The sequence below is a fragment of the Strongylocentrotus purpuratus genome, unplaced genomic scaffold, assembly GCF_000002235.5.
Source record: "Strongylocentrotus purpuratus isolate Spur 01 unplaced genomic scaffold, Spur_5.0 spur5_scaffold_14, whole genome shotgun sequence".
Lineage (NCBI taxonomy): Eukaryota > Metazoa > Echinodermata > Echinoidea > Camarodonta > Strongylocentrotidae > Strongylocentrotus > Strongylocentrotus purpuratus.
In genome coordinates, this window is record NW_022145599.1 from 13507759 (window position 1) to 13796116 (window position 288358).

The 288358-nt window shown below is 36.9% G+C and overlaps 8 protein-coding genes and 2 long non-coding RNA genes across 11 annotated transcripts in view; 7 read left to right on the forward strand and 3 right to left on the reverse strand.

Annotated features, from left to right (window-relative positions):
- The first annotated feature begins 27466 nt into the window (after window positions 1–27466).
- Window positions 27467–44306, forward strand: LOC105446604 (tenascin-N-like). Its single transcript, XM_030985074.1, has 14 exons — window positions 27467–27486; window positions 28699–28862; window positions 29931–30182; window positions 31141–31392; window positions 32338–32589; window positions 33044–33298; window positions 34771–35022; window positions 36916–37167; window positions 38121–38372; window positions 39185–39469; window positions 41370–41515; window positions 42879–43038; window positions 43539–43774; window positions 44220–44306. The coding sequence occupies exons 1-14, from the start codon at window positions 27467–27469 to the stop codon at window positions 44304–44306; spliced, it is 2865 nt and encodes a 954-aa protein (XP_030840934.1).
- A 2657-nt stretch (window positions 44307–46963) lies between these two features.
- LOC105440263 lies at window positions 46964–49415 on the forward strand. The gene is made up of 3 exons (XR_004063913.1): window positions 46964–47074; window positions 47632–47748; window positions 49308–49415. It is a non-coding gene; the product is annotated as an uncharacterized LOC105440263 (long non-coding RNA).
- An 861-nt stretch (window positions 49416–50276) lies between these two features.
- On the forward strand, window positions 50277–55726 carry LOC105446606 (fibropellin-3-like). The gene is made up of 6 exons (XM_011683621.2): window positions 50277–50384; window positions 50850–50963; window positions 52613–52726; window positions 54644–54757; window positions 55293–55406; window positions 55665–55726. The coding sequence occupies exons 1-6, from the start codon at window positions 50354–50356 to the stop codon at window positions 55724–55726; spliced, it is 549 nt and encodes a 182-aa protein (XP_011681923.2). The 5' UTR covers window positions 50277–50353.
- A 960-nt stretch (window positions 55727–56686) lies between these two features.
- Window positions 56687–116423, forward strand: LOC592605 (fibrillin-2). Its single transcript, XM_030985075.1, has 69 exons — window positions 56687–56717; window positions 57660–57923; window positions 58380–58496; window positions 59713–59823; window positions 60166–60279; window positions 60644–60757; window positions 61546–61659; window positions 61863–61976; window positions 62330–62443; window positions 62993–63112; window positions 63656–63769; window positions 64069–64182; window positions 64844–64957; window positions 65677–65790; window positions 66139–66252; window positions 66745–66858; window positions 67462–67575; window positions 69443–69724; window positions 71654–71935; window positions 72483–72599; window positions 73142–73258; window positions 73701–73982; window positions 75248–75355; window positions 75821–75934; window positions 77062–77181; window positions 77682–77795; window positions 78203–78316; window positions 79418–79531; window positions 80471–80584; window positions 81384–81497; window positions 82642–82755; window positions 83178–83459; window positions 83922–84044; window positions 84599–84712; window positions 85098–85211; window positions 85731–85987; window positions 86487–86678; window positions 87172–87537; window positions 88295–88461; window positions 88689–88939; window positions 89548–89805; window positions 91047–91166; window positions 91480–91593; window positions 91843–91962; window positions 93033–93146; window positions 93836–93955; window positions 94666–94785; window positions 95696–95812; window positions 97397–97528; window positions 98001–98117; window positions 98592–98720; window positions 99264–99407; window positions 100094–100204; window positions 100516–100629; window positions 101264–101377; window positions 102184–102297; window positions 102883–102996; window positions 103688–103813; window positions 105509–105628; window positions 105989–106105; window positions 106719–106906; window positions 107874–108048; window positions 108606–108731; window positions 109222–109335; window positions 110252–110368; window positions 111251–111367; window positions 112014–112182; window positions 112741–112857; window positions 114726–116423. Exons 1-69 carry the CDS (start codon window positions 56687–56689, stop codon window positions 114790–114792), a joined length of 9708 nt encoding a protein of 3235 aa, XP_030840935.1. The 3' UTR covers window positions 114793–116423.
- An 814-nt stretch (window positions 116424–117237) lies between these two features.
- LOC105438416 (fibrillin-2) lies at window positions 117238–166349 on the forward strand. 2 transcript variants are annotated; one of them, XM_030984251.1, is made up of 58 exons: window positions 117238–117536; window positions 123891–124004; window positions 125544–125882; window positions 126321–126434; window positions 126997–127110; window positions 127817–127927; window positions 128581–128694; window positions 129276–129389; window positions 130314–130427; window positions 131014–131127; window positions 131695–131808; window positions 132454–132564; window positions 133094–133207; window positions 133595–133705; window positions 134338–134451; window positions 134966–135193; window positions 135694–135807; window positions 136230–136343; window positions 137349–137462; window positions 138513–138737; window positions 139176–139289; window positions 139875–139988; window positions 140526–140639; window positions 141144–141257; window positions 142201–142314; window positions 142740–142853; window positions 143247–143360; window positions 143748–143861; window positions 144901–145014; window positions 145602–145715; window positions 146435–146548; window positions 146864–146977; window positions 147390–147617; window positions 148295–148408; window positions 148905–149018; window positions 149490–149603; window positions 150106–150219; window positions 150739–150852; window positions 151382–151495; window positions 152216–152326; window positions 152861–152974; window positions 153502–153615; window positions 154371–154487; window positions 155036–155263; window positions 155832–155951; window positions 156351–156464; window positions 156795–157160; window positions 157513–157635; window positions 157943–158056; window positions 158584–158697; window positions 159277–159396; window positions 159837–159953; window positions 160414–160530; window positions 161287–161400; window positions 162075–162194; window positions 163367–163517; window positions 163827–163973; window positions 164768–166349. In XM_030984251.1, the coding sequence occupies exons 1-58, from the start codon at window positions 117467–117469 to the stop codon at window positions 164844–164846; spliced, it is 7557 nt and encodes a 2518-aa protein (XP_030840111.1). In that variant the 5' UTR covers window positions 117238–117466; the 3' UTR covers window positions 164847–166349. The 2 variants fall into 2 exon arrangements, with proteins under 2 accessions (XP_030840111.1, XP_030840112.1); XM_030984252.1 differs by lacking the exons at window positions 130314–130427; window positions 131014–131127.
- Window positions 166350–177586: 11237 nt separating this feature from the next.
- LOC115923489 lies at window positions 177587–183401 on the forward strand. Its single transcript, XR_004063914.1, has 3 exons — window positions 177587–177812; window positions 180001–180220; window positions 182241–183401. It is a non-coding gene; the product is annotated as an uncharacterized LOC115923489 (long non-coding RNA).
- A 29284-nt stretch (window positions 183402–212685) lies between these two features.
- On the reverse strand, window positions 212686–225580 carry LOC105438423 (fibropellin-3-like). The gene is made up of 9 exons (XM_030985076.1): window positions 225394–225580; window positions 222752–222865; window positions 221985–222169; window positions 218333–218504; window positions 216844–216966; window positions 215862–215975; window positions 215019–215132; window positions 214318–214437; window positions 212686–212925 (listed from the first exon to the last, which is right to left on the reverse strand). Exons 1-9 carry the CDS (start codon window positions 225578–225580, stop codon window positions 212768–212770), a joined length of 1287 nt encoding a protein of 428 aa, XP_030840936.1. The 3' UTR covers window positions 212686–212767.
- A 6893-nt stretch (window positions 225581–232473) lies between these two features.
- Window positions 232474–237390, reverse strand: LOC105444703 (fibropellin-3-like). Its single transcript, XM_030985078.1, has 6 exons — window positions 237255–237390; window positions 236514–236627; window positions 235334–235447; window positions 234111–234338; window positions 233355–233468; window positions 232474–232595 (listed from the first exon to the last, which is right to left on the reverse strand). Exons 1-6 carry the CDS (start codon window positions 237388–237390, stop codon window positions 232474–232476), a joined length of 828 nt encoding a protein of 275 aa, XP_030840938.1.
- A 119-nt stretch (window positions 237391–237509) lies between these two features.
- The window catches only part of LOC100889618, a 58365-nt gene continuing 7516 nt past the window's right edge, over window positions 237510–288358 (reverse strand). Inside the window, exons 2-34 of the mRNA XM_030985079.1 lie at window positions 285037–285156; window positions 274832–275167; window positions 273534–273647; window positions 272760–272873; window positions 269847–270281; window positions 268546–268965; window positions 267873–268289; window positions 266592–267017; window positions 265838–266260; window positions 265120–265542; window positions 264406–264834; window positions 263599–264018; window positions 262660–263082; window positions 261025–261441; window positions 260224–260643; window positions 258470–258895; window positions 258054–258196; window positions 257347–257626; window positions 256982–257095; window positions 250275–250388; window positions 249926–250039; window positions 247906–248019; window positions 246537–246761; window positions 245696–245809; window positions 242512–242631; window positions 242107–242220; window positions 241392–241505; window positions 240597–240710; window positions 239876–239989; window positions 239367–239480; window positions 238936–239049; window positions 238140–238253; window positions 237510–237517 (exon numbers count right to left, since the gene is read on the reverse strand). Of these exons, the coding sequence (XP_030840939.1) occupies window positions 237510–237517; window positions 238140–238253; window positions 238936–239049; window positions 239367–239480; window positions 239876–239989; window positions 240597–240710; window positions 241392–241505; window positions 242107–242220; window positions 242512–242631; window positions 245696–245809; window positions 246537–246761; window positions 247906–248019; window positions 249926–250039; window positions 250275–250388; window positions 256982–257095; window positions 257347–257626; window positions 258054–258196; window positions 258470–258895; window positions 260224–260643; window positions 261025–261441; window positions 262660–263082; window positions 263599–264018; window positions 264406–264834; window positions 265120–265542; window positions 265838–266260; window positions 266592–267017; window positions 267873–268289; window positions 268546–268965; window positions 269847–270281; window positions 272760–272873; window positions 273534–273647; window positions 274832–275167; window positions 285037–285156 (7907 nt within the window). The remainder of the gene's footprint in view (window positions 237518–238139; window positions 238254–238935; window positions 239050–239366; window positions 239481–239875; window positions 239990–240596; window positions 240711–241391; window positions 241506–242106; window positions 242221–242511; window positions 242632–245695; window positions 245810–246536; window positions 246762–247905; window positions 248020–249925; window positions 250040–250274; window positions 250389–256981; window positions 257096–257346; window positions 257627–258053; window positions 258197–258469; window positions 258896–260223; window positions 260644–261024; window positions 261442–262659; window positions 263083–263598; window positions 264019–264405; window positions 264835–265119; window positions 265543–265837; window positions 266261–266591; window positions 267018–267872; window positions 268290–268545; window positions 268966–269846; window positions 270282–272759; window positions 272874–273533; window positions 273648–274831; window positions 275168–285036; window positions 285157–288358) is intronic.
- The window catches only part of LOC105439785, a 4426-nt gene continuing 3764 nt past the window's right edge, over window positions 287697–288358 (forward strand). Inside the window, exon 1 of the mRNA XM_030984253.1 lies at window positions 287697–287896. The gene's annotated coding sequence lies outside the window, so the exon portion shown is untranslated. The remainder of the gene's footprint in view (window positions 287897–288358) is intronic.

Sequence of the window (288358 nt, forward strand, 5' to 3'; positions counted from 1 at the left end):
AATCAATAGCATCTCTCTAATCTGGATGCTTCTCACTTTCGTCTTTGCCCGAAGTCGTGCAAGATTGAACAGCTTTCCTTCGCTTTTTGTGTGTAGGTACACCGTCTTGAGATGATCTGAAAGCGTGTGAAAGCAGCACAGAGAAGAAGATCCCGAAGAGCGTGGGAGCAAGCATACATCACTGCTTGACTTCGTTCTTCATTGGGAAGGGGGCCTATGTAGAGCCGTCATACTTGATGGTGCCCTGTATATCGTCATAGAATGATACAATCAATCTTAGCAGTGTAGGTGGACATCCTATCATATGTAGCAGATTGTATGAAGAGAATCTTTCGGCTGACTAGGTCAAAGGTCTTGTTAAGATCAATGAAGGCAATGTACAGTGTCTCTCTCTGCTCCCGGCTTTTCTCCTGCAGTTGTCGAATGGAGATTATGATATCAATTTTTGATCTGCCAGCCCGAAATCCACACTGTGATTCTGGGTACACATGGGCTGCTAGCATTTGCAGTCTGCTCAGGATCACACGGGCGAACATTTTTCCCAAAAGTGCTTTATAAGGGAGATTCCAACATAGTTTTTACACTCACTGCGGTCCCTTTTGCTCTTGTACAATGTAATGATGTTAGCATCATGCATATCATAACTTAGAATTTCTAGATAGATGGCGCCATAGAAATGCCTATTATGATTTTTTTATAATTATTATTAAAGTCATTAATAACAAATATCTATACTTGAATTACAGCTTTTCCTCTTGCTCCAACGGGCAGTACCATACAACAGACATCCGATACAAGTTATACTATCTCCTGGGGTAACCCGGGAAACGTTGATGGATATGTCATCTCGTACGACCAGGGGCCTGTCTCTATAGAACTGCCTGTTGACAGGACGTCAGAACAGATCATGAATCTTACTCCGAACACCGACTACGTTTTCAACCTGTATAGTCAACGGAATGGTATCAGAACTCAAGCACAACTCACAGTCCTGCCTCCCGTAGTAACTCCACCAGGTAATTAATAAAAGCATATTCATGGAAGCAAACCAACTTTAATCCTGTTAAAGTTACCGAATCCTGTTCAAGTACGAACGACAGATATCATGTCAATATGAAATCAATTTCTCATTTTCATTTCATGAATTGACTCATTTCAATCTTTGATTGCTAAGTAATTTGCTCACATTTGCAAGCAAGTTAGCTGTGAAATACAAGGTTTGTTTTGTTATGTTCTAGATAAGATATAAAAGATGCATGCAAATGAGTTGAGGCTGTATGCATCTATCGAACATAACTGTCAGTCTGAGTACGATAGGCACATACACAGCCTCAACAAGAACTGATAGATCCTTTTATAAATCATGAAAGAATGAAAACATGCTTCATTTGTTGCATATGAAAAAAACTCCAAGACCCTTGTTATTTTATTTCAGAAGGAGTCATTATAAGATTGTTCAATGGAACTATTGATGGCAAATAAATCTCAAGTTTAGTAGACTTGTAGTTCAGCGTACATACGAAATTGAGCGCATTTTTTTTTTTTACATGCATACACATACTGGGATATGCAGGTTTTTAACCCACCACATTGCCTAAATCAGAATTGTCGAATAACGTGTGCTTTTTCATAAAAAAAAATGTGTGATAGCATTAATATTACTGTAGATGAATCGCGCTCGACCGGGCTCACCCAATCATTTGATTCAGATCTAGGAGAGCATTTTTATAATAGTGTGTATTGAAAACAAATATTCCGTCTATATTCCGCATCTCTTGTCTAAATGGAGCTACCAATTTCTGCAGGATTTCAAACTCTCGTTATATTTTATTCAATAAAAACAATTCATTTGAATTACAGAGGATACTGTTATCACTATTGACGACCTGGGCGAGGACTTCATCAACTTTATCTGGGACCATGACTCGACACAGGGCATTGTATCTTACGTCGTCACACTCTTTGCTTCTGATGGTACCACAACAGTGGTCAACGCACAACCTCTTGCTCCCATGACAAGTATGACCCATCGATTCAGTGGACTTACTCCAGGAACACAGTACGTCATTGATGTTAAGATCATTACGAATTCAAATCCAATTGCAAGTGATTTTGCCAGAGAAGCTCAATTTACACGTAAGCACAATTATTTTGTAGATACTGATTGTACTGTACATAGGGAAATGTACAGGTGTTATGGTTATGTGCCTATTAAGTCACTGTACTGTAGATTACACATTAAGGAGTTTGATTTCTTGCAATGGCACTTATTTTGTTATGTTTGTTGTCAAGGATTTGATCTACTTTAGTCGACCTTCGCGATATGTCCATTTCCTTGAATGCAAATAAAGAAATACTGTTGCCGGAGCTATAGCTGGAAAGATAATGTCCGCAGATATTTGGAAGCACAAAGAAACGTTATATCGTATCATTCTCTCATCTTACTGCATTGTATTTATTTCCATGAGCTGTTTGACAAAGTTGTTATAGGGTGTTCCTTGCACCCTCTCCCTTCTTAGATACACTAAAGGGCTGTAAACAGATACAGGTTTAGGTTTACATTGTAACCCTCCTTTTTTTCTTCTAAATTATGTTGTAATATCATGGATTGAGCATGTTAACGTTAGATCATAAATTATACGTGTTCCAATTATTTACTGTACTAGAGATATATCATCAACATCAACAAATAAGTGTTTGAAAAATGATATAGAAACCAATAAATTCAATTGAATTCAATTTATATGTTAATATGTACATCCACCAAAAAAGTAAATTGGACATTATTTATTGTTAAGATTTTTAAATGAATATATTCAATATGAACTTGTCTTTCATGTATCAAAATAAACAAACTTATTCCTCTTTTATATTATATGCGATTATAATCATATCATTCCGCATGGGTGAGCATTGCCATTTAACAATAAACGAGTCCGCTCTGACAAAAGTTGAAAAATTGGGCATCTGGCCATTCAATTGCTGACGAGTATTGGATGTATGCTATGGCTCATCCACGATCTTGGGAGGAATGTTGATCCAGCCCATCAAAACCATGCAATCCTGAGATCAAACTCCCTCATCGATTCTATTTGTTTTCATTTTTGAACTAGAATGTCTAACACAGATGCAAATTGCAATTAACATTATGATGGTTACTTGGTCTACATTTGCTATTTTTCTTAAATCAGACCTTCTAAAGCTACAGTCCCATATACGTCCCGGACCGTCCCGGACCATCCCGGACCCCATCCGGGGTGATCCGGGATTCGGTCCGTGTTGACACCGTGTTGGCACCGGGGTGGTCCTGGATGGTCCTGGATGGTCCTGGATGGTCCTGGGCGGTCCGGGAGTCGACCCCGGATGTTTTTGACGGTCAAAAACTGCCGGGGTGGTCCGGGACGGTCCGGGACAATAGTTTGATCCGGGGTGATCCGTGTAGCCACCGTGCTGGGTCCGGGGTCATCCGTAGTGGCGCCGGGGCGGTCCGTGTTGATCCGTGGCAGTCCGGGAGTGAGTTATTGACCGCCCAGGACCATCCAGGACCATCCAGGACCATCCAGGACCATCCAGGACCACCCCGGTGCCAACACGGTGTCAACACGGACCGAATCCCGGATCACCCCGGATGGTGTCCGGGATGGTCCGGGACGGTCCGGGACGTATATGGGACTGTAGCTTAAAAGCATCACACTTTTTTGAACAAAACATCCCGGACCATCCCGGATCACTCCAGACCATGGTCCGGGATGGTCCGGAGTGGTCCGTGCTCGTCCGTGCTGGTCCGGCTTTATATGGGACTGGGACCATCCCGGACCCCATCCGGGGTGATCCGGGATTCGGTCCGTGTTGACACCGTGTTGGCACCGGGGTGGTCCTGGATGGTCCTGGATGGTCCTGGATGGTCCTGGGCGGTCAATAACTCACTCCCGGACTGCCACGGATCAACACGGACCGCCCCGGCGCCACTACGGATGACCCCGGACCCAGCACGGTGGCTACACGGATCACCCCGGATCAAACTATTGTCCCGGACCGTCCCGGACCACCCCGGCAGTTTTTGACCGTCAAAAACATCCGGGGTCGACTCCCGGACCGCCCAGGACCATCCAGGACCATCCAGGACCATCCAGGACCACCCCGGTGCCAACACGGTGTCAACACGGACCGAATCCCGGATCACCCCGGATGGGGTCCGGGATGGTCCGGGACGGTCCGGGACGTATATGGGACTGTAGCTTTACCGTTTATTTAAACAAATATGCCCATCCAAGCGTGGTCTTTAATTTTATGCATAGTATAGTATAGTTTATTGACAGGTTATATGAAAATTGTGAACAATATAAAGTGTTTTGTTGAGTGTATATGTATATATGTATAGTAAAGTGATAATATGCATACCGGTAACCTTAATTTGCGCACAGTTCCATATCTCACATGATCGGTAAGATATCAAAAATCTAATACCACCAATTGAAAGAGAAACATAAAATTGTTATTTACAAAACTGTGTTTGAAATTTTGAAATTATGACAATGTTAACAAAACATCAGCATATTGTGCAATTCGTCCTTTGCATAAAAAATGTGAACTTGCCGACAAGATGTTATCAAAATTATAGGTAAAAAGTGATACCAACTGAATCTATGGTATTGTGCCTTGCAATTTATGCAAATATCTCACCATCAATGGATCGCTTTTTAAAACGAAAATCACCTTTAAACTCTTGTGTGTGAATTAAGGACTCATTGTTTTATGACTTTCTTTTCAACTGTAGTGCATTCTGATCTGACATGGAATTTTGAGATTGCAATATCGCCGTTATTAAATTGGCGATGATTCTTTTGAATTGTACCTATCTGTAGTTTATAAATTTGTTGCTGTCCATCCGGTAGTTTTGATCTAAAGAAATTAGTGTAACATATGAGGAATTAAGGATAAAATATCACATTCCTCAATTTCTTTTCTCTAATGTGCATAAACTTTTAACATGTCATCATATATACATAGACCTACCTTCTAAACAATTTTTCTAAATTGTATATTTCTGGCAAGTTTTTAAATACACTTGATGGCTAACAAAGTTGATAGATCCGTTTTAAAATCACATTTTTTCCAGGACCAAAGCCACCTACAAACGTGTTCCTTTACCAGCTCAGTGATTCCGCCATTTTGTTCAGATGGCAACCTCCGCTTCAACCTAACAACTTCTTCATTGACTACTTGGTGTTAACTGAAAATGTTGATACAGGGGTTGTTCTAGAGACCGTCCTACCCCAAGGAGCTTCGAGCAATGCTATACGTGGTCTTCAGACAGGGGCTAATTATAATTTAGGCGTCTTTACTAATATTGAGCCTATTACGAGTGTCGCCCCTGATTTCACTGTTGTGCCATTAGGTAAGCGATTTATCTATATTTTAAGTTCAAATTGAAATTTTAAGGATGTGGAGGCATTAGTGAATTGAACGCTACATTGAGGCCGAACAATAGATTATTAAGAAAGGACGAAGATCAAGATAAAGTTTTTTATAAGTTGCCAAAAACAACAGTAGAACCAAAATGAATGGAACATATAATAGTTCTATCACAAGTTTTCATTCCTTACATTAATTTCCCCCAACTCTATACAGTCGGTACTGCAGGTGATGTGACCATTGGGGCAGTTACAGCACGGGAACTGGTGGTTCTCTGGACGTCCCAGGGCATAGATGCTCAATCCTTCGTAGTGCGTCTGTTCAGTGAGGATGGCACACAGGAGTATTCGCAAACTGTCTCAGCTGGAACTTCATCTGCGATATTTGAGAATTTGACACCTGACACCCTGTACACCGCTGTCGTTGAGGCCATAACTGCTGGAGGCTCAGCAACTGTTGGCGCTGACTCGGCAACAACCAGTAAGAAATACAGAATCTTGTCAGAAAAACAAAACGATACAAAGATTAAAGAATCAAGTAGATTAGTCTGTTGATTACAGCTACAAGCATTGTGTTAACTGGGCTGAACGCACCGATGCTCCAATAGCGTCAATTAGTAGGCCTTTTATTTTATAGGATTTTTGTCTCAATATTTGATAATAATAATAATAATAATAATAATAATAATAATAATAATAATAACATTTGGTTCTTGTATAACAGAGCATATCACATTTAAACATCTCTAAGCGCTTCCAAATTTGGAATCATTACATTAATATTTACTGGCTTTGAAGGGGATAAGTATGAGACTATATTAAAGGACTATACTGCCAAGGTGCAATTGTATTGTCTCTGTCTTCAAATCTAACAATATTGTTATATTATGGGAAATGAAGTATAAGTTGGAAAAACCCTAATACACCATTTGTTTAGGAAAAACTCAAAGATTGAATTGATACAAAAAGTGTTAAATATTTTATAATGTAATTTGTTCAACTTCTCGTTTTTTTCATTTTCGCTCACTCATGTCTCAAATATTATTTAAAGTAGGGGTTGTGGGTAAATACTTATAAAGCAGTAAAGAACAGACTCTGAATATGTTGCTAATAGTTTGTTGAATGAATACAAACCACGCAGTTTAACAGCAATAGATCAATCAGTTTGGAAAGTGAGTGGGGAGAAGAATTTTCAACTGTTTGCCCCAAAATAAGGGCAGTTTGAGCTGATGTTGGAGTTTATAGCCCTATAGCTACTAGCCGACATGTGTGATAGAGCAAGAGAATTTACTTGATAGCTTTTTGTATCCTAAATCGCAAACTATTTTTATGTTTTATGAAGCTTTACAGTTAAAGGTTAGAAAAAACAATTGCTAGGCCTTTACTAGTTATTTTAAGATTCAGCTCGAAGTGCTCCAAGATATAACATTAAAACATTTCTTTTGTGGTAGCAGAAATATTCATTTTACATATTACCCAAGCATGTCTACTTAATTTTCCATTTTATTGCAATGTTAATTATTGATCTCACTAATGTGGCAAAAACCAATTTAGAAATAGTATTAATTAAAGTGTATGTGTCTTATCTGCTAATCTTAAATACAAACTGAATTTCGCTGTATTGTGTAATGCTGATCGTAATAAGACTTAGGAAATCGTCAAGGCCTAACATACCCCCATCATTTAGAGAGAATGAACGATCAGATACAGTTTTGGTCATTATGCAAAGTAACAAAAGTAAACAAATAGTTACTTTTTAAATTTCATGGTAATTTTACGCCGTAAATTTTGTACCCACCAATGAATTGGTTTGATTTAACCGAATTCTGACTGTGTCATCTTTTATTGTTACAGATACTCTACCGGATGCTACAAGCGTAATTGTGGATAGCACAACTGCAAATTCAGCAACACTGTCGTGGACCGCTGTTCCGTCAGCCACAGGCTACATCATATCCTACATCAGTCAAGATCGCTCGGATACTGGGACGTTTGTCTCAACTGGGCCCGGTACCACAGCCACCGTACCCGGTCTACAGCCACAGACAACTTATACATTCTCTGTAGTAGGAACAGATGGAACTGCTGTCGTAAATGTAGGAACAGCTGATGGAACAACAGGTAAGAAAGGATAAGTGATGATCCCATACCACAGAGAAAGCCATGCAGGCTTGCAGTTTATACATGCAGGATACTTAATAAATGTATATTTCAGATATAAGAATGGAAATAAACACAATGTGGTAGGGTTGGTATACTATTTAAAAAAAACCTGATGAGTAAAGCGTGGGTGACACAGGAAGATGAGAACGACTACAGTGATAATAGTAAGGATGATAATGATAATAATAATAATAATAATGATGTTTATAATGATAGTTAGAATAACAATTATAATGATTATCATAATAATCATAACAATAATAATAATAGTAATACAAATTATGGTGATAATAATAAAAAGTAGAATCAGAAGAAGAGGAAGAAGGAGGAGCATGATGATGATGATAACTACTACATGTACTACTTCTACTACTATAACTATTGTGATATATTTCTAACGCGCCTAATACGTTTCTTGGTTCTATGGTGGTATTGTCCTTGCATCCATTAGACAAAGCAAAGTACTTATACCCAGCAGAGAGCTAGGACAACAACACCAAAGTGACAATGTAACATAATACATAATATACATCCTGTAGAATACTGATATAATATAAACAATGAATATTAAGCATGGGGATGCAAAGCTGTTGGAAGATTTGACGAGAGATGTAGAAGCTTGTTGTTACAACGGTACTGACAGTCGGTATTTTATTCCATGAGTATTGTATTATCATTTTCGAGTAGGCCTCACCAAAACTTACCTTGCTTCAGGTAAAGACCAGTTCTGGTAATGTAATTGCATTTTTGTGAAAGAAAGCATGTGGAATCGATCAAAAAGGTTGATCATCTAGGATATAGATATTAGTGTGTACTGCAAGGTTCTGGAATCATTCTTGGCCCAGTCTTGGTAAAGTTACAAGCACTGTACACATAAAGATGAATATGGGACTACGCGACGAGTGTGCGATATTTATCTGGACCGGATAGATATATTATAATTTACCAAATATATTAATTAGTAAGTTGTATTATATTGCCTGATTAAACCCCATTCCCACACTTACAACAAATGTACTGTTTATAATTTCTTTTGTAGCAAAAGTGTCACTTTAAACTCAGGAATATACTGTAGTAACATTCAGTGTCCTTGTCATGGTGACATAATCGTCGTTTCCGTCTTATGCCTTGCTCAATGTAATAATGTCTCTATTAAGTTATTCAGAGATGATAATCTTATTTTGGATATGATCTTTGTTACAAAAGTACACTGTCAACGACTTTGATACTTGTAGTATAATTACTTGTATTCTTCATTGCGTTTCCCTGATCGTTGAAGTTAGTAAATCATTCTTTTTATCGGCTTTTCAAGTTGGATGGAGAGAAGATTGTGCAGTTGACAAATAAGCAGATGTGGGAGATTTGTCGCAATTAGGTATCATAAGACAAGAAGCTGACAGGCTGTCCAAAGCAAATTTAGAGCCTTTGAACATGATAGGATCAAGCTCCTGTGAAAGCTAAGATTACTTACTTCAAACATGAATCATTACAGCGTAAATAATTCAATTCAATACAACTAAATTCAGTTTGGTTTATTAAAAATACAAAGAAATAGTACATGAACTAATTAACCACTCGACCACGACCACGACAATCACTAAGTTCTTGGGGAATAAGACTTTAACCTTAAAATAATTTTACACCGAGACTAGCACATTATGTTGTTGATCCGTACTCATTAGACTAGCTCCTAACTTGGCACAATTAGGTGATTTTGACACAACGTTTAAAAAATTCTAGTGCTTATTAATCAATTGGAGAAAAGGTATGGTAAGGACAGAAACTTTACCGTAAAATAAGTTTCCAAAACCACAGGTGATATACCCCAATATAAAAGATGCTACCAAATCTAGACTTAGATTAACTTTGTTTGACTTTATGGCATTTAGATGTTATACCTACTTTTGCATGTCATTTTGTAAACATAACACTGATGACTATTTATAAACATATAAATTTGAGCATATGTATAATTGTTTTAACATTTGTAAACGATTTATCCAGGCCCTGGATAGAAGCATGATTAAACGTACATATGTAGTGCATTAGGTTTGTAATACATTGCTTTATAGATTCTTTTCCTTTCAAAAATGATATTTAATAGAATTATAAAATAATGATACCATTGACTCTGATCATGTATTACATTATTTTAATGTATTGACAGCTTTACAGACGGGTGTTTTAGTGGACTCAGTTACGGAGAACACCATCACGCTGTCCTGGACGAATGTAGATGGTAGTTTTTTCTACCAGATCTTCTATAAGCCTACTGATTCAGCTGAGGCAGAACAGATGGTGACTTCTAATGCTGGTACCACAGTAACAACGCTTACGGGACTAACACCGGCAACAATGTACGATCTTAGAGTGGTATCAGTCGCGTCTACTCAACTACAACTCGGTAACACACAAGCAACAACAGGTTAGTGTTCTGTAGCCGATAAGAACACAAGAAATCTTCAGTATCAGCAAGGCTGACGGTTAAAGACTTTTTGTTCTGGTTTGTGTATTTGTATGAGGTTAAATACTTTAATAGATTATAGCTAGGCCTCGCAGCAATTGCCTGTTGCACACATGTGAGATTTGCTGACATAGGAACACATACACACCCACATCTACCCACCTCCCAAAAGGCACCTACACAAAAAAGAAAGCCTTTTCAATATGACCAATGTCCCTGCTTTATCAACACCAGGTAATTTGTTCTTTTATATGCAAGACTTCTTTTGTCTGTTGTTGTGTTACTTTTTATGTGGTAATAACATGAATTATCTTTTAGTCTCTTCGTTCTTTGTTTCGGCTTTCAGTATAAATACACCTTGCCTTGTTTTCCTAGTTTCGTTCTCTCTTCTATATGAACATGGGAAAAAAAGAAAACCAAAACAGCCAACAGAGGAAATGCTATATTGAGACAAAGACGCATGCCAGAGAAAGATAAAGACATGACAGTAGTCTCCACTTTTCATTTCAGACCTCTCGTCAGTAGTGAACCTGGACAGCATTACATCAGACACGGCGACATTGTCTTACACCGCTATACCAGGTGCTTTTCTCTACACAATTACATATACAGATGGCTTGACTACAACCACTGCACAATCTCTTACGAATATGGTCGCTATCCCTAACCTTAACCCTGGCACCACATATCAATTCTCTGTGACGAGTTCATCCAACAACGGGCAGCTGGATCTCGGTTCTGTATCTGGAACAACAGGTATGCTGTTGTTTGATTTTTGGCATGAATTCTAAATCAAGATAAATTGTTCTTCCGGGGTTGAGGGAGTTTCACCTCACATATTTATGTCTTTCTGAGGGATTTTAGCCGAGAAAAGTTAGGTCTACCTTTATGACAATCTTTAAGGTCTCATAAAAAGAATCAATCTGTTTTCAACTTTAATAGATCCAGGTTAAACATAAGTTCTTTTTAAATCTACATGTTCATGAAGGTAAAGACTGTTAGAGCTACTTGTAAATACACATCATTAACAACAAAAAGACATACAGTATGAAGACCCTTATACGTAAACACCTAATCGTTTTGACTTTAAGAGCATTAAACTGTAATCTTCTCACTCAAATGATATTTCTGATTTACTTGTGAAATGCTAATAAGAGTTTCAGAGGTTTCGATGCTCCTAAACTTGGAAAGATAATTCAAACTTGGTGCAACCTCCCTGAGGTGATAACGTGAAGAAAAGAATCAAAATCCCTCACCCCTTTTCATCCTGTAAATGGCCATGCCCCACCCCGTGTAACCCCTAATAGATGTCCTTCAATAACAGATGACGTGAACTATCTTCCTCTGTAGAGGCATTAACTTCAGGTATAAGGACAAATTAAGAGAAAATAATTTCAGATTTGAATTAACTATCAGTTTTAGGATCTATGAAATTGAGAAGAACATAGATAATAAACAGAGTATCATACATAAAGATTCACGTTGGTCATTACTAGTTTTAATTTTTTTCTTTGCCAACAGCATTTAAGTAAAACAGATTTTTAACAATGATGTTTGGGGTCGAACATACAGGCGGTTCGGTCGTAGAAAAAATGTGTACGTCTGACCTCCCCTTGTATCTTCAAATCTCGGAATGGTTGTGCTTCCTTTGAAATATAGTGTGAGTAAAAAAAAAGTCTCGCAAAAAATGCTTCCTGTTCATCCAAGCGTGAACACATACCCCACAAAAATGATGCCAAATGATTTGGGATAAAACACTCTTTCATAAGATGTATAATAATTAACTGTTCATAGATGATTTTAAGAATAATTACCAATTTTCTAGGTGTAATTTTTTTTGTTGATTCACACGGTATAGCTTTGACTCTGTTCTTGGGAAAATGTATTTATTTAGTTTCCTTCTTAAAGAAAGAAACAATTCTAAAAGGGTGCGGACGTACAACTGCCTTATATTGATATTGTGGTGATAAGAATATTTACTGTTCGTTAAATTGATTATTTTCTTTTTTTAAATCTTACATAATGACGACTTCAGCAATATAACAAAATAAGTTATTTACATTTTGTTCAATGGCAAAAGTGAAATTTCAAACTTAGCTTTTTGAAAACGCTATATTAGCGAATCGTTACTATGGCTACTCTAAAAGCACGTCCCTACCCAAAAAAAAAGTCTATAAAAATTAAACTGTTTAGTTTTATATACTGCAATGTTTTAGTTATCAAATGAGACCATATTATGTTGCATTCAATGAATTTTGAAATTTTGACCTAAAGGTTTACATTTTTATGGAAATGCCGGTAAATTAATTTGTTCAACTAAATCATACACTTGATCTTACGAAATATTGAGGATGCTTCTTTACTTCCCTCGTTGATACAGAAACTGATTTTTCTTGTTTATTTCAAGTAGCATTTTTTTCTATTAATTTTGATGTACGAAATTATTTCTGCCTCAGATATACTGACAAATGTCAATGTTGATAGTGTATCAACAACAACGGCAACATTATCATGGACGCCTATTGCTGGAAGCTTTTTCTACCGGGTATTCTACACTGGGCCGGATGGAGTAGAACAGCAGGGGATTCCCGTTACCGAAACCACAACAACCATTACGGGTCTTACTCCTGGAACTACTTATAACTTCCGCGTGGAAGCAACTGATGCAGGGGGACTAAGAGTAGTGGGCAATGCACCAGCCATTACAGGTATTTAATGTTTGCAAGATTTCAACTTGTGCAGAATAGGAAGAGAAAATAATGAGAAATGAATCGTTTGAATTAATAAAAAAGGCACTGTCAAGTATCAAACTATTAAAATGAATTGAAAATGCAATAATCATGTATAATGAAATGAATTTAAATGAAACCCAACAAAAGAATATAGTGAATTTATTTTCATTACATCGTCAATAAATGGTAGAATATTAATCACAATTGATTTGCAATGTCAGTTTTCTGGGTTTGCAAATAAGTTGAAGGTGACGATAAAAAAAATACCTGCATAGAAAAGAAAGTTGATATCTCATATAGATGTATATATATATATATATATCTCTCTTTCGATATATCATTTTTTTCTATAAATAGTTCAATATTTATAAATCAATGTATAAAATGTAGGTCGTGATTATTTACTCAAGAAAAAAAAAACAACACTCCCCAAACTCTTAAAGGGGAAAGCTGTAAGTGTGCATCTGTGAAACACAAATTGGCAACACTGTGACATATCTGACAATGTCCTTCCAAATTAGCTCAGTACAGAAAGTTTCCTTCACTTTTGTTATTGATGAGGACAGCATAAATGGCCTCATACAGGTGTTATATAGAAACATATTGGCAATCATTTAATCTAGGGTGCCTGTATGATCGAAACTTTCTTTAGGGAAAATAGCAAATATCTGATTTATTATAGTACAGAGTAAATGGGAGGGTACCTCACAAGATACGTCAACAGAGTTGCCAATATGTGTTTGATTGATCGCAACTTCAAACATTCATAACTTTCCTTTTTTCAATTGCAGTGGATTGTATGATATTCCTCCAACTTTTACTGACCGGCTCCTCTCCTATTTTGGTTCTTTTAAAACCAACTTGATATCAGGGTTGACGTTTCCTTCATATCCTCGAAGGATACATACACCTCTATACTGAATTAGAAATTAATTTATGGGTAATTCCCTGTGAGGCTTTCAAACATACACACAGTATATTAGACATTTTAGAGCAGTAATAACATATTATAGAAGCTTCATTTATAGTTGCATGGATGAGTTTATTGATGAGTTTATAGATGAATTTATAGATGACATTGATTTAAGTCACTGCTTAAAAGAAAACACGGTGGTTTAAATTGCGATGATAAATTTTGCAGTTTAAAGAGAAGAATTTATTTCATGCCAACCTTGTCTGTACATTCCAATTGGTATTGAAACATATCTTTAATTATCATGTCATTGAATTGCAATAAACCAGAAAAGGATGTTACGTTTAGCAGATATAATATTCCTCTGGAAAAGATTGAGTTCCGGTAAAGGTGAAAGTAATTTATAAGCTATCCTATTATTAAAAGATGGGAAATGTAAGCAACAAACTAACATACCATGTGTTGTGGTCCCATACACATATAATATCTGTCTGCAGTGCATTTGACCTTCGATAAGACTGAGTCAATTCTTTTATCGTTTGGATGCTTCCGAAACCTCAAAGAGTACATTAATGCTTAGTTGATACGTTATAAACTGTTTTCAAATGCTTCCATGTAGTTTCTTCCACGTTGCAATCACATGATAAATACACAACAATACCTTCGGATTTGTTATAGATGCTCTTCAGACTGCGGTACAAGTGGATTCGGTCACGCAAAACACGGCAGTCATCTCGTGGACACCTGTCCCTGGCAGCGTTTTGTATCGGATTTTTTACACTGGACCAGATGGAGTAGAGCAGCAGGCTACATCAACAAACCCTGCAACCACCCTTACCGAACTTACTGCTGCATCTCAGTATGCCATCAGAGTGCAGTCAATTTCCAGCACTGGACAACAATTAGACGTGGGCACTACTACAGCTACTACAGGTATATGCATGGACTGGGGGAGGGGCGCGGGACGTATAACCCTAAGATTTATGGTTTTGAGTACATACACTTATATAATACAGTAAACTATTCCATATTTAACGAAGAACTAAAGGTGTTTACCCCGCTCATCATCCTTACCCCAATTCACCGATACCGGCATCCCCATCCCCCATTTCCATCACCCTATGAGTAAGAAAAATTTATGAAATTTGCGTTTGTTTTAGTTGGTTTAATAGTTTTATTGTTAATTTTACCTAAGTGCAAAGAGATTATGTGCTTGGACAAAGCGGTATGTCGCAATGATTATTTCGTTTATTTCATTTTCATTTTATTTTATTTCAACACGGATCACTTGCTTCAGCAAACAAAATTACATACAAAATATATACAATTAAAAATGACACGCAATACCAATTACACAATTACAACAGTTTAAGAAAAGCGGATTTAAAATCAATTAAATAAACTGTCACGAAAATAATTGTAACAAGCGTGATAAATAACAATATGTAATAATTAATAAATACAAGTATGAAAAGAAATAAATTAAATTAAGACTTCAATCAAAATTATGAATTAAACATTGAAAATTGAAAATTGATGTATATTTAAAAGAATAAATCTCAAAATGGAATAGATCGAGAAAAACAAGCGAATTGGCAAACTGGCCAATATTGATTATTACTATTTTAAATAGGCAGCTCATATGATTGCACAGCATATTGTACAGATGGCGAACAAGAGGCATAGCAGATATATATATATATATATATATATAAAAGTGCGAGAATTCTCAACTCTTACATGACCATTTTCTGCACGTCTATATATATATATATATATATATATATATACATAATATGTATATATATATATATATATATATGTATATATATATTATATATATACATATAGAGAGAGTGAGAGAGAGCCATAAAAAGGGAAGAAGAAAGAGAAAGAGAGAGAAAGAGACAGAGAGATGTGAGGGAGAGAGAAACGAAGCGAAGGCGAGGGCGAGAGAGAGAGAAAGAGAGAGGTAGCCAAGAAATGGAGCCAATACAATACCTTCTCACTCTACTGTTCAATTTGAAACTGTAAAAGCTCAAAGCTTTTACATCCTTAGGAAATTCATTCCATCATTTTCCTCAACTGTATTGCAAACTTCTCTTATTAAAGTTAGTTTAACTGGTGGTAGTTTGATTTCAAAATATGAATGTTTTGAAAAATAATTACGGTTACTAATTACAAATTGATTACATGTACTCTCTGGTAGCATACTATGTGCAATTTTGTACATTATACGTAAAGTGCATATATTTCGCCTCTCCTCAAGTCTTTTGACATATAATTTTTTAAATAATACATCCAATCTACGTCTAATACACAACGAATAGCTCTATTTTGAAGTTTTTGTACATGGTCGTTAATTACTTTTCCTAAGTTTCCTCAGATTACATCACAATAATTAAATTGCTCTTATAAAATACTAATGCTGCCTGTTTTGATATAAATGAACGAATTTTAGTAAATACCGACTTTTCCCTACGTCTTGTTTATTAAAAGCCTACATGTATCTACTTGCTTGCTTCAGTCAGGGTATTCATCAATTAAGAGTCCAAGATAGAATTTGCGTTACTCTTACAATGTTCCTATACTGGCACATCTATTTTTCTAATCCGATTTCTACTCCCTACCAACAAAAAACTCCCATCTCTTTACATTCAACGCCAATGTATTCTTTACCAACCATTTATTAATAGCTGGAAGATCATCATTTAGATTGTTGACCAGAGCGTTCAAATTCTATTTTCTGCGTATATACACTTGTCATCTGCTAGTTAAGTCATCAACCAATAAAACAAATAAAAGAGGGCCAAAATTACTCCCCTGTGGAATTCCACATGGAATACTTTGGAAAGATATGATTTAATACCATTAGCAACTGTACATTGACGACTTCCAACTAGATAATCCTCGAACCATTTCAAACCATTCCCATTAATGCCCTTTCTTTTTAATTTGTTTAACAATAAATCGTGGTCTACTGTATCGGAAGCTTTTTCTCAAATCTAAAGCGACTATCCCAACACTTATTGACAAGTTTCGACGTAGGTAGTCTTTCGTTTACGGTTAGCCTCCCGATTTTCTTGCGATGCCATTTATTGTAAGTAAACAAAGCTTTGCACTTGTAATTTTTTTTTTGAATTGAATTGAATTTATTTACCACTTTCATAAAAACATACAAAGGCAAAGAATACAATACTTTTTTGCAAACATAGAAAAACCACTAAAATGGAAAATACACTAAAGGAAATTACGAAGTGGTTGGATCATCAAAAAAGTTACAAAAACTTATAAGTAGATGATCCTAAAAATGTACACAAAAAAAAACTAAACAAAAAGGGGACAAAGAAAATACAATACTACAATGGTAATTACACACATAAAAATTGCGTTTGTCAAATTCAAATTTGCTGTATCAGGTGAAGTTTTAAATGATGCTTAAAACTGTTTAAAGATGCACACTGTTTAAGTTTAGGGGGTAGTTTGTTCCAAATAGTGGGTCCTTGGCATAAAAAGATACTATTTGAAAATGAAGAATGACCATATATTACACGAGTGTCTGCTGAAGTCCTGGTATTATATCTATGAATATCGTTATTGCTCTGAAATATATTACAAAAGATTTCTGGTAATAGGTTATGATAATATGAATACATAAAAACACAGAGTTGAAAATCATGTAATAATGATATTGGGAGAATATTCAGTTTCAAGAAAAGAGGTCTGCTTGGACTTAAAAATGGCTTGTGGCAAATTATACGAACTGCTCTTTTTTGTAGGAGGAAAATACGATTAAGTAAATGCTGTTTACAAAAACCCCATATAATGTTACAGTAGGATATATAAGGCAAGATTAGTGAGTTGTATAACATTATGAGAATTTTGGTTGGCAAGATGTCTTTAAGTTTACTCATAATTCCTATTGTTCTAGACACTTTACGTAGAACTTCATAGACGTGTGTTTTCCATTTAAGATCTTTATCAATATTAATGCCTAAGAACTTGGTTGAATTGGTATGTTCAATCAGATTTCCATTCATATATATTTTTACTTCACTAACACACGTCTTTGGAAAGTTAAATAACATAACATTGGTTTTTTCATAGTTAAGTTGCAGTTTATTTGCTTTAATCCACTCACTAACCTTTAAGAGCTCAGTGTTTAGATTTTTGGTCAGGCATTCAACATCTTTATGCTTATAAAATATATTTGTATCATCCGCGAACAGTATAAAATTCAAAATGGGAGAGACTGAATGTAAATCATTTATATAAATTAAGAAGAGCAGTGGGCCTATAATTGACCCCTGCGGAATACCACAGGAAACTAATTGTAAACTTGAATTTTTAGAATTGAAAACAGTGAATTGTTTGCGATCATTTAGATAACTGCGAAATAATTGAAGAGTAACACCACGAATTCCATAATAATAAAGTTTTGAAAGGAGGATATCATGGTTAATTGAATCAAACGCTTTTTTAAAATCCAAAAATATACCAACAATGATTTCTTTGTTTTCAATTGCCTTTGATACTTGTATTAAAAAATCTAAAAGAGCATGATCAGTTGAATACCTGGCCCTAAATCCAAACTGCTTATTATAAAGTATACTATGTTTATCAAGAAAACCGTGTAGTCTGGTATAGATGCATTTTTCAAAGATTTTAGAGAAGAGTGGAAGTAATGAAATGGGTCTGTAATTTGAGAATATATCTTTAGGTCCCTTTTTATGAATGGGAATAATTTTGGCAATTTTCAGGTCAACAGGTACAACACCTTGCTCAATACATGAGTTAAAAATATTGCACAACGGTTTACATATGACATGAATAACCTTTTTCACTACAGAACAATCAATGGAGTCAAAACCAGGAGCTTTACCATTTTTGAAAGATAGAGCATTATTAATTATTTCTTTTTCAGTGATGGGTAAGAAATATGCAGTATGAGGAAAATTGCTATTTAAATAAGAGGTACAGTTAATATTCGTTACGTTCCTGTTCATACTAGCTAATTTATGACCAACATCTTTAAAATAATCATTAAAGCTCTCAGCAATTTCTTTAGAATCACTTACTACTGAATTGTTACACTTAAACACAGAGGAATTTTTCTGATATTTCTTTCTCTGGAGAATATCATTAATAGTTCTCCAGGTTTTATTAATGTTTCCTTTAAATGTACGAAACTTTGAAAAGTAATAATTTCTTTTGGCACTACGAATTTGGTTTGTGTAAAGATTACGGAATTTGTTGTAGCAATCTTTTCGGAGTTCAGTAGGATTTTTAATGTACTTTTTGTAAAGGTAATTTTTTCTTGAACACATCCTTTTCAGTTCTTTAGTAAACCATGGTTTATGATTTTTCTTATAAATTATTTTTTTGAGTGGAAAACAAGTACAATAGATCTCAGAAAAAACCTCCATAAATTTCTCATACATCAGGTTTGGCTCCTCACGATAAACAGAAAGCAAACAGGTAAAATCAGTTGTAGAGAGATCTCTAAGAAAACAGTTGACATTCATATCATTAATTTGATGTTTGAATACCGCTGGTTGTTCTTCATGAATACCTTTAAAATCAAAAACTCCAAATATTGGTAAATGATCAGATATTTCAGAGGTCAATATACCAGAAAAAATATTGCAGATACTATTTGTAAATATGTTATCTATCAAGGTTGCTGTGGAATCTGTTATTCTTGTTGGCTTTGTAATTAGAGGAGCAAAACAAAACGAATAAAAAAGTTCCACCAACTCATTACACAGGTTTTGCACATCTAGTTTCATCAAGTCAAAATTAAAATCTCCAAGAAATATACACTCCTTTTTCTCTATGTACACTTTGCACAAGATGTTCCTAATGATATCAATGAAATTAGCCTGTGATTGATCTGGAGGTCTATAAAAAACGCCAACAATAACATTTTTACCTGGCTTAAAAACTTCTATAAAAAGACTCTCACAAACAGGGTTAAAGACTGAAATGTCATTGCGTACAATGTACCTTATGTCATGCCTAATTGCAAATGCAACTCCTCCTCCTCTCCTGTCGTTACGGGATTCACTCTCCACATTATAGCCTTCAATATAAAACTCCTTTCTTACCTTAGTATCTAACCATGTTTTACTAAATGCTACAAGACCAAAAGAGTGTTCTAGAGTTGAGAGTACAGATGTTATGTCATCATAATGTTTAGGCAGGCTTCTGCAATTTATATGTAACAATGAAAAAGCATTGCTTTTGGTTAAATCTTGATTCAAAAATTCTCCAGGAGTCATATACATTGAGCCATTTTCTACTTCTTCCATCAAAATACTATTGACATTATCGAATGCAAAAAGAGGGATACATATAATTAAAACATAGTTTAAAGTTCTCCAAGGAAAGGATAGTAGTGACAACCAGCATGCTTATTTGATTGCAGATAATAATAGTACTGAAACAAACACAACTTAATGAACACATATCAAATGAAAAAATCAGAAGAACAAAGCTGGGGGGGGGGGGGAACTAAGATAATGAGTTGAGTTATTGAAATACACACATTAATTGTTGCCAGGAGATATCTAAATGGTACAAGTTAAATGTACATGTATAATATATAATGGCAGAGATAAAGATAAGGACAAGAGTCAAATAAGTGAGAAAAATCACTTCTTCAGGCGGGCAAGATCTGTTTCTGATGAGATGATAATTGAGGTCAGTTTTCCACCTGTCGCTTTGACTTGCGCAAAGATCCTGCCATCACTTGTCCATGTGCTCTCCAAAGAAGGAATCAATCTTACAGATTTGTACACTTGTTGATAGAGAGCTTGATTTCTCACTGTGAGATCTTCCTGGATAGATATTTTAGTTCCTTTTAACTTCCTACGTGATGCAATGACCTGCCTCCTTACGCGATAGCTACAAAACTTAACTATCAAAGCACGATGCTTGTCCGAAGCCATCTTTCCTACGCGATGGCATCTTTCGATGTTAGCTACGGAGATGTCGAGATTTAGATGCTTCCTGAAGACATCGTTGATGACAAGTTGATCTGGATCTTCACCACGATGTTCGGGTATGCCAAAGATCCTCACACAGTTGCGGCGAGAGTACTGCTCTAGATCGTTGTTGGTTCTCTTCAGTGTATCAAGCTGTTCCTGCTGTGATTCAACCAATTTGTGAAGCTTCTTAACATCCTTCTCAGCCTCTTCCATATTAACTTTCAAGTCGTGAATTGACCCTCGATTCTCCTCACTGTAGTCCATTAGTCGTTGATACGTTGCATCCACAACTGTTTTTACCATGGATTTGATAATTAGCTGAATTTTGTCTAAGAAAGTGGAGTTAGCTAGTAGATCATCCATGACCTCAGCTACAAGAGACGCTGCAGCCCGTTGATTCTCACCCTGGCCCTGGCAGGTCGGTGAGTACGAGTCTGAGGTACTCTTCTCTTGGATTTCACTCTGACTAGACGCTGATGCACCCCTTGTTACCACCATGATGAGAGTGCGAGTATACAAGATATAATGATAGTCTAGTAAGGAATAAGGTAATACTAATCGGTGACCTTAGAAACAGACAGTAAATTGTGTATGAAATCTCACCATACGATAAATTATCGCATCAAATTTTCTGTGTGCGTGCGTATTATGATTTGTTTTGCCTAGCGCATGACGTATAGGTTTCTTTTAAGCCAATTAAATGCAGGTTAAGCTATGGTCACAAATCAGAGCAGCGACCGACCGATTAGTAGAATGCTCGGTCGCCGCTGCAATTTAGGCATCGCCCAACGATTTTTTTTTTGGAGAAGTCGAGCAGGCTGTAGAGGCCTAGCGATGCATGGGCGGTGTCCTGTCGATTTCCCGTCGGTCGCCGGTCAATTTTAGGTCAAAAATGGGCGAAATCGGAGAGCTTCTCCGGGCGTCGTCCCAGTGGCGACCGATGACCCACCGATACCCGAGCGGTCTCCCACCGGCCACCGGCTAATTTTAAGGAAATTGCCCGGCAGCCGGCCGGGGATCGGCGGGGCGCCAAAATACGCTCGGTGCCCGGGCGTTTGCAGTCCGGACACCGACCTAATAGAGCGTTCGCCATCGAGCGATTTAGGTCAAAAATCATAGCCGCTAGGTCAAAGGTTGCTGACCGATTTTGAACTCGCCACCCAGTGACCGACTGATCTCCCAGCGGCGACCGGGCGGCGAAATCCCAGCAGCCTTTGAGCGAGCGGCTTCAATTTTTGACCTAAATCGCTCGACGGCGAACGCTTGATTAGCGTCGGTGCCCGGACGGTGACCACCCGGGCACCGAGCATACTTTGGGCGGCGAATGAGGGTGAGCAGGCGCCGCCCGAATTTTAACTCCGCGCTAAAGTGACTCTCACACTCTGCCGTGTAGGCCTACCGTGTGCCACCGTGCGCGAAAATGTCTGCGAACGGTGGAGAACGGCGAGGGCACACGGTGGTTCGTTATCAAAGCGGGCAACACGTTAATAGGGCGTTGGCGCTTATTTACACCCGGTGGGACCCGGCGAAAGTTTTGGGCATGTTCAAAACTTTGGCCGGCTGGCACCGGCCGCAAGTAAGCGGCAAGAGGACGGTGTTGAACGGTATGAGTACGGTATGAATACGTTATGAAAACGGTCACACTGTATGAACACGTTCACAACACGCTCATAACCCGTTACAGAACGGTGATGAAAAATGGAGAGCGGACTGACCGTTGCCGTTCAAATCGGGGTATTTATGGCAGTCGTGTCCTGACGTCAGCAGTCCGAGGACTCGCTCACAGGACGCTCCGAGCGGTGAGGGGACGCTAAGTGACTGTTAGGTGGCTGCTACAAACCCGGTGCACACGTTCGAGACCCGGTATGGGCCCGGTATGGAAACGGCCAAAATTTTCAACAAAAGTCAATCTGGGCGGTGAAGACGGTAGAAGCACGTTCAACACCCGGTATGCACCCGGTGAGAACGATCAGAAGATGGCAACGAAACGGTAAAAAGATTAATTTTATGATTTTTTTTTTGCGGCCGGGGACAAGTTCGCTCAAAACCCAACGTTCTGGACTCTGTTGTTTTTTTAATAGCCCGGCAGGTGGACGGTAGGCCTACACGGCAGAGTGTGAGAGCTCCATTAAACTTCAGCAGCGACCGATCGATGCCCTAAAAACAAGCAGTGCCCGGGCGGCCGCCGCTCGGTGCCTGGGCGAAATTGGCTCAAAACTCGCCGCCTGGCCGCCGAGCAGGCTACTTTTAGGTGATGTGACCATAGCTTTATGTAACCCCCTAATAGAGTTTCTGTAATAATAGATGAAAGGAACTATCTTCCTCCGTAGGTGTGATAACTTCAGGCAAAAGAACAATTGAAGTGAAAAGAATTTTCAGGATAAGAAGAACATAAATATTTAACAGAACATCTTGAAAAAAGTTTCACGTTGGTTATTAAATTCAAACATGGAGGCTTAAAAAGTTTGTTTCTTTTTCCAGCAGCATTTAAATATTCTGACAAAAAATATTTTGAACAATTATATGTAGCGTCTAACGTTAAGGCGGGAGGGACTTACACAAATTTTTTACGTCAGACTCCCCTGTATCTTCAAAACACCATGTTTGCATATGTGCGTGTGCTTGTCTGTGTTATGGTTCTCGAAGTGAGTACAAAATGAACAGCGAAGTTTTTAAATGAATTACTGGCGAATTCAATAATTGCCGTCAATATTACATCAAAACGAAGGAAGACAGTCATACACACATGCATCCCCACATCTCCCCACCTTCCAAAAGTCACGTACATACAAAATAAATTCTTTTCATTATGACCAATGCCCCTGCTTTATCAATACCAGGTAATAAGTTCTTTCATATATAAGGCAGCTTTTGTTTGTTGTTGTGTTAATTTTCATGTCGCAATTATATTAATACTCTACGTCTTTTCGTTCTTTGTTCTCGCTTTCAGTATAAATACCCCTCACCATGTTTTCTTATTCCTATCCTCTCTTCTCTATGAAAATGGGGGGGGGGGGAAGATAACCTAAACAGCCAAAAGAGGAAATGCTATATTGAGATGCCAGAGATAGATAGAGACATGACAGTAGTCTTTACCTTTTATTTCAGACCTCCTGTCACAAGTGACCCTGGACAGCATAACATCAGACACGGCGACATTGTCTTACACCGCTATACCAGGTGCTTTTTCCTACACAATTACATATTCTGATGGCACGACTACGAACACTGCCCAGTCTTTTACAACTTCGGCCGTTATCCCAAATCTTAACCCTGGCACCGTATATCAATTCTCGGTGAGGAGTTCATCCATCAACGGCCAGCGGGATGTCGGTTCTGTATCTGGAACAACAGGTATATTGTTATTTTTCTATCATCGAGTTCTTTCTTTTCTTTGTTTCCTTTGTTAGAAATGTTGCTTTGGTACTATGTGTGCCGGATAAACAAACACAATATAGAATGCTTTGTGATCTAGTTTCTAAATAAAGTTATTAAGATCAGGTGAAAGTGTTTTGGCTATGTGTTTTATTAGATTGTTCATATTAGGCAAGAGTTGGATATAAATCCAGAAAACAAATAATCTGAATCCAAAGAAAACTGAGTGAATTTATAGAAATGTTTTAAAGAATTAAGTTGATTTTTATACCTGATTTTGGAGAATATATTCAAAATTTGGCAGGAAAGATGTAAAATGTTTTAGAACAAATCCCATTCACATATGATATCTGTGTGGATTGCATTTGTCCTTCGATATGACTGATTCAGTTTCTTCTCATTTGGATGATTCCGAAACTTCAAAGAGTACATTAATGCTAAGTTGATACGTTATCAACTGTTGTCTAATGCTTCCATGCAGTTTCTTCCGCGTTGCAATCACGTGATAAATACTGAACATACCTTTGAATTTGCTGTCATATATAGATGCACTTCAGACAGAGGTACGTGTGGATTCGGTCACCGAAAACACGGCAGTCATCTCGTGGACACCTGTTCCTGGCAGCGTCATTTATCAGATATTCTACACTGGACCAGATGGAGTAGAACGGTCGGTATCCTCAATAGACCCTACAACCACACTTACCGGACTTACTGCTGGAACTCAGTATGCCATCAGAGTGCGGTCAACTTCTAACACCGGACAACAATTAGAAGTGGGCACTACTACAACTACTACAGGTATATGAATGGTTTGGGGTGGGGTGGTATAACCCTAGGATTTATAGTTTTTAAGAATACAATTTTAAATATGTCGTGGCCGAGTGGTTCAAGGCGCTTGACTGGAGATGCGAAGGTCGAAGGTTTGAGTTCCGACGAGAAACATACATGTACAACTGGCTATTTGTGTAATATGTGGTGAGAACAAGATTTAAGTTTGATAAATGTATTAATTTTATATTTCATATCGTACTTAATGAAACTTAGGTTGTTTTTTTTTCTTTGGCAAAATTTTGATTTAGAACTGGGATTTTTTTTAAATGCTAAATTAGCCACTGGTTTCTATGGCTACCCCAATAGCTGGTTACTACCCAGAAACACAGTCTATAAAAGTATACTTATTATTTTCATATATTGCAATATTTTAGCATTCAAATGACACCCTATATGTTTCATTTAGTCAAGTAAGAGATTTTGAGCTAAAGGTTTACGTATTTTTGGAATTGTCCGGTAAATTGTTTTGTGCAACTTAACCATGGAATCCCTTTTTAAGGAATATTCAGGATGCTTCTTTGCCATCCTCCTTGATACTAAAACTGATTTATCTTGTTATTGCAAGTAGCATTTTCCTGTTAATTTTCATCCATTGTATTATTTCTGCCTCAGATCTACAGACAAATGTCAATGTCGATAGTGTATCAACAACATCGGCAACATTATCATGGACGCCTATTCCTGGAAGCTTTTTCTACCGGGTATTCTACACTGGGCCGGATGGGGTAGAAGTGCAGGGGAATCCCACTACCGACCCCACAACAACCATCACAGGTCTTACTCCTGGAACTACGTATACCTTCCGCGTGGAATCAACTGATGGGGCGGGACAAAGAGTACTGGGCAATGTACCAGCCACTACAGGTATTTAATGTTTGCAAAATGTCAACTTGTGCAGAATAGGAAGAGAAAATAATGAGACAAATAAATCTATTGAATTATTAAACAAGACTTTCCAACTATTAAATAAAATAAAAATGAAATATACATGCCAGAAGTGAGAAAAGAAAGTGATACCGTTCCACAAAAGAATATTGTATCTATTTGCATTACATCGCCAATGTATTGTAAAATATTTATCATAATTGATTCGTGATGTCAGTGTTCTGGGTTTGAAAACAAGTAGAAAATGTGGCAAACCAGCACCTGTGTATTAGATAAGTTTTGTTTTCTTCATATTTGTATGTAAATATATATATATATATATATATATATATATATATATATATATTTTGAATAAGGCAGACTAATGGAACATGGTTGCAACTCCGAGTTTCACGCCTTGTGAGCGATCATCAGGTAACTGGTAGCATTCTTAAAAGTACATGATTACTCTACCACCTGGGTGCAAATACGTTCAAAATAAGACTTAGCTAATACAATATAAAACAATAACATTTACTCATGGGTAAAGGGGCCATTGTAATTGCTCAGGTACTGCGATGGAATTTTAAACATGGGAGGGGGTATCGCAAAATAGTCTCCACCTAGGTGCTAGTACATAAATATTTAATTAATTATTTAAGTTTAGTCTCTTTTGAAGTTGCAGAGGTAGAATTTGTTTTCATGGCGGCATTTGGAGATGAGTTCTGGTCTTTTGTTCAGGAGTGTCTGTTTCTCGTCGGTGATGATGGCAAGCTTCTCAGTTAGGCACAGGTTGCATTTCTTCGTTTCGCTGGAGTACGCCTAGGTCTTGCTGGAGATCGACCACTCGATGACGAATGGGGTGCTTTGGTATTTGAGTTGCCAAATGTGTTTGGAGAGTTCTGTGCTGTTTTTGTGCTTCTCATGTCGGAAGGACTGTAGATGGTTGCCGTACCTCAGCATGAAGGGGGGCTCGGTTAGTCCAATATATTGCGTAGGGCTTTCTGGGCCGGATACTTTGGCACTGTAGATGATACTGCCGGCCTGGCAGTTTCCTTGTAGGGGGCACACATTCTTTTTTCGGCAGTTGCGGGTTTTCGGCTTGGTTTGGTCGTCCGTGGATGAATCTGCTCGCTGTGCGCCTTTATGATGCTGGTGACATTCGGCATGCAGCTGTAGCTGACTTTGAGCGTGTTTCTGTTGAATATCTTGTTGAATTTTGATTTCTTTGGGAAGTGCTTATCAACAAGCCTCAGGAACAATATGCCGATGTTGGTTGCGACGTTTTTGCTGAATGGAGGGTTGAACCAGATGATGTTTCGTTTCCGGTTTTGCTTTCTCCTTGTCGGGCGCTCCTTCGTGAAGGTGAGGGTTTCAGCAAATTCACTGGCTTTTATGGCATCGTTGTAGTCAGGGGAAGCTTCGTTGAAAGTCTCTTCATCGCATGAGATGTCTGCTATTCGGCGGGTTATCGATGCTGGGAGGTTCTGGATGATGGATATATATTTTGCTCTGCCTATAGGCATTGAGCACTGTACGGATGAATAGACCAAAATCTAAGTATATATATATATATATATAAATGTATTCTGAAACTTATCACTAATTCTTAGGTGCTGCATAATAAACTGTTTCCAGATGCTTCCAGGCAGTTTCTTCCACGATACATTCGCATGACAAATACTCAACAATACATTTGAATTTGCTGTAACATATAGATGCTCTTCAGCAGACTGTGGTACGTGTGGATTCGGTCACCGAAAACACGGCAGTCATCTCGTGGACACCTGTTCCTGGCAGCATTCTGTATCGGATTTTTTACACTGGACCAGATGGAGTAGAACAGGTGGTTACATCAACAGACCCTACAGCCACCCTTACCGGACTTACTCCTGCATCTCAGTATGACATCAGAGTGCAGTCAATTTCTAGCACTGGACAATTAGACGTGGGCACTACTACAACTACTACAGGTATATGAAAGGTTTGGGGTGGGGTGGTATAACCCTAGGATTTATAGTTTATAAAAGAATAAACAGGTATATATGTCGTGGCCGAGTGGTCTAAGGCGCTTGACTGGAAATGCGAAGGTCGACGGTTCAAATCCCGACACGGAAAATACATGTACAACTGGCTATTTTTGTAATTTGTTGTGAGAAGCAGATTTGTTTTTTGATAAATTTCATATTTTATATCATACTTACTGAAAACTTAGTTCTTCATTTTTTGTTTGGCCTGCAAATGGGACATAGTACCTGAGGAAAGAGATTGGACGTACATGTCTAACTGTCTATTTTTATAATTTGTGGTGAGAGGACTATTGATGGTTTGATAAATTGATTATTTACATTGTCTATATCTTACTTAATGACAACTTCAACAATATAACATCTAATTCATTGTAATTTGTTCCTACATGCAATTACCCCGTAATTTTTTTGTGCAACGTAATTTGACAAATTATTTTTACATTTAGGATGATCCTTTGGGAACTGACCAGGGTTCCAAGATAAACTGAGCTATTTTAACTAAATATTTCCTTTGGCAAAAGTTTCAATTCAATTCAATTCAAACTTTCTAAAAAAAAAATCATACTGTTCAGTTTCATAAACTACAATGTTTTAGTTGTCAAATGAAACCATTTCTGTTGCATTCAGTCCATTCCGAATATTTTACCTAAAGGTTTACGTATTTATGGAATTGCCAGGTACATTATTGTGTGCAACTTAACCATAGAATAAATTTTACGAAATATTAAGTATGCTTCTTTGCCATTCTCCTTTATACTAAAATTGATTTTCTGGTTTGTTTAAAGTAAAATTTTCCTATCAACTTTCATCCATGGAATAATTTCTGCCGCAGATCTACAGGCACAAATCAATGTTGATGGTGTATCAGAAACATCGGCAACATTATCATGGACGCCTATTCCTGGAAGCTTTTTCTACAGGGTATTCTACACTGGGCCGGATGGGGTAGAAGTGCAGGGGAATCCCACTACCGATCCCACAACAACCATTACAGGTCTTACTCCTGGAACTACTTATAACTTTCGCGTGGAATCAACTGATGCAGCGGGACAAAGAGTATTGGGCAATGTACCAGCCACTACAGGTATGTAATGTGTGAAAGGTTTGAACTCATGCAGAGCAGAAAGAGAAAATATTGAGAAACATGAATCATTTGAATTAATTAACAAGAAATGCCAACTATTTAATGAAATTAAAATGCAATATACATGTAAAGGAAAGAAAAGAAGGTAACACCTAACATAAGAATAGTGTGGATATATACATCGCCAATGAATTGAATAATATTAATCATAATTGATTCGTAATGTCAGTTTTTGGGGTTTGAAAATAAGAAGAAAATGACGGCAAACCAGCACCTGTGTAAAATAAGTTGCTATTATACATAAATGGATAGCTTTCTTTATATGAAAAAAATGTATGTTTAAATTTAATTCAATATTTATAAATCAATACATAAATGTAGGTCCTGATTTTTCGATCGTTATTTGATTAATAAGGGATCTGTCACAAGCTTTGATGAAAAAGTAACAACTCATAATGGGAATATATTAATAATTTTAAAGAATATTTTATATAGATCATTAAATTCAAAGCATTAAGGCTTGGAAAGGTTTATTACATTTTTTCCTTTCCAACAGGATTTAAATATTTTGACAAAACAAGATTTTAAACGATTACATGTAGCGTATGACGTACACACGGTTGTGACGGACACATCCTGTTTTTGTCTGTGCCCCCTGTATCTTCAAATCTCAAATTGGTTGTGTGCCGCCTTTTGGAGTAGATATGAAACCAGCTTTTCATCTGACTTTGGGGTTTGAAAAGAGGTCTGATGTACATGTCCAACGTAACTGCCTATTTATATAATCTGTGGTTCAGGACAAGGTTTATCGTTTGATAAATTGATTATTTTCATCTGTTAAATCTTACTTAATGACAACTTACACAATATAACGAATAATTTATTGTTATCTTTTTCTTTATTGAATCGCCCCGTAACTATTTTGTCAACTTTTTCTGAAAAATGACTTTTACGTAATATTTATGATGATTCTTTGCCACCCTCCTTAATCCAAAAACTGATTTTTCTTGTTTGTTTAAAGTAGAATTTTCCTATCAATTTTCATCCATGGAACAATTTCTGTCGCAGATCTACAGGCACAAATCAATGTTGATGGTGTATCAGAAACATCGGCAACATTATCATGGACGCCTATTCCTGGAAGCTTTTTCTACCGGGTATTCTACACTGGGCCGGATGGAGTAGAAGTGTCAGGAAATCCCTCTACCGATCCCACAACAACCATTACAGGTCTTACTCCTGGAACTACTTATAACTTCCGCGTGGAATCAACTGATGCAGCGGGACAAAGAGTATTGGGAAATGTACCAGCCACTACAGGTATGTAATGTTTGTAAGATTTGAACTCACGCAGAACAGGAACAGAAAATATTGAGAAAAATGAATCATTTGAATTGTTATAAAAGAAATGCTGACTGCAATGAAATAAAAATGCAATATACATGTAAAAAGTAAGAAAAGAAATTGACACCGTTTTTTTTTTAACGAAATAATATTGTGGATTAATCTGCATTACATTGCCAATGAATTGTATAAATATATATGTATAGCTTTCTTAAAAAGATAATAAATGTCTAAATATGATTAAATATCTATAAACCCATATATAAATGCAGGTCCTGATTATTCGATCATTATTTGATTAGATAAAGGACCTTTCAAAAGCATTGACGAAAAAGTAACAATTCATATTGGGAATTTATATTAACAATTGTAAAACAATATTTGATAGAGGTCATTAAAATCGAAGCGTAGCTTGGAAAGCTGTGGCACTTTTTTCCTTTTCCACATGATTTAAAACAATCACATGTACCGTCTGACGTACAGGCGGTTGGGACGTACACAACGTTTTTCGTCTGTCCCCCCTGTATCTTCAAATCTTAAGTTGGTTTTGTGCCATCCTTAGGATTATATAGTACAGATATGAAAATAACTTTCATCTGTCTTTGGGGTTTAAAAAGTAATTGGACGTACATGTCCAACTGCCTATTTTTATAATTTTTGGCTCAGAGGAAGATTTATCGTTAAATAAATTGATTATTTACATTGTTTTTATCTTACTTAATGAAAACTTGAACAACTAATTCATTGTATTTTTTTTCCTACATGGAATTACCCCGTACATTTTTTTGTGCAACTTAATCTGAAAAAACAAACAAAAAAAAACGAAATATTTAGGATGATTCTTTACCACCCTTGATACTAAAACTGATTTTCTGGTTTGTTTAAAGTAGAATTTTCCTATCAATTTTCAACCATGGAATATTTTTTGCCGCAGATCTACAGACACAAATCAATGTTGACAGTGTAACACCAACATCGGCAACGTTATCATGGACGCCTGTTCCTGGAAGCTTTTTCTACCGGGCATTCTACACTGGACCGGATGGAGTAGAACAGTCGGGAAATCCCTCTACCGATCCCACAACAACCATTACAGGTCTTACTCCTGGAACTACTTATAACTTCCGCGTGGAATCAACTGATGCAGCGGGACAAAGAGTATTGGGAAATGTACCAGCCACTACAGGTGTGTAAAGTTTGTAAGATTTGAACTCACGCAGAACAGGAACAGAAAATATTGAGAAAAATGAATCATTTGAATTGTTATAAAAGAAATGCTGACTGCAATGAAATAAAAATGCAAAATACATGTAAAAAGTAAGAAAAGAAATTGACACCGTTTTAAGAAAAAAATATTGTGGATTAATCTGTATTACATTGCCAATAAATTGTATAAACTTATGTATAGCTTTCTTAAAAAGGTAATAAATGTCTAAATCTAATTAAATATTTATAAACCCATATATAAATGTAGGTCCTGATTATTCGATCATTATTTGATTAGATAAAGGACCTGTTAAAAGCATTGACGAAAAAGTAACAATTCATATTGGGAATTTATATTAACAATTGTAAAACACTATTTGATAGAGGTCATTAAAATCGAAGCGTAGCTTGGAAAGCTGTGGCACTTTTTTCCTTTTCCACATGATTTAAAACAATCACATGAACCGTCTGACGTACAGGCGGTTGGGACGTACACAGCGTTTTTCGTCTGTCCCCGCTGTACCTTCAAATCTTAAGTTGGTTTTGTGCCATCCTTAGGATTATATATAGTACAGATATGAAAATAACTTTCATCTGTCTTTGGGGTTTAAAAAGTGGTCGGACGTACATGTCCAACTGCCTATTTTTATGATTTTTGGCTCAGAGGAAGATTTATCGTTTAATAAATTGATTATTTACATTGTTTCTATCTTACTTAATGAAAACTTAAACAACTAATTCATTGAATTTTTTTCCTACATGGAATCACCCCGTAATTTTTTTTGTGCAACTTAATCTGAAAAAAAAAAAAAAAAAAATATTTAGGATGATTCTTTACCACCCTTGATACTAAAACTGATTTTCTTGTTTATTTAAAGTAGAATTTTCCTATCAATTTTCATCCATGGAATATTTTTTGCCGCAGATCTACAGACACAAATCAATGTTGACAGTGTAACACCAACATCGGCAACGTTATCATGGACGCCAATTCCTGGAAGCTTTTTCTACCGGGTATTCTACACTGGGCCGGATGGAGTAGAACAGTCGGGAAATCCCTCTACCGATCCCACAACAACCATTACAGGTCTTACTCCTGGAACTACTTATGACGTCCGAGTGGAATCAACTGATGCAGCGGGACAAAGAGTATTGGGAAATGTACCAGCCACTACAGGTATGTAATGTTTGTATGATTTTAACTCATGCAAAACTGTAAGAGGAAAATATTGAGAAAAATGAGTCATTTGAATTATTATAAAAGAAATGCTGACTATGCAATGAAATACAAATGCAACATACATGTTCAAAGAAAGGAAAGCAAGTGAAACCGTTCCACTAAAGAATATTGTGGATGTATTTGCATTACGTCGCTTATCAATTGTATAATATTTATCATAATTGATTCGTGATGTCAGTGTTCTGGGTTTGAAAATAAGTAGAAAATGAGGCAAACTAGCACCTGCGTAAGACAAGTTTTTTAATTTCATATTTGTATATATATATTCGGAAAGCTCACACTAATAGGTGCTACATAAAACAACTGTTTCCAGATGGTTCCAGGCAGTTTCTTCCACGATGCATTCGCATGACAAATACTCAACATTACATTTGAATTTGCTGTCATATAGAACCTCTTCAGACTGAGGTACGTGTAGATTCGGTCACCGAAAACACGGCAGTCATCTCGTGGACACCTGTTCCTGGCAGCATTATTTATCAGATATTCTACACTGGACCAGATGGAATACAACGGGTGGTTTCCACAACAGATCCTACAACCACTCTTACCGGACTTACTCCTGGGTCTTCGTATGACATCAGAGTGCAGACGACTTCTAGCACCGGTCAACAGTCAGACGTGGGCACTACTACAACTACTACAGGTATTGGGATGGGCATGGGCAGGAGGATGTGAGCTGGGAGGTATAACCCTAGGATTGTTAGTTTAAAGAATATACATGTATATTATGCAGTAAATTAGAATATCTTACCTAATGACAACTACAACAAAATTTAATTCAAAATTAATTTAATTTAATTTTTATGTTTCGTTCTCAATATTAAATAAAATCAGTATACATTTGAGGGAGAACTTACCCCAAATAATAACGTAAGATGTTCTGAGATTTATTGCATTCTTGCCCTTTAATCTACAAGATTCCCCACCAAAGTGTATGTGAAAGGCATATTAAAGCAAGAAAAAAGTACTGTTTCTCAGCTAAACATGGGCATCGCCATTTTCTTGATTGCATAACGTACTTTGCGGAGTTGTTTATGACCTAAATTTATTCAAATTGATGGATGCTTCCTCCCCAGGTATTAGTGTTGTTAAAGCATTTCATCTACCTGCTATTATCCTTTGACTTCCAATTGCCAGAAATCAAATTGCATAAATAAGTTGGTGCTGTTCTAGGGTGAATGTTTGCATAAATGAAATACATTTTCCAACCGCTATATTTTAGTTTTTTTAAATAAATAAGTTACAATTGTTACCCTATAATATATTTATTACCAAATGTATTTTTTAAGTTCCCAGCTATGATTTTCCCTCTTTGGAAAGTAGAGGTTTTTGTTATTGGATTAAAAAGTATTTTCAATTAAAGCTTGGTGCATGATAGATGTGCAACAATGCCTGGTATGTCACATTTTCAAGAAAATGGCTGCTCCCATGTCATGCAAAAAGGCATTACATCATGCCTAGAAAGCTTCATCTCATATATCTTGTACACGTTGATAAGATTTATTGTACATCAAAAGACATGAATTCATCTCTTTTTTCAAGATACCTACACTTATCATTTGGTGTTAGTTCTTCTTTAAACACTCATGGAGAATTATAAACTCAATTTAAACAGATCTGGTTCAGTTCTGAATACACAATAAAGTTAATATACATTAAAACATATATGGAGAAATATAAACTCATGAACTTAGGTTTAACAGAACTGACCAGGGGTCCAAGATAAACTGAGTTATTTTAACTAAATATTTTCCTTTGGCAAAAATGTCAATTTAAACTTAGCTTTTTTGAAAGAGCTTTGGCAACTTTGATAGCTCGTCACCACACAAAAACGCATTAAAAAAATGTACTGTTCAGTTTCATAAACTGCAATGTTTCAGTTGTCAAATGAGACCATACATGTTGCATTCAATCAATTCTGAATATTTAACTTAAAGGTTTGCATATTCATGGAATTGCCAGGTACACTGTGTGCAACTAAATCATATAATTAATTTTACGAAATATTGAAGATGCTTCTTTGCCACCCTACTTGATACAAAAACAGATTTTTCTTGTTCATTTAAAGTAGCTTTATCCTTTACATTTTCACCCATGGAACAATTTCTGCCGCAGATCTACAGACACAAATCAATGTTGATAGTGTATCATCAACATCGGCAACATTATCATGGACGCCAATTCCTGGAAGTTTTTTCTACCGGGTATTCTACACTGGACCGGATGGAGTAGAACAGTCGGGAAATCCCACTACCGACCCCACAACAACCATAGCAGGTCTTACTCCTGGAACTACTTATACCTTCCGCGTGGAATCAACTGATGGAGCGGGACAAAGAGTATTAGGAAATGTACTAGCCACTACAGGTATGTAATATCTTTAAGAATTGAACTTATGCAGAGCAAAAAGAGGAAATATTGAGAAAATGAATAATTTAAATTATTATAAAAGAAATGCCAACTATTCAATGAAATGAAAACGGGGCTGGATATAATCCTAGAATTTATAGTTTTAAGAATATAAGTTTATATCATACAGTAAACCGTTCCACATGTTTTTTTATCAGAGAATTAATGGTGTATCATTTATAAGGTGGAGTAGGTGCTAACCCCACCCTCCCCACAAAAGTGTATGTAAAAGGCATATTAAAGCAAGAAAAAAGTACTGTTTCTCAGCAAAACATGGACATCGCCATTTTCTTGATTGCATAACGCACTATGCGGAGTTGTTTATGAACTAAATGTATTACAATTTATGGATGCTTCCTTCCCAGGTATTAGTGTTGTTAAAGCATTTCATCTACCTGCTATTATCCTTTGACTTCCAATTGCCAGAAATCAAATTGCATAAATAAGTTGGTGCTGTTCTAGGGTGAATGTTTGCATAAATGAAATCAGAGAACTAATGGTGTATCATTTATAAGGTGGAGTAGGTGCTAACCCCACCCTCCCCTCCCACTCCTTTCACTCGTGCCCCACTCCCTTTATAAGTAAGAAGAATCAACGAAACTTGCATTTGGTTTAGTTGGTTGGTTTAATGGTCTATTTTACCTGAGTGCAAAGAAAGCATGTGCCTGTAAGTAAGTAACCTGGGAACCGACGGACTTAATAAAGAAGACTACTGTCCAGAGGGCGGTAACAAATCAACATGGTTTCGAACCTTGGTCCTCCCTCTCATGAACCAACTCTTGGGTCTGGGGAGAATTTAGAATGAATGCATGATATGCTGACATAATAAAACATAACGGGTCATGCAATTACAACAAGGTCTATCAGTAGATTTTAACATGTCAAGCAAAAAAAAGAGGAAAAGAGTCGTAGGAACAAAATGACGAACCTATCCTATCTCAATAGGAAACTGTCTGGCAACTGAAAGCATCATGATGCCCAATTCCTTAAACAAATTAAGGATATTGATAATGGATATGATTAAAAATAATCTAATGAAAATGAAAATCGAAATCAGGTAGAACAGCTGTTATATGAAGAGGGTACAAATATCATACGCAGTTCTATCTACATGTATTTAATGTTTTTCTGGTTTCCCAGTTTTTTTTGAGCAGATGTATGCCTTTAATATTTGAAGGGCACTGTTTTTTTCAAAAGGGAAACTTTTGGGAAGCATTCAATGCCCTTGGTTCATAATTGTCTAAAAAAACAAGAAATATTCATGTTCGTGTACGAAAAAAATACAGAAAAACGCATCAGAAAAGAGTTCGTTTGAAAAGCTTTCATGTTCTATTTGTATTTCGTCAATACAGTTATTATTTTTGCAAAATATTTTATATTCACTTGTAAAATGCAAAACGTTATTCCACTATTTCCTTCTTTTCAACGAGCTCTCAAACATTTAGAAAATATGGAACGTATAATTGCTTTCAGGGAAAATCGTCTCGATCTTCATAATAAGAAATGGCAGATATTTTGTTAACTTTTTTTTTATTGCTGATGAGTTAACTATTACACTATATTCTTATTATACATATTCTATTTCTATACGAACATGTTATTATTACTATTATTATCATGTACTATAAATATTATGAATGAGTTTTGTTTTCAATAAATACTTTTCCAAACAGTGTTTTTATGGATCTAGTAACGGCAACCACTGTATTTTGGACGCCTTTTCCTTGCAACTTTATCTATTAGTTATCAAATTTGTATTACAATTCTAATTTCACAGCTTAAAACACAACTATGCATGCCTTTAATGCTTAACGTGACATTGTCTTTTGTGTACGTGTGCTCGGACCGCAGATCTTCCAACTGAAGTCAATGTAGATTCAGCCACACAAGACTCTGCCACTATCTCATGGACACCGATACCTAATACCATCGTATATCAGATATCCTACACTGGTCCAGATGGAAATGTAGTAACTGCTTCCGCCACTTCAGAGACTGTTATACTAAATGGCCTGCTTCCAGCAACGGCATACAATGTTGATGTTGCTGCCCTCACGAATACAGTACGAGTGGAAGTTGGAAACACAGTTGCAACAACAACAGGTTAGTGTTAAAATAAGAGTTCCTAATCCCAAACAATATCTTCATGCACATTTTATTACTTCCTACTCCTTGTCCTTATTCCCAGGTTCCTTTATTAAATAAAAATGTACATGATAAAATATTCTTTGGTTGGTAGAAGCCATGTCGGTTTTCAAAGTGTTTTCAAACATATAATCTTGTATCTTATATGGAACATTTGTTTACATCTCGTAAAAATAGAAGGGAAGATACAAATCAAACAGCCGATAGAAAATGAAAATTCTCTCTTTCAAAAATACATTGTTATGCTGCATTATTATTCATCATTTGTGCAGGTGTGAAAGACCCTCTTCTCGGATGGTTTAATTGTCTATATTAAAGAAAGATACATTTTGTTCTTACTGTAAGATAATATGTTTTGATAAATACTTGCATTATGTAAATACTTGTTTTAACGAGACTTGCTTTAAGGGAACTATTAAACTCCATATGTAAGGTACTGTTCCCTAAACATGGTCGCAAAGGGCAATTTTCGATATGCTATTGTACATTTCATAAGATTCATGTTTGGGTTACGAAATATGTTATATGTTTGGACATTTAAAAATGTGATGGACAAGGCTAGAATTGTCCTAGGTTTACTTTTTTGAAAGTCTTGGCAGTCGTATTCATTGGACATGTTAATCTAAACCCAATCAAATTGACGTTTCAGCCCCCTCAGTTGTAAATTAGTTACACCAAAAATATGCATCAAGTATATATGTGCATAAAAGAGGTAAAATTACACACTTTCCTCACATTCTATAATTCTCGATTTTTGGGAGCATTTGTGTAATTGTCGATGTGGCATCCATTTAGGTCATTTTTTATATGATTTTCTACTGGAGAACGACCTAGAAATTGTTTATACTCTTATAGGTAATATATTATATTAGAATTAAAAAGTTTGCTAACGCATCTTGATCTCTTTGCAGCCCTACCAACGTCAGTCACAATTCTAGGAACAACTCCAAATACAATCAGCGCAGAGTGGACGCCAATACAAGATGCCTTCATATACCGCATAGACTATGTCAGTGCTGATGGCCAACACACAGGAATTGTCACTTCAGATGTACCCCAAGCGGTTATAAGCAGTCTACAGCCGGGTACGACTTACACGATAACAGTTCTTGGTATCGTACCGGGGGGCAGCGTTCAAGTTGGTTCAGAGACGGCAACAACAGGTTGGTAGAAACACAATTTTGTCATTGTATTATTGAGTTCTTGTACTGATGGAACTTTAAAATGTGACAGAAATATGATCAAGGGGCTGCAGCTAACCCTAAGGAATATAAAATAATTGCAATCTTTCGGGCGTATTCGTATCCATTCCCCCTCGATTCGGGGTGTGGGGTTAGATCCCAATAATGATTTGTCTAAATTATCAACATGAGAGTAAAACAAACACACCTATAAAACAAACCTGGCTTTCAAGGACATCTGTCTCCTCAATATAACTCTCTTTTTAGGAACATACGCATTCATCCATGATATTTTCCAGCGCTGTACATATTCTCGTGAGATTTCATGGTTTCTGCAGCTCCACAGTGGTCTTTTTAGATTATAACTTTGATAGAAAAATAATAACTGGTGGAAGCAATTAGGAAAGGTCGATTATGTAGTACATGAAAATGAATGTATACTATGAGGTTTAAGTATGATCAATTGAAATGAAATGTGCGCAGTCTAATTGCTGATCAAAATCACACGCACTGGACACAGAATTGCGTATATTGGACTGCACACACGTGCTATGAGAGTTTTGTCCAAACTTTTTAGATATTCCTTCAATATTTAGAATATTAGGGCATATGAAAAGCAATTTTTCTTAGGGGATATTTCTCCCTGATATGATATTCTTTTAAAGTGACATACAAATATTATATCTCTAAAGCATCTCTTTATTTGATGACAATTTGAATATGATGCCATCACAGAGAAACAAAATATAAATGACATAAATTTCTATAAACTCTTGCAATGTCTTCTCCTCTAGACATACAGCTTGATCTCACCGCCAGTGTCTCAAACATCCAAACTACAAGCTTCGACGTCATGTTACAAGATAGACCTGAATTTACCTACCCAAGCTACAGGGTCACAGTCAGTGAAGTTGGTGGTCCATTCTCTGTACAACTTCCCGCCACTGCAAATCGTGATGGCGGTATACTGACTGTCAATGCCGTCGGTCTTACAGCCGGCACGGAATATAATGTGAATATCCAAGGTGTAACCAGTGTTGGACAGCTTGAAGATCAAGTAACTTTCAACGAATTTACAAGTAAGATAATGGTTTCCATGTTAGTGTTGTCTATAAATGAATCATGTTAAATTCCCAATTTTTTTAGACCCACAACTTGTTTTATAGTTACAGGCAAAGAGTGTGTCTATTGTATCTTAATATGTTTAATCAAGTAGCTCTTCTGTACTGTCATTTTGATAATATGCATGTATGTATGGTGCATAAACTCGCCCTGCACTGTTGTTTATAAGAACGGATTATTCAAAGTGCTATGAAGTTAGTAATGATATGAATTGCATGTATCTGCATGTGTATAATATTACGAAAAGTAACTAGTACATTATCATTATTATTATCATTTATCATTTCGCGTGCCTGGGAGGGGAACAGCAAACTGAACAGGGGCGGATCTAGCTTTTTGCTAAGGGGGGGGTTGACCAATAATGACGATGCGGAGCATCGTCCACGAGCCGCGAAGCGGCGAGTCGATTTTTTTTTGGGTGTTTATTTGAACCCCGTAAGTGATGTTTTCCTGGCATCTATTAACACAATGGAGACCATAAAAAGCAGTGCATGATAACGTCTTTTTAAATCAAGTAACAGTTAAATACACAGTTATATCCAGAGTTATCATGTGTTTGGTTATTAGTTACCAGATGAGTTGAATATCTTCTCACAATATTTGCACTTGAAAGGGTTTCTCTCCAGCGTGCGTTCTTTTTTCTTTCTTTTTTTTTTTCCTTTCCCCCCCTTTTTTTTGGTTTGTTTTTTGGGCCGCCCAAGGGAGGGGTTTAAACCCCCTAACCCCCCCCCCCGTAGATCCGCGCCTGTTTCCCCGCGAAGCGTGGGCGCTGGATGTGTTTTATTTACTCAAATTGTAGTATTACAACACGTCCGTATTACACCCCCATGTATGGTAATTTACCCTGTATGCCAACTTTTTTGCATGATTCAAACATACCTTCCAGTAAAAAAAGATGCGAGACTGGATTGCCGCAACTTCTTTGCCCTGTTTGCTTCCATATTGCTTGTCACTACACTCAGACCAGACTGATAAAAAAGTGAGCAACTTGAACAAGTAATCCAGGAAATGAGCAGCCCAGCTCAGCGTGCGTTGCCAGGTTAAATCTTCACAAAATCCCCACCCAAACGACACTTAAAATATCCCCAAAGTTGCCAAATTTTGACAGAAAATCCCCAAATTCGTTTTTCATAAAACTCAATATTATTTTCATTCCCAAATATTTATTTTTCATCCCCAAAGACTTCAACAATCCCCCAATTTTTTTTTTTTTTTTTAATGTGGGGATTTTGGGGATGAGAATCGGCAACGCTGGCCTAGCTTGTCACTTCGGCGGTGGCCCGTGTCCTCAAAAAAGCTGATGGGGGGGGGGGGGCAAGGGACTCTGTGACATTTGTTCGCCCAACCCCCCCCCCCCTCCCCCCAAAAAGAAATAATAATAATAATAATAATAATAATAATAATAATAATAATAATAATAATAATAAATGAAATAGAATAAAATAAAATTACAAGTTTAAAAAAAAAGATAAGATTTAAAAAAATGGTCCCCGGATTTTTTTTTGGGGGGGGGGGTTGCAACCCCCCCAACCCCCCTCTAGATCCGCTTCTGCTGAATCAGTGTAACCCTCAGGTCTCTCCACCCTGTATACATGTAACCGACTGGGTTGTGCTTGTGGATCACTTCACCTGGGTTTACCCCTACCCTTATAAAACAAGTGCAGTAGGTTCTTAACATGCACAGTTAGTGACTCTGATCTACACGGGTCCTCTATTTAATGTACTTTCCGAGGGACGGAGTGTTTTCCACTGTTACCAAGCAGATGTCTTCGAAACGAGGAAGAGACAGGTACATGTACATTTTAAAACCACCTTCGTAGTTCCGAATAATGATACCATCATCCCACGCGACCACAGGACCGAATCCACCTATAAATGGCCGCTTCTCAGAAGTAAATGGAGCTACAGTTTTTCTTGAATGGAATCCCCCTGCTGATGGGCGACTTGATGGGTACATAGTGGTACATGGTACCGAAACTCAGGATCCTTCTACACTTACACAGGTAAGGACAGTGACATAGATGAAAGAGAAAACCTATCATAAGTGCCCTGATTGCTCCAGGCTTTAGTGCATATAAGATTTCAGTCTAGACTTGGTTTAGGGTTAGGCTTACGTATATATTTTTGTGTTTTGTCCAGGGTTTAAGCAAAGACATTGGTTAATGTAGCATACTGACTGCAGAGGAACTGCCGCAGGAGAATGTGTTATACGATTTTTTATAAAATCTATTTATCAAATGATATTTATAACAAATCGTGTCGATTAAAAAACAGCATTAAGGATTGTTCAGAAGTGATTGGTAATGACAATAACGATAAATCTTTCCAGGTCGCTCTCAAGTTTGGGATATGGAAGAGGCATTGACAATCGTAGTTTAGACCTCAACGATTAGATGGTTACATTACGCCTCAAGTTAGATTAGAATGTTTTACACCGGTGCGTATTTCATCGTATATAAAAGAAATGCAGAAATATACTTCACATTCCTGTGGAACTGACTCTTGATTGCAAGAATTCATTTTCTTTCTACCACGCCGGTTCCAGCCGTGTCATTTTTGTTGTTGCTGCTCATGCAAAGAGAAGTAGAAAGAAGTATGTCCATAAATATAACGTTTGAATAGAACGTAAATATCATTGTAGCTGGTTGGGACTACAATAGTTATACATTTAGCAATTATACGTTGACATAAATTAATTTTTAAAATCCAAAACAAAGACGAAACACATGATCAAAATATCATTATATATTCTTTTTGATATAGTTGGTCAATTGTGTTGTGAATTTTGAGTACTGTAGGAGAAAGAATAAAAATGGAGAAGACAAAAATAGGATTACATGCCTAGGAAAACCAAATTTCTTCATATGGGAAAATGCAATAGCAAAGTAAAGCTTCAATTAGAGATTGAATGATAAAAACAATGGGGAAAATAACGAACTGTTTAAAAGCTGAGAAAGAATAAAGTTATACTTGTTTGCCTTCAAGATAGTTGAAAAGCTAGAAAATACATTCCTGAACGGTTATACATCAAAAGGTAACAAGGTCACAAACTTGTCATTTCTTTTTCATTTGATTCAGTATATTTGTTTTTGTGATAGGTGGTAAACTTTATTAATTTTTTTTTCTTGAAAATTCCTTTATAGCAAATTATTACTCTGAATATTGCATCAATTTTCCACTTTTTAACAAATCAAAGCCGAGAAAAATAAGTCTGTCTGTATTAGTAATAAATTAGATCACAACTTTACTATTGTGACTCAGCTGAAATTCTAGAGCAAATGCGCTATATAAATACATTACTATTCTTAACATATTGATCAGAGCAAGAGTAACCCGCATTAATGTAATATCATTACATTTACACAGGCTGTAATTCCCCTTGGTCAGACCAGTTATGCCGTCTCAGGACTCAATCCTCTCATTCCCTACGTCATAGGACTGGTGTCTTACCGGGATTCAGTAGAAAACTTCAGTGATTTCGCAGAGCTTCTTCAAGAACGCAATTCTAATTTGGTAATAAATCGAGGTGAGTCTTGTCATTCCCACTTGTACGTTTACCTTCCGTATCACTTTCGAATCACAAAGACACACTGTATTGTATTGTCCTATGTGCTTTCATACAACAAGAACAGAATGTCACTGTTAAATCCTGTAGGCGATGCAGTATTTCCAGTTTATTATCAATAATTTCTAAAGTTTTTTAAACATTGAAAATGATATTAATACTCATCTACATCACTAAAATCATCATCATTCTCATAATATTATGATCTATATATTGATAATAATACTAACCAAATCAATATTGCTCAAGGTGCGTACATTGTACTATTCATACCCTGGATTTGACATGTAATAGCCCAGATGCCCTTAAGCACTGAAAGCATTCAAAGAATAGCTTTGAAACCGGTGCCAAGTTACTGCACTTGTGTGAAGAGTGAAAAATGTAGATTAATGACATAACAAAGTACAATGCACCGGAACCGAGAACCATATGATCAAGAGTGCCGATAATTTTTCCACTAGAACACAACATCTCTACAGTCATCATCCTAACCGATGAGAGTTTCATCTCTACAGTCCTCATCCTAACCGATGAGAGTTTCAATAAATACCTCAATGTTTTATCCTTTGAGCAGCTGATAATGAATGTGCTAGTAGACCTTGTCAGAATGGTGGCCAGTGCTTTGGTGAATCAGGAGGTAGATCTAGATGTGAATGCATCAACGGCTTCAGCGGTACTAGCTGTGAAACAGCCACAGGTAATTATAATCAATCTTTTCTTTACTATACACCCGTGCCAATGTGGAATGAATCCTGATTGAACAGAGATAAAACCTTTTTTTCAATGGGTGAAGGCATTGCAAACCTCCCGGGAGAGCAACATGATGGCAGCGTACACTTAAGATCTGAACGAACATGCCAAAAGCATGGGTAATTATCAGCAAGAGAAGAGTCATGTCTGGTAAAGTAATACACGACAGAATTATTTACTTTATTGGAATTGAGAAATAAATGCATCAAGCGAAATAGATCCTGAAAAACTTGTGACTCTCTAATCAAATTTCAATGTATGATCCTGTATTTGTACCACGGTCGAGCTGCCAAATTAACTAGTGCTCAAGCATTTTATATACTCATTGGGACTTTGGTGGAGAGTGGAAAGTGTAGATTAATATTTGTGAGTAAACTTCGGACTCCTTACAGATGAATGTGCCAGTGAACCATGCCAAAATGGAGGAACTTGCTTCGATATTCCAAACGGATACATATGTAGTTGCCCTGCTGGGATAACTGGACTGCGCTGTGAGACAAGTATGTAAAAGTGTTTTTTTTTGTATAACCAATAGTGGAAGTATCTTGTACCTGATGTAGAATTGTTTTTTGCAAATACGAAACGTATAATAGACGTGAAGTGACTAAGAATCTTACATGATACTAAACCCAATAACGAACCGGAAATATGAAGAAAAGTTAATCCAGGGAACATTTATCGTTTGAAGCTCTTTGTGTTAACATCCATATGCAATACTGGGATTGTGTAGAAGGGAGTTGTCTATCGTACAAGCTGGAAAATAAATAATCATTGCAAGCTATGGATCTGTTAATTAAGATAAGCGTTCAATGTGAATGAGGTGAATTCGTAAATCGTTAACAATGCTTTTACCAAGGAACTAAGGAATCAGAACAATTTTTTTAAATAGCAAACACGGCTTCTTCCACATCTAAGACAACATTTTCTACATTCAATTTTCCCTTTAAATTTTTATTTTGCAAATGCAGATTTCCCTTCAATATGTGTTGTTTCTGTCTTCCTAGGACCTAATCCATGTGCTTCTAATCCTTGTCTGAATGGTGCAACATGTATGGATGAAATTACAACGTACTCATGCTCCTGCCTGCCAGGTTTTATCGGTGTTTTATGTGAAACAAGTAAGTTTCATTTCATTTCAATATATTAATCCATTTCCTATTGGAAACGGGTTGCTCCTTTATTAAAGCCTATGGACATGGAAGAATGCAGTAACCAATAGGTTACGATCAACCCAATTGGTCTATGTTGCACTTAAATTGAAACCTGGTACTGGGAGTCATTTGAAATCGTGTCTAACATGGTTAGCCTGGGGTCTTACATTTGTCCTGTGTTTAATAGGGGCTAGGGGCTTACTTAACCCAGGGTCGGGTTAAACTGTAATAATAACATACAAACCGAAGACTTTAAATAGGTTGGCACCACCTCATTTCTGGAACCATGAACATTTTGGTGATTTTGTAGCACTCTGCCCAACTTACACTTGTAATTTCGCGGTTTACCTTTTTCTGAATACATGCGGCCAGATATTTTTGTATGCAGTTAACATATTCGTCAGGAAAATGAAAATGTATTGCATTTATTTGTTATCTGTTTGGAAATCGTTATATATATTTATTTATTATATTGGTCGTTTATTTTGACAGGGTGGCCCTTTCAGTTATAAAAACTGCTCGACCAAGGGGCCCGGTATCAACATAATCAAAAACATATTTACAAAACATATAAACTTTAAAGTTATAATGAACACAAAAGTTGAACAATATATAATGTTAAAATGAGCGGGGATGAATATAATATTAATGCAAGTATTAAGTAAATTTTAAACTATGTTTAAAATTATGTGAGAGAAAGGAGTTTGCAGTGTTTTTAAAATAAATCTAGTGAGTTTAATAAACTCAGTTTAATATTCAATATTTTAAACTGTTAAACTGTTAAAAAAGAAACAATCTGAGTAATCCAATTTGGAAATCTTCATCTATCCTTATCTAGTGCTTTATGAATAGCATTTCATTCAAATGTATATACTATGGAATTCAAGCCAAAAAAGTACTTGCAAGCAAAAGATCAAACTCAAGGCATCGCCTGAATATGTATCAAAAACGGATTGAATACAAAATCCTAGTGGTTGTCTTTAAGACACTCCACAATACTGCACCTAAGTACCTACAAGATCTCCTCACCATAAAGCAATCCCATTACTCACTCCGTTCTTCTGCCTCTACCATCCTAGAAGTCCTCAGAACCCGAACCACCCATTATGGGGACCGTGCATTAGTGCATAATGCACCAGTCCTCTGGAACAAGCTGCGAAGTGCCGTTCAAAACATTCAATGCCTAGAAATCTTTCAGAAACATGTTTAAACGGTTTTATTTTCTCAGAGTTACTAATGATATTACGTTGTTAAAATTCAGGAGAGAAATTTGTATATTTTGTTTGGTATTTGAGTTATTAGATAAGTGCGCTTTATAAGTATTTATTATTATTATTATTATTCTTGTGCTCAAAGTTTTTGCTTGCTTCAATAGGCTATTTTCATAATGTACTCAAATTTAATGCACAAATCTTCGTTAAGTGCCTCATCAAAAAAGATTTCATTCACCTATTGCGGATAATTGTATCAGTAGTCAGAATGTCAATTGCATTCATTCCATGTTGTTAGGTAGGACTAGGACTACCTAGGAACACGCCGGTGGATATGATGCTTAAAGGCGAACGTTCGGATTGAGCAAGAGCTCAATCTTGATTGACGAATCTTGAAAAAACGTAAGGAAATGCTTATGAGAACTAGCAAATGGTTTGTTTTATGCAATCATTTTAAAGCAAATGGATTGCCTGATCCCAAAGCAATTTGCGGGCAGCAATCATTTGCTTGCCCTTGTGCTAACATTGCTACTTGTTATGCATACGATCCATTTTACTCAATTTATGTTGAACCTTTCAGGTAAGTTAAACAAGATTTACAATAGAATAACAGCTGTGCATTGTCAAGTTTAACAATGTCAAATCAATTTATTAACATTTCAAAAATACAGTAGTATAATGGATTCTTTAAAGATACAAATTTCTCTTAGCAGATGATCAAATCGTGTTTGTTCGTAAGAAGTACATTACATGAATATCATTTTACAGATTTCAATGACTGCTTGCCTACCAACCCCTGTCTAAATGGTGGCACCTGTATAGATTTGGTCAACGAGGTCTTTTGTGTATGCCTGAACGGATTTTCGGGTACAAATTGTGAAATAGGTAAGACCATGATTTTCAGTTTATTATGATCGTACTGTTAAGCATGAATGAATGAAACTATAAACAGAAAATATAACTGAAATCATAAACTATATCCCCGACATGTGTCTTTTAAAGAATGACAATTTAAGATAATATCTTTAGAAATGTATATTTGTATATGTACAATTTCAATAGATAAGAGCTTGACAATATTATTTGTAGATGTTGATGCACATGCTCTACTTAGTTCCATATCCGGTGAGATTTATACTTTATAGATTTATACAGCCGTAACACAATATATATTTTGTCATATACCTACCGAAAAGGAACGAATAACATTGAATGCTCCAAACATGGAATTAAGGCTTCTTCTCCCTGCAGACTAGGTTATGTTTCTGCTATCAAGATATTTTAAAAAGATAATTACATCAATAGTGTTGAATATGGAATCGTATACAAGTGAAATCTGTTTAATTTTTATTATGCATAGTCCATGATAAAAAAAAATCTAAACGTGATAAATATATGTGCACAAATTTGAATAACATATACTTGATGTCATATTTCTATAGACATCGATGAATGTGATCCAGATCCGTGTGTGAACGGAGGGTGTGTTCCTACTGTAGGATTGGCAACCTACACCTGTATTTGCGATCAAGGCTTTACGGGACAAAACTGTGAAACTAGTAAGCATTAAATGTCTTATTTAGTCAGTATAGTTCTCAAATATTTTATGGGATATACATATATCAACAGCAGAATCAACCTAAACACTGCAGCTATCGATAAAAAAGTTGAGAATATCAAAGTCACAAAATTTAATTCAGATCTCTTTTACAAATTCTTTTCAAATATCAGCATATCCAAACGTATCATTTACTAATGCTATTCTAATATTGTAATGCTTAATATTCAGCTGAGTTTTACTCTCGATTTATGGGATTTCATAAAAAAAAAATCATTTAAACAGACCTACTGCAGCTTTACTTTGACATAATGTATATGCTTGAAGGATTTTCTTATATTTTGTAAACCTGAAGAAAGTGATTTTGCCATTATGTGTCATATAAGAATGAAATGGGAAGAAACCTTCACAATGCGAAAGCTGAGCAGAGAACAAATTAAAGAGGGGAAAACCCTCTTTTAATGTCGTAATGGACGACGATAAACTAGTTTATTCATTTATGGATTCCTTTTTTTTTTGTAACATAGTACATGAATAAGTAAATTGTATAAAAGAAAATGATAAACATAGAATAACAAAATGTGATTTTATTTAGATGTGACAATCACCCACAAAATGTTAGTTCAGTGTTGTTATAGTTCCATGTTGATATACTATATTCAAGATATGAGCTCCAAATGTTACTTCTATGTAAAAGAGATATTGCAAGTTTAAGTGCACTGTGTATTAACACAAAACTGACTTGTGAGTAGACTAGGCGATGCACCTTTACATTTTTGCATAGAATAAAGACCTATATGGAACTCAAGTCTGACTTTATAGATTCATGACGTGAGGTTCTAGTTTTTCGTTATCTCTTTCTTTATGTTAACCCTTTTAATGTCAGATAATGTTTTAAATGTTAGTTCTAGCTGTACACAAATTGCCTCGTGCTTTTTTTTAAAGGTCATTTGGTACCCTTAAAATAATGAATAAACTTGTGTTTTTACCTTAAAGGAACTTGGTTACATTCTTCAGATGAGAGATAGTGGTGCTAAGGTAGTGACTTTAATGCTAGATGTACAATTAAAGATAATCTGAAAATTTGAGTGAAAACGGACCATTATTTATGTTACGAATTGGGAAAAACTGATCTGATCGATTCCTTAATTCTACCAACTATATTAATACAATATAATTACATTTTAGGTGAATGGAAATCGTCAAAAAGCAACAACATGGCTCTACATTCCATTCCAGACATTTAAGTGTTGACAGATTGCCTGTTTTATGTCTTGTTTTCATGGAAAAACGGTTGGGAAAATTCAAAAATGGTTGGGATAATTAACTGTTAACCACTTTTAGAGGGTGTCATACATCGACTCCTTCAAAGAAAACCATAGATATCTTCGTAGTTTGATAATTTTTTCAGGATTTGTGCATGTCAGAGGGTTAGTACAGTAGAAGGAATATAGTAAAGAACATTTGATACAAATTTTTTTCTCATCAACCTTCAACAATGTTACCAAGTCACTTTAATTATACTTATCACTCTCCTTAACCCTTCTTAAACGTATGTAGATATAAATGAATGCAACTCGGTCCCATGCCAAAATGGTGGTACCTGTATAGACGCTCTTGCAAGCTATGTGTGTCAATGTACTACTGGTTTCGACGGGCCGAACTGTGAAACTCGTAAGTTAATTATCGATGACTATTTCAAGTAATATTCGTTACTTGGTAGTAGTGTAGATACTAAAGTAAAGTACCAAAAGTATGATACATCATTTTGCCCAGGAATTACAGACCATGTCGATATCAGTAATCTGGACTTGTTTCAAGAGTCCTGGACATGTAAACATGTCACTAAAATTTATAAATCCAAATTAATGTTGAATTTTGTTCTGGTTTTTATTTTGTTGGGTTTTTAGATAGCATTAAAAGCATTCTTCAACCTTATTCTCTCATCTATCAGGGATAATAGAGCCTATGCAACATTACCATTATTGCTAAGTTTAACTGCTGAAGCCTGGCATGGCATTCTTCACATATGAATAATTTAATTCCAAAAGGAGCTAAATCCACTCTGATGAAAATTGAGTTAATGATATCAGAATATTGTACCCGTCTTTCTACAAAATTATTAACCTAAATTTTTGGAGCAATTATGGAAAAATACACTTTCTAATATCACTTTTCCATAGACGTATGTACAAAATTAAGCTCCTTTTGGAATTAAACTCTTCATATGCATGTTGCGTTCCCATCCGCATTGCGAGACACATGCGACAAACCATTTAGCCTATGCCTTATTTGATGTAGGCATCACTCATTACCAACATTCCTTTTGGCTATAGTTTTGAAGTTGATATAAGAAAGTGATGATACTACAAAATTACCCTGCTAGAATTGTAATATCCATATCGCCATGTACGACCTAAGGTGGTGGACTTTAATGCAATGCAATATATAGATTGTACCTTGTGACTAATCGATAACATTGTATGACCAATTTTTATTGCAACATTTTATTTTTCCAAATAGCGACGAACGAGTGTATTAGCCTGCCTTGTGTTAATGGAGGAACATGCGTGGATCTTGCTAGTTCATACGCATGTACCTGTCTGATGGCCTACACTGGAACTAACTGTGAGATGGGTAAGAAAAGTACTGAATTCATTAAAATATCTCTGTCAAGCGTTTGGCGTACATTTCAAATGGGCATATAGCATAGAATGCTTCCTATTGAAATAAAATATATGTAATATGTAATATTATTGGCACAGTCTTCTAATAGTGGAAAGTATGGTTCTTATTCTGCCAGAGATATGAATCATGAAAATACTCAAGATTTATTAAAAGCCAGTAGAACAACTTAAATCGTACTAAATTGTACTAATATCGAAATATCAATGTGAAGTGCATTATAGTATTATAAAACGCATTATAAATTAGTATTATTATCATTATTATTTTTGGAATATTTGTTAATATAGCTATTATTTTTATCATTAATAACAAAGTTTCATCATATCTAATTTTATAAATATTATAAATATTATTTTCATTATTACTACCAACATCATCAGCATCTCTCACATTATGCATGAAACCTTTTTACAGATGTGAATGAGTGCTTATCAAATCCATGCTTAAATAGTGCAACGTGTATGGATATGTTGGGGTCATTCCAGTGTCAATGTCTTCCTGGGTTCGAGGGACCAACGTGCGCTGTAGGTAAGTAAATATAATTGCAAAGTAAAGTAAGTACATAATAGCAGTAACAATGTTAACATTGTTAGTAACGAAAATGACGAATTACAATTGATGATAGTAATACGCTAAAAGATCACAATGTTGCTAATAACAAAATGAAGCCGATAGAATGATGGACGGTTTCATTTTTATAAAATTCCTAAATATATGAGGTAGGGTAAAATGGATTCTGCAGCCCCAGTGAATTTTGAATTTATCAATATTTGGGAATTAAAGAGGTCTAATTGACATTTTTAGTATATTTTTATAATGGACATCTATATTTAAATCGCATCCGACACGGAAGGCTACATTACTCTATTTAATGCGAATAAAAATAAGGGATATGATATTGAAAGAACAATTCTGTTCTATAATAATGCTAGAAAAAATATTTTGAATAAACACATTGTAAATTATATAATTGACCTCCAAATTAATCATTTCCCTCTTTCAATTATGTTACAACCTCGGCCCGTGGTCTCGGTGAAATACAACAGTCAGGAAATTCTAAATTTGTCTGTTCATATATTTCGTTATAAGTATTCAAAATATTTACGATACGTGATGCCACATTTATATCATTACTATGAATGTCCAAAACTTGTCCTGTCTCGCTTTGCCCGCCTGACATATTTACAAGACTGGAGAGCTGATATTCTGGCAAGAGACGTAAGCCTGCCTTGCAAAGTTGCCCTCACTTCTTTGAGTATAACGGTTACTTCATGATACTTGTGAAAGAATAGACCAGTTCGGAGATAGCACTTGTACCCATGACCACCAAATATCCACGGATCTTTTAAACATGGAGGAGCCCCACTTTGTTCATTTGACAATAATCACTACCAAAGAGATGATAGTGCTTCAACAACATTTATTGTTCGCCCACTTGATATAAAATACTTCAGCCTGTGTTTCATAGAATGAAGTGTCGGTGCATGAACAAAGAATGATTTTGTTACTGTCATGAATACGTATCCAGGATTCGTCTCGATGGATTTTTACAGTTTTGTTGAAATTAATTTTATCTGCCCATATGCATACAATGTATAGTATCTGCGAAGTGACTATTAATAATAACAACTTTCTGGAACGTCTGATATTGAATGTCAATTAAGACCTGTCACTTAAAGTGACTCGGTAACATTGCGCCAGATTCTGAAAGTGACTCGGTAACATTGCCCCAGATTCTGAAATAAATCATGGATGTAGCTCATGCTGCAATCATACTTTTAAAACTTTAGGTCAGGCAGGAATCCCATGACTTTTACAAACCGATTGCTTGTCTGATTATCAGGATATTTATGATTGGAAATCTAAATTTCATTTTTCGTTTTCCTAACGATTTCCTAACACTACAGTCTATTCAGAAAAATGAGTATGGTAAAACCGATCACTCAAAGATATTTTACTTTTTAGAGGAACTTCATGATAATTTTGAATCGCATTTTTTTTAGGGCTTCAACATTACACCACATCACAGACACTGATAACACTTAGGGGCATGCATCTCAAATTTACCATTGTTAAACGATGCCTTTAATGCAAAAGGTTGTTGCATTTTCATTCCTATTATCGATTTCTTTATTCAAACTGTTATTTCTTGTAAATCTCCTTGAATTTTCAACCAGACACTGACGAATGTGCAAGTATTCCATGTCAGAATGGCGGAGAGTGCCTTGATTTTCCGAATGTGTACATTTGCAACTGTGTTTCAGGCTTCTCTGGACTAAATTGCGAAATAAGTAAGTATAGTACGTTTGACAAGGACTGTTCCAGTCTTCCAATAACTATATGACGGGGGATTGTAAGCTATAAAGTTTAGCGCTATATAAGGCTAAAAGTCCTCTAATTCCGCAAAACCTTTTAGCACAACTTTTCTCTAGTTTATCTTGCGGGTTGAGTGTGGCAAATGTAGATCAATGTCTTTCCAAAGGACATTAGTGCCGTGGCGGGACTCGAACCGCGGACCTTGTGATCGAGAGTCCGGCGAAGTTACCACTCGACAACGGCACCTCTACACGCCTAGACCCCCTGTATGATTAAATCAATAACCTGCCAAAGCATGGCCAGCTCTAGGCTACATCATTTATTCTACAGTATGTCCAATGGAATACAATGTATATACGGTACTTTTGTACTGTTATGATTATACTCTATCATATTTTGTTACATGTGATTTCTGAAAGACAAATAAACTTGAACTTGAAGATAAACGTCCTACCCCACAGTGCGGGAAAACGGACGCTTTTAAACGATAATGAAGATGAAAGTTCATGTCATATACAAATTCCTGAAAAAAATTTTGTTCGACGAAATGGAAGGGCCCATAGTCAAAGGCACATGCAAATCTTGCTTTGGTGGCTGACTAGAGTGATGTCCACATCTATGTAAAACCAATGATAACTTGAAAAGACAAAATTTCTTAAATTTTGGGGCTAGCCTCAATGATATTCATGTTGCTTTATTCTCCTCAGAAGTTTGGTTCGTTGTACGCATATTGCACCACATAATAATAATTGATTCTTATTGAGCGCTATTACAGACAAACTGATCAGAGTGCTATAACAACAGAAAAAAAAACATACAAATCATAACGATTAAATAAGGAACAGTGATTAAGATATCATGAATGAAATGAAATGAAATTTAGATACTCAAAACATACATTATGGATTCAAGATGGATACAGTTGGACTTTAAGTTTCTATTTGAAAGTGTATTTGCAGCTTGCTTAGTTTATGAACCTGCGTAGCTTCTGGACACTTGGCCATGCCATACTGTCTTGGATCTGAGCTACTTGGTAGGTGCAGAGATTATCATGGGACAGCATTTTCGAGGATGTGAAGATAATGCCAATACTATTAACTATAATAATACCATTAACTGTAAATTAAACACAAATATTCACCTTTTCTCCAATGAACTTCATATGATCTAATGCTAAAATACAGGAACCTTACAAAATAATGATTTTCTTGAGTTTTTCTTTCTACTTAACGGTAAGGGGGTGGGGGGATTTCGCAATAATCTGGGAAGAAAGCATGACAACGTTTCAGGAAAATGATATGAAACATTTTGTGTGTGAAAAGTCTTTAATATACACAACGGGTGTACTTTTACCCCTTGACTACTCAATTCCTTCATTCCCTTATGCTTTAATACAGGAGCTACCTGGCTCCCGTAGGCAAAAGATTAACAAACACAGGAGAGCGTTTCATTATTAGTTCTCTTACCTTCTGTAACCTCCCACGTTGTGGGAGCCAGTGGGAGCAGCATTTGATATCATAAAAGTGGACCAACGAATGAAGACTATTCTACGGCAATTGATTTTAAAGCAAATTAGGCATGTAATTCCGTTACTCTTAAATTGCCCTGTATCTTATTCTTATTCATTATGTTTCCTGCTTCACTACACGAAGATCTTTACATGGGTATGGCATTGAAAGATTGGGAAAATCAAAGAAATGCACATCAAAATGTTCCCTTGTAGCATTTACATGAATTCCATGGATTGCAGCTTGCAAATTACAACAACATACCAAAATTCTGCGAATTGTCATATAACAAATGTCTTGAAATATTTTCATTAGTTATTAAAATATCAATGAGTTCAAACAATAACACGGCAGAGTTATTTACTTTTACTATTTTTTTAACAGATGATGACGACTGTCGAAATGACCCTTGCTTAAATGGAGGTACTTGTGTAGACGGATCTAGGAGCTTCACTTGTATTTGTGCACCAGGGTTTACTGGAAATATGTGTGCTGTTCGTGAGTTGAATATATCATCCTTATTATTCTTTTAAGTGTTTATCAAATAATAAGGTTCATAAGGTTCAACAAATTAATCTTTACTGTTTGTACTTTTAGCGATAGAATTATATCCACATGGTCTAGCAGTTACATCATGACAAATGGGAGAAAAAGATGTTAAGTTTCACCTAAATGTGCCATTTACGAACACCAAAGTTTATACCAGAGTAGTGTAGTTTTACATCATATTCAAGAAGGCTTCTATTTCCATTAATATATACAACAGGCTTAAATACAAAGGGCACCAATATCGACCTTATGCAAGAATTGAACATGAAATTCCTATGATTTTTATGTTTTTCATAGCCACGTCACAAAGAAACATTTCCCCCCGTTTATGTTGGAACGGCATTTTGTGTGAATGTGTATTTCATATCTACATCTCATATCTTAATTTTATTCTTGAAAAAAATCTTTGTATATGGAAGTATTCAAATATTTGTAAATACTTAACAAAAACAAAAAATAAATGATTTTTTTCTCCATGAAACAGAATTGAACCCATGCCTTTCAGACCCGTGTCTTAACCAAGGGACATGTGTCAACAGAGTAACGTCATTTGAATGTGCATGTGCTGTTGGCTTCATTGGAATAATATGCGAAACAAGTAAGAGATTAAAAGAAACATATCATTGTAGAAATGCCACCAAGAAATCCATTTGTTCGAATTGGGTTTTGAATATGATAAGCAAGCTTTCACCCATATATATAAAATATGGCTCACTCCCTTATCAATTCTTTGAGTGGAACGATAAACATGCTCATGGGGCAGGATTATTCTTGAAAGAAAAAAAAAAATCATTTCTCGATTGCTTAGGATGACAAGAGTTGATGTGTTTTCTTCATACCTTAAATGAACATCCAGGGGATAGCTCTGACAAGACAGGAACAATATCCCTGTCGAACCTTACATCAGAATATCCATGAAAAATATCTCTGACTTATCAAAATTCAACAGTAATTAGTATTCTCACCCATATTAATTTTTAACAAATTTTAGTACTCCCCAATTTAAAGACAATCACGTGAATGTGTGGAAAACAATTCTTTATTTATAAAGATTCACTTCTTTTCTCAAAGTTAACTAGTGCATTAAAATAAATTAAAAGTTCAAAAAGTCTAAATACAAACAATTGTATGTTCACTCATTCTTTGATCACATTTATTGATCATGAACTCCATGGGCTAAAAAGATTAATAGCAACGTCATGAAGAATACTGATTTCAAATCTTACCTCAACTGCTTCTTGGAGCACTAGATCTGCCACAGTACGAATAAATTGCAACAAGGCTTTACAAACATAAACAGTTGCTGAGAGTTTTCTGCATATGAATAGCCTCACTTCAAATATTACAGTTAGACTTCGAATATACTAAATGTTGAGTTAATATATATATATATGTGCTGTCATATTTTTAGTAACATGATATTATCGAATAGTAACATTCATTTCCTGGGATCAATTAAATGAAATCATAACTTTTTTGTGTCTAACCTCATCGACTCCAAATGAGGTCAATCTCATACTATTTCAGAACCGTAAATAGAGGGAAAACCATTAGTTGTGTCTAAGCATATTAGGGATAATTTTCTTTGTAGTTCACTCCAAATTACATTAGAATCCACTCCAACGTGGTGGTTGAATATTATACTCCTTTGAGAGTGGGTTCCGCCATACCCGCCCCCCCCCAGAGAGTTGGTTAGCACTCCAAGCAAAGCGAACCTTAATAAAACTTATACCCTGTATCACTAGAGAGTACTATATCGTGTGCCACTTGACAATTGCAAAATGTGAAGATGAACTTTACAATACCAGGGATGTAGCAAAAGTGTGTTCTATTTGTCTTGAATAGATATCAACGAGTGTGCAAGCATTCCATGTGCAAATGGGGGATCCTGCAGGGATGGCGTCAATCAGTATGTGTGCTCCTGCACTACTAATTTCCAGGGTCCTAGATGCCGAATAGGTGAGTGCACGTCGTTGTTTAACATTATCATTTGTATAAAGGGTTATGTGTCGACCAGCAAACTGAGTATATATTGTGCCTTGCCCCAAAGTACACCAATGACCATGCATTTAAAAACAATATCTTATGGTCTGTTTGCACAACCCTTTCAAGCTGCTTGGAAGAGGACAACATTTCTTTTTCTCTCTTTGTTTAATGTGCAAGTTGCTACAAAAACTCGTAGATGCTATGTTGAAAAGCGAGGTTATATAATAATAATAATCATCATCATAATAATAGTAATTGTGGCTTCTTATGTAGCGCACATTTCCGTCACATCGTGACGCTCCTGGCCATTCATGTTCCCATTTGGTATTTTACATCGGCAGTTAACAATGTGAAAGAGGTTTATAAATATGAAAATCGATATAATTTACTCGTTGAACAAACGATATGGTTCAGTGTTGAAGACATGTATCACATATTGGAGATAACGTAATAATGGCTATAACATGTATCATTCTTTACTGAAATCTGAACAAAAATAAAAACTTTTCAATTAATGTTTGTGAAATCTTAAAAACAAATTTGCTATCAATGTATCAACTTTTCGTAAAGTATTGATATAATAATCTGGAAAATATGAGTCATGTTCAGTTAACCTTTTTATTTTTATTTATGAAATACAAGTACTGGATTGTCTTTACTTTGCCTTGGGTTTAAAGGGATAATAAATTGAATTGAGTGGAAAAATGTATGCAGCCAGTAGGATAGACCAGTTGCAAGAAGAGTTGAGAACAGTTTTTCGGCAATACTAAACCGATCATACTGGTACTAGATCCTAGGGAGAAAAAAAGGGTATTCATACTCCATGTTTTTCATACAAATTTTTCTTCCGATTAAATTGACACAGGTAGAAACATACCCCTCACTACAACTCCAACAACCACTACACTAACTTTTGACTGGCCGGCACAGCCTGGAGTCACTCTATATGGGATATCTCTCCAAAGTATCGACGGAAGCTCCACGCCACCTGCCCAAACACTGCCAGGGTCTCAGACGTCTGCAACATTCACGGGACTTGAACCGGGGAAAACCTACAGAGTAACTCTGGAAACTACTGCAGATGGGGTTGACTACCCACTCAGTGAAGATTTTGGAACAACAATCCTTCGTAAGTGAATAAATCAAAACCACCAGGAACCCCCCCCCCTCCCAAAAAAAAAATAAAAAAAATGTACCGTTCTGATGTAGACTAGGTACTTGTAATTCCGGCGCATCTAAAGATAGTTTGAGCCATTTACGCTTTGAAATTGACAATTACCAAAACAGAGACCATGATGGTACAAAATAATAACAAGAAAATCGAGAAATTGTTTGGCCAATGAGAAAGCTAATGATTAAATGAAACTTCGAGAGAATTAGAGCATATTTGTCATTGGTAAGTCAAATCATTCTGGTGTACTTAGCCAGGCAATGACTAAGTCTGATTTTGCCAATTGAGTTATTTTTTCTTCTAAACAGGTTAGACGAGTGGATTTGAACCATAATCGTCTCTCTAGAAATGTACGTGTGATAATTTGTTATGAATACCTTAACTGTTTTGCACGTATTTCCCCTTTTCCCGTAGCTCCATGTAACATTTCACCTTGCTTCAATGGTGGAACATGTCAGGATCAACCTACAGCTGCTCGTGGTTTTATTTGCCAGTGTACAAGTGCATTCACAGGGGATTTCTGTGAACAGGGTAAGAGTTACCAAGTCAGTATGATACAATAATAATAATAATAATAATAATGATAGTAATAATAATAATTATAATACAAATGATAATAATTAAATTAATAAGAATAACAAGAACAGCAAAAAAACAAAACACTTATAATGATGATGTTAAGGTGTTGTGGTCTTAGTGGATAAGTCGTTGGATTGTGTATCACAGTGTTCGCAGTTCAAGTCCTTCTACAGCACTAATGTCGTTGGCAAGATATTAATTACATTTGCCACTCTCTACCCAGGTGTTAAATGAGTACCGGTCGGAAGGAATTTCTTGAATGCTGTGAGCGCACAAAATCGGCTGCCTAGCAGAGCCGGGGTGATAGTTGGAGCGCCTTGAGCACCATGCATGGTGGATATGTGCGCTTTATAAATATCCAATATTATTGTTTTTGTTATTATTATTGTTGTTATTAAAATTATTATTATCATTATTATTATTGTAATAATGATAATGATTACAGCAATAATGATTATAATACTACTACAACTTCTACAACTACTACTACTTCTATTAATACTAATATCGATAATAATATTAATAGCATCAGCAATTAGTTGGGCATAATTATCCGGGATAGCCTCATTATTATTAATACTATTTTCCCCAAGGTCCCTGTAAACGTAAAATTAATTTTCGTTTACCTTGATCAGGCTTTAGCTTGGCTACCATGACAAGGTGCACGTGCATTAAATGAATTTCTTCCTACCAGGTACAGGTACAAGACATTTGTGCTGGGGCAGGGATCATTTTTCTTATTTGTAATATAACCATTTCAACATTAATTTCTGTGGCCAAATGTAAACAAAACCAACCTGGAGATTGAGAGATTTCTGTATTTAAGTATACCACTAAGTTTCAATATTTGATTCTTTCTGAATATATTTAAAAACTCATTAACAAAATGAAATAGCAACAATAGATAACAATGTTTGAATATTAATATTAATAAAATTAATAATATTAATTCAACTGGAAGATAAGACTACATTGATGTTTATCGAAATATGTTACCGTATAATAAAAGTTCTGTTAGTGTATATGTCCAAACTAATTGCAAAGTGATTGCATATGGCTGCGATAAAAAAAAATCTCCCATAACCTCCCATTTTTTAGCTTGTATTGTGAAATAAAAAGATTGTCGTAAATCACATTTCATACTTTCTTTAAATTTCTGTTTTTCAAGATGTCAACGAGTGTAACCAAAACCCATGTGTGAACGGCCAATGCATCAATACATTTGGCTCTTACATCTGTATTTGTGAGTTGGGCTTCCAAGGCACAAACTGTGAAGAGAGTAAGTATTCTCCCTTTTTTGAAAATGCTGAAGATATCATGATTTATCAACAGGGACATGTATAGCTGGTGTTTTGCTTATTTTCGCTATCTCAGTAGTATAATCTTTATACTAGTTAATGTAGAACCAAGATAAATAGGAGAAAATGTCATAAAATAATTGATTAGAGGACTTAATTAAAGCCTTTGAAAACAAATTTGAGTAGGTGTTGGTCTCCTGTCAAACATTCTCATTACCCATGTTTACGTTATCATCTAGAGGTAGAATATCTTTGATTGACAATCTAGTGGGTTAAGAATATTGCATGGACTTCCTCATTGTAATTAATCATCTAATTAACAGATATCAACGAGTGTCTGAGCAACCCTTGTCGAAATGGAGGAACGTGTGAAGATCTGGCCAATCGATTTGTATGTGAATGTGCTCTTGGATTTACCGGTACCAACTGTGAAACCCGTGAGTAATTGGATAAATAGATAATTTTGTTAAAAGGAATGTAGAAATAATCTCTATAAAATACTATTTGCATACATGTGTGTAATTTATACGCATTTTCAAACTGATGTATTTTCGGAGTGAAATATGTCTTTGTAGACTTTAATAGATATAAGCTCTTTCTTATATCCCTTTATGACTTTATAACTCAATGTTTTAGTTTGCACATTTCTTTTTGCGACTAGAGTCAGCTATGCTCTCTTGGTAGAACATTCAAAGTCTGCTAGGAAGCTTTACTTTACACCACATAACATTTGCTAGTTCGTTCCTCTTCTCAATGAAAGACGTTCACATTTTGTTTTGTTATGACTAATATTTGATTTAGAGGTGGATGTTTGCGACAGTGGACCTTGCCTCAACGGTGCCACGTGTCTAAATGCAGTTACTATATTCATATGCCAATGTGCACCCGGATTCCAAGGCACGCGATGTGAAACAAGTAAGTTTTATACTCCATTGTTTTATATTCATATTTAGAGAGAATTAGCATAATAATCATGTGAACAGGAAATAATAATGTGAAGATAGCGTTGTGACACAAGACAATAAATATCAGCATACTTAAATAAGAAGTGGAAGATGATATAGATTAATCATTGTTTTGGATTAGATATTGAGCATTACTTTATGCATAGCTCTTTGTTCTGTGTTAATGATATGTGAAAATTCAATGTTTTAGAAAATTCTGAAGGTACCTATTTTGTTGTACTGTTCTGGTGTTTTTCCTTTTCAAATTCACATTTCATTTAATAAAGTAATAAATAAAGTATCATTGTAAAAAAAATACAAAGACAAATACATACATAGTTTTATACAAAGTTGCATCTTTCAAAATTGAATAAAAGAATGACACTAAAAGGAACACACACACACAATAGAAATAAAGAGTAGTCGTTTACAGCTTTGCTTATAGCATTTACATATGGCCGTCTACGATTTAACATCCATGCGATGTTCAAAGGTTGATATTGTCAACAATGAGTACAATTTTGCTTCTGTCTTTCAACTCCTCTACGTTCCAACACTTCAATATACTCTAGGCTACATGTCAATATGCAAAAACCCCTCGGCATGAATACATATCTAAAACATTGGAGTGTTAGAACGTAAGGTCGTCACTGATAATGCAAAGAAGATTATACTTGTATACCTCTGAATAAGATGAAAATGAGTCATAAGTGAAAGGTGTTTATTTTAGGAAGAGCTATGCTTTTTTTTCTTTTAAAGATATTAACGAATGCTCCAGTCAGCCATGCTTAAATGGAGGGACTTGTTTGGACGATACGAATAGATACACCTGCATGTGTCTACCAGGCTTTGAGGGAACCAGCTGTGAAAGAAGTAAGTTCCAAACAGAGCTGCATTTTTCCTCGATAGCATGTTTATTAAAGCTGTAATTTTAAACAATTTTCAAATCTTCTCTATGAAGAGTAACAAATCTAATGTGGGCATAGGGAATCAGTAGGCCTACATTCATTCAACGAACAAGAAAGTGTTCAGTATTGTTAACATCAAGCTGTGTTATCCCTTCTTTTTTTTACCAGGAACTGATACTTGCATTAGTAACCCTTGCCAGAATGGAGGAACATGTATCAATAGTGTTGGACTTTACATTTGTCAGTGTGTTCCAGGCTTCCAAGGCACCAACTGTGAAACACGTAAGTAAACGATGAAATACAGAAAGAAAATGATTTGCCCCTGAATGGTAGTAATGATACTGAGAGTCAATGGGTCGCAATACCTGGATTGTTAGTGATTACAGGGAAATATATCTGTAGAAGTTTATATATATATATACTTTTGGCTCCCTCACAGATATACATTTACAGCAGTAGAGAAGTGACCTAACACGAGTGCTATGTGCGGAAGTGTAACCATTAAGACAGAGAGAGAGAGAGAGAGAGAGAGGGAGAGTGTGTGATTGATACACGCCCATGCTTAAAATGTCTAGTAATCTGGATCCGACACCTTGTAAAATCATGATATCATTTCATCTGTCCATTATTCCTAGAAAACAACGAATGTGCTAGCAGTCCTTGCCTGAATGGAGGGGCCTGCACGGACGCAGTGAACAGATTCGTCTGCACATGTCCCAGTCAATACAACGGCTTGCGATGTGAAACAGGTACGTATAGAAACCCATATTATAGGACAGTCTGCATGGTTATGTGGCTTTAACATTGAATTTAATTATGTATAGTTTTATTTAAAATGTATTGAAATATCACATCCAAAATGATATTACAATGAAATATCGCTGACAATTTTGACCTCCATACAGAACTATGTGATTCTTTTTTAACATAAATTCAAACATCATCATACAGCAAAACCTGTAATGCGGCATTTCTAGGAAAGTGTCTCCATACACAGCTTGCTAGTACAGACTCGATAGGAATGCAAGTGTTTTTTTAATTTTATAGACAAGTGGTTCTTTAATTCAGGTGGTCACAAAAGCAAGTTTCACTGTAGTACAAGAAGAAAAGTAAGCCTATAGCATTAAAATGGCTAGGTAACAAATGTCGTTTTTTCTAATGAAAAGAAGGAATGTTTTTCATTACTATTGTTCTATGTATTGCTATATTATGAACTTATTCTTTCATTTCTTTCATACATGTATGTATGTACAGATATGATAGTTATCCTTTAATTCTCAACTGTATCCAACCCACAGAGGTCGATTCTTGCATATTAAGCAGTACAAGCTGTTTAAATGGAGCAACTTGTATCAATACTCAGGATGGATTCTTTTGCCTCTGTCTTCCCGGCTATACTGGAACTCAGTGTGAAAACAGTAAGTGAACTTAGTAACCGATCTAATGTACATAAAGGCTTTTCTCTGTGTAATATCATTGTCAAAATATGGAACTATTTGTCATCATTGTTCTTAAAGACGATACATTTCTTTTCACACTGTATAGCAGACTTTGTAAATAAATCTACTATAGTTTATTCTAGTAATGTTTTAAATCAAATAGTTGAAGTACTTTCAGTTGCTCCCTGACATTTCTGACAGCGGGGAAAAACCCGCTTCTACTGTGAGCATAACGGCAATGTCTATTATAGACAGTATGTAAATGTAGACACAAAATTCAAACGACTTATCTTTTCTTTTCATTGAATGATCGGGACAATATGATTTATTCTTGAGAGATAAAGTTTATATCTTCTCAGAACTTATTTAGCAATTTCCAAGACTTTTTAGATCGATCAAGGAATTTCTGCTGAGAAAATATAAACTTTATCTATGAAGAATAAATCATATTCTCACAATCACTTCTTGAGATAAATGTATACAAACCCTATTGGCAACTTTATATGTATGTTCCTGTTTCAGATATCAATGAGTGTGGTAGTAATCCCTGTCTGAACGGAGGCACTTGCTTCGATCAGGTCAATCAATTCCTGTGTCAATGCCAACCTGGATTTGCTGGAACAAGATGTCAAACCAGTAAGTTTCAATTGGCTTTCTTTAAATATGCCTGTACTCTACTAAGGCATGCATTCTACTAAAATGTTAATCCCGATGGTTCGTTTGAGGTTTTGTCTGAAGTAAGGTTTCATATGTGTGCTCTACAAATGTACCGTTTTAGGAAGTCATGATCTGTCAATACCGATGTAAATATTTTAAAGAAATCTGTTAAATTAGATATCAAGGAATGTTCATCAAATAGTTTTTATTTATGCATGGACGAGATTAAATTGTATTTGAATATTGACGAAATAACTGTTTACCGTTTCTTTTACCAGATATCAACGAATGTTCGTCAAATCCCTGTTTCAATAGTGGAGCATGCGTGGACGAAAATTCTGCTTACAGGTGTATTTGCAGCACAGGTTTTTCTGGGATTCGATGTGAACAAAGTGAGTAAAATTAAATGAGACACAATGATTAGATGAAAGGAGTTCTTCTGTTGCCAAAGCCACGGAATAAGTCGATAAAATATTTCTCATTTACTCCTATGTTCTTGTTGTGCAGGAGCCAGCGGACCGTAATCTCGCTATTATTCAATTCCTAATAATTTGTATTCTGATTAATTTGTGGAGATCTTAAATAATATTTGAATATTCTGTGCCTGTATTATCAATCATATATGCAATTCGAAAAACAAGTAATGCTCATGAGTATCTCTCTTTATACTGATTCTGCTCAACATTCTCTTCACTCCCTTCATTTACGTGTGCTATTGAAATTTAATGTATGTACAATACAATTTGTGGCACATATTATTATAGATATTTAATCCTTTGTGCAGTATCGTTTTTTTTCTTTCCTTTTTTCTTCTCCCTCTTTTTCCTTTTGATAGGTATTTTGTTATCTTGATTAAATAATGAACTCTGTATGTATGTCTGTATTGTTATATAATGACCCCATCAGTAGTCTTGATTTGTTACCAAATTTTGCCTCGTTCCTACATTTGAAATATTTATTTCATGTTATGTTCATTTTAGTTGTAAGAAAGGAAATAGATGTTTATTGAACTAAACGGAATGATAAAAACTAATGATATTTTTCTTACTTCAGATACCAATGAATGTCTCAGTGCACCATGTCAGAACAGTGGTACATGTATTGATAGTGTCAATACATATATGTGCATATGTCCCCAAGGCTTTGGTGGAGTAAATTGCGAAAACAGTGAGTAGTATTACATATCTACTAATCTAAGTAATACAATGAATGATATAGTTTTTTTAATATAATACATGTAAACTGATTGAGTTGCATTTAAAGATGACCAATTTGATGATGACAGTTTTCACAAATTAAAATAAACACTTATCTGGTTCTTGAGTTAGTTAATAATTTAAAATGGGACTTCACAAATTTCAACCAATACTATCATACTATACAAGACGTACAAAAGCTATTATCTGTAAGATACTTTTTGGCAAAATTTATTACAGCCAAGTAATGAGAGAAACAAAGTAAAGAAAACAACTACATCCAAAATAAGTGCTGCCATCTGTGGATTTCTGCCTATGTGGTTATTGAAATATAAGCAATAAAGTTTGTTAATATGTTTACTTTTCCCTAGTCCCCAAAAGCCATCTACATGTATATGCGCTATGTGTCTCTTTAGATTTTTTAGTGAAATGTATTATTATAGTTTTTAATATTACTATTATAATAATGACGATGATGATAATAATATTAATGATCATAATAAACAGTATCAATATTACTTTTATTTCTAATTTTACTACTTTCATTATTGTACAGTTCATGATAAGCATTCGGTGATATGGTAGTTGATCTCAAAAGTCAGTTCCATTACCTCAATAACCAGGACTTCGGATTAATGCGGATAAATCCTAAAATACCTAATGTACTGATATCACTTTATATACATACAGATTTAAATGAATGCCTCATCAATCCTTGTTTCAATGGAGGAACTTGTCAAGACCTTCTGGCTGGATACAACTGTCTCTGCCCCCCTGGATTCGAAGGAATAAACTGTCAACTAAGTATGAATATATTTTTAACATTACTTAATTGAAGAATTCGATCAGATAAATATTGTTTGTGGATAAACCACTGAATAAGACTTGGATTGAAATTTGTGATCTTTAGACATTAACAAATGGTGTTAATTAACATCTAGTAACTAATTCATTTTTGTGTCAAATGGTGTGTGTGATTGAACAAAGGAGGACAAAACATACAATTAATATTAATTTAATTTAATTCAATTCAATTTAAATTTATTTCAATTCAATCAATTTTTTCTTCAGTTCAAATTCACAAAATATGTTTACAAATCCACTTTATTAACTTCTTGTTCTTCCATTGTCTTTTCAATGTCTTTTATTCAGATACCTTTGAGTGTAACAGTAACCCTTGTCTTAATGGGGCTACATGTATAGATGGTGTCAATCGTTTTACGTGTAACTGCGCATCTGGATTCCAAGGTGCTACATGTGCAGAAAGTGAGTCATCTCCAGCCTGTAATGAATTGAATCATAATAGCAATTATTATATTGATGAAATGCTGTCAAGTCATCAATCCACTCGACTACGGCACTTCTACATCATTTATCTTGTAAACTTCCAGAGTCACTCATTCAAGATTTATACCTTTATCGTGTAGAGTCTTCCGACCAAGCCTTTAAAAGGTCATGAAAGGAGTGGTAATTTGATTTCAGCCTCTGAAACGTAGAACAATATAAGCAGAGTGTTCAGTTAACCAAAGCAAAAATAACTGCACTTCTTATTTCCTCTTTGCTGCATTAGAATATTATTTTTACCTTATTCTAACTCATGTATCATCTTTTAAAGGGGGAGCTCTGATGGAACTACACGCACAATTGATGATAATTATGATGGCTTCTTGTTTAGCAATTGTAGAATAGATAATTGTAACTGAATCAGCATAACCACTTAAACATCATAACATATTATGTTTCTTCCTCTGCTTCCAGCCATTGATTTCTGTGCGAATAGGCCATGTTCCGGAACGGCAACTTGTATCAATACCGAGGGAACATTTAGATGCCTGTGCCCTCTTGGCTTTTCTGGAGTCCTGTGTGGGACTAGTAAGTTGTCCTTGTCACTCCATCTGTGCTTTCTCATATGTTTGTTAAAGTCCACATCTTCATTCCATTGTGCACATAGGGTAACATTTTAACCGTATTTGGTTAAAAAAAGGGAAATGCGTCTGCGATAGGGAATAGCTTACCCAGTATAGAGTAAATTCAACCAAATTTTAGATATATTTAGCTCAATATTGGGTTGAATTTAACCCAACACACACGGATGTTTCCATTTTTAAACCCAAAGGGTAAAATATTACCCAACTCTTTTTTAGAGTGTATGAAGGTGGAACGTTTTCAATTAAACGATGTTTAAGTTAAGAATTTGCATTTTAATGTATATTCTGTAATTATTCATAAATAGTCATCCTTTAATGCTTGCGGATGTTGACTTGATGTTATTGCTGTGATTTGTATCCGTAGCTCTTAAACAAGATTTTTATACGATATTGATAACAAAGGTTGTGTCTATTGTGACGTGAAATCTATTTTCAATCGATTTTTCTGAAACAGGTACTCTTGTTTTTCCATTTTTTGATAATCCAGAAGTTGATTTGTTAATTATCGTGTGCTGATAAATTTGATTTCTTATATTTTTCTTATCAGACAACAACGAATGCAGTCCCAATCTTTGCGTGAATGGAGGAACTTGTGTAGATGGAATCAACTCGTTCATCTGCAACTGTCTTCCAGGATATAACGGACAGAATTGTCAAAATAGTATGTACTATTGCTTTATACATTCACGCTTAAATCAACAATGATGCTTATATATCCAAGTGTAATTTCTCTCACCCTGTCCCTCACTTTTCCTTTATGTCCTACCCTATCATACGCAGCTTTATTGAAAAGTAATGACTCCTTTAATAGCGATCTAACCATCACGCTGTGATGCTCATGGTACTTTGGCATTATTACCCCATTTAATAGCTGAGCTGCCATAGTAACTTGCGCTCAAGCATATCAAGTACCCATTTACCCTGGGATTTAGATTGGCAAATATAGAATCACGTCTTGCCAGAGGACATTAGTGTCTGGCCGGGAATTTGAACCCGGTACTTTGGATCTACATTTTTAAGACGTAACCACTAGACCAAAAATACCTGGATTAGAAAGCCAAAGAGGAGATGATAAGTTATGGTTTAGAAAATGAGGGTGAGGATAGGTTGCAGAAGTGGCCTTCATGTATATGTAATCCACGTGGATTTGTTGAAATCAATATTTTTTAAACATTTACTATTAACATAATGTATTTATATGAAGTATCATAATGGAACACAATAAATAAGAATCACATCTGGCGTAAATTACATATGTCGCTATTGTAATTTATTATTTCAAAATCTTAAAAGAGCTATTTGACGAGGTTTATTATAATTTTCATATGAAACATACTAAAGAATAAACCCATTTATTGAGATATTACCTGTGCATAAGAACTAGGGACGTTCTCTCCGAGTATCTAAACTAATGATATGAAACTATTATAATTTTCACTTTTTTATAGACATCAACGAGTGTGCCAGTATTCCTTGTCGGAATGGAGGTACCTGTACAGATTTAGTTAACGGATTTAGATGCCAGTGCACTGCTTTCTTCCAGGGCGTCGTGTGTTCAATACGTATGTATTACCGTTATCCAATATATATGTAAATAAATATATACCTCGTTATGATAACATGAATGTTATCAATTTTTGGTGATAATTTACATATTTAAATAGTTCATACACATAATGATGAATTTACAAAAATTGAACTGAACTTCATACCATTTGATTTACTGATATCAATTTTATTGTCAAGGTATTATATAATTGTCAGAAAATTAAAACAAGGTACTTCATACCAGGAATCGATCTAGATCAAACTGACTTTTGTTTATACATTAAGTGTGTTAGCATTGACTTAAAGATAAACTCCAGTACTGGTAAAAAAAACAAAACAATTCTCACAGAATCAAACGAAATTTACACTGAATGTTCAAGATTACAAATAAATGACATGTGCCAAACAATTTTGGAAGAAAATGTATACTGGCTGAGTAATGAGCATAGAAAGACAAGGAAATCAAGGTAGTACTAGCCCCGATGGATTTCCTGTTGTCCCATATATAGCTTTCTATGTGAGTGCTTGTTACTTTACCAAGACTCGGTCAAATTTATTATGATTTTGATGACTCCAGAACCTTGCAGTGCACACCAATACTTACATGCTACATGATCAACTGTTTCTGATCCTTTCACACGTTTTCTTTCACAATGCAATCGCATTACCAGTACTAAAGTTTATCTTTAACTCACCACTTTTCTGCAGTCAGAAGCCGGGAATTGAAACATGAAATATTATTCCAACCGTTTTTTATCTATTGATTGGTCATAACATTATTTCTTATTGATTGTTTGTACTCAATCGGATTCCCTTTACAAATGAACAGCATTGTTGACGCAGAAATCATAACATATTTTCTTAAAATTTTTTCTATATGATAAAGCTCATGCTAATGAGCAGCAATTTCGGTGGCCATAATACTCTTTGCCTAACTAATATTTCCTTATTAATTGCTTGTCTTCGAATCAAATCTCTAGCACGTGTGATCCAGATGTCGGAGACGAGTACCACGCCGAGGACGCTACGTGTCGAATTCGACCCCGTCGACAACGAACCTGCTGCTGTGTATGATGTCATCATCACAGCACCAGACGGGACCATCGTTGCCATGCGGTCTTTCACTGAGGCCGATGTGCAGAATGGACGGGTAAGGGCAGACATCGGGGGACTAGACCCAGACCTCACCTACACGATAGATTTACGAGTTACAACACCGGAAGGGACTTTCCCTCTTGATACGATGATGCGTAGTCCACCAGGTATGATTACACTGTTCATACTGTTTGTCAATCTAAGCTGTAAATCACTTCAAAGATTCATGGTACTATTGGGGGCAATTGTGGGCTATGCATAATGTTAGTAAGTGTTAGTTAGTTCACCTTTACAAGTTAAACCAGTTGAAGCTATCTGACCCAAATTACAATGCAGCAATTCTTTTCCGGAACGCAAACTGCATTATCATTGAAAAATTATTTATTAATAACACACAGGTCATTAGAATTTGGAGCTGCTAAATACATATACCATCTTGATGAGGCTTAATTTAGCTAGACTTTTATTATTTATGTCGAACAACCCTCATTTAACTAACACAAATTATTATGCAGTTTGGTTTCCGGATGGGTCTTTTCGTGGCACTAAATCTGACTATTAGAGCTATCTTAATATTTCTAAACTTTTCCATATTAATAGCAGTTATTTGTGATTGCTGCAATGACATCAAGCAGCGTGATTTGCGATGTGGGAATTATTGTTTTAATATATCATACTTGTATGTAGCCGGCATGGGTTTTCCATGTATTACTTTATAAGTACACATAAATATCGTGTATGTAAATCAAGTTGTTCAAAATACTTTTTTTAAACAATAATAATAGAGAAGGTAGCTATAAAATCTAATGAAATCAACTAGAACATTTTCAAGCCATTTTAGTTCATAATGATTGTTGTTCGAAAGTCATGCATTGTGCTGCTATAATTACTAATATGCAAGAACAAATTCGTCTCCCAAAATGCTGTATTTCACATTTGTCAACATTGGCGACCATTAATGGAATGATATCACTTTATCATGTTCTCATCCTTGACAGGTGTGTGCGATTCAGGACCATGTTTGAATGGGGGATCATGTTCAGAAGCACTCGGAACTGCTTTGGGATATACATGTATCTGTCCTGCAAATTTTCAACAACCAAATTGCGCGATTCGTGAGTAATTTATTATTTCATTGATAGATTATGCTTATTTTGCCTTAAATCTTTATTTTGTGCATGTATTGAACGTAGCAATTAATTTGTCTATATATTCAATCTTTCATCATATTACTGTCTAGGCTAACAAGACCAATGTGGAAGGCAATTTTGTAACTGAAAATGCTCCCTTGTCACATTAAAACTATGAATAAATAAGTTAATAATTGAATACTCAATGTGTAATATAAAATTGTTACAAGAAACAGATGATTTAAATGTATATAACATTCATCGTTTCCTATGATTATGCAAAATATTATTATCATTTTCTATGACAGAAGCAAACCCATGTAATAGCAACCCTTGTCAAAATGGAGGCACTTGCCTGAATGCTATAACATCATTTGTATGCCAGTGTGCGGTCAGTTGGCAAGGCAGAATATGTACATACCGTAAGTTGTTTAACCTCATTAATTTTACATCCTTTCTTTTACCTAATTAAGTTAGCTTCATATAATAGTGATAATGTTAAATATAACAATGATAATAATAATATGCTACTTTTATAAAGCGCTTAATACAAAATGTCTCTAAGCGCTTTACAGATATATCATTACCCGGTCATCGGATTCAGGCTTGCCCGCATAATGATAATGCTAAATGATTAATCATAACAACAATTATTAAAAGAAGTGATGATGATTTTAACTAAGAAACTCATCCATTAGTATCAGTATTAGCAGTTATTGTGGTATTTAGTACAAATGGCATTATAATTGTTTGAGTTTGTACATATCATACAAAATATAAAGCCTTTTGAGTAAATCACCTCGGTGTATATGTGAAGATTTCACTTGAATTTCGTTTCTCCTTACAATTCTTTAAATGGCCCAATTTAACATTATCTTTCATCAACATTATTGAATTCCTGCAATAAAAGGCAGTATTTTAATTTCATTCCGCTAATGATTTTCTTACGATTGGATTTTCCAACAGCTCGTTCAATCCCGATCACTGTCAACCCACAAAGTCCCACTACCTTGCTCGTTAACTACATCCAGCCCACTGGGACGTACACCTCATATGATGTGACGTTGCTAGATATTGTGGGACAGCCTGTCCAATCTGGTACCATAGGCCCGAACCAGGTCCAGCCAGACGGCACCTATCGTTACATATTTAATGGTGTCCAGCCCAACACCAACTACCAAGTGGTAGTGACTGGCCAGACTCCTGAGGGACCATTGGATCTAGGTCGTACCAACACTCAGACGCCAAGTGAGTGTCCCTTTAAAACGTTGTGAATACACAAGTATTTAAAACACATGTGCAAAGACTTTACAAATGCCTTTAAAAATATTTCCCAGAAAATGGTAGGAAAATGCAAACAACTACCAATAGCTTAACAAACGTTTGGCATTACAGAATCACTAGCTGTATTAGCAGATAAATAGTTAATTATCAATGATTTCCACGATATATGCTCCTCCAAAACTGCTCCGTAATCATTTCCTGCACTAACTGAACTCCTCAATTCAACCCTTAGGCTAATACTATATACCTAGCCCTAACTATTATCCTAAACCTACAGTAAAACCCAGTTGCAACCCTTACACTAAGTTTGTATTTTTGATGAATAAAGCCTGGAGAAATTGTCACAAGAGCAAAGGTCGGAGAACTGGATAAATGACGAAAGGGATATGCATTCTAAAAGCCTTCATTTACCCATCATGGACGAAATGTGACTAGACGAAATCCTACGCACCTTACCTTATATCGACCTGATAATAGCATTTGTTGTTTTCTCTTTATTTCTTCTGCCTAGATGTCTGTGACATTTCTCCCTGTCTCAATGGAGGATCGTGTCTGAACAACCCGAATTTAGCATCTGGTTACGTTTGTAGCTGCGTACCAGGCTACACCGGACAGAATTGTCAAACAGGTAGGAATGAATGGTTCGGCTAATTTACTTTCATTATTCTTTTCCCCTTCGAAATGTCTTGATGTTGTATTTTTCATATTTTCAGATGTTAATGTTATTGCTTGTCTAAAATGACAAATCGCCATGATATCAAATTTATCAATATCACTCTGTAGTGTCATATTCCACACATATACATATATGAACAATTATATTACATGTTTATGAATCAATGTATTTCATATGTAAAACAAATCATTTCATTTGTGAAACATTATGTAATTCTGTTTCCGTTAATTTGCTCGGTCATGATTTTCATATCTTTGAAAAATCTACATTTACCACATGGACACATTGTTATAATTCATATTTGTTGAAGAGAAAGTTATGCGAATCATAGGACTTACAATGTAAAAAAGGAAACAATGAATTACACTACCTGTAATGTTTCCTGTGTTGTGCATTGATTATGAAAATAGTAATGTGTTCTGTTTCAGACATTTATTTTATCTATTGCTTTTTTATAAAACGTGGAAATAAAACTTGAACTTGAAAACTTGTAGATACCAATGAATGCATCAGTGGCCCATGTGGCAATGGAGGGACATGCCAACAGCCTTTCATCAACATGTTCCGATGTGCCTGCACCCCACAATTCACTGGACTGACCTGTCAGATTCGTAAGTATTCTCCATCAAAATGTAAACAAATTTATGTAAATGAAATGTACTTTGATAGCAAACATGTGCTGAAAATGCCTTCTTACACATTTAAATGTTGTGTCTTTTAAAAGAGAAGGAGGATTATCATTCTGTCTACCATGAATATTGTTGTTCTAAGTATGAATTACCGAACTTTTCTTGTCCCTTTTTAAAGCAAATACAAATAAGAATAGGGTAGTCTTTCTACCCGAATGTCTTAATGAATTAGGGGATCTAATACCATTTATAGTATTGAAACATTTCCATTCTTAAATGTTTGTATTGTTTAGACTAGAAATATATGATTTTTGCCTGATTACCTAGCTTCATCAAACCTAATGCATGGAGAAAATTACAGCTAATGAATACAACCTGTTGTGTTATTTTGGGCAGGATTATGTATTTACTTGTATTCTTACAGCTGTAAATGTTGTCGTACGAACTGGCACTGTCACCCCGTCTTCGGCAACCATCATATTCAATGCCGTCCCGGGAGAGAATGTACAACAGTACACTCTGGAAGTCAATGATCAGCAGGGTAATCCCGTCCAGAATGTCCCGGTAAATCCTAACCAGGCTACCAACGGACAGTTCAATATACCGGTCAATAACCTACAGCCGGGCACCGGGTACATCGTATTTGTACAAGGCGCCATTGGTGGACAGACATTCCAACTTGGTTCCACAACGGTTAACACACCATGTGAGTTATTTATCAAAATGAAGCTCCACTTGAAACTTAGAAGTAAAAAACAGTTTGTAAGTCAAAGAAACTATATAAGTTTTAAACCAGATGTTATAAGCAGTATTTAAGAACTCTAGTACGAGAGGAGGGCATTATACTTAAAGTAGATATTCATTGATTTTAAAAACTAACTTTATTTTCATTATTGCAAAGATAAACCTTTGATTCGACAAGGTTATCAAAATTCAATGCTTGGAAACATTCGAAGTAATGATTATTATAAATTACAAAACACTTAAAAACAGCCCCGGCATAGCACCTGAAGAGCTCTCCGAACGCTGCTGAGATGTGTGAGATCCCAGTATGGACATGATTTGCACAAGCAGACGATGTCCCATGAAATCTCACACATTTTTAGTACCTGTGTTTTCATCTTCTCTTGAGTTCTTTCTCTTACTTCACTACCGTCAGGCTAAATGTATAATCTATTGCCTCATTCTAAACCCCGCGCATGGTTTTATTTTGATGACAAATGCAGCGATACAAAAATAAAGGAATTTTTCGCTTGTAAACAAAATAAGACGCCATTGTATATTCAGCTGCGCACACCGCGGTATGTTAGGCGTTTCAAGAGGGAACAAATGCCGTCCTTAATATCATTCCGGGCGGTTTTCAATTTGAAAGTCTGGTTTCTTTGATTGTTAATTAACCCCTATCCTGTGTATTTACAAGCAAAGGATTTTAGTTATCAGAATCGGGTCATATCCCCTTTTGAATGGTTTGACATGCCATTACATTTATATGCAATAAACTCATTATAATTTGACAAATAAAAGCTTTGCAATTATGTTCATTCTTTATGGGATGTCGTCTGCTTGGGCAGTATTGGTCCATATAGTGACGTCATTAAATCATCGTTATTTTTCCGGCGAATCTCTGGTATATCCCAGCTGCTATGGAGGTGGTTGTATTTGTATTTCTATAAATTACCTGATATGTAGTTACCTGAAATTTGTACGATGGCCATCTGTTAGCTTACCAGTTTCTAGTGATACATTAGTTGACACATTTTGTGATTTTCTTTGAATTTCACCTTTAAATGATACAGCGTATAATATTTCATTAAATGACAGGTAAACATCATCGGGTTCAATATTATCCCTTTTTATCGCTTTAACTATTATCGCCAGTTTTGATTTTACCTGGACAAATATCCATGTTTTATTTAGATGATCAATTCTTGCAATTTGTTTAGTCTATGCATTTTCTTCTTTACACTGCAGCTTTGTGTACCCCAACTACATGTTTGAATGGTGGAACGTGTACTGATGCTGGTACATCATTTTTCTGTATTTGCCTTCCCGGCTTTGATCGAAATACGAATTGCCAAGGTGAGATAAATATTACTGTCCAATAAAATACTGGCAAGTGTTATTCAAACATGTTGACAACTCGACTTTCAATCTATCTATACTTACTAAAGAGAAAAACATCACCAAGTAAATTTTCTTAAAATACGGAATTCAGGTGTAATCATATTTTTGGGGGATTAAAAGTGAGTTAAGCAGGTGGATTTAAAATACTTCTTGAATAATTTTTGCTTTATACTTATTGTAAATATTGTAGATTTTCCTTGTTCATGCCATCATCTTCTTCAGAATCATTTAGCTGTAAATAACATGAATTTCCCAATACAATACCTAAAGGAAAATGTCATAATCTTTCAATGGTGTAGATATATTACTCCGTTCACAGATTTGGAAACTGCCTATCATTTCGTTTATTAATCCGAAACAAAAAACACTCTCTGTCGAACTGTTTGATTCTAATGATATAGTGAAACCATCTCCCAACAGATATTAACGAATGTTTGAGCAATCCTTGCCAAGCCGGAGGAACATGTAACAACGGACCAAACCGATACGATTGTGCATGTCCTGTAGGTCGATCTGGAGTGAACTGTCAATTGAGTAAGTTGCATGAATTCTTTCTTCATATAATTTTATTCCATAGTTATTGCTATTTTGTATTCAAACTGAAAGATACTATGTCCCTTTTGCAGCCAACATCAAAGTATGTAGAACTTTGCTGGAACTATGATATGTCATGTATGTCCTATCTGTGAAATTCAAACGTTAGCCGTATCCTAGTATTCAAATTATGCAAGGAAACCCGTTTTCCATCTAGACTTTACTGTCAGACATTATTGAGTGACTGACTGATATCTTTCTTTCTTTGGTAATAACGTACATAACATGAGTTGCAACAGGTACATGACCATTTAATGAAATTCAGTAAAGAGAAGAGTTCTGAACGAAGTCAAAAACGGTAGAGAATGTGAAAAATATGCAAAATACCTTATTGACATGTTACACGAACATATTGTTTTCAGTATACTTACCATTCTGTTGTACCCCTACTGTTATACCATATCAAGGAATATTTAGAAAAAGTTAAAATATCTACTTCAGATTAGAGAATGTAAGAATAAAAGAAAGGGAGGGTATTTAAGAAGACAGAGAGAATAAGAAGAAGATGAAAAAGAAGAGGAAGAAGAAAGAGTATAAAAAGTATATTCATCATGATCATGTACTATATTGAATGTATACTAAAAACAGGGCCTTGAGACCAAATCAGAAACGAGTTTGAACAAAATTCAGACAAATATGAAGTATGTGTTTACAATTCACATATGTAGTACTTGAATGAGGGATCAAATGCGACCCGACTCTACTGTCCTTTGGTTAGACATTAATCCACATTTGACACTCTCCAGCCAGTAAATGGATACCTGTCAATTGCTGGGGTAATAACAGTTGTAGGGTCCACGGGAAGAGCAGCATTGGTATTGGTGTGGGTCCCCTGGGATAATAATGCCTAATTATTGTTATAATTATTATTGATTCATGTGTAAGGACTAAGTCCGGAACCTTTCTATCAGAGCCAAGAGCCTTCATCAATATAACCCCGTCCTCCCGTTTCATACACTAAAATATCGGGGCAGCAGCACCGGGAGTGTCAGAACGTGACGGACATGTGCGCTATATAAGAATCTACCATTATTATTATTATAATATCTTTCTTTCTCATTATGCAGCCCAATGCGACTTGTTCACCAATATATGCCAAAATGGAGGGACATGTGCACCAAGCACACAGCAGCCGGGTTTTAGATGCTTGTGTCGAAGTGGGTTCACTGGAGACTTTTGTGAAACTCGTAAGTTTTTGACAGAGTTTATCCCTCATAAACATTTTAAAAATCTGACTTAAAAACAAATGAAAGTATGTTGTCTATTGTAGAAGAAACCCTGTATTTCTGACACTTGTGCTATGTTAGATCTTGAAATTTATTAGTGGAAGGTCAACAAGTTATATATAAAATTAATTTACTTTTGGCACAGACATAATGGAATACTTTTTGATCAGTTACATATGTTTTGAAAATTACTTCAAACATGTGAGTGTTCCAGTTACACATAAAGTGGCATGAGCGATAGCTTTTACGGTGAATTTTAGACCTGGTACACGATGCACATTTAATGAAAGTGTACCGATGAAATGAAAATACCGTTTTGCTAGAAGAAACGATGCAATGTGTCCCCCAAACGCCACCAAAACATCCACAAAACTAAAATTTTCCTTTTTATATTGATTATTGTAATTTGTTGTCTCTGGTTCCATTGTCATCTCACCCTGAATCAATTTTGTTGCTTTCAGAAACACCAAGTTGCAGCCCTAGCCCTTGCCAGAACGGAGGTACCTGTATTGTCGGTAGTGTAACTGTGACCTGTAATTGTGTTCCAGGCTACGCTGGGGCTTTATGCCAGACAAGTAAGTTAAGCCTTGTATAACTCATAAATGATCACGAAAATGTAGTCAGATATGATCTCTATGAATTTAAGTAATCAAAGCGTTGTCAATGGCCTCGTGCATAACCTATTGAAATGCGCAAACATGATAATAAAATGTCGCGTAATGCGAACATGATTTCTAAAGGCAATTTGATAGGGTTATAAAATTGCTTTTAAAGTTAAATACTTTAAAGTAATTGGATAAATTTGTTTCATCTAGTTTATGTATTAAGGGACAAGCCATTAAAGGGTCTTTGGACTTTGTTTGTACTTCGTATTTGAAAATCATATTTTGTTGTTTTATTTGCTGCAATTGACTTTCTGATATATGTTATTGTTGGATATTAACTATAATTTAGTATTCATCAATCTTCTATCCTCATGCAGACATCAATGAATGTCAGAGCTTTCCATGCAGGAATGGAGGAAACTGTGTTGATCGCGTCAACAGTTACATTTGCAATTGTCCCTCTGGTTTTACGGGCATCGGCTGTGACACAAGTATGTTCTATCTCTGTATACAATTTATTGAGCTTTAAACAAAGCAATTTTGTGGCTTAAATGTGATTGAAACTTTGATTTACTCCCAGCGGCTACGATACATATATTGTTTATTCATGAACAGTAAAACATCTTGAGCACTAACTTTTAAAGGGATAGTTGAGTCCTGTTTTCAGACCGCAAATGCCTTCAAAGTGCATGGTTATTGCTATTATTCTTATCTATGACATTTATAGTGCCCTTTTAGAACCTAAACATGCTATGAAGATAATTTTAGACCCTAAAATGTGTGGAATTTAGCCAATACGATCATACCAATTCAGCTCCACTTAAAAAAAAAACACGGAGACTGTTAATTAATTATTTAACTAAAAATAACAATACATGAGCCGGCTAATTGTGGGTAATATGAGCTACACGAAATTACTCAATACTTCTTTTAATTGAATGGCATTTAAGTGGGATACTTGTAAGAATATATCCCAAGAGCCAATGAGCATATTTCACAAGTTGGCACGCCAAGTGCAATATTATCAAAGCAAGTGTGATATACTCATTCGTCCCCTTTGTATTATTCCTAATTGTATGAAATCTACAGTATTTCGATTTGTACAATTACATCCTAATGCTTTTCTATAAACTTGAACATTCAACACGCAGGGAAAACATCTATTTTGTTTTTTGCAAGGGTTGTGTGTATTCACCTTTTTACACATCGCTTACCATAAACCATTAAAATATTGACAATTTTTTGTACTGTCATCCGGGTACTTTTTCTCAAAGCACAATATATGCCTATTTTTCTGGTCTGTGCAAACCGTTAATACAAATAATAATGGGTAATACTTCACCCTATAAGAATTGCATGTTCTCTTTTTACCCAATGAGTGGAAATTTGTTACCCTACCGTTATTTTAGAATGTGGACGTATAGGAATGGGCAGTTAAACATTGCCAATGAAGACTGTCATGACAGAATTGTATTTGATTTTGACGAAATAGAAGCTTGAAACGTTGAAACAGTTCTATTATTGCTGATGTGAGCACGGTTTTGATTATATATATATATTTTAGTTAATACTTTCTTTTATTGTCTACTTAGATATAAACGAGTGCTTTAGCAGTCCTTGTCAGAATGGTGGTACCTGCTTGGATGGTGTCAACCGCTTTGATTGCATGTGTCTTCCAAATACAGAAGGAACTTTCTGCGATAGAGGTAAGTCAACCTATTTACATAATAAGTACACTTGAAAGAAAATTGAGAACAACCTTGCTATATAATGTTCAGTTGCTTGGCAACCATCAATCTCTCAATTCTCAACTATTCGGTTAATAGCATAATTATAAGGCACATTAACAAAATGTTTATTGAAATGCAGTTCATGAATACATTATTATTATCATTATATGTCATTATATACCTTGTTTTCTTGATTTTCTTGTTGCCCAACAATTCCCTGAGAGGGAAATCATTGATTTTATCTGTATATTTCATGTTTGTAGTATAATATGTGTAAAAGAAAGACTGTAAATAGATGAAAAATTTTAATTGAGGAAACAAGATTAGAGAGGTATAGGTGCAAGGGTGTCATGCTATAGTTGATACGTCACCGGGCTGCGGATCACATGGTTTACAGTTCGAGTCCCGCCACATCACTTAATGTCCTTTGGCAAGATAATCTACATTTTCCATTTCCACTCAGGTGAAGTAAATGGTTACCCGATGGGAAGCAGTTCATTAAATGCTCTAGGGCATTATCATGACAGCCAGGCTACAGCTAGGTTAACAATGGAATAATTTGTATTGAGCACAGCCTAGTATATTCGTAGTAGCTATGTACATGACATATTGCTAATATTATTACTATCATTAATTATTTGTTTGTGTAAAATGTTATTCCAAAGTTGATCAGCCAGCAATTGTGTATGATTTCCTTTTGACTTGTTGACTTATTGACTGTTATCTACTTGATATTACATACACAGAAAGCAGTATATTAACCAATGTCAGCTAGTTATAGAGCATGACATGTGTTGAAATAATTGAATAGGAGTTGTTACCATTGAAACAAAGTACATGAAACTTCCATCAAAGCATTTTCATTATATAGGGTAAGAATGAAGTCAATTTGTTCTCAATACATTGTGTTTGCAGTAACAACGGCATGCTCGTCACAACCGTGCCTGAATGGGGCCACGTGTCAGAACACGTTGAATGGTTATTTCTGCTTCTGTCTAACCGGCTTTATTGGTACCCGATGTGAAACCGGTAAGTCCACATCTGATTCAGTAAATATCAATTTTATATGATATCGCATATATCGCAATCGCATGATATCACAACCGTGCCTGAATGGGGCCAAGTGTAAGAACACGTTGAACGGTTATTTCTGCTTCTGTCTAACCGGCTTTATTGGTACCCGATGTGAAACCGGTAAGTCCACATCTGATTCAGTAAAAATCAATTTATTTGATATCGCATATTTCCCATTATCTGAGCTAGGCATCCAACCATCCTGAAAATCAGGGGAAAATATTCCAATGAGTTCCCTTTTTTCCGCTTGGGAAAGTCAGGTAACTGAGAAAAATCTCTGAAATCAAGTAATAATTTGGGAAATTCATTGCCCCGAGAAGAAAGTAGTCAAAGTCAAACATCTCATCTCATGTCTAAATTGCGTGTCCCTTTGATGATTGGCCATGACGGCCTCTGTTGTGTAAAATGCCCCCCCCCCTGTAATGATCATGGAATTTTGAAAATCTATCAGGGAAACATCAGGCAGAAGAACAATCAGGGGCTTCTATTTTCACAAAATAAAAAATAGAATGAAACATATGCAAGAGGTTGATAATAAACATGATTTTGCATTTTCTTCAAGAGTAATTGTTGCAAAAAGTGGGGAAAACTGATTTCCAAGTTAAATATATAATATAAAATCTGATAACCAAAAGTTTATAGATGTACCAAAAATGAAGAACACCGATTTCCTTCGTCAATTTCAACTAAAAATTATGCATTTGCCAAAAGATAATGCTTGATTTCGATGGTATGTTTTTCTTGTGTAATTCAGCGAACAGTCCTTGCAATCCATCACCGTGCCAGAACGGCGGAGCTTGCATAACTACAGGATCAAGCTTCTCCTGCCAGTGTCTTTCTACTTTCACCGGGACTCTCTGTCAACAAGGTATTTTCAGAAAAATTGTGTCCCTTTATTCCCACGTTACAAGTGGGAATAATATCTCCTTTCCATGTGTCTCCACATGATTATTCAAGTAAGAAATGCAAGACATGAAAGGAGTGTGTTTGATTTATTATCGTCATTGTATCTAAAGTAGCAAATTTTCAGTTTGATTTCGGTGAAATACTCCAAATTTTGATACTGTTTCCTTTGAATTATCACAAAACCGTTGAATTTGCGTGAAAAAACATCATCGCGAGAGAGTGGCTATTAGACACGTTTGTTAAGGCTTTCAACATATAAACCAAAGGCAAGTTCAGTAGCATTTTGACTTACCTTTTGAAATAAAAAACGGGAGAATGACATATAACATAATCATGACTTCTTAAGGTAATGCAAGAATGGCTTTTGCAGTACTACGGCACAAGGTTGGGTGAGTTTTATTTCTTTAGTATTATCACTACTACAACATTATATGAAACAACTGTAATGATTGCTAACCCAATTACCTAGAAATACCTACATTACGTCCTAAATTTGATATTTATTTTTGTGCAATATAAACCATATTTACCACTCATTGGGCTTAATCTCGACATAAAATGTTTATTAACTTCATTGTTATATATAATTCTAATGTAAATTGTCATAATGTAAATGTCATATTGCATTATTTTATATTTTGTCTTTTCTTTTTGTTTTCCCTAAGCTTATTTTCCCTATTTGTGTTGTTTTCGTTTTTTTACCATTTGTATAAAACTGCTTTTTTGTTTGTAACTACTCTTAATGTCAGTCTGTATTTGTATTTTCCATCCTTATGCAGGACCATTATGTAAAACAGCCTGCGAGCTGATTAATGTTATCCTGTTAAAAGATGTTTTAATAAATAAATAAATAAATAAATATTTCATACAAAGTTTTGATGAAACTTTCCCCCATATAAACATGTAAGATATTTAAAATGATAAACCAAAGGCAACTTCAGTAGCATTTTGACTTACCATTTGAAAAGTTGTAAACAGGAGAATGACATATAACATAATCTTAAGGTAATTGGCTCTTAAACTTCCCCTTGAATATATATTTAAAATTTTTGCAATCATGTTCTAGTGCAGATTTTTGATATCCATACCTCTTTTATCGTATCCAGCGGTCCAGCCAACATGTGGTTTGATCTGCGAGAACGGTGGCACCTGTCTCAGTATGCCGGGAATTCTGGTCTGTCTTTGCACCGATAATTGGATTGGAAATCTCTGCTCCATCCGTAAGTCTACAACCCCCTTTTCAATTTATCATTGTGTCATACAAGATCCAAAATGACAGGGCGAAATTTGTTTACCAGTAAATTAAATGATTGCATCGATTCTGTACGCTGAATGAAGAAGTTTTGAAGAGAAGAGAACATATTGTGATACACTTGTATTTGTTATATATTTCGATTGATTTAACTCGTCAAGACCTTAATTGGTACATCATACTACGTCTAAAGGTATTGATATGTCATTCACTAGGTTAGGGATCAAGCATATTCCCTTATTTCCTAATATCCATTTTTTACGAAACCGAAGATGTAATCATTCAATGTAAATGACATGGTTTATTTTAGTCGTAAAAAATGAAAATGAAATCACATATTCCGGAATCATGAGCAGAGAAGGTCAATAATTTTATATTTTTTTCCTACAGCAAGAGTAATTGCAGCTGGACCGGGTGAAGTAACCTCAAGTTCTATCCAGGTCATGTTCGACTCTTTAGGACCAAACACCGAAGCCATCTCCCATCGTCTTCTCCTACTCGATGGAACCAATGTCATCCAGTCGACCACCTTGCCGGTCTCCTCACCTCGTGGTACCTCGTTGAACTATGTCTTCACCAATGTTAATCCAGAAACGATGTACACCATCATCATCGCCGCAGACACGGCGCAGGACAGTTTTGAGTTGGTTCGTGTTCCTGTAACTACAGACGGTAAGAATGGACTACATGTATATGGTTTGGATAGTGTGCGCTTCATGCATAGCTGTACCTTCTATCCTTGAAGGAACTGAGTTGTCAACGACTTGTTTCGTCATTAAAACCATGAGGCAGAAATGAAAGGAGATAATTTAAACCGATTTCTTGTATTTTTAGAATAAAATTTATTGCACACTAACTTAAAAGTACTCTTTCATTTCTACTACACATAACGAGTGATTATTTGCTTTTCTCTACAATAGACCAAATGAAATTAGTTATTTTACAAGCTTAATCATTCATGTTATGCCATTCACTTTGTCTTGTTTTTACTTAGTAATTTAAAATATAATCAGGAAAATCGCAGAAACGCTTTCTTTGAAATTGTATTACAATTCAAATGAAATCCAAATTTCCTGTATACTTATATAATTCACTTACATTAATACATTATGTATTTGATTTCCTTTCTGATAGTTGCAAACGGGTGTAATAGGCAGCCATGCTTAAACCAGGGGACCTGCTCACCAAACTTGGCTTCAGCAGTTGGATATACGTGCTTTTGTGCACCTGGATTTACTGGAACTACATGTTCAACAAGTATGTACTTACAACTTCCAACTTAATACTGCAGAGTTAATGTAGTCCTTCCAAAATACCATTATGAAGCAAATATATATAGCATATATATTTCGGCCAATGCCTTGGATCGATTAATTATTTGATTGATGAGTTAATTCCTGTATTAAGCCTGTGTGAATAAGAGAATTCAGAAGTCAATGGGAAATATTCATCAAAAAATGTCATTGCGATGGTACACTTATTTTTGACTTAGCCTTGAAGGTGTTTTTTTGAATATTTAAAAAAATAATGACGAACGTTTCCATCCACCATTTATCCTGCTTACGGTTGACTAAACCAATATTTTTCCTGGGTCACAAAACAAATGAAAAACATTAACTGGTTACTTGTCTTTTATTGGAATGTGTGGAGGATATCACTTGGTCCTTGATCACAAATATGTTGTCCAAAATTGTAATGGACAAGTTCAATAAGATTACAAAAGACGCTACTTTATTTCAAGCGCGTTTCAAAACCTTCCCCATGTCGCACACAGTAATTTTTGTGGTAATGTTGCTTCGTTTCCTTGATAGATATCAATGAGTGTGCTTCCGGTCCATGTCTAAATGGCGCATCCTGCATAGATGCCGTCAACGGATTCTCATGTCTGTGTCTACCAGGATTTAATGGTGTTCGCTGTGCATCCGGTGAGTCTACTAATCTTTTCTCTGCCACCGATTTTTGTGTGTCAAGAATCTCAACAAAACATTATTTTCAAGGTCAATTCTTCAAAAAAGTGTTATCAAGTAGAAAGAGTTTACTCTAGGATCATTGTAATCTGGAGATCATTTCTATCTTTCATGTAATTTCAAACAAAGAACAACTTAAGAAGATCGACATTCCCCCTGAATTGTTATGCTTTCATTTTCTTTAAAATTTGGAATGTTTTTTTCGTTGGTAAAATAGTGATATCAATTAATCAAAACATGATTACAGCTTGACTGGGAAAAGTGCCAATACATAAAGCTTTGCCACACATGTGTGGTACTTATGAATGATAGTTTCCAATTATTTTGTTTACTTTCCTAACAGTTACCGACGTTTGTTCAAGTAACCCGTGCCTCAATGGCGGATTTTGCATAAACCAGGTCAATAGCTTCGCCTGTAATTGTCAACCAGGATATAGTGGTGTGCGTTGTAGCGTGTGTAAGTATTGAATTTCATGTATCATTTTGATTTTATTTGATAGGAGACACAAAATAATTGATTGACATGAATGTACTTGATATTAGAAAATTATGGATTATCAAAAATAAATCATCACTGGTCAAAATCACAAATGTTTATCATAATTATTTTCCACAACAATGATTTAATCAATACTATGTATACCTCTACCAATACGTCATATTTGAGTTTATTGCCATCGTACGTGCTATTACATGACATATCCTGAAATATCAAGAAATGAGTTAATTGCCAAAGAGAGCAGGTCCTGATTTGAAAATTGTTCTTGCCGACTACTGTAAAGTTGATCAAATTTGAGCCTTTTAGAATGAATTATAATTGCTGAGTTATTCAGATCCTTGAATGAATTATTGAAAATTACATTGAATTGATGATTTATATTTTGCAATTTTTGAATAAGAACATCATTGTATTTTACCTATTAGTAGTTATACAGTAAACCTGCAATAATACATTTGATTTTCATTTACTTTAAAGTTAATCCGCCATGTTCCGCGAACCCATGCCTAAATGGTGGAACGTGCAATAATAACCAGAACAATGACAACTACGTCTGCATTTGCCCGCAAAACTTCAACGGTGTCAACTGCCAGAACCCAGCTGATGGAGTGGAGTGCGCCAGTAACCCATGCAGGAATGGAGGCACCTGTAACGAAGGATTCCGCAGCTTTACATGTACCTGCCCCTCCACCTGGACGGGGACGCTTTGTTCTGTAGATGTCAATGAATGCCTGGTAAAGTGAGCTCTGTAGTGTAGAATTTCAAGCAGTTGTTTTTAAGATGCCATATCCGGAGGAGTAAACTCTGGAAAATTGCCCCCTATTCAACTACCCCGGGAAGACTACACACAGGACATTACCCCCCCCCCTCCGGACGAAGCAATATGTATTTTGTTATGGTATATTTAAGTATCCATAAGAAAAATAAGGCTAGATTAAGGATAGGTCACGTGAAATGTATTATGAATGGCCAGCGGTTTCAGATACCAGATGGTAGTGTTGGTTGTGGCATATAAAGTTCAAGAAATTTTTCGAGCGCTGCCCCCTATATCTTCCCTCAGAGCCTTCTCTCATGTGCTACAACAACCACTAGAATCGAAATGGATTTATAATTATGGATTGTGATGTAGTATGAGTAGGATTTTGAGAAAAAAATTATCTGAAAGCCTTGTTATTTGTGATATAAAAAATGTTTCTGACTGAACCTTAATTATCTTCATAAAACCTTTTCCAGACCCAATCATGTCTCAATGGTGGTACATGCACGAACCTCCAAGGATCATATCGCTGTAATTGTCCACTGGGATTCGGCGGAGTGCGATGCGAAGTAAATATCAATGATTGTGCCTCAAACCCTTGTCTCAGTGGAGGAACTTGCACCGATGGAATCAATTTCTACACCTGTGCATGCCTGCAAGGCTCCACGGTATGTTTAACCTTGTAGAATACTGAATTCATACATTCCCAGGGGCTTCAATACATGAATCACAATGTTCTTGTAAGAAATAGGTTAACATGTTTTGTTGTTTAATGTTTTGTTGTTTAATGTAATGTTTAAAGCTTCTACCAACCTTGAATTTTGTGGGCAAGCTTTCGTCCATGTTTTGTCGTTGTTCAGAAATAGAAAATGTACCATTTTCACATGTGTAGTATAAATGTTGCATTATGTAGACATAGAGAATCTTCTGAGTCTACTGCTCAGTACCGAACAAAAGTTGTAATTTTATATTTGTCACTGTTCTTCCAAATTTGGATGCACTTTCTTTACAATGCATACTAGATATTATTAGCTATTGGAAGTGTTACACCCAATTACTTTCCATTAGTTTAACAAAAGAAGAAAAGAAAAACAGAGAAAATAATGACAAACTTTGAGAAACGTTTACTCATTTTTAATATTTTGTTAATTTTTTTTTTAGGGACAACGCTGTGAGAATACTGTGAATCCTTGTTCCAGTGCACCTTGCTTTAATGGAGGCACATGCACCAACAATAATGGCTTCTTTATCTGTAATTGTGTATCTGGCTTCAGTGGTGTCCGGTGTCAGACGAACACCGACAACTGTCTGCTGAACCCTTGTCAGAATGGTGGCACATGCGTCGATGGGTTAAACACATTCACATGTCAGTGTCGTACAGGCTTTTCTGGAAATCTTTGCCAGAATTCCAATTTCTGTGCCAACAACCCATGCTTCAACGGCGCAACCTGCCAAACGTTACCAACAACATACCAGTGTCTATGCAGAGCTGGATTTACGGGACTACAGTGTCAAACTAATATCCAGGTAGTCGACACTTCCTTAAATTTTGGGTTAAAACCTTTTAGAAATATTGTTCGTAATGAGTTTTGATTCCATGATGTACTTTAATAGTTGTGTTTTTCACCAGTCAATTGATAAAGTTGTAGCCGAAATACACATGAAGTTGATAGTTTAGTATGTCCATACATTAGACCCGTTCTGAAACTACATGTACATGATATTATTTATGTTGGTATCATCATTTGTTTTCATTAGGAGAAAAAAAAAATCACTTTTATAGGAAAATATCTAAGATAACCTTTTATGAGAAGTACAGTTGTTAACCCTAAATGATTACCATTCCTGGTGACGGGCAAACACCTCAGTGTTTCAGATATTACTACAACAAATTTAAAAGGAAACAAACAATTTCAAATGTCTTCCAACTAGACATGTGCAGTAACTTAATTTTCTTATTACCATATACTTATTGATATGTTCACACTTATATCATAAAACTGCAAACATTGTTATTTCAAATTATTTGCTGTTTTGTTAAAGACTTTAATGTTTATTTACATTTTTAGTATTATGAATTGTGTTATCGTGTTACATTCTCATTTGGTTATGTGTGCATGGCCCTAAAGGACAACAGTGTAAAATTCACTGTGTTGGCCACCCCGGGTAAAAAAGACAAATTAATGAATAAATACATGAAATAAAAACATGACCAAGTAGTCATCTACATGGCAACCGAAGGGTAAATGTAATGCAATCATTATGTTATCTCAATTCAATGCAGGAATGTTCGAGTGGTCCATGCCAAAACCAAGGAACGTGTATAGATGGGATGAATTCCTTCACCTGTAACTGTCCTCCCGGTTTCACGGGGACGTTCTGCCAGGTTTCTTCATCCGCATGTCAGAGCAATCCTTGCCAGAATGGCTTTTGCAGTACTCTAGCACAAGGGTGGGTATTATTTACTTCAAACAAAGTTTGATGAAACTTTCTACATAAACATGTCTGAGTGGTAGTAGTGTACCGAATACTTTTCGAAACATTACTGTGAACCATTTTTATTATATTCTTGGTTAAAAATGAAGTTCTTGTAGCATGTGCAAGTGATGTATGTGACATGTTCATTTGGATGTTACGAATCATTAATCTCTTTTTATAATACTACATATTTCGAACAGGTTCTCTTGCCAGTGCCAACAAGGCTTTACCGGGACTTTCTGCCAGACCAACATCAATGAATGCCAGAGCTCGCCATGTTTGAATGGAGGTGCATGTCTGGACGGTTTGGCACGGTATACATGTCAATGTCCCTTGGGTTTCACAGGAACACGCTGTGAAGTCAATGGTAATGAATGCGTTTCGCAGCCTTGCTTGAATGGTGGTACCTGTAGGGACGGCGTGAATTCATATACCTGCATTTGTCCTCAAGGTAAGCTATTTATAACAGGAAGAGGTTTTAGATCTTAACCACAGTTACACCAAAGGGACACACACCAGACTGCTAACAGACCAAACAAACACTATATTAGCACAAATGGCGAAAAAGTTGTTTGTTTTCAGTGTCTTTGGAGACGTGACTGAGGGATTACTTTGGCTGTTTTATCGTCCAACAAATTCAAAATCTTAATTCGTCTGACATTTTATAAATGAATGCTCAAAATTAGGGAAACAGTGTACTTTCCTTTAACTTGTTCAAGTTATAACTTGAGTGTAAAGACCTAGATAAGTCCTATAACTTTCACATGTTGTTTTATATCACCCCATTCAGAAGAATGTCCAATTTTGTTCATGTTGACTCCTGATCATCATCTAATATATTATTCTGAAATCAAAGAACAACTTTCATTGGATTTATTAAATTGCTTCACATCAGTCAATATTTATACCCCAACTCCATGCATAATGATGTAGACCTCTACAAACACATGCATTTTACAAATTGTATCACAGCACTCTAATCAGAAACGCCTTTACTCATTGTATTCCTGCTATTTTTTGTTAATATAACTAGAATATTTGTATGATGTCACACAACAGGTTTCACTGGAGACAATTGCTTCATAAGTACCAATCTTTGCTCACCATCACCTTGCGTGAATGGAGACTGCATCGGTGGAGTGGGTACATTCACATGTCGCTGTTTTGCGGGGTATTCAGGAACCCGCTGTGAGATCAACAACAATGAGTGTTTAGTCAACCCGTGCCAGAATGGAGGGACATGCTTTGACGGTATAAACAGCTTCACCTGCAACTGTCTGCCAGGATTCAGTGGAGCTATGTGTCAGACTATTCAAGGTAATTGCATTAGATGATCTAAGGTATACCATTCGTATAAAGAGGGAAAAAGCCAAGGAATTTAGTCCTTTGGCGTCTCTTACTTTACCAAGTATTATGGAGATTTGTACATAAATTGACATGAAATCTGTCACTCTAGTTTTGTTTGATTTACATGTAAACTCCATTATGGCAAGAAAAATGATCAGATACTAATATTTCTAATGACTGATTTGGTAAATAACGTTTAGAACAAAGTTACCTCAATTTGCGCAAGATTAAATGATTTCATATACATGTACCACGTTTAAGATTGGGTAGGTTTTGAACGTTTTGTGAGGATGTATGCAAAGTTAGAGGTTAGGTATTGCTTTCGGCTTAATATGTGATTACATCACATTGCCATTTCATCATCTCGATTCTTGAAAAATAATGATATTTCCATTTATATAGTGCTGCTAGTATACCAATAAACTCTACTGTGCTTAAAGGTAAAGACCAGATTTGGAAACCTCCCTCTCTCAAAAAATGAAATGGAAGCTCTCATTACCAATCATGTGAAAGAATATGTTATGACGTGATGATACAAATTTTGCCGGGAAACCGCCTACTAATTGATATATTTGGTAAATTGTTATATCTATCCGGACTGGATAGATATAGGGTAGTCCTATATACAACTTTCTGTGTACAGTGTTTGTAACTTTACCAAGACTGGGCCGAATTTCTTATCATTTTGATGATTCCAGAACCTTGCAGTACACCTCAATACTTACATGCTAGATGATCAACCTTTTCTGATCAATTCCACAACGTTTCTTTCACAATGCAATCGCATGACCAGAACTGGTCTATACCTTTAATACAAAGTATCATATTATTACCCGGCTGTAGCTGAGGTGACATATTGGATGCTAAAGCATTCATAGAATTTCCTTCTACCATGTTCGTAGGCGAAGAATGGTACAGTCAAACCTGTCTATAGCGACCGCCCAAGGGAAACACAAAAAGTGGCCTTTGTAGATAGGCGGGCTTTGTAGACAGATTCCTTTAGTACATGATTCAATGAGAAACCATTTCCAAGGGAAACAACAAATGTGTCCTTTGTAGACAGGTGGTCTTTGTAGACAAGTGGTCAATAAAGCAGGTTTGACTGTATTATGTAGATTAATGTCTTGTCAAAAGACATTAGTGCTGCTGTATTGTTATGGTAAATGCATTTGAGTTTTAATCATTTGATTTAATAATTTTGTTGGGTTCAGATACTGATCAGTGCCTTTCAAATCCGTGTCTGAATGCTGGATTCTGCATTGATGGAACCAACAGATACACCTGTATGTGCCAACAAGGATATTCAGGGACCCGCTGTGAAGTCAATACTAGTAAGTGTTTTGATTTTATCAAAAATGTATCAGAGGAAGAAAAAAGAAGAAAAAAAATAGGAAAATTCTACAAATGTACATATCATACTTTTCTATAAGCCAACCCAGTTTCATTCACATGCTATCCTGATAGTTCGTCATTGAATAAGAAAAGAATGTTTGTTGATTGACTGACAGACCTCAACGCACATACACACACACACACACACAAACTTTCTCTCTCTCTCTCAATCAATCAATCAATCCAAACATTTCATGATTTGTTCGAAATGTATTTATGTTTTTTTTTTATCTTACCCTTCACAAAACACAGATGAATGCTTCAGTAACCCATGTTTGAACCAAGGACAGTGTCTCGACCAAGTCAACGCTTTTATATGCAATTGTCCTGCAACCTTCGTCGGAACTCGATGTGAAACTCCACTTGGTAAGAAATAACACAGCTATAAAATGTAAAATCACTTTTTCAAAATCTCTTGAGTCCCTTTATCGTTTTAATGGCTTCACTTGTTTAAAAGTAGGAGGATTTCACCAGAAGTACTTAGATGAACTTTGAATATCCCGTGCAGAGCTAGAAAAAAAGCAGCATTATACTGTTGTTAGAAGACTAGCCTTGTACTTTATTTCACTATACGATCAATACAAACTCTGCAAGTTATTGTGTATTTTGTTACAGTGCCAGATGCATGTAGCTCCAACCCATGCCAGAATGCGGGAACTTGCACGAGTAATAATGGTGGATTCCTTTGCATCTGCCAACCGGGATTCCAGGGCACTACGTGTCAAACGAACCTCAGTAAGTTTACCATTTCCTCTTCTAATAACACATTTAAACGATTTTACTATTCATGTTCCACTGAAAATAATGACCTAGTGTCACATTTTTTTCTTAATCGTAAGTTTTGACAATGGATTCTCCTTATTTTATACTTTCCGGAATAAAGCTACTATACAAACATGAAATTATTAAGGGGTTGCCATATAGCCAATTTAAACAGAAAGTGGGTCCTGTTAATCTTGGTTTAACTATTATACTACTTTAAAAGTTGTATGAAAAAGGACACTGTATTTCTACAGAGATACTATTATCTATATTTTTTTCAAATTAATTGATTGGTTGCTTTTATTCATATTCCATGGTTAAAAATGACAACGCATAATATTTTGTACACAAAATTGATATTTCTTAAGATTATTCATTTGTTGAAGTAAATGAATCATAGTAATTAATAACATGTAAGAATGTTCTGTAAATCATGAAATATGGAAATGAAAAGTAAACCTACTTAAAAGTTAGTCAAAACAACAAGTTGTACACATACACTTGACTGAGACAAAAAGGAAAAATTAAATATTACGGGTAGAGAAATAGAGGGGACAAAAATGGATGGATAGATGGATAAATAGGTAGGTAGATGGATATAGAGATAGAGAGAAAGAGAGAGAGAGAGAGAGAGAGAGGGGAGGGGGAGACAGAGAGATCAAGCGAGAAGTAAAGCAAGGAGAGAGATATGAGAAGTATAGAGTAAGATGGGTATGGTAAATTCTCTAGACTTGCTAGGCGTGGGTGAGAGATTTTAACTTTGTGTATTAATATACCATTGCCATTTTATAGTATCAGATTCACAAAGTTTATGAATGTAATTTCAATGTTTGCAACGGCTCAAATAGAAAAATTCTAACGTGTATAAATAAATATAATCAAACAAATTCCCGTTTTTTCTTAACGCCATTTGTGACATTCATGTGATTGTGCCATTCGGCAATTATAATGTAAAAATCTTACAAATCTTCATTTAAACATTATACTGGTGTGAAAATAACAGAAGTTTTAAAACATTATGTAATATCCTTGTACCACTCAAGTTGAATGTGCTTCGAACCCATGCCGGAATGGAGGCACCTGTATCGATGGAGTAAATAGATTCACGTGCAGGTGTACCCAATTATTCACTGGACAGACATGCACATTTGCTATTGGTGAGTGGCCCTTCTTTATTATATACTCGTTGTTGTTGTAGTTGTTTTTATTTCCGAAATCAGTTAAACATATTATACATGGTAAAATATACAAAATGAAATATTAGTAGATGTACATAGACAAAAATCGGAGGAAAACCTAATTCAGCAATGTTCCTTGGGGTCCTTAGGGGTCTTACTGACATTACTAGGCTTCAACACTTGCCCACTGCAAGATTACTAGACATTTCAGGTGTCGCTGGACTAATCTATTTTCATTTTATTTATAATGATGTATACGGCTTTGTGCATTATTGGAGTATGTTTCATACCGTCTCTCCTTAGTGTTTCCATGGAGGGCCGAATATAAGCTCACACAAAATTTGATCGTCCATTAGGGTGATTTTACTAACTTCGAATAGACATTCATTATCCCTCACATTTCAGAAAATGTTATAATCAAGTTAGAGTGTAAAACAATCTAACAAATACCTTTGATGCATGTTATAAGAAGATGATTATGAGAAGCTGATGGGGATTGTCCTACTCTTTAAATCGATGGACAAAAAACAAGCATAAGTCTGGTAATATTAGTACAAAATACCGTACAAATATTTATAAATAATATTTGCATTTATAGAAAGCAAATTTTTCTATGTGTGTTTGTGTTGGGTCGTAACAAAGGTGTCTACTATTGGTTTAATTAACAGCCAATCCCTGCACATCTAATCCGTGTTTGAATGGAGGCACATGTGGTATCGATCCGACAAATTCCAACGCTTTCCTGTGTTCGTGCCTGTTTGGATTTAACGGAATTCGATGTGAATTTGGTAAGTTGTTTATAGACAACTTTTCCCTCTACTTGAATATTCAAAACGATCTTGAAAAACAATGTGTATTGGCCTTGATTATTAAAAATGCAATTTTTACATGTTTACATTTTAAAAGGTGAGACACACGGTTTATGAAAATGGCTTTAATATGTTGCTAATTGGAAGTATATGTGATTTTGTTTTAATGAGTTACTCTGGAATATAAAACTTGCAATACAAAGCAAGAATATTCAAATCGATCTTGAAAAAACAATGTGTCTTGGCCTTGATTATTAAAAATGCAATTGTTACATGTTTACATTTTAAAAGGTGAGACACACGGCTTATGAAAATGGCTTTAATAGGTTGCTAATTTGTAGTATAAGTGATTTTGTTTTAATGAGTTACTCTAGAATATAAAACTTGCAATACAAAGCACGAATTTTAGAAATTAAAGACTCCATGTACCCACTGCTGTAATAGTTGCATTCTATATAGCGCCTTTTCCACTAGACACAAGCGCTTTTAGATGACATCCTTAAGCCAGTGTTTGAGTTAAAATATATAAAGTTACTGAGCAAGGAGAGAGTGAGTTCAATGAATGAATATGGTTCCAGAATACGTGTGTATTCAAAATTCAAGCTGAAATTGTTATAGTGTTGATGATGAACTGTAGGATGAATTTTGTCCAATAATTATTATGAACTTCAACCTTTTCTCTTTATCAGATTCCAACCAGTGTTTGTCAAACCCGTGTGTCAATGGTGGTGAATGTATTGATGGACAAAATCGATTTGCCTGCAATTGTGCTTCCGGGTTTAGTGGTGCTACTTGCCAAATCAACAACAGTGAGTATTCTCCATGATAATTACATAGTTAAATTTATACACTTAATTTGTCAGAAATATTTATTATCATATCTATCTACACTATGCAGTTGTGGTAAGAATATTCTTTCTGTAGGTGGATAGGCACAGAGAAGGGAAGGAGTGTCGTCTGAATACCTCTATATTCGCTCTATTTTGAATCTGCTTTAACCCATAGCTCATTGAGAGAGACAGTTATGTCAGTGGAAGTTGTTCCTTGGTCATTCACTTTGTGGACACGAAGCCTCAAATAGTTTCCTCTCACAGAGATTGTATGGGGGAGAGAACAATTTGGAGCTCCATGATTTAGCCTTTGACCAAGCTTGGGTACGCGTGTCACAACTACATGTATTTCTCCAGATACGCTTTGTCTTGACCAATGTTTGAAATGCACCGGTTAGCATGGCCGAAGGACAAAGACTTCATTTTCACATATAAATAGTTCATATGAATCATATCCAAGTATGCAGTGTGAGAGGAATACAATTTTTTTGCAAGTGGACGACCGGACAAGGCAAAAGGCGTTGTGTAAGTTCTTCGAGTTCGATCGGTTTCAAATATGTTTTGATCTGTTTGAAATGCGTGGTAAGGAAGGGCACAAGGACAACTAGTCCATAAAGACTGATCGATAATGAAATAACATTTCTTATAAAGAACTCCTAATACAAGCTAAAACGTCACCGTCTACAGTGATGTCGTTATTATTATTATTACCCTGGTCAATGGAGCACCGTACAGTACATACTTTGCTCTCCACTTAAAAAATATTCCAGCCATGATGAGTCACGAGTCATTTATTTGTTTTACCTAAATTTTCTTTAATATGTTATATATATATATATATATATATATATATATATATATATAAATGATGCCTTTTTATTTTTAACAGATGAATGTGCAAGCAACCCTTGTCTTAATGGAGCTGTATGTAACGATTTAGCCAATCGCTTTTCGTGTACTTGTCAACCCAACTACAATGGCGTACGATGTGAAAATCTTATACAAGGTTAGCATATATATCAATATAAATGTATCATTGTACCAGGGCCCTGTTTCATAAAACTTTGTTATCAATCACAAGTGCTAAAATTCAATGACAAATTTGGTCCCAGCCAATCAAATGCCATGATTTTAGTAGCTTATAACAGTTATTGTATTAAGCGTGTTACTGGTAAAACAAGATTGATGAAACAGGGCCCAGAACTATTGACTCAAATATAATTCTATTCTCATTATTTCAGTTTTAACCTGAGGGCTTAATAATTGTACTCCACTGTGGCATGTCAGGACTTTGTATTTGTAAACAAAAAGGCCAATTTCTATGTGCGACGTAAAATGGGACTTGTCTTTTCAGTAGGCTTGTAACAAATCCTTGCCAACAACCCAAAACGAATTTATGAGCATCTGACGGATTTTTTTTTACAAAAAAAATGATTGTTACGAATTGTAACGATCACGTAATTGATGGAATCATTGAAATAAAGGATGGAGGGCCTCTTTGTTTCTTCTATTTTGCCCATACACTCTATACCATTCACAAGTATTTCATATACTACATTATAATTCTATATTATATGCTCCAAGACAATTTGGCGCTTATCATTCAAATCCGTCAGGGGCCAATGGCATTAAATGTTTTGCTTAAATGCGGCTTAAAATTGTAAACCTTAATCCCAAGTATGTGACGTTTATTGGTTGAAAATCAAGTTGCATTTAAATTATGAGTCGTCTGTATATGTTACTTTTAATGCAAGGGAGCCCAGATCTGTAGCATTTGTATTTGATACAACATTTAACTTGCAATGTAATGCTTAACAACCTGACGATAATATTAAGTTTTATTATTGGCCGCATGATTTTAAATAAATATAAGACATTGAATGAGCGAATTATCAGTTTATGTCCGAGAAGGCCTACTGCACAGAATCCGTATTCCATTCTAAATCATATTTGTGATTTTCATGGCTTTATAATAATGTTCTTGATGCCTCTTCGCCGCACTTCGATATCTTGGTTAAGACTCTTGGCTCTCATATGAGAGGCCCTGGGTTTGATCGTTTTTCAGAATGCTGACATTTTTTGATAAGGTGTTTTGCCCACATTTGTGCGTCTGACCCAGGTTTATTACATGGGCACCTGGCAATGCTGGGGGTAAAAATGATTGCAGGGCAAGCAAGAAAAGCAGTTTTGAATATTGTAGATGTGTCGTGGTCAAGTGGATACGTCACCGGACTGTCGATCTGAAGGTTCGAGTCCCGCCGCGGCACTGACCTTTGGCAAGACATTGATCTACATTTGCCTCACCCAACCCATGTGATGTTCACGGGTACCTGGCAGGAATTAATTCCTTAACATGCTAGAGTGCCATAATGGCAGCACAGCTAAAGCTACGGTAATAATTTCCAAATTTGTTAAGGCGCCTTGAGCATCGATTGAGGTTGATATGTGCGCATCATAAATGTTGTGATTATTGTTTATTAATAATGTTGCTTCAGTAAATAAGAGCCAGTTATCATTGAATAACTATTATTGTTATTATATCCACCTTTTGATTGTTTTAAATTCTGTTTCTTTTCTTCAATGTCGACAGTACCGAATCCATGTGTGTCATTGCCTTGTCAGAATGGAGGAACGTGTGTCAGGACTGGTGACTCTAGCTATGTGTGTAGTTGTCTCGCTGAATTTACTGGTACACAATGCATCTTTTCAATGGATCCAACAAGTAAGACTGGAGATCAAATTGTTCATAACAAATTCTTGCAACACCACATATATAATGCATGAGCCTGTTGAATATTGATTGAAGCATGTTGAATATCGTTCAGTGTCTGGCACGTTGAAAGTTATTATTCCATGATTTAAAGATCACGATCCCTATTAAACAGAACATTGTTTTTCACTCTTCAATTTTCTTCAATTCGTTTTTTGATATTCCTGGAATCATTAATCTTTATCACAATGTCACGAAGTAGAAAATTGCACCAGGCTTCGTCAAACTAGGTATGGCAAAACATGTCATTGTATGTGTAATACTTTCTCGCCATTCACAGAGCCTGCCATCATTTTCTGTTGAGACATATTCCGTGGTTGAATCACGTTTTTGTTGGGTGATGCCTTCTTGAAGCCTCCATTCCTGTCAAATTTTTCTTGATATACTATTGTTTTCCTTTATTTTCTCTGATTTGTTTCTTCAGCTTGTGCCAACTTGCCTTGTACAAACGGAGGTACTTGTGTTCCAACCCAGAATGGAAGGAGCTACTTTTGTAGCTGCTTTGCTGGAACATCAGGAACAAATTGTGAAATTGGACAGAGTAAGCATGTCTCAAATGCCTTTCAAATTCTTATCTTTCTTGGTAAATTTAGATGTGTTTCAATATGATAATGATAAGATCCTTCGGAAACTACTACCAATTAATGTATACGTGAACTGAACAGAATTTAGAATCGTCCGGGTAAGACGTTTTTCATCATGGTTTTTAAAAACATTTCTTTCATAGACGTTATATTCTGCTTGTTCTTTACAATAATATTATCTCTCTTTGAAAATCTTAAGTAATTTAGTTATTCATTCGGAACGATACAAATTATTCCTTTGTTGTAAATAAAGTCATTCGATTTCAACCAGCGGATCCAGGTGATGTGTAGTACAATCGAATACAAAATTCTGATCACCTGTTGCAAGGCTCACAGATGTCACGGCATTGAATGTTCTCATTTTGAGTGCCTTTGGAATGTTATGAAGTCACAAACTACTTCTTACTCTTTCCATTGTTTATCTTTCACAGCGGCATGCCACCCTCAACCGTGTCAAAATGGTGGCACCTGTGTGTCAATGACCAGTGCGCCAAATGGCTTCTTGTGTATCTGCCCACCAGGTTTAGGATTGACTGGACTTACATGTGTTGGTGGGGGTGGTATGTACATTTTTTTTAAAGTTTGTTTTGCATTCATTTTATTTTTGTATTTTTTTCTGTCTTAATTTTTGTCACTTTCTACGCTCTTCAAGAACCTTGAAATGTTATCGTATCTGAAATTTGATTCATCATGATTGTCATCCAAGCTACAGATAGCTTAAGAAGCTCATGAATTGTCCGACAAACTGTGATTACACATTTTAAAGAAAAAAAAGAAGAAGTTTGTAACACAAACAAATAAGGGAACAAATCAGGTAAGAAGTGACTGTAGATACTTTAACCTGCCGTACAATGATATGACAATAATATGTTTACTTAATGAACTTGAGAGATTATAAACATTTATTTGGTAGTATATCTGTAACATATTTTTTTCTTTCCCCTTTAATGTTCATAGTAGATGTAAACTTAATGCTGTCTTCATTTCACTTTATAACTTTTCTATAACCTATTGATCAAGAGGACAATCAGTTTCTTACATATATTTTTTGGACTATAAAATCATTTCAAACATTGTTTTATGCATTGTGTTTTCTTCTCCAGCAAACCCATGTACATCTAACCCATGTTTAAACGGAGGTACATGCGTGACAGTGTTTACTACATCAGGTACCATCAGTGGCTATAACTGCAATTGTGGAACAGGATATACTGGACTACGGTGTCAAACATTGACTACCACTCCAGGTAAGGTCATGGGAATAGTTTAACATCGTCTATCCACTTTTGATGTTTAGGCAATTTCAGTGTAACGGTCATGGCATTCAGAACACCTGTTCTGTCATTCAAGACAGCTGTTAGAATCTAAACAGACATGTTACAAAAAGACTGGGTAGATTTCATACAATTATAATGATTCCAAATCCCCAAAGCCTATACACTGATTTTTGTTTTTCTTCTACTTTTGATCTTCAAAGAAATAATGCAGCCTATCACGAAGATCCGTATGAAGATTTTCAGTTTTATATGCAGACACACTGAACACCAAGTTTACAACATAATCTTTGTGTGAAGTGTAGCGTATTATAAACGTGCATATGGTTTGACTCTCCTACGCATGGGGCCTCCACAGAGCGTTTCCTGAAACCGAGCCTGCATCGGGAAAAGAGGGAAGGGGCACGTTTGCACACAGCTGCGTCAATCATTTAAACTTTTTTTGTCTGTCCGGTGCAGGACTCAATCCCAGGCGCATGACGAAAATAAAGAGGGTTAGACATCGATCAGATTGTACTACACCTCCTTTATACTACTTAATCGACTTTTCTAAATTGCTTCAAGAGAGTTTCTTTCCCAATTTTATTGCATAAATAATACGCAACTTAACACCTTTAATGAAAAATTAAAAAAAACCTTCTTTTAATATTCTTCTTCAGTGTCACCATGTGCTAATAACCCATGTCAGAATGGAGGAACGTGTATCAACTCAGGAACATCTTTCTTCTGTTCTTGCCAGATTGGATTTACCGGCACAACATGCCTAACATGTAAGTCAGCTTTCTGCTCACTATTTCATTTCTAGTGCAATTCATCTGTATCTCAAAACCTGGAACATTTACTTTGAAACAATGATTATTAACTTGCGAATTAATAGTCTGATTCCACCTGTTATAGTGAGATATACAGTAAAATATGTTCTTAAATATATGAAGCACCATTTTTTATCAGAATGCTCAAAGTCATATTAGTAAAAACGCTTCAATAAAAATATATAGTTAATGTAGCAGAAACACAGAGGTGTATGTTATGACAAGAATGACCCGTGTTCAATCCCTTCATCTTGTTTTCATCCTTTCAGCTGTTCCCTGCAACTCCAACCCTTGTCTAAATGGGGGCTCTTGCCAGCCTTTCACCAACGTCTTTGTTTGTAACTGTGTACCTGGATATTCCGGAACAAGATGCGAGATTACATGTAAGAATGAAACCCCCTTTTGCATTTTGCATTATGATTTTCAAATATATCCTAAGTTGAACCTTTTCTTCACTGAATAAAGATGAATCAGTTTCTTGATGTTTATTTAGATGCAATCATGAAATAATGGACGAATTGATGACGTTGAGTACCGTCCATCATGTTCATACCAAACATAGGTATGGAGCTATCATTAGTTTCTTTAGAGACATCGGTGTATTTTATTGAATCTGCTTTGTAACCCATTTCAGTTTTCCCTGTCAATCTCCCCTCTGCCTATTAAAACAGATGGACGATATATACAGCTATAGTGAAACTTAAATGAATCAATTTCAGTTTCACCCTGCCAATTGTTACAGATGGCTTCCTCCAACCGTCTTCCCAGGTTCTAAATTAACTAAAACAGATGACACAGTCACACAAAGTAGTTAAGATTCAGGAACCATTGTTAAATCTTCGTTTAGAGCTCCATTGTAAAACCAAAACTAACTCAAATTGTCCTCATGACGAGTATGTATATACAAAGGTCTATACATCCATCACACAATCTTAACCCCTGCCTTTTAAAACAGATGGCCGTTAAATAAATAGCTATAGTAAAATTTAAATGAATCTGCTATATTCTCCATTTCAGCTTTACCATGTCAATCTAACCCCTGCCAAAACGGAGGGACATGCAATGTTGAAGGTAACATCTTCAGATGTAACTGCATAGATGGCTTTACCGGACTGCTATGTCAGACAGCGCGTAAGTACCAATTTATTTTGATCCCATCATTTGTTTGTATATCCGCTACTGTGTCGTTTAAATGTTTTATTTATATTTGTTTTTCTTACTACTGATGATCGTTTTATTCCCCTTACTATGTAATAATTGTAATATTTGAAATGGAGTTTGATTAAAAATGTGCTCTATGGACTATTTTTAAATGAAAATGTGTAATATACTTTAAACTTTGAATTATAATATATATATTATTCATTTTGCTATACCATACATAGGCCAATCGAGGAAAATAAAACACTATTAAAGGATCGGCATGGGCAGGTTCAATGTGCTAGTACTTGTATTTCGTAATACCATGTTACTTCATATTTGGTCTGATTTACATGTAAGGTCATTTAGGGTCGTTACTGAATACATTTATCACACATACTTAAATTTGAGAAGTGTTATCGCCTTGCAGCCTCTGAGAAGGTGCCCCGATAATTCTATTATTAGTATAATTATCATTATTGTTGTTTTTGTTGTTGTTATTATCATTGTCATGATTATTAATTGTATTAATCTCATTGTTATTATTATTATCATTGTTATCATTATTGTTGTTAGTTTTGCCCCATGTGTTAATACAAATAATATGTCGAAAAAGGCATGTAGATGAACCTAAAAAACATATTATAAAATGTATATGCATTGGATTGGTGGATAGTACAGAAACATATTGCTCAAGTTAAACAACTTTTCACTTTCAGTTGCATTATTGTTGCTACTAAAATAACACACCGTGTGTAACATGATTTCCTTGATTTCTTCCCATCTTGACCCTGCAGCATCATCTTGTTTCTCCAATCCGTGTCTGTTTGGTGGAAGCTGTTCCAACACTGGCAGCGCATTCTTCTGTGCGTGTGTAGCTGGTTACACGGGCAATAGATGTCAGGTTCCACGTAAGTATCACTGTACCTGAATTTATTTTGTTTCATATTTAACAAAAATGGGGGTTGCAAGATCAAAATCTAATTCCAACTTCATAGGGTTACTATGCTCAAGCACATTTATAGTTACAACGTGATGATCTTTTTGTGTGGAATTTAACGTAAAATGAATTTATTGACATTTTTAGTTTTAGATCAAAATATATTCAAATCGTCATTGAAATGAATAAAACTCGAATTTTTCTGTAAAGTATACTTTGTTTAAAACGACTCGACAAACTTCATGAACTCAAAACTAATAAAGGTGATCAAATTTTGGAATGCTCGTATATTTTCCATTTTGATGAATTTTAAAAACGATATACATAATTTCTTTTTTAAATGAACCAGGATTAAATTTTTAATAATTTATAGTATATTACATATTCATGGCATTACCTATTTTATGGTTCGGCCTTGACAGGATACAATAATTATAAGGTTCCAAGTACAGACGAAGTAAAACGCTCATCCTAGGTATGTTCAAAATTCAGTACCAATAAGACTAAACAACCTTCGGAATCTGCTTACACAACCTTTTCCAACACTGTATTTCAGCATCTTCATGTTCATCTAATCCATGTGTAAATGGTGGAGTGTGCAGCCAGTCAGGCGGGACTTTCGCTTGCTCATGCCCGGCACTATTTACTGGTAGTAGATGTGAGATTTTTGGTAAGTAGGCCATGGTGTGTGGTGAAGCATGAAGCCCACCGTACACTATACGAAAGAATCCTTGTCTACAACCCCATTCTTAAAGATAAAGTTGAGTTCTGGTAACAAAAAAAAGAAAAATGAATTCTCACATAATCGAACGAAACTTACACTGAATGTTCAAGATTACAAATAAATGTCCTTGCCAAACAATTTCGGTAGAAGATGTATACTGGCTGAGTAATGAGCATAGAAAAATAAAGAAATTAAGGTTGGTAGCCCCGTCACCATTTGTGTAGTCCCATATACATCTTTCTGTGTACAGTGCTTGGTACATTGCCAAGACTGGGTCAAATTTATTATGATTTTGATGACTCCAGAACCTTGCAGTACACACCAATACTTACATGCTACATGATCAACTTTTCTGATCCATTCCACACCTTTTTTTTCACAATGCAATCGCATGACCAGAACTCAACTTTATCTTTAAACAGGGGTTAATGTATTATGAAAGCATAATTTAGAGTGTTGTATCCATGTTTCCATGATTCCATATTAATTAAAGGACCAACGCCTTGTCTGTCCAATCCATGATTGAATGAAGGCACATGTGTTGAAGGAGCATACTTGATGTGTATGTATCTTTTAAACATAATTGAAGATCATGTATCTAAGAAGCGTAATTAAATTGGAACGTTCTTTTATTTAGCCACGAATGCAAACCCGTGCCAGTCGAATCCATGCTTGAACGGAGGTACTTGTTTCCAACAAGCCAACAACGTCTACCAATGTGTCTGCGCTCCCGGCTTCGGAGGTGTCAGATGCACCACAGTGGGTAAGCAACTTTAGCTGCATACATTTGTGAAATATTACAAGGCTCCCTCTTAAAGGAGGTCCATGAGGCCCTGACCCGGAGAACGTTATTTAAACAAAAATAGAAAACTTAGATATATAAATGAATTAATGAATAATATAATAAATGATCGATCGATTATATTATTATATTTATTCATTAATTCATTGAATAAATAAACAAGTGAACAGAAACTTCTCATTTAAAAAGTTAGGTGCCAGTGAAAGATAAGAAGACTGCGATAGATACAGAGAAAGAGAAAAAGATGTGAATAGAAAAATACATGTAGGTAACACATAGAAATACACTGTCGCTCATAAAGGTGGAATATACCTTTGTATCCATATTTATGGAATTATTTTAAAAATAATTTAAAAATAATAGATCTAGATAAAAGTATACATTCTCAGATTTAATTGAATAATTATTTGCCAATGTGTGTTTTGCGTGACTGCTAAAGCATGTGTATGCTACTATGCTTATCAACTAGGGGACCTATGCCCTTAAGTCATAAATGACAGTAATGATGATTAATGCCCCACAAAAGGGCACTAATATAGCACATCGACATGGTTTTGATCCTGGGGCCTTACAGTTACGAGGCCATTGTTTTGTCACTGAACCATGCCTGTATGCAGCAGGGGCTAGGGTAGGGGACAGTTTCCATAAATAAAAATAAAAAACAGAAAATGCAATAAATTTTCAAAAATGTATTGCATTTTACCCCGGTTCCCAACATAAAAAAATCTTCTGTGTGCCCATGCCTTGAGCCATAATGCATGGCCGTCCAGTGGATTTTTTTATGTTGGGGAACGGGGTAAAATACAATAAATTATTGAAAATTTATCGCATTTTCTGTGTTTTTTTTAATTTATGGAAACTGCCCCCTACCCTAGCCCCCGCTGCGTACAGTCATGGTTCAGTGACAAAACAATGGCCTCGTAACTGTGAGGCCCCAGGATCAAAACGGTGTCGATGTGATATATTAGTGCCCTTTTGTGGGACATTAATCCTCATTACTGTCATTTATGACTTGAGGGCGTAGGTCCCCTACTTAATAAGCATAGTAGCATACACATGCTTTAGCAGTCACGCAAAACACACATTTGGAAATTATTGTTCAATACATTCTGAGGATGTATTCTATTATCTGGATCTATTATTTTTAAATATTTTTTTTTAATAATTCCATAAATTGGGATAAAACTAAAATATTCCACCTTTATGAGCGACAGTGTAGAAGAAAAAAGAAGACCTACTATAACAATGATAATACGTGTAGTAAACTCAGTTTAAATAATTAAGGGAATTACAATTTCATATTTGTTTGTAAATGTGCTCTGGGAATGCCGTAATGTGATATATACTATAAAAATGCATTCTATTTATTTATTATCCCAATTAACTAGCCCATACGTACATGAATGCAAATTACCAGTAAAACGGTTTTGTTTCTAGGTACATCTCGAGAATTTATTATCCCTCCTAACTAGCCTATACAATGCATTTTACAAGTACATATATTTTAATTCTAGGTACATGTCCTCCTGCCTTGATGGCGTATACCTAAACAAAGGCATACCATCCATTATTTTGGTGGGGATATTAGGTACTTGTAACGAGCACTTTACCCTGCCTACTGTAACTAGCTTATGCAAATAATTTTTCGATTTTCAGTTTTAACTCCGTGTCAACCTACAAACCCCTGTCTCAATGGAGGATCTTGCACTAGCATCGGCACCTTGTTTTCTTGCACCTGTCTGCCTGGATACACCGGGTCTACTTGCCAGTCCCAGAGTAAGCTTTACACCTTTCCTATTGAACCTTTGTATATATTTATCATGTATTTCATCTTTTGCACCTTGAGCATTTGATTGTCAAGTGGATATGGCGCCATACAAATCTTATGTATCATTATTATTATTATTACAAATTTATTTATGGAAAAAAATCCTTGTTAGACCATATTTTGGATGATAGCACAAACCCAGAGTCAGGTTAACATTTTAGTAGGATAAGGGCTTCTGTTCCTCATCAAATATTGTTTGATGTTAATTGTGATCACACAAAAGTGGAACTTTGCATGGAAATTTGGAATAGTAAGTGAATACTTGTGTAACATTAATTTCCCCTTTTTTGATTTTTTTTCTTCTCCAGCTGCAACAGGATGTCCTTTCGCCTGTGCAAATGGAGGAGTGTGTGTTTTGGACGCTCTTCATCGTGTCAACGTATGCCAATGCCCGCAGGAATACAATGGAAATCAATGCCTCTCAAGTAAGTTTCCCTCTTGGTCGAACTTAAATTATAAGAAGATAAGAAGCCATGTGTATTAGATATATTCCTATTTGTAGCTTCATCTGTGGATCCAATTATTAGATATCTAGGAGCACATCAAGATGTAGGATTTGTTATAAAATAATTTGAATTTAGTCTGAAATATTCCAATCATGTACGAATTCAAATAACGCCTTATCCTTGCAGCTACATGTACAAACATTTAAACCACATCGCTTCTCATGTTTGGTGACTTAAACAATAATTATATCACTTAAAAAAGACCACTTGAGCCAACTCAATCCATTGTTCTAAAGCAAAATTACTTTGACGTCAGAAGCTTCTTTGCACTTATCTACAGATGAGGCTGTCTTCGCAAGAGCTGACTCCATAACTTTGCAGCAACATAAGGGAAAGAGAGAAAGAGAGAATGTTTGTACAATGTTCGTCCATAACGACTTTATTTTCACTTCAATTTGCATTAAACTGTTAAATTGTGATTACCAATCACACATACCGGTAACAAGTACATCAGTGTTTCTTTTGTTCAACGTTATTCTCTCGTTCTCCCTTTCTCATGCATCATTCATATTTTTCATATTCTATTTGACAGGAACAACATGTTCCAGGAACTACACTATAGGTCAAGGACAGCAGGTGGCGATCACCAGCCCTAATTACCCCAGCTCTTATCCTAACTCCGTTCGCTGTGAGATCTACTTTCAGGCTTCAGACCCAAACAGACGCTTACGTGTGACCGTCAGTGAGTTTGATACTGAATGTGAGCATGACTACGTCACGGTGAGTGGTCCTTGTTATTAAAATCAATGGCAAGACGTTATTCTAAATTTGCCACTCTCCACCCAGGTGTAAATGGGTACCTGATATGCTTGAGCGCTAGTTACTTTGGCAGCTCGGCTACGACCAGGGTAATACGTGTAAAGCGCCATGAGCGTCAAAACCTGACGGATACCGGCGCTATATAAATAACCATATTATTATTATTATAATTAGTTTGAATGGCCATCTTTGTTCTCACAAGGTGAGTAATAACTGCCCTGTGTAAGTTGAGGAAAATGACAACAGTTTTAAATGTACGCCTTCAATTTGCATGTAGCTTTTAAGTAATTAGTAGATTTTCAATTTATTTTGATGGTTTGTTTGAATTCTTCAAAATAGATGGCGCTACAAATAAAGAAGCCCTTTGCCTCGCAAATATTTAAGATGTTTCTTTGCTCTCTTTGGGCATAAAAACTAAACAACAATATTATATCAAGAAATGTTTTACAAAGAAACAAGTTTAGAAGAGGTCAGTTGACACGACAGCTGGCCTATCAGCAGTGTGCGGCCACGATAAGCCCCGCCTAGTTCTATGATTTATGTACGAAAAGATGTTCAGACTTGAGCTTCTTCCTAAATGATGCTTAAACATCCTTCAGTTTTCTTATTCTATGTTTCTATATACAAAGTTCAGACTAGAAGATTTTAATGATTTATTGTATAGTTATACAATGAAATTTGGTAGTCTGAACGCAGGCTAAGAAATTAGTACAGTCAACCCTGCTTTAGTGACCACCTGTCTACAAAAACCACCTGTCTGCAACAAGCACATTTTTTCCCTTTAAAAATAGCTTCTCTTGAAACATGTACTTAAGGAACCTGTCTACAACAAATACATTTTTTGTTTCCCTTGGGCGGTCGCTGTAGACAGATTTGACTGTATTACGATGTGACATTTTATTTTCACACACATTAATGTTCAATGTAGGCTGGATCTGGTACAGACCTGAACGTCCAGAGTTCCACCATAATGCGACTGTCTGGCGATGAGCAGGTACCACCTTTCGTCATAGATAGTAACCAGGGTTGGCTCCTCTTTGAAAGTGATCTCTGGATTACCAATCCAGGATTCGCACTCACAGTCCAAGATGTGGATGCTGCAGGTATTTTCGATTTTTGTATCTACATTCCAATCACCCTGCCTGACATCTTACTTCCCCTTGTGTACATCGGTCTCTCTGTTTGCGTCTTTAGCTGTTCTTTCTCATCCTCTCTTCTGTTTTCCCTCTCTCTCATCTCATCCTCTCCGTCCTCTCTTTATCGTTCTCGCCCTCCTCTTTTTCTTTCTCTTTCCATCCGTCTCATCTATTTCTGTATTTCTCTCTCCCCATCTCTGTTCCCCACCTTTTCTACTCTCTCTCTCTCTCTCTCCCTCTCTCCCCTCTCTCCTCTCTCTCCTCTCTCTCTCCTCTTTCCTCCTCTTTGTCAAGTAGTTTATGGTGGTGACCTGATTGTGTTGAATTATTTTGTCTATATTAATCACAATCGGGACACAAACTGCGTTTTACCTTTAAACTCTTCCCCCTGAGAGTAATATCGTATTTCGTTGGGTTATAAGGAAGCAATCCACCACATATATACAACAAATTGCCTGATTCTATATTATTTTAGTACAGCATGTCTTCATGTACCATGGTCTTTATTATGTCTTTATATATAGAGTTCATGGCTAATTGTCCGGCCAACTTCTGCCAGAATGGAGGTACATGTGTAGTAGAGGTGGAACAACCTCAGGTCCTTGGGTGCCTCTGTTTGGAAGGTTACAGTGGTGACAACTGCATGGATGGTAAGCAGGAGCTCTTGTCATTTCCCCCTGAATATGATTGATATAGTTCCTTTCATTGTGGTTTTCTAAGCAATATGAATTTAGTTGTGTCCATAAATGTGGAAATCAATATATTCGAAACAAATTGAGTGTAGGACATCTAAGATAGCGTAAATATTTATCTGCGACTTCGTTAGATAGAAATGAAACTGAGTGTAAATGAAATGGATGATCCTACAACTTCATGGACATAATTGACCCTAATTTTAATCTTGGGACAGAAAACATTCCTAAGACCATCATGGCACCGACCGAAACCCGATGACGATGATGAAATGAAAAAGCCAAGGCTTTCTCTGGAAGACCCCTCCAATTCTGGGGTGATAAATATTGGTATAATTTATGTTTTGTATCATGTTGTACACATTATAAGTAAGCCAACCTATGTGTAATCTCCCTATAAAAAGCACTTCTAGTTGTACAAACTGTTCTTAAATCGTATATCTTTTAGATGTGAATGAGTGTTTGAGCAACCCATGTGAGAATGGAGCAACTTGCAACAATCTCTTCAACTCCTATTCATGTGCATGCTCTCCGGGCACATCCGGGACACGGTGTCAAATAAGTAAGAATTCATTTTAATTATTTGCCAGAACATGAAAGGTAGTTTCACTAATTTGTAATCGCACACCATTGCCGATGGAACTTTTAATCAAGGTCAACTCCAGGATAAGTTACACCTGTGTAAAATACAATGATTAAAGTAATTTTAGGAATGAGGTCTTTTAACTTTGCAATTACGTTGTATACATGTCTTCCTCGTTGTATCTGTTGTGTAAGCAAATGTGAAAGGCCATTTCCTGGATTGAATTCGAGAATGTCTCGCGTTTCAAACCTGTGCAAGGATAAAGTTCTCCCAAACACTAATGGTTAATCTAATCATTGCTTTTCATGGTTTATAGGGTTAGAATACATGATTGAATTAGATGATTGCTTTATTTGATACTGTGAGATGTATAGTTTCCATTGAAAACTGAAGTGTGAATGAACATTGTATGAGGTGAAAATTAAATATACTTGATTTTTTTTCCAGGGGCGATATTCTGAGAAATTTTGTTATTCTGTTAATTTGTATGTTAACTTTTAAGTCCCATAATTAATATATTCTTTCCATACCTCTAAATCGGTATTCTGAAACTATATTAAGGGAGTGTAATATTTTTTAGGTTACGCGCTGACACGCCCATTTCCATTTTTCAGTAATTGTTTGATGAGAATTACTGTTAAAATTTACTCTCAGCCAATCTTGGTTTATGTTTGAGCGTACTTACAGCTCCGCTACCTAAAGTGCATATTTTACTGAATATCATTCCTTTGTTTGAGCCTTTGTCACATAGCTATCTGTTAAATAGTTGTTTCGGACGTAAGGTAGATTACAGATTATGTTAGCTAACATATTTTTTTCACGAGAACATAGTTTTCAGTTTGAACACCAAAATTGATGTAACATTATATTTTAATTTTGTTTGTTTGCCCTATAGCATCCACTCAGTGTACTACCCTCCAGTGCTTGAACGGTGGAACCTGTGTGACGTCACAGTTTGGCCTGGCAAGCTGCAACTGTGTCGCAGGCTATACTGGAAACCTTTGTCAAGAAAGTGAGTATTCGATGCTGGTTCATAGCAGTTCTTGTATCGGAGTGTTGGCTCAGTCAGTAGAGCGTCCGCCTCACAACCGGGAGGTCGTGGGTTCGAACCCCGGCCGCGTCATACCAAAAGACGTTAAAAAATGGGAGTTGTTGCTACCTTGTTTGGCGTCCAACAATAAAGGATAGAGCAACGTCGATCTGGCGCTGCTCAGTGGCTGCCGGGCTCACGATCAATTGGGCAAAAATAATTTCCGTTTCGGTTTAATAAAATTTGGAGTGGACTATTAGGCTATCATCATTATTATTTTACAAAATCTGATGTTCAGCATGGAATATATTACCCTACGAATTTATATTCAGCACTTGTGAAACCTGAACGGGAATTGTTCCTTAATGTAGCGGATTACTATGGTTAATGAAATGAACACCATGCTTGGGTTTGGCGAAGTACACCAATAAATAAATAATTTGGCTCTTTCTAAAATATTTGTTGTATCATGTCAAAAGATATGTGAAATGAAGCCTGTTTACCACAAGATGTGATTTCTTTTCTTGCAGTATACAAATTGGAATTTCTTGAGAAGAAAACAATTATGTCTCAGACTAAGGCCGTTTGATGTCAAACACGCAACCTTATTTGCAAGAAGTTGTTTAATTATCGTCTTTATTAACATGATTTTTGTGAGAAATCCTGGCATGAATTATTTATATTTCTTTACAATAAAAGGGGGGCAATTACTTTTATAATGCCGTTAAAGTAATAAAATCCTAATTACATGCGTCTTAAAGATTCACAGATTTGTTTTAATTAAGAAAAACATAGAACAGTTCAAAGTAACATTTATGTTCTTTCTTTTCTTTTTATTTTCATTTATACATTGTTTTTTTGCAGACATAAATGAGTGTGGAAGCAACCCTTGTCTCAACAATGGCGTGTGCACAGACCAAGTCAATTCATTCTTCTGTAGCTGTCGCGATCCATACATTGGTGTTCTCTGCGATACAAACAGTAAGTATATGAAGCAGATCTGTATATGGGGAAATTTTGCTTTTATTATTGTAATAAATTTGAGATTCTTTCCATAGATTATGAAGTTATCCAATCATAGATAAAAGTAATTTTTTTAGTATCAATGTAAATAATAGAACGAAAATTTAAGCCAGAAAGAACACAATTCTTAAGACAGAAGTGGATTAAAAAAGATTGACTTGCATGCGAGAATATAAATTTGATATTAAGTAGAAATTCGTAATTTCAAAAGAAGCCTCATCCTTTGTAAATATGTTCATAAATAAGAATGATTTTGGCAGTGATAGACCAACATACAAATCGTCGCTGTTTTCACGAAGTGACGGTAGTGAAACAAAATTGCATTCACTTTGCGTTACGATTTTCCTCACTACCGTCACTTCGTGAAAACAAGGACGAAATATGTCATTCCTCATTTGTCAGCTTTATTCTGGAAAATGCAAAATATCCTTTTCAAAATAAGTTGAATGTGACCGCATAAACCTTTTAATAAATCAATATTAGGCAATTTCAAGATCCCTGTCCGTCACCTTTTGAACTGCTGGGCCATGTTATATTTTATGAAAAAATATCAAATTCTTTTCAAGATTTCAACATTTCCATTGATTTCCATTCTTTTACCCAGGTGCCAATGTTGCTCGCTCGTCGGCCCGAGACGGCAACAATCTGAGCTTACCCGAACTGGCAGCAGTAACAAACCTATCAGCATCATGGATAGCCGTCATCATTGTCCTCTTCGTCATCATCATCGTCATGGGAATGTACATCGGTTATAGATACTACGCAGGAAGGAGGTATGTCAGATTTGATCGTTGAAATGAAGCTTATTGCTATGACATATATTTAAATGATACAGAGGCAATATAGAACGGTTTTCGTACCAGAGCTCAACTGCAGGTACAACTACAAATCTTAAACTGAAAGATCAATGGACCAAAGTAGCTGAAAAATATATTATTCAAGTGGGAAAATTTTAATGAAAGAATATGCTAACATCACTTTTCACTAGGTCTACATAATGGTGTTACCCAAAGCTGTGAATAAAGAATAACATTCTTGGAGAACTTTGATACAGTTTCCAACAGGCAGCGACGTCACCCGGATAAGGGTTTCAATACCAAGTTTATCACAGCCTGATTACAATGGCTCTCGTATTGTAGTTCTCTGCCAGCAACAGATCATCATGTATTTTTGAAATATACATGTATTGACATAAAAGTTATTTCAAGTCCGTTTTATACAATACGAACGGGTTATAAGCAAAAGCTAAAAGAGGCGAATTAATTAAGAAATTGGGTGTATTTTATAGCACAGAGAACCATATCTCTAATGCATTGTCTTTCTCCGAAAAGGCAACGACTCGAAGATGGTGAGCATCTTCTGGAGGAGTACTCGAACAGAGCCCTGGATCCAGTCCCTGCCAGTGAGATGGGAGCTTACGAGCTTGTGCACTTACCAGGAGGCGCAAGGTAATAGTTTGTTCCAATTGGATTCTTTATGGTTGACTGTTTTAGATGGGAAAGTAAAAGGTACCAAACCAAGAGGGAAACCATGAACTAACCGGGAGGGGAACATTAAGACATGGAGTGGAATGACCCTTGGATGGCAGTAAACGGAGATGCGTGGGAACATATTGCAATGGGAGAATACACCTTGATAGGTAGATAGATAGCTGACCTTAGCTGTAATGTATTTGTTTAGCGTGTCTAACCGCCATTGTGTCCCGATGTATACATTATACTGTGCATAACAATAACTTTATAATCACACTATTAAACGAGACCGATCCTAGACCAACAACAGCCTGAACGAATCATGACATTAACCCTATGGCAAAGACTTAGTCGGTTTTTAGAGTCGGTATGGAGTTGGTTTGATGAGACCCATGATCACTAGTATTATAAGTACATTTAGTTGCAACAGTTGTAGTAGTATTATCATTTGTAGAAGTAGTGGTATTAGTAATTGTAGTAGTAGTAGTAGTAGTAGTAGTAGTAGTAGTAGTAGGCACGGATCCAGGATTTCTTAGGGGGGCCCATTTTTTCTTTTTTTTTGCTCCATAAAATTTGAAAATCGCGCCGGCCGAAAATTCGCTCAGTGGGGAGGGAGGGGGAGGGGGCGGGGGGGGGGGGGGGGGGGGGGTAGTGAGCACATTTTTGTTTTGGCCCTCGGAAATTTGAGAAATCGCACCCCCCCCCCCCCCCCCCACCTTGAGCGCCAGGGGGGGGGGCATCTCCAAAAAAAAGGTAAAATTAACGTATTTTTACATAGTTTTTTCCAGGGGGGCACCGAGTAGTAGTAGTAGTAGTAGTAGGATTAAGAGAAGTAGTAATTGTAGTAGTAGTAGTAGTAGTAGTAGTATCATTACCAGTAGAAGTAGAAGTAGTAGTAGCAGTAGATGTAGTAGTAAAATGGAGCAGACATAGATACTGAACATGGAGTTGGTATGGCTGTGTGACTGAGGTAATAGTCAATTTTTATAATTTGCATCGTATGTGCATTTAAAGAACATGGTTCGTGTTGGGGAGGGGTGAAATGGGGTAACCTGGTGGAAATATTCTGTTGTGGATAGTTCCTCATGCAGAATTCAATCAATTTCCAGGACTTTGCAAATAACAAACTTAAACCATGCAATTTCGAACACGAACAAAAATTGATTCAAATTACTTTATGTAAAGAAAATGTATACAAAATATGGAAGATTGTTTCAGACATATATTATAAACAAATCTGGAATGATAGTTTAATGTTAGTTTTAAGTAACACCATTTTCAAGATTCAACAGAGATATATAGATACAGAGATTTGAAAACTTGGTTTCAGTTGGTCATTACATGGCATTTATTCTTTTGTTTTTTGCCCAACTCGAACTGTGTTACCAAAATTCCCCTGATCATTGGCACCAAGATTCAAGTACTAAAAGGGCGCCATCTATGTTTTGAATGTGCCTAAATGTAAATATGTATTGGTCATTCCTGCGAAATCCCTTGTTACTGTATCATTCCTGATATGTTATTCTGTTAGGAATAAAACATTCCATTCCTAAATCGTTGAATGTAATTAATTAGGGATTATATCGTTTCATTTTTAATTCTCTAATAATCTAAAAGCCATAACATATTTGATATTACAACTTTGTCATGCCAATAAATGAAATGAAAAAGACGCCATGCTTATTCAAGATGGTGACAATCCATGTTTGATGACGATTCAATGTTTCATGACCATCGTTTCATGCACTTTTTTTCTTGGTTTAAAGTTCAGCTATACAAATCGGTAAATAGTGTAAAATGTTTACTAAATATATTATTATGTTTCCGTTTTGTGTTTGATGCAGGTCTGGGAGTGTGTCGGCGATGAATGCGAACCAATCGCCATGGCCACAGAGCGCAGCCAACATATAATCATTGACTAGCATATAATCATTGACTCACATCATCAACTGAATAATCTGTACCACAATGAACTATTTTGTTCAAAAATAAGTTATAATATTCAAAGTTATGATATATTTTGATATGGGCTGATATATGTAAATGATTATGGATAATGTTATTATACTCAGTTGATGCTTCTATTCATTAAATTACCATTATTGTCTGTTATGTTCTAATGTCAGTACCGGTAGTAAGAATTATAGTCCTATTAATCGAGAATCAAGTATTTACCTATTTGGGGAAAGTGACTTAGCGATAGGTGATTCCTGTTTGTTGCCATTCAGTTTTTCATATACTATATATTCTTTCGTAAAACATTCTGTAATAGAAGATAGAACAACATATATTCAACTGAAGACGTTTAATTTATCATGATTTTCCATTAGATTAGCATATATAGAAAATCGTGATTACATTTTCTTGTAAAAAAACTATAATATCACAGCAGTTGACTTATCGTAATATATAAAAAATAGGAGACAAATATTTGAATATTATTCTGTAGATAAAGCATTACAGAGAATAATGTTCTCAGAGAGTAGCGGTAAAATGTTTGTAATATTTATCTCCTCCCATGTGCAATATATAGCCATTTCTGAATATTTTTAAGTAAGAAGACTTTTATAATAATGAAAAATATAATAACCTTATATATCTTATATGTCTTAACCAGTTAAAATTAGCATTAACCTGAATAATATTCAAGGTTGTATTGAAATAGGAACTACAAATATGCGATGCGTCTGCCTTTCAAAGATATATGAAACTTAAAAGTCCATCCAGTGTTAGGAGCGGCTAATTAGTTAATGTAGACTTGTAAATAATATGATTTCATTTGTGGGATTTTCGCAGCCAGAAGTAAGGGGTTGGTTCACTTTATTTTCACTTATCCAATTCATACATGTATGATGTGAACCGTATATGAAAATAATGTTACCAAAAATACATCCATAAGATAATTAGAATGATAGAAATAAGCTGATGTTAACGTATTTAAGGAACAAAGGCAGATGTGGAGTGGGTATTAAGTTATAGAAACAATTATTTGTCGTGGACTACCCCAAAAAGAGAAATATATATAAACAAAACCTAACAATTCAGACAGTCCAGCTGTGTACGGGAATTACCTTTTGGTAATTTGACTGGGCACCATTTCTTTAAACTTTATATGCCGGTTTTACTCAGTTACTACATATACTTTACGGCTTTTTGCCAATTTAAAGGAATGAACAACTTACTTTCAATTCCCAATTAATATAATATGAAATGCATTAAGAGCAGGCTCTATTTTGCACGTTTAAATCGCAAATGTAGCGATTCAGCATATTCTAAAAGGCTATTTCATATTTTTGTAATACATTTAAACACTGACCTTTAGCAGTCATCAATTTCAGTCTGTATGCTCCACAAGTGTCTGGAGATGTCAGAGAATCTAAACAAATGGACCATTTATTGACGAAAGGCAGGTTGTATGTTTATTGTTGTTTGTCAGTTTTATGAATTCAAAGTACTATTATAATGTTATGATGTCAGCAATAACTTATATTTTAGGAATAGTGGTGGGTTACTACTTTATTAAAAATACAAAGGCATGCCAATTTTATCTTCAATATGTCATTATTATCAGTGTTGACTGAAGGTATACGATTCTACAAAAGCTGAGAGCACATGAATGTTTTTAAAGTCTCAATAATGTACAAGGCAATTGAAGAGAGTGTCCGAGAGAGGGATGAATGTATCGAGATGAGGAGGTGATCAGCCAAAAGTGCTTGATATGATTTTAAAGAGTTAGATTAAAAAACAACTTCACATACAAATTGATATGATGCGTTTTGAAAGGCTGATGTGACTATAATTTGCAGCAGAGTATAAATGAAGAAAGCTCAATCTATGAAGAACCTCAGTGATAAACAGACCTGTGATAAAGAAGAAGAAAAACAGCGATAAAACACAAACGTGTTTGGAGGGGGAGAGGATGATTAATAATTGGTAGGACGAGGAATACCGACTGACATAGATGGAAAGCGTGGGAGATTTTTGGGAGATTTTTGGAGGAAAGGTGGAGAAAAAATTGACAGAAAAACAAAAGTGGGGGAAGGGTAGAGAGAACGATTAGGAATACATATGTGTAATATAAGTCATACATTTCCATATCCTTCAATGTAATGACAAGAGCAGGTGGCCATTCTATTGGTGCCCTTACGCTTAGGCCTATTTATCTAACTCCCTTTTTGCCGGTGAGTAATTGTGTATGGATGAGTGAAGAATTGACAAAGGCCCCTTCACAATAGAAAATGCAAATGCGCCTTTTCACGATGCCCACTCGGGCATTGCGAACAATCTCCACCCTACAACAATACGAGCGGGATGCACACCCAAGCAGGTTACGTGAATAGCGATGTTCAAATAAGCTTTCTACCATTCCTGTTTTATAAAGCAACCAGTGAAATACATCGTACGTGCGTAAGGGAATCGCTACTTGAATAACAGTGGCGTCAACACCAAATCCGGTGTTATCTTATTATCTAATAAACAGGCGGACATAGTTTTGATTTTGGCCTCCTGATCTTTGAGATTAAGGACTGGTTGGAGGTTTACGTTTGCATATGGAAGATTAATCGGAAGAGAAAGTATTACGAAGATGGATTCGTATTTCTGTGCTCTTCTGGGTCTCTTACTCCTCTGCATTTCAGGAACTATTGCTTTGAATGGTAAGCACCAATGAATTCCTTTTCTGTTTATGTTTAAACACACTTGATGTTTCCGCAATTTTTTAGAATTGTGATACCTGAAAAATACATTTCAATGTAGAAAATCTCGCATATATCTATGTGACACATACTAACTATCAATTTCCTTTGATGTGTTTTTTCAGACTTAAATGATGTTTATTTTATGATAGCAAATATGTGATGTATCTAGTGTTGTTGTAGATGACCGCTTGTGAATCCTAAGTGGACATGGACAATAAATAGCCTTAAACTAAGGACTAGGTGATAATGTAAAGTATGATATTCAACATCAGATTTTCCATTAACACCCGTAATAAGGGTCTGTTTAAGGATCATTTCTGAATGATTCGTATATTCTTGTTATCTAGTGTTGTTGTAGATGACCGCTTGTGAATCCTAAGTGGACATGGACAATAAATAGCCTTAAACTAAGGACTAGGTGATAATGTAAAGTATGATATTCAACATCAGATTTTCCATTAACACCCGTAATAAGGGTCTGTTTAAGGATCATTTCTGAATGATTCGTATATTCTTGTTATAAAGCATATATTCACACCGTGTTAACACCTTTATACACAAATTCCGACCATTTACGATGAAATCAAATTGGATTGATGTTACATTGGATCATGTTAATAAAAGAAATAAGTACATCATTTTTGTGCGCAAAGAAGTAGATACTCCTGTGACAGATCTCCATCGAATTGTTATTAATTGCAGCATAACGATTTATCAAAGGATTGTAATTTCTTCATTATTTAACAACACAATGCAATCGTTATTTTTGAAGCTATTGTGTTAACATTTTCTCCTTGTTCTATTGTGTGAAATGTATTCGAATGGATTACACTGCGATTCCTCACAATTCACCTGATAATATCTTGTATCGCAGTTTGACAAATCATAAGTTTGCTTGAATTGCTTCCCACCGTCAGTTCCCTTTGAATTATAGTTCAATCCACAAAAGCATGTTATATTTCATGTACATTTCCTAGCGGGATCTGACGACACAGAGTATTCGCCTGATTTATAATATTTCCACCATGCTTAATGACAAATGAAAAATCCCCATACTGTATGCATTGATAAGATGAGGGGTATCTTATGCAATTTGTGTAATTAGAATGGTCAGACTGTGGTTGTTTTAGATTTGTAAATATGATCTATGTAAGGGCAGCAAAAGTATACAATTATGATATGAACGAAACAAATAGATCTGTTTTTATATTATGATTACGTATATATTTGATTCATGGTATCATAACTACTACTTATTACAAGTGGAAGACATGCACCTTCTTCTCAGACAGAAGTTGAAAAAATAAAAAGATTTGGGGAGAAAATGATAATACTGTATTGGCCAACTCTTAAGTGATATCAGAATTCGCGAGTAGTCAATATCTGTAATATTTTGATAAGATGTCCACTTTCCGACAAAAAACAGAAAGAGGGGACCCAAATCACTATTTGATGGAGAATTCCTTTAAAGTTGGTTGATGATCCTATTTTGTTCAGAAGAAGAAGAAGAAGGAAGAATAATAATAAGAAAAAAGATGAGGAGGAGGAGGAGGAGGAGGAGGAGGAGGAGGAGGAGAAAGAGAAGAAAACGGGACAATACGCTGAAACTTTGTTCTCTGTCCATTCGCAGTTCGAAAATACCTATATCTTTGTTTATCTTCGATTCTTCATGAAATTTTCAAACACAAATGTACAATATTAAGCGATCATTTTAGATAAATACTTGTGCAACAGGTACATTGGTTCTGTAGCGACATTACAAACATATGAAAGACACACCAACAAAAGTCATATCGTAATCTCAGCTTGATCTATTTCGTAATTATGTAAGAATGAGACATGCCCATGAAAACCCACGCAATAAATATATATATATAAAAACATACAATAAATAATGATGCTCCGTACACGACGAAATATATATATATATATATATATATATATATATATATATATATATATAATTGATGTGATTCAGTTGTATGTTTGACATGGCAATGCTTTACATCTGTCGGGTATCAGCCTATGCCTCCTCTGAAGAAAACAAAATTGTTCATAATGTAATATTTATTGTCTATAAAAAGTGTTCATGCTTTCGTTATCGAAGTTGAAGGAAATGATGTAATTTCAGATATATTGATTGGAAGAGGTTCACATGCCTTAGGTTTAATGAAAAACGAAAACAAAACAAACGAAACAAAACAAACAAAACAAAAATGCTCCGACGCCATCACTACTTTCATGATTTTGATTGTTTTATCACCTCCTGTATGTCAGAAGCGTCACTGCGGCAGGCACATTAATGGTGGCTTTTAATAAAAACAACCAATCACTAAAATTATTATAAATTCAAAATCATAATAGTCCCCTGCAAATATATAAAGAAAGACGAAAATAAGGATGCATTGACATTTCTCAATTATTAATTTTGGGGGACAAAAAGATATTAGTTGACACCAGTTCCTTTATCACTCTGTCACCCGAGAAGAATTCGACCACACCCGTTCACTGGCTTTTCATTAAACCGCGAATCAAGGATACAAAGCGAAGCCCTTCTAACAATTCTATTCATACGACAGTCACGTGGTATTGATTAATTGATCTTTCCAAACAAACAGAAGAAAGAAAATCTTGATGAAATTGGATTTGCATCTGTCAAAGCTGTAAGCGTCACCAAGACATTTGACATTGGGATATGTTAAACAATAAAGGCACCAGGCAAAAGAAGGGAACTAAATTGTAGCAGAGAAGTGTGTACATTTGCTCTTAAACGGATTTAGACTATCCTTTCTATTGGCTTCTAAAATAAATCTCTTGAAGAATTCAACTATTGAATGCGACATTACGTAACAGTCTGATTGTTAACAGATCTAAAAAAAAACGCAGCATTTGAATAAAAACAGAATTTGTTTTGGAGCTGGACACTCCCTCTTAACATACGTTATCAATCGAATCGAAGCAACAGGTCATGCAGAAGACCATCAAAACGTAATGTCTAATATTATTACTACAACAACAACAGTACTACTATTAATGCCACCACTTCTACTACTTCTACTACTAATAGTAAAATAATAGCATTAATATAAGTTTAGTGACAATAATAATGATGATACACCTGTAGATATTTTTAGCGCTTCTCTCTAAACGCAAGATGCTTATGGTGCTCTTATGTACCGTCCTTATCAGTGTATACGAATACATACAATCTATTTTTTGTGTATGATGATTTTATATTTCCCCAATTCACAAATAAAAACAAATAACCTGGGCACTGTAAAAGAAAAAAAGAGTTACTATTAATTGCATCTCCCCAAATTAAAAGTGTCTCTATTATTATCAATCTTAACTTCGCATTAGACAACGATGTTTCGGGTAGATACGATGCATGGTAAGATACAATTTAATGCAGGAAGATTGGCGGTATAATAGATGATTAAAATTAAATATAAGGCAATGTTTGTATTATAGGGCCCTGACCTACAGAGTACGTTTCACAGCATTCCGTACATACAGTTGAGCACGTAACAATAGATTCTGAGATACAAAAATATGAGAAAAGGTAGATGAGAAAAGGACTTGTAAATAAAGTAAGCCCCCCCCCCACAACCATATCCTTGACCGCGCCCCGAGATCCAAGTGTTCCCCATCAATGGCTAGACCTGCACTAAACACTAACCAACTAAGTCTGTCTGATATTTGGCGTGAGTGATTTTTTAACGGATTTGAAGGGCACACGACGTCGTCTGTCTCAAGACATGACACGTCCACCAGAGCGGGGCAACTTCAATATTTATCTATCCTTGCAAGGCGATTTTATACAATGATCCGAACCAAAAGGATATTTTCTCTTTTCACAAGTAAAATTCAAAATATTTGTCATATTGAAAATGATACACTATTGCTTTCATTATCAAATTCTGTATTGTATCGCGCTATTTCGACATACATGTAGGCGCACCCTTTGAATCCACTTATCTGCATGAGACAAAACGTAGAATGGTAGTAAAATCTGAAATAATTAGAAGTAGACATTATGCAGTGCATCATTGCAAAGACTCCCTCAGTAAGTTGTTTCATACAAAGCATAACAGCATCGCGAAGTAGGAAAATAAAAACCATTCTCAATACGCGATTAAGGGCTTTATTTAAAAGTTAACGTGTCGTGGGGCTCAACATGTCACAGTCAGTAGGCAATCAACGTTAAAGTGACACATTTTCAACGTTTTCTCACTGACGACGAATGCTAGTTTCTTACACGAGGTTAAAAAAACGACCAGGTAAAACTAAGAATGATACAAATGTCATATTTGAACATAAGATCATTTTACTTACACTGCACAACGGTTGCAATGAATGTGCAAATCATTTAAAAGACAAGACTCTGATAAAGGAAGTATATTCAAATATACGCGAATGAAAACAAATGAGAAGATAAATAATTAAGTTGTAAAAGAGAAACATGTAAGAATATAGTACAGCACTTTGCTATTAGAAATGGTTGAATACAAATAAAATCTATATGTGTACAAATTATAAATTAAATTAGGCCTGAAGTACTGCTCCGTTGAGAGCATTATTAAATGACAATGACACATTGAGCGATTGTAGTATATATTTAAGTATAACAATAAACCTTGTCTAATGGTGCCTACGGTCATGCTTAATTTGTATATCACAATGTGAATGCTGCCGGGGGTACCATACACTTTGCTATTATAAATGGTTGAATACAAATAAAATCTATATGTGTACAAATCATAAATTAAATTAGGCCTGAAGTACTGCTCCGTTGAGAGCATTATTAAATGACAATGACACATTGAGCGATTGTAGTATATATTTAAGTATAACAATAAACCTTGTCTAATGGTGCCTACGGTCATGCTTAATTTGTATATCACAATGTGAATGCTGCCGGGGGTACCATACAGTGTATTATACAGCGCTCTATGTATCCGTGTATTTACAAGGCAAATCGATTGGGAGAATTAATAGCGTTTTCCATTGCCACGACGACCAGAGGCAATGGCGCGCATCGTAATCGTCTGTATTGCCTGAACTAGTGTATTAGTCGCACCGTACACAGTGAACATAATTTATCGTTCGACTTAATCTAGATAATTAGCAGACGGGATTTTGTATAAACGAATATCAATTTGCGGAAGAACTACAATGTGTGTACCAGACAAAATATATATGACTCGATTTATTGATACGTACTACTGACTCCGGATTTGAAAATAGTTTCAAGCCAATCAATTATTCAAATGACTAATTATGATTTATTTTTTGGAATAATAATACATTACTGATAGAGTCCCATATTAGCTGTCTATTATCATTTTAGAGCAATTTTGATCTATTTGAGGTGAAATTAATTTAAAATAACGAGAACTACGGGATACCCCGTTGATAAAATAATATTTCCCATTATATTTCATCCATACGTTAGAAGGGTCTGATTTCGCATCTACTCGTAATGAGATTGACAAATGAGAACTGACTTTCGTTCCCACAAGCCCATTGTCATTGCATAGCTTCTTTCTCCAAAATAATCAAACACTCTAATTAAGATATTTTTATCACAATAGAGCAATTATACCGACGATCAATGCATAATTGATGGTTCTTGTTTCATTTTTTCTATCATTCACTCGCAGTAGCAGTGCTGCCTTTATTTGTGGATGCCCATGTACATTGAACAGCATTACAATGTATGGCATTTTCCCCTTTTATTAAAATCGGAGTTTCGACTTGGCTAATTAGACTATACCATGCGATGCGATAGAATGCTAGTCAAATAAGCCTGTCAATAGGCCCCTTTTCGTGATGAATTCGGATGTAAAACACCATGACTTCTCTTCAAAAAGTAATATATGCAATTCGCATCATGGATATTGAAATACAATTATTTGTAAAAGGTGAGTACAATTATTTGTAACGAGACACTCAACAATGATTGGCATTACATTTGATTACATTACGAAAATTGCATATTCACTTGCAATAAATAATAACATTTATATAGATGGAATCCAATATGCTAACATAGAGTTATTACTATGTCTGACAAGCCTCTCGCAAGCTTTTGAGTTTTCAATGGACACCTTTCTTCAAGAAGTATACATAAACTGATCTATTGGTATGCTTTCCCGAAAATTTCCTATTTTCTAACATATCGTGAATGCACGGGTTTTCGGACTAATCCCAATTATTCATTCGTGCTTTAATTTACAAACAGTGCTTCATCAACTACTTTCCCTTATTAACTACTTTCCTTTATTTTCTATTTCATTTGACCACCTCCAGAGTGTGACAGTTCGCCATGTCAGAATGGAGCAGAATGTCGAGATGGACTGGAAGGCTACTACACATGTCTCTGTGCGCAGGGGTATCATGGAACCAACTGTGAAATTAGAATGGGTAAGAATTACCGTCCTAGAGATCATTATTTTGAAGACCATAACTTGTGTTATATAACGCAGTGGTAGTAGTGTTGGTTGTGGTGGTGGTGGTGATAGTAGTATAGAGTAGTAGTAGTAGTAGTAGTAGTAGTAGTAGTAGTAGAATGAGTGGTGGTAGGAGTAGTAGTGGTAGCAGCAGGAACAGTACTACTACTACTACATGTACTATTAGTAGTATCAGTAGTAGTAGGCCTAGGAGTAGTAGTAGTAGTTGGAAGAGTAAAAGTAGTAGCAGTAGTAGAAATTGTAGGAATAGTAGAGTAGTAGTGGTGGTTGTAGTAATAGAAGACGTGGTTTTAGTAATAGAAGACGTTGTTGCATGACTCGAGAGTAACAGTATTCTGCACTGACAGTACAGGTAGGAGATACGAGCAATATGTCTTACTGACTCTCTTAAAAACCTTTACAATATCACCCCGTTACATCAAGAGCTAACCATCCTAAATACTGAATACATACACCTCGGACACAGCATATTCTTACTGCATAAATGAATGGCGGGCACCCTTATATCCTTTATTAACTTATACAAAATCTATTATTATCGTATATTATCGTATTAAGGTCATTTGGAAGTAACTGTACAACCCAGTGAGTCGAATATTGGATACATGCTCTGAATGTAATGTAACCAGTAATCATTTATGTATGAACGGTACATCGTACATGTATGATACAGTTTTAATCATTCTTTTCAAAAGAGGAGAAACAAAATGTATTCATGAAGCGTCTGCACCACATTGACATGGATTATTCTAAAATGCACTAGCTGGAGCGTGTCCATGTTATTCATGGATTCAGGGTCCTTTGTATGATGTGCCACACACGAAACTCAACTGGTCCATCGATCATCATGTATAGTCGTCAGTTGAGCTGTACCTTCGTGAATAGAACAGACCGCTACAATAATGTATTTCAATTTGTGCAAATTTCTCTCCCCAACCAATGGCTATCAATGATTTTATTCATTAGTTATGAATATTGGAATCTCTATGGACAAATTTCAATTTGCATACATTAGTTGTTGCTCTGTCCGGCAATCACATGACAAGATTTTTAGGCACCAAGAGAAACTTCTGCTTTAATACAAAAAGTGTTCATAAAATTAGTTAAAAGTTCTATTACAGACGTACTGTAAGCATTCAGTTATTAATAATAATAATAATAAATTATATTTCTATAGCGCATTATACAAGGTATGTCTCTATGCGCTTTACATTGTATTACAAGCTTAATTTATTACATACATCTACTATTGAACTATCCTCAAACAAAAATTCTGACAAGATCTTAACTAAAATAGTATAACAGTAACTAGATAGATAAACATTATAATTCATTCTTAAATAATGATACAACAATTATGGTTCAAGATTTTATTTATATATTACAAGTTGTAGGCATATACAATTTCAATTCAAATTATAGATTAATAATTAATTCTTAAAAAGGTAGGTTCTTAAACAAGGTATTATGTGATCTCGTTGTGTACTTTTAGACCAGGACTGCGGGACCAACCTCTACGACCAGGTAGGGTCTTTCCAGAGTTCCTCTTACCCGTCGAATTACGGATCGCGTGAGGAATGCTTCTATCTGATCCGGAGCCACGGCGCTCACGTCATCAACTTCACAATCGAGGACTTCAACACAGAACTCAACAAGGACGTGCTCGAATACGGCTACGGAGATACAGTCGACATCAATAACGTGGAGGGTCTCTACCAGGGCAATATCATCACGCCAGTGGAAATCTCAGTACCGGGGTCGTCTGCCTGGTTCTTCTTCTCTACAGACCGTAACGTCCAATTGAAAGGATTTCGCATTTCTGTCAGTGCTGGTGGGTGCCACTTTATACCAATTACCTGAAAAATGAATCATATTCCGAAAAGAAAAGGATACACAAATTAAATATCCTCTGCTGGAGGGTTAGCATTAAAGGTGCCACAGTGACTAATCATCGGCTTCGTTTACATTCATCCGGATATATTCTTTACAAACCCTTAAGTCGTAAGATTAGAAGTGATATTCGAGCAAGAAGACATCTTGCGGTTGAGTCTTGGCCCGGAATACTGGAAATATTTCTGATGAGTGAGTTAGATACTAGAAGACAATGTCCAAAGGGCATTCCTCTCTCAATCACAACATAACGCAGCAGCTTCTATTAATAGCATGAAATCACTTTCACCATTTTTTAAAAGTAAGTTTTGTATTGTATGCTAAATCAATGATGCATCTTTTGTCCATGATTTGACCATAATTCTTTTTCCTAATCTAGATGGAAATGATTGTCTTAGCGCCCCGTGTATCAACGGAGGGACGTGTATAGATGGAATACGAAGCTATACTTGTGAATGCGCGCCTGGCTTTACGGGATTCAACTGTGAGACAGGTTGGTCAAGCAGCGCAGTTACATCATTGGACATTTTTTTAAAATTATTATAAAACATTAAACAGGGAGACAGATGGTAGCGGTTCTAGATGGTGGCTCGGGGCCCAATCCCCCTTAAATCCTTCAAGTCCATAATTTGTTATCTTCATTATAACTGAATTTAAGCAAGGCACACGTAGAAAATGAAAGCAAGAACCCCCACCCCAAAGCCCATTCCTCCAAATTATTTGTTTCTTCTGATTTCTATGATAATTGACTTAATACAACGATATGTTTTCAGCACTAACAATACATTGCAGTTTGACCATCTTCCTATTCGTTTTTACTCTGAAAAAATATAAAAGTTGTTTTAAGTATTCTAATGGTATCCTACTCCGCTTTTATTTGCGTGAACACATGAACATGGTCAGGAGTGAAATGAATAAATGACATCCAATTACAGTATCACAACAACTTGGACATGTGCAGAATGTCAGTTTGTCCTTAAAAAAAAAATCGGCATACACATAACGGAGAATGGCATTTGTTTTCATTTATTGCATTTTTTTCTTCTTCATTTCAGATATTGACGAATGTGAAAGCAACCCTTGTCGGAACAGCGGATTATGTGTAGATGGCGTCAACAGCTATACATGTAACTGCGCCTCCGGTTGGACCGGACCTACTTGCCTGATCAGTAAGAAATAATCGAATTTATGTCCCCTCGAGCCAGGGCCCCGGGCACTAACCACAAAACCACTTGGTGTCCCATACTTTGCCAAATGTTATGGTAGTATGATATGATAATAATTGAATATTGAGAACGATAGGTTTGGTTATAATTATAATAATAATAAGAAGAATAATGATGATTATAAATAATATAATAATGATGACAATACTAATAATTATAATACTTATAATACTGATGATAATGATAATAATAATGGTTAAAATAACTAGAATTTACTACGCTTGTAATACACAGTTCAACTGTGGCACGGCGTATTATGACACCCAGTTATACGTTGGTATTTCGCCTAGATGGCGTAATTTTGAGTAGGGCTTGCAAATAAACCCAATCATCAGATATACTACTGTCTCAGATTTGGTCGGTAACATAACAACAGTAATAATAATTTTATTTATATTTTATGTACCTAAAAATAATTCTTCTTGTGAAATTCCAAGATATTTTGTCATTTAGTGTCTAGTACGTTACCGAGTATACGAGATTTACTGATGAACATAACTTTACTGTACTTCATATTTGGTCTAATCAAATACTGTATTAGTACTATCAGCTTGGTACAAATCATCTGACAATCAAACTAAATATTAGATGTGGTCGCTAACGTATGGGACAAAATTTCAGGGACCTACACTTTTTTCTTTCAATTTAGATGTTGACGAATGTGCTAGTAATCCATGTCAAAATGGCGTATGCACTGACGGGATCAACCGGTATGATTGCATCTGTAATTCAGGCTGGGCCGGTACAAACTGTGACATTGGTAAGTAGAATACATCATTCATCAAAGCAAGTGTAAATTTTGAAATTCAATAATTATATATAATAATTATGTATTATTATGTATTATTTCTTTGTATAGAAGGTTATCGTGATGTACCTTTGCGAATCAAACTCGACAATATTACTCAATGTTCGTCGATGGTTATATATTCCTACCTTAGACATTGATGTTTACAATCTTTACAACACTTTCAGGTCTAAAATCAAATTGAAAGTTTTGCTACGTCTACATTCACTTAGGAGATGAATTATGGTAATTGGGTCTTACATTGAAGAATCATGAGAACGATAAAATACTGTTCAAAATCACCCAACGCTATTCACCATGCGTTACATTTTGTATATTAATCCCCCGTTTTATTTCCGATATGCTTGGTACCTTTGAAAATTGATTCGAGCATTTAATAGGCGTTATACGATATACACTCTACATATCTAGAAGAACGAGATATGAGAGGTTTGGCCTCACCCAAGCAGATACTGGATACAGGAAGCCTTGGAGAAGGGCCACAAGGGATATGAAAAGTCCAACCCCACGGCTTGGTAAAAAAATGGACGCTAAACGATAATGTAGAACATTTTATGCTCAATTATTAATGGATTCGATTGATGATTCTCTTCCTCCTATTATAGATATTGACGAGTGTGCCAGCAATCCCTGCCTAAACGTGGGTACATGTAATGATAGAGTAGATGGTTACATCTGCGCATGTGCATCGGGATGGGAAGGAGATATCTGTGAAATCAGTAAGAATAATAATTTTGTTCTTCTTCCTCATGAATGTTATAGGGCAAGTCAAATGTATTTGGTCATTTAAAGTTCCAAACGTTACAGGGTATTGTGTATTTCCACACATGAATTGATACGAAACGAATCCTTTCATTGCATATTGGTTTTATCGAAGCTCTTAAAATGTGTTAAATTTAATACAATGATCCTATATACTAAAATCGTAGAAGTGATCGGTAATTTTTTGGACAAATAGCTTAAACGTCCCTTTTAGTCATTTAAACGGGTATTCTTATTTATGCTGTATCGAATATATAAACACTTTTTTCAATTTCCTCACAATATCGAGTTTCTAATTTTAAGAACAATATACTAAGCTGTGAGCTCATTGTCTCTCAAAATTCACAATGATTAGAAGGTTTAGTGTTTACGACCCCATTGTGCTTGGAAACGCGTGTGGTGTCCTTTTCATGAAAATTGATGAAAATTGATCGATTCATAGAAGTAAATGAAAAAAAAAACATGGCTACACTTATACCGTGATTTTTTTTAATTCATTAAAACTTCAATCTCTTTATTCATGAATTTTTCTTCACAGATACTGATGAATGTGCCAGTTTCCCATGCCAGAATGAGGGAAACTGTATTGATCTAATCAATGGCTTCTTCTGCGCATGCTCCCCAGGATGGACTGGAGTTAACTGCGAAATAAGTAAGTTTGCTAGCAATCATTTATAGTCATCTCCATATTCGTTTCAAGTTCGATGATAATTCCCTAAAGAACGCATGCATATTTATAAATTCCTATAATTCTTTCACGATCTGTGTTGCATATTTTCTAACATAGTTCATAGTTTCTTATGCTTAAATAGCCAGCTATATATCTTATACTTTATCCCTCACTTCAAACGGTATCACAAAACCCTTATCTTCAATCCTCACTCTCTCTCACGTGGTGCACCCGCAAGCCTACTGTATATCTACATCACCATGCAAGCCGATACTTACAAGCAGCATCTAAAACCATTATCATCTAAATTTTTCTTTAGCAAGTTCTATAACTTCAAAATCTACTTTCACGATTGGTATTCAGCAACTTTACAGCAGGTTTATATCACTTAAGCTTTCAAAGTTTATATTAATGGGCGTGTATAATCTTGCGGATACTCTGTTTGGCCGGTATTCTACTAAATGTTTAAACCCGACACTGGTTTTAAGCCTTTGTTCAAAATTTGGTTTAACAAAGGAACTTAATCTGAGTTCGATTTCCTTTGTTATACGTGATTTTACATCTAAGTTCAGGTTTATCTGAATAGACCAGATTTACTAACATATTCAAATTTTATGCATAATTTATAAACAAAGGTTGTCCTTGACAAGCATTGTCTGAGGCTTGCCCGACATAAATAATGATATATGCAGACTCTTTTCCAAGTATTGTAGTTCATTCATTAATAACAGGTTAATGGAGTACCTCGTTACTAGGACTACAGCAAAGGAACATCCATAGATTTGAATATATTAGTAAACCGGGCTTTAAGTAGAATACAGACCTTTGTGGTTAAACAAAAAAGGGACTACACTTTGTGGCTCTTTGTTGTCATATCCGCATCATTTGTTTGCCTCCCACCATTAGATGTAGACGAATGCACATCATTTCCTTGTCGGAATGGTGGCCAGTGTGTTGATCTGGTCAATTCTTATAGGTGTGTTTGTGCCTCTGGATGGACCGGTGTCACGTGTCTCATTGGTGAGTGGCGTCAAACATTCTAATTGGCTGGTTCATGACGCGGCCGCCGCAAAAAATAAAAACACCGCCTTTTTCAACGTGCTCTGTGTTATGATATGAGGAAATGTGAGGCGTATTTGTACACTTTACGTCGTCATAAAAAGAAAAACTCGCAAGTGACGGTATTGCCTCGTCCTTTATGAGCGAATTTAACGGGGTATTGTTATCAAATGCGATCGGGTAATGTCGTAGATGTTTAAAGATGTTTAGAATCAAAGGAGGGGTGGGGTGTATTTGATCAGTGCGCATGAAACAAGTCCGTCCGACTAAAGTAGAATTATGTAAAAGCCAATTCATTCACCCACCAAACATTTAAGCTTTATATAGATTATCATTTTATAAAAAACAGTTTTATTATGGTCGTGTATGTATTCAATGTATTCAAATGAGAATGTCTTGCTGTAGAGCACACCCGCTATGCAAGTTTGGTTGCATTCAGATTCAACTTGATTTGTATCAGAAGTATCTTGAGTAATTTGGGAATATCTTGGGGGTATGTGATGCAATGTTTACATAACATACACGTTATATTTACTCTATATTCCAGATATCGACGAGTGCACCAGCATGCCATGCCAAAATGGCGGTATATGTACCAATGGAGTCGATGGTTATATATGCGCATGCGCAGCAGGATATGAAGGAGATAACTGCGAATTAGGTAAACGCATGGGCAGACTAGTGATGAAGATGTTTACCATGCTGTGCTGTTTACCCCCTTTTCTATCAATAAAAGAATACTTCATGATAGATGCATGATCTCTACATATATATACCATATTTACCCACCGATATTATCAGTCCTATATTGAACATACTAATAATCTTTTTCTTTATCTTATATCATTATCCTATATTAATTCAGCATTTATCTTCTTATACTCCATAAAAGGAAGCCATTTTTTTTGCTGTCAATCATCCTTTGAAGTCTTGATACGATGCCCATATTGCCAATATTTAAGATTTCTTTATACATTTGCAGTTTTGTGTTGTCGACTTGCATAACTTTGTGAGATAACCATCTAACTTTTACTACGAACTCTAAAACAAGTACCCAAAGAATGTTATAACGACATTAACTAATTGCAGCCTAAACATGCACCTTTGGGGGTGAAATATTTGTCGAATTGATACTACCTACTAAAAAAATGTACTTCAAAGAATGTCATTATGACAAAAAAAATATTGCAGCGTATAATTGCATTTATAAACAATTTTTTCGTTTCAGATACGAATGAATGCCGTAGCAACCCTTGCGTAAATGGTGGTTTTTGTACGGACATTTTAGACGGTTATGTTTGTGCTTGCCAACCTGGATTTACCGGTACCAGATGTCAATCAGGTAATTGGAAAGAAAGAAATTCCAACGTACGGTATTTTTTTTAGCATACAATTTTGAAGAGAGGATGATTAGAATCGTAAGAAGAGAGATAAAGAAAGAGAGAGAGAGAGAGAGAGAGAGAGAGAGATACCGAGAGAAGGAGATATAGAGAGTGATTGAAGCGAAAGGGAAAAGGAACGGAAAAAATGGGAGAGTGTATAAGAAAGAAATAATGATGTAGGAAGAATAACAGGAAGCGGAGACAGATAGAGAAAAGGATGTTATGCTTAATGGAGAGCGAAATAGAAAGTGATGCGGGTAAAAATGGAGACAAAAAGATTAAAAGAAAATATAGAAGTGCTAAGAAATATTAATAGATAATCTCAATTTTACACACTGACCAAGAATTTTGAATTTGTGAGACACTGTAGAGCAAGATCCATGAGCTCCCAGCAGAGGCAGACACTGCTATTCAAGAAGACGTTGATCATCATCATCATTATCATCATCAAGAGTGAGAGAGGAAAGGGAACATGTAATCGGGAAAGAGAGGAGAATGGGGACGTCATGATAACGCTTACACGTGATACAAGTTGAATACTTCGTGTTGAAATTCATTTTGCCGAAAAACATTTCATCTTTCTAATTTCCTATGTTTCTTTTCAGAGATCAACGAGTGTGCCAGCAACCCATGTGTAAACGGGGATTGTGTCGATATACTGAACGCCTACCAATGCACCTGTCGGGCTGGCTGGTCAGGACCGCGATGTGACATCAGTGAGTAGATTCACTTTATAATTAATCAGATGAGTGGTTGGTATATTTTTTAAAATTAATACCGCGTTCGTTAAATTGTGATGAACTCAGCTTAGTTTGTAAGGTTAAAGGTCCGTTTATGCTTAGTCTCAAATTCATTAAAAATCGTAACAATTGCTCTTGGCAGACATTCAATTCAGGGACTACAAATTATCGATGGTTAAAAATCTTCCCCCAAAGGTGTTCACAGCTTTCCACAAACATAATCAGCCACACCATTAAATGCGGTGTAAATCAAGAATGTATAGTGCAAAGCAAAACCTACCCAATATTTCAGAGCAAAAAGACTAAGAAGAACAATGAATAGTGACTATTAAATGAATGTGAAATTTATTATGTCCATGTGCTAAACGCTTTCTATTTCCTCACCAATGCATTTTGTTCTGAAGTGCTAATTTATATCAAGGACTAAGTGCATTGAAATAAAACATATTAAGCTCAATTCATCGAATTTATTTACTCTAAAAGTTTAAATTTTGCTTTATTCCAGATATTGACGAATGTGCCAGTAACCCTTGCCAGAACGGAGGGATGTGTAATGACTTGGTCAACAGGTATACTTGTGATTGCGTACCAGGATATACCGGGGTACTCTGTCAAATAGGTAAGCCGTTTAGATCACAAAGGTGATCATTATGTGAATGTAAGGATTAAGCAAATCAATATTATAGTGAGATGTCTATATAGTAACTATAATTCATTTAATTGTTATGCACAGATGTTTATGAATAAATTACTTACATCAGAAATAGTGACAAATGCTAATGAATGTTATTTTATGCGAGCATTCATCTCGTTCTTAGATTAGATCAAATTCTAGACATACTACCCCGACGTGTTTTTTAAAAGATGATATCAAACTTCCACATTTTTGTCGCCAACCTTAGCTGATTATACTTACCGGCATCCATTATCAGATGCCTATTTCTTATTGAGTTCTTGTTTGGTCACAAACCCGTAATGATCGTTCAAAATTATTATGTTTTTCCAGAAATCAACGAGTGTGCTTCTGCTCCGTGTATAAATGGTCTGTGCAGTGATGTCATCAATGCCTACACGTGCACATGTCAACCTGGATGGGCTGGCACAAACTGTGACATCAGTAAGTAAAAAGAGAAGAGACTTCATTTTCTCAGTGTTTTTATTTCGTTTTTTCCTGTTTTCTTTGAATTTGCTTTACACAAAATGATGATAAAGGGTCCTCTAATACCATGAAGTAGTAGTAAAAAACGGGCCCTTTCTGTTCATGGAATGGAGACAGTTGGGCTATCACTATGATATACGTACGAAGTTAAATGATCAGATTTACTTGATATACATGAGTAAAACATATTTCATAGCATGGACGGCTCATGCTAATATCAAAGCATGTACATAACTTCAGGGGCAGATCCAGGATTCTACAAAGGGGATAATGTACACTTTATTTAAAAAATCTCAGACAAGCAACAACAACAAAACAGGCTTTATTTCATTGGGGGGGGGGGGGGGGGGGTAGATCATGAATCTGAAAGGGAATAGGTACAAGGACAAAAAAGGGCATATGTATTAATTGAGATATGCCAGTTTGGGTTTAAAAGAGATGTTAGTCTGTCATAAATATGCAACTTCATGAGATTTATGCATTTGAAAAAGCTATTAAGAATTAGGAGTGGTGATTTCATTACTTTAAATGATATCATTATTATGAAATCATATCACATTAATGTTTGTTTTTTCACAAATAAATTACAGATATCAACGAATGTGCTAGCGGACCCTGTAGAAATGGAGCGACATGTAATGACTTCGTCAACTTCTACACATGCGATTGTGCGCCAGGGTGGACTGGAACACACTGTGAAAACGGTATGCAAAATTAACTTTATGTCCATAATACTTATAAACTATTATTACTTAGTTTGACTGAAAATTATAAACTGAACATAGCAACCAGCACTACACGTTGAAGAATGACATGAAGCAGACACATAGTACATGGAATAGCCGCTTAGTCTTTCAAATTCTTGAGCTTTTCTAAATAAATCACACCCATTTCCAATACTTGTATTATTATGTTTATGTACTATTAAAGGCATTTTTTCACAATTTTTGTGGCGGATCCTAAATATCATCATAACCTAAATTAATCGAATTACAATCCATTCTTTAATGATTCAGTTTAAGGCGAAAGCCTTCTAACAATCAAATGTCATATTTTTCAGGCCTTCCAACTTTCGAATTTGTCAATAGTCCGCGATTAACACTCATATTAAGCCAAAAATGAAACCGTTTCAATTGCAGATATAAAAATCATTTATACATTTATTATGCATGAATACAAATCACAAGTTGTATGATGATACTCCTGTTATTTCCACAGATGTCGACGAGTGCGCCAGCTTCCCGTGCCTGAATGGCGCAATATGCAGTAACCAAGAGAACCAGTTCGTGTGCACCTGCGTGCTCGGCTGGACTGGAATCAACTGCCAGATTGATATCGACGAGTGCGCCAGTGATCCCTGTCAAAATGGAGCTTTGTGTTCGGATCTTATCAATAGATACGAGTGCCAGTGCCTGCCTGGTTGGACGGGCGTCAATTGTAACATTGGTAAGCTTAAGCCTAAACTTGGAGGTTTTCGATTTTTTTTAAGGTATTATAATTACTGTTCAAATCAAGCTGGAATTGAATTAAGTTCGTATATTTGAATATTATCTTGGAAATCCTTTCCATCTATCTTTTGTACTGACAGTGAATCATTATCCCTTGTCTTCCTCCTTTTAATATAGTTTTGTATAGTACCTGAAGTACTTCCCGCAACAAATCATTTAATCATTGCTACTTTATTTTCCGTTTCTCCTTCTCCAGATATTACAAACGAGTTTAATCAAATGTGTATCTTATAATATGCAGTATTTCGTGATGTGAATTCTAACTGATATTGTATTCGAGTTAACCGTGCTAACTGGAGAGCATTCATTGTCATCAATACTAAGTTGTATGAAGAGTATAAGCATGTACAATTCAGGCTATGACTGCCATTTATGTCTTTAATGAACCTTGATTGAATCGAATTGAATTGAAGAGTAGAATAATTGTTTTATCCGCAGAAATTGACGAATGTTCAAGTGGACCCTGTCAGAACGGGGCAGTGTGTAACGATCAACTCAATTCATTCACTTGTGTCTGTGCACCCGGATACACGGGAACATTTTGTACAGAAGGTAAGATAATTCTACGCTTTTTAATAATTCAGTGGTCTTTAATTCTTTTTGTCTTCTCGGACCCACCCTTCTCCCCAAAGGCAGTTCTTTGTCAGTTCCTTTAAGGACAGATTAAAATTTAATTAGACGATTTGATTGTAAATTGTTTATTATTCATATTTGTTAAATTTGATTCATTACTGACCCATGCATAACCCCAGACCCTCATTAATAATGAACAAGTCACGTTTCACACGGGGAAGCATGACCCCCTATTAGAAATCGTGGTTTTATGGCAATTTACCTAAGTATTTCAATTACTATCAATTTTCTTTAGAAGATAAAAGAAGATAATAAAATCATATGTTTTGGTTTCTTGTCGGATATTGTTAGGTTAATGATGACATAAGAGAATTATGAATTTATCATCCCTTTCACCCCAGACATAAATGAATGCAGTTCCAACCCCTGTCAGAATGGTGGATTATGCAACGATCTCCTCAACAGATACACTTGCGTCTGTATACCAGGATACACAGGAGTTAATTGTCAAATAGGTAATAAAACTGATGATATCAAGAAAGTGTCTAGACAAGGAATGAGAGGTGCAACACAAATGGCAGGTGATAGAGTTGCATGGTGTGCTCTCGTGAAGACCACAGCAGCGCTTTACAGCGCCACCTGAAGTTGATAATGATGATTTGAAGGAATTCATACTCTTAGTGGCGTTCCCTCTGTATCGTTTAAGGCAGAAGAAAGTTTGAGGGCTCATGATAACAAATTTAATCTTTTCTGTATGAGTCCAGGGGTTCAAAGAAATTATGTTCATGGGCCAAAAGCAATCTTCTATTCATAATAAATGTTGATTTGTTTTCTTCAGTGTTCAGTTTATGTTTGTTGCAAAGAAGTACGGACTAAACAGACGGTAGTAAATGTAGTAATATAAACGTTTTCTGTATTACGTGTTTATTTTCTCAGTTTACTTATAATTAACATGATCGTGCTTATATTCAATTAAATTATTCAGTCTATAATTTATATGAAATAGGCTCTAGGTAGCTGAAAAATTTCATCAGGATGGTTTGGATTATAAGAAAAAATATTATTTATCTGATTGACAGTGTCGGTTTCTGAGTCCAGACATCTTCCCTAGACGTAAACTTGCAGACTACAGCAGATTGAAAACCAAACTGCATCCATGGGAAAACTGGCAGCTAGCTTTATGCTACGGTCACAAAGGTTCGTACGAAGGATTATTTCGTACGAATCTCCCTGTTTTTCCATTGTCTTCCAGAATTTCCATTGTCTGAAAATCGTTCGTACGGCGTTCGTAGCAGTTCGTAATGGCATTTGTGACCGAGGCTTAAGTCTGTCAGTACACGTCTGAGAGAGATATTTGAACTTAGACACCAATACTGTCATATAGGTAAAGGATATTTAGATGTGTCATATGATCTTTCGATAGCCTCAAGGTATCTTTAAAATCATAAATTTTGAGTCTAAATGTATATCTCATAAATTTGCTGACATTAAAACAAAACTTTGTCGTTTTTCTTTGAAAGATATTGATGAATGTGCAAGCAGACCCTGTCAGAATCAAGGTCAATGCCTTGATTTGATCGATGCCTATGTCTGCTCCTGTGTCAGTGGATGGGCAGGAATTCACTGTGAAACAAGTAAGTTCAACAACGCAAAATAAACTAGCTATACACAAATTTACATCATGTAGCATTAGCATTACCTCGTGGAGGTGTCGCAGTATAGTGTACTTGACTTTCAATCTTTTAGACGGCTGATGGTTCGAATTCCTGTTCTAACATTCTATGACAAGACATTAATCCACTTATACCACACTCCTCCAATGTGTAAATGTGTACCTAGCCATTGTAGGGGTAAAAATAACTGCATGGGCCTAACATCATAGATGCTGATGAGGCTTTCGTGAGTAACACAATAAATTATTATCACTATTACTGCTGTATATCCTTTTGTATCGGCGTACATATTCGGCCGAATTGAGAAAGCTAAAGAAGGTTTCACGAAAGCAGGTGCCCTGTTTAGGCATCTGTAATTATTTTTTACGGTATGACATGAAATAATTGCTAGTTTTATACATTCCATCAAGTCAAGGTATGAAATCGAAATACTGGATGGATTTTAGTATTTTAATGCCTGTTTTAGGATAGGATGATTGGCCTACAGAAGTTTCATGCATACATTTCAAAATGTGAATTATGGCAAGTAGGATTCATTACTGCTATGATCATCTAAGCGCTCATTAATTAAACAACATGCATATCTATAAGTCATGTGCCTTCATGTATTATAGCCGAACCTAACCTTACATAATCTTTTCACGACAAGGTTTTACATTTTGATTCTCGCTTAGGTTCACGAGTCTTTTCAGAGTTAAATTCTCATTCGATACGCCTTATCATATTCACATTTTTATCGGAGCATTGTATGATATTCAAATGATTAATAAAGGCTCGTAGCTCTATATTATGAGGGTTTCAGGGTTCGATACTTCTCGTTGCTTCCTTTTTTGATAAAGCGTTTTACCCACATCAATTCATATTGACCCAGGTGTAGAAACTGAGCACCTATAAATGCCGGGGGTTAATATAATTTCAGAGCCATTCAGAGAGAACGGTAGTACCTCTTACTTTGGGTAAATAAAACCATATTTATACAACTCTATGATATATATATTTCTGTTCGTATAGACATTGATGAATGCGCAAGTGCCCCTTGTCGCAATGGAGGCAGTTGCGAGGACATGGTTAACGGGTATACATGTACTTGCGCACCAGGCTGGACTGGAATTCACTGCAGTGTTGATATCAACGAGTGTACGAGCAACCCATGTCTTAATGGGATCTGCAGTAATGCTAACAACAAGTACTTCTGTACTTGTAACCCTGGGTGGACTGGCGTTAACTGCGAAACAGGTATGTGTTCTAGCCAGACTTGCACCTGTCTTGATGTATATATATATACATATCTATATTTATATTCATATTTCATTGCTTGGACAAACTTGTATTTAACATTTTGTTAAGTCCGGTAGTATTTTTGAGTTATTGAAAGTGTAGAATATAGAATTCTTCCCATTTCTGATGACTGTTCTTAAAAGGAAATTGAATCGTAACTTTGAAAAAACGTAAACATATACATATATTCTTAATTTTGTTTGCCATTTAAAATCAGGTGTAACGCTTTTATGCTTCCGTCACACAGCTTTTCGGTGCTCGTTCTGAAACTGAAGCGACAAAGGATAAATCACTCTTTTAATCCATTATAGATGAAGATACTGAAGGTTCACAAAAGCATTAAGCGGTTCGTCACCTGATCTATTTCATCTTTTATAATGAACTATTTCTTAACAGATATCGACGAGTGTGCTAGTTTTCCATGTGGAAACGGTGGCATATGTGACGACGGAATTAATGGCTACATATGTACCTGCGGACCGGGATGGACAGGGACCAACTGCTTCGTTGGTAAGCTCAACTTTATTTTGCTGCATGCTTTTTGATAACCAATCCTTTCGATATTTTAAAAGTATGTACATGTAGGTCTTGTGTGTTTCTGTTATTCATGAAGATCACTAAATAGATAGCAATTTGCAATGTTTTTCCGATATTACATGAAGACAATGGGAAATTCCTAAATTCTTGATTATATTATCCTTTTCAGCGACCGTTTTATTGCCACACATGAAGTCTTTCTTTTTCACAACAAATACAGATTGTTGTCTTTATAGTTTTACTATTTTTGGTGGGTTTCTGCTATAATAAAAACCATGTTTGAATTGAAATGAAATGAATTGAATGAAAAGGGGTCAGTTTTAACTAGCCTTTTCATACTTTTATGATCCCGGCGGCACTTTATTTACGACTATAATTTTCATCGATTTTTTTTTACAATGAAAATAAATTCTTTAATTTGATTTGATCTAATTAGAATAATACATATTGTAGGAGGTATATCAAACATGTCTTTTCTTTTATTGTATATAATATGAGTGAAAATGGAGGCCTAAATTATTGCTTCATTTTATTATTTTCATCCACCCTCTAATATAGATATTGATGAATGCGTGTCCAACCCTTGTTTGAATGGAGCAACTTGTAACAACCTACAGAACAGATACACATGTTCTTGTGCCGGCGGCTTCACGGGAAACAGCTGCGAAACAAGTAAGTACAGTACACTCATTGTGGGTTTATACATTCATCACCAATTTCTACTTCTTATCAATGGCGTTAGTGTATGAATTTTACACTCGATAAACTAATTTTCTCTCTTACAAAATATGCGGAATGAAATATATTTTTAAAGGGACGCGTACCTTCTTGAAACACTCTCACTTTATGTGACCGATAATTCATGTAAATGATAGACCATTTCCTGCTAGCTATCTGTCCTCTTTTTGTGTTATTCTTTTCTTCTAATTCTATATTTATCTACATCAGATATGAAGCATTTGTTTTTAGAAATAAGCTACTTGCACTGTATCACACTTCCATAGATAATTGTGGAAGTATAAAAAGCCTGTCTTTTAGTTGTTCTTTTGAAAATAATAATACATATTCACAAAAAATTTAACGATAACAATATGATATGGAGTAAAGCTGCTACATTCTACGTGTACCTAGAATTTAAATTAGCACTGCTATAGTAATTCATGTTGTACCTGCAAGTTGTGTAAATGTCATCTAAATATTTTCCTCTAGATATCAACGAATGTACATCTGCTCCCTGTTTGAATGGCGGGGTATGTTTGGATGGTATCAATCAATACACCTGTGACTGCGATGCAGGCTGGAATGGAATTAACTGCGAAATAGGTAAGATAACAACACAAGCGGTGAAATTTCATCTGTGAAACTTTTCTTGAGAGCCGGATAATGTTTGTTTGAGTAACATGGAGATCTAAAACTTGACTCATAATAACAAGGAATGAATAAATAAATTTGAAATTATTAAAGGAAGTTATTAATTGAATGTATTAATGACGTAGATAGTGAAAGTGACCATGGAGGATTTACGTTAAACCTTACCTTCTATCTAGCCATGTCAGCAAACTCAAATTTTATGTAAAAAAATCACCCTATAAAACACGGTTAAATATGAAATTAGGAATTGGGGATTCGAATTTATAAATGATTGTGTAATCATAACATGTATTAAAATCGGCAAACCATGATTATACGATGCCTTTTTTTATCATCATCTACTGTTTTCTTATCAATACCATTCTCCACAAACCTATATTTTCTAAATTTTTAGTTCTTCCTTCTTTGTCGATGCAATTTATCAATGCCTTATCATATCGAATCTTTTATCTGCAGAAATCAACGAGTGTTCCAGTCGTCCTTGCCAGAATGGAGGGACCTGTGTTGATGGGACAAACAGCTTCACCTGTGATTGTGCCTCAGGCTGGACGGGTACCCTCTGCGAATTAGGTAAAATCTATTTTATCATTAAACACTATAACTATTAGTAAACACTACCATTACAAGTAGACACTGCCATTATTAGTTTATACTATCACTTCTTGTATATACTTTCACTACGTTTTAACACTATCATAGTGTATTTTTTTTCTTTGCCTCATCGGAGGATTTATTGATTATATATACATGGTTACATTCAAAGATGCAATACTACAAATCAAATTTACATAATCGCAAAAACATTATTATTGTCATAACAAAGAATTGAAATTAAGTTTTGCTTTGCAAAGCAATTGAATCTTAATTAACATACAAATTATACTGATAGTTTTGATTCCCTTTCTTTTGTTTTTCTGTTTTTTGTTTTTGTTTTTTGTTTTTTGTTTTTTTCTTTTCTTTTCTTAAATAACATAGTATATTTGTAGTATAATGAATAAGACCAAGAGAAATGATGGTCAATGGAGCAAAGTCAGATGAATTTCAACTTTTGATCAATATCAGATGAATCGATTTTAGTAATACCACGGGCTGATGCTCGATCGAGACACAAGATGTGGAGGAAGGGAATGTCATCAGGGCACGAAAGTCGGTAATCCCTCGTAAGGGGGAAATGCTGACTTTAATAAATGATGATGATGATGGTGATGATGATGATAAAAAGCTTACTATCCTCCAGGTCTATACTTTTGATAGTAACACACGTAGGTTTTGTTATTAATACTTACAAATCAGCCCATGACATAAATATTTAATTAATTGTTATGGATAAAGAACATGGGACTCAGTTTTGCTGGTATTTCTAGCCAATTGACTTATGTATTTCAAAATTGTCCAATAGTGACAAAGTAACCCAAATGACCTTGTATACATTTTGGATCTGCCAGCAAGGTTGATACATCAAATTAGTTCGATATGTATCTTTATTAACATACAATTTATGTTTTCGAAATAGATATTGATGAATGTGGCAGCGGTCCCTGTCAGAACGGTGGAGTATGCACCCAAGGCATTGATTACTATGTTTGTACATGCCAGCCTGGATGGAATGGATACAACTGTGAAACTGGTAAGACCAACCTTTACGCATCAATTCATTCAAGACTTCTAAAGCTCTATCCTAAATAGAGTAGTGCTTTTGAATACAAAAAGATGATTCTTTCTTTTTGGTTCTCTAGATTGTCAGAAATCGCGCTGTTGTATTTATTGTATTTTTGCAAAGCTTTTAACATTCTCAGCGCTTAATGCAAAGGGGAAAATATTATCTTTAAATTCTAATTACAATAAGCTGAAGCGTTTTTATGAATTTGAGCGGGTTCTTTCTTGTAAACATAAGTTTGTTTTATAAATAAATAAGTGGACACATGTACAACTGCTGTAAACATGTTTGCTTCTAGTGATGTGTCACAACAAGCAAGCATTTGTTCATATTTCCCGGTGAAATTGAGTAACACCTTCGCTTAGTGATCCGTTTTCATGTTTTCTTTTTTAAAGACCGACAAGAGTGCAACAGTGATCCTTGCCAAAACGGTGGGACGTGCTTCGATGGTGTGGATGGCTACTCCTGCCAGTGTGTGACCGGATTTACCGGGACCCATTGTGAGACAGGTCTGTATCATATAGGGCTGTAACGAAATCTCGTGAAATCGAATTATGCATCTGTAAACTATAAACTATAAAGTAAAAATTTTCACCAAGGTTTACCACTTTGTTTAATATAGAAATGCAACTGTTGAATCGAATTGAATTAATTTTTGTTATTATTAAAATTCCATCTTAGCTAACGACCGATCTTTTGCGAGGTAAAATATATAATATATATATATACAATCATGCATTGTCTATATTATATTGCGAGATTTTCTGTTAATGCTGTCACCAACAGGCAAAATCACCAATACAAAAATTTCTTTTCCCGTTTTGTTAAACATTATGAATAATCAAGCATAATTAAAATGTGACCGTTAAGTTGATTAATGGATTATATTACCCATGACATAGATATCAACGAGTGCGCAAGTAACCCGTGTATGAATGGAGCGACGTGCCTCAACGAGGTCAACCAATACAGCTGTCGGTGTGCACCAGGTTACGAAGGAAATAACTGCCAGTTTGGTAAGTACACCATATGATTTGCAGTGTTATGTCATGAATGAGGGATATGCCATCGTTCATATCAAACTAATACCAGTTTACCTGTTTATGAAATTAACAATCCCCCTGTTTGACGTAAATATTAATAGTTTAGTCATTTGCAAACGTGTCGACTCTAAAATAATTAACTCAACAGTGAAATATTTGTTTGTTTTCAAAGAAATTGATAAGACACATACCGACATACACAATGTTCATCAAGCTTTTTTCAACAGAGATCCTTCTTCTGTATTTTGAAAATCGGTAATAGCCATTATTTGTCAACAATTGATAATTCATTATGCATCAAGTTGTACTAATGATTGAAGTAAAAAATAAAATGAGGTTTCTTAACCCTTTCCACTTCAGATACCAACGAATGTGCGAGTAATCCTTGTCTTAATGGAGCTACATGCAATGATCGGGTTAATCTCTTCACGTGTACATGTCAACCTGGATACACCGGCGTCCGTTGTGAACAAGGTTAAAACTTATATTCATATTTTTCAATACGAAAAAAAAAGGCTTACTCTTTCTAAATCGTTAAACAAAGATAAAATGAATTCCTGATGCGAATGAGCTGAAATAAACTCTTTGCAAATTTCTTCACGACTTTAATTCCTTAGCCTTCCATATAAAGAGTCACGGCCTTCACTAGGGTTGTGCAAGATCGTAATTTCGAGGAACAACCCTACACACAGGCCTATAAAATATTTCCTTTTTTATTTTCCAGCACCTCTGATTTTTCAGGCTAGGAGGATCGATATAATGTCTGAATGAGGGGGTGTGTCTGCTGACTCTTACTAAATCTAATCTAATCTTACTAAGGCTTACTCTTTCTAAATCGTTAAACAAAGATAAAATGAATTCCTGATGCGAATGAGCTGAAATAAACTCTTTGCAAATTTCTTCACGACTTTAATTCCTTAGCCTTCCATATAAAGAGTCACGGCCTTCACTAGGGTTGTGCAAGATCGTAATTTCGAGGAACAACCCTACACACAGGCCTATAAAATATTTCCTTTTTTATTTTCCAGCACCTCTGATTTTTCAGGCTAGGAGGATCGATATAATGTCTGAATGAGGGGGTGTGTCTGCTGACTTTTCATACAAGCAACAAAAAACAAAAAAATAATAAGAAAGATAGCAAGAAAGAATAAGAATAAGAAAGGGTCATCTGGATTTCCCGACGTATCAGGACAATTACCCCCCGGATAACCACCCCATGGCCAATTTCAAAGGGACAATTACCCCCCTGGAAAATTGTTCTCTGGGGTGTTCCTTTGGTAATTGGCCGACAGCCTAGAAAATATTGATGAGGGGGGTGTATCACATCCCTACCCTTTAGCGATGCTCCTGCTTCTTTCACTCATTCGTATTCTTAGTGCCAGGAGTGGCATAGAAGGTTTTATATTCCCTTTTTGGGGGTGAGGGCTTGAATGTTTTGTTCTATACGTGCCGTGAAATATGGAGGTTGGTACAGTTGTGATTCAATGCATGAATGATTGTTGATTCCCTACAGACATCCCTGAATGTAACAGCGGACCTTGCCAGAACGGGGCAAACTGCGTGGACCTCGTCAATGATTTCACTTGTGTCTGTGTAGCTGGCTTCACTGGCCTGCGCTGTGAATTCGGTAAGATTAGCATATATAGTTATTAGCTTACATGTCAAAGGAAAACAAATCCATGTAATATGACCTACACTAAAGCCGTCGGATTATATCTTTTTTTTCAATTTAGAAGAAAATCCAATAACATATATTGTATGTCGTTGCAAATCTTGTCAGAACATGATCCATAGTTAAAAGCCTAAATATCTTAAAAATTGAATACTTTAACAGATTTTACGAGGCTTCTTCATTTCATATATGTTATATCGGAATGATGCGTGTGAATTAAGTTGAACCAAACAAATCCAAGCATGCTGTGAAATGAATATTTTGGAGCGGTGTGATATGCAAGCAAATACGAAAAGACTCCCTTTTGTTTTGATTCCATTTGAAAACACAAACACTTTGTTCTTTTCTCTAAAGCATTTTACTTCGATCAGATAATGTTATATTTATTAATCTGTAATATGTATTATCTTTCACGTTTTGCTTGTCCATCGCATAGCGCATACTATTTGTTTATTATGGCCCATTTAAATATTGTATCAATATTATCATACGGCAATTTCCAAAACAGTAGGTCTATTATTTTGGTTATTTCCTGTTTGCAGAGATCGACGAATGTGCCAGCTCACCTTGTTTGAACGGAGGAGCTTGCAACAACGGTATCAACCAATACACGTGTGACTGTCGCTCTGGATTTGAAGGAACCAATTGTGAAACAGGTACAATCATTCAACGTTTAAATTTAACCCCATGCTAGGTTGAATCTTTTGTTCGATATCTGGTTTAAAGAAGGTAGCGTTTAATGTAGGCTCTCCTTTGTTAAACGTAATCTTAGACCGTGGTTGGACTTAAATGAATGAAAAAGCATTACATAGAATACATGTCGCTGTGTCTACTATATCATGTACCCAGGTGTAGGTTTTATAATCTGATTTTTAAATCTTTTTGCATATAAATATGAACATTTTATAAACCTTTTGCAGTCTAATGGATTCCCTCATTGAAGTGTAAGTTGGGCATGACCGAAATGAATTGTAATTGTGTCATGTGTGTGGAGATGTCGTTGGATAGTGGTTTATTACTTTGACCCTCATTCCTAGGGTTAAGGATTCGAATCTCAACTCGGCACTGATGTCCTTTGGCAAGACATTATTATTCATATGCCACTGTCCACTCCAGTGTACATTGTGCAAATGGGAACCTGTCGATTACAGGGGTGGGGTAATAATAACTGCAAGGCCCTCGAGAAGAACAGCACTGATGCTTATATAGCTTCCTTGGGTAAACAAAATTACTATCATTATTATTCACCGAGGTAACAGTTTCGATTAATGACTATCAATTACAACTTTTACAGCTTTGTAGGCACAAACAAAGTACCACATTGAAGGAATGTTACGGTTATAATGAAACTTTGCTACTATTTTCATCCTTTCAGATATCGACGAATGCGCAAGCGGTCCTTGTCTAAACGGGGGAATTTGTACAGATCAGATTGACCTGTATACCTGTGAATGTGCTAGCGGCTGGACCGGAATCAACTGCCAATTAGGTAAATGATATAAATTGTTCAAACGAAACAGAAATGATTCATCATAACAGAAAGATTTCGTTATTGCATAATAATTCAATTCATTACTATTGTAAGAAAAAACACGAATGTTTCTTTATGGGGAGTTACATGCACATAAATAAATCGCCGTATCACAGCTCAAAACCATAGACTATAGTTTCAAAAGTGTTTATCATGGGATTTGACTGGAAGGATAGTAAAGTTTGGATTGTCAAATTACACCGCCCCTGACAATTTAATGATGCATTAAAACTGAGTTTTCTTCAATGTTGTGATATATTTTTCACTTTCCAGATATCGACGAATGTGCAAGCAACCCTTGTTTGAACGGAGCCCAATGTGTGGATAATGTCGATAATTTTGACTGTGTATGTACTTCTGGATGGGAAGGGACCTTCTGCGAGCTGGGTATGTACCGTTCTTCTTCTTCAAATATTATTAATTTCCAGTTCAATGTAAAGATAATAACATTTGAATATATCCCATTTTCAGGCATATGTATTCATTGATCGTATTGAATATACACGCCCGATCCTTCATAAGGGGAAGAAGAGAATACTGATTTCGGCAGTCAATATTGCTATAGGTCACCAATTAACTTAAATTTGTTACATGGCAAATGCCTAAACCAGGCATTAAATTTAAAATGGAAATGAATCATCTTGTGAATCACAGTGATTTGAAAAATAAAGTTTTGTAGTACGTTTGATACTGGTAATTATACAAAGACAAGAACCTCGATAAAATATCAAACGTCATACAGTATTTGCTGCTGAATGACATTTAATCCTTGTTAATGTTCAACAAAATCTTCTTCCAGGAACAAACGAATGTGGAAGCAATCCTTGCGCCAACGGAGGTCGATGCTTCGATCTGTTTGATTCTTTCACCTGCCAATGTGTGCCCGGATACACGGGAGTCACCTGCGAGACAGACATCAACGAGTGTGGCAGTAACCCGTGTCAAAATGGAGGAATCTGCTCGCAATCTGTTGACTATTACTCATGCGTGTGTCCTGCGGGCTACATGGGGGTAAACTGTGAAACAGGTAGGCTTATTTATTAACAATATCTTAAACATAAGGGGATCAAAGATGTTGTCTTTATGCATTTTACCTATAATATAGTTGTCCAGAAAATACGTCAACATATTAAAACATTTGTAAACATAAAAACACAAAACATGGTTTCATTAGTAGAGCAGCTCTACGAAATGTTTTAAATGGTAATGAGCTAAGTGGCGGATATTAAGGAGCACGAATGGTCAATATCTTTTCGATGTTGCTGCTTGTCAGCTATTTCTTTGGGGTAAATATTACTATTTCCCATTATTTCTCATTTGGTGGGACAACTAGCCCTTCCCCGTAAAGCTAGTGCCCCTTGTAAGTGATGCGTCATTTGCCTGACGTAAGGCTGCGTCAACGACTGGCGCGGCCTTTGATGCGTCATGTTCAAATAATATCACTTATGGAATACAAAATGAACAGTGTAAAAACCTTCTTGGAATCACTGATACATGCACCAATTGTCTTCACGGCTTGATTAGTGCAGGTATAAATAACGCAATTGACATGACTCATGGCATGCAACGGGCGTAGTTCTGATGTAACGGTGCATGGATTTGAATAATTTGTTTGATGGTGAAAAAAGACATTTGCTTGCACATTTGGGATTAATGAAACTCATTCCTACTTTTTTTCTTCTTTTTGTAATCCTTCACTTCCAGATATCAACGAATGCGCCAGCAACCCATGCCGAAACGGTGGAAACTGTGCAGATCTTGTAAATGGGTACGAGTGTACCTGCCAAGTCGGGTGGCTCGGAACTAATTGTGATATAGGTAAGGTCAAAGCATTATACGCCACGTATTTAAATTCATACCTATAGAGTGATGATGCAAAATTAAGATGAATTGCTATCCATTAAATCACACAATAATAATTGATGATAACATAAGGGTAGTAAAAGTTTAGGTACCTCATGCTTAAAGCCCTTAGACAAGGCATTTGCTGTTAATATAAAGTCGTAAACTCTCTTTTTACTAGGGGTTGGTGAAATTATACTCATGTGAAAGGGAATCATCTAATACTATTTTCAGAGTAACAGTTGCTAAGGTAAAGGCAATAATGAAGAGTCATGAATGCTGTACAAGAATACCATAGTTACTGACATTATTAGTACATTACTATTCAGTAATTGCTACTAAACTATATATTTTTTTATCAAGCCTATTGTTAGACAGACACGTAATTTTGTTAATCATAGCTACATCTCAACAGTTGTTAGGTTTGGCTGGTCTCATTCACACGCGATGTATTTAATTTTCACCCCAACAGGTGCAGATGATTGTGCGTTGAGCCCCTGTGTGAATGGTGCCATTTGTCTGGACGGTGACAATGACTTCACTTGCGCATGCCTCGCTGGATTCGAAGGCGATTTGTGTGAAATTGGCAAGTTGCACTTTCTACTTCAATCAATTCAATAATGCTCACCTCTGGTTTTATTTCTCAACGATCACTGGGAAATATTATTTTCAGGCCTGCCATACAGAGAGGATAACGCCTATTTGTATTTCCTTGAAAAAATAAATTCAATATTCAAAGACGTTAGCGACAACGTTAGATTTGAGCTCAATCTTAATCCAGCTACTTAAAAAAGAGGCAACTGAGAGCATGGTTCAATGTGCCTTTTTAAATTTGAATTGTTAAACTCGGTTTTACATCCAACCTACTGTCCGTTTTTATTAGTTGAATACTAGCTATAAGTATTAAACATTACAATTTTCACATACAACTATCTTATTCTTCCAGGTATAAATAGAAATTACACTAACGGCAAATTTTAGTGCAAGAAGATTAATACAGCAAAAAAATAGCCCAGAGCAAACAATTAACATTTTTATTCAACTTTCCCTTTTTTAGACGTTGATGAATGTGCCAGCAATCCATGCCAAACAGATGCGATATGTCTTGATGGAATCAACAGGTACACTTGTACATGCGCTCCTGGATGGACTGGCTACAATTGCGATGAAGGTCAGTATTGCATGTGTTAATGAAAAAGTGACGTAATTGGATCCAGGTTATAAATAGGAAAGATACAAATGTCAGGCCTTAAGTTATTTCTATTTTTACTAATAATTCAGATAGTTAGAAAGATATCCAGACTAGCATCTATATTGTTGTCGTTTATTTTTATGAGAACCGATGTAGCAGGATAATTTTTGTTGGGAAATATACAAATTTCAGGACTTAAGTTATTTCTATTTTTACGAATAATCAAGATGGTTAGAAAGATATCCAGACTAGCATTTAAATTGTTGTCGTTTATTTTTATGAGAACCGATGTAGCAGGATAAAACTGCTACTTCCTCTCAAAGCAATGAATATGCAAGAACTGTACACGTTGAATGTAAAGTACTTCTAGCGTTGCCTAAATGTTATCAAAATTTATGGCGAAGTTTTTTAACATATGAAATTCCGGCTAAATAAGCATTGGGAATTTAATTACAATGAATCGTCATGTTTTTTTCTCCAGATATCAACGAATGTGCTAGTAACCCTTGTATCAATGGAGGAGAATGCAACAACATGCAAAATGCTTTCAGCTGTAATTGTACAGCCGGATGGACTGGCGTCACATGTGAAACAGGTAAGCAATAAAACACGATGAATTACAATTCTCCATTCTCCATTAAACAAACTATGATCAGGATAGGCAAACTTTCCTCTTATCCATGATCATCGTAACGCGCGACTTTTTCTAGAAATGCTTTAGAGTAGGTGATCCTAAATTAAATCTTTATAGAGGGTCACACTTTGATTGATTTGCAAAAAGAAAAGTTAAAATTTTGATCAAATACACAAGCTTTTAGCTTTGCAGATATGTATATATGATTGTGTATTATATCTTGGGATTATTTCTTACAGAAAAATCCTAACCATAATTCTAAACAAAGATAACACAATGTGAAAAACTTTGTGACACACTATGTTGACATTGTCAACTGCATGAAATCTTTAATATTCTATTTGTTCGTCTGCGAAATGGCACCTAGATGTAATGATATTGTATATCTTGTTTCAAGAAGTACTCCAATAGGAATGGCTAATGAACATCATTGTGTTGCTCGTGATTCAACAAGTAAAATACTCCCTATTCTAATCGTAGATGTGAATGAGTGTGCAAGCACGCCCTGCTTCAACTCTGGAATATGCACCAATGGAAGGAACGTCTACACCTGCACTTGTCAGCCCGGATGGTCAGGCACCAACTGTGAAACTAGTATGTTCGAAATTCTATTTACAGATCTAACACTGTTTTCGAATATAGAGCTTATAATTATGAGCTTTCATTGCCTTAGCCTGGATGATCGTTTGATTTGATGATATAATGCACATATTACGCCAATTACTTTTTAAACCTAAAAGGAATATAATTTTGCAGTAATGATGGATTTAGCTAATTCATTGCTTTAACAAAAAGGACTCAAACCATGCTCCCATCTGTGTGACTGAAAGGTTGCCCTCAGAGGTGGCGTTAATTGAGGGCAGATGGGGTGGGGTTGGGGGAGTGCCCCTATGATTAGTCAGTCTTCCCCAAACTTAATGGACGTTTTTAAAGTTTATTGTCGAGGAAGTTTAAGACGTTTTGCTCGACGTCTTTATATAAAAAAATTCGTTTGTATGACAGCAGCTAGAATTAAATTATAATTGACATTTCATCTATATATAAACATATGCTAGCAACATGATTTTTGAAAATATCTTTAATGTATCTTGTTACTCTATTACGCTCTTTCTTCAAACATCAGACATCGATGAATGCCAGAGTGTGCCTTGTCAAAATGGTGGACAATGCATAGACTTCGAGAATAGATACCAGTGTACATGCATGGCCGGTTGGATAGGCATCAATTGCGAAATTGGTAAGATCATATCCTTTTCATAATGCATATTAAACGTTGTTAAACAAACAGTATTAATGTCAATTGTTCATTCCACCTGAGACGTGATTAACTTCATACGACCTACTACACAGGGTAATGAAGGGTAACGCTAATGCTTTGGGTTTTTATTTTGTTAAAAAAAGGTTAGAGTTAAAGTAATAATTTGTTTTTTTGAGCTCATGGGAACTGCAAAATAATGCAACCGTAACAGTACACTAACCTCCTGGATTACAATGTCATTTTGTGTCTAGTCCGACGTGCGTGCCCGCTCACACACTAGCTAACTGTACACGAAATGTACGCACATATACGTTAGGTGAATTCGGAGGGTGAGTGCGCGCACGCAATCAAACATTGTCTGAAATCATTGGAAGAGGCCATTGTCGTAATGTATTCAAATGTATACACGTTCACTCAGCAATGAGCTATTAAATTCACCTTTTATATATTATTGTATTTCAAGAGTTAAAATACGAATTACATACACCAGTATTGCTAAGAAGGACAATTATTTTGGCTCGCCCCATATAGTAACACATAACGTAGGGAAGTTACATTCTGACTTCTGTTATACAATGATTCGTAACAGGTGTATGAAATAATTCGTAATGAGGTACGTACTTCATGAAGACTTTTGTGCAAAATGTGATTACATTACCTAAATGGCGTATTTGGTCTTTACTTTGTTAACCCACACAGGTGTGAATGAGTGTTTCAGCAATCCATGTGTAAACGGGATCTGTGTAGATATGGAGGACGGATTCGAGTGTAGATGTGATCTCGGGTACAATGGCACTCTATGTGAAAACAGTAAGTATTACCCTTATCGCCAGTAAAATGAACAGGACAAATTTAATAGCAGAATTCGACAGTACATCTCTTTAACTGAGATTCCTAACCCGTTTCAGGGCTATGATTACTCGGAAAGGATAACATGGTGTAAGTCCCGATTTTTTTTGCTTGGCATTAATTAGCCCATTTTTATGCTTCAATCATGAGGCAAGAGTCGTAACGTAACGATGATATTTGTCACAGAGCGAATTCTCTTTATGTAAATAATAACGTTAGTTTGTAATAATGATATAATGTAAAACAAATCAGTGTTGGAGATAATTCCAAGCATGGTATGAGTTTTTACGTACTTTAATTGTTAATATTTCTTTTAAATAACATAAGAATTACTTGCAACACGCATTTTAATTAAACGCAGTGATCAACATGCTCGCATGTCTGAAGATGTTGCCTAAATTTTGTTTTCAAATTGGTTCAATTTCTAAAATGGCAAATTTTATTTGCTAACCAGTTGGAAAAGACAACATTGAATTTCATTTTTTTAAATTACAGATATCGACGAGTGTGCCAGTGATCCTTGTGTGAATGATGGCACCTGCGTTGACGGATTGAACAGTTTTACTTGCGTTTGTGTGGAGGGCTGGACAGGCCGCTTGTGCAGTACTGGTAAGTTTGAGGACGGAAGTGAAGTTAATTCGTTGAAGATATCATTCTATTCATTATATAGTTGAGGAAGTCACCGTACATATAGCCACAATCGATGTATTTTAATGTTTCAGACTTAAGATTAAATAGAAAAAAAAACAGGGAGATAAAGCATTCACTTTATTTTCTATGGTTTGAACATGCACTGGTACCTTGTTAAAATTATAAGAACTATTTTTTATTTATTTATTTATTTATTTATTTATTTATTTATTTATTTATTTATTTTATTTATTTATTTATTTATTTATTTATTTATTTATTTATTTTTTTTTTTTTGGGGGGGGGGGGGGGGGAGGTCATTTGATACATTAGCTTAGGATGGGTGTACAACAATTCGGGCAGTTTTTTACGAATATTGAATGTTGAATCTAGTAAACTATCAAAAGTTAGCATTAATTTAATCGTACATAATACAGTGCTGGTGCCATATATACTGTAAACACGTATCATATGACAATGTTCTTGGAATCCTTTGCTCGCTACAGACGTGAACGAGTGTGGAAGCAATCCGTGTCTGAACGGAGCAGTCTGCCTCAACGAATTTGCAAGATTTAGCTGTGTGTGTTTGTTTGGATATACGGGCATCATCTGTGAAACAAGTAAGGTTTTATTTATCTATATCTTCTATCGAAGTATTATTCTTGAACATTCATCTACCAAACGTGGCGTAACATTGGAAGAAAAATAAATAAATTTATAAATGTATTATTTCTTAATTGAAAAAAGGCCAGCCATTTTTAAAGGGTCGCTGACAACATAAGTGTGTGCGTGTGTGTGTGTAGAGGGGTTCTTTTCCTCTTCAATTCCTTCTTTTGTTCTGTTCTGCTTTTTCACTATGTGACTGAGAGAGAACCCCCATATCTACCCCATTGTATATAGGGCATTCGATCATATCGTATATAGTGGGTTTAAGTATAGGGGATGCAAGTTTATACCAAACTAACAAATGGAATGAAAAGAAAGCAATAGTGGATTGGTATTGATAGAGGGGGAACGACATTGTTAGTCATTCATTAAGATGAAAGGGCAAGCTACATATTGTAACCGTATAAACCGTAGCTAATGGTGTCCACATTTGGCCCCAAAATATAAACTGCTGAATTGACATGTATTCCTAAATGTAAAAGTGTTGGACATGAAAGTTATTCATCTCTCCACACAAACTGTATTTTTAAAGGTTCTTGCAATTCTTTCATATATAATTTGGCTGTTGTTCACTGTATTCTGTGAAATTGAATAATACGGAAATTATGTTCATGCTGTCCTCGGAATACTATTTCCATATTTACATTGATGATTCGTCCGAAGCAAAAGCGAATGTTCAAGTACTTTTTACATGACCTTCCAATAATAGATATTGATGAATGTGGCAGTCTCCCCTGCATGAACGGTGGTCTATGCTTCAATGACGGCAATGACGGATACACATGCGAGTGCACACCAGGTTACAACGGAATTCATTGTGAAAATGGTGAGTATCCTCCTTATCTTCTCAAAACGATAATTGATATTTTATCTCCAACCTACAATTATCCTTCTTTTTCAAGTAGTGTACATTCAGTAATTTTTTTTTCCTTTTTCATTGAAATATTTTATTCAATCATTCGTAAACATAAGAAAATGATGTTTTGTTAGATACTAGGGTTACATACCTTTGACATTGGTATATAGAATTCCCAGGAATGTTACAAAGCCTTGTGCGAACTGATATTAATTACCCCAGACCATCCAACCTTAGTGGTGTAGCCAGCAATTGAAGAGTGTGTCATTCTCCCCGGTTTGGAAAGGAATGAAAAAGGAGACTGTACATGGAGAGACCCGCATTGTCGTTCTCCATTGTGTAAGTTGGTTTATCTTTGGGGTCTTTAAACAAGGGGGAGTGGGAGGGGGGAGGGGCTCTCAGCTATCCCAAGAATTCAACTCGTCAGATTCAATTAAAAAGTTAAAAAGGCGGCTTCAAATCATGCTGGTATAATCATATAACAAAACACATATTTGTTTGAATTAAATTTTCATCAGAAATCCTCGAGTGCGCATCTAACCCCTGTCTCAATGGAGCGACCTGTGTGGAGGGCCTCAACTCCATCTCGTGTCTCTGTCAACCCGGTTACGCGGGATTTCTTTGCGGCACCAACATCGACGAATGCGAGAGTTACCCGTGCGAGAACGGAGGTGCTTGTCGTGATGGTGTTAATGGTTTCACGTGCTCCTGTCCAACTGGGTACTCCGGAGACAGATGCGAAATAAGTGAGTATATGTTATTTCATGATCAGTACATGATTTAAGTGATGTGAACTGAAATTGTAGTGATATTAAACCGAAAAGCAATATTTTTGTACAGTGAGAAAATCTGAAATTCGTAATTCACTTGATATGCGATACAATTAGTAAATCATGTAAAAATAGTAGCATTTATTATAACTTCCTAGCCATTTTTTTTTTTGGGGGGGGGGGGGTGTGAAAGACGTCTTTGAAATAAAAAAATTTACTTGGTCAACAGGATTAACAACAAAGCAAGTCCAAATGATTCATGTTTTTTCATGTCAGCTTGTTTGACGTTTGATCATTAAAACAAGGAAAACACGAACCTTGAAATGTTCATCCCCATCTAGTACAGATTCAGTCATGTTAAGACCAAGGCACCTGACAACAAAAATAACGGGGGTGGGAGGGGATGGGTGGAAGGGGATGGGGTGGAAGGAGTTATCAGAGACATTTCGTACTTGTGCCTCTTGCCAAAAGAATCCTTGAATCGCCCCCTTCTCCCTTCCAAATGTGAGTTCTAACCTTTCTTGTTTGACTCTTTTTCTCCCAGACCTTAATGAATGCGCTAGCAACCCATGTGACAACCTAGGAACTTGTGTGAACCGTGTGGAAAGTCATGGATACGATTGTTTCTGTCAACCTGGCTTTACTGGCACCCACTGTGAAATCAGTAAGTAAAACGCTCTCTAAGCTTCTTCTTTTTTATTTCACTCCTTTGGGCATGACGATTGTGAATTATTTATTTCACTTCTCGTGACGGAATGCATTTAAGGCATAATTTATGATGTATTTTTGTTTTGTTTTGCAGAAAGTAATCTTTATCTTCCATGCCTATTATATGAGAGAGGTCCACTCCAAAATGTGTTTGAACAACAGAATAGCCCGTTTTCTCCTATACATTGAAGCATGCTTTATGGATTTTTAAAATATATCAGCATGTTCAGACTACCATTCGTAATACCTATGTCTTTACGATAGTCATGATATTGCACAAAACAATGTAGGAGAGAGTGAGTTGATGATTGTACGTGTTACCTTTATGTCGTCTTGCTGTTTCTCTATTACGCAGATATTGATGAATGTGCCAACCAGCCATGTCTGAACGGTGGTATCTGCAACGATCTCGCCAATGGTTACCGCTGTACTTGCCCCATGGGATGGGCAGGAGATAACTGTGAACAATGTGAGTATTCTAGACATAATTATAAGATAAACGGTATAAATCAATAAATAATGGTGTTTTCTAAAGTTTTACCCAAATTTAGTCCAGCAGGTTCAAGTTTTTGGTTATGCTTCGGTTGATGACATGTATGACTTATGATTATCATTGTTTCTTTTTTGGAACAAATAATGTTTCATATAAATAGAGAATTAAATAATTGGCATACAACATTACTACCTTATTCACCATCGTTATGGTGATTTCTACTTTGAGGTAACCCAAGGAATACTACATGGGTATAACGGCGTAATCACCATTTTAAATTGTTTGTCTATCTCTCCTGATATTTAGCTGTTGGTTGTCGAGTCAACTACACGCTTGCCGTAGGAACGAAGCTTGAGATTCACTCACCGAATTACCCATCCAACTACGGGAACATGGAGAACTGTCGCTGGTTCATTCAGGGGATCAACGGTCGCCAGGTTACAGTCGAGATTAAAGATTACATTACCGAGAACCGGTACGATGAGTTCAGACTAGGAGTCGGATCGAATCCTAACGATGAGGGTTCAAGACGGATGACGCTATCCGGCCCAGGTCCATTTTCAACGAGGACTATGACTCTTCAGGCAAACAATATCTGGACAACTTTCATAACCGACAACGAGAAAACCGAGAGAGGTTTCTCCATTGAGATAACGGATTCAGCGTATGTCGGTTAGTTTTAACGCTAGTATATTTTTAGAGTGTATTTGAATCCTGAATATATAATATGAACATTGAAACGCCAATAACAATGTCAATATGGTGATTTCATGGACACATCATAAATGGTTATGAATTTGGATTTAAAAATTCCGCTTAAAAGAAGCTATCCTAAATGAATGTAAACAGAACATATATTATAGCATTGCAAGGATAGATATGTTGTTTCCACAAAGAAGCGCCATCTTTTTCATGTGAAAAGTACAAATACTTCTCCTTTTTTTAAAAATTTCTTTCAACTCATAGATTATGGAGTCCGAGAATACTCTGTTAAAAACTCTTTTTCTAATACTATCATTTGCAGCTATTACGCCATGTGATGCTGAACCATGTATCAATGGAGGGACTTGTGAAAACGTGGGGAACACACGATTTACGTGTTCCTGTACCAGTCTTTGGACAGGACAGCAATGTGAAGAACCAGCAGGTAGGTAGTCCCAACAACACCCTGTCTTACAAGTAAAAAAGGAAGAAAGAAGTGATAACCTGGTTTTAAATAAATTTATAACTAGAGTTTGATGAATAATTTGTAAATTCTTCATAAGCCTTGATTTTATTGTACCCACATGAAGGGGCTCACTCTTAAATGAGTGACTATAACGATGTAATATTTTTGTAAAATTGAAATCCATATAATTACATATTTCTCAATTGATGACTCCTAAATTGTAAATGAACTAGAACTCATACAGAATGATGTATATTCTTTACAATCTCTTTTTGGTTTGTTATAGAAATGAACAAGTGTGCATTCCATCCTTGCACAAATGGAGCTGAGTGTACAAACATTGGACTAGACTACACATGTACATGTCCAGTTGGATTTACTGGCAAGAATTGTTCAATGGGTGAGTTTGTGACTTTGTGTAAAATCTTATGTAAATGCACAGTAATCTCATGAGTCATGACTGAAACTACCGTAAAAATTTGAGCTGTAATCTGATGGTAAAAACCTTTCTATTCCATTTACGATCCCCCTGTTTTAATGGGAACTCTTCTAATGAAACTCCTTCAAACAAACCGACTTTTCGATCGAAAGAAACGTTTTGCTTTAATGTCGTGCACAAAACAATTTTTAATAAATAGAACCATATCGAAATGTTTTCATGAAGTCATTACCATACAATCGCAAGTATCTTTCTAATTTGGTTCTCATTCATTAATGTTTAGTATTTTTTTAAATTTAATTAAGTTATACGAAAAATATTTCTACTCACACTAAGATCCCCTTCTGAGAAAAAAAAATGTCTTAATAGTACTTTTCCAGGTAAATTCGTTTATATTATGTTCTTACCATATGAACTGATATTTTCAAATTGTCACAAAGTATAATAAATATAGAATCATAATGCCTCAATTCTTTGCTTTTGAACAGAAATCGATGAATGTGCTTCGAATCCCTGCCAGAATGGAGGCACATGTCAAGATCTTATCGGAGCCTACGTGTGTATCTGTGCAAATTGCTTCTCGGGCGTCAACTGTGATCAAGGTACGAGGAACGTCTGCTGTGAATTTATAACACCGTTTATCACAATTTAATAATGATGAAAATAGCTACATTTACATTAGACATAAATCCATCACCGAGGATACTCATGGCGCTTACAAAGTACCATCATCACCTTGGCTTTAGCCGAGCTGCCCAAAGGCGCTCAAAGCATCCAGGAAAAAGATTCCTTGATGCTTCTACTTTCCGATGACTTATTTAGTACACCACGACACCTCTACATCTAGAAACGGACATTCCGCTCCTTGTGTACTCGACACCTACAGTGGCTCTACATGTTACGTTATTGTCTAGACCGTTAGTTCATTAACCCGATAACCCGATAACCCGATGGCACACACCAACCTGTGTGCCATCCACGCCAAGAGGGTTACCATCATGCCCAAAGACATCTTAGGTATAGTCATAAAACAATGTTTCCTTTATATATATATTTTGAATTCATTATTTTAAATCCCTCAAACGAAACATTTCACAGCCCAAGCTCAAATTTGTTTTCAAATATTTCGCCAATGTCACCAATTAAGCCCAAGCACGTTTTTTAAATTTCCCTTTACCTAGCTCCCGTCACTGATTCCTGCATCAAGAATGTCTGTGAGAACAGCGGCGAATGTTCCTTCTATGATGGATACTTCACATGTACATGCCAAGATGGATACTCTGGCGACTACTGTGAGAAAGGTTAATATTAAAGCATCATTCTACCTGCCCTTTATTCGAATAACAAGAGTGAACAATTTAAGAGGGTTAATTTTCCGAGGTTTCGTTTTAACGGGAAATAATTACCATTTTGAGTTATTACAACATCTAATTTCCGGAATTCAGAGAATTCTATTCACGTGAACTATCCTTAACTTATGTTTAGTAGTGAAAACTTGTGACATGGCAGCGGAAAGCCCTTTGTTTATGCAAGTCAAAGGGAGAGCTGAAGATGAAGAGACCCTCCCCCAAACCTCCCCTCTCTCGATCACTCTAATTAATAATACCTCATATTCGTTAACCCAGTAAGACAAAAATGCCTCACTTCTCTTTAAGTGAACCCAATCCAAGCTCTACACATATTTCATGTTGATGGTGGCCTTTCAATAGAATGTAACAACATGACGTTTTTTTCTTTTTAGATTTCGACTTCTGTCGCAATGCGCCATGTCTTAATGGCGGTACATGTACCAGTCTAAATGGAACATTCTCTTGTGACTGCCAAGATAACTACATTGGAATTACCTGTTCGATTCAGGGTAGGTAATTTTCCAGTTCTATCCACCTTTTACACCTATTCCCTTTACAATACTTGCCCGTATCGTTGTATCGTAATCCTTAAAATTGTCTGATTAATATTCTTCGTGTGGAGTTACATGTACATGTATATAAACATCTTTATCAGTTAGCTACTTTCATCTAGAATATCGTAGCAAAAAGAATGACCTGCTTTGGAATACTTGAACATTTGAGAACATGTCTCAATAAATGAATGATTCTGTGTGAGTAGCAGCAGCAGCAGGAGTAGTAGTGATGATGGTAGTAGTATTAGTATTATTATTAGTAGTGGACAAAAGTAGCAGTAATAGTAACTGTGGTGGTGGTGACAGTATTAGTAGTGGTGGTAGTAGCAGAAATAGTTGTAGACGAGCGAAGTAGTAATTCAAAAATACAACAATAGTAATGTTGGCCTTTTTGTTTGCATCCTTTCCAATGCAGTAACATTGTCCTGTGTACATGCGAACCCGTGTCAAAATGGCGCCCTCTGCACCTACATCGATGAAAGCTATCTATGTTCCTGTCCCTCAGGCATCACGGGTGAATTCTGTGAAACGAGTGAGTAACAAAACAACTAACGGAGTAAGATGGGATAAAACAAAATTTACACAGACTACATATGAATACCTGGTTCCCAACAAGGGTAGACGCAACGCAATTACATATAAAACCTAAACGAGGATGCATTAAGCAGACACTTTTCGTATATATTTATAGAATATACAGTATCAAACCCATGTCACCCTTCATGTACCATCTCTGACGTGAATACAGGAGCATCAAAATTTGTTTTATTAAAACGGATATATGCTTTCTATTTTAAAAAGATCTTGAAACAAGTTTGAATTTCTAATCTGTCTTTGATTCCATTTCATTTTTCAAGTACATATCTACCGGCGTTCCCGCGAATATGGCAACGAATTCATGTTTATTGCAAGGGAATTACAAAAATAATCTCTTTCTTAACACCTCGATTGCTTTCTTCCCACTCCTTTGCAAAATATGCCATTTTGCACAAAATAGATGCACTATTAAATGGACGGAATGACTGCTTTTTTCAACAGAGTGGCTTTGCAAAATATACCCATTTCCTGTCTTGATTTTTCGTTTTTTTACGACGCTAATCTTGAAACCTTCTCTATATCTATCCCATGATAAAACATTGTGGCTCAGGGAAAGTATTTGTGTAGCATATATACAGAGTTGATAGTCGCCTGTTCGAAACTTAACATTTATGAATGTACCGAACCATGCTATTGAACTGTGCAGATGATTTAATTCTGCTTGATGCTCTTTATCACTGTTCTTGTCCAGATATTGATAACTGTGACCCGTATCCTTGTGCGAATAACGGTGTGTGCGAGGACGGTATTGATTTCTTCTCGTGCTACTGTCCCAGCGGCTTTTCAGGAGATTTATGTGAAATAGGTAAGTGGTCATCCGTAAAGCCCACCGCACACATTAAGATTTAACTTCGATCTGATTTTCGAAGAACTTCCAATATTATTTGACATGAACATTCAAACTTCTAAAATCTTAGATATTGATGATCTGAATAGTGATTTGATTAACGAAATATACATTTTTGCTTAAAGTTTGCTTAAAGTTTCCTTAAAGGAGGAAAAGCTAACTCGGCCGAGAACCGTAGTGGTGTCATATCAGTAGTATGATTGTTTACAATCTGAAGTAGATTCGGCTCTTTTCTTGAAAGCTTTAAGTGCACTAAAATTAAGCTTGTTAGTATTCTTATCATTATTTAGAACCCAAATCAGGAAGATGACATTTGATTAGATTTCGTATTTGATATAATTAATATTGATTTGAAAATCGGATCGAAGAAAGATCGAAGGGTGAGTTTAACACATCCTTTTGGTAAAGGATGATTTTTTATAATGCAGCATCTCAATACTCAATTCTAGTACAACTTAATATACTATCGACATTCAGTAATTTTAGATTTTAATATACCACTCTTTTTTTTTTTACAATACACATAACAGTTACTATTGATATTCGTTTTACTATTCCCTGTTCATTCATCCATTATCGATTATTTAAATGCCTAGCACTTACGTCTGTCAATTTACTTCCCAATCTATCAGATATCGATGAATGCGGTAGCAACCCCTGTCAGAATGGAGGGACCTGTCTGAATGGTATCAACAAGTTCTTCTGTCAGTGTCCTGAATCTCTTGATCAGCCTGTCTGTGCTTCTGTTGTAGGTAAGTAGTCATACCCAACCGGCACCTTTTGTTTATAGTGTAGAAATTTCATTCGCTATCTTAAGAAAATAAGTGCCAATACGTTATCTCTCTTATAAATCTATTGTTAAGTTTTAAAAATACTAATATTGATCATCATTGATAAGGTTTGAATATACTGTAACCCATACCTTGAAAAAAAGCTTGAAAAAATGCTTGAATGAACAGATGATTTGTTTTATTATGTTTTGATTGTTTTATACGCAACAATTTTATACTTGGCTTTCTCCCTCGCCTCTCTATTCCTTGTTTCTTTCTTTCCCCTATCCTGCGCATTTCTGTTGTTCTTAATGTATATATAATAATTTCGTTTGTTTGTTTTTGTTTGCCTATTTATCATTGTAATCATATTTCAAATGTATTTTATCAACAATTTGTATTTTTATCTTGTGGATGGACCCCTTTGAAGACCAGCTTTTAGCTGACAAGGGTGATCCGACCTTCCCATATGTGGAAAATAAATAAATAAAAAAAATAAAAAAATAGTGCTCCTAAATTACCCGATATTACAAAAGTTCATTTACAGAATTCTACCTGCGCATGTACTTTGTGATGAATACGGCAGAAATTAGAATAGGAAAATTTACGTAGAATTGCAGAAACATTTAAAAGAAATGTATTCAACTGAATTATTTATAAATTGTCAGTAAACATGCACACATCTTTAATCTATTATTCATTTAAACCATGACCTCCACATGTCTGTGATCCTCGCTACAAATAACAAAGCACGTTTCTATATAAAAAAAATCTGCTCATAGCCATTTCAAGCATATTTAATACAGTAGCGACTTCTTAATGTTAGAATGCAACTTGCAAACTATCCATATAAAAGGGTATTTTTAATGTAAACGTGAACAAATATACATTTACTCAAACTAATACACAGTGTGGTTCCAATACAGTATCATGCCACAATAATGTACAAAATAATAATATTGTGTTTTAGTTTAATTGACTCAATCTTAAACATTTCATACTACATGTACGATGAAATTTATCAAACGTATTATAACTATATTTCCCATTATCTTGTCAATGCATGAAGCACAAGTTGCAAGAAATAACCCTGTCGTCGTATCCTTTCCACTGATTTTCATATATGATAATCAAGATGTTTTCAATCCTTGCAGTAAACCAGGCAGCGCAGTCTGGAGATACCTTTTTGGGTGCGGAGATCAATCTTAACCCATGGTACATCCTCCTCATCGTAGCATTAGCTCTTATCGCCATCTTCTTCCTGCTACTCTTCATTTCATCCGCGGCTTGTAGAAAGAACAAAAGGTAATTTTCTTCCATCAAGCAGTTTTATCAAAATAAAATTTTGTATATTCCCGCGAAAGACAATGAATTTGTATGGGTTTAAAACCTGATCCTCAATCCACCGTGTAATTTTTTTTAAATATCTTTTTTTTGACAATGAATTCATTACATAGCTACTACGATATATTGTCCTGTCAAACATACGTCAAAATTGAGTAGCCAAATATGTAAGATGATAGGCCTTATATTTATTATATTTTATTGTGTTTTAACATTGATACTATAATATTGTGTAATAAATGTTATACACTGTATACTCATCTTTAACAGTGCCCTCTACGATGCTGAGTTGGCGAAGAAGGAGAGAGAACGAGGGGTACCTAATTCTCAGCTACATGACACCCTTCCAATCTTCGATGACGAGCGTCCTCTGTCACGTGATAACGATTACGGTTTCCTCCCCCCGAATGCTGTGGAGTAAGTCTCAATTCCCTTTTCTTTCATTTTTATTAATAGTGTCACATGATCCAAGTATTTATTCAATAAAGGTTATAAGAAAGAAGACGTAACATAAAATACATAAAAGAAGTGATATACTTTAATAATTGCTTTCTTTAAAAGACTTTTATATACAAATAAAATAAAAATAAAACTTGTGTCACATAAATATTCAGGACCCCAGTCTTTAATTGACTTGGCTTGACTTAATGTCTACATGGTCTTTCAGTCTCTAGGTCCTCCACGCAGGAAAGTAATGGAGTATTCTCTCTATCTCTCTCTCTCTCTCTCTCTCTATATATATGAAAACATCAGTCTTACAAAAGTTGAAATGGATGAAATATAGAGTCTTTTGTGACAAATGAACGCCTTGTTTGTCGAAAAAAGCCTGGTGTACTAACATATTCAACTTGAAAGCTCGCCCAACATAGCCAAAAGTAATGTATGCAGACTGGATTCAAAGTATTGTAGTTCATTTATTAATACTTCGTTAATGGAATAACTCGTCACTAGGTCCCCAGGAAAGAAACATCCATACATTTGAAACCGGTCTAATGCATCTGAATCCTACAAATTAGGTGTGTTCGCATAGTGGACTGCTACGTGTGACATCCTTTTGGTGCCTTAAAAGGACGTCACATGTAGCAGTCCACTATGTCTTCGTGCAAATCTAAAAGTCCCCAATGATGTTGATGAACACTAAGGTTGTGCAGCAAATCAATAAGCACCTTATTTCGCAAATTTATAAAAGCAAACTTTTCTATTCGTTTTAGATCGAATGTGCGGGAGGTGAACAGTTACGAGAATCCATGGCCTCAAAGTACGGATGAAATGCAAAAGACTCATCTCTAACTGTACAACAGGGGACATAATATTTAAGAGATTTCCGCTTCCCCGCTTTTTAAGACTTGATATTTCACACCATTTTGTTTATTTGAAGTGTATTCACTGACGTGCACATTTAAAGATAAAGTTAAGTTCTGGTCCTGCGATTGCATTTGTGTATATACTGTGAGCAAATTGATAATAAATAGGCATGGTCATGATTATGATACATAAATGGGACTACACAGAGATGTGGCATTGAAATGTGGTCCACAAACTTTAGCAGTTACTGGATATATTTCGCAAACAAGGGTATTTGAAAAGCAATTCTCTCAGGGGACTCTTGAAAAAAATACTCTTCCCTCGAAATTCTCTCAAACTTTGTAATTGAATCATTATTCACTGTATATCTTATTCAATAATCGTTTGATTCCTTCCTATGCTACATAAGATACCAACTTATATTCAAAAATATTGGTATGAACATCATTGCATGCTTAATTCAAGTCTCAATTCAGTACCAACTTGTTGGAATATCATTTATCTTATCATTTTTTCATTTTATTGTAACATTATTAATCTGCAACCTATAAGTCTTGGAGCCTGTCCCATTTTACCCGTAAGATTTGACTTATAGCAATTACTTTAAGACCGCAGGATTCCTCGCCCAGATGTAAAGTGCGAGTTGGGGAAACAAAACACATTTCTAGAATTGCCCATTGCTTCAAGATGGAGCTATAAAATAATAGGAAATAATATAACATGTAGCAGTATTGTCATTTCTCCTGTTTATGTTGGTGCCATTTCTGGGCAGGGGTCATTTCATTAGGCGATGTCAACATCTACTTGTGCCAACATGATAATCAATTTGAATACAAATCACTAGAAAATAAACGTTGTTACAATTATATTTCTTGTATAGCATCTTCAAATTTGTATTCCAGGATAAATTTACAGAATTCAGGGCATTTTGGTTACTCATCTGAAACATGAAAATAAAAAAGTCAAAAAGTTGTTAATTTACACCTGGCAGTAATTTTTCGACCGTGCTCAATATTTTAAATTAAATTGAAGATTCTGATCGTAGGGCAATTCCCTCGGTACACCTAAGACTACCTCTCCTATCTTATGGAGGGGAAAGGAAGCGTTATCCCGTTATTTGTCCGGGGTGTAATCGTACAAGGTGTACTTGTGTTTATAATCTATGCCTGCATAGGATATTCATCATTATTAATTTCTAAAACCTTGTGAGGTGTTAATTAACCAAGTTTAGATTCAATTCTTTATATATTACTTGAGTAACTGAAATCGGGAAATGTATCCCGCTATGAACGTATTTTCAAGTTTTCTCTTTACCCGACCGTCATAAGTCATATAAACTGATTTCATTAATATATTTTATTTGGCATGAAGAATTGTATTTTTAAAGTAATGATACCATTTTACTATGTAGAAGTTTTCTTTCTTTCTGTAACAATATACATTGTATACTTACCCCTGCATACAATAAAGTGTTCTAATTTCACCGCATTCTCATGTCAGCCTTGTGTTTTTAATATTTTTCAATGGAGTTGATAAATGGAGTTTTAATTATTGAAATAACATTTCCTCTTTGACACAATAGAACTTTCAATTTATGGAGGTTTCTTTCCCTAACCCCCGGTTACCAGCCTTTTCATTCACATGTTATGAACAATGGCGAAACCCGTGGTATAAAACCGGGGGGGGGGGTACCCCTACCCCTTTTTAAGGGTCATTCTGGGGGATTTCTAAATAAAGGCCCATTTTTCAAAAATTTCAATATGTTTGGAAATTTTGAAAAACGGACCCAATAGCGATATTTTTGTGTGAAATAGAGATCAATTAGAGCGGCACATCCACGTTTGTCTTAATATGTGAGTAACCCCTCGGTATAAAGTTTGTAAACTTAAAGATTAATAAATGGTGAGCAGACCATAAATGCATTTATTTTGCTAAACAAAGAAATATGCCAATTGAAACCTGTGATCAAACGTGGTAGCGGAGCATGCAACTTCATGTACATACATTGACTAGAATACATTATCAAATCTGCCTTGACATGGGTAGATATATGCAATTGTGCAAAAGATTTATCAGAGTGTTTGAAATTTCGTTGCAATCGGGAGTTTCATCCGAGTCAAATGTGATTGTAGGTGGCCATCAGTGCAAATTTCAAGAAAACAGTGGAAAAACATAATTTTGGGCAAAAAGTGCAAGGGGTTTAGTTTGCTCAGAACTTTTGATTTTCGGTCAGGAAAGGCTGTCCCTTATTAATATAAAAGACGGCTTTGAATTTCACAGGCAGAAAAACAAAAAATAGGATGTAAATGTATATCACCACAACTCTACATTGTGCTACAAGGAAAATATGACAGATATCAGCCGACTCGACCACATTATGGAAAATCGACAGGTACGATCGCAAAGACTTTCGAGAAATTCACTCAAATGTGATTTAAATGATTAGAGTATAATCTCTAGAAATCATGTTTGGATTATATGTCAGTACTGTTCCCGCATTCCAAAAGGTAATGCAGTGCACAAGGCTACTAAACAAAAGTTTTGTTTTTTTCTCGAAAATTATCTCTGCCTGTAAAACGTTTGTTTTTAAAGCCCTTTTAAATCATAAATATCTTTGCCTAATAAGCGAGTTCGTAATAAGAATTTGCGCATGGGCAGATGAAGGTCATTCGGACCCAAATTGTAAAACCATTGAGACGAATACTCGGATCGTGCTCATGAAAGTTATGTAATCAGTATTCATTTATGCACCAACAGTACATTTATCTGATACACAGGCGGAAGTATTCTTCTCAAGAGGCAAACAAAAGGTATTCATGAAGCACCTCCATCACTTTGACGGTGATTATTCTAAAATTCACAGGTGGGAAGTATCCATCGTGTCTTAAGGCCCGGTCCCACTGCACTTACGGATGCAAAGAGGATGTAAAACGTAAACAAAATCTTGCCATCCGTTGGAAAACGCTATGCATCCGTTGTGTACTCATTGCATACGTGTTTCATACGCTCTATCCATCGAGCATCCGTCCACTGTGATTTCATCCGCGCAAAAAGTTTTGAGCTGCACAAAACTTTTAGAACGGATGAACTTCCGCCGTGTACGATGTAAATCCGCGACAAATACGAGCAACAAACGTTCTATGTCCGTTATCATCCGTTAAACGTCCGCTGTATCCTCTCTGCATCCTCTGGGCATCCTCGCAACTCACATCCGCTGCAGCTGAAAACGGAAAGAGGGAGGAAAGATAAGGTACATGGAACGTCTATACATCGTAAGTAGCACGGAAATAGAAAGGATGTAAGCGTATGCATCTCGTATATAAAGTATTCAAAGCTGTCATCCACTTCCATCCGCTTTCATCCGCTAGGCTTCCGATGAACATCCGTTTAACATCCCCGCTACATACTACCCACGTCCGTTATTTTCCGTTCTGTTTTCGCAAATTTTCGCAAATTTTGTCCATTTCTGGAGCGGATGAAAACGGATGGAGCCACACCCGAAATTTTGCTCGTCCGCTGTGTCCGTTATCAGGGGCGGATCTAGCTTTTTGCTAAGGGGGGGGGGGGGGTTTGACCAAAATAATGACGATGCGGAGCATCGTCGACGAGCCGCGAAGCGGCGAGCCGATTTTTTGGGGGGTGTTTATTTGAACCCCGTAAGTGATGTTTTCCTGGCATCTATTAACACAATGGAGACCATAAAAAGCAGTGCATGATAACGTCTTTTTAAATCAAGTAACAGTTTAATACATAGTTATATCCAGAGTTATCATGTGTTTGGGTTAAGTTACCAGATGAGTTGAATATCTTCTCACAATATTTGCACTTGAAAGGGTTTCTCTCCAGCGTGCGTTCTTTTTTCTTTCTTTTTTTCTTTTTTTTTTCTTTTTTTTTTCCTTTTTTTTTTTTTTTTTTTGGGCCGCCCAAGGGGGGGGGGGGGGGTTGCAACCCCCCCAACCCCCCCTCTAGATCCGCTTCTGCGTTATGCATACGTTTTGTGTCCATCGGCCAGTGGGACCGGGCCATAAGATCTGTGGATATTTTGGGGTCATGCGGTCCAGAGCTTTTTACGAACTCGCTTATTCAAAACGACATAGGAAATTACATACAGGGCTTTGCCGGCTTGTTGCCTATTCAATATGGTCAAAGGTAGGGTAAAATTCGTGTTGAAAGTTCGTGTCCTAAGGCACATAGAAATGCACCGGCAAACCCAGTTATTAAAAAAGGAATGACTGAAAGTTATAACCGTAGCCCAAATGAGTGACTGGCAGTAGAATAAATTCATTTACTAGTGCTATACACATACGTTTCCCTATCTAAATGATAATGTAGACCTGCCCCTTTGGTCTCTTAATGTAACACAACAAGAAACAAATCACGGCAATGTAGACGATGTTCTCCATCAAAAGTCATACTAAAAATATTTGATAAGAAAAAATAATTGCTAATAATGTATCGAACCCTTCAAATGATATAAAGATGATGATTTACATTAGCCCATATGAAGTGTACTGTCACATTGTTGCAGTAAGCTTAAGTGGACATACACAAATACAAAATCAATCAAAGAAAGAGTCATAATTGATATAGTTTGAATTTTTAATTAAGCAAGAAAACTGATATTTCACCAAGTTACATTATGAGTTTACGTAAAGTCAGTTGAAAATTAGAAAATGAATAAAATTTAAATGTTATCAAGAGGGTCAGTCGGTAGAGCAGTGGTCTCGTAATCCGGTGACCCGGGTTCGAAACCCAAGGCGATGCGCTAGTGCCCTTTAGCAAAGCATTAATCCTCATTACCAGGTCCCTCGGAGAGGACCTAAAGCCGTCGGCCGTCTGGTTGCTTACTTACAAGCATTTATGCTTTCTTAGCAGTCAGTTAAAATAACCTCCACCATTCCACTTAATAATACAAGACAGTGATCTACATTTGCCACGCTCCACCCAGGTGTTAAATGGGTACCCGATGGGATGCCAAAGTTAAAGTGGTTGAATTAGCAAGTGGCGCTTGTAACATGGCGACTGGGTGGAATGCTCCTCAGGGAGTGGAAAATGTGCATACATTGTGTTGCGGTAAAATTGAATCCGATGACCGGGGTAATCATTATGTACTGTGCCTAGAAACAAAGTATTCGACGCATTATAATTTTGAGCTATTATTATTATTATATCAAACCGTAAATAACCTTAAGATACTACAAATGAATCCGACTTTGATAATCGATATTAGCTAAAGCGTTAAAAAGTGTTGAATAATATAACCGTATGAGGCCGATGAGTTAAATACAATTTGCTATTATACAGACCATTGTCAATCAATAAATGATGTCAAGGTAACGCGATCACAGCGTTCGAGATCGCAAACTGTTCACTGTGATTGAAGGTCGTTGCCGGAACGTCCCATCACGCTGATCAATATCAGGATCGAAGTCGAAGTCGATGAGGTGATGACGTGGATGAACACCAACCAATGAAGTCAGCGACCAGGAGAGTGTATACATCAGTCGCTGGTAGACTACGGCTGTAATATAATTAACGAGCAGTAATAAAAATGGTACCCTATCAGAGTATTTTGATCCAAAACACTTTACCAAATGTTCTTAAAATTTAAGTACTTTTCACTTTTCTACAACATACGATGTTGACTTAAACATCATTAAAGAGTACATGAAATCAATTTGCTTTTACATATCTAAAAACAAAATTCCTCTCCAGTATCTAAATATTTTCAAGATAAAGCAACCAGACCAACCGCTTGCAATAATATGCAATCACAATAATTGTTACAGCATCTGGATATTTGTAACTAAAAAAAAAGTTTCACTTTTGCATCACTTTTGCACGTCTCATAACTGTGATAAATCCTTCAAAATATCGGCCTTTGTAAACAATACTAATAATATATTTAAAGTATTTTCTGACTTCAGAAATATGTTTGTAAATAAAATTTGGCTATCCGCCATTTAAACTATCCTAAATGGCCGACTTTCAAAATGGCTAACCTCAGCGTCTGCCGAAAGAGTGCGTTTACAAAATTAATAAATATTTTACATATGTTACTTTACTTTACTTTACTTTAACACACGATGTTGTAGGTCTAAGCCTGTTCATCGATCCATGATTCTTCCTTGGTAATTGCGATTTGTGGAGGGAGGAGGTTGTGTAAAACATGAAACAACGGACATTAGAAGTGTCGTATATGTCATTTTTTTCTCAAATGACTAAAATCCAAAATTAATTACTTAAAGACAAATGAGGCAACAACTTATATAATAACATGCTCTACTTTTGGATATTAACAACTAGACCTAAAGGTTTCAATTTGTAATATAGGGCATTAGACAGGATCAACATTTTAAGGAAAATGAGAGATGAGCTTTAAGGTTGAGACTTACAGTTATTCTGAAGATTGAAGATCCTGTTGCCAGACTCCTTATAGTGATCGTGTCCAAAAGACGACCGTCTGCTCGTTCGATCCACTCTCAGACAACGAGCCCCAAAACTTCCCGCACTCTAATTGTCAGAGGGACTCCCCATAGGCGACACAGCATGTCTTTCTCCAATCACATCAAAATGGCTTCTTACCACTTTTACTACCAAGTTCACTGCATACACTCAAGTCTTGCCTCCAATAACAATATTGAGAACTGTAATGAATGGACATCCCGTCCAAGAAGCCCCTTAGAAGTCATTTGTGGTACCGTGCGTCTTTTGTTTCCCCTACCGTAATCCCCTTATTCTCCTTAATCTCCCTCCGATTTGAGGGCTGTTGTTAAGCCAAGTTAATCCTGAATATCTTTCCCTCGGGAAATTCTTTCGAGACGGTATCTCCATTCATTACAGCTTCTTGATTGAACACTCGCACTATCTCAAATCCATGATATGATCTTTATTATTTGCATATCTATAGTCCTAACGCAGCAAACAAGAAAAGGTAGAGTGAAATAAGTTGAAACTTTAGTTCACCTGTGTTAAAAACACTTCACCTACCAGAGGGCATAACACCGTAGCAATAACAAAAGAAATATAATGCGACGCATCCGAACTCCGCAGTTTTTGAAATACCTGCGAATCTCGATTAATCTTCGGGGTTAAAGAGGGAGGGCAAACGGAATGCTTTGGATTGAATATTTTATGCAGCGAGGAAGAAAACATTAATACAATACATTTTATTTTGACATGTACAGTAGATTTAATTCTTTAATCTCTAGTGTTTCTTTAATTAATTAATTAAGTTATGTCTCTTATCCAGCTTCCAGCTTCATTTGATATGATTGTCTTTCGATTGTAAGAGGTTATTCAGATTCAGATTCAAATCAATGAAACAATACAGTATTAAGCAATCATTCAATAAGGTTTGTTAAGATGCATCATTTTATTATAAATATGAGGGGGGGGGGGGCAAGGTTAAAGTAATATGGCATTCCTATACTCCTATAGTAGCTTAGATCCAAGCCGATATCAGCTTCTGATAATTAAAATAAATACTAGGTATTGTTCAGGGTCCTGTCTTACAAAGAGTTGCGACTGATCCAAATTAATCGCAAGTCCTCCAATCAATGGCAAGTTTGCAGTCTCCTATCTCTTATGTACATAGTTGCGATTGATATTAATCGCAAATAAGTTGCGATTGATATCAACTCTTTGTAATACGGGGCCCTGGTGTTATATTGGCCAGATTAAATTGTTCGAATCACCAGCATTTTAACCCTTACTGTACTGGGGGGGGGGGGGGGGGCCGGGAGGCCCCCCCTCGACATTTTCGGAGATTGCGCCGCAACTGCTTGGAATTTTGAATTGTTGTTTCATGACTTTTTTCCCTCAAGTCTTACGCACACTTTGATACCATTTTCGTCGAAATCGGATATACCTGTAAGGCGTTACATAACAATTAGTATGCGCATGTCATCAAAAAAAAAATTGAAAATTGAAAATCGCATCAAAATTTGCATAAATTATCATTATTAATTACATTAAAATAACTTTTTTGTGTTAGAAAAGAAGTTTCATATGAATAATGAGTTTCAACATTCAAAAAGTGGAGTTTGACAGGTTTTCTGTAAAATGCATAAAATTAGCGCATTTTGCATAATTAATTAGGCTAACGACAAAAATTTGCATATTCGTAAAAAACTAATTATACCATCTTGTTCCTTACGTAAATATCTACAAACATGCAAATTTTCGTGTTCATCGGACAATCGACGGCCGAGATCATAGGGGGGGGGGGGGCCTCCCAGGCCCCCCCCCCCCAGTCAGAGGCTGCTCAAAATAGCCCAGTACAGTAAGGGTTAAGGGCCTGTCACCTAGCCGATGTACCTCGTCGGGACTAAATAGGAGCACATAATTAACAACGGCTAGAAAATCTGCGGAGCTCCGTCGAGAAAACACATGAAATTGGTCGTAGAAAAACCGATGTAGTACCGGCGTTCTACCGATGTAAGAGCCGATGTGCTACCGAATACCACTTTTCTGTCACCTTAGTGTTACCGATGCGCCGCCGCACAGTGGGCCAGGTAGGAACAAAAGTGCGCCAAAACTCATATTTGGTGATTTGTTTTTTTATTTATTTTTCTTGCCCAGTTGAAAGATAATACATTGAAGAATACCTCAGTAAAATATTTAATTCCGGTTAAGGGCATAAATTTACCCCTTCAAACTACAAAATATTACATATTCACAGTTTTAGTGCAAAAGTGACTTATTTTATAAGCTGAATCATGAAGAATTCGCGGTCATAAATTACCGCGCGTGACACTTGTCTTGACACCGCGGACCACAATAAACACATTTTCCGGGGCAATGTGGCAAGGAAAATGGGCTATAACATAGAAACAGGCTGAAGAGGGCAGCCAAATCTGGTATCAACTTAAAGCTTAGACATCAGAAGAAAAAAAGTTGGTAATAAAATTAAAGTGGACATCCCTGGAAATCTAAACATTTCCTCTGGATTTATAAAAAACATGGATAATTAGTCCATTTTCAGTGAATTACCCTATATTATATTATGAAAATTGTGTTTCTATCCATTTTTAACCCATTCATGCAGTGTAATGAACTATCAGGAATATGTGAGAGCAATTTCATATCAATAGCTTAAAAACTCCATGTTACATTGAAAGATTGATAAAGTAAGTCACTTTTGCACTAAACCTGTGAATATGTAAGATTTTGCTGTTTGAAGGAGTACATTTATACCCTTATTGTGCATACCGGAATTAAATATTTTACTGACGTATTCTTCAATGAATTATCTTTCAACAGGGCAAAAAAAAAAAAATCACAACAATTGAGTTTTGGCGCACTTTTGCTCCTCCCTGGCCCACTGTGCGCCTATGTTATAACCAGGCGCCGCCGCTGTACTGCCGATGAACTACCGATGTGATACCTAAGTGTCGGCACACATTGAGGCCACCGGAGAGCCGTTGATCTATTACGAGACGCTACCGGTGCTCTACCGACACTATAACGACACCTGATACCAATAATCGAGCCAGTAACCTATCGAAGCAGGTGACCCAAAGTCGCTCAGTATATATCAGAGCAGAATATATATTCTGTAACCCAGGTGACATAGTTGCAATAGTAATGTACTGGAACTATATTGTCTCCTGGATTATACTGATGACCCAGTAAGATACTGATAAAACTAGTCATCCAGCGCGCGCGCGCTACTCAGCTACTGTAGATCACCGCCTCTGGATTATATTCTGTAACAGTAACTTACTGTGGAAGGCTTGTGCGGAATACGCGCGCGTATCATTAGGCAGCCTATGCTACATCCTGCATGCGACCGACCAGCTGTAGCGGCGGATCCAAGAGTTTTTTTTTTAAAGGAGGAGCATGAAGTGTTATATCGGCATGGGGTCCGGGGCCAAAGGGCCCCGGAAAAAAAATTGAACTATAAGATGCTTTATGGTACATTCTGAGGCATTTCTGAATGCGTAAACTGAACATTTATTTGAAAATTCTGGGCTTTTCCCTGTTTTGGGGGAAGGAAAAGGGGGCATGCACCCCAACGCTCCCCATGGGTCCGGCCCTGGCAGGGCTAGCTAGCTCGACGCGATCCGGCAGGGCTAGCTCTCTGCAGTACGCCCAGGACTGGCGTCGACCGCCGGCGCCGCCGCTAGACCCGCCAGAGCGCCTAGCTAGATACAGTACCTGCAGCTAGCATCAGCTACAGTTTCAGCTGGTCAGCGCAGCTTTTAGCCTTGCCTATGCTGCTGGTGGTTCCTTGTCTTCACTCCAAAAATATCTACAATGTATACCGTAAGTTTTAAATATGTCTATAGATATTCATCTTAGATGAATAATCGATAAGGACTAGATCTAGTCTGATATTGTTTGAAAACCATTTGCCTTTGTATTTTATGAATAGTCCCAAATATAAACTTTTCTGTGTGTGATTCCATCGTTATTTGTGTGTGTGTGTTGGCAATTTTTCTACGAAAAAGTGTTGTACAATCAAAATCCATCCAACTTGAGCATACCAAATTCCACTTCACACTCCTATAATTTCAATGCATATTAATTAACCGGTATCAACCTCATTACTTTTCCACACATGCATGTAGATCGATCTAGGTCTACAAAACAAATACCGGTAGCCTAGATCTAGATCTAGATCTATGCCTACTAAATTATAAATGGTAGAAAAAGTAAATTATTGTTCAATATAATATTGAATATGAATCATTATAATGCTTCAAAATCATACTGCAGTTTAAATAACCTTAACAAATCAGTTCTCTTATTTAATTTCATGATTCACACTCACAGCTCAAAATCGCGTTGAAAAACTGAAAAAACTGCCCCTTGATTTTATTCCATTGCACTTTGTTTCACTAGCTTTTGCGCATCGATAGACTTTATGATAGACTCTGTCTAGATCAACAGAAAATTCAAAGAAATTTTGGGCAAACTTGATGATACTGCGGCTATTTGTGCTGCTCACTCTCCTCATTTGGCATGTTTGGCGCTATAGTCAATGTACTATGTAGGTATTTCATTTAAAATAATTATTATAAAGTCAAAATGACTATATTGTCTACACATTCTTGGCATGCTTGTGAAATATTCCACCACTCATTCAAGGACTCTGCACAGTAAAGCCTAACGGTTCATTGTGCGCAATGCTTGCACATGTTATGTCTGTAGATTATACACGCCAACACGAAAAAAAAATGATTTATTCACAAAATCAGTAGGGGCGTGCTAGTACGAGAATAAGCATCGTCCGCATAAACGACAATACCCTCGTAAATGCAGACCATTCGCATCCAGAAAACATAAGGATCATCCGCATTTTCGTGAAGGATCCGGATTCCCGATCCGCGCGTTGGTGATGCGAAAAATGGATTCCACGATGATGCTCCATAATGCATTTTACACTTACGCAGAGACTTTCACGTTATGAACAATAAATCCTAGGGAAGACATAGAAAGTATAGACGGTGAACTGGAGGTATTTTATTATGCGGAATCCATTTTTCGCATTAATTGCCAGCACGCGGATCAGGAACCCTGTACCTGCAGAGCACCGAAGAAGAAAAAACGTCCGTGAAAATTGCAGACAATCCTTATTTTTTTAGGTCGAGACTTGTCAGCGTTTACCAGGATATTTTCGTTTATGCGGACAATCTTCATTCTCAGACCAGTGCCCCTACTGAAAATGGCAATATTCCTCACATGAATTCCACTCTTAGAGAAATAACTTGGCACAAAGTACCCTGCAGGAACTCAAGCTAGGGCCATGCAAGGACAAGTAAAAGGGCCACATCCATTGTAATTTGCAATTATAATTTTTTTCTTTTTCATAAAGATATAGAGAATAATAGGAATAACTCATTGTTAAAAATACACATCACATATGATTTGAACAAAAATACCAAGCAAACATTATCTATGACCCCGTTCTCACTCACTTTGAAAGCGGTCTTAGTTAGACCGCTCCAGAGGAACGGCCAGGTCTTGAGGAACGGTTTGCGAGCGTTCACACTCCGAGCAGTTTTTTATGGCTCAAACCGCTCCACAAGATTGCTATGGCAGCTCTGGTCAGCAGGTCAACTTTTTTTCACGCCCGGAATACAAACCGTATACCTTACTACATGTTTCGCACGGAACGTCACTAGCTCACTTCCGTTCAAAGTACGCTTCCGTTCACATTGCACGTTAGAGCGGTCCAAACCGCTCATAAGACCCGTTCCTCAAGACCACCTCGGAAGGTGGTCTTCTGGAGCGGTCCAGAAGTCCACTTCCTGGACCACTTTGACCGTTCTCACTCACCTATTAAGAACTGCTCCTGAGGAATGGGTCTTAGTTAGACCACTCCAACGAAGTGAATGAGAACGGGGTTTATTTTTCTATATGGGACTATTAAATGGCAAAATGGAATGATGATGCATTTTGGAGCAGGCAGCATGTTCTTGGCCATCAACACATAATAACCAGGATTTTTCACTGAATATTTTTTAGATGGAATATATTAATTGTTCTTTATGTTATAATTTCATTATATTTTAATCAATGAGATTTTATGTTTTCATCGAAATGAGTTATCAATGTAATTTTTTTTTTGTAAAATTGTTTCTTAGGATCACACACTGGCACACCTCCCAACCTTTCAGCTTTTGGCTGAAAATTTCCGCTTTATTTTTCTTTTTCCGATTTTCCGCTTTTGTCTTTTATTTTCCGCCAAAACAAAAATCATAACATTGGTTAGAAATACATGTGTATACATGTCTTCAACGATAGAGGGCAGTAATGCGGAAGTGAAAATTGCTACCTACACAATGCATTACAATGTATATGCACAGCACACATGCATGTGTTATGCACGGTGTGCGATTGCAGTCCTCGTACGACCGAGATTCAATGAATCGCGAGGTCATTTTCGTGATAAAAGGCAGTCATTGGTCCTGACAATGCTCTAAAACGACAATAACAATACTTGTAAGTAATTTATGATTTGTATTTTGTGTTGTTACAACTTATTTCGTCCCTCTGCCTTCATTCCAGCGGTAACTGGAGTGAAGCTCTGCCTACCCGGCGGGCCATCGCGTGCCTGGCCGCGTTTTCATTATTGGATGAATTGTACGAGTTCTACCACCTCAAACTGTTTGTAGTTTTGTACTGCTCTTTGATTTTTAAAGTCATGGATTGATTAATTAATATGATTGTATTAGAATCTATACAGTGTTTTTTTTAATCTGAATTGCATTTCTAAACTCATTTCATTGTTTTTTCTTCTTTTTATCCAGGTTCCCCTGGATTGTTTTAAAATCAAATTTAAAACTTCTTGAAACAATCCTTTAATCACATGTAAATGTGCCCAACATCAAGCTGTGTGTTGGGTAGCTGCATGATGCATATTTCTCAATAAGCCAGATATGGCCCCGGCCCCCCCCCCCACTCAGTGTTATTTAGGGTACGCATATGCTCGTACCCTCTTTTTGAAAGCACCCCCTATCTGAGGACTGCCAACATTTCCGAACCCCCCTTTCGCGGGCTTTTCGCGGGCTTTTCGCGGGCTTTTCCTGCCTTGGAGACCCCCCTAAATCAGGAAAAATGCTCAATGTACCCCCCTAAATTATTTCTCAGGAGTCCAAAGAGATGAGAGAAAAAAAGAAAAACACCCCCTTTTTAAAGAAATCTCCGGGTGAAAAGTCAAATACACCCCTTTTTTTACAATTCTCGGGCCGGACTTTGTCGCACGAAAAGTACCCCTTTACCGGACTTTTTGGCAACACGCATGCGGTCATTCCGACCTCTGAGTGGGGGGGGGGGGGGGGGGGGGGCCGGGGATATGGCGCGACGTTGCTGAGCCGCGTAAAATTTTAGGAATTTTGATAGACTTTATGATAGACTCTGTCTAGATCAACTTCATTTTTGAAGAAAAAAATGTTATTGTTTTGGTAATTACTGTTGTAATCTAACAATACGAACAAGCAAAGGGCATATACAGTAGTACACAATAAGCACTGTCTTGAACAATTCAGGGAAAGCTATTTATAGTCGGAGGGAGTGGGGGTAACGATCCTATGCACCTAATTTCTGCATCGGTGTAGTACGTAGTTCCCATCATTTGCGATTTCCCCAGTGGTGTTATAAATTTGCTTGCATCTTCACATTAGAGTGTATGTTGTTATAGGGTTCTATAGACTATTACCCCCCCGGACAATCACCCCTGACAATTACGGCAAAAGGACATTTTACCCCTCCCCCCTCCGAAAACTTAGCCCCCCCCTCCCCCCCCCCACAGGAAAAATAGGGATTTCATATTTTTCCTATTGAAAATAAAAACTTATAAAAAACAGTTATTGACGAGCCTGAATCTCTATTCAAGATGGCAACTTTCATGACTCTAACATTAGACAACAACCGTCTCGGAAAATCTTTAAAAAATATAATTTATTGACCAGTTGAAAACATGATTCTTTTAAAATTGAAAATAAAACACGATTCAAGACGGATAAATGTAAGTAGTATTTTTCTTCACAAATAATTACGTTTAGAGCAGTTTTTTAATGTGAAATTCGTGCTGGTCGGAAGCAGTGTGCAGACGTCCTCCGTGCTGGTCGGGCCCGGCAGGCCGGACGGCCGCCCAGTGCCAACCGCCGTGGCTATAACGTTGCTTGCTATTATATTACCGAACCCCGAACCGAACCAAGTTCGGGTGAAAAATTGCCGAACTCTGCCGAACCGAACCGAACACGAACATAGCGTCTGACTTACAGAACTATTTTATATACCTGTTGTACACTGTGGACCAATTACATATATCGATAAGTTTCATTGTTTTACTAAGTACATGTAACTATGTACAATGCAATCCCATGTACTTTATTTATTTTGTTGGAAATGGAAAAAAAAAGAGACAAGCTAAGTCAATTTTGTAATTTCCTTGCATCTGCACATTTGAGTGAATGTTGTTTTAGCATTGGGGGGGGGGGGGGGGTGATACTTTGATGCCATACAGGTAGCATGATCCTATACATCCATTTCTGCTCGTGTTTCCCATCATTTGTGATTTTTCCAAATATTATTTAAGTCAATTTTATAAATTAGCTAACACCATTCGAGTAAATGCCGTTTTAGCATTGGTGTAATTTTATTTTCATATTGCATCTATTACGAACAGAAACCAAACATGCTTGAAGATGTAGGAGATCCTCGCTATCCATCCACCTTTGCAGCTTCTTTTGCCTCACAACTACCTCTGTCACAAGTCAACACCGTGCCTGATTCTGGTGCAGCTTTCAGCACTGGGGACACTTCGCCTCAATTGAAGCTGTTATTCAACCCTTAGACACAACCACTTGCCTGCTAATTACCTGCTATGAAAGAAATTACATATTTTGGTAAGTACATTGAAGCAGCAATGGATGTGGGGCTGTCTCACTAACAGCAGTGATCATGGTTGACGTACTCTCAGTCGTATAATCATTATCATGGGCGGGGGTCATACGTTGACGTTATACAAGTAGCATGATCCTATACACCCAATTTTACATCCATTGTTCCCATCATTTGTGATTTTCCCAGGGATTAAGTCAATTTTATAAATTTGATTGCATCTTAACAGTGAATTGAATGCTAGCTGTCATACAATTAGTATAATTTTGTTTCATATCTATTATGAACAGAAACCAGACATTCTTGAACATGTACGATATCCTCGCTGTCCTTCCACCTTCACAGCTTCTTTTGCCTCACAATTACTTCTGTCACATACAAGTCCTAACACCATGCCTGCTTTTGGTGCAGGAAGCCTAAAGGGCATTTCCAATTTCCTTTGGTTGTTGCCACTTTTTTTAATGAATGCACGTGACGTGTGCAGCCATTGTACTGCATACGGTGGTACAACAGAGCAGTGTGGTGCATCTACAGCCATCTGGAGCCGTAACACATCCCCAGCCCCCCCCCCACTCAGGTTTCAAAATGACCGCATGCGTGTTGCCAAAATGTCCTTTTCGTAACAAAAGAAAAAGGTCGAGCCGTATTGACTTTACACACCGGACTTTTGCTGAAAAGGGGGGGGGGGGGGTGCGGAAAAAGGCTTGTATACAAAAGAAAAAGGTCGAGCCGTATTGACTTTACACACCGGACTTTTGCTGAAAAGGGGGGGGGGGGGTCGGTTGGAACACGCATATGCGTACCCTAAATAACACTGAGTGGGGGGGGGGGGGGCGGGAACACATCACACAGCAGTAGCACGCCATGAGGGATCATTAAAAGTTATGCGAATCGCAGTAGTTGATCTAAGACCTAACTGCAGCAGAAAAATGTACGACTGGTTGTTACCTTGGCAATATTTTGGCCAAATGCCTTTAAGGGCCCCTGCCAACCAAATTGTTTGTTGTATTGTAACAGATGGTCAACTTCGGCAAAGTTACATACCACTTTCTCGAGTTAGCTCATTGATGACTGACAGATGATGTCACAAGGAGAATGAGATCTGGCAGATTTTTAGGGTGGAGCTTAGCAAGTTTGAAGAAAAAAATATTTAAAACAATATTTAACAAATCTATGAAACACATTCAGAAGTTTACATATCAAAATATGAGATGTGTGCAGGACTACACACTAACAGGAATAAACATGTATTTGGATGGCATGGGCCCTTTAACTGACTGGACTGCATGAAACTTGGGTGTTTTAAGCCTTGTAATTGAGATATCTCAGTAATCATTTGAGGTATGAACTTCAAACCTGTTAATAGTATGTATCACTTTAGGAAGACAATCTGATTATATTTTGAGGTAAGTAGGTCAAAGGTCACATAAGGATTTCTCTTTATGACAATAGAAAAAACTCTCACATTGTTAAAAAGATAACGTTATAGAATTTACACAATGAAGGGATTTTATTATTTATTTTTTAATCTGTACAAAATCCAGGAATGAAAATTTAATCTAATGATACTTTGATCTCACGATATATGTTTTGGCGGACCCGCCTCCCACTTTTTACAGCGAACGTTATTGTTGAGGCATAACATAAACTGTTTTACGAGAACATGCACTTTTCTTCAGGTTGGACTGTTTTCAAGATATGTAATTTTCGATCTTTACCAATTAGTATTGCATCTGTTGGATCATTTAGAAGAAACACCTACTTATGATATTCATATTAATTTTTAGTCTGCACTAATTTGAAAGAGATAAAGTCCTGCAAAGGAAACGAAATAGAGCCTCAAGCATGTTAGGAAATGTGTGTCGAAGTGTTGAAATGCAAAATTATCTTACAATAGTCCGATTGGTGTCCCTTATCTCCTTTGCAGCTTTGCTCAAGCTCAGCATCCGTTATCACATTATTCCTTCAGTTTTCATCAAAATTTAATGAATTTTTCTTTTCTCTTTTGTTTCTTTTATTTGATAGAGCTACTAGCAAAGGAACAACTTCAACACTGCATCAAATGGCTCGACCAAAGTTATCAGTGGAGCAATATTCACCAGGTTTTGCAAAAAACAAAACAGCACATTCCAAAGAATGGTGAACTCCAGTTGAAAAAACATGCCATTCTGAAATAACCCTGGTCATTTCAGACATCTTGCGGAGAATTAAAAGGTGCAAGAACAGTCAGTGATTTAGATACATTTTACCATCAGGAGCATTCACTGCATTGCACAGTATGTAACTGAATAGTTGGAGAGAAACTGGACTCTGTGTAACTATACTAGACATGACAAGTACTAGTAAAGGACAAGGAATTTTACTCACGTGAGCAGTTCAAAACCGAATCCAAGTAAGTGTTCCTGAAGTGTATCCAACCAGCCCTTCAAATGCTGCACCTAGACCACAAGGCCATCCAAAACTGCACCACTCCGACAATTCTGGGAGTTATATTACACTTTACAGTCAGATCTCAAATGGAATTTCCAAGTGTTTGGTATGATATCAAGTGCCGGCAAGCGACTATACATTTACGACATCTTGGAGTATCATGTGAATATTTAGCAGACATCTTCTCGACATATATCCGATCTTTGCTAGAATACGCTTCTCCAGTTTGGTCCACATCAATTTCACGAACAGTTATGTTGCAGTCTGAAGAAAGTGCAGAAACGTGTCTGATGTATTAGCCTTGGATAAGAACAGTTGTATGAAACCACTCCTTTCTCTCCAGAGTCTAACTTCTTGCCGTCTTGCCCTTCTTGAATCCTTTTCTCTCAAACTGTTTAAGTCATCACGAGATCGAATTATGTTCTACCGCCAACTCGTCGCCAAACCTCTTGCCATGAACTCTGAAACTCTCTACACATAACTATACCCTATTGTAGAACTGAGAGACACTGCACTTCAATTATTCCCTATATCGTACGACTCCTTAACAACCAACTGTGTCTTTGTCATGTTTGTATTTATTTATTTTTGCTTACCATATTAATGTTTTTCATTCTTCTCTTTTCCATTCTTCATTTTTCCATCCTCCCCTCTTATGTACTTTTTCTCCTTCTCTCTAAATCACCAAAGTAATTACATGCATTATGATTATTGTTACAATTTTGATTAATTACAAAAGAGTCATCTCAGAATGAAGTATCTTTTTAATGCAATCTTTTTATTCAGTATTTGTAGCTTGTCTTTATGTTTTCACACCAATTAACCAATGTATCGGTTATTACAGAAATTTAAAATCACAATTATAGGCATGTATTTTCTGAGGAGAGGGTGGTGTTGACTTTTTGTGACTACATTTATTTGTGTTTGCGATGGGATTTCATTTCTTTCATTACCCATTGTCGGTTTAATTCAAAACTGTATGGCCCAAATTCACAAAGGAGGTTTGTTGACAAACCTTGGTTTTCGTACGTCATATGACGCGTTTTTTACAAACCTGGTTTGTAAAATTCGCGACAGATTGTGTGGAAATCGATTTACACGTCGTTTATTTTACATGCAGGAAAGGGTGTATCACGTCGTTTAATTCGGTTTAATTAAAGGTAGAATTTGTGTAGCAATTAGACGAATTCAGATTTGTTTCCCCCTGCCATTTATTTATTATGCAGTTCATATGCAAAGTTGAACCTAATACGTTTTTATGTCTTTCCATAATACTTAGTTTAAAACTAACAAAATTATACACATTATGTGGTGAATATTCTAACACCGTAATAAATCTATAGAAGAAGTTATAGCTACAATATGTGACAATTAGATGTAAGAGCTGTTGTGTGTTTAGGGTTTGCCACTGCTTAGTGTGTATACTATGAAACTATTCAAATTGTCTGATTATTGGATATCACGATGTTAACAATTTGTATGCATACCCATTTCAAGTTTTAAAAAATCATGGCGAATAATAGGAATTTATCTAATCCTGCAGTCGTTTTAGAACAATCAAACCTTGGTATTTATCTATGGTGATAGCTTTTTTGTTTACCTTGCAGTTGTTATCTCCATAATTATGTTTTCTTTTAATGCACCCCCTCAATAAAGTTTCAGCACAATTAACTTTGAGGTATATGCTTATGTTCCTGGTAAATTGATCCTCAGCATGAGTGTTCACTGTTCAAGCAGTATTTATTCTGGGGCGATGAATTGTAGTTCCGCTATTCAATTTTGTTTTTAAATACATAAATAGCCTTTCAATTTGAAGAATATATATTCAATGTCTGATCTGGCGAGAGCACCATTTGACAGCCTTGAAACTGTCAATGGTGCGAACTGAATTGAAGTGACTTAAAAGCTCCAAGCCTCAAACATATGGTTTATTATCATTATTGTAAATTGTTATTGTTGTTATTATTATCATCATTATTATTACTATTATTATTATTATCGTCATCATTATCATATTCATTATCAGTATTTATATCATCACCAGTACTCTATGTTTCTCTAGCCTGCCTTCTTGTTAGTATCACTGTATAATCTAATTGAGCTGTACCTCTGCACCATCTAACATTCTTCTGAATTCGACTTGGCTTATGAAGATAATTGTTTACCTTTGAAACAGAACTTTAACAAACAAAAACTGCAACTCAATGACAACGTCTAAAACACCTCCCTGCATTGACAATTGCGGATTTTTTTCTTTGAGAACAGCTACTCAGCGGTGGCGTCTGAATAGTCTTGTTCAAGACTCAAATACACCAGAAGTCTTACGAGACTCGAATATATCCGCAGCATTGAACTCAGAATCGAATTAATATAACACATCTAATTAAGAATTCAATCTGCGGTAGAAGTAAAAATCCCTTTCATAAAACAAATAACAAGTTGATATAGTCAATAATTAATTGATAGTTCGCGAACGAGTCTATAGTGTCGCGCTAGCGCTATAAACCAAAACAACAACAACAACTCTGCCCCTCATAACAACGAGGCTACTAGCTAGGCTGTTTTGTATTTATAGACTTTATCTGTGACAATGAACACGATTTTCTGTAGAAATCCTGTAAGTACATGTCATATTTATTCCGTAATTTCGTATTCTCAAAGTGATATTTATGTGGTTTTTGATATTTGAATACTTTTCCGGAGGTTAAACCAAGATCGGAAGCTGCGTGTATAGTGCCCGCCCTAGAACTCCCGGGCATTTTCAGTCGCAACAGTCCCTGTCAGTACTGAGCTGATGTGTACTGCACACACATAGCTGCATCCATAATAATAAGCAAATATTAATCGACTAGGCCTACGAGGGTAATGGTGCAAACTATCATCGCCCAGGTGATCTCGGGGCTACTATCATCCCGAGCCGCAAGGCCAGGGATGATGGTAGCCCCGAGGGCGCTAATGTTGTTGCGTATCCATTTACCTAGACCTCTATCAATTTTTTTTAGCAGGTTAATAGTCTATCCATTCTTAGCAAATGAATTTTAGCCCAATTTTTTACTTCTTCTCTTCTTCCTTTTGAGTACAGACCTCTTTACAGAGTATTATCGTACTATACTGGGGGTGTGCAGGTGGACCACTACACCGGGGTTTCCCCCTAGATCTACTCTTAAACGAATAGTGCAGTGGGTTCTTAACGTGCAAAGGTAGTGACTCTTCTCTACACAGGGCCTCCATTTAACGTCCTATCCGAGGGACGGAGTGTTTTCCACTCGACATAACCTGCGTCTATGAACAAGGGAAGGGGCACGTTAACACACAACGCAGGCTTCAGTCATCCGCTTGGGTGGGAGTCGAACCCGGGATCTTTGGTTCGACAGACGGACGCTTTACCGACTGAGCCAACTCGCCTCCCTTTTAATCATAATCATATAGAGGTCTATTGCATTTTCCACCTGAATTTGGATCACATCCGACATCGGGAAACCTCCGTTTAGGGCTTCGATGTCAACGTCGTCGCTCAGTACCGTCTCTGCGCTATATACTTACCTTTGCAACTCAAACTGAAGCTATCAGTCTAAAATTATGCAAGCTTCTCGTATAGTTTATGGTATCGTGCATGTGCGTAATACCATAAAGCATACGCAAAGTTCGCATAATTTTAGACTGATAGCTTCAGTTTGAGGTGGAGAGCTGTAGCGCGGAGACGGTACTGAGCGACGACGTCGACATCGAAGCCCTAAACGGAGGTTTCCCGATGTCGGATGTGATCCAAATTCAGGTGGAAAATGCAATATATGATTATGATTAAGATTAGTAAAAAATTGGGCTAAAATTCATTTACTAAGAATGGATATTAAACTGCTAAAAAATTTGATATAAATGGATACGCAACTACATTAGCACCGCCCCGAGATACGATCACAGAGGCGATGATATTTTGTATCCATTGTATGAGACTGAGTAAAGCCAGGAGGTTAATATTTGTTTGATAGATCTATCCCACATCGGCGATAAGCCTAAGGTCTATTTAAAGTGATTTTACATAAAAATGAGAACTGATTCTGCAGACAGTTTAGCTTCAGCTAGATTTTACAAAGTGCAACATGCATATACATAGATCTACATGTATGTAATACAGTCGATGCACGCTCATTTGACATTGACAGTGACTTTGACATTTCGCGTAACCTACTTTGCTATGCGTATTCAATGGGCAAGGGTGGGCAAGTGGGGTAGCAGCAAAAAATTACTTTACAAAAGTACTATCTAAGTAGGGTGTCTGAACGATTTTTCAATTTTCAATTTGGGATCGTTTTTCACCATTTTTGTTGGATATTGGAATAAAAATGTAATCAGAACAATACCCTTCAAATTTCAAGACTCACCGATGTTTCTATCAAAAGCTATAGCCCCTCAAAAACTGCAATATTCATAACATTTTGGTCAGAATGGACAAAAAAAGTGGTTCACGCAGAGTTATAATTTCTGCTCAAAAGCTGCACAGCTAATGCACAGCACGATATGCAAAGCGTGGAGCAAGGGTATTTTCAAACTGTTGGGTCTAATGATCCCTTGGGACTAGAGAAAAAAAATAAGTGCATGGATATATTCTACAGCAGGCCCAACTTATCCCTTGGGGGGGAGGGGGGCAGTTCGTGAAATTGGTAAATCTCTGAGTTGCCATGGAAACGATGTTTAAATTGCTGTTTTGAGCAAGATATTTTTAGAGTTTTGGGGGTGGCCCCCTATGGGGTATATGGAGTAAAACCTTCTCTTTTATATGACACATCACTGACTCATTAAGTATCACCTTCAGGATCAAAAGTAATATTGGTTTGAATCTCATTTTGGTAATAAAAACATTGACCAATTTAGCATGAGCGCGCAATGCACATGGACTGCATAGGGATGTGTGCAATCTCTATGGGGTGATTTTAGCACACAAAACTGAGTGCGCGATCAGACACCCTAATCTAAGGTAGATAGTACTTATCTATATTTTATCATGTGACCTCGTTTAGACCGATCAGCTTGCAAGATTCTTAGTATCCGGGATATAATAAATAATATTTAATTTTTATATAGCGCTTAATACAAATGTCTCTAAGCGCTTTACAAGTATACAAATATACCATTAGGCCTACTATCCTTCTTCTTCTTCAAGATAATCTGCCTCCTTCAGTACTGAAGATTCTTCCAGATGTCTTAGGTCTATACCATGTACAGTATACTACTTGGCCTGATTGGGGTGTGCATGTGGATCATTACACTAGGGTCTAGATTATACTACTTACCGGTACTAGACCTCTAGCTATAATTTATAGCTACGAATAGTGCAATGAATGGGTTCTTTGCAAGGGTGGTGACTCTCCTGTACACAGGGCCTCCATTTAACGTCCTATCTGAGGGATGGAGTGTTTTCCACTTGACATAACCTGCGCCTATGAACAAGGGAAGGGGAACGTTAACACACTTCAGTAATCCGCCTGGGTGGGTGTCGAACCCGGGATCTCCCTTCTTAGATCTAGACTAGACCTATCTCCATGTTTGATTCGACAGGCAGACGCTTTACTAAGTATTGTAACTGAGCAAACTCGCCTCCTGGCTGTGTATTAAAAGCTGTGCTATTGATTCTCAACATTTCACACAGCACTGTACAAAACTCAGCTGATTTCATCAAAAATTGGTACTTTACTTAGATCTAGTGACAATTGATGACACCTACTTCCAGTCTAAAATAGCAGTAAAAAACAATTTTTTCAACTTACAGATGTTAAAAAACAATAATTTAAAAATTTTAAGCGTGGGCTTACTGTCAAAATTGCCAATCAGCCACTTTGCATCGTCTTTATTGAGTGCATTCGTTTGTTAGATGTGTATGGACTTTTTATGTGTGCAATTCTGTCTAAGTATTAACACGTAGTGCAGTGCTAAATAGGTCAATACGCATTAGCATTGACTCTCTATCCTGCCTCCCCCCCATTCCGAAAACAGAGGGATACCATGCGTGTTACCAAAATGCCCGAGAATTCTTTTTAAAAAAAGGGGTGTATTTTACTTTTCACCCAGAGATTTCTTTAAGAAGGGGCTGTTTTTTTTCTTTTTTCTCTCATCTCTTTGGACTCCTGAGAAATTAAAAAAAGGGGATTATAAAATAGCTTGAACATAGAAAATCAATCAAATCCAGGGACTGATGTAGACTATTTTTATACTGTTATCTATCCTAATTCACACACAGCTGCATTACTATCCTGGCAGTGTCCTGTGTATTGAACCTATTTTCTCAACATTTCAAACACCACTGTACAAAACTCAACTGATTTCACTAAAAATCGGTACTTTAGTTTAGTGACAATTGATGACACTTAAAATTAAATAGCAGTAATAACTGATTCATTAAATCTAAAGAGTATCTTTACGAGGATGAAGTACTTAGTTACAGAGTTTGATTACATAAGTCATTCATTATGACAGGTACATTAGTATGCGAAAGGACACAGTCATGCAGGCACAGGTGATGTCAGTTAAGAATAATGGAAGGTTTATTTCTAACAAAGTCTCAATATCAGGCACTAAAGTAATTATTCGGTGGTGATATATAAATGCAGATAAGTGAGCATAGAATTAATTTGCAGACTTTGTTATATAAGGTATGAATGAAAACGCGAGCACAGAAATTTTGTACATGTATGTATTTCATGTGCTAAATGTACGTAATGCAGGCTGAGTTCTTTGGGGTATTCCCTGGGTGTGTGAGCCAACCAGTAATGACAGCTTATCTGAATAAGGGGGGGGGGGGGGGTGGTCTGCTTTTTCTGAGATAGGGGGGTTCATTGAGCAGTGTTCCAGATTTAGGGGGGTCTCCAAGGCAGGAAAAGCCCGCATAAGAGGCGTCCAGAAATTTCGGCAGTCCTCAGGGGGTGCTTTCAAAAAGAGGGAACAAGCATGTGTACCCCAAATAACACTGAGTGGGGGGGGGGGCCTGTCCCCCCCTTTCTAAAATAAAACGTGTGAAAACACGTTAATCTTACCTTCTTGGGAAGATGTTCCCCCCCCCCACTGGCGCTCAAGAGGGAGGGGGGATGCAAATTTTAGAGGGCCCCCCAAAAAAAGAAATGTGCTCACTACCCCCACTAATGGGAGGTTAAAAGGGGAACAAAAAGTAGAACAGAGAGGAACAGTGGAGCTGAGAGAGAGCGATGTTAGAGAGGGGCATTGGCGGATCCGGGGGGGGGGGGCCTGTCCCCCCTTTCTAAAATAAAACGTGTGAAATCACGTTAATCTTACCTTTTTGGGAAGATGTCCCCCCCCCCCCACTGGCGCTCAAGAGGGAGGGGGGATGCAAATTTTAGAGGGCCCCCCAAAAAGAAATGTGCTCACTACCCCCACTAAGGGGAGGTTAAAAGGGGAACAAAAAGTAGAACAGAGAGGAACAGTGGAGCTGAGAGAGAGCGATGTTAGAGAGGGGCATTGGCGGATCCGGGGGGGGGGGCCTGTCTCCCCCTTTCTAATTAATCTTACCTTTTTGGAAGATGTCCCCCCCCACTGGCGCTCAAGAGGGAGGGGGGATGCAAATTTTAGAGGGCCCCCCCAAAAAAGAAATGTGCTCACTACCCCCACTAAGGGGAGGTTAAAAGGGGAACAAAAAGCAGAACAGAGAGGAACAGTGGAGCTGAGAGAGAGAGCGATGTTAGAGAGGGGCATTGGCGGATCCGGGGGGGGGGGGGCCTGTCCCCCCTTTCTAAAATAAAACGTGTGAAATCACGTTAATCTTACCTTTTTGGGAAGATGTCCCCCCCCCCCCCCCACTGGCGCTCAAGAGGGAGGGGGGATGCAAATTTTAGAGGGCCCCCCAAAAAGAAATGTGCTCACTACCCCCCACTAAGGGGAGGTTAAAAGGGGAACAAAAAGTAGAACAGAGAGGAACAGTGGAGCTGAGAGAGAGCGATGTTAGAGAGGGGCATTGGCGGATCCGGGGGGGGGGGGGCCTGTCTCCCCCTTTCTAATTAATCTTACCTTTTTGGGAAGATGTCCCCCCCCACTGGCGCTCAAGAGGGAGGGGGGATGCAAATTTTAGAGGGCCCCCCAAAAAAAGAAATGTGCTCACTACCCCCACTAAGGGGAGGTTAAAAGGGGAACAAAAAGTAGAACAGAGAGGAACAGTGGAGCTGAGAGAGAGCGATGTTAGAGAAGGGCATTGGCGGATCCGGGGGGGGGCGTCCCCCCTTCAAAAATAAAATGTGTAAAATCACGTTAATCTTACCTTTTTGGGGAGATGCCCCCCCCCCCCACTGGCGCTCAAGAGGGAGGGGGGATGCAAATTTTAGAGGGCCCCCAAAAAAGAAATGTGCTCACTACCCCCACTAAGGGGAGGTTAAAAGGGGAACAAAAAGTAGAACAGAGAGGAACAGTGGAGCTGAGAGAGAGCGATGTTAGAGAGGGGCATTGGCGGATCCGGGGGGGGGGGGGGGCCTGTCCCCCCTTTCTTAAATAAAACGTGTGAAAACACGTTAATCTTACCTTTTTGGGGAGATGTCCCCCCCCCCCCACTGGCGCTCAAGAGGGAGGGGGGATGCAAATTTTAGAGGGCCCCCCAAAAAGAAATGTGCTCACTACCCCCACTAAGGGGAGGTTAAAAGGGGAACAAAAAGTAGAACAGTGAGGAACAGTGGAGCTGAGAGAGAGCGATGTTAGAGAGGGGCATTGGCGGATCCGGGGGGGGGGGGCTTTCCTCCCCTTTCTAAAATAAAATGTGTGAACACACGTTAATTTTACCTTTTTGGGGAGATGCCCCCCCCCCCCTGGCACTCAAGGGGGAGGGGGGATGCAAATTTTAGAGGCCCCCCCCACAAAAAATGTGCTCACTACCCCGCCACAACCCCTCCCATCCCCCCCCTTGAGCGCGTTTTCGGCTGGCGCGATTTTCAAATTTCCGGGAGCAAAAAGAAAAAAATGGGCCCCCACCCCTAAGAAATCCTGGATCCGCGCCTGGAGAGGGGAAGCAGGGAGAAAGGGGGATCAAGAGAGGGACTAACATTAATGAGACGCAGAGAAAAGGGAGCGGAGGTGGGGTAGGGGAGAAGGCGAAAGGGGGCATTCTTTGGATTTAAGAAGGCGGCTGGCCGGGTAAGGGAATAAGGGCGTATCCTCCGTGGAGCGTTTAGGAAATGAGGAGAAATAAGAAGAGCTAACGCAGGATAGTGAAGGGAAAGAGAGAGGGGAAAAGAGCGCGCGCGGGTGGAGGGAAGGATGATTAGGGGGGGGGGGAGGGTGGTGGCGGAATAAGCAGGCCGACCGGAGAATGAGTTGATGAAGGTTTGGGAAAAGGGAGTGAAGGAACTAGGGGAAAGGATTGGATAAACTGGGATTAACGGATAAGAGCGAATTAAAGGCGGTGGAAAAGAAGGTAGAAGAGGAAAGTTGGAGGTGAATGAGGAAGCAGAGAATGAAAGGGGAGAGAAGAAAGAAGGAGAGAGTGGTAAACAGAGAGCTAGAGAGGGGAAGCGGTAAGGCAAGGGGAGAAGGGGATCGAGGGATGAGCAAGCCAGCGGAAGAACAAGTTTAGAGAGGATGGGGGAAAGATGATTGGGTTTACGGTGAAAAGAGGGAAATGGCTGAAGGGATGCATGAGGGGGGGGGGGGCAGGGAAAAATCAAAGGAGAATGGGAATGAGGAATCGAGAGAATAAAAGGGGAGGAAAGAAGGAGAGACACTATAATACTCAGGTGATAAATAGGAACAGTACGTTACTGTGGCAAATTTGTAATCTGGATAACATTAACGTAAGAGGTAATAGTCTACTCACAAGACGCTTTTATGTTAATCGAGGGTCTATAAATAGGGGTAATATCAATGTACAGCTCTTTTAAAATTTCATACAATCGACCTATGAACAAATGAAACTCCTAACTTCACTACAACCTTTGTTTTTTGTGATTAATTGGTACTGTTTACAGCTAGGTTCTTGCAAAGCTATGATCGTTGTTTATGCATGCATGAGGCATTGCCCCTACCCCCTAAAAATATAAAAAATTGAATTAAAAAAAAATGTCAGTGCCAACAAAATCTAAATTAATAAGTGAACATGAGACAAATGAAAAGCCTACACAAGGAGCATGCACGTGTTTTATTTTATATCATTTATATGTTCATTGCTCATGCGATTAAAAATAGGTAAAGTCTGGTGTAAAGAAAACTCATCAGACCAGTGTACTATCAGGGCGCAAAAATTACTCAATCCTACAGTTCACTACTGTTCTATAACTCTAATCCAGGTTACAATAGTTCCAGTACATTACTATTGCAACTTTGTCACCTAGGTTCGGATTATATATTCTGCTCTGATATATACTGAGTGACTTTGGGTAATCTGCTTCAGTAGCCTACTGTTACTGTATTGGTATCGGGTGATAACGAAGCCACACCGGAGTATTGCCGTTGGAGTCCCGTTGCTTACTCCGGGCAGCGCAACGGCAAAAATGTGTGTGTATGTTTAAAAATGTATACTGTCGCCTGCCGTTGCTAATTACTAACGTTTTTAGCGATGTGATACCTTTGCGCTGCCATACTAGTACCGATCCCCGAAAATCGCCAAATTTGTGCTCCGGTAAAGTTCCAGCGAGCCAAATCGGCTAGGTGTGACAGGCCTTTAATATATATCCGAGACGCGCTTTTTGATGCTCAATAGGGAACGTGCACATGTTAGTATTACCTTTTTCTCCACATGCATACGTTTGCCCTAGCAACAACTAATATATGCAATTCACATTCCGACTATTTAAATACAATTACCTCGATACCTTGATGAAATAATTTGTATGTGGCATTTCACAAAGACGTATGCATTAAATTTAATAACATTACGAAAATCGTCTGCTTCGATTGGAATTATTGTACCTGAGGCAAATAATCTATGCAACTGTACACGAAATCACTCGTACTCGCATGTGGTGATTCCTAGAGCGTAGTGATAATTAAAGATGAATAATACCCTTGCTAATTCCGTGCCATAGATACTACGCCACTATGATAGTACAGCGAAAATGTATACATAATTATACATCTGAGTATACATGATAATTCTAAAAATTATTACAAATATATTTTAAAGTCTTGGCACTTAATCTATCTTAACATTTAGCATTCGATGTCGGAAATACCCATGTAAATGTAAGGATCTTATACAAATGTATGGTCTAGTTGTCCTTCGTCTGAGCAGTCTTCTCCGGCAGCAGTCGTCCCATTCCTAATAATCTATGCAACTGTACACGAAATCACTCGTACTCGCATGTGGTGATTCCTAGAGCGTAGTGATAATTAAAGATGAATAATACCCTTGCTAATTCCGTGCCATAGATACTACGCCACTATGATAGTACAGCGAAAATGTATACATAATTATACATCTGAGTATACATGATAATTCTAAAAATTATTACAAATATATTTTAAAGTCTTAATCTATCTTAACATTTAGCATTCGATGTCGGAAATACCCATGTAAATGTAAGGATCTTATACAAATGTATGGTCTAGTTGTCCTTCGTCTGAGCAGTCTTCTCCGGCAGCAGTCGTCCCATTCCTGGTGTCGTATTGGCCTGATGCTGTTGTTGAAGTTAAAGGATGCAATTCAACCGACGGGTAATCATATGTTTGGTCTAGTTGTCCTCCGTCTGAGCGGTCTTGTCCGGCAGCAGCCATATCATTCCTGGTGTCGTTTTGACCTGATGCTGGTGTTGAAGTTAAAGGACGCACTTTACGCGACGTGTTCTCATATGTATGGTCTAGTTTTTTTCCGGCAGAGCGGTCTCCTCCGGCAGCAGCCATATAATTTCTGGTGTCGTATTGGCCTGATGCTGGTGTTGAAGTTAAAGGACGCGCTTTAAACGACGGGTAATCATATGTTTGGTCTAGTTGTCCTCCGTCTGAGCGGTCTTGTCCGGCAGCAGCCATATCATTCCTGGTGTCGTTTTGACCTGATGCTGGTGTTGAAGTTAAAGGACGCGCTTTACGCGACGGGTAATCATATGTTTGGTCTAGTTGTCCTCCGTCTGAGCGGTCTTGTCCGGCAGCAGCCATATCATTCCTGGTGTCGTTTTGACCTGATGCTGGTGTTGAAGTTAAAGGACGCACTTTACGCGACGTGTTCTCATATGTATGGTCTAGTTTTTTTCCGGCAGAGCGGTCTCCTCCGGCAGCAGCCATATAATTTCTGGTGTCGTATTGGCCTGATGCTGGTGTTGAAGTTAAAGGACGCGCTTTAAACGACGGGTAATCATATGTTTGGTCTAGTTGTCCTCCGTCTGAGCGGTCTTGTCCGGCAGCAGCCATATCATTCCTGGTGTCGTTTTGACCTGGTGCTGGTGGTGGAGGTAAACGACCACGTTCAACCGCCGAGTTGTCATCTGTCATTGGACTTGTGCCTTTCCAAACCGACGTGCTTGATAAAAAAACGAAAATAACCTCAGAATTACACTAAATATCATCAAGTACCATGTAGCTTATCAGCACCGAAAATGAGCTATAGAAACGCCAAATCCAGATGTGGTTGCAGATTAATTTTAACAGTAAAAAATAAGATGCTATCACAGTATACCCATACCATGGTAAGCATGTAAACAGTCCTGCATTTTTAGAAAGTGAAATCATTTCAAATCGCTCGACCTATTTAAAAAAACAATAATTTTCAATAGCTTAGTATTCCTTGGGTAATATCAAAGTGTCTATACATCTATGTATCATAGAACTTTAAGTATTGTTTTTAATTCAATTTTATATTCAGGATTGCCCTTCAAAAAACGGACTAACAAACTTCCAATAATGCGGCCGGGGGCGAATTTAATTGGTATCAGTAGATGAAAAAGATGAAAAAGGTTATCACATTTACCAATATTGGCGAAGTACTCTTTTTTAGACGCATTTCTGTGAAACATTCCTGTAAACACATCCACCTACAGTGCTCTTTGCAGAAAATGACGTATCGTTGTGTAGTTTCAGAAATTATGTTCAGCCTGAACTTGAGTCAAGCTGTATTTAAACGTCAGATTGAAGACTAACATAAATTTCCACACACAGCTTGTCCTTTTTAGTCTCTTTTCAATGACTTGTTGAACACAGACATGAAATTAAACGACTTGTTTAAAACGCAGTTTCATTGATACTGGACACATTTGAATTCCTACCATGCGTTACAAAATGCTCCCTAAAAAGGACCCTCTAAACCTCTTTGTCAAATTATTGGAAGTATGCTATTCCGTTTGAATTGGACACCTTGTATATGTGCAAATCCAAGGTATTTATTCATTTTAAGTCCCGTAAGTTACAGAGGCTTGTGGAGTTAAGTAACAAACATATATCGACATCTAAATGTATTTATTTCATATTTTGTTCCGATCCAAAATTAAGTATGCGCGGCACCAATTCCATAATGTATAATAAAACCTAACACAAAATACTTCGAAAGTGTATAAAAGATAACAAAACAAATTTGTATAATGTACTGGATCCTAATACATTCTGGGATTTTCTTAAATGCCAGATGAGATCGATAACTATTCAGTATTCAATCAATAAAGCCAGGCAAGGTAGAATACAGGAGACAAATCTAATTGATAGGCTTTATTTTCTCGAGTCTAGTTTGGCTCAAATCATTTATATTTACTAAGCTCATTATAATTTGAGAAATAAAAGTATTGCAATTATGTTCATTCTTTATGGGATGTCGTCTGCTTAGGCAGCATTGGTTTATATTGTGAGGTTATTTTCTCGCGATCCTCTCGCATATCCCAGATGCTATGGAGGTGATTTTATTTGTATATTTTTTAATAAATCAACCGATACGTAGTTGACCTAAAACTTGTACGATGGGCAGTAGAGTGATACATTATTTGCCATATTTGTGATTTTCTTTGAGCAGGCACTTTAATAAGATGCTTAAACGTTTTTATGAAGTTGAGCAGGTTCTTTCTATCAAACGCAATACATTTGTTGTATTACTATTTAAATGGAGACATGTGCAACTGATGTAAAATGTTTGTTTTACCAATATGTCACAACATGTACTTTGTTCAAGTCTTCTGTTTTGTTCTTGCTCAAGAATGATTGAATACAATTTTTCTTTGGAAAAAAAAGAAGAAAGAAATGTTGTGATAATATTTGAACGAACAATATAATGGGAAAACCCGCCTCCCACAGCTTTTCGTATGGGACTTCGAACAATGGGTGTTGTGTAGAATACCGGTTTTGGTCCGCGATAGGTCATATCTGAAAAGGGGGTTTGATTCAGGTTTTGATTCTCTTTTCAAATTTAGCCCAGCAGTATTAATGTTGCCATAAATCCACGTAGCTTTAGGTATATAAGCAATGAACATGACAGAGATGGATTGTGTGCGTAGACAACAATAACAGCAGCACCATCTTATGAACAAAAAATGTACCTCTTTATTCTTTTCACGTAGCATAGGAGGAAATAAATGACCAGAATAAGCAGAAGTACAACAGCCGACATTACGACGTAGATGATATCTATAAAAACAATAAAAAGTGAATAATGTGCAATAAATAACAAACAAGTCAATTCAAAGCGTAGCATCCCATCACCGGGTATAAATGACCAATATTTAGCAATGTTTGCATACTTAATGAGCTGCGACCTTTGCCCTTTGAAGTAAATACTCAACAACATTACTTAGTTATTGAATGAAAACCACATGTTAGCATATATAATTAGGTATTTTTTGCACATTTAATGAGCTATGACCTTAACCTTTGACCTATATACTCCGAAATAAAACTTAAGCTGTATTTTGATACCATGTACCTTCATGTCGAATTTCATTAAAATCCGTCAAACATTAGGCCTACTAAAGTTATCGAGCGGAAACCAGATTTGGGTATTTTTGCATATTTAATGAGCTTTGACTTTGACCTTAGACCTACATACTCCAAAATCGAACTTAGGCTGTGTTTGATACTATGTACCTTCATATCAAATTGCATTAAAATCCGTCAAAGATTACTCAAGTTATTGAACGGAAACCAGATTTGTTACGGAAGGACGGACGGAAGGACAGACGGCAGCGTTTATATCCCCTCCAACTTCGTCGGCGAGGGGATAACAAGATCCTAATCGGTGATGGCTTAAAAAAAACAATATCAAAACCAGAAATGCATTCTCTCAAGAACACAGGCATTTAGATCAATCGTTAATATAGGCTAGGCGTACTTATCGTGCTAAATGCAAATCATACTCTGATACGCCTAATGAATACCTTTTTAACAGGAGGTACATGCACAGACAGATTTCTCCGAATTACATTTCATTTCATTGCCCTCTACTTTTAAAGTGACTCGGTCACATTGCCTCAGATTCTGACACAAAATCTTGGATTTAGCTCATGCTGCAATCATAATTATAAATTTTTAGGTCAGTCAGGAATCCCATGAATTTTACAAGCCGATCACATGTCAGATTATCAAGATATTTATGATTGGAAGTCGAAATTTTATTTGTCGTTTTCCTAACGGTTTTCATAACACTATAGTCTTTTGGGGTAAATGAGTATGGTAAAACCGGTCACTCAAAGATTTTTACTTTTTTGAGGCACTTCAAGATCATTGTCAAGCGCAATTTTTTTTAGGGCTTCAATATTATAACATATCACAGACACTGATAGCACATAGGGCCATGCATCTCATATTTAACGTTGTTAAACGATCCCTTTAAGGCAGAAGCTTTAAACGTTAAAATAGACAAGCATATCACTTACAGTTAATTGTTGTATTAGGTTTAGTTGTTGTAACAGGTGTCGTAGTGAAAGCCGTAGGTTCTGTCAATGGATCTGCTGTTTTGGAAAGAATGTATTAATAACTAGAGCATAAAAATATGAATACTGACAACAGTTCTAGGACAATTACTCCCCGGACAATCACCCTTATAAAATTACCCATTAGGAACTCACTTCCTAGGTCAAAAGAACCACCTTAGGACAAGATGCCTGATGACAATAACCCCCAAAACGATTCCCCACCGGAGACATACCCCTGGGACGATTCCCCTGATCAATCACCCGTAGTACAATCACCCCTTGGACAATTATCCCCCTGAAAAATTATGACCTGGCCAAATTATCCTGGGACACTTATCATCCAGAAATTACACTCTGACCAATAAAAACTTAAATTGATGACTACCCATCATCATGGTTCTAGGACAATTACCAGCGAGACAATTACCCGCCCGGAAAATTACCCCCACGAGGACAATATCCTCCCGAGGCAATTACTCCAGTGGACGACATCCCCTCCCCCCCCCCGAGGACAATTACCCTCCAAAAAACCAACTTAGTATTAGGTTGCATTCTCCCTTTAATGCGTTGAAATTACAATGCATATCATTTTAGTTTTGAAGATATACGGCCATTTACAGGGTGTCCTGTGTTAAGAGGCGTCCGGCATTAGGTTTAGTAGCCAAACAACGCATTCTGCTCTCAAAATTGGGTGTCCAGAAACTTCTTCTTTATGACGTGGATTTTGTACCTAGATGTAAATGGCGCCTTTTGGTCAAACTGCAGATCTGAATGATGTCTTAACTACGCAAACACCGTCAGTGAGTTCACAACTATGCAGTTTTCATAGGGACACAACAGGAGATCTAAATTAAGTAACGGATCATTATACGTTTACAACGACATTTTCGAAGATTTTTCATTTCCAAATTAGTAAAGTTTTGATAATTATGGTCTTGACGATTATTTGGAATCGTAAAAAAAATATATAACATAATTTACTGTAATTCAGAGATCGATTGAATTTAATTGACAAGCAAGTGTTCGGTATTAAAAGCATGTTGTTTGCCTCACTTCAAAATTGGAACGTTTACATTGTTTTGACAATACCTGCTTTAAGAGAAGGTTGAGAGTTCTGGGAAGAGGTAAATTTTGTTGTTGTTGACCGTTATCATTGTATTATGCAAGTGTGAAAAACATCAGACAAAAAATGTTCCCTGAAAAGCATGTCCCTTCAAATGCCTTAATATTCTAAATATGGCTTGTAACATCATAAAAATCGGGACGTTTATACGCCCATGGTTTTATAAACAGCTATCAGGCGCGTAGCCAGGGGGGGGGGGCGGTCGCCCCCCCCAAAAACGCCGGCCAAAAAAAAAAAGAGAGAGAGAAAGAGAGAAAAAAAAGAAAGAGGACGTAGGAAGAAAAAGGGAAAAGGAGTCGAGAACGGTACAATGAATCGTCAAAGCTTCCGCGCTTCGCGCGGGAAGGGAGAAACTGAGTTCAAATTAAGAAATATGAGTCGGGAAAGGTACAACGAATCGTCTTCTTTCTCTAATAATTTAATGTAACGTCAAAGCTTCGCGCGAGAGGGGGGGGGGGGGGGGGACAGAATTTAGACAAGGATTAAGAGTCGAGAAAGGAACAAAGAATCGTCTTCTTTCTCTAATAATTTAAAGAAATGTCAAAGCTTCGCGCGAGAGGGGGGGGGGGGGGAACAGAATTCAGACAAGGATTAAGAGTCGAGAAAGGTACAACGAATCGTCTTCTTTCTCTAATAATTTAATGAAACGTCAAAGCTTCGCGTGAGAGATGGGAGGGACTGAATACAGATAAGGATTAAGAGTCGAGAGAGGTACAACGAATCGTCTTCTTTCTCTAATAATTTAAAGAAACGTCAAAGCTTCGCGCGAGAGAGGGGAGGGACTGAATTCAGACAAGGATTATGAGTCGAGAAAGGTACAACGAATCGTCTTCTTTCAAAGCTTCCGCGCTTCGCGCGGGAGGGGGGAAACTCCCCCCTCCCTGCACCCACCCCCTAGGGAGCGCGCTTCGCGCGCTCTTTAAGTGACTCGCACGCTTCGCGTGCTCACTACCGCCCCCCCTAAAATGAAATCCTGGCTACGCGCTTGAACAGCTTTCTGTGTACAGTGCTTGTAATTTTACTAAGACTGGGCCAAATTTCTTATCATTTTGATGAATCCAGAACATTGCACTACGCACCAATAGTTACACGCTAGATGATCAGCCTTTTCTGATCGATTGCACAACGTTTTTTTCACAATGCAATTGCATGACCAGAACTCAACTTTATCTTTAATGCCGCAGATTCACCACTTTAAAATTAGTGAACTTAATTCATGGGTATACAATTTGTATGATACTAACTGTTCAGACATTTCATTGAAATGCATTTCTGTAGTATGATGGGGTGTCCAAAGCTGTTATTGAATTAACAAGTCTTTTCAACGAAGGCTTAGTGCATGAAACATGTACAACTTCCCCTGGTACGTCACAGTTTCAAGAAAATGGTTGCGCCCATGAAATGCAAAAAGAAATTACTTCATGACAAGAATATCTTAATTTGTTTATCTCTTGGTAACTTTCCTTTTACATCAGAGGGGAAGAATACATCTTATTTTTAGAACACCTACACTTATTCTTTGGCTAAGGTTTCATTAAGGTGTACATTAATTTGTGCTCCTTTGCAAAGTTTTTTCATTTTGTCAACTCTTCAAAATTTCAATGATATCTTTACCAAAATAACAGTGAATTGTTGGAATTTCATGAAAAGAATTATTATAAATACTGGTAGGTCATCTAAGAGATATGAACCAAAATTTACGCTATTAAATAGCATATTTCTTTTTTCATGTCTGATAAAAGAATTGCAATTTATCAATACCATACCTATTTGACACAGGTCACCCGTGTACCCGCTTCGGCACACACAAGCAAAGCCGTCGATTCCATCCTCGCACACGCCATACCCGCTACAATTCTCATCCAAACAGTCATCAATATCTGCAAAGGAAAGGTCAATTTGGTAGACATAAGTCATCAGTTCACATTGTCTTTGTTCCATTTCTGAAACTATGCATATTGTTACGAATTTAGATATGTCCGTATCATGTGCTCAGTTCATTATTATTTCGCTATAATATTATTGCTTGCTGTGCAAGTCGAACTTGTCCTTCGGTAGATTTACGACGTTGTTTTTCGTCCTCGAGTAATTCTTGCAGTTCGATTGCGTAAGCCCAGGGCCACGCTCGTCTAGAGAATCTGTCCTCGTCTTACGTAACGGCAAGGACAGATACTCAGTCGCGTGCGGCCTCCGACTGACCCCGAGCGGAGGCCAGACTTTGTCCTCAGTTTGAGGACAGACTCTGCCCTTTAGCTCGAGGTCGGGTTGTGTCCTTGCTGCTACAAAACAGCTCCCTATATAAAGCCAGGGATTCTAAAATCGAGGGACTTCAGACTTGTTAGACAGACTTCTTAAGACTTCTCCTCGGACTCCTTTCTGCCGCTTTCCAAACCTGTAATGATTCACTGTACCTATTGGAAGTAATAAACGCTGAATATAACTGAAACTCATGATCATATACTCCATTTCTTCTGCTGCATTTGTTTTATATACACGCATGAGCTCGAGTGAGAGAGATATTGAACGAGAACTGAACGAGAGCAGTCTGAATTAAACACTTGTAATCAAATTTCGTTACACTGGTGGCAGCAGTGGGATTTCGGACTTCAACACGCTAATCGAAATGGCAAGGAGGCGTAGAAAAACAGATTTAGAACAGGAGATCAGGGAGCTCCAATTGGAGCTTGATGAAGCACGACTTCAAATTCAACACTCTAGCGAGACAGATGCACAACCTTTGGAAGAGGAGGTTCAAATTCGCAGCCCCGCTCAACCAAGGGCTGCTATTCAGCTACCCCATCAGGAATATTTTGATGGAACACGCCCGTGGGAAAGCTTCATCTTTTCGTTCCAGAACATTGCAGAAGCGTGTGGATGGAACACAAACGAAAAACGATTTCGAATACTGGCTTGCTTGCGAGGTAATGCAGCAGACTTCGCTTTCCAACAACTCTCCTCTGACGTCACAGGGGACTTCGATAACCTGGTAGCGGCGCTAAATGAGCGATTCGAAAATAGGAAAACACCGGCCTCATTCGTCTCCCAGTTGGAGGCAAGGCGTCTTGGACCGAAGGAGACTATTGCCGATTATGCCGCCGACGTAAGAAGACTGACAACTTTTGGTTATCCGAGTGCCGACGTCGACACAATAGAAACCATTAGCACAAGACATTTTCTACGAGGAATCGGAGACCAAAACATGACATTAACAGTGGGAATGCACGAACCTAAATCCCTGCAAGAGGCCTGTGAGATAGCCGAGCGGTATTTCAATCTGCGAGAGGAGAGTAGCCCCAATGCCTACCGGCCGATTAGGGCCCTGTCATCCTCGCAATCGGTTAGCGTTACCGAAGGCCGGCTTGCTGATTTTGAACGTCGCGTTATGTCCATCGACGAAAGACTGAACACACTCTCATCCCTCTTAAAGGATCAGGCTGAAAGAAATTCGAGAGATGCCAATACAACGGGAGATGGACGGCAAGGTAGGCGAGGGAATGATGACAGAGGACGTCAACCTCGAGGTGGTAGACCCATGCACAACAGATGTTACGAGTGTGATAGGGAGGGGCATTTAGCTAGGAACTGCCCTAATCCTCGTTATGACAACCGCCGCTATCAACAACCATTCGTCCCACAAGCCTGGGCACCTCCACAGTTTTTGCCGCCACAGCCCCAGCCAAAGACACAGCAGCAAATGTGGGTACCACAGGCACCACCACCACCACAGCATCAACATCATGTACAACATCCCCAGCCTATGCATCAACGACAGGCCAACCCCTTACCATCCGTAAATAATGTCGAGGCGGGAAACCAGCTGGGGCCGATCCAATCGACCAGGTTTCGGCCCTTAAAACTACAGTGAGTAATGCATCGAGAATAATTAAACTCGTCAAAAGTACAGGGCTTTCGGCTTTTATTGGAGCAAATGTTCATGGTGCAAACGCTAAATTTTTGGTCGACTCGGGCGCAGCAGTGACTGTTATTTCCTCTAAAGTTTACGAAGGTATAGACATAGATTTGCGTAAACATCTTAAAGAGCCGACAGAGGACATTCAACTTCAAGCAGCGAATAATGAAATACTACATATCTATGGGACGATTGATCTCGACATCACACTTGAGGACATGACATTCAAGTGGAATGTCTTCGTGGCTGATATAAGTGACGAGGGCCTTCTCGGATTTGACTTCATGCATCACTTTAACTTTATTCTTGAACCTAGACGTGGGCTTCGTTTGAATGATCGCTTGTTTCAATGCGAAATTATTTCTGACTCGAGCTGTAATGTGATAGTCAAGCATGACGTCATTATCCCTGCTAACTCTGAATTCATCATCGCCGGCAGTGCCAATGTCACTAAACTAAAAGGCGATCTTCCATACGGATTGATTGAACCCATGAATAGCGGAGAAACATTACAACCAATTCATGTAGCCAGCTGCGTGGTCGATATCAATAGGAATGATATCGATTTGCCTGTACGGGTAGCCAACACACTTGGGGTGGATATTCATGTGCATGCCGGAACCAAACTCGCAAACCTACAGCTTATAGACAAAGTGTACCATGAAGGCAATAACGGAACTAAGCCTCTTCCTCGAAATATTAATGTTGTAAAAAGTAGCTCTGCATCAGGAAATCTTAGGTTTGAGGATTGGTCTGAAGACTTAAAGTCGTTGTATAATCGAACTGCGGAGAGTTGTCATCGACACATGAGAGGGACAAATTAGCTGAGCTACTCGATAAGCATAAATCGACATTTGCAGTTTCTCCAAATGACTTAGGACGAACATCATTGGTTCAGCATGCAATCGACACAGGTACTGCCTCACCCATTAAGCAGAGGCCAAGACGCCCGCCTCGAGCTTTTGTGGACGAAGAGGAGGAGATAATTCAGACACAGTTGCGATCAGGGGTTATCCGCGAATCCACGAGCGCCTGGTCGAGCCCGCTGGTGTATGTAAGGAAACGAGATGGATCAACAAGGCCATGCGTGGATTATCGCAAATTAAATGAAGTGACGACGAAAGATGCTTATCCACTTCCTCGTATAGAGGACTGTCTTGACTGCATAGGAGGTGCTAAAATCTTTAGCACTTTAGACTTACAATCCGGATACTGGCAAATAGAACTAAAGGAGGAGGACCAGCAGAAGACGGCATTTAGCACTAGAAGCGGACATTACGAGTACATCACGATGCCGTTTGGATTATGCAATGCCCCGAGCACGTTTGAGCGGGGTATGGAGCTTCTCATGAAAGGTTTGCAATGGAAAACCTTAATCCTTTATCTCGACGATATCATCGTTCTCGGTTCCACCTTTGAAGAGCGTCTCGAGAGGCTCGATGAGGTACTCGATCGTCTTGGCCAAGCAGGGCTAAAACTAAAACCCAGCAAATGCAACCTAGTGAAGTCGGAAGTATGCTATCTTGGGCATGTAGTAAGCGCAAAAGGCATCAAGCCCGACCCCGACAAGATAGATAGGATTCACCAATGGCCTACACCTAAGACGGTAAGCGATGTTAGATCTTTTATCGGTCTTTGCTCTTACTACAGGAGATTTATCCGTGGATTCTCATCTATCGCTTCACCCTTGACTCGCCTCATGGAAAAAATCTCGCACATTTGAGTGGGACAGTGAATGTCAATCTGCCTTCGATGAGCTGAAACTAGCGATCACGAGTGATAATTGCATGGCATATCCAAATGATGAGGGTATGTTCATATTAGATACTGATGCGTCAGCCACAGGCGTCGGTGCTGTTTTGTCCCAACTACAGTGGGATGAGTCAACCCAGTGCGAATTAGAGAGACCAGTCGCATTCGCTAGTCGATCTCTAACTAAGACACAACGTCGTTACTGCACTACACGTCGAGAACTATTGGCAGTTGTCTCATTCGTTTGCCACTTCCGTCATTTTCTGTTTGGCAGAAAATTCTTGATCCGGACTGATCACTCATCTCTTAGATGGATAATGTCATTTCGTGAACCAACCGATCAAATGGCTAGATGGATTGAGGGATTATCCCAATTCGACTTCGTGATCGAACATCGGGCAGGGAGAAAGCACGGCAATGCTGACGCGTTATCTAGAATCGCATGTGATCCCGATACATGTGACTGCTATGACAAATCATCGATCCTCGAAAAACTACCATGTGGAGGATGTAAGACCTGTGAGAGGCGACATCGTGAATGGTCTGACTTCTTCGAAGAAGACGACATCATCCCACTTTCCGCGAGGAGTATCCGGCCAACACAGAAACCGGCCTCACACATCCAAGCTGACGCAAGCTGTCAGACTACGTCAATAAGTTCTCATCAAGGAGGGGGACCTGAAGTAAAGAAGGGACTAAGTTCTCATCAAGGAGGGGGACCTGAAGTAAAGAAGGGACTATACGTCATGATTGTGTTCGTCATCGCTTTCTTTATGAGTTTGATCAGCAGTATAACAAGGTGTAGAACGCTATGGGGAATTATGATAGTGTGTATCCTCGGTATTTTAGCAGTATTTTGGCAAGATATTGTGCATGGAGGATATGTTATGAATGGAGCAGTATTGTCGTTTGGAGGAGGATTATGGTCTATCCCAAGTAGATTAGCTAGAGTAAATCGTGCTTCGACGTCGCAGAAGAAGGTGCCGCCTGATAAGCGAGGTAATCATGTTAACAACGGTGGCTAGTCAGACTCTGTAAGTGGGGGAAGACCCGAGCTCCAGGGAGTCATCATTGGAAATCTTAGTCGCGAAGAATTGATAACTATGCAAAAGAACGACCCCAATGTCGCGATCGTGCTCGATTGGCTCACCAAGTCACCTGACAGACCAGCACGCAATCTTGTGCAGGATAAGAGTCCTACTGTTCGAAACCTATGGTTGTCCTGGCAACAGCTGCAAATTGTTGATGGGTTGTTGTACAAACGCCATGACACTAATTCAAAACTCACAACAAGATTACAACTGGTTGTTCCGGAGAAGTTACAAGACCGTGTGATTGAAGCCAATCATGCCTCAATTTTCGCTGGACATTTGGGAGCTAAAAAGACATTAAGTAGAATATCACGCAGTTTTTTTTGGCTCAATATGAACGAAGCAGTCCGCCTATTCATAGCAAATTGCGTAATATGTGGTGCTAGGAAACGACCAACATCAAAGCCAAGGGCACCACTGGGACTGGGAGAATATAATGTCGGGCACCCCATGGATCGAATTGCAATTGACATTATGGGCCCCCTTCCAGTTAGTGACAATGGAAATAGATACGTCATGGTTGTAGGTGACACTTTCACTAAATGGATTGAGGCATACGCCATCCCAGACCAGACCGCCGAGACAGTAGCCGAGAAACTTGTTAATGAATTCATATCTCGATTTTGAACGCCCTTAGAGCTTCATTCTGACCAAGGCAGGACATTCGAATCTAACCTATTTCAGGACGTCTGCAAATTACTCGGAATTACCAAGACAAGAACAACTCCATACCACCCCTCCTCAAATGGAATGATTGAAAGATTCAACCTGACTCTTGCCAACATGATCTCATCTTTCGTGGATAAAAACCAAAAAGACTGGGACAAGAATTTACCACTTTTGACGGCGGGGTACAGAAGTTCTACACACGAAACTATAGGATTTTCTCCTTATTTCCTCATGCTAGGTCGTGAAGTACGGACACCGTTAGAGTTTTCACTCGACATCGACCCGATTGACGAGGAACCGAGTGATATCGGAGGATATGCTAACCGGATGGCCAAAACAATGAAACAATCATGGAAGCTAGCTCGTGACAACATTGGGAGAAGTACGTCTAGGCAAAAGCGCAATTATGATTTGCGTACATCAGTCAACAACTATGAAGTCGGCGACCTAGTCTATCGTCTAGACTCCACTAGGCACAAGGGCCTATCTCCTAAACTAAAAAGTGCACGATCACGAGAAAGCTAAGTGAATTAATATTTGAAATTCGCAGTAGCCCGAGAGGAAAAACGACGATTCTTCATCATGATAGACTCAAACCCTTCCTTTCAGCCAACGTGCCATCATGGGCACGAGAACTATCCCAACATGCACGAAATGTGTTTACTACTAGGAATAAACGACAGGCTGGAACACAGACTAATCCCAAGGACGGCATCGAACTGAGGAGGAGCGGCCGAAGGCCAAGACCGCCAGTCCGGCTTAGTTTATAAACAACGGATCTGGCCATCAGCGGTTTTGGGACATTTCACACATTTCGTCATACCATGGAGATATCTCCATGGTCATTCCATGCCAATAACTTCAACAAGACGAGACGCCTGCCATTCACTCCTATATTTCTACAATGGCTTACCACTCTTCATATCTGACAATGGGGATGCATAACTGTGATGGGGATATGGATAGCGGGTTCACATCTCCATCGAACCCCATTGTCGATGAGAGGGCCTACTCCCCGGTTTCGGCGGCGGGTGACGAGGGCATCAACAAATTGTGCCATTTATTTGGATATTACTCTTTCGGATTTTTTTTCATCAGATGTTTAAACTGTGCCATTTATTTGGATATTACTCTTCTGGATTATTTTCATCAGATGTTTCACTCTCTGTCCCTTTTTTTTCTTCTGTTGTTTCGGTGGAGATTAATCATTGAACCTGTTAAGTCGTCCAGAATGACATGGTCATTTATTTTGAAATTGGTGTGTTGAGCCAATTGTATAATGTGTTTAACATGTACCTGCTCTTCGTTCACGAAAAAGGAAGCGTTCGTACTTCAGGATTTATCATAGATACGAGGAAATATACCGCATGACGAGTCGACGATTTCAAAGGGAAACCGAGTGCCTTTTATTTATTTTTGACGGTTGCTGCATTGGGTGCCAGCCTCAGAAGGGGAGCACAGCAATGGCAACAAGAGGACGCAGTGCATGGCCATTTATTTAGTAGTAATAGTTTCGTATGTGTAGGGCCAATTTATTTTTGTTCATTTTATTTTTCGAGAGCATCGGTGTGGAAAACGGAGGCAGAGAGTCATCATTTGGATAGCGTTATAGATCTCGACATCGTATTAGTTTTGTTGGCGAATTGTTGTGTATGCGTCGGAAAGAATGGGAAATCATTATATCAGTTTGGAAATCACGGGACAACCTCGAAGATATCGGAGCAACGTCAATCATTCATGTCCATGATATTGCGCCATGTAGAAGTGGAGGACCCGCCGTAGATACTTGATTGTCAATTTGTCATGTGTTGGGAATATTGCGAAGTCGACATGCTGAGTCAATGCTGTTACGTGATCCTTATGGAATATCCTAAAAATATTCTTATTTCTGATTGAGTTATCTGAATTCAGTATAGAGGCGAGTTTACACAACCACGAGCTTTATCATTTTTATGGAAGCAGAATTATCATTACAAATTTCTCGAATATAATGGAATATCAATGTGAAGCCAGGATTCCTACAAAGAGTCACTCCCGCTTAAACTTAAATCAGCAGCACAAGACATCGGTCCCCGTCGACAGATCTGGACATTTACTCTAACATTTCAAGATAAACTGGGACTATTTGATCATCGATGGAGGAGACTTAAAACATTACTCTGATAGAGAACTCTGTTGTCCGAATGAAGATTGCGCGATTCTTTTACTGAATTTTGTTTTCATTGTTCAAACTGTTGTTTTGAATCCAGTTTGTACATGTTATCAATTGTATATTGCATTTGCATTCTATTACCTCTCCTTATTTCTAGCCCTCGGCAACAATATGCCTCCCTTTATACCTCTCGACCCTTATAATTATCTTTCTTCTCTTGTTCCTCTCTCCATCTATTTCCCTATCACTATGTCTTCTCTATTTTTCTGTTACATATTTCTATGATGTGATTGAGATGTTTTAATCTTTTAATCGATTTTTGTGCATATAGTTGAAACTCAACGGCCGCGTAGCCGTTTTCTTGGGAACGTATTTTTGTGTGTTGAGTTTAGTACCCCTCGTTCACTGATATTCTGTTCGGCCTGTCTTGAGATCCGAAGCTGTCATATTGCTGCTAGAGGCATTGTGATGCGTAATCACAATGATCGCGTTTTTTCGGATCGCGTGCTGCATTTCTGCTGACCAAGAGTGGAAAAAAAAAAAAAAAAAAAAAAATCGGACACGTGGCCACTGGATTTGCTTCGCCAAAAAAAAAAAAAAAAAAATTGATACTGTTGAAGCGGCTTTCGTTCTGCTGCTTCAGCAAATATTGACTAGAAAAAGATGTCAGTGTACGAGGCGGTTAATTGTCGACAATTTTACAGCATTTCAGTAACTTTTGTTTTTGTTATTTGTTGTTTTAAATGTCATATATCTTTTTGCAACCTGAACGATTAGGTAAATGGTTAGGTCTGCTTTGACGTTGTTTTTTTTAACATTATATTAGTTCTCCTCAACTTTTCGACAGTTCCTTGCGTTGTATTATATAGTAGCTTGTAAGGAATACTTTAAATGTCATACGTAGATTTTCGTTTTACTTTAGGAGGTCGGGACTTCATGACCCCGAATATTATGTCATACTCACCAGAACTTTTGAAAACTAGATTACACTGTACCAAGCAATTAAGACTGTGCTGGTTTCTATCATAATGTTACGTATGGGTATAGACAAACATATATGCCGTTTTGAGACTTACACATGTCGTATGTCAAAGAGCTAAGGCCACTTCTACAAGTCATTTTATTTTAACCAAGTTTTCAAATTCAGACTTGATGTTTACTATCCCTCATTCGCTTCATTTACTCGATATGTCATTTTTTTTTAAAAAATTCATTATGTATATTATGGTACAATCTTTTGGTTTAACATGACTGTAAGTCTATTCTTTTTATCGGTCACTGAGGACAGTGACTTTTTAAGGAGAGGGGGAATAGTGTTACGAATTTAGATATGTCCGTATCATGTGCTCAGTTCATTATTATTTCGCTTTAATATTATTGCTTGCTGTGCAAGTCGAACTTGTCCTTCGGTAGATTTACGACGTTGTTTTTCGTCCTCGAGTAATTCTTGCAGTTCGATTGCGTAAGCCCAGGGCCACGCTCGTCTAGAGAATCTGTCCTCGTCTTACGTAACGGCAAGGACAGATACTCAGTCGCGTGCGGCCTCCGACTGACCCCGAGCGGAGGCCAGACTTTGTCCTCAGTTTGAGGACAGACTCTGCCCTTTAGCTCGAGGTCGGGTTGTGTCCTTGCTGCTACAAAACAGCTCCCTATATAAAGCCAGGGATTCTAAAATCGAGGGACTTCAGACTTGGTAGACAGACTTCTTAAGACTTCTCCTCGGACTCCTTTCTGCCGCTTTCCAAACCTGTAATGATTCACTGTACCTATTGGAAGTAATAAACGCCGAATATAACTGAAACTCATGATCATATACTCCATTTCTTCTGCTGCATTTGTTTTATATACACGCATGAGCTCGAGTGAGAGAGATATTGAACGAGAACTGAACGAGAGCAGTCTGAATTAAACACTTGTAATCAAATTTCGTTACACTGGTGGCAGCAGTGGGATTTCGGACTTCAACACGCTAATCGAAATGGCAAGGAGGCGTAGAAAAACAGATTTAGAACTGGAGATCAGGGAGCTCCAATTGGAGCTTGATGAAGCACGACTTCAAATTCAACACTCTAGCGAGACAGATGCACAACCTTTGGAAGAGGAGGTTCAAATTCGCAGCCCCGCTCAACCAAGGGCTGCTATTCAGCTACCCCATCAGGAACATTTTGATGGAACACGCCCGTGGGAAAGCTTCATCTTTTCGTTCCAGAACATTGCAGAAGCGTGTGGATGGAACACAAATGAAAAACGATTTCGAATACTGGCTTGCTTGCGAGGTAATGCAGCAGACTTCGCTTTACAACAACTCTCCTCTGACGTCACAGGGGACTTCGATAACCTGGTAGCGGCGCTAAATGAGCGATTCGAAAATAGGAAAACACCGGCCTCATTCGTCTCCCAGTTGGAGGCAAGGCGTCTTGGACCGAAGGAGACTATTGCCGATTATGCCGATTATAAGACGGATCGGCAATACATTCTTACAATATAGTCTCGATCTAGAATATAGATAGATATTAGATCTAGGCCTAGAATATTATAGATCTAGATCTAGATATTGACAATTAGGCACAAAATAGATTTGGCTGAATAAGAGATATCGGCAGGTATTGAGCTTGTATTATTAATTTTTGATGGGAGCTTTTTTGCACGGTGGGAAAAACTAATGCCAATTGACCAATTGGATTGCTTAGATTCTTGAACCCGTCTTATAATACCTTATCTCAACTCCTATTTACATTATTTATAACATTTAGTCTGTATGAATTAATGCATACAGCATTCGTTTTCTTACTTAAATTGTATTGATAATCTATTTCTATCGTTGTGTTTTTGAGATTAATGTATTCCAATTTGACTCCATTTATTGCGTTTGCTCAGGGATATTTAACACAATGTAAATTTTATTTTGAATGGTGATAGATATACGTGACATTTAGATATGTCAAATTAAAACCAGATTCTGTAGAATATGATGTCAAAACATTGTACAACTTTCTTGGAAAAGTAAGACATGAATGATAGAATACAATTGTTAGGATTAAAAGGGCTTACTTTCAGAGCAGTACTCCCCCTCGAATCCGGCTGGACAGTCACACGAATAGTTGCCACCTTGAACAACACAGGCCGCTCCATTTTGACAAGGGTTCGCATTTATACATTCGGTAGTATCTGTTAAGTGATAATAAATCAAATATGAATTCCACATTCATCCACTTGTTGATCCATGCATGCATTCATTTTATTTTGTTTTCAAATTGTCCACATGTTACAAAGTATATTAAATAGATGAGACGTGTTTAACAAAATTGTTAACATATCTTACTAGTGATAGAAAAACCCAAATTATTTACCCTTATTATGCCCATTGATTACCATGCCCACTGCTAGCAAATTAATCGGAACATGATTTTTTTTAGGCCTAAATGTTTCCTCAATATTATGTAATACAACGTTTAACTCATGTAATCAAAATTCATTACGAAAGAACGATGTTTGTATTTATCCACCAGAATCACCCTTTTGTGCTAAAGGCTATTTCAACCAATTACGATTGCGTGGCTACATGGTCTTGGCTCTGCACATTAAATAAGCAAACTGAAATATAACTTCTCACGCGTTATCATTACATATTGGTTTCATCTAATGCGATATGATCCTGAACTTTACCTTCGATGTCACACTGAGTTCCTATGTATCCTTCGTTGCACGTACACTGGTAGCTGTCATCAACAGTGGAACATGCACCAAAATCGCAAGGGTTGAAGCGGCACTTGTCAGTATCTGCAGTCAAAAAAGAAACACAAAACACAAAGAAATATATGAAATTCTATTTGAAAAGAGAAAGGGTATTTCATTACTTTTATTCCGCGGATGAAAAGAACTTGAATTGTTGCTTTTCTTTTGTATATATGTTTTCGGCGATAGAAGGGACCAGTCTCTACTGTCTATCACTAGGTGCTTACCACCTAGTTTGCAGACATCAACCCTTGTCAGTCATTTTGTGTAACTGAGTTTCCGTGCTAAGAGACTATGCCGACTGCATGGGTTCTGTGCGGAAGCTGCTTTACACCCAGATACTGTTGAAGCCAGAGACTGCTGAAGACTTTAGGAAATTGTGTTTAAGTGTTCCTCTGGAGTCTATATCTGCAGACAACTTACAACCCCTCCCCTACATTACGGAGGACCCCATGGCAGAACAGTATTCAAACTTGTAAATACAGATCAAACTGATTGTAGATTTTTACATCATACATCGAGTATTCTTAATCATATGTCACAATAAAACAGATATGTATACTCAATTGAAGAGTTTCATTCCAAAAGGAGCTAAATCCACTTTGGGTACTTCTGAGTAAATCGCCATTTTGATTTCTTCACTTTCCCTTTAGCCATGTACCTTTATGTTGTTACATATGTTAAAGGTGTTGCCCAGGACCAATTATATATGATAAGAAAAAAATCTACCAGTTATTTCAGCTTTTTACTAAATTTCTAGATTTTTTTTCTCTCGTGGATTTTAATAGCTCCTTTTGGAATGAAACATGGATTTAGCTCCTTTTGGATTGAAACATGATATTGTACCTAGTAAAAATGTTCATACTTCCCGGTGAAATTTTAGAATATTTTCTCAATGAAGTCACTGAAATTTATTCAAATTTAGTAGAAAACCTTTTCTTTTAAAAAATAATAGTGAAATCACAACTAAAAAACCTTTTGAAAAGAAAGCAAACAACATATCAAAGTTTCATTCCAAAAGGAGGTAAATTCATGTTCCATTCCAAAAAGAGCTAAATCCACAAAATCTAAAAATTTAGTAAAAATCAGAAATAACTAGTAGACATTTTTCTTATCATATATTATAGGTCCAGGGCAACACCTCTAACATATATAACAACATGAAGGTACACGGCTAAAGGGAAAGTGGAGAAATACAAAAAAAGTATCCAAAGTGGATTTAGCTTCTTTTGGAATGAAACTGATTTGGATTTAGTTCCTTTTGGAATGAAACATGATATTGTACCTACAATTTGTCATACTTCCGGGTGACATTTTAGAATGTGATATAGTACATTTTGTCCCCATGTAGGAAATCATTATTTTAAGACAAAAAACTCAATTTTGATAAAATATGGCTTTAGCTCCTTTTGGAATCAAGCTCTTCTTTCTTGTTACCGTCTTGGCAGTAGTCTCCCGCATACCCATCTCGACACGAACACTGGTAGGCACCACCAGCGAAGGAACAACCTCCTTCATTCTCACAAAGATTCACAATGCATGCTGCAGAAGACGGAGCTGTGAAGTATGGACACAAGGAGAAGAGGGGATTCTGCCATTAGCTTTAGGCGGGCCTTGTGTAGCGTTGTGAACGAAATCTAGACCTTGTATATTTCCATGCATTCTCACTTTATCCTAAATATTGAGATGGCTATTGTTCTGAGTGCAGTGCTTTGATATATTTTGATTTTAAATAAACCTCACAATAACACTCATCTCTATTGACGATTCTTTTTATTGACTATTGTAGAACTATATGCACTGTAATACGCCGGTTCGGTGATACTATCTGCATGTAGGCAGATCAATGTTCTTTTGTACACCTCTAATCGAGACGAATGCTGAGTACATGTTACTGGAAAGTTTTGTAATCATTATTCATTAATGAAACAAAAGATACTCAAGAAGCACCTCCATCATTTTGGCAATGATATTTGCACAAAATAGAGTTTCGCTATGTATAAAAGATATGTGGATATTTGGGACCATTTATTCATGTGCTATGTGTCTCTATACACCCATTCATTGTCACATTATTTTGATTGCAATCGGAGGTTAGAACTCACACAATAAAATCAATTGATGAAACATATACGTACCGACGTCACAGTTGCGTCCAGAGTAGCATGACTGACAAACGCACACATAGGCATTGATGAGATTGTAACATTCACCGCCATTTTGACATGGGTTCCCAGCGCATTCATCGATGTCTGCAAAATAAAATCAGAAAAGTGATAAGAATCAATAGGCGTTGGCCCATTGAGCATTTTGCTAGTGGCTTATCCCGTATAGGGTGGAGCTTGCCTACCCCTCCCCTTGCCTTGCCTTATTTTTCTTTAAAAAACTCACTTGATTAAATAATTTAGGGAAAAGGGATAAACCACAAGGTTCCAAATTAACCATGCACCTCAATCCTTATCCATGTGTGCCTTTGCACTTGAAAGCCCTTGTAGGGTTCCATATCTCTGTTTATTGATGTCTAGATCTTACTTTTTATGCGTCCTATGCTCACACTTTGCGTGATGAAAGGAGTATAAAAAAGACCCTGTCCATAAACTTTGGATTTCGTTTGTGACATCACTAGGGCATACCCCCCCCCCGAAATATCTTGAGAAGTATGTAATCACACCATTTGAATATACTAATGTTTTCATTTTTGTGATGCAGTTGGTCAGGATTGTTGAAACGTTTGACCAAGGTGAATTTCGCTATCATTTAAAGATGTGATTTCTGGCGTCAGGAATGCCTATTTTTAAGTAAGGCTGTGAAAGTAAGACCATAGTCATGCAGACATCTATCCGTTACAATCTTAGTATTCGTTTTGAAAAACCAAAAACAGTGTCGTGTCGGTGAGAGAAGGCGTACCGTAGCAATACGGTGAGGACACAAATATTTAAATAGTGAAGGAGAAATAAACATGACGACGATTTTGTACTTACCAGCAGTGCAGTTCTTTCCAGTGAAACCGCCTGGACAGAGGCATGTGTAATCCACTCCACTATTCAGGCATTCAGCTCCGTTTGTACAGGGATTTAATCCACACTTATTTCTCACTGGATACGACCAACAAAGACAAATTGAATTATTGACTTATGATCGAGAGTTCAATAATACAAGTAAAATCAGATTTAGATTATTACTTAACCATCCGTATTACACAAACATATCAAATTGGCCTCCATTTGCGTAACAACTGTTTTGTTTACAAGGTATGAAATTTGATCGCGGGAAAAAGCGCAGTCATACCTAATGCAACAAGCTTTCAAACGGGTACATATTATGATAATAATAAGGTCTTACCCATGTATTAATCGTTATTCCTTCAAAATCAGGTAATCATTGAATACACCTGGGTCAAGAAGGATACATGGACGATCAAGCCCTGGAAATTGTGTATGAGAGTCAAAAGATTCCACCGATGGAACGCAGTGTTCTAACATTCTTAAGTCTTTTTGACTTGAGCCGTCCAAACCATCACTGGGATGTATGATGGCTCTGTTTCACTATGGCTTGCCACACCTTCCTGTCTTCTGTTTAATAGCCTAGTGGCTTTAGTCAGGGAGTCAACTTGTCGTATATTGGCATAACCTACCAATTTGGTCTCCTTAGACTTAAGAATCAAGACAAGTTGATTCTTAAGTCTAAGGAGAACAAATTGATAGGTTATGCCAATATACGTATTAAAGTAGCATTGTAGCTATTACCCTAATATTACCGGGTACTCTTAATACACATAGGTCAATGAGGACAAATCAAGGGCCGAGCCCAGGCCAGTTAATCTTCTATTAGAGTCCAGAGCCTATACCAATGTAACATACTGCTCCAAACTTCTAAAGTCTAAGGAGACAAAATTGTAGGTTCCGTCAGGTGATAAAGTAGGCCTGGGGGTGGGGGGGGGGGGGAATTTGTCACACTTATTACCTGAGGGTGTCTGGCAGTTTGGTCCTGTCCACAAGGAGGTGCATTGACACTCGAACCGAACGGTTCCGACATTAGTGCAGACACCTTCGTTGATACAGGGCTTTGCATCGCAAGGCGTCAGAACTAAATGCAATATAAAGATAGGAAATGTAGAAGTAAGCTTTTAAGGAACAAATAAACTTAAGGCAAAGTTCAATATCCTAATAACTTGCCGAATAGGCAAATTTCACTGTTATATGTTTATGTAACGCGCATTATTGAAATCAATTCTGAACGTCTTTGTAATCGTGTGAAAGACATATTGTGATAAAAGTTACATACAAATTAAATTCTTATACCATATGGTGTTAGGGATATGGAATTGGAAAATGAGATTCATAAATGAAACAATTAAAGCATGACGAGTGAAATAAAAGTTGAAGACGAGTCAGATCAGTGGCTACATTGATAGTAAATGGAATCATCAACAATCATAATTTGTTTCCTCACCATACACAAAGATAACCAATTAACTATAGTGCAACAGTGCTATTTCCATATTTAGTCACCTCTGTTTGCACTGCCACAGAATTCTACCGAGAAACCCTTTTCTGTCTTATGGCGACAATCGTCCAACAACGATGGAAAACGAAGCTCTTGGCCAAATATGTTGGTCTTACTCTTTTGATGAATTCCTAATTTCCTTGGACGTGTACAAAATCGGGACGATCATTAATCGACAAAAAATCAAGAATGGTTATTGATAATGGGTGGTATGAACATGATGAATGGAAACCCTTGGCTAAAAAAATAAGCCAGATCTCTATTAAAAATTAATGTCAATACAGTGTGAGTCCAAAAAAAGTTTACACCTAGAAAATTGCTAATTATTTTACAAATCATCTATGAACAGTAAATTATTATACACCTCATGAAAGAGTGGTTTATCCCGAATCATTTAGTATCATATTGTGTGGTATTTGTTCACGCTTGGATGAACAGGAGTTATTGTTTGCCAGAGTGCAAACATCGACTTGCGCCAAAGTTGCTATGTGATGTTAGAATAAAACAATTGGGATTTGGGTATAAATTCGGTTTTGGAGATCTCAATAACATCCCTTACAAAATTAATCATGCCACACATATCAAATATCGAATATCAAATATCAACGAATATTTGTGTGCGCGTGTGTTTGTGTGACTTTGCTTCTGCAAAAAGCATATGCAATGCATTTCATTTGATACATTCCATTCATTCTGTCACTCCGCTAATCCCAACATAATACATACTGTAGGGATCACTTTGGCGCAAGTCGATTTTTGCACTCTCGCAAACAATGCCTCCTGCTCATCTAAGCGTGAACACATACCACACAAACATGATACCAAATGCTTTTGGATAAAACACTCTTTCATAAGATGTATAATAATTTACTTCATAGATGATTTATAAAATAATCAGCAATTTTGTAGGTGTAAACTTTTTGTTTGACTCACAGGGTATAGTCACCTCTGTAAGCACTGTCACGGAATTCTACGGAGAAACCCCTCTCTGTCTTTTCGTTGTCGGTCTGGAACTGGACCCAGATAGTGTTGGCCGTCAGTGTGGTGTCACCTGGCATGATAGGACCAGCGAAACCCATCCGCTGACTGCCAATATCGGGATCAGACCCGACTCCAATCTGTTTGGGATTGTGACAGATATTGTGGTAATGGTACTGACAAGAGGAACATCCATGGGATACCTCTGCTAGATAATAAAAACCACGTATGTCCCACGCCATCATACCAGAGTTTACTCTTGTTGAGTTGTTATAGTGATTTAGGTTATGGTATTGGCAGTGGAGATACGAATATATACATACATAAATATATGTATATATATCATAACGATATGTATTGATAAAAACGTACTGTGCGTCGAAAATGCGTAACCTAACAAAAACTGTTAGATTTAAAGCAAGACGCCTCTCTTCTTCATCGTTTATTGCTTAATCATATGCCAACACGTAGACTATATCCACGTCATCCCTCCGTAATTAATATGGATTCAAAGATGTCACGTATTCCTATGCTGGCAAAGAGCAATCAGCAAGTTAACTTTTCGAAACATGTTATTCCTAAATCTAATCAGGTCTTAACCTGTAGCATTGAAGTGAATGGGGCTAAAATTACAAATGATAAAGGTATTGCTCAAATTTTCAATGAATATTTTGTTACATGTGCTCAAAATATAACAAGTGGTATCCCAAAACATTCTGAAATAATTTTAGATGACACTGAGATTATTAATACAGAAGGCAAATTTGAGCTTCAGCAAGTCACGAGCGAATTTGTTTTCAAAGAAATTGAAAACATGAGTGATGATAAAGCAACCGGAGATGGTGGAATAAGTTGCCGTCTTTTAAAAATGTCAAAGCATATCATTGTGGACTCCTTAACATGTCTTATCAAAAAGTCAATTACAACAGGACATGTACCAAAAGGCTTGAAAAAAGCAAGGGTGATTCCAATTTATAAGACTGGTGATATGTCCACTCCCGGTAATTACAGACCAATTTCGGTATTATCCGTTGTGAGCAAGATTCTAGAGAAAGCAGGGCATTTTCAACTATGTGGTTTTCTAAACGAAAATGAAATATTTAAGATGTTCTTGTTTGTTGATTTTGTCAATCATATGGCCAAGTTTTTTTTCAACAGCTTCCGATATACAGCTGAGAAAATCATCACTGGCAAGAATTTCCTTGAGCATTGAAGCGACCGATTTAGGAGGCATTGTGTGTAAAGAGAAGCAAAGAACGAATCATTGAACAACAACAATACAGGTTTGCCTACCAGGCAAGAGAGCAGCGACAGCGAAGATCAACGTCAATCAATGTCAGAGAAGCGAAGAACGAATCAGTGAACAACAACAATACCGGTTCGAATGTCAGTCAAAAGAGCAGCGACAGCGAAGATCAATGTCAATCAATGTCAATAACGAAAGCAGCACACATGGAATGGAGTAGATGGGACTTAACAAATTTTACTTACAAAATCAGAGTTTGCTTTAAACGAATGTCTGTCAAGTTCCAACGTTTATTTTAATTATTGCTCCAAAAATGTGCGGCAAAGTAGTCCACAGATACAAATTTACATGCTCGTGTAAAACGTTTGTCCAAAAAAAAAGAAAGAATAAGGCTGTTTTCGATGCACAAAATTATCTATCTGACCTCTATCTCTTCACGATGTGGAATTAAATATATTGTATCCTAATCAGTCAGGCTTTCGTCCTCTTCACTCTACTGCAACAGCTCTTATGAAAATTGTAAACCAGTGGACTTTGAATTTAGATAACAATAACTTAACAGGTGTTGCTTTCATTGATTTGAGGAAAGCATTTGACACTGTCGATCATGATATTTTATTACATAAATTGACAGCCATTGGATGTTCTGATACTAGTATTCAGTGGTTTGAATCATATCTGACCAACCGAGAACAGATGGTTTTTTCTAAAGGGGCTACTTCGAGTTCCTCAAAAGTTATGATGGGAGTCCCACAAGGTTCGATTCTAGGGCCACTCCTTTTTTCTATCTACATAAATAGTTTACCCAAATGTATTCATGATGGCATTGTTGATATGTATGCTGACGACACAACTCTAACAGTCAGCGGGAGTAATGTCACAGAAGTAGAACAAAAGCTAACCAAAGGTATGAAAAACATATTTTCATGGGTAACAACAAACCGTCTAGTTCTTAATGCGGATAAGACAAATGTGATGCTTATTGGATCACGATCAGTTCTTAACGGAGTAAATAATTTTTCTGTCACACTAAACGGCAGCTGTTTGAAAAGAGTAAAAGTGGCAAAATGCCTGGGTGTCATGATTGACGAGGAGTTACGTTGGACGGAGCATGTGGAAAAAGTTATTAAAACTGCTCAAAGAAATATCAGTGTAATTAAGCGAGCCAAAAGTTATGTTCCAACAAGATCTCTAAAACTTCTGTATAATGCCATCGTACTTCCTCATTTTGATTATTGTTCCTCAGTGTGGTCTGAGCGATTTCAAAGACAAATGATTAAATTACAAAAGGTTAAAAAACGAGCTGCACGTGTAGTGCTGGGAGAAGGATTTGAAGTATCTTCAAATGATATGTTTAGTCGCTTAGGATGGATGCCTATTCAGACACATTTCCAGTTTGGACGTGCAGTGATGATGTATAAATCAATGCATAACATGGCACCAACATACTTAAAACAAGATTTACATCATGTTAGTTCACTACATGATCACAACACAAGACATGCTGTAAGGGATGCATTGTGTGTACCCAAATTTAGGACGGACACTTATACAAATAGTGCTCTAATTTCTGGAATTAGAGTATGGAACCAACTTAAAAGTCCTGTCAAAATGTCACCTACTTTGAACAGTTTTAAACACGCTCTAAAAGCCCTGTTATCTGTAGATAACGTGTAAGTGAACTTTTGGTAGTTTCGTGCAAAGGTAACCATTTTTTTCCTATTTGCAAAATTATGAAATTTGGCTGACATGGTTATCGTTATATCATGTTGTAATACATGTAATGTATCCATTTTCAGCTTGTAAACAACCTAAGTGTATTAGTTAAAGAGCAATTGAATGTAAATATGTATATAACAATTTTGGTATCCCGTGCGTTAAGCTTTATCAGACTATTAAATGAACGTTTTTAAAAATTATATTTAATTTGAAAATTCCATTCACCTATTTCTTGTAAATGATCAAGGATGATTCTTGAATGATCAGTTATTTCAAGGGGATACCAATTATTTTGTATTTTACCTGTTTATATGCTTGTGTATTTATCTATTTTGTTTTTGATGCTGTTATTTGTTTTTATTATTACCAAACAGGGCATCGTGGAAGACCACCAAATTGGTGATATGTGCCACCCTGTATAAATATCAGAAATAAATAAATAAATAAATAAAAATCCATGGCGAGTATTCACATAAAGCCTTCTCAACACTATGTTGTAGACATTGAGTTTGAAATGCCTTTTTCAATTTGTTATGCGGTAAGGCCCTTTTCCTTCCTGGAGTAATTCATTCAATACCAATTCGTTGGTACTATTCACGATCTATGCACAAAATGAAGAAGAGGAAATATATCACGTGCGTAAAAAGATTCGCACCCTGAAATTGTCATATCTGTTTTCTGTGATGAAGTCCTTGAAGTCGATGTTGACGTCACGACCGTTGATACCAGTGATAAACCACAGACAGTCTTCACCGTTACCATAATTGGATGGGTAGTTGGGCGAGTTGATAATGACCTTCTCCCCAACGCCTAGTGTGTAGTCCACTCTGCACCTAATGGCTGGAAAAGGAATAGGAGATCATGTTCCCATCGATAGCTATATAATACTTAAATATATGTGTATTTTTTAAATCTCTTTCTTTCACTTATGTGTAACGGTAATGATTTATTCACTCTCACTCTGTGTCTTAAAATAGTAAACTAGATATATGGCGCACTATTCATGCTTAAGTATTAAAATAATATCATTCTTACATTAATTTGTGAAACGTCGTGCAATGCGTAATTTTTACAGGAAAGATTGATATCTAACTATCTGACCCACGAACGCTGTGACATGTAATGGAACAGAAGTGATTATTATGCAAGCATTTGTTAACTGGTCGATTGATCCCAATCGATGCCATAGCTTATATTTACTATAAAAAAAGGTCGTCACCACATCTGATAAAACGATCCACGGACGAAGTATAAGTACGTCGGAATGCAGATCATCATGTTTACGTTACAAATTCATTTTTAAATCAAAATATGTTTATATCCTCATAAGATATATATCTATGTTGCACATTTAAAACCGATGCCATTATTATTTAACTCATGCGTAATAGCAATTTGCACATTTTTATTCCAGATACTCACATATCTCGCAACGTGTGCCTGTCCATCCCTGTGAACAGGTGCAGGTAAACCTGTTGATTCCATCGAGACAGATACCGTTATTTAAGCAAGGTAGAGCTGCACAATCATCGATATCTAAGAGGGGGAAGAAGAGGTAGGGAGATCATCAATTTGCTTCCAAAACATACATCATGCAGTCATGTATTTATAACATTATTCAATGCGATATAATTAAAATTTCTTATCTCTAATCTACAAAGTAGTATGGCAATGTGTTATTATATCTATTGAAAGACTGTTCTTCGATGTCAATCTCCGATTGTAATTTTTTTTACCGATATGTGATCGTTCCCGTGCTCTTACGCAATTACACTGTGTTCTTTTACCACACAAATACGGGGGCCCGTTCCTACAAACCGTCATAAGTCTAACTTCTTGACAAAATCAGCGTTAGTGAGCTACTTGTCCGCTACGTGTTTCACCAAGCCCTCTTTGCCAAGATCAACGACAACATCCTGACTAAGGAGTTATGACGCCTTTGAACACCGTCGCATCTCTGTCATAACTATTTAGTCGATGGGCAGCGCCATCACATGTCATTTATTGGGTAGACTATGGCTGGCATAAAAGGACAATAAATCCTTCAACTATGATTTTTCAACAAATTCACTTAAACAGTGAGTTGTCGTTTTTTTGTACTTGGTAATCTCATGAAAATATGCCATGTTTGTTTTTAAGGATTTTCCCACTTAAATAGACTGATTATACGCCGTTATTTCCACATTGCAAAATCGTCGAAGGGATAGGTATTTTGCCACGGCAGGCAAGCCATAGTTTGAAGTGTATTCTTTAGTTTTCAGACCCAAATTGCTTTCGAGATAAATTCTATCTTCAAAGGTGAAATGAACAGTTTAAAACATGTGTTTTAACCTTTGGAATGTTGAAGTTTTGTCATTTGATTATTCAACTGACACCTAAAATATTGGACACAAATGTTATTACATCGTATTTGTCTAAGAATAATATATTGGTGTATTTTTATAAACTATCAAACGAAAATATCCGGGGGGGGGGGGAATCATCTCAAGAACAAAACTGATTCACCGGTCATGTAATGAAATACTCACAATTATATTTTACAAGTACTTCTATTGTATAATTTACACAAATTTGGAAGTATATTGCATCTCTTATTTATTGGTATCATTTTCAATCTTTGTTATTACTAATCCATTTAAATAATTGCATTTTCCCTAATATTAATTTTGTAATAATCCGGTGGTATTGCGACTAAGGCTAAATCTCGGCTCCTCTTCTCGCCGATAGTATCGATCTCACGAAATACTAGCTAGTAAGCTCTTCGTGAAACGGTTTAGGAAGATCAGAGACATCTCCGTAGTTGACGGATAAAGTTATGACTGTCTTGTCGTTGGTTTCTAGGAACGAGCCCCAGATTTTGGAATAACGATGGTTGGATCACGGAAAGGGGGTATGCTAAATTGAGTGTGTCCCGTTGAATTGCATAGTCCTCGATATAATAAACCGAGTATTTACTCATTATCAGAAGACCCGTACCACCAGAGGTTGGCCGAGAGGCTGGGGGTTTAGCCCACCAGCTTGCCTCATCAAAAAGCTTCAAATATTCGAGAGGCTCGGCATGATCGACCGCAACGGAGAAAGGGTTGACGTCTATAAAAGGTCATACCCCTCCTCCTAGCCTTAGTCTAATGTGTGCCCAAGGCAGACAATGGCTTAGAAAGAGACAAGGCCGAAATATACTATAATCCACCACTACCTGCGGACGGGCCCGTCGGCAGAAAAGTCGGCAACTTGACCTCACCCGATTGTTTGTGCTCAGCAGAGCTGTCGTATGGTCCCTTACAGCTCCCAAACACCTGTCTGAGACGGGGGGGGGGGGGGGGGGGGGGGGAACCGACTCTTGAGGTTCAAGGCTGCACAGAGTGCTGCGGAATTCTCTCAAATCGTCGGTGGGGTGACAAAACCTCGTATCTCAAAAATCATGAATTTTCAGGAGAGCGAAAAAACTTTCCTGTCTCAACAAATTAAGTGCTGTGACACCGTCCTTTCTTTTTAAAACTGGAATATTTATACAATTTTTAATGTCATTGTTGAAATACAGTAAACTAATTGTTTTTATATTTGAAAGTGAGTTACGAGGTTTTAGTTGTTATTCAAATTGAGATACGAGTTCTTACTTTCAACTCTTAATGAGTTACGAGGTTTTGGTTGAATAAGTTACGGGGATTTGAATACACTAACTTCGGTACTGTTAAGCCGTGTGTGAGTTACGAGGAAAAGGAATTACGTATCTTATGTTTTGTCAGTGCAGCTTCAAAGGGGGTTAAAGTTACGAGGTTTAGTTTAAGGGTGTTTGCATGGGTGTCGATCCGTAACTGATACCTATTCATCAGGGGGGGGGGGATGATCTATTCATTCATCCCCCCTGATGAATAGGTATTACGTAAGGATCGACACCCATGGGTGTTTGTGTGGATTTGTGAAAAACCGAGACAGGAGGCGTTCCATGGATTTATCAGGTGGTGTCGTAGGCCATTAGCTACAAAATTATGCAAAAAAATAAAAATCTCCAAAAATTGAGATACGAGGTTATGTCACCCCACCGACGAAATGGCATACATCACTGTCTAGAGCTAAGCCACTGATTGGGGTCCGAGTGTCAGTGGTCGCAAAAGCGACGACACTCTTCCCCCGGACACGAACGTCAGTGGTCGGCAAGCCGACGACGGCCGTGCCCAGTCTACGTTGGGGGCTACTGGCCGGTAAACCGACATCCCCCTTGCCGGGACCACGGGTCCCAACAGTAGCCATAATGCCGAGGAGTCGAGTCCACAACAGCAAAATAGTTGTTACGGAGCCGCTACTACCGATCCCTAACTTACCCACCGACACGCCCGAGAAGAGTAGTCGGCTTGCCGTTCAAACCTCCGGAAGCTGCACTTGCGGGAGGAGAAGCACGGGTACCAAGTTAACGATTGCATACCGTGGGCCCGGCCTACTTGTATAGCGTACCGTCGGTGGGGTGCAGGGGCGCCTGAAGTTAGCGACTGTTATCTCAGATCCTCATTAAATTGATGCAAGTAATTCATTATTACGGTCGCTAGCTTCACGCACGCGCGCGCCCGCACCGTCGGTACCGTATGCAATTGCAAATACAACCACCTCCATAGCAGCTGGGATATACGAGAGATTCACCGGAAAAATAACGATGTTTTAATGACGTCACTATATGGACCAATACTGCCAAAGCAGACGACATTCCATAAAGAATGAATAAATTGCAAACCCGCATGCGTGTTACCAAAATGACCGGTAAAGGGGTACTTTTCGTGCAACAAAGTCCGGCCCGAGAATTGTAAAAAAAAAAGGGGTGTATTTGACTTTTCGCCCGGAGATTTCTTTAAAAAGGGGGTGTTTTTCTTTTTTTTCCTCTCATCTCTTTGGATTCCTGAGAAATTATTCCGAATTTAGGGGGGTACATTGAGCATTTTTTCCGTATTTAGGGGGTCTCCAAGGCAGCAAAAGCCCGCGAAAAGCCCGCGAAAGGGGGGTTCGGAAATGTTGGCAGTCCTCAGATAGGGGGTGCTTTAAAACAAAGAGGGAACGAGCATACGCGTACCCTAAATAACACTGAGAGGGTGGGGGGGGGGGCGGGATTGCAAAGCTTTTATTTAATTATAATGAGTTTAGTGTATATAAATGAAATGGCATGTCAAACCATTCAAAAGGGGATATGACTCGATTCTGATAACTAAAATCTTTTGCTTGTAAATACACAGAATAGAGAACCAGACTTGCAAATTGAAAAAATCCCGGAATGATATTGAGGACGGCATTTGTTCCCTCTTGAAACGCCGAACATACCGCGGTGTGTGCAGCTGAATATACAACGGCGTCTTATTTTGTTTACAAGCGACAGATTCCTTTATTTTTGTATCGTTGCATTTGTCATCAAAATAAAAACATGCGCGGGGTTTACAGTGAGGCAAAAGATTATACATTTAGCCAGACGGTAGTGAAGTAAGAGAAAGAACTCAAGAGAAGATGAAAACACAGGCACTGAAAATGTGTGAGATGTCATGGAACATCGTCTGCTTGTGCAAATCATGTCCATACTGTGATCTCACACATCTCAGCAGCTTTCGGAAGATATCTCAAGACTGAATAAAGTCATGGTCATGAATCTTTCAATGATGATAGATCTAACTTAGAACTGCATGACTTTTTAAAGACTCAAAGTCATCGTGACGTCATCCAGGCGCCATTTTGTGAAAATGAACTTATGATCATATCTTCATAACAGAAAGTTATTTCTCATTCATATTCATCAAGATAAAGATCAATGTCCGTCCGGTCAATTTCAGGTCAATAAATGCGGGCAAAAATGCGCGTACGCGTACTTGCGCGCGTAATATTTTAAAATGCCCAACATCATCTTAATTTTTTTTGCATACGTTTCAGGCCATTATAAGCATTTCATAAAAAATCGCGCAAAACACGTATTTTTGCGCGTTTTCGTTCGTCACGGCCGAACGAAACTAATTCCTCCGCAATAATTTTTAACAGAAAATTCCTCTTATTTTTCCGAACAATTTGATACCATGTTTATTTCTTTATCACTTTTAATAACGGAATGAGCGTCCGTTCAAGGTAACCGTCCGTACGCGCGATTTTAGTATTACATAGCATATATGGGCAAAAATATGACAATAACAAGTCCATTGAGATGAATAAGGACTGCCAATTTTGTTTCCATATTTAGATAGAGTATGACTCGGAGATATGATTTCATATACATCAAGTACATCTTGACGTCATCATAATGGCCTTGGAAGTCAAAATACAAAATGCATATTATGACGTCATTATATTTAGGGAAAATTTAGTGTATTTATCTCAATATTCATCGATTCTCTTCTAGATTTTAATATTTTGTGGTTGGGGCAATTGTCCACAAGATCAGTGTACACAGATTTTCATTTTAATGATGTCATGATAGTAAAGAATTCAATTAAAGGCCACATGTCAGAATTTTCTTAATTTGCATGTTATGTCTATGGAAGGGGAATCTTGTTCACATCATGAATCTACATGACATTTATCTTTGAGCAATATCTAGCTTATTTGTGCTCTATGTTCTCCCAAATGTTGATACGGTGTAGCTAAGAAAATTATTTACAAGATCAATGTACCTCATTCATCATTTTGATGACATCATCATAGTAAAAATTTCAATTAAAGGCGACATTGAAGAATTTTCTTATTTTGCGTGTAAGGCGACTTTTTCTGAAATCCTGATTCTACAAATCTCTATCAAATACCAGAAGGGGGCGCTATACCACTCTCAATCATGGTCATCAGTGAATTTCAGTATAAACTTTTACATAACATCATATTTTGTAATGATAAACTACATTATCGTTATATCATCATCGGCATTTTCGGCACACTGTCATGATCGTAATTCAAGAGCCTAGCTATTTATGTTAGAAATATTGAAGGCATTTTTCTCAATTACATCTCTCCCCTCTCTCTCTCTTTTCTCTCTTGCTCTGTCCCCCTTCACCTAGTCTTGTTCTGCCTCTCTTCTTCTCTTGGTCTCTCTCATCTTCATCTCTCTTGTTCTCTCCCTCTCTCTTACACTTTCACCCTCTCCCTCTCACTGTTTCCCTTTCCCTCTTCCTCTCTTGACCTGTCTCCTTCTGTCTCTGTCTCTCTCACTTTGTCTACTCTCACCTTTCTCTCTGCATCATCTCAGCTTGTCTCATATTATGTATAACAATTTAATCCAAGGAAATTCGAGGCAATTTCTATCTTTTGGCTATTCACTGCCATGCATACTAACAATCGTTTCTAGATTTAACATCATAAATGTTGGGTTTTGGATGGGTACAATTTTAATATCTTACTCATATTTTATATTAAATCAGGATTAAATAAATCCCTTTGTACATTTTGTAATTTTTTTTTTAAAGGTGTTTTGAGCTTGTTTAGTATAAGTAAACAGTTTAATCCTCTATCGAAAACCTGATGGTGGCGCTGTGCCACCTGTAATCATGGTCATCATTCTAATATCGTCATCACTTTCAAGATCAGTATTCACAAGAGCTTATTTATGCTAAAAAATATGGAAAGCATTGTTCTCAATTGCATCTCTCTCTCTCCTCTCTCTTGCTCTGTTTCCTTCTCCTCTCATGTTCTGCCCCTCTCGCTTGTTTGGTCTGTCTCTGCGTCTATCTATATATATCTCTCTCTACTCTTTCACCCTCCCCCCCTCTCTCTCTACTCTGTCTTCCTCTGCCCTACACAGTTAAAACTTGACTCATGGATAGATCAAAATGGGAGTAGTATTTTATAACGAAAGATGAAATCGTTAAAATGCGTTCTTTATTATGTTACACATGAGCATAATTACGTATCACCTAATATGTCCAAGTGACGAATTAAAGTCTAGTTGAATTTTGATAACCTTGTCGAATCAAAGGTTCAACTTTGCAATAATGAAAATAAACTTAGTTTTAAAAATCAATGATTATCTACTTTAAAGAAACACATGTAATATTTTTAAAGGAAAGAAAGGAAAACAAATTAAAGTTAATTAAACATGAGAAAACGTCTAATATTCTTACTAGAATGAAGAAGACATTTTCACCGAAACAGTGTTATTTTGAAACGAAACAGTACATCTTAGCGTACACAAAGAGCATCTGAAGCAACTTTGAAGAAATGTTACATGACATTATTTTGGCCTTAAAAAAGCTTGTCGAATGAATGTCTCACACATTAGTAGCCTGTACCACTAGTCATTGAAGGAGGCTGCATTACCAATCATTCGGATGACACACTCAAATTTTATTGTAAATAATGTGAACATTTACATTTACTTCACCACACACTTTCCCGCAGCATATCATCACAGTGGAATAGCTTCAATGAGCTGCTCAAAGTGATTATCATTTCAAGATTCAAGGTTATAATGTCAAATGAAACTTACTTATTTCACAGTGAATGCCGGTGAAGCCTCGTGCACACTGGCAGTCGTAGCCATGCTCTTGGGCACGATTGGTGCAATCACCTCCACTCTGGCATGGGTTGCTTTCACATTCGTTCACGTCTGAAATTCAAATTGAAATACATTATTCATTCTATATTTTGATTGTGTCAATTAAATGGTTGAAGCTTAACAATAAATTCAAATTTGTTTCTGTTTCGTTGACAATCAGCCGTAGACGAGAGTCTTCATGCATGGCTGATTGTCAACGAAACGTAGTTAAGTCTTTTGTCAAATCTGCTTTTTGCTACGGCAGGCACCAAGTGAAAACGAATTCGTTTGTTAAAATTATGAAAATGTAAGGGCTACTTTAAACAAACAGAACTTTGTTATTCCTCGCTCATTTTTCCTGATTGAGGTGTCATATGAAAGGGCAGAAACTCAACTTTATAGAAATGTGAATTCTTCTTCGAAATTCAGATACCGCCCGCCAAATGTCTTTTTGGTTTCCTTCCTTCAAATTGCTTTTAATCACTCATGCGTGAAATATGCATCATCTGAGTTTTCTAAATATGTATCATTCATTAATTATGGTTGTGATTAAGTTATGATAAAACATCGATACTTCTCGGTTTTGTTTTTTCTGGGACGCACTGTATATTATGGGGTCATTTTAGAAAGGACTCTTTATCCTTTTTATAATCCCGCCACTTTTGTACGTCAGTGTTTTGTATTCGTGTTTGCTAAGGTGAATAATTTGAAGAAACAAATAGGCTAAAACTTGTCATGCCGTATTTAAATATCCGAACAATTTCTACTAAAAAAAAAACTCAAAACGAGTTTTATAAGCAGCTTCATGAGTGATCATATATTTGCTACAATTCCAGTAGCTTATTTGACTACCGGAATTATTTGGGATAAATTGCAAGTAAGCATTATAAATCTTACATAAGGAGATGTTGAGGCACAGTGGGTTATTCACTTGACTCTTAATCCAAGGATGAGGGTTCGAATCTCAACCCGGTACTAACGTCGTTTGGGAAGACTTAAATCCACATTTGCCACTCTCCACCCATGTGTAAATGGGTACCTGCAATCGCTTGAGTAAAAGATAATTGCAGGGTTTTCAGTAAGAATAGCATTGATGCTGATAAGGCTTCCATTGGCAACAAAACAAAGGCAAACTTATTGCCGTATCTACCTAAGTCGCATTTGGTTCCCGTCAATCCCGCTGTGCATGTGCAGGAATATGCATCGAGAAGATTGTTGCATGCGGCTCCATTATGGCAAGGGTTGCTGCCACATTCATTAAAGTCTAAACGATAAGAATGAATAGAAAAAAATACTAATCACAATAAAAGATTATACCAAATCGGTTTTGGCATGGGCTGCTATAACATTCCCTGAAGTAAGAACGATAAGAATAAGGATCATTAAATAAGAAATATTAATAGAATGCAAAATAATATTGATAATAATTATGATGATAATAATAATAGTAATCATATTGATAGGAAACATTTACAGTGGCTCCTTTTGAGCAGGGGTTCCTATATTTGTTCAAGTGATACCACAATGTGAAACCCTGTGAACTAGTGCGCATGTATACAAGCAAATAATTGTGTAATCAACTATATGTGTGTTCCTTTGTAATACAGTTTAGATGAAACACAATATCTTTACCGTCTCGACAATTATATCCAGTCCAACCCGATAGGCATCTACATGAGTAGCTGTTGACGGCATTGATGCAATCTCCTCCATTTCGACACGGGGAGCTGTCGCATTCATTAATTTCTATGAGAACAAAAAGAGAACATTCTTCATTAATAACACGCCGGTGACAACAGTCATCTGCTTGAACATTCACCACTATAAATAAAGCTTCTTTGCTTGGCTATATTACCTCCTGAAATAAACGGGTAATCCACAGCCAGCAATAGAAAACACTCGGTATTGTTCACATTGTCATATACACCGTACACCATCAAATTAACAAACATCTATACTCTTCCAAAATCAATTAAGATCAACTGTTGAACCTTCACGTTAGAATAGTCACATTTTTAGCCATAAGGTAGTCTGATTAAGAAAGTATCAAATATAGAGCAAGTATGTGATATGTAATATACCGATGCATTTGTAAGATATTCTTGTTCACAATGAAAACAAAGAATGAGAAACATTGGGGATGATTGAGCTCTGGATGTTAGTTGAATTCTTAAGTCTGCATGGTTTTGACAAGCATGATCAAGATGCCTCTCCTTTCCACCAAAGATTGTGGACGTGCCTTGAGATACCTATAATGCTCATCAACATATGAATGGCCAGATGCCCCATTTTTGCCATTTTCTTTCATAAACTCATTTATTGTTAAATGGCAATACGCACTCATACATTGGTATGATTCCAAATGAATATCTTAAAGAGGGTAAGTTCATGTTTATTTAGGTATATGAACAAAAGTTTAGGATAAATATTTGTTTGAAAATCTTAGCAATGTGGTATATTGGTGAAGGTTGTGACACTCAAACGAGAGGTCACAGTTTCGATGCTTGTTCAGTGTTTACATCCTTGTACACGGTGTTAGGCCAACAATTGCCCCTCTTGGCCCAGTACCCGGGATTATACTAACTGCAGGGTCCCCTAAAAGAGCAGTACTTGATCTCATGTCGGTATCTTCGTTTAATATGACCAATTTTTATTTGTTAAATCAATATTCACCCATATCACATCTCTGCCCGGTCCATCCGGAGTTACAGTAACAAGTAAACGACTGGATTCCAACTGCACAGTCGCCGTTCACGCATGGGTTGCTCTCACATTCATCGATATCTGTTCAGACATTGGACAAATTTTGAAGTTTTGAATTTATGTCATCGGAACTATTATATATTTTGTTTATTCACTGAGAAATAATTCCAAAATACTTTCTACTAAAACTAAAATTGTTTATCATAACATTAATCGAGAAATGTAATAAGATCTCTTTCAATAATATTTGCAAATTAATTGATGAAAATATTTAGATTTTTGAACATTACACAAACTAACAGTTCTAATATTATGTTGTTAAATTCCTGCACTGAAATGAATATGTGATATTTTGAAACTTATACAAAAAGTTTGAGTGATCCGTAAATACCTCTTGATCGCATAAAACAAACCACCACACTATATAAAATAAGATTAATAGTTGAATTGAATACAGGGACCTGCTTCAAGGATTAATCAAATTCTAAGAACAGTTCTTGGACAAACCACATGTAACACATGCTTCTATGAGATGTCCAAGAACTTAGATTTATGACGGTTTTGTGAGAATGGTCCATTGTTTGTGAGTCACAAGAATCAGAGGTGCGGAAATTTGATATAGACATAATTTCATTATTGTAAATTTATTAACTGGTTTACCAACTTTGCTTACAAACACGGAAGGAAACTAACTTTCATACTTAAACAAATAATAGCCCAAATCATTTAGAAGCGCATTGAGAAGTTATATCATATCATAATATGCGCCATACAGGAGCGGCATATTATAATCATTATCACGAGCTCTAATTACGAAGGAAAATATGTGAGTTTACTGACACATATCACACCTGGCCCCTGTCCATCCATCAGCGCAGTTACATGAATAGCTGTTCACACTATCTACACACGCCCCTCCATTCTGGCATGGGTTACTTGCACACTCGTTGATGTCTAGATAAATGAGAATTTGATATTAATTGCAAAAGTAATAATAGCGATAGTAATGATAGTAGTAACAATAATCATAATAATAGTTTTGATAGTGCATTTAAGTATTGATATTCATACTAATATAAACAATAACAAATAATTACAAAATCGCCATCGCCGACTCGTACAACTAAAAATGTAGGAGTCGGTAATAAGTAGCTAAGGATAGGAAATTATACTTGCAATTCGTCACTTTTTCGTTATCATTATTTTGTGCCATTTCATGTCAAGTCACATGAACTAAAAAGTCTTTTTCTTGTCCCAAATATTTATGTGACATCTTTAAAATGTCACTCTCGTTTTTAATTTGTGTTCTCTTTATATGTCTTTGCCGGTTAAAAAATACTACTACAACTATAACCACTACTACTACTGCTGCTACTGCTTTAAACAATAATATTAACAATAATACTACTATCAAATAATATTGATAATAATAATGAAATGATAAAGTATTTTAAGGAATTTAGCAACAACAGCGATACAAATAATTATAATGATAATGGTATTCATTATTTTTATCATCATTATTATACAAAACAATTATGCTATTTTAATCGTAACAATATTAATGATCAATATTTGACTGTTTAATTGACGTACTTGTTTCACAGCGAACCCCTTCAAATCCACTGACGCACTGGCACGAGAAGTAATCAATAGCATCAGAGCAGATACCACCGTTCATACACGGGGAGCTGCTACACTCGTCCACGTCCAACTCGCAATTAGTACCCTCGTACCCAGGCAGACATCTGCAGCTGTAGGCGTCGAAAAGATCGGTGCAAGACCCTCCATTCACACAGGGTCTACTTGCACACTCATACGTGTCTGCAGAAACCATTGCCATTGCATAAATAATTGATTTATTGTTTTCCTTTTGTTATTATATTCTATACATTTATTTAGGGGATAAAGAGTGACCAGCAGCTCAGGCTAAGTGGGTCACCACAGAGAGTAATAACAAATTTACAAAGTAATTTTCAACAAGTAACAGATTGTCAAAAATATATGAGAAATACATTATAAACAGTCACAAAAACAATTGTTATAAATATAATAATAAATATAAATTACTCATCTTGCAATTTTTTTTCCTCAAAGTCATAATGTTCAACATAATTCCTCATGAAATTCCGGTAATGCTTGGCAAAAACACAAATTGCAAATCGCCCGCTTCAGATGTTGACAAAATGTTACCCTTTCCCTGCACGTAGATCGCTAAATCACTATAATCCAACGGACACTGTTCAATTGTTGTCAAGTGGTATATTGGCTTTAACGGGGGGGGGGGGGGGGGGGGGGGTTCTTATCCATATTATTTGATTCCCATTCTCATGGATTCGATCTATTGGAAGATGTTTCGTTACTTTTATATGCTCTAGGGTAGAAAGCAAGTATGTCTTGTAGAGTGAAGAGATAAAGCATATCTTCGACCACATTATGTCTGTTTTCATTTTATTGACTAGCTGTCAAGTCATTTGACCTATTCAAAATAGTTTACCCATTCAACGTATCTTCATCATGTTTATACAGCACGTTCAAAACTATTTTCAAAAAGTCAACTTAAAGGGAATTGCAATGCTCTATTGTTTGTCTCATATAAATCATGTTGGGATTACGTTATACGTAACTAGCATGTCCGCATATTTTAAGAGGTGATGCACAAGGCTTTTGAAAATTGCCTTAGTTTCATATTGCGAAGGTAGTTCCTTTCGTCTTTAGTCTGTTCGCCTATTTCGCTATACCATGATTATTTGTACGACGCTTCTTTAAACGAGTTTTGAATAATATCTGAATAGGCTATTCGATGATTTCAGACTTACCAAGTTCACATCGGACACCTTCTCGTCCTGACGGACAATCACACTCAAAACCGTATTCCAGATCCCGACAAATGCCGCCGAAAAGGCAAGGACTGCTCGCACACTCGTTAATGTCTGCATTGTGTCATTGAATAAACAAATAAGTTCTAACAAGATATAAACTTTATTTCTCAAGATTAACTCATATTGTCAGAATGATTTTATGACGGGCAACAGTGTAGTAAGAATGTAAACTGCCCATGATCGCTCTTCAGTTTTGACTACGATGGTTTAAACTTGTACCGGGTTTTGAAGTCCAGCTTTTGTATACCGACATTTGAGTTCAGTGCTTTCGTTTTGTTATTTTCGTGAACCTCCCTATACTTAACATTTTCCTCCTGAGAAGGGTTGAGATGCCTTACAGGTGAGTACGTTCTTACAATGGTGCAAAATTTTAAACCAAGAACCCATACTAGTTTTAATTCTTGTTCAATCAAACCGTCAAACTTGCGTATTAAGGCCACCCGAGAGAAACAATTGAATTGAATTCAATTTTATTTCGCAATATAAAAATCAAAATATACAAAGTAACGGTAAATGTTAACTATGTTCACAAAGGTTATATGCGGGGCTTTCCATGAAGGTTGCGAAAACCTGTGAAGTTGGATCGCCCATTAGAGAATGAAAAACAGTACAAAAAGAAATATAAAATATTATAAGCACACAACAATAAATTAAGTACAAAGACTTCAACTATCTATAAGACAAGAGAAAGTAAAATAGAGAGAGGAAAGAAATATATATAAAGGGGGAAAAGAAAAGAAAACAAAAGAAAAGAACAATGAAAGAGGGTTCAGATATAAAAAAAATCAAAACAAATCAACAACTCTGCTGATTAATAATGATTTAGTAAGAAGATTTTATATTGTTTTCTTAAGGAAGATATGAGTTATGATTTCGTTATTACTAGGGGAATCATATTCCACTGTTAAGGACCTAGGAAACATGGAGGGAGACTAAATACATGGCCACTATAGACAGGTGACATTTACCAAGAGTAGCTATTAAGATAATTTTGACTGTATTAAAAAGCAACAATTAAAACGGGAACACTTGAAAAGTGTTTGCAATTTTGCGTAATTTACTTTTGTAAGTGATTTGTCCAAACAAATGACTCGGAATGACAAAAATAAAAACCAACCTGTTGAACAAATAATGTCTGCGTATCCACTAGCACACTCGCAACTGTAGGAGTTCACGTTGTCGATGCAAGTTCCACCATTCAAGCACGGTCCGCTGGCACATTCATCAATTTCTACAATAAAATTTATCGGGATTCGGAAAAAAATGAATTTAATCATTGCTATTAAAATATTGGAAATTCATATAAACACGAAGGTCCATATTATGTTAATTAAGTTAATTCCGACCCTGGCTCTAGGATTACTTTTTTAATATTTTTTTAAAATATATTTCTTTATTTAAACGCGATTTTTGACAAAAATTCAGACGGCATCGGGTTTGAATTTTACTAGAATATGGGTTAATTGCACAGACAAACAGGAGAAAGAAAATTACTTCATCATGCGTGATGTAAAACAGGACTAATTATCAATCAGTTGTGTACAGATTCTTTGCCGTAGCTTAGATTTTGGCTCAATGTACTGTCAGGTCTAATGTCGTCTCGTCTCTGTGACGGGGGTATTCTAATATTTTGTTTTAATTGAACAGTGGAACGAACAGAATACTTTACGAGATGACACGCCAAAAATGTGTTACCATATAGGAAAGCAGTAGAAATACGTTTATTTAATATTTAAAGACAATCTGTCTTCTTCTTTCGTATGATGTTTGGCAGCTAGAATGCCAGATAAAGCTTGTCATCTAATACAAGACTGACTGTCAACATGCAGTTAATGATAGAGTGCAATATAATAAATACCTATTTGGCAATTTGTTCCGGTATAGCCAGAGATACATGTACAAGTGTAAGAATCAATGGCATCCTCACACGCTCCACCATTCCTGCACGGTGACCTGGAGCATTCGTCGATCTCTGACGAAATAAAATCATTCATGCTAAACTGTAATCACACTTTAAATCAAAATAGGATAGGATAGTGAGATAAAATAAATCAAACACATCGAACTGTAACCGACTTGTAGAAAAATGCATCATGCAAATTCGAACCTCACGCTATGAATCTGGGTAATCACGCAACACAGCAATGAGTACCCATAGATCATTGCTTATTCATGTTGTAGAGAATGTGATTTTTGTATACTCCCCCAAACAAAAAAAATGTCCAAAGCACGTGAATAATAATAAAGGGGAATAAGGTAGGTGTAGAAAACTCATTCATAAACACTCCGCGTGCATCGGCAAAATTAATGCACAAGTAGAGCTATGAATTAATTATCTGTACGTTTCGATCATATAAAAAAAAACCCAGCATATTTGATTAGGCGAGCGGAAGCCGTCTCTGACACTTTCCGAATAACTTATAAATCATTGTCTAATATGAAACTAAATTGATACTCATCAGCACATGAACCCCTATTTAAACCTGCCTGCTCCGTCAACTCGAACCTGGGCCTAGTTGAATAAACCTTACCATTGATGGTAATTTTGTTATCGATGTTAACTTCCAAGGCAACATCAATGAGCAGCCAATCAACCGCCAATCAAATCAAGGTTTACATGGAAGTTACCATAAATGAGCAGTTGAAATGTGGTTTCCACCCAGGAAACATGGATCACCCGCTTTGCCCACCCCCTTTTGAAAATATTTACTAAATACGCCTCTGACTGAGGGCCATAACTTACCGATTTCGCAATTGATGGCAGTGTATCCATCTGGACAACTACACATGTATGCATTAATGGAGTGTGTGCAAATGCCGCCGTTTTGGCAGGGGGTGCTGCTACATTCGTTGAAATCTATATCAAAAACAGCAATATAGATATAGTTTAGAGTTTAGACAGTATTACTATTTGATTTTGAAAACCTTTTTGCATGTCGTTTGTTCAGAGCCAGAAGTGCATTAACTCTGTGTTGGTTATTCTTTTGGAAAAAGTATGTAATATTTTGACAGAATAGTTGACTTCGTGATCATGGTAATTATGTTTTCAAAAATAAATGTAGGCCCTTGTAATTTTTGTTACGTACTTTTGGGGTGCCGTTTTCGGTCATAGTCACCTCAGAAAAATAGGACCGTGTCAAACACACAATATATTATACAGATATGTAAGTGACCTCTTTCTCTCGGCTTAATACTGGAATTCAATACAGTCAGTCCTGTTTCTCTTAACCTTCAACTCACACTGGTTGAATAAATGCTCTATTAAAAAGGTGACGCCACGATATATCTGAATAAGTTTTAATATGATAATTCACCCATGCATTCCCATTTGTACGTGGGATAATATCCATAATCGGATACGCTTAACATCCACTATATACGCAACAAGAAGCCACAATTCCATAATCTTTTTTGTTATTTCTTAGAAGGGATGACAATAATATATTCGTTAAAAAATGCTACCTGTTTCTGCTACATGTTAGAATCCATTGCAATATAGCAGAATTTAATTGCCACGGCAAAAGCAAAGAAGCACTTACCGGTTTGGCAGTTGACCCCAATATATCCAGCTGCGCAGGTACACACATATGACGCTATTCTGTCATCGCAGGTGCCTCCATTCTGGCAGGGGTTGGAACCACATTCGTTTATATCTGAATGTAATCAAAAGACGTACGGGTATGTGGTATGATGAACTCTAGTAATTGAAGTATATATCAAGACATACGGATATTTACACAGCAGAGTAAGATATCACTACTGTTCTTCTCATAGTCAGTCGAGTATTATATTGGATATGTTGCATTGAAAGAAATGACGTTAAAACCGATTAATTTATAGATTATTTTTCATGGATTAGAATCATTGGATTACCAATAAGATATTACTATCAACGTTATCATGAAATTATTTCTTTCTATTTAGCTTAGATGAAAAATTAATATACATATAGAAATAACATTCCACCTACCGAATTGACAGATAAGCCCATTATAACCTTCTACGCAATCACACGTGTACTCGTTGATTCCATCAATGCAGTTTCCTCCGTTAAGACAAGGACCGCTACTGCATTCATTAATATCTTAAAAGAAAAAGAAAGTCATAGAAGTTAGTATCATAAAGTCTTGTTTTCGTGAGATCGACAGTTTAAAACACTTCAAATCATATCTCAAAACTTACCCATTTCAGCAAATGTGGAAAAATGAATAAATTGTAGAAACTTGCGCCTTTGAATGTTCATTATTAAAACAGTTATATGGCGCCATAGAAAAGCTGTAAAACATCATCATCCCTTTCTATATAAAGAACAAGAATAACAAAAGGACTTTACTAGGCATTGTATCGGAATATAACATGAATAGCTGCACAACACAAGTGCCACTGTTCCGTTTGGAAATTAATCAACTCCTTCAAATGAATGCATTCCCTAACATGCCCAAATTTGTTATCAATTATACTTCAAATTGTGATACTTACTTGTTTCACATCGTGTTCCTGTATATCCTGGCATACATCTGCACTCGTATCCATTCACCTGTTCGATGCATGTTCCTGCGTTAAGACATGGGTTGCTCAGGCATTCGCGACGATCTAGTGAAATGATATACAGTTGAAAGGGAAAAATAAATATACTTGCCACGGGTAAATTTACCACTAAGCTTCGTTTTCATAGTTTGTATACATTATTTGTAGCAATGTCAATACAAATTTGTATATGTGTACGTCAGAGCAACAATCGATACCATTTCAGTTTTTGTGTATATAATCAACGCAAAATCACCAGTAATTCAATATGAAAATACAGTCCTTAGTTATGACATTAATGTCAGGAATGGTTCAGTCGATGTACTTTAGCAACGAACTACCTAATGGGGTTGAGGGAGGGAGTGGCAGAAATGACAAAAGCCTCATTTTTCAAATAGTTCATGTATCGTGGACACAAATATTTATTCAGGTAAAAAAATCCTTTTAACATATCTAAATTTGCAAAATTTCTTCATTAAAGGAATATTTGAAGCTCATATCTTGAGTAAAGTAAAACGACGAGGAAACCCTTAAAAAAAAAGAGCGAAAATTAATTTTGATGATTGGTACTAAACATCCCCCTGTACGAGGTCACATTTAGACCTAGCAGTTTCATTAGCACTTTAAATGATCTTCATTTTTTATATTATGTATGAGTTATTGCGTTACGTACCTAATTCACAATTGGTGCCGCTCCAAGCAGGTGGGCATTGGCAGATGTAGATGTTAGTTCCATGGGTGCACGTTCCACCATTTATACACGGAGTGCTGGCACACTCATTTACATCTATTAGAAATTGAGGATGATGCGAAGAACGTAGGGTAAATGGTTTTGTGCATGAACAACAAACTGAACTTGTGGGAGATTAGCCTTGCGCTAAACAAGTTGTCTAATAAAGTCTATACTACTCTACTACCACTATACTACTATTATTATTACTTCTGCTACTACTACTACTGTTACTACTCTTTTACTTCTACTCTTACTACTACAACTACTACTACTACTACTACTCTATTACTACTACTACTACTACTCTTTTATTACTACTACTTCTTCTACTACTACTACTACTACTACTACTTCTACTAATACTACTACAACTTTATTATATTTGTCAGCCATATACATTCTATGACTGATCTTTTTTCTGTAGATCTTCTTACTGTATGTGCAATTCATTAACTTTGTAATCCATTCTCAGTGCAAGGAATATTCATAAATTACAGCTTAAAGAATTTCTTTAGGTGAAACAAATTGTAATTCTAACCCATGTCTTATACCCTCTATCAGGTATGAATCGAAACGAGTCGAGGTCTGTTGGTATCTAGTTAGTTGAGAATTTTTAGAACGACCATGAAAAACACAACTTATTATAAATGTCACTGTAGTACCGCCATCAGTTTGTCATAAAACCATGCAGATATGTATATTTTGTAAAATGGAAAAGGTCGTTGTTCTCCTCACCCTCGGAACATGTTACACCTTCCCAACCGGCTTGACATTGACAGGTGAAAGCGTTGTTTCCGTCTTCACATGTACCACCGTTCTGACAAGGCTGACTTGTGCAGTCATTGATTGCTGCAGAGGAACAATTAACAGGTTAATGGATATTATTGTGAACTTGATGATAACAGAAATATACATTGAAGGCTGGTTGCATAACCAATTCCTATGATACTCAATAATTCAACACGAACACACAAAACATAAAGAAAAATAAGAAGAAATATTTTTCAGAAACAAATTATTTAAGGAGGCGAGTTGGCTCAGCCGGTAAAGCGTCTGCCTATCGAACCAAATATCCCGGATTCGACTCCCACCCAGGCGGATGACTGGAGCCTGCGTTGTTTGTTAACGAGCCCCTTCCCTTGTTCATAGACGCAGGTTATGTCTAGTGGAAAACACTCAGTCCCTCGGATAGGACGTTAAATGGAGACCCCGTGTACAGGAGAGTCTCCACCCTTCCACGTTAAGGACCCATTGCACTATTCATATAAGAATAGGGGGAACCCCGGTGTAATGGTCTACCTGCACACCCCAATAAGGCCGAGTATACGGCATCTGCAAGAATCTTCAGTATTGACGGAGGCAGATTATCTTGAAGAAGAAGAAGAAGGTATCTTACTACCCTGGGTAGATATGACTCAATTATATTTGTAATACTTGTAACTGTTCTTACCAATGTTACAGGTAAGGCCTTCGAAGCCGACAGGGCACACACAGGTATACTGATTGATTTCATCGTTACAGGTCCCACCGTTTACACATGGGGAGGATGCGCATTCGTTGATGTCTGCAAAGTTAGAAGAAAAGTAAGAAACTTTTACCCCAAGAAATTCTGCATAGTCATTTCGTGTTGTTTGATGTTTTCGAATCCAGAATTTTTTGATGACGATTTTTTTTCTTCTTCTTCTCATGACTGTATCAAAAATTTCCAAACAAAGTATTTTGGAGATCAAGAAAATTTGGCAAGATAAATGTATATTGATGAAGAAAACATTCATAGTTTGACAGTTATTCCTAATCAAATTATTTGTAAGGCGACAAAACACACGTTTTTAGAAGGATAACACATCATCCGTACCTGTTTGACAACGTAGTCCAGTCCAGCCAGGTGAACAGTCACACTTGAATCTGTTTTGTAGATTGATGCACATTCCGTTGTTATTACAAGGGCTGGGAGTCAGTAGACACTCGTTAATATCTAATTAGGGAAAAGAATGAAAAATACATAATGTTAATCTTTAACCTCCCGCTCAAATGCCTATTTAGGCCTATTTGGCGCAAAATTCCTGCACCTCTTTAGGAAACCTAGAAGAACAGGATGAATTACGATGCGAAATAATGCCAAGTATCAAAGTTCAGACAAACCAGAACAATTGCCCAAATACAGTGTGAGTCAAAAAAAACTTTACACCTAGGAAATTACTAATAATTTAAAAAATAATTTATGAACAGTGAAGTATTATACATCATATGAAAGAGTGTTTTATCCTAAATCGTTTGGTACAATTTTTGGGTGGTATGTGTTCACGCTTGGATGAACAGGAGGTATTGTTTGCGAGAGTGCAAAGTATTAAAGTGAGAGAATGAATTGAATGTATGAAATGAGATGCATTGCAGATGCTTTTTTCAGTAGCAAAGTCACACACACACACAAGCACACACACATATGAAACACACACACTAACACACCCACCCACACAAACATATGATAATGGTGTTCATTTGGAGTAAAATACGCATGTACAAAAAAAACATTCTGTTTCAATATGCTTTGTCAAACTTTATTTTTTACTTGATCTTCAAATTGTTAACGATCATCATAATTATGATGATAATGTTAATTCAAATGCTTATCATCATGGATCCTTTGAAGCTTCATTTGTGACCAGCAAATAACTGTCCGTTCATCTACTCCTCGACATGACCTCCGTCCCTTTCGATGCACTTTCTAACGCGATGGAGCATCTCCTGAAACACTCGACGAAGCATGCGCCTGTCTCTCCCAAGTGCTTCGCTCTCAATCCTGATCCTCTCTCGTAGGTCGATGAGGTTTGCAGGTGGGCTCTGGTACACCCGAGATTTGAGGTAAACCCAGACGAAGAAATCAAGCGGTGTTAGGTACGGGGATCGAGCTGGCCACTCCACAGGTTAGTTCAGAGCGATGATCCTGTTCCCGAAGAGTTCTCTCAACCTGGTCATCACAATCCTTGTCCTGTGAGCAGGGGCACCATCTTGTGCCCACCAAAGGTGCCTGAAAGGACCGTTTCTCTGACGCCTAAATCGTGCCATCTGATCCAGAGCCGGGACAACCTGATCATCTATCATTCTTAGATAGCGCTCCCCATTCACTGTCTGTTCAAAGAAGAAGGGTCCAAGAAGACTTCCATTTCCAAGAAGGCCGATCCAAACTGTCACTCTCTGTCGCGAGTTCCTCTTCTCATAGGTAAAGTTGAGGGGCTTGTGCCCTCGAGGTTCAAACTGCCGAACGTTATGTTTGTTGAGCGAAGTGTTCATGCAGAAGCATGCGTCGTCTCCAATGACGACATCCTCAAGGAAGCGCGGGTGTCTACCTATCAGCCATTCGGAGAAGGCTCTGCGGCGCGCGTGGTCTGGAGGGAAGAGCTCGTGTCTCCGGATCATCTGAAATGGATAGAGTCTAAGCTGGAGTCTGGTGATTCTGTTAAATGAACTCTGTGTTAGCATGAGCCCATGTCGACGGGATGATATTCTCTGACCGCCTTGTGTCTGCTGTATCGAATCTCGAACTGCCTCAATGTTTTCTGGTGTCCTAGCTGTTCTTCTACGGCCTGAATGTCCTTTGTTGAGGTTGTGGCTCGTTCCCGTCCTGCGGTACTTATTAAAGTTGTTATAAACAGTTCGCCTAGAAGGACACCTGACGTTTGGGAAACGTCGTCGGAAGCGTCTTAAGACCTCTGCCACATTGCCTTGACATCGTGCCTTTTCTGTCACCAAAAAAGATCGCTGTTGCGGGGTAAACTGAGGACGCACCACGTTTGCCATCTTCAGTTCTTATGTGATGCCTGCCAGGTCAGGCAAGCCTTTTAAGCACAAGCTAACACAAAAGGACAAAAGCATGTTGAAAGCTGCCATTCTTTGGGAATAAAAGAGGCGACCATTGATTATTCTCTCTCACTGTCGTGTATTCAGACGGTTTATAACTTCATATGTGTTGTGGTTACCTTTTTGGAACCAAGAAATCATTACGTAATGAACATTACTGTAAATTTGCAAATTTACCAATTAATATCAAAATGGAATTAAAATCCAATCATAATGCCATTAAAGGAAAGTTTGGATGCATTAACATCATAATGAATTGTTTCTCCCAAAGGACTCAGTCAGTCTGCATCTAAATTTGCTGTGCGAGTGTGTGTGTGTGTGTATGTGCGAGTGTGTGCGTGTGTTTGTGTGACTTATTGAGTGTGATTGTGTGTGTGTTTTGATATGTGTGACATGATTAAGTTTGGTAGGGATGTAATTTGGATCTGCAAAGACCGAATTAATACCGAAATCCCAATTGTTTTATTCAAACATCACAAAAGCATTATTTGGCGCAAGTCGATTTTTGCACTCTCGCAAACAATGCCTCCTATTTATCCAAGCGTGAACACGTACCACCCAAAATGGTACCAAACGATTTGGGATGAAACATTCTTTCATATGGTGTATATAATAATTTACTTTTCATAAATGATTCTTAAAATTATTAGCATTTTTCTAGGTGTAAAGTTTTTTTTGACTCACACTATATAGGGTGCCAATATAAAACACCTCTGGTACAAAAAAAAAGGTTACTCATGTACAGGAAGAACATTTTGTCACGAGTAAGACGAAAGGGAATTGTGGTGTGCCATCTCTAACTTGTCAACAAACAAAGGATACGAGCAACAGATCTCATACCAGATCACACTTAAAGTTGACTTATAATCTTTAAAATGTTAAATGTAACGATACGGAAGTTATCGTACCGATGTACTTTATTTGTGAAATGGTTTCACAAACAACTGCCAATATGGATTTCGAATTAGTGATTGATAATTGGTACGTCTTGAGTTTTATTTTGATTTGTATTTATTTTGTATGCTTTGCTTTGTACATTGAACAATGTCAGCCCATGGGCTGCATGATAAATGTATTATGACAAAAAAACATATTCAAGCAATCAATCAATCAATCTACCTATATCTGTGGATATAATTAAAAGACTTATCTGATATAATCTTTGTATTTGTTTCTTTTACCTGATTGGCAATTGACGTCGGTCCAACCCGGCGCACAATTGCATGTATAGCCGTTTACTTCATCCTGGCAAGTCCCTCCATTGAAGCAAGGATCACTTGCACATTCGTCGATATCTGAAACAGATCAGATGACAAATTATTACAAAGTTCAACGCCAAGTCAACACATAAAATAAATATAACAAAATATCTTTTCTTGTCATTCTATCATTAAATTCCTACAATGGATATATAAGACACACACATGCAAGAAAGGCCAACAACACTTTCGTGCACTTTAATCGGGTGATCTTCTATGTACAAAATGTGTTTGATTATAATTTTTAACACGCTTTATATATTGTTATAGTCAATGTATAACATTTAAACAAGTCACCCAAGGGAAATACAATTAATTCAATCGCACCAATCGTGTTTGACAGGCATCATTTTTTCTAGATATACGATATCACAACATTTGACGGAAAAAAAGTTGTGATAGAAATAATTTCTACTGCCTTACACGTTAAAAGTGAAAACAAGATAACCTTCATGTTGAGAAATATACTTGAGATGAGATATCAAAACTAACTTAGAACTGGGGTAAAAGGGGATTGTAAACCGTTTGATAATAAGAGTAATATTAGTTACATTCTGAAACGAACTGTGCTGTTTTTATTATATTTAAACAATATTCGAATTATGCATTACAATCAATATTACTGGACTCAGCCAGGTTAGAAAATTCTACATAACGAGTATAACCGTTTTTGTTGTCCACATAGTTTAACTCCATTACGAAAACGGGTCAAGCCTTTTAAATATTAAATAGTAATTAAAAAGGTAAAATAGTAAGAACAAACCTATGTCGCAATTGGTGCCGGTGTAACCAGCATTACAGGTGCAGAAGTAGAAGGCAGTTCCATGTCCACATACACCGAAGACGCAAGGGTTGCTGAGGCACTCGTTCATGTCTTGATCGCAGACGCGGCCAGTCCAACCAGCATCGCACATACAACTGTAGTCGTTTATGAGATCTACGCATGGGGCTCCATTTTGGCATGGGAAACTCAGGCACTCGTTGATTTCTGGAAAACGAATATGTTTGAGAAATGTTCAAATCATAATGAAAGAGATAACATGACCCGCCCCCCTCTATTCATATGTTGTTTAAACTCTCATTCCACTACGACCACCTCTATTCCACTCTTTTTCTCTTTCTGTCAACGCCCTGTTAATATTTGAATTCCAGAACAAAATAAATTTACAAAGACAGCATTTCGGGAGTTCGAAGCCGACGAAATCACTTTTTCCTATGCCATGTGCTGTAGTTGAAAAATGAAATTAAATTTGTCGTACGCAAATACTTTGAAAATTTCAAATTCATTTCAATTTCATTTCAATTCCATTTCAATTTCATTTCAATTCCATTTCAATTTCAGTTCAACATTTTTTTTTTTACATCATACGTAAAATCACGAAAGAATGCTCTCAAGACAGACAAATGGAAAAATCAAAGATGGATACATAAAGTGAATAAATTGTGGAAAATATTAATATCTGAATGAATTAAAAGTACAAACAACAAACTCAATATGCCACATTATTTCATTATCGATATTCCATACTACCCCATCAGTCCCACTGGCAGACTGGTGTATATGGAAACGAAACACTTCTCCAATATTCTCTGATGTAAATGGAAGCAATTTGACATATTTAACTAAGTCCACACATTCAGAACTACGCGGTCGACCACTTTATTCTTACACGAGTAACAAGTGAATCGTTAACGAAATCGATACATGAAATCAGTTTGACCGTGAAATAAGATTGAAAATTCTGCTTCATGATTGCAATTTAACCTATTCATTTTACTCAATTCTAGTAATTTGAACAAAATGATGATGTTGATGTTCGATTATACATATATAAACTGATCCCACTTATCAGGGTAGAAACCTGACCAAAGAGATGCCATAATATAGTGGTTCATTCACTAGACCGTTAGTTTAAGGGTTGATGGTTCGAATCACATCCCCACAATAACGACCTTTGGTAAGACATTAATCCACATTTACCACGCTACACCTAGCTGTAATTGGTACATGGCATGTATTAGAGGAATAACAATTCCAGGGCCTTCAGGAAAAACAGCACTGCTGCTAATGAGGCTTCCAGGGTAAACACAATTATGATTATATTTATATTTTCAAGAATTTTCAAACTAACCGTCTTGGCAGTTGTTTCCAGCATATCCCGCGACGCAATCACACAGATATCCATTGATCTTATCATTACAGGTGCCACCATTTTGACATGGTGTGCTCGCACATTCGTTGATATCTTTTACCAAAAGAAAAGGAAAAAATACAAGTGTTGACGCAAGTTTGTGAATACGCTAAACACAAACAAATTGAAGAAATTTAAGTATCAATTATACTGCACCAATACAATAGGAATGTTGCGGTCACGTTAAGTTGTAAATTTGCTAAAACAAATGAAGAAATTTAAGTATCGATTCGGTTGAGTTTTAAATTCATCACAGGTGTCAATATGTAATAATACATCAGAATCAATTATGTACAGTTCTGGTATGTTTTTCAACAAATAGTTTCATTTTATACCGTCATTTGAATAGATGGGTGTATGTGGACATCAAATGAATGAATGTTTTACAAGGTACTGTTATAAATACTAGCAATTGTATATAGATATAAAATGGCACAAGGCACATATTGCTCCGATTGTCTCATTTTCGCTCGCTGGAACATTGCCAGCACAAACCACTGACCTCTACCTCATGGACGGATCATCGCCCATTCCCATTCACTATACGTTACGTGCTAAAAGGCTGTATTGTCTGACCGTTCATGAATATTCATGTTTTTGCTTACCTCGGCAAAATGTTTGCTTTTATGGAAAAATGACGGTGGGGGGTTGGATGAAATGGACATAATGAACCAAGCAGAAGTGATCTATGATAATTCATTCTTCTTATCTTTCGTGTGCTTGACCTATAATCTTAAAATCGCTTGGCAAACTGAGTCCAAAGTTCGACTTGTTTTACATGTGTATTATAGGCAATGACGAGATTGCAACCTGTTCATATTGCTCCGTTTAGTCTCATTTCACAAAGCCCCCTATCGTCAGAGCATGGTCAGATTCAGCAGCCTAACATGTTAGCCTATGGACGTTTTTTTAAAGAATCGTTACAAATTCATTTTTTGTTTAAACGAAAAGCACATCCACCCCGACGTACATATCACTAGCTCTTTCATTGGAGCCCTCATGTCTCATTGACTTTTGAAAGTTCACCCACCGTAATTTTTCAAAATAGGTTGCAAGCTCGTCATTGCCTATACACATGTGAAACAAGTCTAACTTTAGACTCAGTTTGCCAAGCGATTTGAAGATTATAGGTCGAGCACACGAAACATAAAAAGCGTGAATTATCATAGATCACTTCTGCCTATTTCATTATGTCCATTTCATCCAACCCCCCACCGTAATTTTTCAATTTAGTAAAAACAAACATTTAGCCTAGGTAAGCAAAAACATGAATATTCATGAACGGTCAGACAATACAGCCTTTTAGTACGTAACGTATAATGAATGGGAATGGGCGATGATCCGTACAGGAAGTAGAGGTCAGTGGTTTGTGCTGGCAATGTTCACGCGAGCGAAAATGAGACAATCGGAGCAATATGTTTGATCAAATTACGGTGGGTAAACTTTCAAAATTCAATGGGACATGAGGGTTTCAATGAAAGAGCTAGTGATAACGTAAGTCGGGGTGGATGTGCTTTTCGTTTAAAAAAAAAAAAAAGAATTTTTAACGATTTTGTTTGGTACAATTCCATAGGCTAACATGTATGGCTGCTGACTCTGACGATAGGGGGCGTTGTGAAATGAGACTAAACGGAGCTATTATGTTAACTACCGATGGCATAAGAAGGTAGATCTATATCTGAATTGTCTGATGGTCATGTAAAGTGGAAAATATTAAAGACACTTTGGCAATACTTAAAGGCGACTTTAATTTACAACTTGCATCGGTCCCATAAAGAAAGGGAAAGTGAATTGAGCACTTATTAGCCATGAAGAATTGAAAGAAAAAAAAAACAACTTTTGAATCCAACACGCGTGGTTATAATATCTAAGCTCCATTGTCGGACAGCTCAGACACAGCACAGATGATCGAGACAGAAGGCTCACTTAAAGCCAATATGTTGCTCTTTAATCAACTTACCAAGTTGGCAAGTAACCCCTGTGTAACCGGGTTGGCAGTCACATGTGTACCGGGCGATGAGATTATCGCATATGCCACCATTCTGGCATGGATTAGAGCCACACTCGTTGATATCTGGTGAATAATAATATTAATGATAATAATGATAATAATGCTTATAATATGAAACATATTAAACATTTAAACTGACAAGGCATCTATGCACAATTGCCACTCCTCACCCAGGTGTAGATGGTACCCGGTAACTGCTGGGGTGAGGATAGTTTCAAAAATTAAAACAACAATATTATTAAGTTTATTAAATTATACAATAATATCTTTGAATTTTGAGGAATCTATTAAAACTTACCCTCGGTACAGAATGTACCAGTGTATCCAGGAGCACAGAAACACACGAACCAATCCACTCCCTCGGCACAGGTTCCACCGTTCTGGCACGGCCCGCTTAAACATTCATTTATATCTACAGTTAATTATTGGAACAAAGATAAGAAATACTGAATCAATGAACATGTCTTACATGTCAATGTTAATGTTGATAAGCGTGAGTACATACATTTCACCCGCATTGATTTTGACAAATTTAATGAATTGTCACTCAACAGTCAACGTAATTACCGTTCTATATTTGTTTGTTTGTTTGTTTGTTTTATTTATTCACCATGTAAAATAACTGTTTACAGATAATAGAATACAGTGGGTTACATTGATATATAATACATAGTAGGAACAATGCATAAACAAAAAATGTTTGAAGCGCAACGTCCCTAAGTAACATAGTTGATAATTATTAGGTAAAAATAGAACATGGCTTAAAATAAGACATTCGTTACAAAAATAAAACAAAATACAAAAATCATGCCCCTTAACATATTTGAATAACAAGCAAAAACAATGAAATACACATTACCTCTTCTTGACATATTTAGCACTATATACAACATGAACCTCAAAAGTTAACGATTATATTTTAAGAGAAATGATTCCTTCATTTTCTTTTTAAATAACATAATGGTATTACAAGCTCGTATTTCAGGTGGCAAAGCGTTCCAAATGTCAGGACCTACATATCTAATTGATCTTTGGGCTAAGGCGCTCCATGGTGTAAACAAATGGAAATCGGAAGAATGTCTGGTTGGGTAGTTGTCAATGTCTCTATTTAGAGTGAAATCGTTACAAAATGATAAAGGCAGTTCTTTTTTATTAAGTCGGTACATGAACACTGCAATTTGCATATTATGAATATCAGTAACCTTCAGAGTTCTCAATTTGAAAAATAATGGGTCAGTATGATCAAAGTACCCAGAGCCACAACAAAGTCTCATGACTCTCTTTTGCAATCTAAAGATACCATCAGTATTTAATCTATTAATAGCCCATACAATGTTACAGTAAGAAATACGTGAATGAATGAAAGAATTGTAAATAATGAACAAAATACTAAGTGGAACAAAAGGCTTTAACTTGTACATAACATCAATATAACGAGACAAAACTCGAGAAAGATCACGTACGTGTTCATGCCAAGACAGGCACTCATCAATATAAATGCCTAGGAATTTGGTGTTTTTCTTTTGTTGAATGGAGATGCTATCTATCTTTAATGACACATTAGTTTCTTCAGTATAAGCACGAGTTTTAAAGTGGATGAAGTTAGTTTTACCCAAATTCAACGATAATTTATTGCATTTAAACCAGTTAGATAATTTTGGCAATTCAGTATTTAGTGTTTGAACAAGACTCTCTAGGTTGGAATTAGAGCAAAAAATATTAGCGTCATCAGCAAATAATATATATTGTAGTAAGGAAGAGACATTAGAAATATCATTAACATAAATCAAAAAAAGAAGCGGACCTAAAATAGAGCCCTGGGGCACACCATACCCAACTGATGACATGGTCGATTTGGCATTATTAAATATTGTATATTGACTTCTACAAGAAAGGTAACTACGAAACCAATTTAAAGGTATACCACGAATCCCGTAATGGTAGAGCTTGTGTAGAAGTATGTCATGATCTAGGGTATCAAATGCCTTACTTAAATCCATGAAAACCCCTATAACATGCTCGTGTTTGGCTCAGGCAGATGATACCCTATCATATAATTTAATAATAGCAAATTCTGTTGAATGAAATTTCCTGAATCCATACTGATCATTATTAAGTAAACTGTTGTCAGTCAAAAATGTATATAGTCTATCATAAACGAGTCGTTCTAATATTTTAGAAAAACATGAAAGTATTGAGATAGGCCGATAATTACTGAATGAACTAGCATCGTCCTTCTTATAGATGGGTATTACTTTCGAAATTTTCATCAATGAGGGAAAACTACCAGAGAACAATGACAGGTTGATTATGTAAACTAGGGGCTTAATTATACTTCCAATTATATTTTTTAGCAAATGTGTATTCATCTCATCTTGTCCAGTTGAATGACTGGACTTGAGTGATGCAACAATCCTCATTACCTCAACTGGATTTGTAGGGTTGAAGAAAATACTATTTACAGAAGAATAAAAAAGAGAATCACGAAAACTATTGCTACACCCTTTGATTTTCGAAGCCTGTTCAGCACCTATGTTTGAAAAATAATTATTAAAACAATTTGCAATTTCATGTGGGTCCGTTATAGTAATACCATCATGTCTAAACACAGTTGAATGAGAAACATTCCCCCTTTTCAGAATACCATTTATTATCTTCCACTTGGAAGAAGAATCATTTGCCTGTTCAAACTGTTTGGTGTAATACATTCTTTTTGATATACGAATAATATGTGTTAGCTTATTTCTATATTGTCTATATTCCTGCTTCTTTCTATCTGTAGGGTTACAAAGGCTTTTTTTATATAACTTATTTCTTTGTTTGATAGATCTCAGAATTCCTCTGGTAATCCAAGGATGTTTGGGTAAATTTCTGCGAGGTTTAATTTTGACTTTTGGTATATTTATATTCAAATAGTTTGTTAATGTTTCTAAAAACCTCTGATATGCAATATCAATTTCATTGCAATTTAAGACATCATTCCACGTTTCCGACATCAAATCAGTTTTAAACTTGCCAATATTATCCTCTGTAAATTTACGAACCTCAACCATTTTCATTTTAGTTTTAGTTTTAGTACAATTGGAAAGGAGCAAAAAAATGGGTAGGTGATCTGAAACTTCAGAATAAATGAGCCCTGCTTCAATGTTATTATCAGAAACATTGGTAAATATATTATCTATTAGAGTACTAGTATTCATATCTATTCTTGTTGGTTTTGTAATAGTAGAAAACATAGCATGAACATTTAACAGTGTATTTAAATCAGCAGTAATATCGTTGTCACAGAGCCAGTCAATGTTGAAGTCCCCCATGAAATATGTATTTTTATTTTCTAGATTTAGTTTGTGAAGGAGGTTATCGAAATCATCCAAAAAGACTTTCTTGTCATTATTTGGAGGTCTATATACGATACAGATTACATTATTTTTTCCAGGAAGACGGGAAATTGTTTCAATAGAGAGCAACTCAGCACTCCTATGATGGAAAGAGAGATCAGAGCGAAGTTTAAAAGACAAAGCATTGTTGATATAGAAAGCAACCCCTCCTCCTCTATCCTCTAATCTATCAGAGCGTATCAGGGAATAATTTGGAATGTCGTACAAAGGAGGTGAATTACTATGTAACCACGTTTCACTGATACCTACAACAGAAAAGAAACATTCCAGAGAATCCAAGAGCAGCTGTACTTTGTCGAAATTCTTTGCAAGACTGCGAGCATTCATATGCAAATAAATGTGCGATTGACCTTTGTTGGGAAATTTTGTCTTGAAATCAGCTGGTAGATAATATTCACATCTAACATTTGGACATGTAATGGGACTAATATCATCCGCCATCGATAAATCCACACATCTCTGAATAACACTTATTGAGGTACAAATGTTGTTGAATAAATACAGTCAATTGAGGTACATTAAAACAGAAAAATGCTACGGGGCAACTTAATAAAATAAAAATACAAAAAATTGTTTCTGCCCAAATGTCTTGGGCATACATGTATAGAGGCATTCGAACAGAACATGAGATATCTGCCATACCCCAACATATTAGAGTTGAACTTATAAACATTTGAGTATAATGAAATACTATCTCTTAAATGTTATCAGTAATATATCCATGTAAAAGGATTGACTTTAAACAAAAAAGTGCATGATGGTCAGCTCCCTACCTTGAACATGCATGTATAAGTAGAGAGAAAAAAAAAATCAGCTGAGGCATTATCTCAGGCATACATGTACAAATATCTAGGATGTACACTGAACCATATCATTTAAACTCTACAGTATAAAAAAGTAAGACTGTTTTTACATTTCTCTCAAAGACATGAAAGAATCGTTTCACCAACTTGCACTATTAAGTAGCCTAATATGAGAAAGTATAACCGTTTCAACATTTCCTTCTGAAAAAAAAAACCTCCAATAAAATAACATCATCAAAATAAACTTTTAGCTCAATATAATATGAGAAGGTAAGACTGCTTCACAATTTCTTCAGAAGGCTGAGAGAATCACATCATCAACTTTGCATTGTTAAATAGCATAATATAATATGAGAAGGTACAACCATCTATCCACTTCTTCTGGAGAAAAAAAAAAGACAACCCCAAAAGATTAAGAGATTAAAGAGATCACATCATCAAATTTGTAGCACAATACGATAATGAAAAATCACAACTTTTCCTATACTTCAACATTTCTTCTTAGAAGACAAGGAGATTGCATCATTGAACTTGCAGCACAATATAATATGAGTAGGTAAGACTGCTTCTCATTTTCTTCAGAAATTCCTCAGAAGACTAACAAAATCTCACCATCAAATTTGCATTGTTAAATAGCATAATATAATATGAGAAAGTATAACTGTTTATCCATTTCTTCTGGAAAACAACAAAAGATAGGAGATTAAAGAGATCACATCACTTGTAGGATAATACGATATGAGAAGTCAAAACTGTTTCTCTAATCTCTATTTCAACATTTCCTCTGAAAAAATAAAGAGATCATATCATTACAAAAAACAAATTTATGGTACTGTATAATACAAGAAGGTAAGACTGTTTCTTAATTTCTTCAGAATACCAAAATAATCACAGCATCAACTTTGCATTATTATTAGTAGCATATGAGAAAGTAAAACTATTTTTTATCCATAACTTCTGGAAAAAACAAAAAAAATTAAGAGATTAAAGAGATCATATTTACAGACCTGTGACACAATATGACATGAGAAAACAAAACTGTTTCTCTTTCTCTCTTGAAAAGATTAAGAGATCACAACATCAACCTTTGAAGTCATTATAGTGTACTGTATAGCGTACGAGCGATATGATATGAAAAAGTAATGCTATTACAGTTTCTCCACTCTGTCATGAAGATAAAGAAACAAAAAAAATCACACCAGATCACATCATCAATCTTTTGCATTAGTTATGGTATACAATAGCAAAATACAATGTGATAAATTAACTGCTTCTCCATTTCCTTTGGTAAAATATTTAACAACTATGTCAGATCAACTCACATCATCAAACTTTGTAGTAGTTACAGGATATGGAAGCAAAGATATGAGAAAGTTTATAGATTGAGAGATCACACTACTAAATCACACCATCAAATCTGCAGTAGATAGGTGGCACATTAAACAAAATATTTAAAGAGTATGAAAGTCAGTAGTACCTCATTGACTGGTGATAGACATTACTAGTCCTTGTAATCAATCCACTTGGATGTGCCTTTTTCCTTTGACTGTAAACAGACTTCCGTACCTCTAACGAAGATTTTCGTCGAAAGTCCTTGTTCTTTGCGCATCTTGTAGGCTTCTGTGGCTAGGAGAGCTCGACGAATCCTCAAGGAAGGCGGGAGATCCGTTCTAACTGTAAGCCGCGATTGGGGTTGGGCCCTGGCTGGAGAGGCGGATGCCTTCGCGCGGTTCCTCTGCTGGTTGTCGAATACAGCTAGTATGGCGTTCCTGTTTTCCATGTAGCAGAACCGCGCAATGATGGGGACGGGTCCACGCTGGCTGGTCTGGTCTGCCGCTCCTCTTCGAGGTAGCCGATGAGCGTTGGCAATAGCAATCGTCGGGGCATCATCAACGCCTAGGGTAGCAAATGCATCCTTCAAGACTTTATACACATCTTCGCCTTCATTCTGATTAATACCATAGAATAGGAGGTTGGATTTCCGATTGTGGATCTCAAGAGAGATGATTTTGTTTTCCAATACTTTCATCATTTTCTGAGTAGAATCCTTCACTTCAGGTAGCTTCCGATCCTCAATTTCTCTGATCTTTTCCGCGTTAAAATTTACACTTACTTCGAGGTCGGTGAACCTTTTATTAATAGCTGCCACATCAGTGGAGATTCCATCCAGCTTTGAAGAAATGAAGGACTGGAATTCGGTGATGCTATTGTTGAGGTCTGCTAACGTGAGCGGCGGCTGGGGTGGGTTGGCAGAGGGCTCTTCCACTGACTCATCGGCGCCCGCAGTTTCTTCGGGGGCCGCGGCTTGATTTTGGGAAGGCTTCGGTGCGTTTCGTGTGCGTCTTATCATCTTGGCTGCCTTTCTTTGAGCGTGAAAGTTGAAGTCAATAATTGCAAGATATGGCTACAAAATACCACAAGATGCGTTGATTTGGATCAAGTTTTTAATCGAGAAGGATATCACTAACCTGTTTCGGTCCATAAAAGTAGATAATAGGTGTTAAAAAGTACTCAAATTCGAAGACATATTAATGGGTGTAGGCAGAGATACAGCTACACGTGCGTTCGCGTCGGCGCCATGCTCGTGATATATGTTAGTTTACATGTCAAGGTACAGTACAAACAAACTAACTTTATGAATCTGTAAAACTCAGTTATGATGGGGTATTAATTGTGGAGCGTATACAAAGCTCTAAATTTTCAATGAAAACAGAAGGATCACAATAAAAACTATTGAATCTGTGAGGCATACTGTAATTTCTCAGAGAGGAATTATAATTATTCATTTTCTACGCTATACTCACCTCCATCACATGTTCGTCCCGTGAAGCCTGCCAGACAGGCACAAGAAAACGAATTGACACCGTCTGTACATATTCCACCATTCATACAGAGGTTTGGATCACATTCATTGGTGTCTGTAACAAAAATAAACAATATGAAAATGGTTTTGAGGGCGGTAACTACTAGGGTAGTTCATAATGTAAACTTGTCATAAACAGTTATATGGTAAGGAGAACGATTATTTGACTTTCCGTGTGCATTGTTCAATACATTGTTATATGCATTTTCTGTAGGCATTTTACAAATTACTATATAGGTCTAATATCATAGCATGTTAAAGCGAATCATTCATTTATTCCAATTACACTTTGAAGTGGTGCATTACCTGTACACCGTAAGCGCTGACAGGATACAAGACTAGCAGGGGATACCTCTGAGAGGGTGAAGGCTGGATTGGAGCCTGGATGCTTACTAAGCCTCACGCAAACGAATGGTAAATTGGCGCAATCCATATTGCGCAGATTAAGGGTTGTACCAACGTCTTTTAGTGTATAAGAAATACCAGCAGTCAAAGATTGACTGTTTTCCAAAGCCGGAATGGACGTCAGCTTAGAGAGTGAAGTTACTCCTTGGCCATCTATCTGGGAGTTCAGGAAGAGCTCAACCTGTTTTCAAAATTCAATGGAAACAAACAGTTTCAGGAGCTACATTTACAAACAAAAAGTTTATAGTGAAAACTCATGGACGGATAGAAATGTTCATAAGAGGACGCCATCACGCATACCCATTTTGAGATGTGATGAGAAGACATAGCACTTTTCCAATAGGGTCTTTGCATTCTTGCATGAACTAATTCAGTTTGCAAACGTGTCGGCAGAGTAATTCAACAAATGAGGAGATTCACGGTAAAGTCAATTCTTCAAATAAAGTGAATATTATGATTCCGAATAGTTTTGTAGAAATACCTGTTTCCTGTACTTCATTCATACAACAAGTTATGTATAAAGTTCTAACCTTCATCAGACCTAGCACATTTCACTTATCTTGCCGCAATTTCTGACCGCTTTGTGAACATAATTGCAAATAACATACCTGCCAGAGATTTGATCCTGAGACGCCTGCTCCACCACCATCAGTGATGATATTCAGATCCAGGGCTATATCGTTGCTATCAGAACCTGCTTGGAGCGGTGCACCGGATATTAGGATGAAATTGACATCAGTAACTTGGACACCTAATAATAAAGCAAAAACATGGGACAATAATATTAAGTCCTACAACGCAGCTAAATGTATGCACAATTACTCCTAGTTTCCTACTCTTTTTAAAATAATTTATCTTGACATCCCGACGCCCTGGATCAACATTTTAAGACGATAACATAATATTCGTATCCTTCTTCAACCCCGAATGTTGAGCACATTATAGGCTTGTTGATGTATAGAATCAGGGAAAAGTAAATCATCTTAGGTATTACTGAATTCCCGCAATGGTTACCAGTGCTTACCAGTGCATGTAGCTGGTACGCAAGACGTCAGAATTTTGCTGTTTGGTTGAGGATCAAATGTGAAGGTAGGGTTTGAAGACGGGTTTTGCTGTAAGATTACACAGATTCCTGCAAGTCCTGTACATAACGTGTTTTCCAAGTTGAGATTGGCGGTCACCGACATGATGTTGGCCCTCGTTCCAGCGTTGATTCCAGTGCCGCTCTGACTAGGGGTTAAGGTGACACTGACCGGGTTGATGACGCTTCCACCTGTTGTGCCGCTTCCCGTTGCATATGCTCTCACCTGCCACAGATTTGTACCGGACACACTGCCACCTGCCGCGTCGGAATCCACCAGAATATCAAAGGTGATTTGATGCGCAGAATCCCCCTCGACCAGCTTATTTCCAGATATAACTTGCAAACTCGTATCTGTAAATTCCACTCCTAAATAGGGATTGCAAGAGAATAAATAAGGTTATCGTTTCATAAAACAGTACTTGATAAGAAAAAAGCACATCCAATATAGATCTCGTGGTAAAATAGAAATAGAAACTAACATACAAGAACATTCAACAAATGCATGTCTTAACCTACGTCTGATGCAACTATAATGATATATAATGTATATACTAGGTCTATTTACATGGTTTCCGAATCATATTTTCAGGATATCTACCGTACGAATTTTCAACTAATTTAGAAGGTTTTTTGTTTGTTAGCCTATATTAGATAGCTTAGACAGATACCGAGATGTGATTGGTCCAGAGCTCGTCACGTGATATCAATTGTGAGGATCCAAATTGTTATATTTTCCTGGCCGGTCACTTTTCGGTGTTATATTAACCAGCTGGTGAAATGAATATATTTTTAATCAATGCATGTCGCCCTCTTGAGGACTGTATGTCACCAATTATACACATTACACCATTACCGAAGGTCATTTCATTTTTTCAATATTTTTTTTCATGAATTTTTTTTTCCCTTGAAATTATTTTTTCCAAAAAAATGCTTTTTTGGGTAATTTTTTTTTTCTTCCCGAAAAATGCTTTTTTGGGGTAAAGTGTTTTTTTTTTCGATTTTTTTTTTTTTCATAATTTTTTTTTTGTAAGGTTTTTTTTTTCTTTCTTGAACTATCTCGACAGATTATTTTTCCGTAATTTCCGAAAAAAAAGGGGATTTTTTTTTTGGGGGGGCAAACAATTTTTTGACCCCCCCTACAAAAAAGGGCTATCTAATATAACAGTTATTGACTGGCAGGGGGTATATAAGACTCTTTGGACCTGAAGGGAGTTATATTTCCCCTCGTGACCATATTTTCCCTTAGCGCTGCGCGCTTCGGGAAAATATAACCACTTGGGAAATATAACTCCCTTGAGCGGTCCAAATAATGTTATATTACACCCCCTGCCAGTCAATAAATGTATAATATGGACTACAATAAGTGTTTTTCATTTTGTCATATCGAACAAATCTTTTCGAAAAAGTTTGAAGTTTTTTAAATATCAATATGATGTTTTATTATAATTTCGTTATAGCCACTGTTCCAAGAGGCAATCCTATTTATCATGAATCAACCTTACTACTATTCGTGCCACCCATCCATTTATTGCTACATCACTGCCGAAGGGCTGTAACTTGAATTTAATTACATTATGAGAAGAGAATAAAATGTACAATTTATCCACCAATAATATTATAACATTAACAAACTGTGTGTGGTATCCAATATCTGTTTAATATGAAGCGAAGTGAAAATTCGCCTTTACACTGACCTCTGCAATTCAATGCCTGGCAAGCACGTAGCACACTGTCACTGGATACAGTGAGGGTAAAGTCAGGATTTGATGCCGGATTCTTCGACGCCTCGAAGCATATAAACTGCACATCCTCACAGGTAGCACCCGCATCCATATCCCACGCGATGGCCATGGAATTAAAGACAGTATCTACACCCGCCACGAGCGATGTGTCGTAATGAGCGGTCGTGGGCGAGACGGACTGCGTCACCCTGTCTCCGCTCCCATCTGCATTCATACTGCCGAACACGACAAAGTTCCACAAGTTGGTGCCGCTTACGCTTCCTGCGAGTTGGTCCGATTCCAAGGTGAAGTCCAGAGTCAAAGTCTGTCCAGCCACACCTTCACGGACCTCCCCAGAAATAAGGTTCACTTCCGCGTTGGTGATTTCAACACCTGGATTTGAACATTAGGGTAAAAAATGTTATAAGTAGTTTGTAAGAATTAAACAAAATATTATATAAAATATGTATCTTACATTTGCAGCACATTCAATTAACTTTAGATGTCTTCGACTATATTTGGGGAATAGCTGTAGACCTGTATCAGCTAACTTTCCATTAGTACTGAAATATCGAGTATATTTAAAAGTGACATGATATTTAGCGTTTTTTAACATGACATTGATGTATATATATATATATATATAATTTCTGTATTATTTCATTTTCTGGCTGATCCATATATACTCTTTCCGCGTTTTATTATTATTTGTTTCACCAAAGAACACGGAAAACACAATAGGGCTTCATAAACAATGATCGATGAATATCCTACCTCTGCATGTCACCGGCATACAATCTATAAGGTCCGCTGGTAAACTGTCAAGTTGGAATGCTGGGTTAGGTGTCGGACCCTGCAAAACTTGGACACACACGTGCTGGAATTCGGAGCAAGTGGTGCCGCCGACCAGGTCAAGTTGGTAAACGAGCGAAGATAGTTGAACAGGACTTCCTGCGGTTATATCCAATCCTGACTGAGCGGCGGTGAGTGTGATGTCGTTCTCTTGAAGTCGCGAGCCAGTGCCATCTGCGTTAGCACTCAGGAAGGCGAGTACGCGCCACAGGTCGTCACCGTTAACACTGCCGGCCAGGACGTTGGACACTAAAGAGATCGTCAGGTCCAAATCGTTGGCTGTTCCTTCCAAAACTTCTGGGCTTCCAACAGTCACCGTGGTTTGTGTTATGTCGACCCCTATTCAAGTGAAATTATAACGGAAAATAGAGCCAGGATATGATAGAAATGGAAATAAGATCTTGATTCTCATGTTTAAAAAAAACACAACAGAAATCCAAACCATTACAAAGGAAAATTCGATGATATTGTTTACGAGTGTCTCCCAGACTAGGTATAAATCTAAGAAATATTTTAGGAGAGGCAGACAAAAGTATTTTAATCTTCAGTGTTTTAACACGAGCTGGATAAGCGTCCTGATGAGCATTAGCAATACTGATGATCAATGAGGCTTCGGTACTTGGTGTTTTTAATGGAAGTTTCTCGATGAAAAGGTCGAATATATATTAGGTTTTTATTACTCCCCAACAATGTTTGGCAAAAGTTTCGGTTTTTACGTATAATATTGTTTTAAGCCCCACTGCACTACTTATAGCTACTTGCGCCCTCTATATAGCAAACAATTCTTTATCGGTGACCATCGGTACCCCATGGTCCCCTTTTTCTTATGTTAATTAAGAGCTGATTTGATGAGATAACCACCTGTCAGTGACCATACAGGGAGGTTTAATTCCTCCTGGCCAAACATATTGCTCCGATTGTCTCATTTTCGCTCGCGTGAACATTGCCAGCACAAAACACTGACCTCTACCTCCTGGACGGATCATCGCCCATTCCCATTCACTATACGTTACGTACTAAAAGGCTGTATTGTCTGACCGTTCATGAATATTCATGTTTTTGCTAAACTCGGCAAAATGTTTGCTTTTACTAAATGGAAAAATTACGGTGGGGGGGGGGGGGGGGGGGGGGGGGTTGGATGAAATGGACATAATGAACATAGCAGAAGTGATAATTGATAATTCATGCTTCTTTTCCTTCGTGTGCTTGACCTATAATCTTACAATCACTTGGCAGACTGAGTCCAAAGTTCGACTTGTTTCACATGTGTATTATAGGCAATGGCGAGCTTGCAACCTATTTTGAAAAATTACGGTGGGTGAACTTTCAAAAGTCAATGAGACATGAGGGCTCCAATGAAAGAGCTAGTGATAACGTACGTCGGGTGGATGTGCTTTTCGTTTAAACAAAAAATAAATTTTTAACAATTAAAAAAAAAAAACGTCGATAGGCTAACATGTATGGCTGCTGACTCTGACAATAGGGGGCGTTGTGAAATGAGACTAAACGGAGCAATATGCTAGTGCAGATAGGCTTTAACATTAACGAGTTGCTCACCCCTACACGTCACTGGTAAACAGCTTGTCAGAACAGAATCGTCTGGAGTACCAGAGAACGCAAAATCAAGACTGGAAGATGGGTTCTTCTCAACCTGGGCACAGAGGTAGCCAAATTCCGAACACAATGGACCATTTGTGAGGTCCAAAGTGAACGCGAGTCCTGAAATGACTGCAGGGATTCCTGCAGAGATGGCGGTTCTTCCTTGCACCGTAGTGAGAGAAACGACCTCTGGCGCCACACGAGGTCCTAGTCCGTTGTCATTTTGACTCCCAAAGACGGTGACTCCCCATAGATTGTTACCGATTACACTGCCCCCCGCCGCATCAGATACAAGGTTAAAGTCGAATTGCACATTCTGGCTTGTACCCTCCTGTATATCACCCGATCTAAGACCGAGACTTGTTGAACTGATCATAACACCTGTAGGGAGCACATTAGAACACTCAACGTACACATACAAAAATCACTCACCGATATACCCGTCTCAATTAAGAGTCGGGTGCGGAAAAGTCTACAATGTAATATGTCGTCTCTGATGTTGTCTTTGGATATGACTGGGTAGATGCATGGCGTGAATTCAACATAGAAATTGCGAGTCATCATTTGTTTACTTGAAATACTTTTGAAGAGTTGTTTCGAATTATCTTATAGTGACTATACAGAGAGTAAAGTGTTCCAGAAGCTAAGGGATTGAATTGGGGAAAAAAACGCACATATTGTAGATGGATTACATTCCTTGCCAACGGGAATCAGGTGGACCCTGTATCAAGATCAACGAAAAACATTAAAGTAGACATTCAAGTTAAAGGAGCACGTCTTGATAGGAAACATCATCTCGAACTTACTGCCTTGTTAGAAGAACCTGATCATGAAATATGCAAATCTTGAAGGAAAGCCTGCATTTAACCTGCGTGATTCAACAAACTATTCACTTACCTGTACAAGTGACTTCTTGACATCCAATGAATACAGAATCGTCAGGTGATCCGGTTAGACCGAAGTTAGGATTGGCAACTGTACTCTTCCTCAGTCTCACACATACGTAGCTGAACTGAGAGCAGGTAGGTCCAGTTTGGAGATTCAACATAGCATCCAAGCCACTAATTACTGTCGGAACTCCCGGAGTTACCAGGGAATTTGCTTGAGTTGGACTTAGAAGAATGCTTTGTTCGCTGATTGGGTTGGAACCCAATTGGTCATCACTAAGGAAGATAGACAGATCCCAGAGGTTGGTTCCTGTAACACCACCTCCATTTTGGTCAGTGTTGATGGTATAGGCAAAAGAAAGGGTCTGTGCGGCACCTTCAAGAAGTGATGCAGATGCAAGACCAACTACCGTACCCGTGACCTCAACATCTTTAACAAGATAGATAAAGAGAGAAGGAGAGAGAGAGAGAGAGAGAAAGAAGGGGATAATTAGACTTTAAGGATAGAGGCAGTGGTCTACAATATACAAACTTTTTTTTTAAGGTTTTAGAATGCTCCCCTAGATAAATAAATGAAAGAACAAACAAATACTTTTGTCATTGACGTAAATGATGAGTACAAGGGCCCCATCGACTCGTGAAAAAAAAGGGGGGGGGGGGGGAGACAAAAGAGAGAAAGCGAAAGGGGTTTGAGAACAGGACTATCAAGTAAACATCATACGGGAATCTGCTCATGATACCGAGATCATTATATTGTTGTATTATCAGTTGCCTTCGGAAAGTGCATGACATGTATTTATTCCACGTATTGATTTACCTCTGCACTGGAGTTGTGCGCAATCTGTAAATACTTCATCGTTTGGTGTGCCGGTGACTTGGAAATCCGGATTAGCAAGGTTTGCTTTCTGGACACGAACACACATGTAACTAGCCTGTGTGCACAGTGGACCAGCAGACAAGTCCCATACTGCTGACACACCATTTATGATGGCCGTATTCACTCCTGACACGATGGGAGTTCCACTCTGTACCAGAGTTAGAGGAATGGACTGCTCAAGGTACCTTGTCGAGGCACCGTCAGGATCTGTTGATATCCATGCAGTGATATCCCATAAGTTAGACCCACTGACACTTCCACCATCAGGGTTGGAGAGAAGAGAAACGTCGAAGAGGATTGTGCTGGATGAAACTCCTTCTTGCAGATAGCCATTCTGTATGTCGAGTACCGTATCTGTGATCTCAACCCCTGGTAATAAAAAAAGATTATGAAGTATGATTTGCAACTGTATGTTGGTTATTTGCTTTTGGGTCATATTTCTCTGTTTGTGGTTAAGTTAAGCGCTACCATTAACATTAACATTATTTTTAACCATGTAAAGCCTTTGCATATGGGTGTGTGAATATATTGATCTATGATTATAGTATGGAGATTACACAACCTCGATCTGCTTTGATTGTGTTATAATGTATGTATAAATACAATTATGGAATTCTAGTATTCTCAATTATACAATGAATGAAAGGAAATTACCGCCACATGGTGTCGGTGTGCACCCAATTAGTGAATTTCCATCCGGCACACCAGTGAGAGAGAAGAAAGGATTTGAGGTTGTGCCTCTGTCCACCTGCACACAGAGAAATTGGAACTGCGCACATGTGATGCTTGAACTAAGCATGAAGTCCGCGCCGAGTCCAGCCAAGGAGGTGACCTGACCGGCAAGAACCATGGCGTTTGCGGCTGCAGTTGGGAGGCCGACAGGGGTCGTCAAGTACCGAGTGCCTGAGCCATCGTTGGATGAACTTCCAAATGCAGATACCTGCCACAGATTAGTTCCTGCCACGTTTCCCCCAACCGCTTGTGTTGTTAAAGCAACAGTGAAGGAAAGAGTGGACATACTGCCTTCGATGATCTCGCCTCCGCCGATGGTTACAATTGTGCTCGTAACCTCCACACCTGTCGTAATGAATAAAGTGGTACAAAAATTCAATAATAAAGCTATCGAAGAACCACGGAACAAAAATATGAAGTATTTGAAGAAAAATAGATCGAATACATAAATGCTGTTAACGTTACTGCATGATTTATCAAGCTGTTTTCTTTCACGTGGTATTAACCAGTTTCAAATTCAGGAGTGTAGCTTAAGGATCGGTGAGATAGAGTTTGCTAAAAAAAAAAAAAACTGCGGCATCTCATATAAAGAATATCATCCAGTTTGTTTATCTAATGGAAATCAGTAGAATGGATTTACCTCTACAGTTTATTGCTTGACAAGAGGTTAAAGACTCCGGACCAGGAATCCCGCTAAGGAGGAACTGGGGGTCTGCCAAGGAGTTTCTATCTACACTGACACAGAAGAATCCAAACTGTGAACATGACGGCCCGCTGGTCAGATCGGCAGGAACGCTGACGCCACTGATTATAGTAGGACTGCCAGCAATGAGAGGTGCATTGCCCTGGAACGTGCTCAGCACTGCATTGGGGAAGTTCTGGACACTCCCAGACGCGTCTGATCTAGAGCTGAGGAAAGGGGTTATCTGCCACAGGTCAGAACCACTCACGCTACCAGCCGCTCCGTCAGAGTTGAGTGTTACATCAAAGTTGACAGACTGACTCGCGCCTTCCCTAATGTCGCCAGATGTAACTGATACTTGTGTCTGGGTTATTTCCACACCTAAAATCATGACAGAAAAAAACAGAGTTATCAAACACACGTCTCTAAATTGGTGATGTTTTATAGCTATCGATAACTGTTCTTTTCTAATTCTTTGGTCTATCGATGTGAGGTACATTAATAATCGAATATTGTCTTGTGAGTCCAATACGTCAGTCAGAAAAAACTTTACTTTTGTTTATACATAATCCAAGCTGTACATGAGAACTATCAACTACACACAATTACCAGATATAAATTAAAATCTTAGACCTGGTTCGGAAGGTATGGGACACAAATGCATGGATTACTGACTCAAAGTAGAATGTGCGCATTTATAGGCTAGATTTACCTCTGCATGTTATTTGGCGACATCCGATGAGAACTGCCTGGGAAGGAATTCCTGATAGTTGAAAATCGATTGAAGGCGAGGCCCCTTTTTGAATTTCTACACAGACATAATTGAAATCAGAACACGTTGGTCCGTCTCTGAGATCGATGTTGACTGCAAGGTTAGATATGCCAGCAGGGTCGCCAGCAGTTATTCCTGTAAATCCATGAACACTCGAGAGTACAGGAGATGTGAAGGTGTCAAAAGGATTCCCGGAGCCGTCGGAGTTGCTGCTAAGGAAGGAACGCACGTCAATGAGACCAGAGCCGCTCACGCTACCAGCTGCCTCAATAGACAAAATAGTGATGTCTAAAATCAGCGGCTGAAGCCTTCCTTCCAAGACATCCCCTGGAGTTACAGCTACTGATGTACTTGAAATCTCCACTCCTACAACCGACGAAATTAAAAAGGAGATTACAAAAGTATTGAAAAGTATTAAGATCATGTTGTACTCCGATACATGCTCCGGTAATAATTGTCATGTGCATTATGTATTCTATCATATGTATAGGGTTAGAGCATGAGCTACAAGTGTGTTTTAGGTTAGGTTTAGGTTTTTTTGTAAGGTCCAGTGTCGGCTCCAGAATAAAGTTATGAATTTGGTTAGCATAATGATACTTATCGCCCAAGCATGCAATATGCAACTGGAAATATCGTTGGTGTATTGTACGAAAGTTTCGAACACAACACAAAGTGATTTACTATGTGGCCTAGACAAATTGCAGAGAGAAATTTGTTTGTTAATGGTATTTAAACATTGGAAAAAACATTTATTCCGAAATAACTGCACTCCGGTTATCATATGTAAGGTACTACAATGATATTGGATTAATAAATAAATAAATTATCAATCATTTAATGAAAACAAACTATACCGCATCTTTTTGTCAAAATAGTTAGATATTTTTCATAAAAACCTATTTCTTTCCAAGAGTCGTTTTAAGTCAAAGAAAATCAAATAATGGTTGGCCGCCATCCTAATCTTGCATTTAAATAAACACAAATGCAAAACTGATACCATAGGCCCTCCTCTATATTTTACTCTTCTTTTAGTTCAATATTTTCAGTTAAAAATTTAAACGGCATGAAAAGTAATTGAAACATGGTACTTATTTTCTGTTCTTGTATTGAACAAAATAATTTATGTTTGTTAGTACCATTTATATTTCGGTAAACATTGTAAAATATAAACATGTGAAATTCGAAACAATAACCTGAAACTGAAATTATTCTTGCTCACACCTCTGCATGATATCGGCGTGCATGCTATCAAGACACTGGCAGAGGGTACTCCTATCAACACAAAGTTTGTATTTGTGCCCTTGGCAACTTCTACGCAAAAGTGAATAATCTCTGAACAGGTCGGACCGTCCATCAAGTTCCAGGAAGCCGTTACTCCCCCGAGCCTTGCAGAAGCTCCAGCTTTGAGGGTAGTTCCAGATTGTGCTGTACTTAGTATAGTCGTGGTCTCTTCCAGGCGGGTACCTAAACCGTTTGCGGTTACACTGACAAAAGTTGTTATCCGCCATAGGTTAGCCCCTTCAGCGGTTCCACCGGTGCTTTCTGATGTCAGATCAACATTGAAGGCTATATCCTGACTCTTTCCCTCCAGTAGAGCACCGGATAACACGCTGACAAGTGTTTGTGTTATCTCGACACCTATCGATAGCGTAAACAAAAATTAAAAATATGGTCATTGGAGATGATTGTGTTGGTAAATTAACTTCTGTAGTTTTGAATATCAACTGTTTGTAGACAAATACGGAAGTGATTGGTCGAATTGAGACAAATTAATAAAATGGTTGGTATCCGTAATCAGTTTACCGATTATTATCATATCCTAGTTCCTGTTCATTTCCGTCTCTTTGGAAATACATACCAAAGAATCATACATTTTCGTTAATTTATTTCTCACCTCTGCATGTTACTGCTTGGCAGGCGACGAGATTAGAACCACCGGAAAGACCGGAGTTAGGGATAGCTAGGCTACCCTTTGACACTTCTATGCAGATAAATGGGTAGTCATCACATGTCGCAAAGCCACTGCCAAGGTTCACTTCAAAAGAGAGATCGGAAATGGTACTCGTTGTACCGGCGTCTATTCCTACTGTCCCTTGTATGCCGTCAGTAAGCACACCGGTCTCTTGAAATCTGCTGCCAGTCCCCAACGAGTTGTCTCCACCGAAGGCGACGATGCTCCATAAATTGGAACCGCTGACGCTTCCAGCACTATGCTCGGAGTCCAGCTGCACATTGAAAGAGACTGTCTGTCCAGATTCCCCTGCTTGAAGGTCTCCAGATGAAATCTGCACAGTCGTATCTGTTATTTCCACACCTGTAAAGAAATAAAAATAAAAATTCTTAAAGCCAGAACATGTTAGTACAAATAAGATTTCAGGCAGACAGCTGTTAACTTTCATAGGGATAAAGCTGCGTCTAATTTCTCCTGTATTGGTCTTAATGTTCATTAACCGGAAATGTTTTGTTTCTATTGAAGCTCGTTCAGATATGACTCTGGAAAATCGCGTTGTCTTTGTTTAATATATCCGTAAAGTGCAATACGCTTTACATTTCTGAATCATATAACATATAAAACAGCTCAGAAAATGACAATGACATTTAATTCTCATGAGCGTCAGAACATGACGGATACCGGTGATATATAAATAACCATATTATTATTACTATGTCACTTACATTGAGGTATTGGAGAAGTTTACAATCAGTACTTTGTTGCGCGCACTTGTTCCGTCATTTACTTTTAAAAAATTCGGTTGCGGCCGTTTTGTGGTGGTTTACTATCTCATATCTGAACAAGCCTTTATGGTGTAGATGAACTTGACGAAATCGTTACTGCGCGAAAGGAAGTTGAATGATGAATTGATCTACGTTTGTTTGATCATAACGATCGCAAGTAGATGTTTAGGCAATATAATTCCTCCTTTATTACGTAGTGTAATTGCTTCCCAAGAATAATACGTCATCGGTGCAGTGCCATTTGTATGCTTGAATACTTTCCATCAATGTTCGGGATTAAAAACAAAACAAAATCAAGTGAATTCCAGGAGAATGAAACAAACGACGGTTTCGTTTGTTTGTAGATATTACATCTCCATAAAAGGACGGGGAATATATTCAACGCAGGTTTTTACTTTTCAATTTATTAAATTAAAGAGGAAAAAACAAGTGTACCTTACAATTCACTTCCAATCTTACCTCTACAACTTATGGAGACACAACCTTGGAAGGAGTCTGGGTTACTAGCTGTGAGTTGGAAAAAATGTGATGAACCGGTATTTCTACCAATGATAGCACAAAAGAATTCCATATCAGAGCAGACTACACCTCCAGGCACTGACACTTGAAGAGCATTTAGACCAGAGATGGTGGTTGACGCCGGAGGTTCCCAAAGAGTGATTTCCTGCGCAGTATTCAGTAGAATTCGTCGATTAGACGTTGTGGGACCAGCGTCGGGGTCAGACGTAAAGAAGGCATCGACAGTCCATAGCTGCGATGTACCAGCCCCACCCACAGAATACGTTGCCAAGGAGGATGGTGCAAAAGTCAAATCGAAGATCACCGCAGGAGTAAACGACCCCTCATAAACTCCATTCGACACAGATACAGTTGTTGAGTCCACGATAACAATTCCTGTAAAGAAAAAAGAAAAGAAAATGCGGTCAGATAAAAACTAACTTCGCTCATAAACAAATACTAAACATACATGTTTTATGTCTTATTTACATAGACAGCGCATGGGAAAGTAGATAAATGATGCGAAAATATCGTTCGATTTTGTTTATCTATCTTAGACAGTTTCTAAATTAGAATGGTTTCCAATTATCACATGATAAGACTTCATCCATTGATTGTTAGATTCTATTTCGGTAACAATAATTTAACAAGTAAAAAAGTAATACATGAAGGTAAATCACAAATGTATTTAAATATGGTATAGAGATCAAACTTAAAAGGAATGCATTTTTGCCAACTGTGTCATTTTTCCAAGTTTCTTTGGGGCCCCCTCCCTTAGGGACGACAACGCCTGTGTGTGATCATAACATGTTACAATAACATTATCATCTTTAAAGCGAGCTGAATCTTCGTGTTACCAAAACATAAATATGATGCATAGCCCATTTCAATATCAGTTACTATGTCTTAAATCTCACTTTTCCTCGTTGTGGTCTTATGAACCTATACAATCAGAAAATGTAATATTAGTGTAATGAAAGGATATTCGATCATGAAAACATAATCAAATATATTGATACAAACGAAATATACAAAGACTAACAAACCATTAACAAGGAGAAGGAAATATCTACAATTGCAACAAAAGAGAAAGAGAAGCTTTTTTGCTTTTTTTCACATGCGTTTTAACTCTCTCTGTAAAGTTTCGTCTTTTATAATTTAGGCTTTTCTTTAACTCTTTCTATCTCTCTCATGAATGTACAAAGAGATTATATGAAAATGGAATGTTTATTTGTTTAAATGTCAAATATATTATTTACCTACAAATATTTATTAAAAGCTCATGTGTATGAACCATATTGCATTTCCAAATTAGAAATCTAATACTAGGTATAGCACACCAAAAATAAGTACAACAAACACATGTTATTTAATGATTGCAAATGATCAAGCTTCATGAAAGCTTCAAAAAACAAAAAAACAGAATTGAAATCGGTCAATGCGATGTGATTTTATACCATTTTTTTGATATCGCAAAATTACCGAAAAACCTGCCAGAAATGGTCAAATTGGCAAAAATGGCAAAATTCGACAAAGTTGACAACTTAATTCATCACTTTCTCGGACACAAATAATATATTAAATTATCAGACACTAAATTATCATCTTTGTGGTAAAAAATACAAAAAAGAAAATTCATATATCTATTACCGTTTTGAAAACAGAAGCAAACAAAATAAGTAATTTTTGCCATTTTTGCGAATCTGCAGATATGAAAAAGTTGTGAAAATAACTAAGTCCGTCTAATTAATATGCGCATATGTAATCAAATCAAAACCGAACATTATACATCAATGAAACCTAAGTATATCAGACAGGTATGGAAATATATTTTTTTTTTGAAAAAAAAATTATGAATATTCATCAAATATTCAAATTAGGTCATTTCAGCTAATTATATATATATAGGAAAGTCAAACTGTTCATTTTGTTGGCATTTTTAAAAATCATATATTTATATATCATATTTACACCAAATATTAACATTAAGTTCCAAATATTTTTGCAATGCCAATAAAATATGGCGATGGAAATTACTTGGATCACCGTTACAGCTATTTCCTCATATGTTTCACAAATTATTCAGAAAAACCGAACAAATGATAAGAAGCTGCAGATTTTCTGCTACATCACAGTATAGCTTCTTTTAACAAAATGTCAGATTTGAGGATTTATGACGATTTTCCACAGGGATTAAATTTCAGAGAAAAAGAAAATTTGGTGATCCCAGTACAGTTGTGGCTACCTTGAGTGTAAATAACAAATTGATTCAATGAGTGAAACACATGAGGATACTGCATTTTTGTAGGGGAGTTTTATACATTGACGTGCATTTTCACCACGCAGAATAACAGTCAATGGGCGATCAGCGGGCCATGTCACACATGGCTGAAAAGACAATATTCTAATTAATAATTTAACATATTTCCCACATGCCTATAACAATGAAACTACACAGAATTGTAGTTAAAGGTATGCTTGAAAGATATGTGAAATAAAAGTTTTAAAATATTGTTCAGTTTTTTAAAAATAAATTTACGAAAATTGCTATTTCTACCAACTGACTGCTGTTGTGTGTGTGTATGTGCATGGGGCAGACTGTGTGCACAGGCAGTGTGATCACCCTAATAATACCATGTTCACTTAGGCCATTATTGATTATACCAACAAATTGTTAATATTTAAACTTATTTGATGAAAACACAACCTATGAATATATCGGACCCTGCCTTTCAGGATATATTGTTTCTGTTACTGATGTTTATAAGTTCTAAGACCATTAATTTCACTCTAAACACTTATTCATAAGCACATCAGTCAACATCATTGGAATTTGAATTGGAACATGGAAAACCGGTCAAAGGAAATACTAACCTGTCTCACAGTTAAGACCAGTATAACTGTCAGTGCAATCGCAAGAATACCTGTTCTCTCCGTCCACACATGTCCCACCATTCATGCAGGGACCACTTCGACATTCATCGGTGTCTGAAGTTAGACGGGGAGAAATATCATTGGGAGAGATCAAGTTACACATTTCAAAAATAAAAAATAAAATAACAAATCAAAATTTGACTTTAGTTGACGTTTCATGTAATATTTGAACAACAATTAGAAAAATAAGGTTTAGGAAACACACAGATCGTGCGTGCTAAAGATACATTCAAAGTTATGTAGTCATGAATGTCCACAAAGATGAAATAGTCTGCAGTGAACGGGAAATGTGTAGATATGTTCGGCGGTAATCAAAGAAGACATGAAAGCCATAATGGTTGTCCTACCTAGCAACAATAATAATGTATGCATTTTTCATTCAGACTATTAAAATACAATTATTCGTAACAGGTGGATGAAATAATTTTCAACGAAAATTTGTACATTACGAAAATGTTCTATTCAAGAAATGGTTTATATCAAACCCATACAAGCGTGTCATTTTGACCAATGGACGGGCTTTCTTTAAACTTTAATCTATGCTTACTTTAGTTCAGGTAGAGATTTAAACCGTGGCTGAGACCGTGGGTAAAATTAAAACTTTTTTTCTTCAATTAGGCCAATTCATCATCTTGAGAATTCTTTTTAAAGTCAATTTTAATTCTTGTTGTACAGTCTACCCGACTTGTAATACTATGATGTAAAGATGCTTACTCTCCTGGCAGTTTATACCATCGTAGCCTGGTGCACAGATGCACCTATAGTCTCGGATAAGGTCAATACATGTAGCACCATTCATACAAGGAATTGGGTAGCAGTCATCACGGTCTGTGGACACAATACATGAATGGTAAATATTAAATATATAATTTTTTGTTTAAACAAAAGGATAACTATGTCCATCAGGAACATTAGTTGTTTCATCACAACAGACATATGTGTTTTGATTTGTTAATTCAGTTGGTGGTGCTTTCCGTCGTAACTGTTTGATTACAATTTAACATCGACTATCAAATGATTAAGTGTGGTCAACTCGAGTAAATGCGTTGACATTGCGATGCATATCATTTTAATGCCGAAGATATACGGTCACTTATGGGGTGTCCGGTATAAAGACACGTCCATCATTGGTTTGAGTGACCATACAAGGGATTCTGCTCTCCGAATGTGGTGTCCAGAAACTTCTTGTTCATGACGAAAACGTAGGCTTTGTTCTATATTTATATTGACCTTGGTGTCATGATATTATGATTTCATTATTCCCAAATATAATAATGATGATGATGATAATAATATTAATATTAACAATAATACTAATACTAATAATAATGAAATAATAATGGATATTTTTATTGCGCACATATCGACCACGCCAGGTGCTCAAGGCGCTCCAATATTACCCCGGCTCTGCTACGCTACCTTGACAGCATTCAAGGAAATCCTTCCTACCGGTACCAATTTAACACTTGGTTGGAGAGTGGCGAATATTGATTGATTTCTGACCGAAGGACATTAGTGACGCTGCAGGACTCGGAGCGCGAACCATTGGTCAACAGTCCAACGACATATCCCCTAGACCATGACACTTCTACGTCGTCGTCGTGTGTAAGAACCGAATGAACATACTTCACCTTAATCAAAATATAACAGGGGGCACCCAAGGTGTTACCCGAACAGTGAGACCCAATAAGGCGTCAAAGAAATTTCAACATAGTCATAATTATGTATTTCTAGTTCTACTATGATCATAGTCCAGAGTCTGGCCTGTTCTGTTCTCTATATCCCCTACGCACTTGACTCAAGCCGCCGAAGATGGCGTTATCAACGAGCTCATAATTATGCTCACCAGCCCAGCCTCAGTCTAGTTCGAGGATTACGCCATCTTCGGATGGTGGGGCAGGTCGCATTTCCGATGTGGTAGAGATTTAATTGAATAGGCCAGATTCTGGACTTCTATGATCAACAGGTGTGTTTTGTGCGGGGGAAGGGGGGGGGGGGGATGATGAACTTACCAGCACTGATCTCTAGAGTGAAACCAGCACTCAGGACTGTCTTATCTGTGAAGATCTCTATCCAGTAGTTTGAACCAGCATCTTCAAAAGTTAAAGTAGGCTGCAAATTCAATTTGCTGGAATCGAACGATCTTGAGTCATCGGTACTGTCAGCACGGAATCCCGCTTCCAGCCAGAATGCATCCTTGATTGGTTCGATATAATGTGACACGAAAGTAAAGTTGACCTCGGTAGCACCTGGAAACCTGAAGTTGGCTTGACAGCTAAATCTGTGTGGTATGATACCTATGGTAATGGTCGCCACATACTCGTAGACATGGCCAAAGGGGCACAACTCTTGAAATTTGGGAAGAACAAAAATGGCAAGTCACAATTAATGTCAAGGTCGATCACGCAGTGTAGATGATAAAACAACAAACATCGTTTACATAAAAATGTTTGTGTACAATGACGTGGTACCCGCATGTAAATTCATAGAGAAGAATATTAAGTTTACATATAAAGTGCATTATCATTTGATTCTAATGTATAGATTCACCTAAAATTCCTACTTCAAAGCATCCAAGGGTTAGTCACCCGGAGCGGTTAGTTTATCTTTGTTTTTCAGTGTTAAAAAATAAGTCATTGACGAGGGGAGGGGTGGGGTGGCTGCGGTTTGAATCTCAAACTGCCAACAAAAATACCCTGCTTTTGAATGCGTTAGTCTATGTTTCGTTATTTGGGCATTGTCCCCGAGTCTCAACAGAGGCTGCAATGCCCTTCCTCCTTTTGTTTTGTTAAAGGCGTCCACGGGCTAGACATTTCACTTGATTGTGCATGTCCGATAAATTAATTACAAAGATTTGTTTCCGCAAATGTTACAATGGTAAAGCACGGACTTATCCATGGGTAAAGTGATGGAGATTAAAACAAATAGCTCGGACAGATTTGTGCACATAAATGAAAGGAAATAAAAAATGAGACGTATTCCTCTATTCCTGGTCATTCCAGGATCATCAATTTTTGGGGTAAGGTGTTTTGATTAAGAAGTTAATTTTGTTAGGCAAAGGCATTTTTATCATCTTCTACTGTCACAACAGCAAACATGGTTGAAGCAGCGGGAAATTTGCACATAACGGCTTCCAATAAAAATGAGCTATGCCGACGACATAGTTTAACGAGAGCAGTCATCTGTCAACGCAGCTTATTGTATGGGAAGTTTTCATGCTCAAAATTATCTTTGTTTTACGTTGTTAAGGAATGAGTCATTGAAGAGGAGGGGGGGGGGGGCGTGGCTGCGTTTTGAAGCTCAAAGTGCACAAATAAATACCCTTTCTTTGAATGCGTGGGCCTATGTTTCGTTATTTGGGCATTGTCCCCGAGTCCCAACGGAGGCTGCAATGCCGTGCCCCCTTCACTTTTGTTAACGGCGTCCACGGACTATATATTTCACATAACATGAAAAATGAGCTTTAACGAGAGCAGTCATCTGTCATTACAGCTTATGGTATGGCAAGTTGTCATGCGAAAATTTATCGTTGCTTCAAGCATACTCTTACGGTTGCTAAAGTAGTAAATTGTGAAAATGACATTGCCTCCCCCCCCAAAAAAAAAAAAAAAAAAAAAAATAGCAGGAGAATAAAATTACCTTTACTACCTAAAATAATTGATCTTGGTGTCATTTTACTCACAAAAGAATATTTAACGCAATAAAATATAAATCAATGGCATTGTGTCGAATGGCATTGTGTGGAGAGTTGGAGTTGTGCATGGGCCCTAATACCTGCTATTTTTTTTGTAATCTTTAAATTTGCAAAATGCAAAATTGCTTTGATAGGTTATGTTCGGTGGAGAAAATAAAGATAAAGTAATGATAAACATGAATGTATACATAAGAAAGTATTTCATGCAGTAGAATACCAATACGAACATAGGCCCTAGACTGACAGGGAAAGTCATACCAATTTGCATAAACTTTAATAATAAAACATGAAGGCAATTTGATTTTGAGTCTTTTTGGAAAAGAATATGTCTCTATAGATTTGTGTGACTTAAATTTTGAATGCAAATTTATAGCAAATGTACTAATTTGCACAATTTTGCTCAATTTGCATAAATTACTATGAATACGTGATTTAAATATTGTTGGGTTATGTGGAGTAAATTGAAGCCCTTGGCCCAATAAGTACATGTAGAAAGTTTCTTAATTTTATCCTCAATGTCCCCAAAACTAATACAACATATGGGCTTGAGCCTTGAGAAAACCTGACTAGCTGGATAAGGTCGATAAATATATCGACTAAGTGTTCCGTATTATACTATTAAACACAGTTAACCTGTTGAGCAATGAATTCAATTTTTACCGTACGCTTAATGCAGTGGCAACCTGGTTTCAATTAGCAATGTGTTAAACCTGGATCTTAAACAAAATGTTTCTCAATGGTAACAAAGTGACCTTGGTTTAACCCATTTTATCTTGCTTGTCAAACACGACTTCAATCGAGGTTGAACCAACGTCGGGTCGAAATCTGAATACGGCCATTTGTATATTGGCGATCCAACCTTTGTAATAACTGCACTTCTCTGAAAGCAGAAAACTAAGGGAAACCGAGAAGCGAAAGCTTGACATAAATCGGACCAATAATAAGAGAGTTATGAATGATTGAAATGTTATATCACTAAATCTACGCGAATCTTACATTGCTAATTTGGTCAATGGATTGTGTAACAATCAACTCTCTCATTTGTCGTGAACAGAAATATTATTGATTTCTCTTTGTCTCCTAAGTACCTTCTCCTCACTACCCAAAATGTATTTTAGATAGCATATTATTTAGATCCTCTACAACAGTGGCGCAGCCCGAGCGGTGGGTAGCATGTTAACTCTCGGCAGTGCTTGTTGCAGTAGCTTCTGGAACTGGAAATTATTTTTTAAAATATATAACTTTCTTATTTGGGTCTGATTTCATTTAAAATTCTGCTAGTCTAATCCTCTGAATTTCTGTTTTCATTTAGATTAGCTTTTTAAATATTTTTTTATGGGAAAGGCCATCCTGGTATTAGATTGGTTTTAATAGAAACAGAGAATTGAGCGAAACAGGTTTTTGAAATTTGAGCTAAAAACAGATTAAAAACTAGATGGAAATTCAAGTTCAATTGTAATCCATTAACAGGTTCTCAGTAGTGCTGTAACATCACGGATATCTCCAATTCCGTTTAACCGTCAGTCAAAACCGGCGGACGGTTTTCGTTTAAACGATTAAAAAAAAAAAAAAAAAAAAAAAAAAAAAAAAAAAAAAACGTTTTTTTGTTTTTTGTTTTGATCGGCAGCAAGCCAGGACCATGTGAAAAAAGCGGGAAGGACTTTCATTTAACTGCGAGGTGCATTTGAAGGCGCCGATTTGTGCTTGTGAACTTGTCACAAATAATAGTAACAATCTCGTTTTTAGAACTTCTCAAAATTTAGTGATTACAAGCAATTTCTCATATACATATATGACCCTTTGATCTTTGACCACATGACCCTAACATCTACTCAGTTCATTGGCTCTGCAAGATGTCCCGAGTTAAATAGTAATCCATCTGTCAGTTCTAATGAGAATGCGTTCACAAGCTATTTTTGCATACATAATGAGCCCAAGACCTTTGACCTCATGACCCAAGAATCTACTCAGTTCATTGGCTCTGCAAGATACATACATGATCTAAGTTTGGGAGGAATCCATCAATCTGTTCTAATGATAATGCGATCACAAGCTATTTTTGCATGCATAATGAGCCGCATGACCTTTGATCTTGACCTCATGACCCCCAAATTTAATCAGTTCATCGGCTCTGCAAGTAACATACATGACCTAAGTTTGGCAGGAATCCAACAATCGGTTCTTGAGATAACGCGATCACGAGCTGTTTCAGCATACATAATGAGCCCTGTGACCTTTGACCTCGTGACCCCAAAATCTAATCAGTTCATCGTCTCTGCAAGATACATACATGACCTAAGTTTGGCAGGAATCCATCAATCGGTTCTTCAGATAACGCGATCACGAGAACGGGACGTACGGACGGACGGACAACCCGAAAACATAATGCCTCCGGCTACTTCGTAACGGAGGCATAATAAGAAAGCATTGAATTTTTGAAGGTGCAATCGATTAAACACAAATTGGCAACATTTTGAAGTATCTTGCAAAGACCTCTTCTATTCAACTTTGTACTAAAACAAAAACAAACAAAAATCTAAATTTATCCTAAAGAAGATTGTTCACTTATATATTCACCTTTAATACAATGTTTTGTTTTTATACACTCCTTGTATTAAACAAATTTTTCCGTCATCAATAAAGAATCAATGAGGGAATGAAAGTTTATAAAAATTGTCTGTACAAAGCGAATTGGGGAGGAGCTCGCAAAATACTTCACAGTGTTGCCAATTGGTGTTTCATTGACGACAACTTCCAAAATTCATATCTTTCTTTAATTTTAATCTGATATTGCTCAAACTTTTACAAATTCGTTTCTCTCATTTTGTTTTTTAAAACCAGCTTTATAAAACGGAGAACTTATCGTTAAGGGTAATACAAAGTTTGGGGATTTTTTTTTGAAAATTGGGTGGATAGTCATTCAATTTCGATATATTTGGATGCCCCTGTGGATGTTTTATAAGCACTAGAAAATTTAGACCCTAAAACACTTCTGCTTTTGAGAAAAATTGATTATAAAAAGTTACCGGTGCTCCCGTTAAATTTTGATAAATTTCAAATAGTGCCTACAGCCGTACAATGGTACCTGCGACCATGAAAATCTCAGAATATCTAAGTTGTGATATATAATTTTCAAATGGAAATAGCTTATCGGTCGATTTTAGGCAAGAAACTTTGTTTCATAGCTTAATTTAATATCTTGACCTCGAGAGGGAGCTATACAACATAACAAGTCTGTTATTTACAATTTCATAACTTTAGAGTCGATTTCAACCGTGACAACGATCACTGAATATTGTTGGATCGCATATCTGCTTCTAATATGTTCATTTGAACCAAATTCATGACCCCATACCAAAACTTTGTATTACCTTTATGGCTGCATTTTCCTGTAAATAACAAAGCATCGTTTAGATATGACGCGGCAATTTATGATGACCTAAAGAGCAATACGGCCCACGTTTCCGTATGGCCCCCGAGCTCCGCCATTTTTTACGGATCCATTAGAAGCCAAAATAAGACCCTATACATAATTCATGAGCCCTTATGAATTATGCATGTAGGATGCTCCCGCACAAAGTGTACTACATGATGTTTACTACATGGTAAAAGACAATACGCGTATCAGCGTAATTAGAGAGGTCAATCGCCTTATGGACGTAATCATGGTAATTTATTCATCACGCTGTGCGCTATCGACGCAAGTGATTTAGCGAATCAGCGTGGATTATTCTGATGCGATCACCGTTAGGTGAAACACGCGCTCGAACTTGTATTATCTATCACCAGTATAACAGCTTGTGTACCCAGGATGCATCGGGAAGTGGACCTTAAAATTCCACTCGAGTGTTTTTTTAGAATAATATTTTTAATGGCGTGTACTTCATTCATTTATGAATATTTACGCCAACTAACTTAGCCTTTAAAAACATAATTACACCTCTACTTATTAATATTCCAGCATAACATTTTTCTGAAAATCTCTTTATTGAACAAAAAATGAAAACAACCATCCATGTTTAACATATCTCAAGCTTGCTATTTAAGCTTCACCCATCATACCCAGGATGAATCGCGATATCGCGGAGTGGACCTTCATTGAATAAGAAGTACAGATATTCTTAATGTTTAGATCGTATTCCCCTTTTAGTCTATCAAATAACTGGGTCTGATTTTTTTTAAAACCAAACATGCTATAAGCCATATAACAACACATTCTCTGGCTATGATTATACATTTTAGATATGCTATTATAAGTTTCCTTATTTTAAACAAACAAATTATGTTGCACAGTGGATGGTTTTTCCCCACCCACTCTCATCATACCTTAATGATTCCCTTTCTCTCTCTTTCGAAAAATATCTTCTGCAATATGTGTTCTCTTGACTGAACAACCTGTTGCAATTCCTCTCTGTCTCACTTTCAGTCGTACTTGTTATTACCACTCATTTACATGCACTAGCTGTCAACTACGATCAACCATTCCATATTCACTCAATTACTGTCCACATTTCACTTGGATTCTCTTCACTTTACCTTTTTGCAGCCTTTGCAGGAGCTTTGAAAATTTTTAATGTAGAGACCAGAGAGACTGGAAAGTATGTTAATCATTTTATTCAAATGTTCTAACTTGAATAAAGAAAAAAATGACACATTGTTTCATTTCAACATCTTGACATAAATGATTTCTTTTTTTAAGGAAAATTGAATTTAACACTTGAAATTTTGAATTGGGTTGCCACCCCCAAAGAAAAAAAACTACAACAATCCAGAAGTGGTACCAGGGTTTTAGTTAGGAGGCCCATGTCCCGTATAATTTTTATTTTAAAGAATAATTTCTCTTTTTTATAAATTTTACATTGGTATACCGTTAATTTCACTGGGAAAACCATCCCTTTCCCTTAAAAATCAACACTGTCATTATATTTTTATTATTACTTCTACATGTAGCACCGGAAATGCTATAATTTAAAACATTTTCACTTTCTAAATCCTTCTAAATTATGATATAAACATATGATAAATATAATATTGTTTACACTTGTGCAACCAGTTACATGGTCCATGTAGAAACAGCACCTGGAAGAGGATAGCAAGCCCCCTCCCTGTTTTCTTAAGTTAGGAAGTATCAAAACATGATTCTATTAAAATTAGTACTTTGGATACGAAAGGCAATGATAAAATGCCAGTCTTTCTATGTCTTTCTATATTTAATGCATTTAGAGGGTTGACTTTCAAACCTTCTTACATACAATACTTGAAGCAGCAATAATGTAATAATTTACAAATCCTCTAAAATACAGAAGTCGGTAGAGGTAACTGAATTTCAACATGTATAATTAAAATTAAAATATAATTGATTAATTCAACCTTTGATATAGACTGATAGATCAGTATCACTCAAATTTCAAGGAAAATTTTTCTGCCCAGTCCTCCTATAAGATGGTAGTTGACATTGTTAAAATGTTAATGTTTATTTATTAATGATTAGTTATCTTTAATTATTTGAAAGTTGACAAGATGATAAATTCATTAGCTTTATTGAATGTGGTATTCTACAAACATATGATACAAATAATAAATAAATATCATGCAAATATTCAAATTTGAACCCATCTCTACTATCCTCTTTCATTATATGAGGGTGGCATCTTTAAGACATAGTCCCATGTAGATGTCTCCTACATTCATTAATAAAGTTGTAGCCTAGTTTTCAGAAGAAAGGGCTGCTATTATAACCCAAGTCTGTTGAATGGAAAATGAAATAAGATACAGTGTACAAGAAAATCAAATATGACTAATAACATACACCCTGATACCTGCTCTGACAAAATGAGGAAGGACTGAAATTCACTTGGGGTTCTAGTGGGCAAACCTAAACTATTTTTCCTACAAGACTAGTTACTGACCACATCTTAGATTATTTCTGATGATCCCATTAAGACGATAGGCCTGCTAGAGCTTGGATCAGCCAAGGTATGAATAAGTAATACGTGTACAATGTACTTGTATTGTGAACTTGTGCTCATAGTTTAATAATACTCGGTTAAGTATGGGACATAAAATGACCAAACAACTTGGACCAGAGAATGTACTGAAAATAATGATACTGAAACATATGTAATGTAGACTTATATTTCATCCATATCGACATTTTATTTTAAATCTAAATCACAATTGTGATATTCAGTCAAGTATTCTTTTACAAGTAACGGACAATGAAAAATATCTTTGTCAGATCTATAACTTTCTGCATGATATGTGTTCTACAATAGTTTATTTGGGGTACCTACATTTTTTTAGCACACTTGCTCGTACGAAGTGTAATAGGCCCGCATCTCTAGTTCTGTCAATATCTCTTCTTTGTTCCTCTCTTGGGTTTGTAACCAGCATGCCTTCATCATCAACTGTAGAGAAGCATCATCCTACATAAGAGAAAACAGTGTAGGCACTTCAATTATTTGATAATATTGATAATAATAGATACATATCAACCATAATACATCCTATAAACAGACTTTCATTGATCTTATTTTGTGTTCTTCTTTGTCTTCGTTGCTCAGGAAGTGAAAGGACCACTTACAAAAATAAAAGTAATGAGGGGTCCTGTGTACGATGTAGTGCTTGAATGTGCATTAGACATCGTTCTTCTACACAAAGGACCTCCTGTAAATAAGGACAAATTCCCGTTGTAAACAAAGAAAGGAAAGATTAATATTTGTTTGCTAAGTGCAGAACTAGAATAAAATATACCCTCAACTATATACGCTTGCAACATAAACTTAGTTCCATTTCCTTTTTAGTGAATTAATAGGAGGTTGTTTAATATTTGTGTGCTAAATATCCTGAAAATTTTACCTGCATAGGACTTTCAGCTTCATCTTGCAAATATAAGAAATGCTGTAATGTCTACTCATCAGTTAACTCCTTCCAGCTCTTCTTCAGTTTCAATCTGTTGGAACAAAAAGAAAAGAAAATCAATATGACAATCAAGGAGTCCCTTTCTTCTTACCAAAATAGAAATAGATCTAGCATATAAAGCTATTGTTCATGTCATGGTTGGCTTAATTTTAATATGGTGTGGAAATCAACATTCCTATTTAATTGACCACAGTACAAAGTAAAACTAAATGAAAGATTTAACTTTTGCTTCAAAAAGTGCTTTATAGGGCCTATGAATATAAAGTAGTCTTAAGTAGAAGAGGTGGACTACATAAGTAAACATAAGTGTGGAATAGGGGTCATCTCTTACACAAAAATAGATTTATCAACATGAACTGCACAGATCTAGATCTAGATCTAGAAATAATAATAGAGGTCTATAATGACAACTTGACAAGCAAGCTGGACCCACACCAAATCTAAATGTTAAATAAACAAATCCTAGTGTTGTTGTTTTTTGAATATTTTTATTAATAAGTTCCAGGTTTTAACATCTAAATCAAATAGGATTTGGAGTTGTTTGAGATAATTTTGGTCCAAATAAAGTTGACACGCACCGCGTATCGATGAAGCCACTGAGCGAACGGATGGCACTGATAAGTGATATTGAATAATAGATCTAAGTAAACCATCAGACTAGTGTTCACATCTACTAAAGATTTTAACAAGAATTAATCCACTTGGATTATCAAAAAAATCATGCTTCATAGATTATTTTAAGGTGTAACGTTAAATCTAGATTTAAATTCAATCGATGATTAGTAAATTAGATTCATGATGACGATCAAATCTGAAATAAAACCTGATTAGAAAGATTGATCTTGATGCAAATGAGCACCGAAATTCCCCGGGGTGGGCCTGCCGGAACCCCGGGGCCCTAACTGGAGTACTAGGGTGAAATGACGGCAAACCGCAGTCAAACTGCTTCATGATGATGAAAATCAAAGTACAAATTCAAGAACAATATTTTCCTAGTCTTTTCCCAAAAAAATTGTTGAGAACTGTCTCAAAATGTAACAAAATTACCGTAGATCACGAAGACTATTGCAGCTTTTTCAAAATTGATGACTAAATTCACTTAATCTACTCATATTTCAATCAATTACTTACCCATTCACAATTAACTAAATCTTCTCAGCTTGTGCGAGTAGCGTCGTGTTTAAATCTGCACAATTAAAGTGACGCAATGAGGTCGAATATATCATCACATTTCTTGAACGATACTATCGATAAAAAACATATTCATGACGCTTTTATCCAATCAAAAAGCCGCCTCAGGTGCCTGTTTCGTCTTCAAATGATCTAAGAGAGGCGGAACCTAATCCCAGTCGTGTAATGGTTTCCGCGCGTGCTTTTTTCCGTCTAGTAATTATATTTAAACGTCTTTACTTATAACACGAAGCTCACTGAAAATGCGCAGGACTTTGTCGCGAGCACATGCCCGGTCATTTACTCGTGAAAAAAAATCCGCGATGGCTTTTTTGCGGCTGCTTTAATGCCGCTTCATATCTGAACGAGCCTTAATTGCACAATCATACTCAATATCTATGTGTATAATTATACGCAAAAGTATCAACTTACGGACATCTAGTGGTACTTCGCAGTTTACTCCTTGCCAAGCTCCAACACACTCGCACGTGTATGCATCTGCGTACTGATCGCTACAGGCAGCTCCGTTCATACAGGGTCCGGAATCGCATTCTAAAACAGAACAAACAAACAAACAAATATGAGCTACTTTATATTACGCACGTGTGAATCCTCGGGAATGCTCAAGGCGTCCACAAAAATATTAGCGACTTTTAGAGTTGCACGTCGACACAGTGGACTGCTACGTTTGGCGTCCTTTTAAGGCACTGCTACAAAAGGACGTCACACGTAGCAGTCCACTTTGTCGACGTGCACATCTAAAAAGACCCTTTAACTACCATGGCTTTAGCCCAGCTGCCCTGAGGCGCTAAAAGCATTCGAGGAATAAATTCCTACTAGGTACCCATTCAGGCGCGCCGGAAGCAGTTTGGGATTGGGGGGGCAAACATTCCAGGGGGCTCACCTTCCGAGGGCAGTGACGTAATGAGAAAAAACGTTCGGAAGGGGGGGGGGGGGCAGACGAAAAATCTGCATCACCACCAGTCTTACACGTTACATGCAGGTCCCGCGGAACGTTTTTCAAAGTGAAGTATTAACGATCAGGTAGAGCGTAAATTGGCGTGGGGTCCAGCCTCGGCAGGGTGTCAAGGGGCTGAGCCCCCGGAAGCTCAGGGATTTTAGGTATTTAATTACGGTTAGATGAGCATCCAGGGGCCTCTTTAAGGCCATTGACGTGTTCCAGAGGGGGGGGGGGGAGCCCCCAGAAGCTCAGAGGTTTTAATATTTGACTACGGTCAGATGAGCAACCAGGGGCCGCCCTAGGGCACTTGGTGGGGTCCAGGGGGCAGGGCCCCCGGAAGCTCAGGGGTTTTAGGTATTGAATAATGGTCAGATGAGCATCCAGGGGCCTCTTTAAGGCCATTGACGTGTTCCAGAGGGGGGGGGGAGCCCCCGGAAGCTCAGGGGTTTTAGGTATTTAATTACGGTCAGATGAGCATCCAGGGGCCCGCCTTAGAGCCCTTGGTGGGGTCCAGGGGGCAGAGCCCCCGGAAGCTCAGGGGTTTTAGGTATTTAATTACGGTCAGATGAGCATCCAGGGGCCCGCCTTAGGGCCCTTGGTGGGGTCCGGGGGCGGAGCACCCGTCAGCTCTGGGGTTTTAGGCATTTAATTACGGTCAGATGAGCATTTTTTATGCCTTATTTGTGACATTGGCAGGTCACTTATTTTTTCTCTCCGTCTTTCTTTCTTTTTCTCTTTAACATACTTTTTCAAAAAGTGAGGGGGGAGGGGCTCGAGCCCAGCCACTTTGCAGACCATGTCATAAAGGCTTCTAAATAAGCGTATTTTTCGCCCGACTGTAATTTGGGAATTTCTTATTTTCCAACAAACGCATAAAAAGGTATGACTTTAAAAAAAATGGAGAAAAAATACCGGAAAATCATGTCATAATAGCAACATGTGTAAATCACTGGTATCGTATAGATATACCCCCCCCATCAGTACGCCAGCGTTCAGGGGCTCATGTCTTCTCACCCCTATAACAAAACCAAAAAAACAGACACGTTTTCCCATTCTCGCACAATATGTCCACGATATGCGCGTATCGCTATTATAAACCGTATAGGTAGCATGCGCAATGTTTATGAAAATTTAATTCCTGTGAACTTTCCTTTTCTTTGAATGGAATGGTATATGTGCTTTAATTCAGGTTTTTATTATTGTTATGTTCTTTTGGGTTAAAAATACAAACCATGTTTATTCCTTTACTGCTTTTTTTTTTTTTTTTTGGAGGGGGGGGGGGGGCGTTTTGGGGGGGCAAAAATGCGTTTTGCCCCCCCCACTTTTTTGACTGGGGGGGCAACTGCCCCCCCTGCCCCCCCCCACTTCCGGCGCCTATATGTACCCATTAACTACACCTTGGTGGAGAGCGGGACATGTAGATTAATATCTTCCCAAAGGATACTAATGCCGTTGCGGGACTTGAACCGTGAACCATATAATCCACAATTCAGTGGCGTTATCCACTAGACCACGACTCTTCCACAATGGCATTAATACAGATTTTCTCCTATTTTTCTTCATTCATCCAATCATTTTGCATGTAGATTATTCTGGAGATTTAACATACATGTACTAAAGCAAGAGGATATAACCCAAGAAATATATGAAAAAATAACATAAAACTTAATCATGTACTAGTTTTTAAGAAGTTAAGGAGAATAACAGCAATTTTCTTCTTAATTTCGACTATCAATCATTTTTTTTAATGACATTTTTCTTAAAGAAAAAAGGGCAACATCTTTTCTGGAAATGAATTTCATGTAACAAAAAGTAATTTCTGTGATTATTCTACAAGCCCTTTGTTATCAGTTTTCAGGGTCACCTGTCACTGCAAACCATTGTTTTAATAATTTGGGTGATAATGTGGTTCGATCATCATAAATAATTATAGATACACCGACATGTAAACATTTACAACATGGCCAAAATTTAAAAAAAGTCAATATCTTATGAAGGATTAGAGCTTTAAAATAGCATACCTGAAGAGATTGGAACAAAACAAGAAACAGAAATCCATTTTGTACCCTTTAATATTTACTAGAATGTACCAACATGTACGGCCATACCACACCAAACTCTATGAAAAGTAGTTGTTTCATTGAAACAGCAGTTTCTTTAATCATTTTTCTTGATCTGTTTTTTAAATGTTGTTTGAAACTTGAAGACACCGTAACATGAGTTTTTTTGCAGACACATTACGTTCCAGAGAAAGTCAAAGTACGAGTATTCCGGTGGGACGGAAAGTCCCCAAATTTGTCCTTTTACGTAGAGTTTACCGCCGCCCATAGAGTAAGTTTAAATCATGAAATACTCAATACTTGTTTAATGAAGGATAAAAATGTGTAGATTAATTCAATGTTGAGATATAAACTGTGCAAGATTTTGTGTCAACGTGTCAGATTAATTTGGTATGTGCGTACAGTTTCAAATAGGGCATTGTGCGCACTGTTAAGACTTTACGTCTATCGGTCAAGTGAAAGTTGTTGTTTATTTCGAAAAGCCGTAAATTCAGTGGAAATTGTAATTTAACGCAGAGACACAAAGTATTGCACAGATATAGTCAGAAGTGAGTGTAAATGGAGTGAGATATTTGATTATAGCTTATTTACATAAAAATGATGAAAACCAAGATTGGTTTTAAGAGTAAGAGTTAATTTCACCATGCATGAAATCTGGCTTGCAAAAAGTAGGTCACTGCTATTAGGGTCATTCACAAAGTGAAGTGTCTAGGACCTGATATTTAGTTTGTAA

What these genes read in the sequence shown, in the direction of transcription:
- LOC105446606 (XM_011683621.2), top strand. Translation starts at nt 50,354, where the DNA reads ATGGCCTACACTGGAACTAACTGTGAGATGG. An exon ending in TGGAACTAACTGTGAGATGG is followed by an intron (nt 50,385 to 50,849) that starts GTAAGAAAAGTA and finishes ACCTTTTTACAG; the next exon opens with ATGTGAATGAGTGCTTATCA. An exon ending in GGGACCAACGTGCGCTGTAG is followed by an intron (nt 50,964 to 52,612) that starts GTAAGTAAATAT and finishes ATTTTCAACCAG; the next exon opens with ACACTGACGAATGTGCAAGT.
- LOC105438416 (XM_030984251.1), top strand. Translation starts at nt 117,467, where the DNA reads ATGGATTCGTATTTCTGTGCTCTTCTGGGTCTCTTACTCCTCTGCATT. An exon ending in CGGAATCAACTGCCAATTAG is followed by an intron (nt 146,549 to 146,863) that starts GTAAATGATATA and finishes TTCACTTTCCAG; the next exon opens with ATATCGACGAATGTGCAAGC. An exon ending in AGGCGATTTGTGTGAAATTG is followed by an intron (nt 149,019 to 149,489) that starts GCAAGTTGCACT and finishes TCCCTTTTTTAG; the next exon opens with ACGTTGATGAATGTGCCAGC.
- LOC592605 (XM_030985075.1), top strand. Translation starts at nt 56,687, where the DNA reads ATGGGGGATCCTGCAGGGATGGCGTCAATCA. An exon ending in TGGGGCTTTATGCCAGACAA is followed by an intron (nt 77,796 to 78,202) that starts GTAAGTTAAGCC and finishes ATCCTCATGCAG; the next exon opens with ACATCAATGAATGTCAGAGC. An exon ending in TACTTGCCAAATCAACAACA is followed by an intron (nt 94,786 to 95,695) that starts GTGAGTATTCTC and finishes TATTTTTAACAG; the next exon opens with ATGAATGTGCAAGCAACCCT.
- LOC105446604 (XM_030985074.1), top strand. Translation starts at nt 27,467, where the DNA reads ATGCTCTTCAGCAGACTGTG. An exon ending in CACAGTTGCAACAACAACAG is followed by an intron (nt 37,168 to 38,120) that starts GTTAGTGTTAAA and finishes ATCTCTTTGCAG; the next exon opens with CCCTACCAACGTCAGTCACA. An exon ending in ATCCTTCTACACTTACACAG is followed by an intron (nt 41,516 to 42,878) that starts GTAAGGACAGTG and finishes ACATTTACACAG; the next exon opens with GCTGTAATTCCCCTTGGTCA.
- LOC105438423 (XM_030985076.1), bottom strand. Translation starts at nt 225,580, where the DNA reads ATGGCTACTGTTGGGACCCGTGGTCCCGGCAAGGGGGATGTCGGTTTA. An exon ending in AGGCACACGTTGCGAGATAT is followed by an intron (nt 222,170 to 222,751) that starts GTGAGTATCTGG and finishes TTCCTTTTCCAG; the next exon opens with CCATTAGGTGCAGAGTGGAC. An exon ending in ACAGATATGACAATTTCAGG is followed by an intron (nt 218,505 to 221,984) that starts GTGCGAATCTTT and finishes AATCCCAAACAG; the next exon opens with ATTGGAGTCGGGTCTGATCC.
- LOC105444703 (XM_030985078.1), bottom strand. Translation starts at nt 237,390, where the DNA reads ATGAATGATTTTATTTCGTCAGAGATCGACGAATGCTCCAGGTCACCG. An exon ending in AGACATTATTTGTTCAACAG is followed by an intron (nt 235,448 to 236,513) that starts GTTGGTTTTTAT and finishes GACACAATGCAG; the next exon opens with ACATTAACGAGTGTGCGAGC. An exon ending in AGGGGTTCGCTGTGAAACAA is followed by an intron (nt 233,469 to 234,110) that starts GTACGTCAATTA and finishes TCATTTATCTAG; the next exon opens with ACATCAACGAGTGTGCAAGT.